This window comes from Oryza sativa, chromosome 4, assembly GCF_034140825.1.
Source record: "Oryza sativa Japonica Group chromosome 4, ASM3414082v1".
Classification (NCBI taxonomy): Eukaryota; Viridiplantae; Streptophyta; class Magnoliopsida; order Poales; family Poaceae; genus Oryza; species Oryza sativa.
Genome location: NC_089038.1, coordinates 24189991 through 24463176, shown reverse-complemented (window position 1 = coordinate 24463176; position 273186 = coordinate 24189991). Strand labels below are relative to the sequence as shown.

Below are 273186 nucleotides of genomic sequence, written 5' to 3'. Positions count from 1 at the left end.
TTTCTAGTGAAGTTGCATATATCTAATCTGCAGAATTGTTGTCTTATTAAGGATGGGATGGTGTGAATGTTTTAATATATATTGTTGTCTTGTTGACCTGATGTTTGGCATCTGCTTTGGTTGTCCAATCTTGAGATGTGGATTAGCAGGCGTTTTATCAGTACAGACCAGCTTAATCGAACTCACGGTTTGTTGTTTGCTGTTTGCCTGGTAAAGCGTTTGGTACAATCTATGAATTTACATTATTTGCGTGTTGATTAAATTGTAAAACGTGCTAGTTTAGTTCCTGATTTGTTTATTCTGCATCAAACACTGGCCTCTTTAAGAATTTAATGACGTGATTATTTGGCCAGACTGTTATATGACGTGTAATCAGGTCAGCTTCATGGATTTGGGATGTAGGGAATGGAATAGAGGGAATAGGTAGACTGATGGTTAAATTTATTGATTTGGGGCACATGGACTCATCAGATATGTGCTTATTTCTTTTCTTTCAATTGAACCATTGATTAGTTTTGTGTTACATGATTGCCAATGGAATGAAATGCACCCTTTTTTTTTTCCAGTTCTCTGAGCTTCTTTTCCATCTTAGTCTCACTGACTAACTTTTGTCAGGTGATAACAAAGTTTTGCTCTGAGAGGATTGCCAAATATGCTTTTGAGTATGCTTACCTTAACAACCGAAAGAAAGTCACAGCAGTGCATAAAGCAAACATCATGAAGCTTGCTGATGGTTTGTTCTTGGAATCTTGCCGTGAGGTTGCCTCAAAGTATCCTGGTATTCAGTATAATGAGATCATTGTCGACAACTGCTGTATGCAACTTGTTGCAAAGCCTGAGCAATTTGATGTCATGGTATGCTCTTTACTTCATACATTCTATCTGGAGCATCACTGTCTGTTCAGTACTTTGGAGCTGCCTTGTTTGAACTGCACTGAGTTTCTTTGCGTGTGCTTTGCATTTTATGATGCAATTCAAACATCTGTTTTTATTAATCTGTTTGTTTTATGTCCGAAGAATGAATGTAATACTTTCTCAGAAAGTACAGTTCTGAATGAGGAAGCTTATCAGAAGTTATTGTAGATGCTGTGGTTTTAGCATTGTAGAACATATTTTGTTGTACTTGGGAAGCATACATTCCTGTAAATGCTTTAGCAACTAGGATATTGAAATTTTGCTTGTGATGCAAGATAAATAATGAATCTAATGATACACATTTGCTATATATAGTCTCCAGGTTAAAATTCCTTCTGTCATTTGCATTAGGAAATAAAAGTAGTGTCATCGTACGATTTATTTTGCTCCGCTTCCTTATCTATAAATTTGACCTATTTATCATGTAGAATTTCAAAAGCATTATGAGAAATTTAATGTCCTGAACAACATCAGAGAAATTGGGAATGCTTAGATTTGCATCATCTTTATGGGAGGAGAGAAAAGTGCAAACACTCAATAATGTGAAAATGAAGAGAAACCAAATGAAATTTTGTTGTTATAAGGATTGAGAAAACAATCTTTTGACAATCTATAGCACTTCTAACCAGCTGACAGTATGTAAGCGTTGCAATCATGCAGCTACAGGCAGTTTTAGTTAGCTTGATATGATGTACTATAAAGTATGTTAGCTAACGACAACTGTCGAATTCCCCCTTTTTTTGTTTACTTTTTCTTTCTGTTCCGCAGGACACTTTCCTGAATACTGGTTTTCCCAAATGATTCCTGTTAAGTATCCCCGTGTAATTCCTGCAGAATTTCTAACTTTCTACTCTTTGGTACGTTTTGTAGGTTACACCAAACCTTTATGGCAATTTGGTTGCTAACACGGCTGCAGGTATTGCTGGAGGGACAGGTGTTATGCCTGGAGGTAGGATCTTAACTTTTACCTTGTTCCTTTAATTCGTATAAGCAACAGCACACTAAACAATCGGCTGGGAGACAATATTTTTCTGTCACCGACAATATTTTTCTTACTGGGAGACAGTTTGTTGTCTGTGCATCACGCATGGTTGTACCTTTCATCAGTTCTTTTGGAACAATTACGTTATTACTTCTTGTCATCAGTCATCACTTGCCACCCATTTTATATGTTTGGACCACCCAGTTGGTTCATTTTTGTATACCATAATTAATTCAACGTGGTTTACTAATCCTTATATTCGCCATCCTGTTGCAGGTAATGTGGGTCAGGACCATGCTGTCTTTGAGCAAGGTGCTTCTGCAGGAAACGTCGGAAACGAGAACATCTTAGAGCAGAAGAAAGCAAACCCTATTGCGCTGCTTCTATCATCCGCCATGATGTTGAGGCATTTGCAGTTCCCGTCATTCGCCGACCGGCTGGAGACGGCGGTGAAGCGTGTCATTGCGGAAGGCAAGTACAGAACAAAGGATCTAGGCGGCACCAGCACCACCCAGGAAGTCACTGATGCAGTAATCGCCAATCTGGATTAGATACCAGCCGGTGCACGCCTGAGAGATTAATTCTTTTGGGGGACTAGCTCATTTGTCCCGACTCCCGATTATTTTTGTTTCGTATAGAGTTTAGATCGTCAATTTGTACGACGCTTCCCAGGAAGGAATCGTGAGGCAATATCTGTTTCTTAGTTCTGTTCCACAAATAATTCAGGAACCCACGAGGAGTATTCTTCACACGATGCTGTGTAACAAGGTAAAGAGAACACCTTTTGTTGCAAAGGGAAATGCTGGCAGCCTTAATTCCTTTAACTGAAATGATTATGAGAGTTGATTATCGGTCCTCAGCCGCGGCTGTGTCTCCATGGACCTCAAGACCGTTGTTTCCAATTATCATCTGATTCTTTGCAATGCTATCTGCAGTCGTACATTTAGTTTGCATCTTTACATTTAGTCTTTGAGCAAGTCCTGGCTTGTACTGGGCACGCTCTGAGCGATCGGACTAACACACGGTATGATTATGAAAAACTTAGATGGCCTTTCCTGGTTGGGTTGTGGCTCTCGGCTGATCTTTTATGAACACAAATAGGGTCATCGGATCAAGAAGTAACTCTGTTACGCTAGCCAACCCTCCAGCAAATAAGTACTCACTCGTTCCAAAATAAGATAACTTAATGAGACGTAACATATTTTAATATTCAATACAAAAGAATAATTAAACTACCTCAAACTAATATTTTTATTATAAAATAAATACAATTGTATACCCCTAACATTTAGTATAGTTATTTAAAATAAATAAAAGACTAAAAATAAATAGCCAAAATTCCAGCCTACTAAAGAAACGCTCAGGTATTCCGGCTAGCTCTATAAAACGGTGGTTAGACTTAGACGATATGGATTCAAAATCGTGGTTATTCCTTAATATTCGCGTCAAAATTCCGGCCTTCGCCCTAGGGCTAGGGCCATGGTCTAGTAGGCCAACGCAGCAAGGTCGTGACTCGAGTCGTGACTCCGAGGGGCGAGGGGTGAGACATCTGGCCTCCTCTGCCTTTACCGGGTCCCACATTCTTCCTCCCTCTGCCCTCCCTCCATCTCTTTCCCTTCCTCCGTCGCCGCCGCTACCCTTCTCTCTCTCTTCTGTGTTCCGGCGGCGGCAAGGCCGACCTGCTCCCCCGCCGCCTCTCCTCCTCCTCCTCCTCGCGCGCGCGCCGCCGGCGAACGGCCGCCGTATACTTACCCGCGGTGCGGACGGGCTCCTCTTATCTCCTCCCCCGACCGCATCCTACCCCCTCTCTCTCCCTTGTGAGCCCTCCTCGGCGCGCACGGCCCCCGCCGCCGGCGAGCAGGCTCGGAACCAGGGGGGGTGGGGGACTCGACGCGACGAGCCCTCGTTCCATCGGCCTCTGTCTCGGTTGAGTCGAATTGAAGGTATCCATCACCTCTCCTCTCGTAGCCCCCTCTCCCAGTCTCCCCTCCTCTTCCGCGTCACTCCGTGACCTGGGGAAATCTATCCGGACCTGGATTGTTTTTTTTTCTTTTCACTACGATTAAGCCATCTAGTTTCTTCGCGATTAATCTGTCCATTGATACGTGCGTGGTGCAGTATTGTTTAAGGAAAAAAAATTGGGGTTGAGCTGAATTCACCCCATGCCCTAAGTTAGGACGTTCTCAGCTTAGTGGTGTGGTAGCTTTTTCTATTTTCCTAAGCACCCATTGAAGTATTTTGCATTGGAGGTGGCCTTAGGTTTGCCTCTGTTAATCTGTCAGTGTAGGGCCATGGATTGTTGATGTAGGTTTTAGCTTAGAGATTTGATGTCAGCTTCGCGGGAGTTCAGCCTTGTGTGGATTTGGGGATTATTTTTGTGCTTGCATTTCGAACCTGCATTACGTGTGAGCCGTTTGCGTTTCTGTATTTTAACTCCAATGTAATCTCCTCTATTTGTTTTGTTGATTAATAGGGAGTCTTTGTATCTTTTATTGTAAGTTAACCTCTTGGCACCACATGTTTTTTGAACAACTTCATGGATGTAACTATAGTATCTAGTACAATATTTCAAATTACCATCACCTATGATGAGACCGCAACGTGCCTGGTATTTAATGTTGAGTGCCATGTTAATTGTCGTTATGCATGCATGGCTTAGCATGACTACTTAATAACATTTTTCACTTTTGGTTGAAGCTCCCGATTTCCCGATTTAAACTCCTTTTGGTGTTACTTGCTATTTCAGTATAATGGCATACCATGGACAGCTGGATGGACGCCAAGCTTCAGGTTTGATGCGTGATGGCGCCTTCCCTGCAGCCAGCCTTTCTGGCCGCCAACCTTTGGATCGCGCTGCCACCGCTCTGGAGATCTTGGAAAAGAAACTTGCTGAGCAGACCGCCGAGGCAGAAAAGCTTATCAGAGAGAATCAGCGATTGGCATCTAGCCATGTCGTCTTGAGGCAGGATATTGTTGATACTGAGAAAGAAATGCAAATGATCCGTGCTCACCTAGGTGATGTTCAGACAGAGACTGATATGCATATGAGAGATTTGATGGAGAGAATGAGATTGATGGAAGCAGATATACAAGCTGGTGATGCAGTGAAGAAGGAACTTCATCAAGTGCATATGGAGGCAAAGAGACTTATTGCTGAGAGGCAGATGCTCACTGTTGAGATGGATAAAGTAACTAAAGAGCTACATAAGTTCTCTGGTGACAGTAAGAAACTTCCTGAATTACTGACTGAGCTAGATGGGCTCCGAAAAGAGCATCAGAGTCTAAGGTTTGTGATATTATTCCTTTTTTACATTTTCCATACACTCCTGAGCTTTGGTGGCGAACAGGCCTCTGATAATATGATGTTTTCCCGTAACCATGCATAGATCTGCTTTTGAATATGAGAAAAACACAAACATCAAGCAAGTTGAGCAGATGCGGACGATGGAGATGAATTTAATGACTATGACCAAAGAGGCTGACAAGTTGCGTGCTGATGTGGCAAATGCTGAAAAACGAGCTCAAGGTATCCTCATTCCCTTATTGTTTGACCATAACTTCTCAGTGTTTGGTTCATGGTAAGAACCGGACTGTCCTGTACTCATAGATCGGCAGTTATGTTCCCTTGCGAACCTCTGATGTATTTAATTACATATGCATTTTGTTTTATATGTGATTTGCATATGCATTTTGAATTGTGATAGATATATGTCGGTGCTTTTGTAATATGCAACACACGCGTTAGTCTGGTACTCCGGTTTTGTCATGTCCATATTCATGCCACTCAACATATATATAGCTTATGTATGTCCCATTTTGTACTCGCTGTAGTGTCTGCTTATTTATTGCTTATGATTGGCTTATTTCCATGCATACACATAATCTATCTATCAATGTGTACATATTTTATGCCTTTTGTGCTTTGTAAAGCACTCTAATGTTTCAATTCCATCTGATTCTTGCAACAATCAGTGGCAGCGGCTCAAGCAGTAGCAGCACAGGCGGGGGTGGCACATGTGACTGCTTCACAACCAGGGGCAGCACAAGCTGTGGCAGTGCCAGCTGCCTCAAACCCATATTCAAGTGCATTTACCGGTCATCCCTCTGCATATCACCAAGGAGCCACCCAAGCTGGGGTTTATCAGCAAGGGACCACCCAAGCTGGGGCATATCAGCAAGGATCTACCCAAGCTGGGGCATATGCTTACCCAACTTATGATGCCGCTACTGCTTACCAGATGCATGCTGCGCAAGCAAATGCATACGCGGGCTATCCTGGTTATCCAGTTGCAGGGTACACACAGGCCGCTTTGCCCGGTTATCCTAGTGCGTATGCTGCACCGCAGCAACCAATAAGCAGTGGTGTAGCTACAGATGTTGCAAGCATGTATGGCGCGATCAGTAGTGCTGGATATCCTGCTGGAGTTGTTCAGTCAAGCAGTGGAGCTGCCAATGCAGGACAAGCACCAGCTACTTATCCTGTCGCATACGACCCAACCAGAGCAGGCCAGAGGTGAAATCGTAGTTTCAGTCTCAGACCCAAATCACTATTTGCTAAACCCATTTTGTGGTGTAGCTGTAGTAAGATCCTTGGAGAGGCCAACAACAGCATGGCTCTAGTTCGTTTTTCTTGTAGATTCCTTCCCTATACATTTTAGCGGTCAATGAAAATTAGTTGTATATCGAATTGCTGCTCTTGGTTCGATACTTGAATTTAATTAGTTGTATACCGAATAGATCACGGTCAACTTGAATCTCTGTAATTCCCGGTTAAGAACGACACCCGGCAATTTTCTGAATGCTTTAGCTCCAGTGCTCTTGAGACATGACCATGTTGAGTCACTTGAGTGTGCTTCCTGTATATGCAGCACGTGAAGCAGGTCCTGGTTACTACACTACCTCCACAAGCATAGAGCGCAAGATGTGATAACATATGCTTTTAAACATTCAGCAACTCGAATCAAGTCTTGTTTCTGGTTTAACTCAGTGACATCCTTCGAGGCACAATATACTATATATATAATAATCTACAAAACACAAAAGTATCAAAGCAACAATCAGATCTATTCTGGACTTCTGCTGTTCTAAACCTAAAGATTGCAGGGGTCTGCCGGTATTTAGCACCAGGCTCTGAATTAGCTTCCAGCTATCTTTGAGGTCCCTTAAAAACTATCTCTGGAATTGAAACTGTTAGCAATTTGCTCTTCGAAGTGACCGGCATGGAATCAATCAACCACGCGACTCGGAGAGCTCTCTTTGAGCAGTCTGTATCAAAGCGTGCAGGAAAGCAGAGGCATCGCAGCATGAAGGGTTAGCAACAGAAGCATGTGCCAGGAAAGGAAGTTTCCTCAATGTTCGACCGCTTAATCCCTGTAGCAGAAAAGAAATGCTGCTGTCAGCCTGATGGGAATGTCTTGATTACTGTTGATGATGCATGTATCAGTTATGTTATTTACCTCACATATTTCTGCAGCTTTATGGAGTAGGCCAGAGAGATGAACCGAACCATGAGGATCTGCGACCTCAGGACAGTGCTGGTTCTCCATCAGGCTAAAATAACTCAAAAGGCAAAGAGAATTGCCACCCTACAATTTGCGACAATAGTTTATTTAGCATTCAGGGGTTACAAGAAAGTTGAAAGTCTTGTGGAGAAGTTTTGATCGATTCATCAACTAAGATCCAAAAGAATTGTTTGCTCTAATCAAGTGCCCCATGGACAGAGTAATCCAGAGCAACTCTGGTGCTTGGATAATAATAATGAAAAGGTGGGCACCATAGGCATCAACCAAGTTGGCAAGCACAGAACAAATACCTGAGTATGTGTAAGAATTCCAACTCGCAAAAGTTCCTGTAAGCATGACCTCAAAATTTCGTATCGTGCTTGAAGGGTTGGGGGTCCAACGTATGCCTTGATGTCTGCTCTATCAACAAATGCAATATCTGCAAACTAGAGAAGAGTTAGGATTTACTCCCTGTAGAGCAAATATCACTATAGACTAGAGAAGTGTCTTTCGCTCACAAAAATGATAAATTAGATCATCAGGAGATGGACGATTTACTAACTTCATAAAGGTATAAAAAGGCAGAACTTAATACCAATAGCTGTGGTGATATTTGATGTTGTCAAAATGATAACATTTGGCCAAGACTTGAGTTTGTCCATTTGTGTAAGTAATGCATTTACAACCTGCAGGTTGCACGATGAAGGAATAGGTATGAGCATTTCACGATAAATTGGTACATGGAAAAATAAAAACTTTACCCTTATGGAATCTGAAGGTTCAGATCCAGATATGGCAGCCTGTCTGGCAGCAGCTAGGCTTTCAACTTCATCTAGAAATTGAAAAATCAATAATAACACACATAAGGTTAAGATTCAATATATACAACATCGAGCAAATCAAACTCCATGTGAAAGAGTATAATATAGATTGTAAGGATCCTTCGCTCATATAGTCATATGTCAAACAGGTGGCCAAGGTTGATACATAATCATTAGTATAGGGGTGTATCTTTAAGGAGAAACGTGATTGACAATTCAACATTTTTAGATAATGGAAGCTTAAATTGAACTCAGCCAAATTGACAATTTGACATGAAAATTAACCTTCCTAAACTATTCATATACAAAATGAACCTGGTGGACTCATCTAATCACTTCACAGACCATACAGTGAAGACTCGTATAGTCATTTCATCACTTTGGGCTAGTTGCCTAGTTGTCAATATATAGTGTTAACTTGTCACTGCTCAAGGACGTACTGACGTACCTATCAATACAAATACCAGGTTGCTTTCTTCTTCCACCATCTCCTGGATCTTCTGGAAAAGTTTGGCCACCTAAAATGAAGGATTGCACAGAGTACACGGAATTTAAGATGCGAATAAAGATGCATATCCATTGGCTAATTATACCAGGTAAAGTCCAGTATAAAAAGGTCGAAATGAATCATAAGAATAAAAGCCACCACATGCAAAATCATGAGCAAGCCAAGTGTCATTAGATAATAGCATTCAGCATATGAATCATCACATGCATATAACAGTCTTTCGGTTAGCACAAAAAAGGCATACCAGTTTTCCGCTTTCAGAAAACCACTTGCTGAACAGTGAATGGGCATTGACTTCAATCAATTGACACATGGAATACCTAAAAGAATTATAGAAATGAATAACGCACATTCATTAACCAAAATTATACAGTATTGTATCTCATTCAGCACAAACCTTGACTTGAAGCGAATGGAAAGTTTTTGAGCAAGTGCTTTACACAAGGAAGTCTTTCCTGTTCCAGGTGGACCATGCAAAAGTACAATCCTGCAATGTGTTGACAAAGAAAATCAAAACAACCAAAAGAATGAAAAATCAGTGTACAATTTAACATATGCAACTACAGGTAACTTAAGATGACCTATTTTCTCGTAAAGAGCTCAGGCATTTCCACCCTAGGTGTTTCTTAAGACGCTTACCTGTTCCAGGAAACAAGACATGGGTCTACACCCTTTTCAGTAAACAGCAAAGCACTAGCAGCATATCTCAGCAACCTCTGCTTGAGACCAACTTCATAGAGTAAGCTGCAAAGACTTATGATGTTACCAACACAACAGAAAAGGATAGTGTACTTCTTCAAGGAATTGTACTAGTTAAGGTTAAATTGAATGTAAACCAAACCTTTCCCACAACCCATCAAATTCTTTGGCAGGCAGAGCCCACTCATTGAAGCTAGAGAGTGTATCGTCCTCACCCGGCTCCTCACCTGGACCATCTTCGCTCAACTGCAGCATAAGCAAACCAGATTGAGGTAAATACATTTGAATTAGATCAATGTCTCTTCAATCCAATAAACAACATAAAGCAATCCATCTATTGGAAAGAACATATTCCTATGGATCAGTATTAAGACATTAGGATGTAGAATGTGAGATATTTAACTATTTGCCACTTTTAAATGTGGCAATTAACTGGACCCACATGTCATAGACACATGTGGACCCACATGTCATTGAGATATGGGTGGCAAATAGTTAAATGCACCTGTAGAATGTACCTTTGGAAGTCTCTACTCTAGAGAAAACAAATGAGAAAATTAAGTACAGTATTAAGAAATTCCACATGCAATTTATCAATAAAGCGCGATAGCCAACATGTCAACACAAAATTCATAACCACAGTTCTTGAAAGAGGTGGAAGAGGTTTAGGCAGTTGGCAGCTAACATTATTTATAGTGCATACCTGGAACACATGAACAACAGGCCTGACTTGCCAAAATAACAGAACTTTGTGATTCTCAGTCCACTCATCTACATAAAAGGCAAGTACCAAGAGATGCATAAGCAATGAGGTCAAGAAAGAAAGCACAATTGCCAGGCTAAGTAGATCCATACCAGTGTCGCAGATTTGGATCCTTTTAACATTTGCAAGAAGAAAAGGATCATCATTAGGAATCGGGACAGGACCATCAACATAGCTTAAGCTTCGAGCTTCTAACATCCTGATTGATAAAGCAAGTAGTAGATATTAAGTTCGAGAAATAACAGCTGCTAATGGCTCATGAATAAGATGCTAGTATTCACGCAAATTATGTGAGCGAATAAATAAAATCCAGAAACTCTCTTCCGGAAACTATGTTAAGTCCCTTGCAGCAACCATTGATGCCTCTGCCCAAGGCTGCCATGGCACCACCAAGGCTTCCACAAAGCTGCGGTTGATGCATTTTACAACTCACTCTTAATACTTGCATTGGTTCACTAGTTACAGTACCACAAGTTTCTGTAACTTCAGAACATACAGAAGACCCAGGTTTTTTATGCATTAGATACCCAGAAAATATACTATATCCCAAATCCATGTTGCTTCAGTGTTCAGCTTCACCGTTTTCCATCAATGCTCAAACTCAATCGCTCCCCATTTCTAGAAAACCACCATTTTCTAAACCAACCCGCCTGACGTTGCTCACAACATCAACAACCCGAAAAATTAACAGAAAATGAGATAAACACCAACCTCTCCACCGCAGCGCAGACGTCCTCGGCTCGAGCTGTGCTAGTGGCGTGCAGAAGCACTTCAACTGCAATCACAGGGTTTAAAAAAACACAGCCACCATGATTCAGCATTCGCTAGCCACAACAACCGTGCATAGCTAGAGAACGGGAGGTAACCGAGGCAACCTACCTGAAACGAGGATCCTGTCGTCGGCCGAGGGCGACCCCGTCGGTGGCTGCGGCGAGCAGGAAACGGTGGTCGCCGCCACCGCCGCCGCCGACACGGCGGGCACCAGCGATGGGGCCGCGGCGGCAGCAGATGCCGCATCCGGAGGAGGCGGCGCGGAGAAGGAGACCTCCATGGGGGCGCTCATGGCGGCCGAGCAGCGCGCGGGACGGTGAGGGGAGAGATTTCTCCGCTAGGGTTTTTGGATTGGGGAAGGAGGCGGCCGATGAGATTTTGGATTTCCCGCGCTTCAATGCTAGCCGCCGCTTCCCCGCCGCTTCCTGGGCCTTGCCTGATCGGCCCATGAATGGAATAAGGCCCCGTTCAAAAGTGCGGAATAAGTTCATCTAAGGTTCCTAACTTGTCAACGAATCCGATTTTCATCCTTCAATCACAAAACCAGATACAACAGGTCCCTCAACTATCAAAACCGGTGTGAATTATCCCTCGGCGGTTTCAATAGCAGTTTTGGCTGACGTGGCGCCTACGTGGCTAATTTGACTCGGTCTTAATTTGACGTGGCACTGACATGGCGCTTACGTGGCAATTCAATTCGGAAAAATAATAAACCCCGTGGGACCCACATGTCAGTTTCACACACAAATTAATAAAAAATGGCGGGGCCCACGTGAGCCCCACATGTCATTTCACCCCTCTTCTTCCTCCTCTCTCTCCCCATCTCCCATCTCTTCATCTCTCTCCCCTTTCCTCTCTCGCTTCGGCGCTCGCCCTGCTCTCCTCGTCTCCAGGCCCTTCCGACCGCCTCCTCGCCGCCCGCCACGAGCTCCACGAGCGGCAGTGTCACACCCTAAAGATTCAAAATATATAAATTGTTGTTTAAATGGAATTTTTAGAATTTATTTTAAAAGTCTTGAAAAGAAAATCTAATTTTAATTAATAAATTCCAATATAAAATTGGGCCAGATAAAATTTCATTAAATACTTTGCTTAATTCTATAATTCCTAGATTTTTCTGGGATTTATTTGAGCTAAGAAAGTATTTTTAATAAATGGAATTGCATTTAAGAAATAATTTAAATTGAAAAAGGTTTTAAAAAGTCTCTTTTGGCTTTGGGCCGAAAGTCGGCCCAAAACCGCTCTCTTCTCTCTCCTCGGCCCAGCCGGCCCAGTCCGCAGCCGCGCGCGCGCCCTCGCTGTCGCTGACAGGTGGGTCCCGCTTGTCGGATCCATCGTCCTCCTTCGGCCGCCGCCGCCCGCAAACCCTAGCGTCGCCGCCGCCGTTTCCTTTCCAAATCCGGCCGTTCCTTTCCTTCTCCGGCCGAATTGATAGAGGGGAAATGATCCTCGGGATCTCCTCTACCTTTTCTCCTTTGGAATCTTTGGCTAAATCGCTTTGGAAAGCGTCGGAGTCGAGTTCGTTTCGGATCGGTTTCCCTCTCTCCAAGCCGAGCTTTCCTTCGCCGTTGCCGTCGCCGTGGGCTTTCGCCGCCGCCTCCGAGCCCCTTTAAAAGGACCCCCGGTGTCTCTTCTACCCGCCGCCACCCTCGCCTTCGCCTCTCGTCGCCGGAATCGTTCTAGCGCCGTGTGCCCTAGCTTCGCCGTCGCCGCCGCAATCTCAGCCGTGCTCCGCCGTCGTTTCAGCCGTCGCCGTCGCTCGGGAAGACCGCCGTTGTGCTCGTCAAGTCGTCGCCGTCCTCGTCCGCCCCTTCGCAGCCGTCGGAACCCGCCGGAGCATCGTCGCCGTCGACAACCCGAAGGTAGCCGCCGCTTCCTCCTCGTCGCCGTCGTCGTCCGTTCCTCCTCCGCCGCCGTTTTGGTCACCGGTGTGTTCGCCGCGTTGTCCTCTACGTGCTGGTGCCCTCCGTTTGTGCCGAGGTGCCGCCGTTCGCCGGCGAACGTGCGCCGCCCGAGCCGTCTCCTCCGCCGAGCCGCCGCCGCTGTCGGTGACGTCACCGCTGACGTCATCGGAATCGTCTCCCGTGAGCCGCTGTGGACCCGATCGATCTCAGCCGTCCGTTTTGGGTGGGATCAATCTTGGCCGTCCGTTTGCGTGAACCGTCGCCCGTGCGCCCGGTCCACCAAACCCTAGCCCGCTGACGCAATAAACCCTCTTTTCCTTTTCAAAAATAATTCATTATTGCATCATAATTCAATTTTAACCGATTTAAGTGTTTTAATCCGATTTAATCTTTAAAAATTCATAACTAATTCATCTTAGCTCCGATTTAGTTGGTTCAAGTCTCTAAATTTTTCTAAAATTGAGATCTACACATTAAAAATATCCACATGTACTGTTCAAGCTTGTTTTTGTGCTGTTTTGGTGATTTTGCTCTTTTCTGCTTAGATTCCGTCGTTTCCGGAGAGTCCGTTTTCGCCGGAGAAGAGTTTGAAGAGTTCCAAGGCCAGCAAGGCAAGTCACACAGATCCCAAACAACCCTTTGAGCATGTTGATCCTATTTAAAGCTATTGTTTCTTTTCAACTATTGCATTTATTTTCGAATGTCATTGGGTGGATTTAACCTATTGTTTGATATAGCCCTTTTGTTCTTGATTACCTTATTCCTTGATACCTTGGGTTATAATTTGACTAGTTGAGCTTTATTTATTTATACTGGTTCAACTAGATATTAGATATAATTGCTTAGCCCTGCTTAGAAACATTAGCACATTCATGGGATAACTAATGCCACACTATTATTTCATGATAGTTTATTGATAGTTCACGATGGTTAATCGTGATTAGATAATTAATTAATGTGCCAACTAAAACCTGGTAATGGTGGGTTGTGAGCACATGGTTTTGATGGTCGTGCTCATGACAATTAAGGACCGGTTCACGAGTTTCGGTTGTGAAACATTTATCGTGCCAACCACAAGCCAGCATGGGCAACGGCTTTATCTTTTGTATAGCATGGTTCATTGCGGAGCACCAGACTGAGAAGTGGCGGAGATAAGCCCACGGGGGTTCGCTGGGGAGTCCATACCTTGTTTATAAGGGGGTGACTATGATCCGGGAGGGTGCATTGCAGTGGATTGTGTTATGCGAGGGGTATTGTCACGACTCCTTTCCGAGATACCGTGGTGGTATTGAGGCACATGGTGACATGATGTGGGGTTGTGTCTTGTGGGTACAGTGGTACACCTCTGATCAAAGTAAAACTATTCGAATAGCCGTGCCCGCGGTTATGGGCGGGTCTAACAATGTCTTTCGTGATTAGTCTCACCCTTCTCACCTTAGTAAATGATGCTATAATTGGTAATAATTTGATTAGCTCCTGGTTTGGAATGGTATATTCCTGGTTTGGAGATAGAACTGTGCAGCCGGGATGGTTGTTCAGAATGGTTGGGCCTATACAACAGGGTATGTTGTATAGCGTTGGATTAATATTGATTAATACTTAACTGTTTTATTAAATTCTGAAATATTTGCTAAATGCTGCTTTTGCAAATGAAACCCTATTATGCCATCCTTTGTTATCCTGTGCACTTGCATATTTGCTGCGTGGCTTGCTGAGTATGTCATATACTCACCTTGCAATCATTCATCAGAGGAAGAGTTCTACAGTGAAGCTGATGGAGTGGAGGATTAGGTGTAGCCTTGGTCAAGTTGCCTGTGGAGTGGAGCCGGAGCTTCGCTAGTTTTTTATTTTCCGCTGCTTAGATCTTTATTGATTGAGAGGAACTATCTACCTCTGTAATGACATTTTATTCGCTTATTAATTAGAGTAATAATTGTACTCTATTATCAATTTGTTATTGTGTGCCTCGACTGATTCCTGGACGAGGGTTCACACACATGTAAGCGTTTGGAATTTTGGATAGAAATTCCGGGCGTGACAGGCAGGAGCACCTCGCCGCTGCCTCCTCGTAGCCGACCTCGCCGCTCGACTTCGTGCTGCCCGCGCCTCACCCGACCCCCTCGCCGCCGCTGCCGAGCTCAAGCCTCTCTTGGTGGATCCCGAGGGATCTGGATCTAGTCAGGACGAACCCGTCGCCGTCATCGGCGTCTGGGCACGGTTCATGAGCAAAGGCGGCTGCGCCATCGCTGGTCCATCACCAGCTTCTCGCTGTCCACGCTGACCAACTCGCTCGTCGTCGGTGTGCCCATGGCGCGCGCCATGTACGGCGAGTGGGCGTAGCAGCTCGTCATTGTCAGCTCTGGCCAAGGATTTGTCAGTGTCTCAGGTGGGCTGCACATGGGCCGCTGACTGCACCACAGGCTGGTCAGCCCATGGCCATGTAGCCCAAACAAGTCCAATTGAAACAATACATGAGCAGCAGCAGCCTACAGGAGATCGATCGACCGATCAATTGGCCAAGGCGGCGAACGGCGGCGACAACAACCTGGAGGCGGGCTTGCCTCCTTGTCGATCTCTACCTTCCCTCTTCCTCTACTTGTCTAGAAGTTACTAGAACCTTCTAACCCTTGTATCCCTCCATCTTCCACCCCAAAACCTTCCACTATTGTAACAGATTCACTAGCTCCTTGTGTTGGATTTGATACTACTACTTCTAAAATTGCATTGTTGAAGTGGGTCGTTAACAGGATTACAGCAACACGCACACTTCAACTAGCTGGAGCAAAAATCTTTGTGGACAAACACAGAAGAATTTCTCGACAACAAACGCCTTATCTAGTTTTTCTCATTCACTTGACACTTAACTCAGGAGATTACATGACTTTTATAGCCCAGCAGACACACCACTAAGCAAACAAACTTCGGCCGCATTGTACGCGCACGCAGCACGCGATCCAATTAATTCGGCAGCCACTAGCTAGCCGCATGCACGAAGCTAACTGCCACACAAAAATAATGCTAACAGTTGTCCAGCTCTCCGTCTTCCAGGCCATCGTCTGGTTCACGCTGCTGCTATTCGTGCTCAAGGTTAGGAAGGCCGCCATCGGAATGTACGTTGACGGCACCTCGTCCTCCAACGAGTCGTTGTTGACGACGCCGGCGGCCAGCGCTGGCGCCGCCACATCCACGGTCATCGTCGTCACCGCGGCGAGCGGCGCCGGCAAGCCGTCGTTGTGGGGCGCTGGTGAAAGTGGTGGCCCCGCTCCCTCCTCTCCGGCTGACGCCGCCGCGCGCCGTTCCCTCCTCTCTCGCCGACGGTCATTGGGGAGAAGGGCGGCGGACGGCGGCCATCGGGGACAAGGGCGACGACCGGTGGGAAGGAGCTAGGCGAGCTCCCTGGTCTACCGCCGAGCGCGTGCAAGAGCGAGTTGGCCGGCGGCCACTCTTCTCCATTTCTGCTGCCGCCGTCGTTGCAAGAGAGATAAAAAGAGGGGAGATGGGGAGAGAGGAAGCAGAAGAGGAGGGGTGAGTTAGACTGACGTGTGGGGCCCACGTGGGCCCCGCCATTCTTTTATTAATTTGTGTGTGAAACTGACATATGGGTCCCACAGGGTTTATTATTTTTTCGGATCAAATTGCCACGTAAGCGCCCACATCAGTGCCATGTCAGATTGAGACCGAGTCAAATTAGCCACGTAGGCGCCACGTCAGCCAAAACCGCCATCGAAACCGCCGAGGGACCTAATCTGCACCGGTTTTGATAGTTGCGGGACCTGTTGTATCTGGTTTTGCGGTTGAAGGACGTAAATCGGATTCGTTGACAAAAATAAGGGACCTTAGATGAACTTATTACTTAATGTGCTGCTACCATCCACAGCACTGTTGCACCGAGGGAGTCAATGCACTGCCATTCAGCCCAACCTATTCAGCCTGCTACCATTTCAGCTCAGCCCAGCCAACTCTGTACTTTAGATCTGAGCCTAAATTCACTTGGACTCCCTTAACTAATGACCGAATGTAATTCATATTTTGAACCACAATACCGGATATCTCAAACGCCAAAGTATTAAAACTGGTGCAATTTGATTCTCTCTATAGGGCAGTTTCGCTGACTGGCATATACGTGACGGTGTTGTCATGTTTTTCATCCAACGTGACGCTTATGTAGTATTAGAATTAATCTTCTCTTAACTGCATCAGAAAATGGGAGGGCGTGTGTGGGTCCCACCTCCCCTATTCTTCTTCCTCCTCCTCTTCCCTCCCGTAAGCCACATCACCCCCGTACAAAGCCTCACCATTCCCCCCTCTCCCCCCATCTTCCTTCCAAGAAACAGTCATGCACCAATTCAATGGCTGTGGCCGTAGCCGGCGCCTAGAGGCGACTGAGCAGCGCCTCCTCCTCATCCTCCCCGAAGTTTCACTTCTGGCCCCTCGACACCGATCCCGCTGCTTCCCCCTCCTGCGCCGACGAGCTCTTCTCTGGCGGCGTCCTCCCTCCCTCTCCCCCTCCTCCATCCCCACCATGGCGCCCACCTCTCCAGCTGCCTTGGCGTCACATACGATGATGAGCCTGTGCGGCCATCACGTCAAGGGCACCGCCGGTCGCCGCGGCGTCGGGTGGAGGAGGCAGGTCAAAGAGGTGGACAGATATATTCACCAAGAAGCAACAACTAGCGACGGTGGCGGAGGAGAAGGATCAGCCGAGGCAGAAGGACGTGGGTCAGAGGAGAGCAGCAGTTGGCGACGGCGATGGTGGTGGATCGGAACTGAACATAAACATACGCCATCATTGTCCTAAGAGAGGAGAGAGAGAGGAGGAAGAAGGGAAGGAGATGATGATATGTGGGCCCCACAATATTTTTTGACAAATGGGTCCCACATATTTTTTTAATTCTAATGCCAAATAAGCGTCACGTTGAACGAAAACCATGTCAACACCGCCATGTATGTGCCATGTCAGTGAAATCACTGAGAAAGTCAAAATGCACTGGCTTTAATAGTTGGGGGTTTGAGATATCCGATATTGCGGTCGAAGGATACGAATTATATCTGGCCACTAGTTAAGGGAATCAAAGTGAACATTGAAAGTGCATCTATCCCCTAGTGGATTTTGGTTATTAATGACTAAATGGTTAAAGGGGCTAATGCGTTTATTGAGCTTGAGTACAGGAGATTAGTCCCAAGTTGCTTATGAGGTGGCTATGATGTACCTTGAGTTCCACTCGAAACTCAAGGCTGTTGTTGGCCCGATCTTTCGGTGAGTTGAGATAACTATGATTTGGAAGAAACGTTGACGACCCGACTACAACCGTACAAGACGTTGCGTTGCGCCTTAGCGATCGATTCACCTCTCCGTGGGTTGTTAATCTTGCCGGTGCAAATCAACCCTATTCCTGCAAGCAAATCGAAGAAACAAGTAAGAACAAGATAAAAGCAATCTAATATTGCAAATAGAAATTGAATACGAATGATAAGTTGGGGTTCCAAATACAAGAAGACGGATGGTCTAGCCGACACGCGCACCGCAAGGAAGTAGCAATGGCTAAACTTTCATCTAAAAATAACCCAAGAAACCCTGAAGGGGTACCTAGCTATTTAAAGCCTTAAAAGGGAGAGCCACCCTTCCCCTATTGGACTAGTCTTTTAGGGTGATTGGACATTTTCCTAAGTGGGTGTGCCTAAGAACTGTTGGGGTTCGGGTAACCTTAATTTATTGGGCCTTGGCCAACCCCACCTGGGCCGGATCTATCGTTTGGTATTAGAGCTGGGCCCTTGTTTAAGGGGGTGGAAATGATGAGGATATCCTCCACTATTAACCGCTGGCAAAGACACAACAAGGGGCCAAGTGGTCCAGTTGTAGTCGGGCGGCGACCGTGTGAGCATCTGAATAATCCCACCTTGCTTAGCTTGGGAGCAGGAAACGACCTTAAAAGGGAGTGCCACCCTTCCCCTATTGGACTAGTCTTTTAGGGAGATTGGGCATTTTCCCGAGTGGGTGTGCCTAAGAACTGTTGGGGTTCGGGCAACCTTAATTTATTGGGCCTAGGTCAACCCCACCTGGGTCGGATCTATCAAATAGCTCTCGGAGTCCTCTTTCCAACAGATCCAGCCTCATCGCCAAATTCCATCCAAGTCATCCGCATATGAAGAAACAAGGTGTTGCGTCACCTGTCATGGACCTTTGGGCTTGTAACTTCGTTTGGGACCAAGGCCCATGTGGGGTGCGCCCCAACCAGGTGAAGGATGACTTGGATGGAATTTGGCGATGAGGCTAGATCCGTTGGAAAGAGGACTCCGAGAGCTTTCCATCAAGTACTCACGGGATGAAAATGGTGGTCTGGGGTCGGATCTATCAAATAGCTCTCGGAGTCCTCTTTCCAACAGATCCAGCCTCATCGCCAAATTCCATCCAAGTCATCAGCATATGAAGAAACAAGGTGTTGCGTCACCTGTCATGGGCCTTTGGGCTTGTAACTTCGTTTGGGACCAAGGCCTATGTGGGGTGCGCCCCAACCAGGTGGAGGATGACTTGGATGGAATTTGGCGATGAGGCTGGATCCGTTGGAAAGAGGACTCCGAGAGCTTTCCATCAAGTACTCACGGGATGAAAATGGAGGTCGTATGTAGATTTGGCGGCTGTTTGAAGTCAACAGTGTAGCAGGTGGCCGAATCGGATTCCAGCACATGGAGGACTTGATCTTGATATTTTCTTGTTCATCCATGATGTGAGCAACGGTTGTATCCGTAGTAGCCATGGTCACATCATCCTCCCCTTCTTCATGGAAAATCGTCCTCAGTTTTTTCATATGGTGCTCTTCACATAGTTCATTCAAAATAACCTGTTTCATCCAATCAAAACTAGAGAAACTCGAAGTAGTGTGATTAACAATAACATGTTTCTCTAAATCCGAAAAAATGAAAACTCTATGCACCAAATATATTCCTCTATCATTATATTCGCCAAAGATATTAAAAATAGCATTAGTTGGACATGGCAAATCATACTTAGCAAATAATTTCTCCTCCAAATTATCGAGCTCACAAAAATCATCAAACTGAACATAGCCCAAAGTATTTAAAGAAGTTATCAATTTACGTTCCTCAACATCATTAGCAATGTGAACAACATGCTTAAAATTAGCACACAATGGAACACTAGAAATAGCATGTTCATTCACTAATTGTGGCATGGATATAAGTGAAGCATTATCACACAACTCTTCTTTATCACAGGGAACAACAAGTAAATCAACTTGTGACAAAGGCAAATCAGAAGTAGTTTCCACCAAAATTTGCTCTAGATTAGCATGGATAGTGGACAAATGTGACTCATCAGAAGCACGCTCACCTTGAGTAATATCAGCACAATTTAATTTATCTTTTATACCCTCTTTAGATAATGTAGGTGCATCAGTCTTCTCTTCTTCCTTCATAAGCGATAGAGATGGCATCTCGATCATATTGCTCTTCTCCTCATGGTGAATTTTCTGAGCTTCCTGCAAAATGTCAGTAATAGGAGGCACAAGCATAGTTTGTTTCTCCTTTGGGTTCTTTAAAATATTGCTCTTAACACTGCAAGCAAGCATGAACAAGTGGCCTATATGATTATATGTCATGTTAATAAGCCAAGCCTGAATATCGGAATTAAGCCCTTTGAAAAATCTAGTCATTGTGTTCTCATTGCTTTCTTTTAAACCACTATAAGTGATACAAAATTTGAAGTTATGAAAATACTCCCACACAGTTTTGTCACCTTGTTTTAGATGTTATAATTTCTCAAGGAGAGTTCGTTTATAATATGAAAACACAAAATTTTTCCTCATCATTGTTTAGCATTCATCCCAAGTTTCAAGCTTATTGCCAACAGTATACCACCAAAAAGATGCAGAACCGGTACACTTATTACTAGCAGCCTTAATCATTTAAGCATTAGAGAAATCATACTCATCAAACTGTTTGTCTACTGCTAGTTCCCAATTAATATAAGCGGCGAAATCATACTTACCATCAAAAACTGGCAAATTAGATTCTACCCTTGCAAGATCATTATCATGTACCTTATATGCGCCATGTGGATCACCTACCATTTGTTGTCGAAGATGAAAATATCCACGTTTTGCATGAGCTGCTCCAATCTCCTTGCGTAACCTTGCCATGGTTAGTAGCAAACAAGAAACACACACAAAATATGCACGCTCCTATTAACTACTAGGTAGTGGAGGCGAAAAAGTCACACACACTCCAGCTTTTCACCAAGCTCTTACAGATTATTACCAATGCAAGCGGAATGGTGATATACACCGACTCAACCAAGCACCCCAATGGAGGTTGGATGTATCAATGTCTTGGCAAACACTTGCTGTACGGATGCAATCAAATATGTGGAGCTCTGGGTAGGCTTAAATATGTAGCAAATGCTCAAATCAGATAATGCGAAGTTGAATAATCGTTTAAAGTCAGTACCGTGCTGGTCCTAGGCTAGAACGTACTAGAGACGCGAGCCTAGACACAAACGGTACCACCAGATAGCACTAGAAACAACTCAAGCACACTCTGATATATGAAAGCAAACTCAAATATACAATTGATTTTTTTCCTTTTCCTTCTCTCTTTCTTTCTTTTTTTACTTTTCTTTCTTTCTTCTCTTTTTTTCTTTTTTTGGTGCGGCTTTTTTTTTCTTTTGTACGCACCTTTCTGCCTTTTCTCACTTTTTTTTGATTTTTTTAACAAAAACCGACTCAAGGACCTTAATGTAAGATTACAGGGACTCAAATGTAAATACAGAAATTATAGGGACTCAAATGTAAAAGTCCAAACCTCAAATTATGCCAGTTCCATTTTTTCAAATAGATCTCAAAACCGACATAAAACAGAATTTCACCAAATTGTTTGACAGGACTCATAACTGAGAGAGACAAGGTGATTTGGAGAGGGAGGAGGGAGTCGGACTCACTCGCCTGTTAATGTGAAGGCCACCACGGCCGAATAAAACAAGGAAAACTCGCATGCAAGGAAAACCGAATCCGGTTCAAATAGAAACCGATCAATCTAATCTAATCTAATCTAATCTAATCTTCTATTTCTTCTGAACAAAGAGAAACCAATCTAATCTAGTCCCTTGCTTCCATCCTACTCGTGCGCAGCAGCACAGGCGCACCATCACGTATGACGGGATGCACATGACAAAAACCTATATAACCTATATGCAACTCCAAAACTGACCAGAAAAACTTCTGAAAACTAAGAAAAATGAAACCCTGGCGGAAAGACGATTCCGTTTTTGTACGTCCCGACGACAACAAGCACACGACGACAGTGGTACTAAATGTGACCAGAATTTGAAACTCTAGACGCTAAGACCAGAAACACGACTAACCATGCAACGCAAAACTCAACAAAGCAAAAACTGAATAGAACGAAGCAATGGCACAAAGATGTCTAGGTGATGGATGCAATTTTTTTGTATGGCTATTTTCTGGTTATAGGTAGATAAAAACTCACCGAGCAACAAAAGCTCTGATACCACCTGATGTACCCTGAGTTCCACTCAGAAACTCAAGGCTGTTGTTGGCCCGATCTTTCGGTGAGTTGAGATAACTACGATTTGAAAGAAACGTTGATGACCCGACTACAACCGTACAAGACGTTGTGTTGTGCCTTAGCGATCGATACACCTCTCCGTGGGTTGTTGATCTTGCTGGTGCAAATCAACCCTATTCCTGCAAACAAATCGAAGAAACAAACAAGAACAAGATAAAAGCAATCTGATATTGCAAATAGGAACTGAATACAAATGATAAGTTGGGGTTCCGAATACAATCAGACGGACGGTCTAGCCGACACACGCACTGCAAGGAAGTAGCAATGGCTAAACTTTCATCTAAACAAAACCCAAGAAACCCTGAAGGGGTACCAAACTATTTAAAGAGGTGGGAGGACGACCAAAGGGACTCTAGGGTCGTGCTCCACCTGGTTGGGGCGCACCCCACTTGGGTCCCACTTGGACCGGGGTCCCAAACGAAGTTATAAGCCCAAAGGCCCATAACAGGTGACGCATCACCTTGTTTCTTCATCTGCGGATGACTTAGATGGAATTTGGTGGTGAGACTGGATCCATTGGAAAGAGGACTCCGAGAGCTTTCCATCAAGTACTCATGGGCTGAAAATGGAGGTCGTATGCAGATTTGGCAGCCGTTTGAAGTCAGCAGTGTAGCATGTGGCTAAATCGGATTCCAGCACATGGAGAACTTGATCTTGATATCTCCTTGTTCATCCATGATATGAGCAACGATTGTATCTATAGTAGCCATGATCACATAAGGCTAGGACGCGTGGAGACCCCTATCATGGTTATGGATACCACATACCTAATAGTAGTTGACTAAGCTCGGTAGGGCCTACCACATAACATGTCTTATACGGAATCATACATTGTATATAAAAGGAGTTCCAGATAAGGAAGGACGAACAGAGTTCTATATGAAAACGACAAGGACTACCTGGATTGTATCCATGTTGGTCTCCCTAGTTCTACTTGGACAAAGGGACATCTATGGGTATAAATACAAGCCCCCCTATGAGGAGAGGGGACAAGCCACAAGACCAACACAACATACACACAAGCCAACACACGCCGCCAGCTATCGATGTCAGAGATAAGCCTAGACATACCCCATCCGGTACCTACAGAGGCTGGTAAGAGGGATCTAGCGTCATCTCTGATCTCGACAAGTTCGTGCTTGAGGAGGAAAACTACGCTGTCGTCGACTACGGGTTGGTTATCCATGCCGCTAAGTCGATGACAGCTAGATGTGTTATCCCAAATATTGTACTGGTGTGATTATAATGAATAAGAGCAACACCGGCTTTGGCCAACAGGAGTAGGGCTATTACCTGTCAGATAAGGGGCCCGAACCTGTATAAAAATCCTTGTCTGCATCTCTTTTACTTCAATCTTGCATATACCATGGTACCAACGATCCCCATACTATGCAAATACCGTAGTCGCGATCTCAAACGTCGACAACCCCCCAATTCATCAAATTCAAAGTGGTCAGAAGAACCGGAGCCGAGTTAGGCTAGCTCTATTTTACACTTTGAGTTTGGGAAAAACCATACTATTAAGAGGGGTTTCATATGTGTGGTTCTGAGGATCCTTAAGTGCTCTTAGCCATATTTTCTTAGTGAAATATTTTTGGGAGCTATTTTTTGAAAATAGCCCCTCCCAAGACAGAGAATCCTACCTGGAAGTTTTGGAAGCTTTGGCCGGAACTTCTGGGCCTAGGAGTGGAAGAGAATTTTCCTAAGTGTTGGCCGAAAGTTCCTAGCGCCCAGGACTGGAACTTCCAGGCAGTATTTCATATCAAATATGTGAGTAATGGCTAGATGACGTCACCTAGCCGTTGTAGATATCAAACTCGACCCCAGCTCATTCTTTGGTCATTTCACTTTTGCTTTCCTATTCCCTAGTTGTTTCTAGCCTCTCCCAATGTGAATTTGTTTCCTTCCACCAAATCTTAAGCCATTCTTGTATAATTAGCATTTGTTTCTTGGATCATTAACTTATTGTGTTGATGTCTTTCAGGCAGCGCGCAAAGGCGCGCCCCAACATCTAGTACTAAGAAAGCTGGATTGGGGTGCCTAGGTCGGTATCATTGGAGTTTTAACTTTTTGCTAATGAAACCTGATCGCACGACTGTCCGGGGGGGGGGGGGAGGGGGAGTTGGAACCACATGTGCCACGTGGCAGGGCTTTTTGCACGAGAAATCCTCTCAGAATTCGGTATCTTATTATCTAAAGCTGGCGGTGGGCTTTTTGCACGAGAAATCCTCTTAGAATTCGGTATCTTATATCTATACTAATATAAAAAGGAGGAGTTGTCCCCTTGCAATCCAACTGGTGAAATCAACCAGCCAAATCCTTACCATCCATCCATCCATTCAACGAATCCAACGGTTCAGATTATTCCACGTTCTCCCCTCAGCCTCTCCTCCCCGTTCCCATCCCTCCTCCCGCAGACCACGGCTCACCCAAAAATTATGCCACCTCTCCCCTGCCAACGCACCGCGCCGCCGTCGCCCGTCATCCCTCCCACTCCACCTCAACCGCCCCCTCCGCCGCGCCGGCCATCCCCTCTTTGCGCATCCTCTCTACTCCGACGGCTCAGTGGAGCTCGAGCGCCGTTCGTCGCCCACTGCCTACCCCCACCCCATGGTGCCACCCAGGAAGATCGCCGTCACTCATGGCGCCCCAAGAAGCTCGCCGGGCTCCCTGCTCCTTCCCCATCGCATGGGCCTCCTCGCCGGTGATCTCCTCCCTTCTCACCCTCAAGTAACGTCGTCGATCCCCCGCTGCTGCCACACCTTGTCACATTCCAGTGCATGCCCTCGCCCATATGGCCAGATCGACTTGTTTGGATCACTCAAGCTGGGGTTAGTTCTATGGATATTTGCTACTCCTGTTGATACTTGATAGGTATATTCATCTGAATCATCTGGTACTAACAATTGCAGGTTCTGGACCAGGTTGGAATATATTACACCTTCTTCATTTTGTTCATATATGTGCTCTGGTCTATATCTGTTATATTATGAGTCTGGTCACGACTTATGATGTTTCTTATCCTGTCCTTCTTCTTGTATACAAACATCAGTAGAGCAATCAAAAGGACTGAGGTTGAAGCAATTCCTGTGCTAGGAAAAGTCCGAAAAGCTGTTGAAATTTAGACTGCTCGAGCCAATGACAGGCATGTTGTTCCCTAATCCATTTCTTTTCTATATGAGTTATATAGTAATCTACAGATGCATGTGCAAACCAGCTGGATTTGTACACGTACTGACCACAGGTGCAGATGAATTGTAAAATTAAGATATTAAGCAATATATAAACAACTAAATATGTATCAGTATATATAAGGTTTGAGTATCTAAAATGTTTACTGCACTGAACTTAATGGAAAATTTCAGAAATCTGACTACAAACATATGGAATTTGCTTCTTCCATCCTTCATGTGATTGGTGGTCTGCCGACTGCTTCTGATGACTGAGTTGCTCTATTGGCTTTCGTGATTACCGTCGTGGCCGCGCCCTTCGATTTGTTGGTCTCACTCACCATGGTGGTAAGCACAGGCACATTGATTGTTCTTTTATCTTTCTTCATGCACTAATTATTAACTGAAACTTTGTTGTGCTATGAGCCAAGTAGTCAACGATATTTCCTTTCTTGCTTGATTTGATTCTTACTTTCTTTGCCGAGTTCTTAAATTATTGGCAAATAAATGCTTGGACTGTGATATGCCATTGTTGGCAATGGATGCAAATGAATCAGCAAGGGGAGTTTTTCCTATCCTAGGTCCTAAAACTTATTGAGCATAGTGCTCATAAAAAATAAAGGAATGATGAGGCTGCAGTCTGCACCTTCTTAAGGTGATTGTATTAGATTATGACCTGTTTTTTTCAGTTCTACCAAATTCATTATGTAACCATCAGTTGCAAATGCAATGTTACGTGGATTGGAAATATTTACCCTGAAACGCTGCACACATATCTTGATTCTTAATCATGCTCTAATGATCAACTGGTTGCTAATTGAAGGTTTGTTGTGTTCAACAAGTCTATGAAACTCAATTTTTTACGTGAAGAATTTATATGGAGTGCTGCATTAAAAAAGGGCCACATGGTAATTTTTGCAGTTCTGAATTAATACTTGTGTGTTTTAATTAGGATATGTTCGCATACCGGCCACGCAGTGCGGTGTGGTAAGCTTAAAGCTGACAGCCGAGAGGTTGTCCAAGAATGATCCACATATATGTATGTTTTTGTTCTCCAACAATAATCGCTAGCCATACTTGATACAAATATGCATTGCTCAGATGAAATGACAAACCTAGCTACATCTGGTTTCAGGCTTCTTCCTCTGAACTGGACCATTGGAATGCCAGGAATCTTAGTGGCGACAGTGATCAAAGCCAACTTGACCCTATCTGGAATGAGGATCTCAAGCTCTCTATTCCTTAGCAGTACGGTCCTCGCATGTTGGTAATCAACTCACAGGATCCAAAATCATTGAAAATTTGTAATGTGTTTCTGATGAGTTCGTCCAAAACTCACTTTGTTTTCATCCAGCAAGTGTTCAATGGGTGGCAATTTTCTCAGCTAGCAACAACAACAGTTGATGACTGCCAATGCCAATGTTGGTGACTCAATTCTTAAGTTATTTCAAAATAATTTTAACAGTGCAGCATGTTCTTTATTGATCCTGTACCAACCTCATGAAATCGACCGGTCTGAACATATGGATGATTTAGCCCACACAACAAATCAATGCGATTTGGAATTTAATTATTTGGTTAGTATTCACTATTCAGGTGTATGCATTAAGTCTCATGTTATATGTAGGTTTAATGATATCCATTGCTTCTTGATACAGTACTTGTCATATTCCAAAAACGTAAAAAGATTGGTGTTAAAGTTAGAATGTTGCTGCAGCTAGATGATATTGCCTTCAGTTTTCTGAAATTACTGCTATACCCATGAACTGGTTTATTTAGATCACTACACAAATCGATGCAATTTGGTTAATATTTAGTAAATACATTAAGTGTCATGTTATATATAGGTCTAATGATATCCATTGTTTTGTGATACTGTATAGGCGTACTCCAAAATGGTTTTTGTGTACTATTGTCTTTATTATACTGAAGTTAAAATGTTCTTGAATAGGGCATACGCGGATTGGGGATTTCTTTTCGTGCAGTAACAATATTTCTGTTGTACTTTTGTGCGCACATAGGGGAGTGTGGAGTTGCTATCGTGACATTCTTCAAATCCAAGTTAGTATTATATAAGGATTTTACCTATTCTTCATATGTCATGCCTATAAATTTGTCAGGAAATTGTATTGAAGAGCTTCCCTATGCAGAGCTCATTGGTGCTGGAGTTTGAGCGATGGTTCTTTTGTTCTTTGAGATGTATGTTGCCTTTGCTGTTGCAAGCTAAATTTTCTCTTCCAACCACAGTGATAAAGAAATAGCAATTTAATTATTATGTTGGTTTTGATGCCATCTATGAACATATGTCTCTCTTCCTCCAACTCTCCATGGAATCAAACTCCTCACCTGCTAGCCAAGCTCAAAGCTGGTGCATTGGTTTTCTCCCTGGTAGAAAATACATAATTTTCTTATTGCATTTCATTGTTTGTTGACCATCGACTGACATCTCCATTGTTGCCGAGAACATCTGTGGTTTGCATGTGTACTCGCAATTCCTCCTTGAAAATGTCTTGATCAGAAGTCTAGTGTGCATACTTTTTTGTGGTATACTGGTCTTAGGAATTTGATTAGCGTTTTGATGCATGAAAGTAAAAGTGAGATGAAGGTTTATACATGAATATATAATTTAGTCATCTTAATTTGTTTTCAGGATTGTTAATATGTATGTATTCTTTCATTTTCTCTTGAGAAAAACTCACAATAGTCTCGGTCACATGTATCAAGTATATATATGGTTTTTTTCTAACAGAAGTTTTGCGTACCTTTTGTTCTGTGTAGTTTTCTTATATTCTAGCTACTTCTTGCATTTACAACATATCATCCTGGTTTCCCTTTAGCACTTGAACTATAATTCTGTAAGAAAATAATGCCTTGATAGTTATTCTCTTTTACTTGCAGTTTCACTTCTAGCTGAAAATTGTTAAGAGTTTGATCATTAATTGTTTGCTTTCAAAAGGTAGCAGCATCACAGTATAAATTGTGTTTGTCCCGCTAAATACTTTTACATTCATTGGTAAGCAAGTAGTGATTCAAAATAGTGGTTTTTATAGAGAACCATCCAAATTATCATGTTAGTATAGTCTATGTAAAATTGTCTTAATTACTAGAAGAATTTATACGGAGTGCATTGCATAGAAATGATTGCATAGATTCTTCTTCGTTTACTAATATATAGTGTCAAAACGTGCCTTGCACGTACAAGATTACTAGTATTATCTAAAGCTGGCGGTTTCCGCTGCAAGCTGATTGGTTCGTTTTACCCCATTCAGTTTTACGCCACGTGTCCATGAAGCATTCGGCAAAAGATCGAGTGTCTCGCGCATGTATTGCTGTCTTCCTGCGGTAGAAAACAAAAATAACAGCAGCTTCTGGATGTCGTCTCACCTCGTGTCCCTGCCATCTGGGCCAACCACATTCATTAATCTCTCATCCCAGTTCTATAAAAAAAATCAATCATCCCAGCTGGACTAGCCACATTGGCCCGTGCGCCTGTGCTGGCCGAGTCAGTTATGGCTAACCTGTGAGCTGAACCCATGCATGTGAGTATTGTAGCATATGACAAGCTTGGAATAAAAAAAATATATAAATCAAACCATATTGGTCTAATATACAATTATTTGTGGCATCAAATTAGTATTAGTTTTATAGTTAATAATAATATAATTTGTATGAATATTGATGATCAAATTTTAGTGTCAATGCCATTTTAAAAACAAACACATCATATATTTCTCAAAAAAGAGAAAGTATGGTATAGTCTGCAACAGAATAAAGAAAAAAATGCACACACTTTGATTGGGTTATAATATTCATATATTACTTAAAAATAAAACAACAAATAATAAAATTTGTGTATAAAAAAGATAAGTATAAACAAATATTAAAAACTGACAAATATAGTAGTTCTACTAATATCAATATTTACATACTATTATAGGAATGTTGGTGTGAAATGTCCCAATAAAAACATGAAAAATAGTTCAGAGAGTGGTTGCCCTATAATAGTCACATATCATATTTACACGATATACAAAAGAATTCATATAGCATATTACCTACATTATAATTAGTAATTTGGTTCTATATTTTGTATATGGAGTGCATATATAGTATAAGCTATCTATCTAAAATACTGTGTCTAGCATATATGTCTACCAATTAATAGACATACGTATTCTCTCTCCTCTCACTCACTTCCACAACAAAAAAATATATTGTGTGGCATTCTCTCCTACATGGTGATCGTACCATTATTCACGCCCTTAGTGCTAAGTGTGATTGGTTAAAACTGGAAACATGTAACTTAACCATGTTAATATCCTATATTATAGAAAATGTTAAACAATCTTTTAACAAAAGGTAAAGCAATCGGTAGCAAGAAATAAAAAATATTTTGTTTTAATTTTACTAATTCTAACAGCTTATATACAAAATTTTAAAATTACAAACGTGAGACTAAATTCACCCACTGGTGGAGAAAGCATTTGTAGTCCCGGTTCGTAACCCCCCTTTAGTCCCGGTTTCCAAACCGGGACTACCAATTCGGGACTAAAGATCGCTATCTTTAATCCCGGGTGAAATAACCGAGGCTAAAGATCGATCTTTAGTCCCGGTTGGTAACATCAACTGAGTCATCTTTACTCCCGGTTGGTGTTACCAACCGGGACTAAAGATCGAGCTGACCTTTTTTTTCATGGCCCTGTTGCTGCATGGTTTATATATATATATATATATATATATATATATATATATATATATATATATATATATATATATATATATATATATATATATATATATATATATATATATATATATATATATAAACCATGCATATATATGTTTCAATACATATGTACATGCATAATATATATATATATATAATATATATAATATGTGTGTGTGTGTGTATATATATATATATTTACATTATAGAAAATGTGTACACATGCATATAGAAACATATGTAGTCATGTATTAATTACAATCCATTATATGTCCTAGCTAGCTACGATTTCGACGTAGTAGTAGTCGCTAGCTCAGAAGCTAAGGACCTATGAATTGTGTTTCCGTCGTAGTAGAATTCACCCTTGGGATCAAGGATTTGTTCGTTGATGAATCCCATGAGTTGTTCTTGAACCGCCGCGATGAATTCCTTGTGTGTGATCAGGTTATCCCTCATGCGAATAAACTATATGAATGTATGAAATTGATTAGTAATTAAACAACAAATCGATACGTAATGAAAATTTGAATTTATTTGTACGTACGTCGAGCTCTCTTGTGGTGATGATTTGGTTTGCAAGGCAGTGGCAATACTCGCACACGTAGTAGCCGCACAAGTTAGTTCCCTTCTTTTGCTTTGCGCACTATAAATAAATGACAAACGACGAGAGATCTAATTAATATACACTTGTATGTATTTGAATCGGAGAAATATAAATGTAGAGCATGTGTACTCACAGGAAAATTGAACTTCCGCCTAAGTCTTTCTATCCATTTGCCGCGGACCAAATGACGGAACCGATACCAAGCCCTACATGGAGTTTAAAGCTATGATTCGTAGTAGCAATTAACTATAACAAGATTCTTAATTAACACATAGGAACTTATGACAGTACCTGTCTATAAGTTCGAAAACCTTGTCGAACGTAGACTCTTTTTTATCCATTGAGTCATATATGTTGACGGTGTAGGCCTCCAGGTCGAAGAGTAAAAGCACCCAGTGGAATCTGCAATATGCGTGGGATGCATTACATATGAAACACTTAGAATGTTCGTACGAGAATGAAATTTGGTATAGGAAGACAGTAAAATTAAACTAACTCTGTGTTGTACAACAACAGTATGAACGTCTTGTAATGCTGCGCCTTCAAGAGATGGACGAGATTGTCCTCTGTGGCTTGCGGGTATTGGTCGAGCATTGCGACGTTTACTTTCCGAGGGTCGATGAATCCAGTATCGAAAACCCCCCGCCGTCGGGCCCCTTTGAATCTCCATTCTACAACGATAAAAGGGATTATATATTATATATAGTCTACTTATATACAAGGACCTAATTAATTAAAGGAGACGTAGTAAGAAATCTAACTGAACGATATACTTACAAAATCCAGCAACTCATAATAGAGACATCAAGGGCGTCCAGCTGGTATAGTTCGTAGATTCCCCTGAAATTGATCCAGAGAATGTCATCTCCTTGCAAGAAGTCCGTGTCCCTAATCCTCACTCCGATCATCTCTCTACCGGTTGCGCTCATCTCCATGTACAGCTGATGGAACTTGTACATTTGTGTGGGTAGGGACTGCAGCAGCTCAGGCTTGACAAGCGATTTACCGAGTTCGTACATGTATTTCACTTCCGCCTTTTTGATTGGTGCGTCTCCTAGCAATTGATCCGTAGTTAGCCCGGTGTCATTAATAAATTCTTGTATTCCAAAATATTCGCCGGTCACCAACGGCTCGATCTCCTGGTTTGGTTGCTCTCCAAGCTGAGGGACTGGTTTGGACTTTCCAGAAGATGCTTTCTTAAGTGTTCGCTCATAATCCGTTAGCTTTATGGCCTCCTTGGCTGGTGCCGACATACTCCTGAAGAACTTCTTGGCACTCGGGTCTATAGGAATCTTCTTTTCTGGACCCCGAGGCTTCAATTGTCTCTTCACTTCTGCTTCCACGTAAGCGTCAAGCTCCTGTTGCGTGCAATCGTACGGTGGCTCCTTGTTCTCGGCGGCGTCAACTTTCGCCTTCTTCGTTGCCCTTGTGCGGGCAGGCGGTGGTGCTTGGTGAGTTCTTGACTTGGAAGGTGCTGGAGGACACGACGCAGGAGCCTGAGGAGGAGTCTGTGCAGGAGGAGGAGTCTGTGCAGGATCCTGAGGAGGAGTCGGTACAGGAGACTGATAAGGAGGAGACGGTGTAGGAGCCTGAGGAGGAGACGGTACAGGAGACTGATGAGGAGGAGACGGTGCAGGAGCCTGAGGAGGAGACGGTGCAGGAGCCGGAGGGGATGGTGCATGAGACGCCGCTTGTTGCCCAGGGAGGATGATGTAGCGCTTGCGCCATAGTATAATGGCGTGGCTTGTGTCGCGTAGATGCGTCTCACCATCTCCTCCAGGGTAATCCACCTCGAGGTCCTCGTACGCGCCTTCGACCAACTCAACTTCGACCTTGGAGTATCCTGCTGGAATCGGCCTGCAGTGGTAAGTACCTGAAGGGTCCGTTGGGATGGCCATGCCCGACGCCACCTTCATGTGGTGAGAGGTTATTTATTAGTAAACAACATATATAAGCAGCAACTAGCGGAATGGCCAAATCTAAAATCTATAAACTACGAGCTTACCTTTATTGATAAGTTCTTGAAGGGAATATGCAGCTCACATGGTGTCCGCTGAGTGATGTCATCAACGGGGCAGGTGGTTTCGTGCTGGGTTTGCATGGCGTCCATGCTCTGTGATCCTACCTGCCTCGTTGAGGCGCAGCTGCTACGGTTTCCTGACGGGCTCACCATTGCAGGAGGAATGGTCGGCTAGGGATCATGGGACCGATGTGCGGCCATGCGTTCATCAACCTTCCTTGCCACCTCCTGTTGCATGCTGAGCTCGTAGCTCGATACCCTGAACTCTAGATCTGCAATCTTCGCCTCGGTATCTCTCTTGCTCCTCATCCGACTCCTGTACGTGTGGATGTCCTCCTTGAACCCAATCTTCCAAGGAATCACCCATTTCCCTCGTGTTCGTCCTGGATGCTCTAGAGTTTGCAGGGCGAGTGACAGCTCGTCCTTCTCTCTGTCCGGTCGGAACGTGCCCTGAGAAGAGGCTTCCACTGCTTCTGTTAGTCGATGCGCAGCCTCGCGTATCTGATCGCCGAAGACCAGGGAGCCATCAGCTAGGTTGAGCGTTCCACCATGAGCATAGTACCAGAACTTCGATCGGTCCGGCCAATTAGCGGTGGCCGGTTCGATACCCCACTCAAGCAAGCTAGCCTCCATCTCCTCCCACTTCGGCATCGCGACGCTATAGCCGCCTGACCCCAAGTGGTGATGGTACTTCTTCTTGGTGGCATTTTCTTTGTTTCTTTCCATCATCGCCTGCCCTTGTTCACATGTCTTATATGCAACGAACTCGTCCCAGTGATCCCTTAGCTTTGGGAATGTGTCGAAGTTCGGTGTCTGCCCCTTCAGGATATATTTCTGGTACAGATCTCCCTTGAAGCTCTGAAACTGTTCTGCCATTTTCTTCAGAATCCACCTTTTCACTTTGTCCTCTGTACCCGCGGGAAGGGTGAATGTCTCGAGCATTGTGGTCCACAGCATCTCTTTCTTCGAATCTGGGACAAAGCTCTCATGATCTCCGCGTGCCCTTGTTCTGCGCCAGTATACCGTACTGACAGGCACGTTATCCCGCACAACCCAACCGCTATGACGTACATAGTTCTTGGCGGCTTCTGCCGGGGCACTAGGTCGGCCGTCTTCGTCCACTTCCGTTATGTTGTGCCGACCCTCAAGCTTCTTCGCGGCACCTCGTTGCCCGCGTGCCCTCTTCTGTCCAGCGGAGGGTTGACTTGCACTATCCTCCTCCTCCTGGTTCCCCTCCACATCCCTTTCAACGTGCCCCTCTTGGTTCCCCTCTGCATCCCTCTGCACTTCCTCGTTCAAATACTGGTTTGGATCCTCGTTCCCCTCTTCTTCGTTCCAGTACTGGCTGCTTCCCTCCGCGATTGTATCATACAATATCTGTTCCTCATCGCGATCAGCCATCTGTTCATACATGAAACAGCTGCTAAGTCATGAGACATTTATGTTTTAACAATCTTATATGCTAACAATCATATGCTAAGTCTAGGTGACGTATATTACAGGACCCTAGCTAGTCAATAAATTATATAGTAAGTCTAATTACAAATCTAATAATCTTATATTAAAACTTAAATAATCTTATACTAAAACTCAAATAGTGATAAATGCTAAGTCTAGGTGACGTATATTATAGGACCCTAGCTAGTCAATAGTTATATACTAAGTCTAATTACAAATATAATAATCTTATATTAAAACGTAAATAATCTTATACTAAAACTCAAATAGTCATGTATGCTAAGTGTAACTATCGTATATTAGAACCCTACACAATCTTATATGCTAAGTCTAATTACAAATCTAATAATCTTATATTAAAACTCAAATAATCTTATACTAAAACTCAAATAGTCATATATGCTAAGTGTAACTGTCGTATATTAGAACCCTACACAACCTTATATGCTAAGTCTAATTACAAATCTAATAATCTTATACTAAAACTCACATAGTGATATATGCTAAGTCTAGGAGACGTATATTATAGGACCCTAGCTAGTCAATAAATTATATACTAAAGTATAATTACAAACTATAATAATCTTATATTAAAACGTAAATAATCTTATACTAAAACTCAAATAGTCATGTATGCTAAGTGTAACTGTCGTATATTAGAACCCTACACAATCTTATATGCTAAGTCTAATTACAAATCTAATAATCTTATATTAAAACTCAAATAGTGATATATGCTAAGTCTAGGTGACGTATATTATAGGACCCTAGCTAGTCAATAAATTATATACTAAAGTCTAATTACAAACTATAATAATCTTATATTAAAACTAAGTCTAAGTGTCGTATATTAAATCTAATAGTCTTAATTGCATTACAAATATAACAATCATATATATAATTACGTCACTTGTCTGCGCGAATTCCTTCGAGGGCTAGCTACCACTCCGGCTTGAGGGACGACTCCAACAACGTCTTTTCTGCAAGATACAAAAAGATGTATTAGGATAAACGCGAAGTAACATATATTGCATTTTACGTTCACGTTTCGTTCACGATCGTTCACGTTCGCGTTCTCGTTAAGGTCACGTTTCATTCACGTACGTTCGTTCGTTCACATTCATTCACCTGCCTATATTGCATTTCACGTTCACGTTCATTCACGTTCACATTCGTTAACGTTCGTTCATGTTCGTTAGTTCACGTTCACGTTCGTTGACGTTCGTTCATGCTCGTTCATTCACGTTCGTTCATTCTTTCACGTTCAATTCTCGTTCACATTCGTTCGCTCGTTCATGTTCTCGTTCACGTTCGTTCGCTCGTTCTTGTTCACGTTCGTTCGCTCGTTCACGTTAGTTCACGTTATTTTGTTCGATGCCGTGGCGGCAGCGGAGCGGCGGTGTGGCGGCAGCGGGACGGCGGTGTGGCAGCAGCGGACGGCGGCGGGACGGTGCAGCGGCCGCGTGGCGGCACGCGCGGCATCGGCGTGGCGCGGCGGCGGCGCCGTGCGGCGCGCGGCACGGTGGCGACGTGGCGCGCGGCCCGGTGGCGACGTTGTGCGGCGGTGGCGAAGCGCACGGCACGGCGCCGGCGTTGCGCGGCGGCGGCGTGGCGGCTTGGCGGCGCGGCGCCGATGCCGTGCCACGGCGGCGTCGTGGCGTCTCGTCGTATCGGGCCGCCGCGGCGTCGTGCCGCGGCGTCATGTCGTGATGACGTCGGCGTCGAGGCGGCCGGCGGCAATCGAGAGGGAGAGAGAGAGAGATCAAGATCGGAGAGAGAGAGAGCTGATGAGAGGGAGGCGGCGTCGGCTCTCACCCCAGAGATGCGGCGGCGACGACGACGAGTGCGAGACGACGGCGAGATACGGCGGCGGCGTCGGCGCGGGGATGCCCTTGGCAGTGGCGGCGAAGGAGAAGCCGAGAGAGATCGATCGGGCAAAAACTTCTAAGTGTTGGTGGAGAAGACGAGGGCGCGCGTCGGGAATATATATACCCCTAGATCTTTATTCCTGGTTGATGAGAACAACCGGGAGTAAAGATATCTTTCCTCCCGGTTGGTAAGAACAACAGGGACTAAAGAAAAGATCTTTACTCCCGGTTGTTCTCACCAACCGGGAGGAAAGTTATCTTTACTCCCGGCTGTTCTCATCAACCAGGAATAAAGATCTTTTCCCGCTATTTCCAAAAATTTTTTAAACCCGGTTAGGGTTAAGAACCGGGACTACTGATAAGCGCACTGAGTATTATTTTCCATTACATATGTGTTTCTAAAATAGAAAATAATGCATTAAATTTATTTAAAGTACAAAAATTAATGACAATCACTACGGAAAATTAGTACTGTCTGTAATAAATTAAGTGGATAAAACGTAATAAGCAAATATTACGTTTTAAAATTAATAAAAATTCTAATAATCATATATACTTAGCATATGAATGATATTAAATTGTTAAAAACTCTAATTAACATATGTATATACATACGGCATGATTTAAAATTAATAAAAATTGTAATAATCATATATAATTAGGATATTAAATTAATTGTTAAGAACTCTAATTAACATATGTGAATGCCACATGCATGATTTGAAAATTTTAAAAATTCGAATAGTCATATATAATTAGCATATGAATGATATTGAATTAATTGTTAAAAACTCTAATTAACATATATAAATGCCACATGCATGATTTAAAAAATTTAAAAATTGTAATTATCGCATATAACTAGCATATACATGATTTAAACTTGTTAAAACCTCAAATAATCGTGCGTAATTAACATATGCCATACATCAATTGATTTAATCAATACATCCAAAATAGTTTACATTGTGTACACAATAATTACGGCAATACATCGGCGCTGACGGTTGACCGCACGTACTTTCTCCTCACTATTGTTCCCTCCTTGTGATCGCTACGTGAGTAAGGGGTGTCTTCAGTTGATAGAAGGATGCTAGGGTCAATCGTCACCGTGAAAGGGGGTTGCCCATCCAACTGATCGTAATCCTCGTTAGTCTTGTCCTCAACTCCGACGATTTTTCTTTTGCCTGGGAGAACCACGTGACGCTTAGGCTCGTCAGGCCCTCTGCCCTTCTTTCCTTTGCTAGACGTGTCCTTCACGTAAAAGATTTGCGTTACATCATTGGCAAGGACAAAAGGTTCGTCCGAGTATCCAACCTTCTTAAGGTCAACCGTTGTCATCCCACTGTCATCAATCATTACGCCTCCACCAGTCAACCTAATCCATTGGCACCGGAACAGAGGGACCTTCGGAGGACCATAGTCAAGTTCCCATATGGCCTCGATGGCACCGTAATACGTGCTAGTTGTTCCATCGTGTCCCATGGCATCGACACGAACAGCGCTGTTTTGGTTCGTGCTCTTCATGTCTTGGGCTCTCGTGTAGAATGTGTACCCATTGATCTCATATCCCTGGAATGTTGCGATCGACCCAGACGGTCCCCTCGCCAGGAAGGCAAGTTGTTGGTTGATCGACTCGTTACCCATGAGATGTTGTCGTAGCCACGCGGGGAAAGTATCAATGTGATGCCGTGTAATCCATGCATCGGACTTATCGATGTTCCTGGCGCGAACTAGAGCCAAGTGCTCCTCGATGTAAGGAGCTACCAATGAAGATTGTTGCAGAACCGTGAAATGGGCTTTACGGAATAAATTGTTGTCTATCGTCATTATTGCTTTCCTTCCGAGAGTTCCCTTTCCCCGTAGTCTCCCTTCATGGCGTGATTCAGGTACCCCGATTGGGTGAAGGTCTTCAATAAATTCTACGCAAAATTCGATGACCTCCTCTGTTCCATAACCCTTGGCGATGCTTGCCTCTGGACGAGCACGGTTACGAACATACTTCTTCAAAACGCCCATGTACCTCTCGAAAGGAAACATGTTGTGTAGGTACACAGGCCTGATAATACTGATCTCTTTGACAAGGTGACAAAGCAGATGCGTCATTATATTGAAAAATGAAGGTGGAAATATCAACTCAAAACTGACAAGACATTGCACCACATCATTCTGAAGGGCTTCTAATCTATCCGGATCGATGACCTTCTGCGAAATTGCGTTCATGAATGCACATAGCTTCGTTATTGTTGCCCGGACATTGTCTGGAAGGATACCCCTTATTACAACTAGTAGCAGTTGTGTCATCAACACGTGACAGTCATGAGACTTTAGGTTTGTGAACTTCTTCTCCTTCATGCTTATTATTCGCTTGATATTCGTGGAGTATCCAGACGGTACCTTTATGCTCTCCAAGCAATCAAACATACTTTCCTTCTCTGCCTTGCTAAGAGTGTAGCTGGCTGGACTCAAGTAATGGCTTCCTTTCTCCTTTAGGTTCCGGGTGAAGGTCGCTGCGTTGTTCCATATGCTTCAGATCATTACGTGCTTCCAGTGTATCTTTCGACTTTCCGTATACACCTAGGAAGCCAAGAAGGTTTACGCAAAGGTTCTTAGTGAGGTGCATCACGTCGATTGCGTGGCGGACGTCCAAGAATTTCCAATAGGGTAACTCCCAAAATATAGAGTTCTTTTTCCACATCGCCGCGTGACCATCTCCGCTCTCTATCGGCTGGCTTCCAGGACCCTTTCCAAACACTACTTTAAGATCTTTAACCATAGCAAACACTGTTTTCCCGTTGCGATGTTTAGGCTTCGTACGGTGTTCAGCCTTATGTTCGAAGTGCTTGCCTTTCTTCCGTACCGGGTGGTTTGCTGCAAGGAATCGACGATGACCCATGTATACAACCTTCCTACAGTGCTTAAGATACGTACTTTCTGTTTCATCCATACAGTGAGTGCAAGCCTTGTACCCCTTGTTGGACTGCCCGGATAGGTTGCTAAGTGCAGGCCAATCGTTGATGGTTACGAACAACAGCGCTCGTAGGTTAAACTCCTCCTGTTTGTCCTCATCCCACACGGGGACACCTTCCTTCTTCCACAACAGTTTAAGATCTTTGACCAGTGGTCTTAGGTACATATCGATGTCGTTACCAGGTTGCTTGGGGCCTTGAATTATAATCGGCATTATTATGTACTTCCTCTTCATGCATAGCCACGGGGTGAGGTTGTAGATACACATCGTAACGGGCCAAGTGCTATGGCCGCTGCTCATCTCTCCAAAAGGATTCATGCCATCCGTACTAAAACCAAACTGTATGTTTCGTGCGTCCTTTCCAAAGTCTTTAAATTTTCTGTCGATGTTTCGCCACCGCGAACCATCGGCGGGGTGTCTCAGCATCCCATCCTGTTGACGCTCTTCAGCGTGCCATCGCATCATTCTAGCATTCTGTCGACCCCCGTTTTTATAACAGGAATCAATCGTGTAAACAGTACCATTTCCCTGGATCAAGTAGTTTGGTACACACGAATTCATAGCTGGAATACCAAGTGCACATACACGAGTATCTAATACGAATTATTACATCATAGGCCCGCAGACATAGTCTTAAATCATCGGACCGAGCGGTCCGGAATACATCCAAAAGCAGAAATAGATAAGGCAGCGGAATTCAGGCAGCGGCATGCCATTGCCACAGGCAACGACCGTACTAAGACCTACTAGACGCCATCGTCTTCATCTCCCTCCTGATAGTAGGCATAGGGATCCTCTGAGGCTTCATCTCCCGCTTCTGATAAATTTTATATTTGCAAGGATGAGTACCAACCGTACTCAGCAAGCCACCACAGCAATGATGCACATGACATAGGAATTCAGAGGATGGCTATGGTTCTTTTGCGCAAAGCAAATTTTGTAATTTTTTTTACAAGCCTAAGACCTAGCATAAACTGATCCAGTTTTAATACCAGTGTTCATATTAAACAATGACGGTTCTGTCCACCATCCATTGTGATCCCAAGGATAGCTTCCCGCCATTGAGTCGTTATGGTTTTCTGAGGACGTCCACATTCCCGCCTCTCAGGAAGTGGCTCCACCAGCATAAAAATCATCATGCAATATCCCATCCCACACAAGTTAAAGAATTTAGAGTCTAGCCAAGTGTAATACATGTCCCGGTGCTCAATAACCGCGAGCACGGCTATTCGAATAGATTTGGTTTACTCACACTGCAGTGGATGTACACTTTACCCGCACTCCGCGACTGCCCAACACATGAGCCTCGTCCCAACACATGAGACGCGTCACGGCAAAGCTTTTCGATAACCTCGCATTGGCAGTACCCGCTCCATGAACTTAAATCCTCATGCACTCTAGGCGTCCATGTTTCTAGCAGTGAGAGGAGTTCTGGCGCTCCCGGGAAAGAGAAGTCTCACACACATATTAAATTATGGTTCAAGTTAAGTTCTCTCTCTCTCACACACTCATGGCAGTCCTACCAATGGCGACACCGATGTAGGGCACGCCTCTCGGCCCTACCTCAACGGCTGTCCCACCGTAGCGCACCTGCCTCACTCAGGGGTGAACCATCTATGCAGGGATACTGCCTCCGCTCGGCTATCTAATCCGCTAGGTCTATACCCATTCGAGAAGTACGGTTGTACGGGGGTCGTTTCATGCTTAACTTCATGGCTCGGTCCTTAATTGACCGGGGACGGTACTAGCCTTTCCCAGATACCACCCAAATCCTCCGTCCGCCCCAGTCGAAAACAATTGTTTAATTTTATTTCTTCTTTCACAAATCATGTCATCAACATCATGGCAATGTGGCGCACATGTCTCCACATGCCGCATCTCAATTACCTTCCCAAAGGTAATTGCCCAAGCATATAGCATTTGATAAATATGAGTATGCATGATTCTAGTATAGCGTTTCTAAGCAATTGTCATAGTTGACTAGGGACTCATACGTAAACATGGTTACAAAGATTTAAGGGTAAACAATAATCAAGGCATGGCATAATCACAAGTAGGATGTTCATCATTGCATGCAATTTTATTTGTAAACCAAACAATTTCGCAATTGGGATCAACATGTTCAAGGAATAGTGATGACTTGCCTTGCTCAAGGTCTTGCGGGTCTTGGCCTTCGCTTGGATCCGCAACTCCCTCGGGCTCTATAGTTACGTGCAAGAATTGATTTGAATTCGGTTAGAATTCAAATGAGAATCCGAATAAATCCAAATGACAGTCGAATGCGAAAGTCGTTTCCTTTTTATTAACTTTACTATCCGCTACGGCAAACCCAATTTTGATTTAAACTATTTTGCGGGTATAAATATTTTGTTGTCATAAGTTTTTAATTTAATCTACCCGAGCATTATATCCATATAATAGGTTAGAAATTTCTATCGCGAGCTAAATGTCGGACGGAATCCTAAAATTATCTTATAATATTATACGTTTTAATTTAGTCTATGACTAAATGATTAAATATAATATACGTCTAAAATTCCTAGCGATTAAGTCCGAATTTCTACCGTGAATCGATTACTTAAAAGATTATCCAAAAATGATCTATAGTAGTCTATAAAGATTCATCTAATTGTTAATTATATCTAAACTACTACTGCGAATTGATTTCTTTTGGAAATTACCAAGAATAATTAAATTTTGCAATTCTAGGACCATGATTATTCTATAATTAAATTCTAATTATTTTAAATTTTCTAAACTATTAACCTCCCTAATTTTCTTCCAAATCTTTCTATTTATTTTTCCTTTTCCTTTTTCTCCCTTTCCTTTTTCTTTTCTTTTCTCTTTTTCTCTCTTTTCCTTCTCTTTTCTTTCCTCTCTTTCTTTTTCTCTCTTCCTCTCCCTCTCGGCTCTCTCTCTCGGCTCTATCTCTCTCTCTCGGCTCTCCCTCCTACCCGAGCGGCGGCGGCGGTGGACGCGGGGGGGGGGGGGGGGGGGAGGAGGAGAAGGAGGGCGGCTCACCGACGGCGGCAGCGGCAACGACGGCGGTGGCGACGGTGGCGTACGGCGGCACCGAAGCGGCGGTACAGCGGCGCGGGAACGGCGGCACAGCGGCACGGGAACGGCGGCGCGGCGGCACGGGAACGACGGCGCAGTGGAGAGGGGAGAGGGAAGGAAGGGTGAGATGGGGTGGGGAGAATGGAGAGAGAGGGGGGGATTTGTAGAGAGGGGAGGAGCGGCGGGGCTCGGGGCGGCGCGCGGGGCTCGGCGCAGCTCGGTGTGACGGCGATGGCGACGCGATGATGACGCGATGCGGCAGCGGCGCGGGGCGCGAGGCGGCGACGCGATGGCGAGTAGCGCGCGGGGCGCGGGGCGCGAGACGGCGCGCGGGGCGCAAGGAGACGGCGCGCGGGGCGGCAGCGGCAACACGATAGGCGCGCGGCGCGGCGACGGGACGGTCACGCGGCGATGGGATGGGCGGGCGACGCGGCGCGGGACGGCGACGCGCGGTGACGGCGATGCGTCGGATGGCGCGGCAACGAGACGGGCGCGCGGCGGCCGGTGATGGCGACGAGCGGGCGGCGCGGCGCGGGGCTCGGCGCGGCTCGGCACGGGGCTCGGCGCGGCGACGACGGCGACGCGACGGGCGAGCGGCGCGGCAGCGGGATGGCGATGGGGACGGCTCGGCAGCGGCGGCGCGCGGCTCGGAGCGACGATGGGACGCGCGCGGCGACGGGACGGGAGGTGACGGGGCGGCAGCGGTGGCGCGCGGCACGAGGAGGGATGCGACGGTGACGGCCGAGCGGCGCGCGGCGCGGCAGGCGACAGCGGCACGGCGGCAGGCGGCGACGGCGACGGCTCGGGGCGCGAGGCGCGCATGGCAGGGGAGGGGAAGGGGCTAGGGAGCCTCGTCGAACACCTAGAAGCTAATGAATAGTGTCTTTTTCCTATTTTTCCCAATTTTATATTATTTTCTATATGAATTTGATTCTATAATTTCTAAATCTTGCATAAATGAAGTTTACTCAATATGTGTATTATCTCAACTAATGAATTCACCCTAGATTAATATTACTCATATTTTATTTTCATGTAATTTATTTGAGTTTTAATTAGGGTTAATTCTTATTCCATCGTATTCAAATTTAATTGATCCAAATATAGTCGCGATAATATTTTATTTATTTCTATCCCACCTAATATTTATTTTGTATTTATTTTACCAATTTGTTTTTAAGGTTTATTCCTAATTAACTATTCTTTACTCATGATTAATAATCTTCGAGATCAAATCCAGATGAAATAGACGAATAAGATCGACATGATGCAATTAATTTAAAAAGTTTTTGAAAATCTGTATTTTTAGAGTTTTGATTTTGTCATTCGAATTTTCAGAGTGTTACACATTCCCCTTGTTCCTAAACAAACGCCTTAGCCGTGGTATTATAGGGAAATACCACATCACCTTAGCAGGAATTCTCTTCTTTGTTAATTGCCCGTCAACTTCTCCTGGATCATCTCGTCTAATCTTGTACCATAGTGCTTTGCAAACAGGGCATGCTTCTAGGTTCTTGTACTCCTCACCACGATATAGGATACAATCATTCGGACATGCGTGAATCTTCTGAACTTCCAGTCCTAAAGGGCAGACTATCTTCTTAGCCTCGTACGTTGTCTCGGGCAATTTGTTTCCCTCCGGAAGAATGTTCTTGACGAGTCAATAAATCGCCAAATGCCTTGTCACTAACACTATTTTTTGCCTTCCATTGCAAGAACTCCAGAGTGGTATCCAACTTTTTGTGCCCCTGCTCGCAACCTGGGTACAACGACGTTCTGTGGTCCTCTAACATCTTGTCCAATTTATGGGCCCCCTTTTCACTTTCGCAGTCCTCCTTGGCGTCCTGCAACATCTGACCAAGATCATCTGCAACGTCGTTACCATCAGCATCCATTTTCTTCTCGCCCGTTTGATTTCCTTCAAATCCACTGTACTGATCAAAGTCTGGAATATTGTCGTCTTCCACTTCATCTTCTTCCATTTCAACCCCTTGCTCTCCGTGGGATGTCCAACAGTTATAGCTTGGCATGAACCCCAACTCAAACAAGTGGAAATTAATAGTCCTGGATGCAGAATACTCCTTCTGATTTTTACACTTATTGCATGGACAACAAATAAAACCCTTTTGCCTGTTAGCTTCGGCCACTCTCAAAAAAATAATGCACGCCGTCAATAAACTCTTTGGACCGCCGGCCATCGTACATCCATTGACGATCCATCTACATGAGTCGAAAAAAAATCGTACATAAATAATTATTCTTACAATAATGACAGTCATACAATAATTATAAGATAATTACAAACTCTTTCAACAGTCATACAATAATGACATATCTTTATTCATACAAAAATCATAAAATATTACACTAAATAATTCTTATTTACTATTTCTAAAGTTTTAAACAAATTTTAATGTGTTTTGCTTCTTTTAATTTTCATTTTAGTTTGTTTTCTATTATTTAAGACTAACTTTCACTATATTTTCCTTCTCAACTATTTTATAAAACCTTCTTTACCAAATCAACTAAATTTCTATATGTTCTTTCTTCCCCCACACAAATTTTCTCTCTCATCAACTTACAACTAAATTTTGGAGACAAAAAAGTGTGCAAAACATAGCTCCAAATGTAATATGACAAAGAAAAACATTGGAGGATGAAGTTGCAAACCTTTTAGGCACCTCCTATTTGTATGTAATCACCAAAATAAATTCACTAGAAATTTTGGCATGACCTCCCTTCTTTTTTGAAGAAATTTTGAAGCTTGCTCGGGCAGCTGGAGGAGGAAAAAGACATATATATAGGGGTGGGACTTTAGTCCCAGTTGGTATTTCCAACCGGGGCTAAAGATCCCCGAGATCTTTAGTCCCGGTTGGTAAGTTACGATCTTTAGTCCCGGTTGGTACCAACCGGGACTAAAGATCCGGGGGGGCCTGACAGGCCCTAACAGCATTTGAACCGGGACTAAATATCATCTTTAGTCCCGATTGGTGTTACCAACCAGGATTAAAAATCAAATATGCCAGTTACCCTTTTTAACCGGGACTAAAGATCATCTTTAGCTCCGGTTTTTATTGCATCCGGGACTATTATGGAATTCGGCCGACCGACGAAAGATGGTTTCTCCACCAGTGACCGTTTGTTTGCGTATACTGTCATGCTATAATTCTCCGAAGGTATTATACAAACATAAAACCAAGTACACATTGAATGATATTTTTCAATATATGATATTTACATAGATTTTATTAGTATTAAAGTAATTACTCTAAAAAGAATACATGTGCCCTATGGGAAAAAATCACAGGATAGATTATCCAGCGCGCAAGCCGGACTGGGTGTCTGGGTCGGTATCATTGGTGGAGTTTAACATTTTGCTAATAAAACCTGATCGTACGACTGTCGGAGGGGGGGGGGGGGGAAGTTGGAACCACGCGGTGCCATGTGGCGGGGCTTTTTACACGCGAATCCTCCCAGAATTCGGTATTTTTTACACGCGAATCCTCCCAGAATTCGGTATTAGAGATTTGAGGGACTCAAAGTGAACTTACTCCACTCGAAAAAATGAACCTGGGTTCGGTGGGCCGGGCTGCTTTCAGCTTCACGCGCCTCTCCTCGTAGTATGCCTGTATGTGGCCCCCACCCCCACCACTTTGAATTTCAAAATTTAGGCGACCCCATTTGCTCTCGACTCTCGAGCTAGGGCGGGGAAAAGAAATTGGGGAGACGATCTCACCGCCGTCCGCCGCGCAGGAGGGGCGAACTTTTCTCCCCATCAGGCAAGTCCCCTCCCCTTCTCTCCTCCCCCTCCTCATTGCTACCTGCTAATTGATCCGTGGTGTTCTCTGATCAGCTTGGCTCCGACGGCGCACGGCGGCGTCGGAGAAGGAGAGAGTATTCGTCCCCGCGCGCGGGTTCCTCTCCGCGGTTCGCCGGAGGCCTGCTGCTGCGAGCGAACGCGAACGGAGCTCCAGGAAGTCCAAGGCTTTGTCACCGATTTGGGTTCGACTTTGGTAAGTTGCTGGGCTACCGGCCTCCCGATTCCCGTGTGCTGCAACGTTTCCGCGCGTTTTGTCTCCCTTGATCGTGCGAGATTTTATAGGGTTTGGGAGTTGGATTTACAGGGTTTGTGCATTTCCCTAGTGATCGCTTCTGACTTTACCAATGTTGCAACCTAGTACCGGGAAATTATCATTATTGGGGTTCTCGCATCAGTTGTTACGGAAATTGCATATTGTCCCATTCGGATTGGATCCTGAACTCTGTCCGATTTTTTTTCCTTTCTAAATTACGGTTGTCTGCCGTAAGTGTTACAGTATGTTATGTTAGTGTAGCATTCTGCTGTATTTCACGGAGTTGGGTTCCTCCAGATAGTGAGTGTAGTGCAGCACTGCAACCTGGATTGTGTTTTTTGTTTGTGGAAGATGATATGTTAATGCTGAGGGCACGTTTAACTTGCTGGTGCGCGATACTGGCATACCAATATGTCCTGTTGTTTGATATGTTTGTAATGGACAGTTCACATAATTTAACTGCTAAATTGGCTTGTTAGACCTGCACTTATTTTTCTGCAGATGTAGCTAATTTGACATTACATCTTCTACTTAGCGACTCATATCTCTAATGGGTCAGTGGTGATGCACGTTTGTGTATTGATGTGTATTTTAGATGTTGTGATATGAATTCTATGGCTATTCAATACAGATACCGATAGATGTGTTATCAAATATTATGAGTCAGTTTTACAAACCTGTCTAAATTGATAAATCTATGGAGTGATCCACAAGGGATTATTTATGCTATTGCTATGTTAACTGCAGGACATGGGTCTGTTTTCCCGTCTTGTGTCCAAGTTTTCCCGTGCTCTACGTGCATCAGCACCTGCAAAACCTCGTTCATTCAGCGCAGATGTAAGAGAAGCTTGCTGGAATAATGCTCCCAAGGTGATTGGACGATCTGGTGATCGTTGGCGGCTGGATGCCAACGGAAATCCTGTCCTGAAGGCGCTAAATGGCAAACATGGTTGTTGTGGCTACGAATTTGATCATATACAGCCACACTCCAAGAGTAATTTTCTTCTTATACGTTAAACCTTACGTTTTTTAGTATAACATATATATTGCCATAATTCTGAAGATCTACCTAATTTATTTAGGAGGCCCAAATGATCAGAGTAACTGTCAAATCATACAGACTGGCGCGAACAGATCAAAATCAAACCGTATTCTTAGGAAAGACCAGATGAAAGGTCTATCCAGGACAATGAACTGGACTCGTAAGTAATTATATGATATACTTCAATGAGCAAATGTTTTAGCTGCTTTTCTTCCCTTTCTTTTCTGTAAGAACCTTGTAGCTTGTATCCATTTCTGGTAATAGAAATGGGGGCCTTGGTCCTTGCTCAAAAAAAAAAAAAAACTTCAATGAGCAATGCATTAGCCTTAAATGTGACTAATCTGTGTTTTTTTCATCTAGATCCCCACTTAGACACCATCGAGATAGCTGTATACGCCTCAGTGGAGAGGGATGATCTGAGCTGCACTTGCCCAACCATCGACAACCTGTCTGATGCAAACTTCAGTAATGCCCTTGTTCATATATTTTGTCAAATGGATGCCAGTTTTTTTTTTTAACTCTAATGATATCAAAATTGACTTGAATATAGAAAAAAACATATGTGAACTTCCAGAGTTTATGACCGAGGAAGGAATTCACTGTCTTCAGGTAGCTGATGCCATGTCAAGATTTATGAGGTCAGTGCCTTAGTGGCAAATTTTGCATGTTACTGTTGAGACTAATCAGCCAATCATAAGTCATTAAGGATAAGACTTTATTTTTTCAGTATATCTTGCCTTTACCGAATGAGTATAGAGAGATAGATAGCTTGTTCTTAATATGTCATCTGCTTAGCTATTGGTACTTGTGCTTTTGAGTTACCAGAATTTGGGTTAGGTAGATTATATGGTATAGCTTGTTCTTAATATGTCATCTGCTTAGCTATTGGTACTTGTGCTTTTGAGTTACCAGAATTTGGGTTAGGTAGATTGTATGGTTTTGTGCTTCATTTTTGTTGTTATTTACCACAGCAGAATCTGGGCCTTGTTTTTCATATGTAGCGATCGGCATTTTGCATAAAGCAGGTCCAATTCTATCCCTCCTTAAGGACAATGCTTTATTATTTGGGTAATTTTACCATCCTTGAGTTACCAGAATTCTTGTTGTCACTTATGCTGCCTGCAATATAGTAACATCTTGTAGTGCTTTCTATATGCACTTTCTGCATTTGTCAGCGATTAGTTTATCAGAATTTGTCAACCAGAACTGATATTTGTTGATGTGTTGATCCACTAACAATTAATTGCTTGATCTGCCCATTTCTATGTTTTCAGCAATCCTCTCAATGAGATCACTTGTGCTGCTGATGCGAGCACGCCCAACAACCTCACAGCGTCAGGTGCGCAAGTCCCCTGAAGCTTCAACTAATCTGTAAGTTGTATCTCGTCAATTCCAATTCAGACAAATAACATATTAACCTGATAATCTTCTGTGAGAGACTTGCTGCATTGTGATTTATGTGAGATGAGACTTGTTGCATTGTGATTTATGTATGGTCGTGTTGTATGGATGGCAGGTACCAGCAGGGTAGCAGAGAAGATTTGCCCAGGATAAAAAGGAAAGCGAAACGGCATCCTTGATTGAATGGCAAAACCGGAGTACATATCCATAAAAGCATTCTTTTTGCATATAATCCATACAGAATACGAACAATATCTTGTTAGGTCTGCCATGTAAAAGTTAGCAGTGGGAGACTCATCTTGTGTCCGTCCGTCGAACTGTCGGTCTTCTTTGAGTTGCAGTCAGTTAGGTCCAACCAAACTGGTTGAGTGGAGAACAGAAAAAAAAAAACTACTGTACCACCATTTTTGGTGTTTCTGATATATAATTTTGGCTCGGATATGCATTCTCTGTTGTGCCTTGGTCGTCCTCCAGCTCCAACCGAACTGCACAACGCAACACAAAGAACCGTAATGCAGCAAAACCGTATGGTGAATAGCTGTAAGACTTTAGATGGACAGCGAACAATGCTGCAGTTGGACAGGAGGTATAGGGGCGTGGGCGATGAGAGAAGATGGGTTTGACTGGCACCTGGCAGCGACGGACTCACATGCTGGTGACTGGTGAGCAGCAGCCCGCGTTGGTGTTATCCATTGCAAGCCTGCACCTGTTGCCCTTCCGACAGGGGATCTTGGACGCAGCTTGCGAGCGCCAGGAATTTCTCCTGATATGCCGCCACGGTCCCCGTCTGGGAAAGACGTTTGAGTTCTCCGAGCGGATTGTGGCGGAAGAACTGCTCGCAATGTTGCAGCCAGTTGAGAGGATCTTCTTTGCCGTCGAATGGGAAACTCGAGCTTGTAGAAACGGGGAACGCTGCCGCCTCCGGTGCCCGTTCCCGCGCCTGTCCCCGTGCCCGCCGCCAGCTCTGCCGCGCCAACGTTCAGATTGGGTTGGGACGGGTTGGGCAACATGCCCGCGCCGCCGAGCCGCCGAGGCGAGGTTGAAGCGGAGTTGTTGAAGACGAGGCCACCCCTGGTTGCTGTTCCAGGGACGTGAGACGCGATGTCACGACGGCCACCGAACGACGAAGGTCAGCAAGATCGCTTTTGGACGCCAACAACCCCAAGCCGGTGAGCACGTCGGACATGGTGTCCTGCAGCTTGGCAACGGCATCCGTCGGCTCGAGCAGCGGCTGCTTATCGCTGGATGTGTCGTCCTGAACCACAGTCTCTGATAACAAGTTGTTATGCGCCAATAGTGAACGGATGGGATATGTGTGAGTTGTGGGTGGACGAGGTTTGGGTAGTTTGCGCGAACGGCGATCCGTCGTGGATCGCCGGAGAGAACACGGGATGAGAAGAGAGAAACAGGAGATGAGATGAAGATTAATCTATTGCATATCCAAAAAGGGAGTACCTATACGTCTTTCGAAAGATTTTTATGATCGTATCACACAGATTTTTAATCTTTAGATTAAAATCCGATAGATATAATAAAAAGCAAAAAGCAATTAAGAAACACCATAATGGACACTAAATTACCATATCCTCAATAAAAAGACCAAATCCAATACAAAATTTAAAATTTACATGCGAAGATTCAAAAATTACAGTGTAACTTACAAAAGTTACAAGTTACAGTGTAAGTTTCATAAATTACAATGTAACTTACAAGAAAATGGACTGTAAATTTAAGTGAGAAAATCGAGTGAGAGATAAGAAAAAATCTTTCGAGTGAGATATAGTAAAAATGGATCCAAAATATCCGAATGGATGCCCTCTTATAGGCTTACTCTTGTAACTAACAATTTACTGATTTAAAGGAAACTAACTCCCCTGTCACGCTAACGGAAACGCTGATCTGCGCGGTACTGTTCACGGTTCGGCACAATCACAGCTGTGCGCCATCTCCTTCCCCTTCTTTTTCCTGCGTTGATACACAATTCCGACCATGGCATAGAGATTGAGATAGGTTCTCCTAGTTCAGCAAGCCATGGTATTTGTACAATTGGCCCTACAGCACTTATTGAAATTCTTTACATTGCAAAAGAATTATAGGCAAGAATCTGAAATTTGAAGTTATTCGAGTTGTCTGAAATCTGAAAAGAATCAGATGGTGCCTTGAGGCTGCGCGTGTAACTAGAAATCAAGGCTGCGGAAACCTCTCACGACTCACGAGCGCTCTCTCTCGAAACCTCACTTGCTACAGTAAATCCCCTCTCTCGACCCCTCTTCCTCCTCGATTCCGGCGGCCTCGTCGCCGGCGGCGGGAGGGAGAGGGGTCGTCCCCCCTCCCCTAGTATAGCTAAGTAGCCGGGCTAGTCTCGTTAGGTCGGGTTCTTCCCGTTTCCTCCTCGTTGGTGTGGTATGGAAGTTGGAGATGGAGGCGGATTCGACGCGGATGCAGCTCGTGACGGCGATGGCGACGCAGAATCGATCCGAGACGACGGCAGCGACGCGGATCTGGCCTGCGGTGGTGGCGGCGGCTCGGATGCGACCTGCGGCGGCGACAGGGGCTCGGATGCAGTCTGTGGCGGCGGCGGCGACTCGGTTTCGGTCAGCTGCGGCGGCGGCCTCACGGATGCGGCTCGCGGCGGCGGCGGCCACGCGGATGCGGCCCGCGGCGGCGGCGGCCATGCCGTTGCTGCCCTCGGCGGCGACGGCAGCGCGGATGTGGCCCCCGGCGGCGAAAGCTGCGCCGATGCACCCCGCGGCGGCGACGGCTGCGCCGTTGCAGTCCGCGACGGCGTCGGTGGTGCGGATGTGTCCTGCAATGGCGGCGTGGATGCGACTCGGATGATCTCCTTTTCTTCAACCTTCTCCATCGAGTTACCAAGACAGCATGTTCTTCGCCACCATCTTTGGATTAAGTCTTTGGTTGGCTGGATTTGGGGAAATTCTTCCTCTTTATCTCTTGGCAGCAATAACCATGCAGGATTTATCGTTCGGGTTGAGCCCAGATTGGATTTGCAACTTTGGTTTGCAGGTTTGCAGTCCAAGCTTGTCAGATTCAATGATGAACCCCGTGGAAATCTTTTGTGGAGTCCGGTGATGTTCACACCAAAATCTACGGCTTCGCACCAAACCTCTCATATGTGTCGTTTCCGTGGAGGCAGCCGAAGGGGTTTACCAGTTCGTCAAGCGGAGTACATATCAATAGAGGCCCTTGGATGCAATTGTCGCGGCCCTGCCACAGTACCCTATCGATTTGCTCCTTCATTGCTGCTTAGTTTCATTATAAAGTTTGCTTCTTTTTTTCAGTTGACCTCTCTCTTGTTAAATATGGTCCAACTCTTATGTTTATCCTGGGCGATGTATTGGGGAATTCAATTCCCCTAAACGCTGTGGTTTAACAAAGTGTGTTGTGTTTTAAAAAAAAATCAAGACTGCGCATGTCGAACTCAACGAATTGCCAAACAACCTAACAAGTAAGTTGCAAAAATATTTTTCTAGATAAACTAAATTAAAAGCCATATGATCAATATCTAAGTAATTGACCCGGCGAAAATATCTAAGTAATTGTTTACACAGGTAATAAACAGCTGTTTGTTCAATAAGCCAACTAATCTAAATAACAACTTTAGTTCCATCCTCTTTATATGTATTCAAGTAAGATTGATGTATTAGTTTATAAAGGTCCTAGCGCACCTCTTCCTGTATAAACTAATAAAGAGGAAATTGGAAGCAGTACTCTTTATATATATACCAATTTCCTAGCGCACCTCTTCCTGTTCCCCCTTCCTTCTTTTCTATATACATATAAACAAACAATGCATGAATGATAATGGTGAAAATGTTGAATTTTTTAGACAGACAAATTGAGAATATGGAATAAATTTCCTCTTTATTAGTTTATTGCCAATTTCCTAGCGCACCTCTTCCTGTTCCCCTTCCTTCTTTTCCGTTTTTATATATATATAAACAAACAATGCATGAATGATAATGGTGAAAATGTTGAATTTTTTAGACAAGACAATACTCACCTTTACTTTCGTCCTATTGCTCAACGAATTAATGTACAAACAACTGACATATATACCATCTTCACACTTGATCTTGATCTGTTTGAACACTTGTGCCCGTAAACCCAAAAGGCTAAAATACACAAACTTCCCACAGGCGGAAGCATATGGAATTCATGACCACTTAGATAAGATGGTACGACATAAGCATAGACTACACATGGAACGGCAAATCATAACTTATTATTACAGTTGATTTATATGGGGAGCTAAGTTCAACTCCTTGAGGGTAAGGGATTTCCATAAGCAAATTAAATCGCTCTTATGTAACATGTTCAATCTTCAGTGCTCATTTTTTTTCCTCCTTGGATGTCAGGCAGATCCATCCCTTGGTCATTTTCCTTCAACATGCCCCGCCAGTATTGGTTAACAGTGTCTCCCCCATCGGCGGATGGGCCTAATTCCTCTTGTAGGTACCAAGGATCGACAGGTTTGCCTAAATCCCTTCTCTTTTTTGCACGAGCTAATTCCTCTTTGTCTTCATGAACATAATTGTTCCAGCTGTGCACAAGCGATGCTTTCAGCTTGAATATGTCGAACCGGCGAATCATCTCAGCATGGTCACGCTTCTTGTTGTATGACTTGCACCAGCGCTCATATAAGGCCCATACGGCTTGATCTGACTCGAGGTCCTTGGCTGTAACGCACTTACCATCATCTATCACAATTCAATTCGCAAAAGTTAGTAGTGTGAACAAATTTGATTTTTCGCAAGCACAAAGAAGAATTTATATGATGTTTCAGATAATGGAATTAGATCCCAGCCTTTGGCTCAAGAGGTTCCAGCCAAAATTTTTATTGGTAGAAAAGTTGAGCTTTCAAGCTGAGAGATATCACACGTGATAATGGTGTAAAAACTAAACACAATAAATGCCAACATTGTTTTGATGACACGAATATTAGTCTGTTACTAAATCCATGGTTGGCTGTTTATTTTCAGAATATGCCACTCAATTCGCACCACCTTCAGAATTTGCCACTCAATTTCCAACATTTTCAGAACATGCCACTAAGGACGCGAATTGTTTCATCCCGTGCCACTCCGCCCTCCGAAGCCGAGCGCCGTCGCCCGCCCGTGTCACGACGTCCGTTTGAGTCATCTGGGCGCCGCCAATGAGCTCCTCCTCCACGCCGGCAAGTTCTCCCTCCCCACGCCGGCGGGTCCTCCTCCCCAACGCCGGTGAGCTCTTCCTCCCCATGCCGGCAGAGCTCCTCCTCTCCACGCCGACAAGTTTCTTCCCCGTACATGCCGGTGAACTCTTCCTTCCCGCGCGAGTTATTCCTTCCCAACACCGGTGGCTCTTCCTTTCCAACGCCGGCAGCTCCTCCTTCCCATGCCCACGAGCTCTTCCTCCCGCACCGGCAGAGCTCTCCTCCCCATGTCGGCAAGCTTCTACACCGTTCATGCTAGCGAGCTCTTCCTCCCTGCACCGGAATGGCGAGCTCTTCCTCCCCAACACCGGCCAAGCTCCTCACCCACGCCGGCGGCCTTCCTCCCCACGCTGGCGGCGGCAAGATGACGCAACGGACGGCACGATACGGACGGGCGACGACGCGTAACTTCAGAGAGACGGAGTGACACGGAATGAAACAATTCCCGTGCTTGGTGGGGATGAAACAATTAGAGTCCTTAGTGGCATGTTTTGAAAAAGTTGCAAATTGAGTGGCAAATTCTGAAGGTGGTGTGAATTGAGTGGCATATTCTGAAATTCTCAGGCACGGGGATTAGGAATTCATCTGCATTATCTTTTAAATACAAATTCTCTCGAGATTACGGTGTTATGCAATTTTGTTCGCCAAACATGGATTAATGGCAAATCCTGAAGGTGGTGCAAATTGAGTGGCATATTCTGAAAATTCTCATTTGCTGGGAGACCATGAAGAGAGCGGGATTGGGTGTTAAGGTTTACCTGGGGGCTCGGTGCTGTAGCGGAAGGAGAGGCGGGCAGCGATGTCGTCGTCAAGGAGCTTCGAGGAGATTGAGCGGGCGGCGCGAGATACGGCAGCCGCAATCGCGCGCGCTGTGGGGCCTCCGGCATGAGATGCGGCCGCCGCAGCTAAGCGAGCGGCGCGAGATGCGGCAGTGGCGGTGGCCCGCGCTGAGGGGTCCCCGGCCCCGGTACGAGATGCGGACGCCGCAGCTAAGCGGGCGGCGCGAGATGCCGCCACCGCAGCTAAGCGGGCGGCGCGAGATGCGAGCCTCGACGACATTGTTGTCATGGCGAGAGAGGATAGGAATCTGTATGTTCGTCCTTCCTTCGGTCTTGTTATAAACCCTAGATTCTATACTTGGGTCGGGTCTTTGCTAACAAGAATGCGGCCCAAATTGAGGATTACAGGCCTGCGGGAGTAGGGATAGTGGGCTGGCTTTCGGCCCAATCCGGAGAGAACAGGGGCTAGGCGCCTAGGCAATAAAAAATCAAAAAGTTTAGCCTACGTTCAAGGAAAAAGAAGGAATAAGTTCACCTTCTATCCCTTCATCTTTACGTCGGGTTTAATTTATATCTCTAAACCGCAATATCAGAAATATTCACCCATCATATTGCCAAAACCGTCCACGACAGGTCCGAAAAACCTAATTCACGGATATCCGCGCGTCGGCGCCCCCGGAGCGCGAATGTCCGTAGCTAGATCACCCGCCGGCGCCACCTGTGGGATAGGTTCTACGGCCGCATCGCAGAGGGTCTCGGGCTCAAGTTTGGTGCCACTCCCGGTGGCGCTACCGTCGGCGTCAGCCGGAGGGGCGATCACTAGTTCACCCAGCCAAACCAGGGGGCGCGTTGCCCTACACAGTCGCGTGGCTGCCGTGGTGTCCTTCTGCTTCGTTGCATGCTTTGAAGGCATCCTTCACTTGCACTGCTTTGTTCTCTCTTTGCTCGATCCCCATGGACGGCGCCAATGTTGGAATAAAATCCAAAGGGGTTCAAGCACAAGGGAAGAAGGGATGTGGTTTTTATCTATTATTTCATTTGCCCCCCTCTCCCCCTCCCCCCCGGGGGGGGCGTATTACATCTTTATGTAGTCTTACATTGGTAAGGGAAATTACAGAGATAGACCTTCTGGGCTTAACTCAAGGATGGAGGTTGACAAGTGGCCCCCGCTCAAGGGCGGTCTGGTAACTCTCCAAGGGACATCGTATGGGACTGCGCCCATTAAGCCAGCATTCCCGGGGGACCCCATGTTTCCCGGGGTGCACTGCTCGAGGCTGAGGCGTGATAACGATGTACCTTGGCCTTCACCTAGGGTGTTGAGCCAACAGTATCAAAGGTAGTTGGCCGCCTAAAATGCGAGATTAAGGCTCTCTGCGATGTTATCCTGGCTGTTGCCTCCGGGGTCCCCCTTCGGGGTCACGTTCCCCGAAGCCTGACGAAGCCTCTGAAGCGCCCCCTTCCCCTTGGGGCGGCTTCCGAGGGCCCTGCGGTGGCTCCTCGGAGCCTCCGCTTGTGAGCTCATCGAGAGCAAGATTGGTGGGAGAAAATGGGAGCCTTTGTCCTCTCCGGGCAAGGTCAAAGCTACTCCCCCCAACATAGATAGTCTTATGACTTTGATCGCGAAGAAGAAGCGGCATATGGAAGCAAGAGTCGGAAACAAATATGCAAATATTGCTAGTCTTTTTGCACGGCCTCAGAAAAGCCAAAGTTGCATACAAATAATAGTAAATGTATGCCATAATGAGAATCAAACAATCATATTTAAGGACCTCCAAGAACTAAGGGAGGAGGAAATCTGGAAATCTAGGTAACAGATCAAAGGGGAGAAAGAAGAACAAATAAAGAAACCAGTGGAAGAAAGAACACTCGAAGCGGTCACCACGTCCGTGTCCTCCTACTTCTCCTTGCCGCAGCGGCGGAGCTTCAACGGAGCCATGGCGAGGGGGTGTGATGCAGCAGCGTCCTCGCCACACCTGCCACCACCGTGCGTTGTCGCTGCCGCAGCAGCAGCGCGCACGTGAGAAGCCCTAACCCTAGAAGAGGAGGGGAGAGGGGAAGGGGACTTGGGAGAAGGTGGTGTTGATGCAAAAAACAAACACTGGCCTGGGAGATCTGCTTAGCTCCAGTGCAGGTCCAAAGATTGATGAGATGCGGACGTGCCAGTCAGTTTGATCCTGCAACTGACAAGATATGTAAACAGTAGATCAATGAGTCGATCGGCTGACAAGCTGATGGAGTAATCCAGCCGATGCCGATACCAGCCGATATTGATAGGGTTTTGAGCTATCGGCTATATATCCAATGTAGATTCCGACATTATATAAATAACAATATGGAGGCAATCGGCTGATGAAGATGTAATAAAATATATAATGATATTATCCAGTAGAAACCAATCGGCTAACAATATGATATGATAGAACACGTACTGATCCGAAGGTTAAATAATACATCGGCTGGAGGTCCGATGTCATAGAATCCACAAGATTAGATAAATCAGTAAACTCTTTGTTGTGATCGGCTAAATCCAGCTCATATGTATATGTGATCCTTATAAGCCGATGCAACGTCCAGATAACTTATCGGCTAGCACCCCGATAAAACACTAGCATGAACCTATTGGCTTAACAAGACTTATATTATCAACAACAATCTAGTAGGTCGGACACAACCGATGCAGCACGAGATTGTATGATAATCTAATACTCGATAAGCCGATAGATCTGTCTAATGTGATGGATATAATAAATCTATTTAGAACGACATTGTGATTGTAGAGATATATCGGCTAAGACAGAAGATCGGACCTAACCGAGACAGTTCCAACTAAACCGATGCGTCTCTAAACACAATGCAATCAGAGATAGAATTGAGATATCAGGTAGGCAAATATATCAACCAAACCAGAGCAATCCAAGAGGTCAAATGTACTGATGCAGCCTTGGACGACGCTGACGTAACCGATATATTTACCTGGGCCGGCGGAACGTAGGACTTACCGCTTCACCGGAGATCGAACTGAACCGATGCAGCCCCGCATCATGTGCCAACTTCCGCCGGTTGATAAGTAAAAACCTCGGTAAAGAGGGTGGTGATGCGTCGAGAGTTGCATTGATCGAAAGATTGATATTATAATGACCCTGGGTGTACATATTTATACCCATGGGTAGATACTAGTCCTTATAGGAGAAGAAAGAAACTATCCTAAAGATAAATGGAAAACTTAAAGTCATTATCGGACACTAAACACACTTTCCTAAAGATAAAAGAAACTAACAAACTATTTTTTAATTAATAGACATAATTGCCTTTTTCAGACTTAATCCATAGGTGGCAATCCTCATGAAGCACACCAACAAAATCCGACAATGATTCCAACATCACTTTGTTGGAATCGGCTACATCGGCTTCCCTTATCCGATTCGGAATTAGCCGATGCACACCATAGCCGACGCAATTCGATGCTGATTCTTGCTCTGTTTCTGTGATTGTCAATTTCCTTCCAAATCCGCTTCAGCTGATGCATAATTTACCAAATTTGGTCATTAACATGTGGCCACCGGAGGAGACAGCTGCCCGAGGAGAGAGCGTGTCGTCGTCGTCGCGTCCGAGTCATGCCGCAGCGCCTCCTCTCGTTGTGCCGCCTCTCTAAGTGTTTTTTCCAAGCCTCCGCACTAGGTGATTTTTTCTTGGGCCTGGACAATAGGGGAACCCTGTGGTGGGCCGGGTTAAAATCATCGTCTGGGCTTAACCGAACGCAACTTTTCCCATGGGCTGGGATTGCTTCCTCGCCAGGTTGATCCACGGGGGTTGGGCCGTGACCCCGGCCGTTCTCGGCCCAATCGAACATGGCCTTAGGGGGTGTTCAAGCCCCCTGCTACTTCCGTCCCTGTGATGTGCGCACGTACATCCTATATCTATCCTATATAGAAACTCTTACTTAGTGAAAATTTATCCTGCACACTAGGGGCTAGAGCAGGGAGAAAAAGAAGAACCCCTCTAACCGCGAGCGCTGGTTCGAGGAACAATCTGTAGGATCGAACACAAGTAACCAAGCCTACCAGAGGGGGGGTGAATGGTAGATTTCGTCAGCGGAAGTCAAATAATCGAATCTTAATAGATCAAAACACACCCCAACCTCAAAAGCCAATGGAACACATGTTTGGCGGTCTATCCGACCTACTAGGATCGATCTGACCGAACTCTAATCGGTTTGACCGCTGTTCCTCTCGCGGTTTGACCATCAGACTAAAAACAGCACGACAGAGCTTCGGTAAAAACACGATTTCTCTTAAACCAACCGTTGGATCGAGTTGCAAACTTTACATAATAAACTATACAAACCAAGAAACAACTCCACTGGAGGGATTTGCAAACTAATAAACGGTTTAAGAGAAAACACCCTCGAAATTCAGCTGTCTCAGAATTTCAGCAAATCTGAACTAAACCTAAAACTTAAGCAAATTCAAATCTAACAAGAACCAATCAACGAAACTTTTCAAATCTGATCTATGAAGTATTAGAAAGATTTTGGATGGATTAACTTGGACAAAATCGCAGCAAAACGAATAATCACAAGTTAATGCTAAAACCAAACATAAACATAAAACTTACGACACCGGAATAGATCGTCGATGCCTTGATGATTGAATATGATCTTTATTGCTCAAGTATATTGTTTACAAGGTGCAGCCACAGCACCCCTCAAAAGTTTCTCACGAAACCTTATCTAATCTCTCAAACTCGGATTACTAAAACCGATACCGGGAGGCCACCCCCTCCCTCTCTATTTATACATAAAAATCTCCTACTCAAAATAGGTGTTGAACTCCAATTCACAACAGGACTCAATCTCTCAATTTCCATACGTTTTACAATTTCCAAACGTGCAGCAAACAACCGGCCACACCAGAAATCCAAAACTGATTTGCTCCCAAGCTGACGTCCACGCGTGACCGTCTCCGACTCGCTGCCAGCTGGGCCCTTGCTTCTCCTGGGCCGACTTGGCATGCCGCCAACAGCCACCGAAGCCCACCGAGCCGCTCTGCTGTTGCTCGGCCAACCGGTCATGCACACGTACATATACAGCACCGTACATGCATGCATACCTGCACACTACAGTACCTCGTGTACTGTAGCACCATATACTCCAACTTTTCAATTCCCTTCGCGAACACCGACGCTTGCACGCACACCTCGTGAAGCCCGTTGCGAAGATCTCTCCCATATAATGTCCATCCACCGTATGCCATCTCATATCAAACTTCGTCACCCGGTATCCTTGACCGTCTGGATCTCAACTCCTCCCCGAGTTTAGTGCCGATCCCCACCGTTGACCGAAGTTGACCTCCAAGATTTCTGACTCTAGTCACCTTCTCACATAGTATCCCGACCGCACTAGACCTCTGTTCCTCCCTAAACATAGTCCCGGTCCTCATCATTGACCAAGGTTGACCTCAAGTCACCTTCACACAATCAGACAAAACAACCGATTTTTGGCACAGATATCACAACCTAACCCACATTAGTCACACGCACTCACACTAACATCCACACATCTTTCCAAACCAATTCACCGAATAAATCATTTTGCAAAGCCAATTGTTCGTCACAAATATTAATCATGACAATGATTTCACACAATCCAAACCAGAACTTTAAACTTTTTTGAACTCTGCTTGTTAAAAGTGCCCTTACAAAGTCCAAATCGCGTTAAGACACAATTTCTCTGAAGGGAAAATCCGCCCTTTGGATTCTACCACGAGCCAAACAAAAAATTAACGAAACGAAAATTTCAATCTAGCCATCGCTGTCCGAAGAGAAGACAACAATTCAGACATTGAGGCAGCAGCACAAGTCCAACGAAGCGATGAATCACCCAGTAAATTTATGCCAAGTTTCATCGTTTGGCCGGTTTAGTTAAAAATTTAATTAACCGGCCAGTTCGTTTCTTCAAAGAGTTGATTAAATTTTTAACTATGTGTAGCCTCGCCAATGGATATAAAATAGACATCGGAAAGAACTATGAGATGGATTTGTTTATAATGTTCGATGCAAATTGACCAATAATTATATACTATATCTGATGACATGATAGAGAGAATAATGCGGAGTAAACAACAATTTAGATGCGAACAATCTTCAACTCTTTGATGATGAATTGGTGGTTGATAAATGATACGGATTGCGGTTGTTAAAAGCAGTTATCTGCCTACGTGACACTTATCTCTAAACGGCTAAAAGAAATCGCAAGAGAACAAATTTAAATCGCAAATGAAATTCCTGTATTCTAAATTGAGATTTAATAATATTTTTTTACCTACACATAAAGGAGTAGCCTATTTGTTTTTATTATTTTTTACTCATAAAGTATGTCCTATATGTTCAAAATGACTTAGGCATTAATTAATTGCCTTAATTAAAGTAATGCTTTTCTTGAGGTGGATTGAAAGAGCTACTAGCTCAGAGCCAGGACAGCAATGTTCCCAGCATATTACAGCCAAAATGCTTGTACGCTTCGGCATAACCAGAGCACGGAATCGCAACCTACAAGTAATTGCACACATTAATTGCAACTCCTTTAACCAACTAAGAGCTGCCATCGTTTCGCTTATTGGTGGAATAAGCGAAACGGCATATTTATAAACGAAAAACAATTTGTGGATAAAACTTTTATATACACGTTCTTAGCGATCTAAAAGCAAAGGCTGAAAAATAAACTTCGATGAAAAAACCTCAAAATCAACTCCAAATTTAAGGATGAAAATTTAAATTTTGGCTGATAAGCATAAGCATAAGCGAACCGATAGTAGCCTCCTAAGATGTCATTGGGAGAGACCTGATTAAAGATTAGCAGGCAAGGCAATAGACAAATGACACAAGAGTTGGTAGGAGAGAAAAAAGATGACAAAAATATTAATTTCAAGGGCTTGTAATGGACAGCCTCCATGTGGACTTCATGGTGTACATGTCCATGTGGGTGTGTAGATAGAACCTGCTTAGAATTGGCTTAACTTGTTTCTCATCATCTTATCTCAGGCAGGTATCAGCTCACAAACAAAAAATATTGCGTGTTCTGGATAACTAGCATAAACCTAACCATGGCATGATTGATCTGGCAATGGTGTTTGATACTTTGATGTGTCATGTTTTGGCCAACTGTCCAGCAGATATCTACCTGACCTGAATGATGTGTCTTGAGTCTTGACATGTACAGATGTACTAGTATAAATTAGACTCCAATTAGTTACTTGGTTTAGTTTGTCTCACCTTAACTAGGTTCCATTTGCTTTGAGTTCATCCTTAGCTTTCTCCTCCTTAATGCAATGATTGCGTAAGTCTTATGCTCTTTCAAGACGAACTAGGAGAGTTCATACTTCATAGGTGGCTGACGAAAATGCCGTCATGCTCATATTCGCATCACAGGATCACATTGACATCACCACAACCACAAGGCACCATATATGCTGTATTCCGTCTTACGTACTTATGCAGTTCTGCCCATACTCTTCCATCGTTCTCGTTTAGCTAGCTTATGTAGGAATACTGTTAGCAAATTGATTCTTTATCACGTATTATTGTATCATTTGAAAACTCCTTCCCGATAATTCAAAAATGTCTTGGGCCTCTTTTAGAATGGAGAAATTTCATAGCAATTGTTGAAGTTGAATATATGTCTATTATCCTTATCTCTAACATTATCCCGTGCAACAATTCCTGCACCCACACATCTTACAAGCTCAGTCCCCATCAGTGTTAGTTGACATCCATCCCAAAATAGATATCTAGCAAAATCAGTACAGAGTGAGACTTAGAGTCGTAATAGGTCTTTAGCGTAAAAGTAGAGCTAGACTCTTATTCTAGATCCTCTCTTAAATTAATTAAAGAGACACCCCGGTATAGGGGTGAAAATGGAGCGGATATTATCCGATCCGATCCGCTTCGAGTCCGTCCGAAGTGAGGATATGGTAAGGGTTTTTAGATATCCGGCGGATGCGGATGCGGAGCCGGATGTGGTATCAACGATATCCGACGGATGCGGATTATTCGATATTTTAATCGGATTATCCGATCCGATGTACTATTTGGCGGATAATCCACAATTTTCATGCCACACAACTACTCAATTTAGCCCATTTTCCATCGAGTGGCCCATCTATCATAACCTAATCCAACCATCCCCCAAATCTTTCTGACTCTCATCTTCTCACGCGTCTCTCGATTTCTCCAACTCCACACATGCGCCGTTGCAGGCTGCTAGCGCCGCCACCGCTCCTCCTTCTAGCGCGCCGCCTCTGGCATTGCTGGCACCGTCGCCTGCCGTCCCCACTCCCCTGCGTCAGCGCGTCCTCCATCGGCCCGTCGCCTCCTCCTGTCGTCCCCATCGCCACCATCCACCGTCGGCGGTCGGCCCGTCGCCAGCGCCAGCGCCTAGGCGCCACCGTCACCAGCACCATCCCCGTCGCCAGGCGCCAACGTCGGCCCGTCGCCAACGCCATCCCCATCGTCTGTCGTTCCGTGTCCCCATTGCTGCTTCTTGCCGTCGTCTGTCGTGCTATGTATCTTGGATTATTTGAGCCCTTAAGCAATTGACAATTTGCTGGATGTGTTATATTATACAAGCTGTACTTTACCAATTAAGCAAAATTATATTATTGTTGTGTTTTGATTGGTTTTCCTAGAGAGCTGAGATCATGTTCAGATGTTGTTTTGCCATCGTATTGCGGCTAATTGTATTGATGCCCTCTTGTTGTATGGATTGAATACAAATTTAACATCCGACAACTTTTTGTCCGTTTCCGAACCGAGTCCGCACAGACTCAGTACCAAATCCAACGTCCGAAATAATCCGCTTCGTATCCGCATCCGCACATCATCCACACCCGCTCTACATTCGCTTTAAAAAATGGTTTAAGATATGGTATAACTACTATCCGTCCGAATCCGCTCTGTTTTCACCCCTACCCCGGTATAACCGCATGACAATAGTAGCATAGGGAAGGGAATGATTGACCGATGGTCTAGCTGGTTAAGGGACTTTCAGACCCAATATATCTATTATATTATTAAAGGAATAGAAAAAGGAGCCTTCACGTTCGCTCTTATGGTCTAGAAATTCTCACATTAATCGGAGAAAAATAAAAAACAGAGTTCATATAGAAATACAATTTAGAAAAAGCTGAATTTCGGAATTAAAAAAATGAATATTAGAAGAGGAGACTAGAGTCCATATAGAAATACAATTTAGAAATAGTTGAAATTCGGAATTAAAAAATAAGGAATATTAGAAGAGGAGACTAGAGTCCATATAAAAATACAATTAGGAAATAACTGAAATTCAGAATTTAAAATAAAGAATATTAGAAGTAGAGTATAGAGTCCATATAGAAATACAATTAGGAAATAATAGAAATTCGGAATTAAAAATAAGGAATATTAGAAATAGAGTATAGAGTCTATATAGAAATACAATTAAGAAAAAAAAGAAATTCGGAATTAAAAAATAAGGAATATTAGAAATAGAATATAGAGTCTATATAGAAATACAATTAAGAAAAAAAATAGAAATTCGGAATTAAAAAAAATAGAATATTAGAATTAGAGTATAGAGTCCATATAGGAATTTAAAACTAACTAAAATTTGGAATAAACATAATAAAATTAAAGTAGAGTTTAGAGTCCGTATAAAAATACAATTTACAAATAACTAAAATTCGATATTAAGAAAAACATGGGAAGAAGAGTTTAAAGTCAATATAGGAATGCAATTTAGAAGTAACTGAAATTCGAAATTAAAAATTAAAGAATATTGAAAGATAAGTTTAGAGTCCACATAGAAATACAATTAAAAATAATAAAAATTCAGAAATAAAAATAAATAATATTGGAAGAAGAGCATAGAGTCTATATAGAAATACAGTTTACAGAAAATTCGGAATTAAAAAATATATATTAAAAGACGAGTCTAGAGTGCATATAGGAATATATATAATTTACAAATAATTAAAAATTGATATTAAAATAATTAATAACTAACACGTATATAAAATACAATATGAATATTACCCATTAGTAGTTTCGTAAAGTTATTGCAAAATTTAAAATTATATTGTCAATTTAATATATTTGAACAATATATTGAGAAAACATATATGCTATTATATGTGAGAAAATATAATGATGATAGCCGCGCAAGCTGCGCGGGCCACCATGCTAGTTGTAATTATGTTAGATCAAAGAGGAATGCATGTAACTGATGCCTCGAGGACGTAGAATCCGGCTAAACCTCGTCAATAACTATCATGTCTTGGTGTGGTCATCATGATTGGGTCTGTTATGGTGTTATTTCGTGTTTGGAAACGAGGCCAATGTCATGCTAATTTTTATAACAAGTGATATCAGAGCCTAGCTATGATGAAAGATCCATGGGAGAGATGTGCGATGAAGGTGCTCCACACCGTGCAATCTGCACATAATGACTAGGGAGGGACATTGGTGCAAGGTGGAGCATGGTGTCGGTCAATGTTTTAACCAGTGGTGTTGAACACTTCAAACAGGTAGCTCGGACCATTCGATGACCTGCAATCAACAAGAAGACGATATGATTCTCATGTTGATTGGTGACTAGAGCAATCGGTGATTCAAGGTGCTGGACACTTCAAGCGGGTTGATTGAAGGCTGAAAGCAATCGACAAATCGATCGGTATAGTTGAACACTCCGGATGGGTTGCCTAGACGTCTTTTCAATGAGTTGTATTTAATAGGGAGATAGACAGACATGACGCTTGGGTCATTTGGCGGCAATGAAAATGACATGGCAATTTGTCGGCTTCGTCTTGCGGATAGATTAATTGGGTTGCGAGCTTGAGATGAAGCAACAATAGTAGCGAAAGCCACAACTAGATCCTAGAAGTTGATGGAATTCAACCAGAGTAACCACGGGATTGCAAATCACCGAAGAAAAAGGAGATACCAAACCTTAGATTTCTTGTGCGGTGATGATCTAAAGCAACAAGAATTAGTGTAAAAGGTGCATGACCCTAGTGTGGGTGATGTGCAAGTGGCAGAGGGCTCAACACGATCTTGCTCTAGGCTAGAGGAGGCGGCAGAGTAGAATACATCGGAGATGGTTGGGAAGGCATGTGCACGGAGGTTCGTTGGCGTGAGGCGGCGAAAGAGGAGATCCAGGTCGATTTCTTCAAGATGACGGGCTTGGTATAGGCTCATGGAAGAGCTCAACGTGGGTAGCAAAAATGAATAAACTCAAGTAAGGTATATGGAAGTTCACGCACGAACAAGTTTAGATTGATGTGGCATATTCGTCAAGTGAAATTTGTTAGTTTTTGTATTGAATACGTGTATAAAGTTGGTTACAAAGTATAGCTTGGAGTTGTAATAGGTTTTAGAATAGAAATATAGTTGCTCTCTTATCCTATACTCTCAGTCTTAAATAAAGTGACATAAGCTATATAACCGCATAGTAACAATAACATAGGAGAGAAACGACTAGGTCAGTGGCCTAGCCGGTCGAGGATTATAATGGATTAAGAGGGTGCGTTTATAATCGGTGTCCGGATATTACATATGTTTCAACTGAAAACTCATCAATAAATATCATGTTTATATATGTCTTGTCATATTTGGATATTCTTTCGCATTTAGCTACTAAGGTCTATATCGATGATGACGGTTCCTGTAATATATTTTGTAGAATTTAAAGTAATTACTGAAATTCTATGGAAATTCTTGTGTGTCGAATTCGCCCCCAACATATTAGTTTCAGCTCAGCATGCGGCAGAGGAAGCTGTGGTGGATCGGTACAGATCGCCGTCTAATCAAAGTAAGTCTAGGGCGATTCTTGTTCACACGGTCTTTGCCCCTGAGCCACTAAACGCACTAAAACACCGAGAGGTGCCTGTCCATTTGTATTTTTTCGATGGGCCACTAGCGATGCCGCCCTTTCTTTCTCGTTTCATGTCGCGAAAATGACCAGCAGCTAGCAACTTGACACGGACTGATCTCTCATCAGTGGACGACGCATTTTCCATGGCCTTTTTTCCACTGTTACTTTGCATGCTTCATGGACCAACCGAACTGTACAAGAAGTAGTATATACTTATATAATGTGCTTCTTTGCAAGTCAACCGGTCAAGTCGATCGATCGACTGCGCCCTCCGCTCAGCTGATACAGTGATACGCACACATTAAATAATTAACACAAATATGCAATGATAAGTCTTGGATAATCCTCCGTCTCAAAATACATCAATTTTTCCATTCCATTTGTTTTAAAATTTATTTATTTTAAGTAATTATTACATCGGAGTTTATGAAATTAGAAAATAAATATATTAGAAGTAGATAAAAAACTAATTACATTGTGATTTAATAACATAGTGGTATTTTAATTTTTTTTATATTGATATATGTGGAATAGAACTTATTTTGAGACGGAGAAACTCGTCGGCTCCATCATTGGAACGGAAAAAAAACAAAGTATAAAGTGCATGGGCGGTCCTTAAACTTGTAGCGGTGTGTCATCTAGGTTCTTAAACTCTCAAAATGCATATCCAAGTCTCAGAACTTGTCATAATGTGTCATCTAAATCCCAAATAGCCACAGCCCCTTCAGGATCCTACGTGACGCTGATGTGGCATGTCACACAGACATAATGTTTAAGGACCGTCCGTGCACTCTACTCAAAAACAAATAAAAGAAGGGGGCGACGCCCGCCTAAACGCCAAACGGGTCGAACAAAACCATCGGTTTCCGCCGGAATTTCCAAGCCGCGGCGTGCATACGGCAACGACGTGTTGGCTCGATTGGCCGGTGCCCCGCCCCGCCGTGCCCCTCGCGAAGTCCAGCGGCTTTTTGGCTTGCCACGCCGCACGCGACGCACGAAACAAATCGCCGCGGCGGAGAACTCGTAGTACTGGAGTACTACGAGTAGTTTTTTAGCCGAGAGAACCGCGGCCTGCATGCGTCTGCACTGCGTGGACGCCCCTCGCATCTCGCTCCGACCCGCGCACGCTGTTTCAGGGAAGAAAACGGCCGCGCGCGCGCGCTCCTCGTGCTCCTCGCTTTCGCGGGTGCGATCACTGATAGGGTGTGGCCATCCTTTTCAGGGTTAAAAAAACAGACCCATGCTTGATAATAAAACAGGAAGACACTAGACATCGTCTTGCAACCAGTATCCTATCACGACGACATCTTGCTATGTTTAAAATAAATTTTTTGTGTGCTTGCAACAAAGTATTATTTTTTTTTGACTAAATCACCGGGGGGAGAGAGTCCCCACCTGAATATATTGAGCCAAATGATCTTATACAGGGCAGGCTTCACCTACGCAAACGCAAGGGCCCTGGAGGATAGGAGAATAGAATACACGGGGAATACAAAGAGGAGAAAACAGATAAAGAAAAAAAACCTCACAGAAGATAACAATTGACGAGCAACACCTGCAAAATTACCCAAACCAAACACCAAAACCTAAAGCTAACACCCTAGCTTGTCAACATCCATTTCCTCACACAGCCACATGCATGCCGGAATAGAAGAAAAGCCAACGAAAAGCTGTGGAAGTCCAAGGCCACCCGCATGAAGCCATCAAGAAGCTAACTTGGTCTTTTTGCTTTTTGGATCCAAGCCCGCCGACGCCCTTTGGGGGAAGGAAGCCCCATAGGAGGGAGGGACACTGAAAGATGCAGCCAAAGGCCACCCGCAATGAGTCTTCTTCAATCAAACTTGATCAAATTGCTTGTTAGATCAACGCACTCCAACGCCCTTCAAGGGAAGGAAGCCTTAAAGGAGGGAGTGCCGCTGAACCTTGCGGTCGAGGACATCTCAAGGAAAGGGGTGGAAACGAGCAGGAGGTAGACAAAAGGGTAATGGCCAAGGGGGAACTTGCAGATGAAAGAGAATCAACCGCGACCTCGCCGGAGGGCATGGGACATAGACCAGCCAAGCTGCTGGAGGAGCACAGTTCCTGGAACAAACACCTGGACCAATTGTTGAGCATGCCGGAAATGAGAAGGTTTTGATATGAGAATAGCACCAGCAAACCCAAGAACAATGGGAGAGCACCAGGTTTGGATCGTGGAGGGAAGAGGGCACTAGGGGGAGGGGTAGGGGAGGATGTTTGCTGCAACGTGGGGGGGGAGGGGGGGCGGCTATGACGAGGCCGACGCAACAGCAGATTATGGCTAAGGTTTATTAGAAGTGAAAAAAACGATTAAGCAAAGCAGATTATGGCTTCTACAAAAGCACCTAAATTAGTTTAAGATCACTTCTAAAACTTACTCCTTCCGTTCAGAATGTAGCATACTAAAATTAGATGGAATACGAATCTGGATATACCTCATATTTAAATTCGTAGTATTAGAATACGTCTCATTCGATTTTAGATTGCTATATTCTGGGATAGAGAGAGTAATCAGTTGTAGTGGCTAGGACAGCAGTAGTAGGAGCATGGTGCTACTGTGCATAGTGGATGAGAACGTAGCGATTGCAATAGCGGCCTAGTAAGCAAAAGCAAGCGTTGAACGAGACAGATTTGCCGATACTGTGGTAGAGGAATTTTGTGCCAAAAGGGAATCAGGTGATCAATTCATCTTTGGAGAGTTGTGTTGGGAACACGCATGTTTTCGCGGGCGCTTTGGGGGAAAGATGCCCTCCGAATGTGATGCTGCCGAGATAGGTGGAGTCGTCGTGTATACGATGGTTTGTTCTAGCTGATGAAAGTGATAAAAGAGCCTTTTTTTTTTTTTGTAGCGTAGATGATGCATTGGTTAGGAGAAGAAACAAAATATAGATGGAAAGATCAATCCGTTTTGTACGTTGGCATCTCACCTGGGTGGCCTCTCATAATTGCATATATATATCATATCCTTTTCTCGTGATGTTTGCGGTTCTTTATCTTATCCTTTGCAGGAAAGATGATGAGTTGTACTGCAAATACTTTGAGGTGAGTTGGATTCCGAAGCTTGAGGTAGCTCGTTTGGCAACCATTCATGTCATAACAGTAAAAGTAGAAGGCCTTTTTCTTTGTGAGGAAAGATTTTTCTTTGCTAAGAATGTTATTTATAGACGTCGTCTCAAAATACACTCAAAACTATATAAACCTTACATGATTAGCTAATACGGAGTACAAATGTAACCTGGCATATTATAGTTACAAAGACACACCTCATATTTAAGATTAGCTGTCCAAAATACAGGTCATTTGCATGGCCAAGTAATATCTAATATTAACCTAAGAAAGTACTATGGTATGCTGATCAGGAGAAACCATAGGTATACAACTTTATCCACTAAAATTTAATCTTATTACCTACACCTCTGTCTAAAAAAACTCAAATGCTCGCTATAAACCTGAATAAGCACTTGTCCATATTCATAACTATGATTTGATTATTTTTAGGACAAATGGAGTACGAACTTATTTGCGGTACTGTTTTATTAAAGTTTTTTTTAATAAGGGTGAGGGTTCAGCATGTGTATAAGTATGATGTGTGTATTTATTATGATCAAAAAAGATCATGATATAACATTGATTATATTTTGCAAGGTATCTTTCCGTTTCATATTATAAGTCGCTTTAATTTTCTTTGCCAAATTTTTCTAGGTTTGATTAAGTTGATAGAAAAAACTAACATCTACAATATCAAATTAATTTTCTTAAATATAATATTAAATATTTATTTTGTGTTGAAAATGTAGTGTATAATTACACATATCTTATAAGTATTCTCTGACTATATTTCTCCTTGGTATATGGGTTAGATATATACTACCTCCGTTTTTTAATAGATGACGCCGTTGAATTTTTCTCACATGTTTGACCATTCGTCTTATTCAAAAAATTTACGTAATTATAATTTATTTTGTTATGAGTTGTTTTATCACTCATATTATTTTAAGTGTGATTTATATCTTATACATTTGTATAAATTTTTTTGAATAAGACGAATGGTCAAATATGTGAGAAAAAGTCAACGGTGTCACATATTAAAAGACGGAGGGAGTACTACATATGTCTCAAACTGAGTTCATTTTTCACCCCCACACATACCAATACAAAATAAAAAAAATACAATACCTCTACATTATCAAATCCTAATACAACTATTCATCATTTTGTCTACTATATATTTATTTTTCACTCTCACAAACTTTATAATGCAATAATTACTCAAAAATTAACTTATTTTAAAATAAATAAAATGAGCATAAATGAACTTATTATGCAATAAAGAACGTACTCCCTCCGTCCTATAAAAAACAAATCTAGTAACAAATGTGACATATTATAATATTATGAATCCTGACATATATATATATATCTAAATTCGTAGTATTAGGATGTGTCACATCTAGTATTAGGTTTGTTTTTTATGGGACGGAGAAAATAGTTAAGTATTATGGCACGGATATACTTTTTTTTTATCAAGAGGGGCAAAGCCTCCCATTTTCATTAGAGTCTACACAGAGTTCAGGACTATGGCACGGATATACAATACGCTTAATTGGCCTCCCCTTAATTTATGTCCCTAGAAAAATACCCAAGCGTGCGTGAGGACAAAACTGCCCAGCTCGCACCGCACCGCGCCACGCACGCACCGCCCACCACCGGGGCGATGGATATGAGGGAGGCGCAGGCAGGCAGAGGCCACGGCCACCACGCGAACGGCTATAATTAGGCGGTTCCAAAACGCGCCCCCACGCTTTTGCGCCCACGACCCCCCGCGACTCCCCCGCTAATTACACAACTCGCCACCACCGTAACGGGCAACGCCCAGAAGCGTCCGCCTCCCCCTCCCTCCGAGGGCGAGATCGGAACAAGGCCCCCACCCAACCACCGCCGCCGCCGCCACCGGCGATCGCCGGCGACCCCCGGGCCACGGGAGGCGCCCCGCCCTCCTCGCCATTGGAGAGGACCTTCTCTCCTGCTCGGATTCGTTTGCTCTGGTGGTGGTGGTGGGGCTTTGCTGGCGCGAGGCCGCGCCTGCCATGCCGGAGACCGGGCCCTACGGCCACAAGAAGACCGACGGCATCTGCGACGGCGTGTGCGGCGAGGTGAGCCATTACTACCCCCCCTTCTCCCTTCCCCCTTCCCTCCCCATGGCCCCGTCGGTCCAGACATGCTCCGCTTGTCGCGGGCGTCGGTTCCTTCGATTCCCCTAGACGCGCGCCGCGCGTTCGGTCTGCGGCGGCGAGCGCGCGCGCTCTCGCTGTCGCCGTCTCCGCACGCGGGCCGATTTTGTGGAAGCTGATTGCCATATGCTCCGAGTTTTGGATGCGATGTTGCTCGGATTTGGGGGCGGTTTGCTTTCCCATGCTTATCTGCAGCGCTCGATCTGCCCCGTTGCGGGCGATGGGGGGGATTAGGTAGGTGTGGGTGGCGATATGGAGTCCGGATTCTTAACGAGTAACGACTTTTTGGTGGTAGAATCTCGCGACGTGGCCGAACCGCGTGTTTCGTGCTGGCATTTTCGAACTGTGGAGAATCTTTCTTTCGATGAGGTTGGGACTTCCCCTCTTTCTTGCTTGGATCGTGGCTTTGTGCGGCGAAAGCTTCGGGCTCTTGCAAGCTTGTGGAATTTGGGATGCCTACCCCTTTTGGTTTACCCATTAAAGCTGCATAATTTGGGTTAGGTATCTTACCGGCTTCTGTGATGGCTGGTGCGTGTTATTGGTTAATGAAGCTAGTTTAATTTGGTTATAGCTGGGCATTGCGATTACCTATTGTTCCAGGTTCCTGTTGCCTATTTTTTACATGGCTTTGCTGATCTTCACGAGCGAAATTGTCTTTGGCTTTTTGCATCTGTGCTTTTAGCTGTGGCATTAGGTCTCTCATTTGTCCTTTGCTACTTTGTTGCGGTTGTAGTGGAATTCTGAGTTACCGGTGAATTTCAGATGCTGCCTTTGCTGACTGTAACAAGACCTGTATTTTGAAAAGCTAATGTTTAGCGAATGCTTCATGAGGTTATATCTTTTTGGCAAGCAGGCTTTGATTATGGCCTTATTGCCCACTTTGCTCCCGCGTTAGGAATAAATATTGCTAATATATGCACATACTGAAATTTTAAATAGTTTTTGTGGAGGAGCAGTTGGCATGCAGATGGTTGCTGTTCTTATTTCTTTCATAACTCTTTTATGTCCACTACTGCTCGTTTGATTTCTTATTTTCTTTGTGAATTCATTTCCAGCCTGCGTCAAAGGCAGTTCTGACCATGTCGAGGCTGAGATGTGCACTTCGGGGATTTGATTTCAGAGCACTATTGGCCCTATTGATAGGAGTGCCAATTCTAATTTTAATGATATATGCTCATGGTCAGAAGGTCACATACTTCCTCAGGCCAATATGGGAGTCTCCTCCCAAGCCCTTCAAAACTATCCCTCATTACTACCATGAGAATGTCACCATGGCGAAACTCTGCAAGTTGCATGGGTGGAAAGTCCGGGAGACCCCACGACGTGTCTTCGATGCTGTACTATTCAGCAATGAGCTCGATATTCTTGAAATACGTTGGAATGAACTAAGCCCCTATGTCTCAGAGTTTGTGCTGCTTGAGTCGAACTCAACCTTCACTGGATTGAAAAAGCCCCTGCACTTCAAGGAAAATCGTCATCGATTTGGATTTGCTGAATCACGGCTGACATATGGTATGATTGGGGGAAGGTTCGTGAAGGGAGAAAACCCATTTGTTGAGGAGTCATATCAGAGGGTTGCCCTGGACCAGCTTATTAAGATTGCAAAAATAGAAGATGATGACCTGTTGATCATGTCAGATGTTGATGAAATCCCAAGTGGCCACACAATTGATCTCCTGAGATGGTGCGACGACATTCCTGAGATCCTTCATCTTCAGCTTAGGAATTACCTCTACTCATTTGAATTTTTCCTGGATGACAAAAGTTGGAGGGCATCGATACACAGGTACAGGTCTGGGAAGACAAGATATGCACACTTCCGGCAGACAGATGAGCTTCTTGCTGATTCAGGGTGGCACTGCAGTTTTTGCTTTCGCTACATTAGTGATTTTGCCTTCAAAATGCAAGCTTACAGCCATGTCGATCGGATTAGATTTAAGTACTTCCTGAACCCTGAAAGGATTCAAGATGTTATATGCAGAGGGGCGGATCTTTTTGACATGCTTCCTGAAGAGTACACGTTCCAAGAGATCATTGCCAAGTTGGGGCCGATTCCAAGCACATTTTCTGCTGTTCATCTTCCTAGCTATCTGCTACAGAATGTTGATCGGTACAGATACCTTCTCCCAGGGTACTGCAGGAGAGAAAGTGGGTAGATTTTGATGATCTACACTCTTCAATCTGATGTGCAGGCCTGTCACTGCCATGTTCTCCACCTCCGAGATTGGCTGGCCGTGACGGTTGCATCTGATATGATTGGCTAACTTAGCTGGATGATTGCTTGGGATGAGTGGCTATGGATGATTTCATCATCCTTCACTGTGCAATCTAACACCGGACGACCCTACAGGCTACAGCATAGTGTATGCTCGGTCGTGGCATGGTTACCTTCCCAGAGGAGCTCATTACCCTGTGGTAGCCACCACAAGTTCACCTGTCATTCATATTACTTCCCTGATTGATACATAAACTGAGAACTGCTGTAGATTGCAAAATCAAGTGAGATTTCAGATTTATATGCTGTAGAACTAGCATTACCCTGCAGATAATCCACACATGCTTTTATTCTCTCTTTCTTTTTCGCGTTGGTGTTCTGTTCCTTTCTTTGATGGCTGCATCCAATTTCTGGTTGACCAAAAACTCTGGCTTCCGTTGCTCCGTCGTTGGAAATTGCCGCATGATTGCGTGAGCACTTCTTCTGTTTCTTCATCCATCATTGACTTGAGCGCTTGTCTGGTATGTGTCCTGTGGTCAATCCGAGGCAATATCACACACAAGTACACAACCCAATGCCCAAGTTGAGCTAAGTTATTCCTTCTTGTGCGTCTAATCTACCGTCTCTTGACCTGTTCTCCAAGTGGTTTAGCAGCTGGTTGGTAGTGAATTGCTAGGTTCAAACAGCTCGCTGTCTGCAGGCCCGGCCTGGCTGGATCGACAGGTGGATGCTTCTATTATCGGTGGGCAAGGTATATTGCGTATAGAACTATAGATAGGCTTGGAGGACTTGGGCAGTTGGGCGAAGCGGTCAGTGAAACATTCTCTGATCACTACCCTATTATTGGTACTCCGTACTTGGTATAGCAAATCGGTGTTCTATTGTGCTCTGGTTGCCTCAAATCAACAAGAGGTTTGAGATGGATACTACTACTACTCGTGTAGCCAGTTGTTTTTTCCGTTGGCCAGCCACAAAATGGTTATTTGTCGCTGTTCTTCCTTTCCCTTTTTGGTAGACCCGCCGAGAGTCCACTGACCAGGAAACACAGTTGAGGGCTTGAGGCCACATATCAGGTTTCCTTCGAGCACGGGAACTTTACAGAGATTTTTCACATAAATTAATTTATTTTTTCATAGAATTCCTTCGAAAAATCCTCCGATGAATTGCGAATGTTGGGAGCTTGCGACGAATCGATGTGCCGAGCAGCAAATTTGAGTAATCTCGCATATCAGAATCAGTCCAATCAAAACCGATCGATTGATCAGCATGCGAGGCCCTTGACCTGACCCTTGACCTGACTCGCGACTGGCCGTGGTGTCGTGAGTCGTTTGCGCCTGTCGGAAACCCGGACACCGCTCGAGGGATCGGCGGTGGGCGATAGCGTTGCGTGCCATCTTCTCGTCGTCTCGTCAACCCGTCAAGTCGACGAGATCTCATCGCAGGCTACGCCATCATTTGGTCTCGCGATTTCCGGCCATGGGCGGTGGAGACGACACTGTATCAGTACGCGGCGGAATGTACGGGCTCGTCGTTGGAGAGCCCGGACGTCCAATCATCAGAACAGTGCATCAGGGCATGTCCCCGTACTACTACTCCGTTGGATCACCTGTGGGACTTCTCGCCGTTGGATTTTGCTCTGGCCGTAGGAGCCTTCCTCTGTTCATTTACTGCAGCGAGATATTACCTTCATTATAAACTATATAGAAAATACTACTGCCCCTTTGAATTGAGGAAAAATGAAGAAAAAACAAAGAAATTGAAATCATACACTATTTATGCCTCTGATTCGTAGGAACGAGAAAAGAAAAAACGGTGGAAACTTTCGTATTTCTACGATTTTAGGGCCCCTTTGAATCACAGGAATAAAAAAACGGAGGAATAGGAAAAACATAGGATTCTGACAGGAATATAAGTGTAAAATAGAGGATTGCAAAACACAGGAAAAACATAGGAATGACCGTTTGATTGGACCACAGGAAAAACACAGAAATTTGAGTAGAGATAAAGACTCAAAGGATTTCTTCCATGAGGTTCTACCTCTTGTTAACATTCCTCCAAAACTTGTATGAGAAGAGGCATTCCATAGGAATTTCATAGGATTCCATAGGGTTTATTCCTTTGATTTAAAGGGCTTTATAGGAAAAATTCCTATAGGAATGAAATCCTCTAAAATTTCTATGAATTTCCTTTGAATCAAAGGGGGCCTTAGAGGAAAAACATAGGAAATTTAACATGCTCTCTAATCTCTTGGAAAATTTCCTCTAAGTTTATCTCTCTCATCTGATTCCTAAGTTTTTCGTGCAGCCCAATCAAACGGTAATTTCTGTGTTTTGCAATTAATTGTTTTACACTTGCATTTCTATCAGAATAATGTGTTTTTTCTATTCCTCTTTTTTTTAATCATGTGATTCAAAGGAGCCCTACATGTTTCATTAGGACGATGAGCTGGCATATCGATCTAGATAAGTAAACGTACTACTACGACGACAAAGTGCAATAGGAGCACTAGAAAGTAGAGTAGATTTTGCAGCTTGGCAGTGGTATGAACTTGCGCAGAAGTCGCAACAGTAGAAGTCGTACGCGTACTTCTGTAGAGGATTTACCAGCTCGTCGCGCGGTCGCGGCAATAAAACATACACATGTACTATGACCTATGTCGCGGCAATAAAGATGCATTTTTTTCAGAGCTTTTGTATGGGCAGAAAACATAGGCTTATCTCATCGTGAAAGAGAGTCGACTTGGGCCCTCCATTTGGCCCAAGCAGGCCCACACAAGCGACAGGCCTGCACTTAAGACGTATACGCTGCTCCGTATATGCACTGAATAATCTGGGCTTCTGGCACATGCAACAATACGTATCGCTAGTTGCCGGTGGGTCACAAAGTCACTGCGCCGCCTCCTTGTGACATACAGTACGGTACACAGCTGATTCCAATCATCCTCTGAACATGGCGTACGTGGTCGTGCATGGGCCCAAAACGAGCGAGCGGTGCGTGGTCCGATCTCTCCGATCCGCACCACCCATCCACCGCGAGATCCAACGGACGCCTGGATCGACCACGTCCACGCGCGCAGGGGCCTTCGACACAAAGCCCGCAGTAGACTGTAGACCGTAGTAGCACTGCGCGAGTCAAGTCAAGTAGCCAACGCCCGAGCCGAGCCAAGACAGCCAAGCTACAGCGCAGCGCATACTCCCCTTCCCTGCAGCTCGCGGCTACTCCCCTTCCCGACCAGCTGCAGCACGCGGCTACAGCGCAGCGCGTACTACTCCCCTCCCTTTCCCTTCCCTTCGCTCGGGGCCTCGGGGCTGGGGCTGCTGAGACGTGAGAGAGCTCTCGCCGTGCCACCAAGCGCGAGTGCGAGTTTCCGTTTCTGCTGGGTCCCTCCCTCGCGGGAGTGTGGGGCTGCGTGCTTTGGCTTGGAGAGGAAGAAAAACAGGGCGATGAGAGTGAGCGCGCGGCGCGCCACCAGTGGGTCGTGGACGTGGCGGCATCCCAGGAACCAAAAAGGACAAGGCGCGCGTGGGCCCCACTCACTCCTGCATCCGGCCATTGCCATTGGGCCACGACCGCGGGTGTGCCTGATCCTAGCCAATGGCCAAGGCGGGCGGGGGCTTTTGTCCGGTGCAAGGAAGCGTGGAACACTCGCCGCATAGACGCATAGTAGTACTATACTAGTATACCGCATACGTGCGCCTGTAGGAGAGTGCTGATGAGCGTTATTCGTGTCTGTCTGATGGGAACGACTAGTAGTGGCACAGTAATATTCATGTCCCTGTGTGGAAAGATTACATGGATTCTGTACAAAGTGTGGGCAGAGATTTTTAACACGAAAATTCAATGGGAGTGATTGGTAGTAGGAGTAGTAGCAATGGTTGTGGCTGCAAAACATCGAACCGCGCTACAGTACCAAAAGAGTGCTAGTAGCAGCTGCAGCTGCTTCGGCCGTAACACATCCTGAAGAAACATTCACTGGTAGGTAGTGGTAGGCAGCTTGAGAGAGTACAGTAGAATTAGAGATGAGAATGGCTGAATGAGAGGCGACAGTAAGGCAGTAGCGGGCTAGCCGCACCGCACGTCCGCACCGCGCCGCACCCGAGCCCGGTTTCCCGCCAAGCGAACAGGATGGATGGTTTTGGTTTGGATTTCGTCGGACGATGGGTAAAGCCAAAGAAACCCCAACCCTTTCCAGACGCGAACCCACCAACGAGGCTGGCTCGCGCAAGCTCCCCTATTTATACCCCCGGCTTCCTTGGCCACTCCCCCCTCTGGCCTCTGCCTCACTTGCCAAGAAGTTCCTCCTCTCCTCTCGCTTCTCCTCCTCTCTCCCCCCTCGGATGCTCTCTACCTCCCAGCCCAAGCTCCCGTCGCAGCGCCGCACCCATGGCAAGGTGAGCATCGGGGGTGGGGGTTTCTCCGATCGATCGGGGTGTGGCCTGGTTTGGTTTAATCGGTTCCTTTTTCTTGGGGGTGGTTTTCTTCCTTCGCTTTTCTTCTGTTCGTTCGCAAGGGCTAGTTTTTTTTTTTAATCCTCTCTCTCTTCTCTTTTCCGTGTCTGATGAGCGGATCGATTTGGGGATTTCGCCTCCGCCAGCTGGCTCGTGGTTCCGGGTTGACCTGAGGAGGTGTAATGCAGTGGTGGTTGGTCTGATCGGTGAGAGGTGGATTCTGGTGTTGGGGTTTTTGGAAGGGGTGGGGGGATCGATCGCTTTGGATTCTTGTGTGTGGCTCGAGTGGAGATCGAGCTGGTTACTGGTGGCGTGATGGAATCGTGGCCGGAATGCATGAGATCGGTGGATATAGCGGTCTCGGATGGTGCATGCGGGGGTGGGGGTTTTTGCAGGTTACTGAGGTTTGAGGGGGAATCTTACGCTGGAAGCAACCAAGAAACAAGCAGAGGAGGAAGACTCTGCTTCTGTTCTATGGAGACTGGGTCATGTGTCGTCTTCCGATCGTTCACAGCTGCTCGTTGCTAACAGAGGGGAAGATTTCGGATTCGTGTCATCTGATTGCCGATTGGATTGCCACCGGTCTGGGTGATGGTGCAGGAATGGCGTTCAGAATCGATGGACAGAAGATTTTACGCTGTCAGAATGTGATTTTGGATGAAACCTTACGCTGTCTGAAACTCTGAATGTCCGGTTTGGGTGGATTTTTCAGCATTCTAGCTGCTAAGTGAAGGCTTATTGTTGCTGATGGTCAGGCTTGTTACAGTTGCAGCTGCTAAGGTGAAGGGCTCAGCTTCCAGATTTCGATACGTTTGTAGTACTCCTAGAACACTGGATCAGTGAGTAAATGAGCTGTGGAGCCTATGGTGAATTACCCTGTTCTTTTGGACCCTTGCCTAGCCAATCATAATGGAGAGTAATGTGGCAACAGTTTAGGGAAGTAAGCAGATCCAAAGTGGATTGCAGTTAAACCATTAAAATTTTGAGGCATATAGCCATTCGCTGCTATAGATTGCTCTGTCCATTTACATTTGGTTTCTTGAAACAGAGCAATCTATAGCAGAAAGCAGGGAATGAGGGAATGGAACTCATGGAAAGTCAAACAGAGTGGAGATATGTCAATCTTTGAATTTCCAACAACAGCATTGCATGACGAATGATGTGGAGACCAAAAGTAGTACTAGACTAAGTACTAGTTAGTGTGCTACCATCCATGTGCTCAACATTTGGAATCATGCAGGCCTAGGACACATCTGAATTAGATAGCTGTTAATTTTAATCTTACTCCTACCATTTTTGTTGTAGTAAATGCACAAGGCACAAGGTAGTAACTGTACGAAGTACGGTTTGTTAATTAATTATGTTAACCCCTGTTATATTCATGATTAGTTGCTATTAATTCTGTTGAACCAATTAGTGCGTGTCACTATATCTAGAAGTTCAGACTAAGTTCCGTATATGTAGAAGAAGTCTTTCCATATCTGTAACTTAGCACAATTATACTATGTTAAGCTGATTAACCTTAAAATCTGAACTTTTTGGTGAATGACAAGGCGATAGATTGTCCTTGAGATAAGTTGGGACTTTTTGTTATGATGAACATGTCTCACTTCTGCCTTTTACTGCAGGCCATGGATTATAGCTGGTGGAAAGGTAATTGCTACAAAAATAAGAAATGCAACTCAGCTTCTGAGTTGTAAACTTGGAGAATTGGTTCCAGAAGCATGGAGGGAATGCCCAAACTGCAAATGTCACATTGATAATAGCGATGTAAGTTCAGCTACCTATTGTACTTATGAATGCTTGATTTAACTTTTTAGTTCAGTTGTCTGATACTCTGATGATGTTTTGCCATTAAAGTTTCGTGTGTAGAAAATCAACACTAGACAACATTACTTCCAAAGAGCGATGCTCTGGTGCTCTCTACTGGTAGTATTATACTATCAGTCTACTGGTAGTATTATACTACCGGTATATTGGGGGTAAATTAGTAATTTACTAATACTATGATTAGGAGTAACTATTATTTATGTTTTTTTTCCGGCTAAATCGATTTATGATCATTCATTATTCACTAAAAAAGGTGTTTTGCTCATTACTGTGCTGTGTGCTACACTTTATTCCTATTGTCCTGGCTCCCACGTGTCACAATTTCAATATAAAATCCACAAAGCTTGTGGCTCCCTTGCCTTGGGTATGACGAGGTTGGCTTTAAGCAGAAATATCAGTAGGGTAAGTTTCACATTTTCTATGCATTTCTTGTTGGTGCTAAATAAAAAATCTCATTGCAGGTTACTTTACAGTGGCCAGAATTCCCTGACGGTGTTAAATTTGATCCATCTGATCTTGAAGTACTTGAACATTTAGAAAGAAAAATTAACCTGGGAAATCCAGGGCCTCAGGGTCTTATTGATCACTTCATCCCAACTCTAGAAAAGGTGGAAGGAATCTGCTATACACATCCTGAAAATCTCCCCGGTACTGGATTATATATTTTAAGTTGTTATCAGGCCTTTTGAACTAGTAGTAATTAGTTAGCTCATGTGTCATACATTCCTCTGTAATTCTGTCAGGTATCAAGCTGGACGGCACCAGCAGCCATTTCTTCCACAGAATATCAAACGCATATGGTTCTGGTCAGCGCAAGCGTAGAAAGATCAGCCACACCGGCCATGCTGCTTCTGACGAGAACATAAGATGGCACAAAACTGGAAAATCCAACAGATTTACCATAACGGTGTCTTAAAAGGATGGAAGAAAATACTGGTTCTTTACAAAGGCTCCAAAAAGAACAAGATAGTACAAGCTAATTGGGTTATGCATCAATATAATCTTGGTGTGGAAGAAGGCGGGGAGGACGGAGAGCTTGTTGTTTCCAAGGTATTCTACCAATTATCCTCCAAGCAAACTGGCACGCCTGAAATGGACTCTGTTACTGAAGAAGCATCTGATGCACTGACCATAAGAAGTGATCCCATTACACCCATAACGAACCCTCCGCTGCCTCGCTGCCTGATGAACAGCCCGTGTGACACGGAGCAGAATGGCACCATTTCACATGATCAGGTAAGCCATGCTACTGATAATGAGGATAGGGCAAACAAATTAATTGCTCTTTCTTTTTTTCTTTTTTTTTGACAATACTTCATGCTGTTGCATTGCTGAATTTTACACAGGAGGGGGAATGCAGCACATCCACTCTCCGGCCCATGGTAGAAGCTGGAAACCGTGCAGGGTGTTCTGCTGGAGCGTCAACAGCCGGGGACTTCAACGAAGATCTGCTGCAGCGCTGCGAGTTTCCGGAGGACCCCGTCCCAACTCTTGATGACACGCTGCCTTTTCTTTACACGGACGAAACGGACCTTTTCAGCTGGGAAGTAAGTGTGCTTTGCTCGTAATACTCCTTTCTTTTTCTGACTTATATTTTGTTACGGTTAAGAACAAAATCTGATTTGCCTTTCCTGAATTGAATTTCTTGCAATAGGATTTTCAATTCGGGTCGCAGGAAAGCTTCGGCTGGGTGGATGGGGATCACACGTAAGTGATGCTCTGAGGAGTTGTGGGAAGCAGCGGTGCTGCAGGAAGACGCCTTCAGGGTTTAGGGTCTAGGGTTCGCCACTCTAGTGAGCTGCAACACTCTTTTAGAGCTGCAGCGCTTTTTATAAGAGTGACGAAATTTGGAGTGGTCAACCCTTCATATAACTGATCTCCGAAAATTTTGTATATGGATTTGCGTATTAACACCAGCTCTATGTAGCCGAGCAGTAAGTATAGTAGTCTCTCTTCCCCGTAAAAAAAAAAAAAAGAAAAAAAATGTAGCATCTCAACCTGAAAATGTTCTGTGAGAACATGTTTATGTGTTGTAACCTTTGAACCTTGTTTATGTGTTGTAACGTTTGAACCATGTTTATGCGTTGTTGTAACATGTAAGCCGCTGCATGACATTTTCCAGTTTATTTTCTTCTTTCTTTCTCTCTGTCTTGTTCAATTTTTTCTTTCTTTTTGAAGTCTTGTTCAGTTTCTGTACCTCTGCATGTGGGACCGCCTTTTGGTAGACGATCTGCTGAGAGAAAAATCAATACCATTGCCCAACTCTGTAGAAAACTCACGAAAAACCCTCCTCCGAAGTCCCCAATTCCACATGGCGCCGCCCACCTCCGCCGCCGCCGCCGTCGCGGCGGCCGCCCGCGCCTCGCCGACGTCGGCGGCGGCGCTCGCGCTCTTCAAGTCGGTGCTGTCCGCGGACAAGGCGCTCTCGCCGCTCGCCGTGCTCCCGCACCTCGACGGCGCGCCGTCCTCGCTGCCCAACCTCCTGCTCACCGCCTCCGCCGCCGTGCGCCCCCACGCCACCTCCCTCCGCCTCTACTCGCGGATGAAGTCCCTATCCCTCCCCATCTCGACCGCCTCGCTCCACCCGCTCCTCTCCGCCCTCCCCTCCGCCCCGGCCTTCGCCCTCTTCGCCGACATGTTCCGCCTCCGCCTCCCGCTCTGCACCACCACCTTCAACATCATGCTCCGCCACCTCTGCTCCGCCGGGAAGCCCGCCCGCGCGCTCGAGCTCCTCCGCCAGATGCCCCGCCCGAACGCCGTCACCTACAACACCGTCATCGCCGGGTTCTGCTCCCGGGGCCGCGTCCAGGCGGCGCTGGATATTATGCGGGAGATGCGAGAACGCGGAGGAATCGCGCCCAACCAGTACACCTACGGCACGGTGATCTCTGGCTGGTGTAAGGTTGGCCGGGTCGATGAGGCAGTGAAGGTGTTCGACGAAATGCTGACCAAGGGAGAGGTTAAACCGGAAGCTGTGATGTACAACGCCTTGATTGGTGGATACTGTGACCAGGGTAAGCTGGATACTGCGCTCCTTTACCGTGATAGAATGGTGGAGAGAGGGGTCGCAATGACAGTCGCGACCTACAATTTACTCGTGCACGCCTTGTTCATGGATGGGCGTGGAACAGAGGCATATGAGTTGGTCGAGGAGATGGGTGGAAAGGGTCTTGCGCCGGATGTGTTCACGTACAATATATTGATAAACGGGCATTGCAAAGAGGGCAACGTGAAGAAAGCACTAGAGATTTTTGAGAATATGTCCAGGAGAGGGGTCCGTGCGACAGTAGTGACCTATACGGCATTGATATATGCCTTGTCTAAGAAGGGGCAAGTTCAGGAGACAGATAAGCTGTTTGATGAGGCTGTAAGGAGAGGCATTAGGCCTGACCTTGTCTTGTACAATGCTCTGATCAATAGTCACTCCACTTCTGGCAACATCGATCGAGCTTTCGAGATAATGGGTGAGATGGAGAAGAAAAGGATCGCACCAGATGATGTGACCTACAATACGCTAATGAGGGGGCTGTGTCTACTGGGACGTGTTGATGAAGCGCGCAAGCTCATTGATGAGATGACAGAGAGGGGAATCCAGCCAGACCTTGTCACTTATAACACGCTGATCAGTGGCTACAGCATGAAGGGTGATGTCAAGGATGCTCTGAGGATTCGGAATGAGATGATGAATAAGGGGTTCAATCCAACGCTTTTGACATATAATGCGCTGATACAGGGGCTCTGTAAGAATGGCCAGGGAGATGACGCTGAGAACATGGTGAAGGAGATGGTGGAGAATGGCATCACCCCTGATGACAGCACATACATCTCACTGATTGAGGGTCTTACCACTGAAGACGAGCGTGCCATTGATGATGAGCGACTGGCTGCAGCAGATGCTGCGAAAGTATGAGCCATCTATTAAGCAGAGAGGCATTTTGGGCAGATAGAGCAGATCAGTTCAAATACTTCATGCCTTCAAAAAAGGAGGAAAATCAAATGCTTGAACGACTTGCTCAACCTCTGCCATGTGTGCAATATCATGTTAAATTGCCTGGCCATTTTCTGACTGGAGTGCAACATAATCATTTTGAAGCCTGGCGTATCTGGCGATGAGGATCAGGTGGCACTCACATTTTGTCTCCCCGTTGTTCTTGCCCAAGTTGTAGACGTCCATCTTTTCTCAGTTCATCTGTGGACGTATGCCTGTAATTTTGACAAGAAGGAAACACATGCTGTTTTGAAGATTCCCGACAACAAACATTCCAATCTAGAACTCTCAAGATTCGGCTTGGCTATATCAGAACTCACTCTGTTTATTTGGTTTTCTCATTGTCATACTATCTTTATTAATCTGATAACAATAAGATTAGACAGCTTGTGACTTGTCACTAACGGCTAAGGCTAAGCATAACGCATCTTAATGATCTGTCCTGCCCAGCAAAGTGGAGACTGGATAAAGTTAATCACCCTGGCCAGCTTACTTGTCATTGACAGCATCACAGTGTCTGCACTTTGTGTGGTCCTGGTTTCCATTACTACTGCAAGTATCATCTGAAGAGGTAGCACTGAAGATCATTTTTATTGCATAGAGTAAAGAGGGCCTTTGTTGGCATGTGCTTAGTTACTTCCTGAGGTGCTTTTCATCATTGTCGATTTTGATGTTTCATTGTCATACTCTATGTTGGTAATTATTTATGTATCATGATGCATATCATCACTGATTCACTGTCACAGTGAACCACAGAGCGATAGGTTTATCTAGCTTGTCCTTTTCTTTGTAAGAGTGCAGAGTGTTTGGTCATTGAAACTGTACAGCAGAGACCGTTCTGTTCCAAAACCATAACAATGTTCCTCTTGTTAATTTATACTATTGGTTAGTCGTTTGGAGCCACAATTTATAGTGCTTACTAATTATGACGTCATTATTTCCTTAATTAATTTCCAGCGGCCGCCTAAGATACTCAGAAGTATGTACGCTCTTGCAGTTGCAGCATTGTAAAGCCCGCTGGTTGATCAAAGCTCCGGCTTAATATTTATGTGATTTTCTTGGTTCTTACGCTGCTGAGCTTATCTGCTTTTTAAAATGAATTTGTTTCATTTTACTATTGAGACTATATAGCCAGCTATGTAATTGCATTATTTCACGGATTTGTCAGTGCAGCTAAGCTAGCATAGCATCCAATCATCCATTGTGCGTAAAATGGAAGCAAAATCAGAGATGGGGTCGGTCGCCGACGTGGAGAAGCAGCAGCCGCTGCTGTCCGCGGCGGCGGCAGACGAGAAGCCGTCGTCGGGCTGCGACTGCGGCACCACCGCGTCGCCGCCCTTGGCGACGGGGGCGCTGGCGCTGGTCGTCCTCGCGGCGGGCGCCGCCTTCGCCGCGCAGCTCGCGGCGCGGGACGAGTACGTCCTCCTCGCCGTCCTCGCGTCGCAGGTGGTCAGCTTCGGCGTCTTCACGTCGCTGCTCGCGCTGTGCGCGCTCCCGGAGGAGGAGGGCAAGCCCCGGCGCATCGCCGGCGCGCCGGGGGCGCGGGCGCGGGTGCTGCTGCTGTGGCCGTTCGCGATGGCGCTGCCGGTGAGCATGGCGTGCTGGGCGGCCGAGAGCGCCCCGGCCGCCGTCGGCTTGGCGCTGCTCGTGCTGGCACTGGCCGCCGTCGTCGCGTGCTACGCCGAGGTCGTTCGCTCCCTGTGGCCCCGCCAGTGATCGTGACCCCGTCAACCGACGACGAGCACAGGAATAAATTTTCGCCAACGTCGTCTTGCGCGTACATGGTTGTCTTCCTCGTCTCCTCGATTACCGGCCAAAACCACTGAAATTCTCAGACATTTTGTCAAAATAATAAAAAAATTTGTTTGATTTTCTTAAATTTAGCCGGTTTATGGAGTGGTTCTAGATAGGAACCAATTTGATAAAGCCGCAATAGCAGAGCTGTTACCATCGTATTTTATCCCGCTGCTCCGGAAGCAAATCCTCAATGTGTTACTGACATGTGGGTAGTGACAGAGCTAGCAACTAAAACCTATGAGGTTAAAGCTATATATATATATATATATATATTTAAGTTTTATATTATTTCAACATAAATATCAATAGCTTTTTAGCTGTTTTGCAAAAACCTATGGAGTCAGCTGACTCTACATATTACATTTACATGTACTTGTAGCTTCGCCTCTGCATGTGGGCCTGAGAGCGGTGGGCTCACGTAACCGCGTCTCTTGAGGAGGATCTCTGTAAGGCCACGGCCAATGCTCCACACTGGAGTGTGGTCTCACCCCTCCCAAAGCCAAATATGTCTGCTAGCTCGGCCCGGACCGCACCCTCGCAGAGCGTCACGATGCCCAATAGAGGGCCGTGTAGTTTCATCAGCTTTGGGCAAGGAACGGGCAAGGAGCCGCGTTGGGGAGAGGCGTCACCCCGCGCAGGGGAAGAAGATGGCGAGGGGGTGGACTGGAGAGAAGGGCATACTCGGGAAACTGCGCCGTTGTTGCTTCGATTTGCCGGCACCGCCTTGATCCCTACCTCTTGCGCCTCCATCCGCCGCCATTGTGCTTGATCTACCGCCACTGCTTGAGGCGCTGAGGAGAGAGGCGGCGGCTCCGACGAGAGAGAGGGGAGAGGCCACGGGAGAGGGGAGGTCGCGCCGCCGGGGAAGGAGAAAGGTGGTAGAAGAGGGAGGGGTGGGCCCTTATATATGATTGTGATTTTTAGAGGTATACTGCAAATATTGGACGTATATGCAAATAAAAATAATCCAAGGTTTAAATGTAAAATGCGACTGTCTAACAGGTACTGTATCGCGAAAATAAGATAGGGCATGGCTCGCACTGTGTGAGGGATATCATAAGTGTAGTTTCAACCCGCTTAACATCACATTTTTACGGGGTTATACCATGCGTTGGTCATTGCCTAAGTCTACAGCCGCTGCTCCCGGTTTGCCATACTACTCCCTTCGTCCGATAAAAAACTAACCTAGTATTATATGTGACACATTCTAGTACTATGAATCTGGACGTACCTCTGTCTAGATTTATTGTACTACAATATATCACATCCAGTTCTAGATTTATTTTTTCCAGGACGGAGGGAGTATTTTCTTTGCTCAGGCTACAGCTACAACAATTTGTAACAGCAGTTTCGATTTCATCAGGTTCATTTGATTTGACACCGCGAGATTTTTTTGATTCCCTGGTGAGTGGATACCACACAGCTCTGTAGTCTTATCGTAGCCTCACCCTCACATCGAAATTGTTTCGGCGTTTGGAACAACGATTTTTTCTGAGAATGCGGGATAAACCTATTAAGGCTGAGTTTAGTACCAAACATTTTCTTTAAACTTTTAACTTTTCCATCACATCAAAACTTTTCTATACAAATAAATTTTTAACTTTTTCATCACATCATTTTAATTTCAACCAAACTTTTAATTTTAGCGTGAACTAAACTTACCCTAAAAAGTGACAAGAGGAGGACCACGGCTGTGTGCAGTGTGCTTGTCCATCTCCCTCTCGCACTGGAGTGAGGCAGCGACTGGCCGACCGTGCACTCCTGTCCTATGCTCCTGTGCTAAAACATGGCCAATCCTTGGAGCGACGGATTACGACTGGCCTTTGGCCTATGATCATTGATAACGTTGCGCATGTTGAAAATATGGTCATATGTCAGCCTGAGATTGTGACACACGTGTCGGTCGCGCGTACCACCTTGTGCAAGCGGCCAAGAAGATGTTGTTGGTGGTGGATATCAGTCGCTAGCGCTACGTGTTTTCCGTATCAAACCATGGTTTTAGCACTACGTTTTGCTTTAAGATACGAAAATTTTCTTTTTCTCCCTAGATGGCAAGGATGTTTTGCCATTAAAAAAATAGCGGAAATTTTGCCATCAAACACAGGCGTTGTCTAATGCCCTGCACGCTTGTGCTTCCTGCGCAGCGCCTACAGCACCCGCCAACCAGAACCAGGTGACCTGGACCTGAGACAAAATTTTGTGGCGGCTGTGCTGCAGCTGCAATCATCCGAGTCGATCAAGACCAAAGACAGAAAAAATGTTGCGACTGTTCAGCCGCGGCCAGCCACTGACGGAGTCATAAAAACTCAATACATATATATGTTTGAGGGGGTCAATAGAATTAGTTTTTTCTTATTTCAAAATTTGCTTAAGATACACTAACTTTAGTGTATTGACGTACACAAGACAGGCCAAGTCACTCGTCGAGATTGGGATGCTCTAACGTAAAGTTAGAGGAATGTGGTGACTAGCATGTGAGCGCCAGCGCTCGCAGGCCCATATGTCAGTGACCATGTCAAGGAAAGTTACGGGAGAGAATCCGCTTCCCACTGGTGGCCTCTCCTGTCTCTGCAACTCTGCCTCTGTAGCCAGTCAATCAGGACCTAAGTTAGCCGCGTTCTGTATCTTGCATTAGGAGAGTATAAACTTTAAGAGTTTCGTTTAAGATGAAAGTATAACTTTCCGTCTCTGCAGTAGCTAATAAGGATGTGAGTTGGGTGTGTAGTGTGTTGCAACAAAAGAGCAATAAGTCTTTTTTAACAGTTGAAGGATAGCTTCATGTGTCTCTGTACCAACTATGTACACGCTCTGTCCAAAACAAATTAATTTTTAGGGATTAATTTGGATAAACCCTTGTTCATATTCGTCCTTACAAAATGTTTTTTTTAAAAAAATGGAGGGAGTGTACACGCAGTCATATCTGTGCACACAACTTCCCCAAACTTCAAGAACTAGTTGGAACAAAATCAAATCTCGAGGGAACAAATTTTACTTACAAATTCAAGCATATTTGTACACGGTATGTACGGATCAGCTTTGCTCAAGTGTCTTGATGCCCCTTAGGTGAAGGTTCTGCTCGTCGGCCATAGCCTGCTCAGCATCCGCTTGGACCTCCCCGCCGCCGCCGTGACACGCGACGACGCGCTCCGTGCCAACCCCGCGCGCGTCCTATGCACGAACGCCTCGTCGCCGGCGTCCTCGCCGTCCTCCTCCTCCAGCCTCATCTTCAGCGTCGCCACCCTCGACGCCGCGCGCCTCAGCCCCTCCACGCTCCAGTCGCCGTCCGCCGCCACGCTCCCGGCGGCGGCGGGGCTCTGCCCGTCCTTGCCGTTCTCCTCCGTCGTTCTTGGCCTGCCAGTGCCAAGCAGCGCACTGACGTCGCCGCCGTCGCCGGGAAAGCGCGCGGCGACGCGGTTGCCGTGCCCGGACGAGAGTCCGGCGGCGCGCGCGTTCTCGAAGAAGAGCACCTGCACGACGACGCGGAGGGGGAGCAGCTCGTTCTGCGCCGCGTGCATGGAAGCCTTCTCCGAGAGCTTCCTGCAGTTGAGCACCCTGCACAGCTTCTTCCTCGAGCTCTTGTCCATCTCCGGGTGCGCCTACACGTGGCACAGAAGCAAAGGCACACGGTGAGAGAGAGATCAAGAATTCTAAGATTAGTCATGGCGAGGCAATGTCGGCGTGATCAAGTGTCGCGCGCATGCACACCCTGAGATATGTGTCGATGGCTCGGTATAGATCGTCGTGCTCCGGCCGCGCGAAGTCCGGCACGGCCTCGGCGACGGCGATCATCTTGTCGAGCGGCGTGCGGGCGTCCTTTGTGGCCACCATCGCCAAGAACCCGTCCACCAGCCTCCCCACCCGGACCATCGCGCCGTGCGACACCGCCGCCATGGACGTCGAACGGCGCGCCCCCTCGAGCTCACCGCTCTCGGCCGACATCGATCGCCGGTGCCTGCCCGCGCGCGCCGGGCTGCCCTTCGGGCTCCCCGACGCCGCCGCTTGCCGCAGCGCGAATTCCTCGAGTATGGTCACCACGGCGTCCACGTCGTACAGCACCCCGCCCGCGCACGGCGGCGGCGCCGGTATCAGGAGGTCGCTCACGTTGGCGTCTTCCAGCTGCGACGCCACCCTCCTCGTGAGCTCTGCCTTTGACGCCGGAGAAGCGCCTAGGATGTTCGCCGCCTTGAGAAGCTTCAGCAAGAAGCCGCAGGAGACGGCGTTCCTCTCCGCCGGGAGCAAGCTCACTATCTTCTCGACGAGGAGGCGGTGGTTCTTGGTGGCCCGCTCGGCATTGGCCGCGCCGCCGCCGCCGCCGCCGGCGGTTCGCTCTGCCGCGTGGTGGTTCTTGGCGGCGATCGGCAGCCACCGACGCGCGTAGGCTTTGAGCGTGTCGCCAATGGCCTTCGCGTGCACGGTGCCGGTCGCCTTGACGGCCACCATGACGCGCCAGTAGAGGTCAACCCCGAGCTCGGAGATGTCACGCGCCCACCACGGCGGCGACGACGAAGACGAACCGGCCGGAACGGCGCCGGAGGCATCGCCGACGGCGAGGGCCGCGACGGCGTCGACGCAGCGTGACGTGACGCCGAGCTCCTCGCAGAGCGCGGCGTAGCGGCGCGTGGAGTGGAGCACGGCGAGCGCGTCCTTCCAGCGGCGGAGGAGGCAGGAGGAGAGGAAGGCGTCGAGCTTCGCGGCGAGGTTGCCGCGGTCGGCGGCCTCGGACATGCCGAGCCGCGCGGCGGCGCAGCGGACGGCGACGACGTTGTGCGGCCCGATCGTGACGGCCACGCCGTAGCAGAACTTGGCGCACGCCTCGAACGCCTCCGCGCCGCCCGGGAAAGCCGGCAGCTCGACGGCGCCGCCGCCGTCGCCGGACTCCACGCACAGCGCTTGCAGCCACATGCACTTGGAAAGCAAAGGAAACTGTTCCATCCAACAGACCAAAAAAAAAACAGAGAAAAAAAATTCAGTTCTTGATCGACGCAAACCACAAGAAAATCTTTGCAGCTTACCTTGTGGAGACGAAACAGGCAACCATCCACAAGAATCTGCATGTCAGTGGCCAAATCCGTGGAGACCGACCTGCAACCAACACCAACACCGATCAAACAAAAAACGATTCACACGACAACCAAACGATCGAAGTAACAGTCGATGAACAAGAACAAAACTACAAAACTACCTGACGGGGCCTGACGAGAAGAAGGTGTCCGGCCTATTTCCGAGCTTCATGACCCTCATCTCTGACACCGATGCTCCGGCGAGCTCCGGCCGTCGTCGTCGTCGTCGTCGTCTTGCGTGGACGATAACCAGTCCACTCCACTCCCGCCTAACAACGGTGCGGAGCTGGACACGATTCTTGCCGCCTCCTCGGTGGTTAAATCACAGTGGTTAGGGAGATAGTGGGATGGGATGGGGCAGCGGGAAGGATGGGACTTGGGAGTGCTGGGAATCGCGGGGGAAGAGTCTAAATTTGCAACTGGAAATGTCCAAGGATTTGATGGCAGCAGCAGCAAGGGGATCAGGGAAGAATCTTGATCGGAGACGGCGTGGTGCGGGAGGCGGGGACCAGGAGAGTTTTAGGGATGACAAGTGAGAGGTGAGAAGAGGAGAGCAAAATTCAGTAAAAATTTGCTGAATTTCGCAGTTAGATTTTTTTTTAACTTGTATTTCATCCGTTCTAAAAAAACTTAATCTAAGGGAGCATAAGTTAAATTTGAGCTTTCATGTTTATGGAGTGATTTAACACATATAAATTTATCTTGTAGATTTTTTTTAAAACAATATTGTTTCATCTCCTTCGAGTTTAGAATCCACTCCGTTTACTTGGCTCTTTTGTGCAGCATTCGGTAGAAGATATTACCTGTCACTGAGTGGGGTTTCAGTCCTAGTCGATTCAACTTGTGAACGAGAGATTTTCCGGATTATGTTATCTCTTTCCTTGAGTTGAAATGTTTGGTTATCTTGTTATTTTGTGGATTTTGTCGACATACGATGTAATGTGATAAATAATAATAGGTTCTAGCTCCTGTTGAGTGAAAGGCTGAAATGGCGGGATTCTCATTATCTTTTAGAAAACACAGATTTTTCCGGAATATTTATGTGAAATGGACTTGTGATGGACTACATAAACCAAGCTGGAACTATGTAAAGATGTTTTTATCAGGTGCAGGTTCAGAAATGGCGATATTCTTTTCATATTTTTGTGTGTGTGGGTGCATAACAAATTCATTATAGCCCATTGATTTGACAGTTGTGCAATCCAGTCCAACTAATTGCGGAGCTGGGCCAAGGTTGAGTGGACTGAGTGCGGTTTAATAAATTTGGGGAGCCTTTGCTGCAGTGCTTCTTTGTAAACAAAACAATAAGGAAATCAACTGTGGTCCAAAAATGTGGAGGAAAAGTTTGAATACTCCAGTTCAGGTACATTCATCATCAGTTCTCTTATAAAAAAAGGGGAGTATATTCATCATCAAAATCTAAAAGTTCTTCTACTTAATTAGTCCCGAGAACTCTGTTTTTGTTTCCTTTCTTTTTCTTTTTTCTTTTTGCATGGTATCAGTACTTCGATTTTGCACTGACCTACAGAATACTCCTTTTCTCTTCTGATGTTGTCACAAAATAATGGGCCGTGGTAATGAAAATTTGCCTGAAACTTTCCCCTATGTATTGACCTGAAGTTCTAGCCAATACAATATTCAGAAGACCATTGCCCTGCATAGCTACATTCAGGGCCCCTTTAAATCAAATGATTTATGTAGGAATTTCATATGATTCAAATCCTATAGGAAATTTTTCTATTTGGCCCTTTGATTCAAAGGATTGAAGCTTTCCAAATCCTATGAAATTCCTATGGAATGGCACATTGCATGTGGATTTTGGAGGAAATTTAGCAAGAGCTCCAACCTCTTGGAAAATTTCCTTTGAGTCTATCTCTCTCATCCGATTCCTGCGCTCCAATCAAACGACCATTCCTGTGTTTTTACTGTGTGTTTGCAATCCTCAGTTTTACACTTCAATTCATGTCAGAATCCTGTGTTTTTCCTATTCATCCGTTTTTTCTACCCTGCGATTCAAAGGGGCCCTCGGACCTTCTGTATTTCTCGGATCAAGCGCTGTGCAGTTGCAATTGCAAGTTGCAACAACTTGGGCTGGCATTCCACTTAAGGAAACTCGAGAGCATTAGAGCTCATATTCCCTAGGCAGATGAAATGTTGATGTCAAATACTATGAGGACATAACTTCAGCCGTACTGCACTGAGGACGGATCTAGATACGAGCATCTTAATCTCCTTATCACAGGTCCACCAGCTGACTGCTTAATGAAATCGAGATAGTTTATCTTAATTCATCGCATGTTTTGCTCTAGATTCATTGTGTAGGAAGGTAAAGACTTGATAGCCATGAGTAACCTTCAAGATGCTTTCACTTCTACACCAAAATACTGAAGTGTTTGTGCATTGTAGCATATGTAGGAGACATTGGTGTCCCTACGTACTCCTTCGTGTGGTCACAGGACCTGAATAGATTATTCAATTCTGTCTAATTTATACCATATTAATTAAATATATCAGTGAATAATTTTGTAATTAGTATACATTGGGTTCTAGTTTTTTTTTTTCGTTCGTCACTTACTGAGGATGTAAACCGTTTCCATCGTGTAAAAAAATGCTTGTCCAATTCTAAGACGATTGACTCTGTGCGGTGATGCTGCTTGTCCAGCTGCTTGTCCAGATGCATAGAGCATTAAATGTTTGGACACACACATATGTAGTTTACATGTAAATTGCGAAATAAATATTTTAAGCCTAATTATACCATGATTTGATAATACGGTACTATATTAAACATTTGCCATCATGACGGATTAATTAGACTTAATAGATTCGTCTCGCGGTTTACAGGCGAAGTCTGTAATTTATTTTATTATTGGTCTACGTTTAATATTTTAAATGTGTATCTGTATACATATAAAATTTTTGTCTAAATAACTAAACACGGCCTTAGACGAACTACTTTGGGCGGTGAAGTTCTTTTGGTTCCCCACAGGCCACCGTCCACTCATTTGCTTCCATGCAAGTTGCAACCACCTCCACCTCTTGCATTTTATGCTCAGTTGAGTGTGTATTTGTGTTATTTTGTAGGTCCCGGAGAAGACTATATACCATCATGCCATAGCCCACAAGCCCACAAGCTTTCTTCATCTACGTGTTCAGTTGTACGTGTATACTAATCTAGAAGAACAACCAAAACAATTATTATGTGCACTCAAGATATCGAAAAGAAACGGGCATGTATTCGCTTTAATCACAGGACTTTACGCCCTGTGAACTGTTTCCTTTTTTCCAGTCCCACTGGAAAGAAAAATCCGTGTATATATACATGCAGCAAAGGCTCGCAGCGACGGACATGCTTTGCTACCACGCAGTGTGTTAATCGTCCAAGCTTTTTTTGTTCTCCGTTAATCGCCCAAGCTGATGCCTGTGCAAAGTGTCCAAGTGCTCGCCCTTTTCTGCTCCGACCGAAGCGTGCGGGCGTGTTAACTTGCCCCAACCTTTGCAAAGGATCGGTGTTCAGATTCAGACATCGTCTCGCACGGAGGCACACACGACGACGCACGTCTCCTCTCCTCTGCTCGCCCGTTGGCGCGCGTGGTGGGTGCGTCCGGCCCGTGAGCCGCGCGGCTCGATCTCGCGTGGCGTGCGTGCGGGGGAACGTACGTGGGCTGTGGCACCGTGCGGCCCGCGTCGCGAGTGGTGGTGGCCGCGCGAGAGGCGAGAGCCGGTGGAAGTGCCATCCACGCGACTACGCGAGTGGGCCGCGCCACGCGCGCGGATGGGGTGTCGTGGGCATCCGTGGAACGGAGACGGGGGCGAGCACGACGAGAGCCTGAGAAAAGGCGTGTTGCTGATGCGGGTTTTCCACGCCGTCGCATCGTGGATTTCGGCTTGTGCTGCTGGACCGCGACCGAGCCAAGGAAATTCTCGTATCTCCGGGGCACGGGCGCAGCGAGCGCGACGGCTCGCCTCGGCGAAGTCGGATGGCCGCCGCAGATGCGGCGGGTGCCGAGCTGTCGGCCTCTCGCTGCCTCCCGTGGTCAGTAGTTCATCCGTGTCAAGGCGAGGCATCGACGCGTAGTACTTTTACATCCACAAGTAAAGGTAACCCAGCACCCCAAAGTTCCCAACTGCGAGGGTCTCGTCAGCATTCAATGGTCATTCACTCGTCCTTGCTGACTTGCTGCTGCAAAACGGGGATAAGACAAAGATTCACGCTGTGGCCCACAGGTCATAGAAAGATCGGTGACGGGCTGACGGTGAACGTGAAGCAAGCTGCCACAGCCCACAAGGAGGAGTATTTTGGTCGTGACTCGTGAGGTCGTCCGTTAGGTTATTACAAGGATTATTTACACAAGTATAATATTATAATTCCATCCCCTATCCATACGATCCCACTGACCAATGGACCCCACAATGAGATAAGCACTATAGTACAAAACCACGAGCACACACTTAAACTAATTCCAGAATTACAAAACGCCCCAACCCTTTTCATCCTGTCACGCCACCGAGGCACCCGCCTCTCACTGACAGGTGGGCCCAAAAAGCGTCGAGGACGCAGTACAATTTACGCAGAAAACCCCGCGAAAGCCCGTGAATTTCCTCCTCCCAATCCCTTCCATTCCCATCGAAGGAAACGGAATTTGCTTACGGATTAAAAGGGAGGTCTTGACTCAACCCGTCTCCTTCTCCTCCTCCCCTCCGCCTCGTCGTCTTCGTCTCACGCCACCATCGCCATCGCGGGGCTTCGTTTGGTCGGGATGTCTCGCCGCCGGGACGCTGCGCCGACGGCGCGCGAGGGCGAGAGGGATCTCGTCGTGAAGGTGAGGTTTTCTTTTCTTTCTTTTTTTAATTTATTTTCCCGGCTCCTCGCGGGTGCGGTGTTTCTGTGCTAGGAATGCCGCGTTCTTGGTTTGCTCGCGCATGGGGGTTTTGTCGCAGGGAGGTGGGGAGTGGGTTCTGTTGCCCGTGCTGGGTTGTGGAGCGATGCGACCGGGTGGTAGTGTTGTTCTTGAAAGGATGGATTTTGCATCTTTTTGGGCGCCCAGGATTAGATCGTTTCTGTATTGTTTGCGATTGTGAAACTGTGTAGAAATATCGGGTCCTTAACGCGGCGATTTTTGTGAGGACTCTTTCGAAATCAAGATTATTGCAGGGATTGTAAAATAGTGTAGAAATATCAGTCCTTAACGCCGGCGATTATTGTGAGGACTCCTTCGAAATCAAGATTATTGCAGGGCTTTTTGTTTTTCTGATTAGCTAGACAAGAGTACTTGCTATGGGGATTTGATTGTAGAGTATCTTGATCACTTTGATGTATGTTCCTTTGTAATTTGTTGGTATGTTGAATGTTCCAGTTTTGCATGCTATGGTTGAATAAATCTGTTTAGGTTTGCATGATATGGCTGTATAAATCTCTTCAGTGTAGAAGACAACCCACTTCCCTCAACATGCAACGGCTTAACTTGGCAGTCGTCCTTAACTGATTAATGCCATGTAATTTTGGTACTTATGTAGCATCAGGTGCTGAGATTTGGTTCCGTGAATTGTGTTTTGACGCTACTGTTAACTGAATCAACATTGATCAGCTGCTAAGATAAGAACAGAATTGAGTTATCATTTGCTTAAGCATCTTGCCTGCAAAGCAAACCACTTACTGTTCTATTTAAGTTTACCTCGTGCAATTTTACTAGATTATTATTCTTATCTATTTCTCTTTTAATTTGCTTGATGTTTCAGGTAAAATTCGGTGGCACTCTTAAGCGGTTCACTGCTTTTGTGAATGGTCCGCACTTTGATCTTAATCTGGCTGCTCTTCGGTCAAAGATTGCGAGTGCTTTTAAGTTCAATCCAGATACTGAGTTTGTACTCACCTATACTGATGAGGATGGGGATGTTGTCATACTGGATGATGATAGTGATTTATGTGATGCTGCCATTAGTCAGAGACTGAACCCTCTTAGGATTAATGTTGAGTTGAAGAGCAGCAGTGATGGGGTACATCAGACAAAACAGCAGGTATTGGATTCCATATCTGTAATGTCCACTGCTCTGGAAGATCAATTGGCTCAGGTGAAATTAGCTATCGATGAAGCTTTAAAATTTGTACCAGAACAAGTTCCCACTGTCCTTGCAAAAATATCACATGACTTGCGTTCTAAAGCTGCATCATCAGCGCCATCATTGGCTGATTTGCTGGACCGGCTTGCTAAACTGATGGCACCAAAGAGCAAAATGCAGTCTTCCAGTGGTTCTGCTGATGGTTCATCTGGCTCCTCTAGTGGTAGGGGACAAACTTTGGGAAGTTTGAATATTAAAAATGACACTGAGCTCATGGCTGTTTCAGCTTCGAACCCTCTGGATATGCATAACTCTGGATCAACTAAATCACTTGGTCTTAAGGGTGTGCTTCTTGATGACATCAAAGCTCAAGCTGAACATGTATCGGGATATCCTTATTATGTGGATACCCTTTCAGGCTGGGTAAAAGTTGATAACAAGGGAAGTACCAATGCCCAAAGTAAGGGCAAGTCTGTTACATCCTCTGCTGTGCCACAAGTTACTAGCATTGGTCATGGTGCACCTACTGTTCATTCTGCTCCTGCTTCAGATTGCGGTGAAGGGTTAAGAAGTGATCTTTTCTGGACACAACTAGGCCTTTCTTCTGAGTCCTTTGGGCCTAATGGCCAGATTGGTGGTGATTTGAACTCGACATGCCCTCCTCCACCACTGTTTCCCCGTTACCCACTTCAGTCTCTCCGAGCTGATAAAAGCAGTATCAAGGGTGGTTGCTCTTACCCTCCGTGCATCTGCAAAAGTAGCACATCTAAGCCTGAGAATCTCTCCCATTACCCAGTTCAGTCCCTCCAAGCTGACAGAAGCCTAAAGGGTGGTCACTATTTCCCTCCATGCACCTGCAAAAGTAACACATCCAAGCCAGATAATCTCTCACCAGTCGGTCTTTATGGACCTTATTCTGAAGGCAGCAGCTGTAATAGGTGCCCATACAGGGATCTAAGTGATAAGCACGAGAGCATGGCGCAGCACACACTGCATAGATGGATACAGTGCGATGGCTGTGGGGTCACTCCTATCGCTGGTTCTCGCTACAAGTCAAATATGTGAGTTTTGAGTTCAATGGTTGTTCTAGTTCATCATCGTAAGTTGAATTGGAATGGAAGGAAAAAAAGCCATTATTCTAACATGATTTGTTGTTTTTTGCGTGCAGTAAAGATGATTATGATTTATGCAATACCTGTTTTTCTCGAATGGGCAATGTGAATGAATATACCAGAATAGACAGACCATCTTTTGGGAGTAGACGATGTAGAGACCTCAATCAGGTGAAAGCAGCAACTTGTTCAAATTCATGATCATATAGTTCTCGTAAAACATTTCCAGAACAGTGTCAACTGACTGTCATCTGGCCATTTTTCAGAACCAGATGCTCTTTCCACATCTTCGACAGCTACATGATTGCCGCTTCATTAAGGATGTTACTGTCCCTGATGGAACAGTAATGGCACCATCAACCCCATTTACAAAGATTTGGCGCATACATAACAATGGATCTTCCATGTGGCCATATGGGACATGTCTTACCTGGGTTGGTGGACATCTATTTGCACGCAACAGCTCAGTTAAATTAGGGGTACACCCTACCCTTTTCGTATTTAGTATAACTACCAACGAATGGTCAAGAGTGTTAGGCAGTATTGCACTAAAATGTTAACTCTGATTCGGCATGTGCAGATCTCGGTGGATGGTTTCCCTATTGATCAAGAGATCGATGTTGGTGTTGATTTTGTCACACCTGCAAAGCCTGGTGGGTACGTGTCGTACTGGAGATTGGCATCACCCACTGGCCAGATGTTTGGTCAGCGAGTTTGGGTTTTTATTCAGGTTTGTTCCACCATAGATTGCTTTTTCGTCCTCATTGGCTTTGGCACTTCCTTTGTTATCTGATCATTTGGATTCCAAATTCATGTGCAGGTGGAGCACCCGGTCAAAACCAGTAGCAACAAGCAGAGTGCTGCTATAAACTTGAACATGCCCCCAGAAGGAAGCAACACAGAATGGAAGCATTCTGTTGATGCAAATATTCAGTCTGCAGATATTGTGGGTAAATACTCTGGAAGCACCATAACTGATCCTCTTGCACATGCACTATACCATGAAGCCACCAAACCGATGGAACCTGAGCTTGTTTCAAGTGCCGTACCTTCTGTACCTAGAGCATTTGAATCAGTGCTAGTGCCAGCTACTGATCTCCTCACTTCATCTGCTGGAGCTGAAAAGGCTTCGAAGCCTGCTGCCACGCCTGGACCTGCACCTCAAGCCGTTCCCCTGCCAAAACCTGTTAGCATTCCTGCATCTGGACCTGCGCCTGCTCCTGTTAGTGCGACTACCGCTGCACCTGTCGGAGCTGCTGCTGCTCCTATCAGTGAGCCCACTGCACCTGCTGCTGCCATTGGAATGCCCTCTGCAACTGCTCGCGCTGCTTCTTGCCTGCCTACCGAGCCTTCATCTGATCACATCAGTGCCGTGGAGGACAACATGCTGAGAGAGCTGGGGCAGATGGGCTTCGGGCAAGTCGACCTGAACAAGGAAATAATTAGGCGGAACGAGTACAACCTGGAGCAGTCCATTGATGAACTCTGTGGCATCCTCGAATGGGATGCACTCCATGATGAACTGCACGAACTGGTAAGTTCAGGATGTCTCATTCCTATGCACCATATTTTGTCATTGCGGGTAAGAGTTAATCTGAACCTTTGCTTCTTATTTCCCCATCAGGGCATCTGATCAGAACGGAGATGAACAAGGCGCTCACCAAGGACGGCGAGGAAGCATGTGGCCGTGAATCTTTTTTGCCCCTCCTAGAAGGGCCAGTGATGACCTCGTCGTGTTCAGCTATTGAGCACCTTGCAGTATCCAAGATATAGACCGTAGTATATTTATAAATAGCTTACCTAGTTAAAAGCGGCGTTCGTGCTGCTGTGCTACCCCTACTCGCCAGCAACCTTAGAGGGTCTGGTGTAGTGCCAGTAGTGGTGTTTAAAGACTTCTAATCATCGGTGTGTAATCGAAATAAGTACCGTACCTACTAGTTGTTTATTATGCTATATGATGTATTAAACTTGTGTTGCTCGTCTGGTTCTTTGCGCTATTATCGTGGACGTTGCTGCTGGTTCGGTTTCTCCCCTTTTGTTGGTGGGGAGTATGTTGAAAGTGATTGGGTTTTGGGAGAATTCTCGTACGCGATAGCGACGTGTAACACAGTATTTGCAAAATTTTGAAAACACGTGATACACAGAAAGGAGATCGAGAAACGATGAGCAAAATATGAATCGCAATTGCCAAGAAACGGATGAGCAAAACGTGAATCACAATTGCCGGCGACGGCAACCTGTACTAACACGGCCGCCGCTTCCATTCCAGCACAACGCACAGGTCGAAACATTGAGGCCTAAAGCTCTAAAGCATTGATATTCTTGAGCGCACTCTCCGGTCATATTTGTCTCCACATTATTATTCGACAAAGTAATATAATACTGTAACAAGTGAAGCTATGAAAAGGACGTCCGGAAGTTAAAACGGGCAAAATAAACCCCAAAGCCTGCTTTGGGGGATGCAAGCCTAGCACGAGTGTATGGCTCGACTCACCAGGAACACAAAACGATTTTCCCAGATGAGATGGTAAGCATGGAACGCTTATAGTATGTACACGGTGCACAAACACCACACAGGTGAGCGCTTTCAGTACTGCTGATCCAGGTAGGCATCTTTCTCCGTCTTGTTCTCGCCACTGAGGTACCCCACAAGGCTTCCGGAAACGTCGGAGACCCAGGAGACGCTGCGTGCCAGCCAGGCCGAAGGAGTGGTCGGTGCTTGAGGGCTCTCCGCTGCTGCGATGCTCTTCCGTTCTTCCTCGAGCAAGATGTCAAGCCACCTCTGCAACATGTATTCTTTCACCGCGTCCACGCCTTTGTTCACGATCTCCATTGGCGGCATAGAAAGGGGATTTTGCTCCAGGTTGAGCTTCTCTAGCTTATCCAGCCGACCAAAATTGTCGGGAAGAGCATGGATCTGGTTGTTGCTGAGGTCAAGCTCGCGCAGATTCAGCAGGTCACCGAAAGAAGCAGGGAGATCCTTCAGGTCACTAAAGTTGCTGCTCAGGTTCAGAATTTCAAGACTTGAAAGTTTCCCTATGGCAGATGGCAGACCACATAGTTCATTGAAATGTGCATCCAGGAGGTACAATGATCTCATCTCGCAGATAGATGATGGAAGTGACCGCAACTTGTTCATATGGACCCAGAGTTTCCGCAGATTTACCAGCTCATACCCAATGTTGGTTGGCAGATAAGCGAGCCCGTTGTAGCTCGCATCAAGCTCAATTAATGACCTGGAGTTGCACCAATCAGTCACTTGAACAGTAACATTTGCTGAACCCAAGAGTTAAGCTAAAGAAAGTTATCTACCTGCACTTTGAGATGCTATCTGGCAATGACCTTAGCCTGTTGCTTCCCACATTCAGAATCCTCAAATTCAATAGCAGTCCAATGGAATCAGGAAGAGAAATCAAGGCATTGGAAGCAAGACGAAGCTCTTCAAGATGATCAAGTCCTCCTATAGCATCTGGAATAACCTACAATCACATTGATTCACCAATGAAGCAAGGGACACAACAACAACATACTTAACAAAATGTGTACAGTATGTCGCTATGGAAATATGACCAGGCAAGCCACTGAGGATAAAAGGGTTATGAAAGAAAATAATTATATTTAGTACGCGCTTAACTGTTTATGTCTATCTTTAAATAACTGAGTATAAAGGTTTATCAAAGAAAATAATTATAGTTAGTATGTGCTTAATTGTTTGTCTATTTTTAAACTCAAATGAGCACAACCTAATATCCCAAAAATAAACTAAGAAATTTCTAAACATCAATGTAAACACGGATATAGAGGAAGTGGCCAAAATTCAAAACAAAGCCAGCCTTCCCTACTCTTACCTATGATTTTCCAATGATCCAAGCCAACCATTAAATACAGGATGATATTAGAAAGTGAATCCACAATCTAATCAGGAATTTACATACACGCCAAGCTCCTACCAGTTCTACATTTGTTCTGTCAATACTTACTACATACTAGTATCCAGTTATTCTGAGTTTCAGACTGTAGATGGTCAACAGCTAACTCTCAGTACTCTAAAACAAGACTAGTGGGTCACTATATCCATAACTTTCAGCACTCATCCACCCATAGCCTAATTTAGTAATCAAATAAAAACAGCAAAAAGAAATACTAACATACAGTGTTTCACTATTTACATCCTAAGGCCTAAGATAGTAACTGTTTCATCACCAATAAATAAGTTGTACTAGTAAATCTATAAAGAAAATAGTACATGCGCAGTCTTGAGGACTCTAAAAATAATAGGAACTGACCATACCATAACACACACACACAAAAAACACAATCCTACCGAAAATTCAGTGCCCAAACTATTTTCAGCATACAGTTCAAATGGTAGAATGTGTGCAACACCACAAAACAGGCATTTTATCGCTCACGTACACATTTTGCATATGGCCCTATATTTCTGATCATCTTCAACATAAGATTCAATCCATCAATTCACAATTTCACAGTACAGAAGAGAAAAATCCCATCCGTTCAGATGTCTAAATGCGTACAAAACCCAGTACAAGCATTGTTTGGGTTACAGGGTTCTAAACAAGCAGATCTAAAGCATGCGGAGATAACAGATTTCTCACCTCGAGCTGATTGCGCGAGACATCGAGCACGCGGAGCCCCTGGATCCTCCCGAACGCCTCCGGCAGGTGGCGCAGCTGCCGGTCCACGAGGCGGACGCTCTCCACCGGCTTGCCCTCCTCGGCCTGCCTCAGCACCGCGATCACCTCCTCCTGCACCGCAGCATCATCCCCGGCGGCTGCCGCCGCCGATTCGTCCCTCCCGTCGGGCTCCTCCAGGTCCTTCCCCTCCATCGCCGACCGGTACACCGCCTCGAGCCTCCCCTCGGCCTCCTGCAGCAGCGCCTCGTAGGCGTCGTGCGTCTCCTCGAGCCGCACCACGGCGCGGCAGGCCTCGAGGTCCCCCTCGGGGACCCGCCGCGAGCCCCCGGCCTCGGCGTCGGTCGCGGCGACGATCGCGCGGGAGGAGTCGACGAGCTCGTGGTCGGGCCGCGGGCCGAGGACCTGGAGCGCGGAGCGCGCGGCCGACACGTCGGCGACGGCGCGGGTCATGGCGCGGAGCACGGACGGGTGGCGCAGCCCCGGCATACGCTCCACGAGCTCGAACTCCCCCGCGGTGGAGGGCGTCCGCGGCGACGGCGTGTGCACGGGCGGCTGCTCGATGTCGAAGTCGCCGCCGCCGCCGGCCGGGCGGGCCTTGGCGAGGGTGGGGAGGCGGGAGAGCACGTAGGAGAGGATGGGGTGGGCCTGCGGCGCCGGATCCATGGCGGAATTCGGGAGGGGATCGGCGCCGGAGGAGGAGACGAGAGTGAAGGCTGCTTTTATGGCGTAGTGGCGTCTGGCTCGGTGGTATTTTGGGCGATTTTGGGGGGAGGCGGCGGCGGCGACGACTTGGGTACTGTAGTAGTTGGGTGCCCTCCCCTTTGCCTAGCGCCGGCTCTGAGGCTGAGCTCGAGGGGAAATTGGTCTCTGTTCGTACCAAAAGAAAAAAAAATCAGAGTTCAAATTTATATCATCCGATTTTTTAGCACAATTCAATGTTGTTGTAGACTTGTAGTACAGTTTGAAGCTTTATAATGTCGTAAGCCAATTTTCTCGTTTCGTTAGCAAGTTCACTTCTAGTTGTAATTCATTTGCAATTGCAGACTGATCCATACGGTCTTCACGGTGTTAGAGATCCGATACATTTATTTATTCTTTTAAAGTGATCGAGAAAGTGTTATAAGGCTCGTTTTCTTATCTCAGATAAAACTTCTATTCAAGCGTGCCTTAATCATATAGATTTTGCCGAGAAACTGGTTATGTGATTAACAATGATAAAAACCTATAAATATAACATTTTATATAGAATTAGACATTTTTATGATGAGTAACTCGATTAGCATTCAAGCCTGTACACCTAAGATGAAACCGAGGGATGCACACCTCAGGAATGTACACTTGGAAATCCATACAAACCGAGCGCCACCACCATGACTCTCCCCATGAGCGGTGCGGTACTGCGGTGGCCAGATCAACAGCACCAGGAAGTCGCATGCACCCACGTTCCGCAGATGATGATCTTGTCTATCCAACGAGAAGTCACGCCCATGTTCAATACGGCATCGCCCGATCTACCAACAGTTGGCCACCTCCCACCACATCGTGCCGGCTCGACACGAGGAAAAACCACCGGAATTCGGCCGGCTGGTCACGCGCGCGCACGCACAGCTCGGTTCGGGCTCGACACTTGTACACTTTTTTGGGATCATGTGTACTTCTTGAAGATATCGTATATACTGTAGTTGGTATACATCTCCGTATTCCTATTTGTTTCGTTCTGTTTTGGAGATACTACTACGCTACAGCCAAGGCAAAAGCCGACACAGTTCAGTCGTGCACTCTGCTCCTCTGCAGAGATCTTCTCCGTTGCGGCCTTGCTGGAAGAAAAAGAAAAAACAGCCGTCTCCTCCAGCTTCTCGCTAGCCCGACAAGGCCGGGGCGATCTCCCTGGCGGCCGCCTCGAGCACCTCCTTCGCCCTGTGCGCCAGCTTCTCGCAGATGTTCCTCGCGATCCTCTTCTGGAACTTGCTCCTCTTCACCCACTCGATCCCCACCAGTATCTCGCACCGGCTCCCGCTGCTCGCCGCCGCCTCCGACGACGCGGCCTCCACGCTCCATATGTTGTGCCTCAAATGCAACTGCATTATAATCAAATTAATCGCGCACACAATACATTAATATTAGAGATTTTCTCCGGTCCAATAAAAAGTAAATCTAGATACTAGTACGGTAATAAATCGTTTCCGATTATTAGATCTAACCATAAACGATTTGTATCTCGAGGTACTTTTTACTGGATAGATGCAAATATCTTAATATTAACCACTATCAGCATAACCACCCTTTCACTCACGGCCACTTGCCTAGCTAACCACTCTCCTCAAACCACACCAAAATAAAAAGGAGAGGAAAAAACAGTGGCATGACGACATCTTAGCTACAGCAAGCACTAGCATCCAACGTGAGGACTCGTAGTAAGTACGTGAGAGTTCATAGGTGTGGTTGTGGTTGTGATTTGTTGGGTGCGTACCCGGAAGAAGTCGCCGAAGGGGACGTTGCGCAGCGTGATGACGTCGTAGACGGTCCAGCCGTCGCCGTCGTCGGAGGGGAGCCTGAGCTGGGTGCTGACGACCTCGCCGCCGAAGATGGACATGTAGCGGTTGAACTTGTAGCTGGCGTGCCGCTCCAGGACGCCGGGCCGGGCGTCCTGCCACGGGGTGGCGGCGTAGTCGAGGCAACCCGCCCTGCTCATCGCCTTCGCCTCCAGGGGGCCCCCGTCGAACACCCCCATCAGCAGATCCGCCTGCGATGCACACACAATTGTGAGTACAGTACAGAAAGCGATCGAAGGAACGGTGGCGCACAACAGCGTGCTGACAAGTGACAACCATGTAGTACTACAAAGTACAAAGGGACGATGGAAAACGGGGGTTTCTGCAGACTGCAGATGGTGGTGGCACAACAGCGTGTTGGTTGACAAGCATGGGTTAGGATCTTATCTGTGGAAGTACAAGATTTTGGGAGGTCGGACAAAATCCCACCGACATGTGTTTGAATTTTGAACTGATTTGAATGTAATTCAACCAAAGTTGGAGAAATTCGAGTATAAACGAAAATATTCAAGCAGTGCAGCTGTACAGAAAAACGAATCCCAGGAGTGAAGTACACTGACAAGTGATCGTTAAATGCAAGAACGCCACTAGTTAATCTATCTTGTTTTTTTTTTTTCAATTTTTTATAACTATTTATATGACATGCAAGCAATGAAAGGACATACCCTCGAGGGATGAAAATTCACATCCATGTTTACACAAGTACTGTATAACTTATCTAGCCTCTTCCACTAAAAAGGGGGAGAAACAAACGCAATTCTATCAGCAGAAGAACTAATGAAGCAGAAAACTCACATCGATAGGCAGTTCCAAAGTATACTCCTTTGACAGTGGCACATCTCCAATGCTCAATACAGATTGAACATCATTAAGATCGACATAGTTTTCATCTTCTTGATCTTCTTCTAGTTTAGCCCTCTGTTCAATAGCTGATGATTTGGTTTTCCATAGTCCAATTATTGTCCTAACAATGAAGAACAGATAGTTTTCTCGTCAAATAGATTCTCCTTATCTTATTTTTCTTAGTATGGTTCTATCAACTTGATGTAATCGTCTGAGATTAATAAAAGCTTCCTTTATCAAAAAAAAAATACTGGTAATAAAGCTAGGAAGAGATAAAACAACCTGCTAGCCTTGCTAAATGAAGCAAACGAATGGAACTGAAACTTCAACCTGCCTTCCTTATCTTGGGACTTTGCACCATTCTTGGCATCGAGTCCCCGGCCGCTCTTCAAGACAAACAACAAAGATGGAGTACCTACTGTTGTGAAAGATGGAGTTAACTCTTCGATTTCCTCGACATCTTCCCACAGAAAGAAGAATTTCGTTTTATGTCCAAACAGATTGGCATAGAAACCAACTATTCTGGCTGACAGAAACAGTCTTCCCTGCATCAGAAGCAACTGCAAGTTACTACTAATATTAATATCCACAGATATAATATGTGAATGACCTGATGTTTTCATATTGTAATGGTCCAAAAGAAGACATAAGAGTAGTATAAGGTGATATTGGATTATTAAGTAAAACAATGTTTTCAAAGTAAAATTCTAGGATTGATTTCATATCATGTCAACCGCAATGTGCTCAAACTGAATCCTCAACACAGAGAAGGGAACAATCATACCTGCAACGGCAACTTCCGTTTCAAGGAGCACGCATAAACTGCTATAAGGAATTCTTCGTGTGGTAAACCAAAAAGCTTCTGGAACGTTGCATTTCTGTGAGGTGACTGAACATGTAACTGCAATATAAATACAAATACTGCATCATCAAGAGGTTTAATTATTAGTTAAGAGTCAGTACCCAGGAACAAGTTAGTCGGAAGTTACCTTCTTACCAACTTCCTTCTCCATCTTACTTAAGTACTCTCTCATTGATGTCTCAGGTCCTTTTGTGTTCTCCAGAAATATTCTCAAATGTAACCTACTCTGACAAGTCTGAGCTAATTTACCTTCCAGTGGCACCCATATATCTGCTAGTTCTGCTGACGTGTGTTTAAGGAAGTTAATTTCAGCATGTCCCAGAGAAACTGCCAGATCAAATGGTCCATCAAAATTGAAAACCTCAACATCCAACGTAGCAGGTGGTTCTTCCATGGCATCAAACTCCATTATCTCTGAAATGTTCTGTCAGTTTGTAATAGATGATGAATTAAATTAAGATAGGAGATTAGTGAGTTAACGTGTGAAATCTACTAACCGTTCCATTGAGGGTCATGAGTCTGAAGTTGCACAGAGCTTGTTCGTGTTATGCCGTTACAGCTGAACACAACATAAGGATCTACGGAACCGCTAGAGACAGGCGGCAAGCTTGTGGCCTCTAGCAGAGCTACAGTTAACAACCAACCATCTCCATTTGCTTTAATCCCGTGATCACTTCCTGTGACAAAAGAAGATACATAGTTAGCATAGTTATGACTTTATGTTAATTTGCATGTCTAGTGCACGAGAAATACAGTAAATGCACAACAAAGAAAACAAACATACCTCGCTGTACCCTTACCTCTACAAAACGAGATATCATACTCAGTAAACGTTCTAGCTGAAGAACTAGTATGCCAGATATGATCAGCTCTCCAAACGTGTCAGGTAAATCAAGACCTTTGAACTCAAGACCCATAAGAGGGCCTGGTCTTGACAGAAAGATGTGTACAAGAACATACAGTGCCATTATCACTGTAGAGATGACTGTGAAATTGCAAAAATACTTGTAAGCAAGTCTGATATCTGACTGATGATCAGTCTGGAGCGGTGCCAATAATCGCTCTTTATCCATCCCAGCAGAATCAGCAATTTTTACATGCCGAGACAAAATTTCTGCGTAACTTTCAAAATTTTCTTTCAGTCCATCCCGAACACTTCCCTCAATCATACTTTTCATCATGGTACTCTGAAGGAACTCTACATTGTATGATACAGTCAGATGTGACATTCCTTCACTTGACGACAACTCAGGGTAGTGAATTATTTTGTACAGCATAACAACCTCAAAACAATTTCCAAATGGAACCTCGGGAGTACGAACACGAGTCATAATTACATAACTCTTGCCATCTGCTTTAAGATATGTTTGCTCTTCAATAGTTTTGACGGCTTTCATAAATTTTGTTGCACCTTTGGTGTATTGACATGTCCTGGTTAAGCTAGGAGGATTATTATTGTTCCATGTCCATGGCTGTTCCTCATAGTCCATAGTTCCTTGCAACTCGCGCAACTCTTTGGAGAACTGAGAATCAGGCCCAAAGATAAGAGAGTTCAAATTCTTCGAGTCCACAAGGTAAGTGTGATCGAACATGACACCACCATTAAGATCTTCTGGCATGTCAGGGATGCTTTTAGACTTCATGATTTCCATAGCTTCTTCAAAGCTTGCATCTGGAACCATTGGTTCGATGTCACTTGTGCCCTTTGCTGTTGCTGCACTAGGCTCTGTTAGATCATCATCTTCAGAGTTGGAATTGGAATTTGCTTGGGCTGAACGGTCAGAATTTTCTAAAGAAGATCGTTCTATTGCAAAACTCCTGGGAGAATCAACCGTCCCACTGTTGGAACTTGAATGTTCCCAATAAGTTGATCTCTCAAATTCAATGTCAGTGTCGCTCCTAGAGCTCGAACAAGGTGATGAGTGGATAACAGTATTGTCGCTGTTTTCTCCATGCAGTGAAAAGGTGAGAAGAATTTTCCCTGGTTCACAACCATACAAAAAACAACATATCAGCAGAACATTCACCTGAAGGAGAAGAACACCCTCTCCGTTTTCAATATATGATGTCATTAACTTTTGGACATACGTTTGCCAATTCATCTTATTAAAAAAATACGTAATTAACATTTATTTTATTGCGACTTGTTTTATCATACTTTAAGCACATTTTTTTTGCATAATTTTTTTATTAAGACAAATAGTCATCAGTGTCATATATTAAAAAAGCAGAGGAGTTAATGTGTACACCAAACGGGGATGTGTGTGTATACAACCGAAACTAGGCCGTTCCCAGCTGAAAGGGAATCAGTGGATCACACCTCACACTGCACTACTATAAACTGAGACACAATGGTTAATTGTCTGGCAAACACTGAATTTGATCCTGGTTTCCTGCATCGTATTAAGACTATTTGTTCAAATAACTCTCGAGAATTATGTGCGCAGTAGCCTGCTCAAGTCCCTTGCTGATCATAGATCACTAGTATGTATCCAAATCTAGGCTCTGTTTGGATCCAAGGACTAAATTTTAATCCCTGTCATATTGGATGTTTGGACACTAATTAGAAGTATTAAACGTAGACTAATGACACTAAAATTTAGTCCCTGAATCCAAACACCACCCTAGTTTAGGACAGATGCTGCGAAGACCTTAAGCCCTTGTTCAGTTACACAAGCATTCGTTCCAGGCCGGGAACGGTAGGTATAACAAGAAATTTATAATAGGTACAACAAGAGACCGTGATTTATTCCCGGTCGGAAACCAATTTACTCATATTAGGTACAACAAAATATCCGGATTAGTTCCACACCTCTTGACTAGTGGATTGATTCCCGGTCTCTTATTGTCTCTATCATGATTAAATTGGTTCCCGACTCAGAATAAATCCCGGTCTCTCGTTATATCTATCATAAATTTCTTACTATACTTATTATTCCTGACCCGGATTGAATTCTTGTGTAACCAAACAAGGCCTAAGCTGGCTACATGATTAATTGTGCAAACAGTGCAAATTAAAAGAGCATGTCGTTGCTGGTCAGCACGAGTCTCAGTAAAAGAACAGCCGTGAAAGAGACGTCGTCGAACTACGCTGGAATGAAAAAAAACAATTACGAATGACTTCGAAAGCTACTAGGGTGAGTTTGAGGGATAGGGGATCGAGAAGATTGGGAAGATACGCAAAACGAGATGAGCCATTAGTATGTGATTAATTGAGTATTAACTATTTTAAATTGCAAAAATGGATTAATATGGTTTTTTAAAGCAATTTTCCTATAGAAAATTTTTGCAAAAAACACACCGTTTAGTAGTTTGGGAAGCGTGCGCGCGGAAAACGATGTGCTATCTCCACTCATTGTCCATGAAACGAACGCACCCTAAGTTTTCATTCCGTATAACAGCATGCTAATCCCTCTTACTACGAGCTTGCGTGCTGCATTTGGCAAAGCTAACAAAGATACTGGTAGCTTCACCAAAAAGTCGGCCGCCGCGCCGCGCGCCGACCGATTCGAGAAGGGAGCGGATTAACCCAAAGTACGGACGGAATCACACGTAATTTACTTCGATAATCAAAGCTAGAGAATGCGTGTACGCACCGCAATCCGCCGCCTCCGCCGCGCCCTTCTTCCAGCGGCGGTGGTGCTTGGGCTGCAGCGTGAACCACGTCGGCGGCACGGTCGTCCTTCTCCTCCTCCCCGCGGGGACGGCGGCGGCGGGCACCGGCAGCTTCACCCTGCCCACCACCTCCCTCCCGCCGCGCCCGCCGCCCTCCCGCCGCCGCGCCACCCCGACCTCCACCGCCTCGCCCCCGTCCACCTCGAGCACCAGCTCCTCGTTCCACTCCGCCGCCGCCGCCGACGCCCCGCCGCCGCGCGCCTCCACCTCCCGCGTCCGCGCCCTCTGCTTCCCCACCTTCGCCCTCGCGTAGTACGGCCCTCCGCCCCCATCGCCGCCGTGCTCCGGGAGGCCCCGCGCCTCGATCACGTACAGGTAGAGCCGCATGGTGAGATCGATCGATATCAAGCGAGCGAGCGCGGTGCAGTGGGGCAGTGGGAAAGGTTGGTGGCGAGGGTGGTGGTGGAGTTTTAACTCTGTGTGGGCGTGATGACGTGGGCGGGGGGAGGGGGCACGCGGCGGGAGGGGGGAGGCGCGACACGCGGCACGTGGCGGATAGGGGCGCGGCGGGCGAGGGAAATCGCGTGGGCCAGAGGGTGTCAGTGAGAGCCGACGACGCGGCGGGGGAGTTACGGGTGCGGGTAGGGGTGGGGGTGGGGGGAGGATATAGCAGGCCAAACGGGCGGCCCGGCCCAGCACGACACGGCACGCCGACGGCACGGCCCACTAGGACACGGGCCGTTAGGCACGGCTCCTATAGCGGGCCGTGCCGTGCCGGCCCACGTGCCAAGGCCACGGCCCAAGCACAGCCCAAGAAGGTGCTGGGCCGTACCGGGCCGGCACGGCTACTGTAGTGGCACGTGGGCTGGTAGCCGGCCCACTAGTACATGTGGCCCATAAAAATTGAAATTTGAGGGGAAAAAAAGAAAAAGGCAGAAAAAACATAATATAAAGGAAAAAATGATAAATATAGGATAAATGTGAGGAAAATTTAGGAAATATATCATAAAATATATGGTACAAATAGGATAAAATGTGGAAAAAAATAAAAAATATGAGAAATATATGGGAAAAATTAGAAAATCGTAGGAAAAATAAATGGGCCGGTGGGCCGTGCCATGCCTGGGCCGTGCCGTGCCGGTACGCTACAGTAAACGTGCCGTGCCGTGCCAGCCCACGGGCTGAGGCATCGGCCCAAACACGGCACGGGATAACGGGCCGTGCCGGCACGGCCCACAGGCTGGCGTGCCGTGCCGGGCCTGGGCCGGCTACAGTACTGCCGTGCTCGGGCCGGCCCGGCTTGGCACGGCCCATTTGGCCAGGTTTAGGGGAGGAGTCGCGGCTTTGAATTCCGGCCCTTCTAGAGCTTCCCGCTCGTTCATGGCATGGCATGGCATGGCAGGGCGCGAGGGCGAGGCAGGTTGTGCGGCTTCGTCGTCGAAAGTTTTCGGGCCTGATCACTGCAATGTCAATTTTTAACCTTATCAAATTTTAATAAAATTGCTAAAAAGTGGTTATATTTAGTTTGCTGCCAAGTTTTGGTAGTTATATAAGAAATCCTGCAAAAATTTTGGCAAACACAGTTGCCAAAATTTCGGCAATGCCAAAATTTGGTAATGTTTTTTTAGCATCTAAGTGAATAGGCCCTTCTTCCTCCCCCATGTCATGACTCATAATGGTGACGTTTGGCCCGTTAACAAGCTGGTAGGATGGAAACTATTTTAATCCCTCGAGAGGATGTTCTCTCTTGTTGGTTGTATATTACTCAAATAATTATGAAAAAGATACGAATATGAATGTATATCACTCCATATACATGCAAGTTCAGATTAAACTTTTACATCTCGAAAAAAACAAATTAAACTACAGCTAATTAACATATATTCATAGTCAAATTTGTTTTTTTTTCGTTGCGAAATGTAGAAGTTGAATTTGAAAATGTTTGTGGATATATCACATATTAATACATCTTCTCAAAGTTTTTCATAATTATTTGAGTGACATGCAAAAAAAAATGAGGGTACATCCTGTCCAGGGGTAGCATATGAAGTCATCGAGACATGGATTATACTCCCTCCACCCTAAAAATATAAAAGATTTTGGGTGGATGGGACACACATCCTAATACTACGAATTTGGACATGCTCTCTGTCCAAATTTGTAATATTATGTTGTGTTTCATCCATCCAAAATCTCTTATATTTTAGACGGAGTGAGTATGGTACATTTGCAGTTTTTCTACGTAAATAATGCATCAGAGGTTAGAAATATTATTTCGTGACTGATATGCCATAGAAAATAAAATAATTCAAATAAAGGTAACAATAAATTTAGAATGAAACTTTTATATTTTTACTCTAGCGGTTTCAAGGTGAAGGCTTGAAAAAGAAAATGATTAAAAGAAGCTTTAGATTAATCTAAAATTAAGGTTCAATATTTATATTTTGGCTTAGAATTTTATGAGAACTCTATGAAAGGTAGTTTATTGTTTAAAAAACTACCCTCGTATTTAAAAGGAAATCTACGTCTGCGTAGACAGTCTAACAAGGATTAAAGACAATAAGCACATCATCTTTTCTATAATATAGCAATGTGGTATCTTATTTGATATAATCTACTACGACTCTGATCAAGATTGTAATAGAGATGTCTAGATTAATAGGTTAGGTTATGTCAAATACGGTACTAAATTGCAATATTTTAAAACGGATGGAGTATGTGACTGTTGGTTTCTTCATCTGGAGGATTGATGCAGGAGAATAATATACACAGGAGTTCTTGGAGCCGCGTCAAGTGTCGTATCTGTGGCTGTTACGAGTATAATCGGGCAAGTCAAAACATGGCTTGATAATTGAGTCACCTGGGCCAACTCCTTAGGGTGAAGTGAAGTATCCTACGCACCACGGATGCTGAAATACTATTCCTGCCTTCCTGGGTCAACTCCTTGTATCGGTAATCTACAATTCTACATATGCTTGCTGAAAAACCATTCTCATAACATGTGAACGATCAATTTTCAGAAAACTGAAAAACCATTCTCATACCATATGCACGATCGATTTTCAGTATGACAAGAAATGGTGAGCTTGCATACGATGAAAATAATGCTCAGGGCTCAGTGCAACAGCCAACGGCATAAGATGAAACTAAGCATTAGTGGTTGGCAATAAAGTTCAGTGTGATTACATCATTACATAAAGTGACAAACTCCAGAAAGGAAAGAAAATGGTACTCTACCAACCAGCAAGGGGTACTGCTACGCTACTGGTAGTCTTGGTACTGCGCTGCTCCAGGTCGCAATCCACATGAGCAGAAACAGAGACTAACATTCCTAAGCTGCACTACATACATAATACATTACTTTCCATATCAATTTACAGTAGACAGTCCAAAGCTGCACGGACAGTTCCAAGTCAAGGGGGATAATTCACAGAAAGCATTCAGAGGGGCAGATCATCCTGCAGCAGGAGACGATGATAAACCATTATTACACATGGACAGGAGGGCCTGGTGCAGCTTGTAGGACTAAATTTGAGTTAGGCCTGGAACAAAAAATACGGGGTAAGGGCACGATGAGATTATCTGAATAAATCAACACCACAAAGCAAAGTACAGCACAAAAGGAGAAGCGGCAAAGTGAAGCGCTTACATAATCAGTATTAGGAACATCATTTGTTCCCCTTTCTTTTCTTTCTCTTCCTTGTGGAGTTGGAAGCCACATCACCCACATTGGCTGCTGGTGCTGGAGGTGGCACTGCAGGTGCTACCACTGGTGGTACTGCAGGGGTGAAAGGTGGGAAAACCATCGGATGTGGGTGCATTGGTACCAAAAACATTCCGGCGGGCACAGTTGCCGAAGTAGGCGCTATAGCCACCATTGTAGGCGTTGCCTGCATTGTTGTAGATGTGGCCACCGCGACTGTCGCCACTGTTGTAGTCGCAGGTGTTGAATCTGATATGCCATTGCCCCCATCCTCATTGGATGGTCTTGAAGACTTGCCATTTCTCTTACCAGTAGAAACTGGACTGTCTCCAGGCCTTCTATCTTTTCGAGATTCCTCGAACTTCCGTACCTTCTCTTTGGCTTCTTTCATGACCGACAAAACATACTCCATTGCATCAGGGTCCGTTGCTCCCATTTCCACAATGTCAGCAAAGTACTGGTGACCATGCTTGTACAGATTGTCCACTTTATCTTCACGGGCATTTTCCGGTTTTGTGCCCTTCCCTGTAGCTTTGATCGCTTTTGGTGAGATGGGAGTTTCCTTGGATTCCTCGGGGCATTTGTAGTCCTTCCTCCAGCGATCGAGAATATATTTATAAGGTATCAGCATCACAAGTTCCTGTCTCAAGACAGCAAGAGCATGGCTACACAAAATACCTTTAAACTGGAAGGACCTGCAGATACACCACACCTCTTTCTCAGCACTGTTATACATCACTTTGTAGTCATACTTCCTCTCCTTACCAATGACGGTCACAGTGTAAGTCACTATTGATCCATTCCTACTGACTTCAGTGCAAGTCACGTTCATCAGCTGCTTCAAGTGATCTTGGAACTTCTGAAACATATTTATTGTATAAACATTTGCAAATTGCTCCTCAAAGAGTAGACCAGACAAGACTTGAGGCCTTTGCTGAAATGAGCGAAAATCATCATACGCTTCTCGGTCAGACCTAAGCTTCATAGCAGTATCAAATTGTTCAATAAATGTCTTAATTGTGGTCTCTGGTGTAATGTATCCATCAAAAAAGGCCTCCAACCGCTCACTGCGGCGAACAGTGGATATACCAGCCCAGAAAGTATCCTTGACATATGCTGGTACCCATTTTGCCCTCTCTTCAAATAAGGTTGTAAGCCAATGATTATCATGAAGGTTATACTGATTGACCATCTCAACCCATTCCCTCTCAAAATCAGTTGATGTAATAGTGTCGAAGACTACCTTTTTCATTCTTAGGCTAATTGCCTCCTTATCCTCAACTCTTCCAGACATTTCAGGAAGCTCTTTCATGATATGCCAAAGATTGTATCTGTGACGAGTATTTGGAAATACCTCAGCAACAGCTTTGACCACTGGTCTTGAGTGGGTGGTAATAATTGCTTCAGGTGATTTATCATTCATACATTTTAGCCATTTCTTGAATAACCAAGAAAAAGTCTCTGGAGATTCGTCCCCAAGTAAACCGCATCCCAACAACACAAATTGCCCATGATGGTTGATTCCAAGAAAAGCAACCAATGGAATGACAAATTGGTATGTCAAATAAACAGTATCAAAGCAAACAACATCACAGAAGTGCTGGTATGCAGCTCTCGATCTAGCATCGACCCAGCAAACATTCTTGAGCCGACCTTCATCATCCATGTCCCAGTTGTAGAAAAAGTTTGAATTTTGAGCTTGCATCTTATCAAAGAAGACCAAGAGTGCCTCAACATCACCCTCTGCAAATCTCAGCTTTCCAGCCTTGCCTGCTGCTTCAATGGAATAATTTGATTGTGAGAAGGTTTTTTTCACCATGAAGTCTTTGTTTTGGTTGGGTGGCCTGCCTCTGCCAGAGTGAATCTTTGGATTCAATCTAGTCTTGGCATTGAATGGGCGGTGCTCCCTCTGCCAGTCAGGGAGATCTTTAAAGCACATCATGAATCTAACCATTTCAGGATTACATGGATGGTTATGCTCCAGCTCAACAAAAACTACCTCCCACTGGTTTTCAGTTGTGTTATACTTGACTACCATCATTGCTTTGCAACCAGTCTTTGCAACAAGCCTCCTTCGAGCTTTGAGACCAGGCTTGATCCTAGCAATGCCGCCTTTGTAACAAACAAATGTTGCACGGTATTTCACCCCATCAACACTATGGGAAGTCCTCTTTGAGACCCCGAACCCTGCACGGTAGCCATATTCTAAGTAGAACCGATATGCCAAATCGGCTGTCTCAAAAGTCATGCCAACTTGAGGGCTTGTAATATCATGCTTATCCAAAACAGAATTGTTGTTTTCAAAGGAAACAGAGGTGTCCCTGAATTGCAGCTGCAGGCTGCTCTTTGCATATTGATCGCTGTGATGGGTGTCCATCACATCTACACTTGGGTAATCAGAAACCTATATCGAGACAGAAATTGAACACCCTCGAGAGTGTAAGCATCTTGGAATACAGTACACGAAACAAAATTGACAACAGATCATAAACATGTAATTTTGCTGATACAACTGTTATTGATAGACCATAAACGTAACTTGTAATTACTAAATATGACATGGGGAAATGCAAATAATTGGTATCAGCATCTTGAATATATGACCAATATATGTGCCTAAAATTATGGGGCTGACTATATATAATTGGTAAGTTTTTTTTTTACACTAAATGGTACGCTTTTTGACTGTTTGATTGAGATCCAAAGGCCCATATCTTCTCCTCCAATAATGTAAACACCATCCCCCAGCCATCACTCAACGCCACCCCTGCTAACCAATCTCCACCACTGCATACCCTCTACCTTAGAGGCGTCAGGTCGCCGACAGCAAATCCATCCCCAACTGCTGCCACCTCTACAGACGATGCACCCCACCCCCTCCCCTCCACTTTGCCTTCCTCCATATCCCACTGCACCGATCCATCTTCCTTGCATCCGCTGCCCCTACGCCACCTCCTTCCCCATACCCGGCGGCTAGTGCTGTCATCCACCTCGGAACTTCTCGTTCCCCTTCGTCCCTGCTGCTGAGCCCTCCCACTGCCCTCTCCTGACTCAGTGACTCTGGTTGTGCCAGTACTGCCCAGACCTCCCTCCAAACCCAGGAAACTGCCCCCGCCCCAACCCCAAATCCTAACTTATCATCCTCGCCGCTGCCTGGTCCATGAGCTTGTCCGAGATGGAGGGGAAGGGTCACTGAAGCACGAACCATGGAGCGGATCAGAAAGTAAGGAATTTGCAAGAATTTGCCACCAATTTTCATTCCCATGTTCAGCCAATCCATAAAATTAATTTGTAATCAGCAAATCAACTAGGTATTATGGGAAACTCCTATATATCACTAAGTTATAATCATCAAACAAGCTCGGTCATTATGGTAAACTCCTATTTACCACTAGAGAATCGACGAGACAATGCCAGGTTGGGTTTCATCGGATTCATCCCTCTAAAAAGTGCGGAGCCAGGAAATTTTGGAGCCTGGGCAAGCCCTCAAGCAGCATGAGACTACGCGAGCAAGGTTGAGAACCGCAATCGTTTCAGCAATCTTCTCATTTCTAAAACTACTAGTAAGGGTCAGTACCCCCAACAAATCAAGCAAGGGAAAAAGGGGGAGATGGTTAGGAGTGAGCAGCAGCTTACTGCCTTAGCACTGGGGACTGGGGCTGTAGCCCACGACTTCGCCTTCCTATAGCTCTTGCCCGGGCATCGCCGGACGCCGCGCCCACCGCGCGCAGCCTCAGCGCGCGCGTGTGCCGCCCTGCTCTCTCTCCCGTTCCCGCTTTGCCGCGGGAGCCGAGCCGACTGCCCTCGGCGGCACCGCCGCCTGCCGCTGCCGCTCTGCGGCCTCCGCCGAGTGTACGGTCGCCGGACGCCGCGCCGGTTAACTAGGGTTTGCCACGCAGCGTGGTGACTCACCACCGGTGGGGAGAGCAGTGGATCGGGCCTAGCAGCAGCGGGGGGAGGGGACAGGGGAGTGCGTGTGTGGGGAGACGGGGGGGAGTTGATGACGTCAGCGACGGCCCAGGCTCGAGGTGGAAGCCCATGGGCCGGAGCAGCAGCCCACGTCTCTGCCTCCACTGGAGTCCGCTCGCCTCAGCCCGCGTCGGAAGGGTGCGGCCGCGGCGCGCGGAGCCTTTGGTGGGACATTTAACTTTCTTTTCTTTTTTTTTTCCACTTTTAAGAGGTGGCAATTAAGAATTTATTAGAGACGACTAGGAATCGGACGCCCATGTCAGTATGATGTCATCAAGTATGTATGTATGCAAAACTATTTTAAACTATTTTTTATCTTAAATTATTTGTCCAAATCATAATTCGATTGCACTATTAAATTCGTTACAATTAAATTTTTAAAACAAGACCACACATGGATATATTCCAATGAAAAAAATAGTTTATTATTGAATTATTTTTAAATGTTGCACGCTGTTCCACCAAGTATATCAGAATTGTTTCACTGGGTAGATAAAAATGTTTCATTCATTTAAATAGGGCGTTATTTCACCTTATATAAAAACAATGTTTCAGCAAATAGCGAAAGAATGTTTCAAGTCACTGCAACATTTGATCCATACAAAGTGAAACATTATAAGTATACTAGGTGAAACATTTTTTGTAGAAAAAAAATAAAACAAATTCCCTTAATAGAGAGTTTCCATAATATGTGGGTGATTTGTTGCAAAAGAATGTTTCAATTCACTACAACATGAGATCCATACATAGTGAAACATTGTGAGTACACTAGGTGAAACATTTTTAGTGGAACAAAAAATAAAACGGATTCCCTTAACAGAGGGTTTCCAAAATATGTTAGTGATTTGTTGCAACGAAATATGTGGTGGGGACACGTGGCAGCACAAGAGCGCGTGGGAGAGACATAAGGATATAAAGGGCATCCGATTTCTCGCATAGAATCGGCCGTCCGGAGAGAAGTATTTCCGAGATTTATCACTCATTGTCTATGACATGTGAGTTCTCATGTATCTATGACACGTGAGTTCAATGGTAATCTTTTATCACCACTCATAATAGTGGCAAATAAGTTAATTATTCCTCTGGAGGGTGCAACGGGCAAACTAATGTAGAGCAATCTAAGCATCCAAAGTGATTATACTCTATTTAGCACATAATCAGTTGATTGACAAAAAAGCTAGGTCATTTTACCTTTTTGTTTTCAGACGTAGTGACTTGCCTTTCGCCATCTAGCGTGATACGTCATACGAGTACTTTCTAAATACCGGGTACAGAATTACCTGTCTAAAATACCTAGAGTATAGACTATTTGGAGTAGCACCTATCCGCACGTACATACATGTAGACTATCTGTAGTAACACAGACTATTTGGAGATAATAACAGACACCGGGCCTCCGGAACAACTTAGAAATGTTCTCAAATAGGAAGTGTTGAAGCTCACAAATAACATTAACAACCATTTCAGATTACTCTAGTGACCCAAGGCCAAGATGTTCAAGGAAATTGGTTGGTACGATACAAATCAGTAGGATAGTACAAGACTCTTTGCTCAAATACTTAAATACACGCCTGCAATGCTACATTTCAAACCTAACAAAGTTGAGACTTGGAGTAAATTTGTTAAACAGTTAATTCCATTAGCTGCACGAATGCTTCTGAAGCATAAACAATGCTTTAATCTGAAAACCTCAGCTTTCCCTCAATAATATGAAGCGCCTTGCGAGGTCTCGATGGCGAAATCAGAACCAAGTCATACTATAAATAATATGGGATCACGTTCCTTTCCTTGTGACCCTCCGGAACATGTCTTTGATGTTCTTCGATTCTACCTCAGCCTTTTGTTTCTTTGCTGGCCTCCCTTTGCTTGACCTAGTGCTACTACTTCCAAGCTTCTCCTGCGTTAACACGATTAATAAGCTTATAGCACATGAGCTATCCGGTGTAGAACACCCTGATCATCTTCAAGGAGTTTACCTCAGCAGGGTGGAAAGGTACAGGAGAATTCTCTGCACAGAAGGAAGCTTCGCTAGTTTTGTTCGCTTCAATGATCTCCTTGATATCCAACCTGTGGAGAATGCATTGTACCAATGTGAGCATAGTCTATCGGATTTCGCTCAGAAAAAAAATGCATAGTCAATTAAAAGTCTGTACTGAACTAAAATCTTCAACATAATGCAAGGAGAAGTCTTACTGCAACTTCTTGCAGAGTAACGTTAACCATGGTTCGTCGTTCAGGTATTCGCGAATTATTTGGACGGCATCCTTCACTGTAACCAAAACAATGGAAACCGCTCCATTAGAACAATGATTTACATTTTCATAAAATTCTTGAGTTGTGCTTCAAAAGTAACTCAGGAATTTAATCCCTGTGCAATATCTTGAATTGAAGTTACATAACTTTAGTTAAAATGTTTAAAAATAATTTGATATATCCTTTTCTTTAGAGGAGATCCACCTCCACAAGCAAAATCTCCTTTAAGTTTACTCAGACAATTTTGTAATGCAAAGTGGATTCACTAATTAAGGTTGGGACAAAAGTGATCCAATAGGATGTAAATCACACTGACGATCCATTTTCAAACAGTTTTTATTACCATATAATTGTGAAAGTTAGCAATGGTAAAATGTTTATGTACATTTGGATATCGGTTGATAAAACACTCATAAAAATAAACAGAAACATAAGTTTACAAGGAGCTATATCCTTCTTATAATAGACTAATACAGTTGTATTAGACTTAACAAAAAGAGTTGCAGCAACATACATAATTCTTTTTCTCCTTGGGCAGCATAATTTTTGCCTAGCTTGGGGAAAACCTCTTTTAGATTGTGAACCTGTATATGAGATTCATAAGAGTATTTTCGAAACTACAGAGTAACAAGTGAAGTGAGATCAATATGATTCGAAATTCACAGGCATGAATATTAAGTACAGCTAAAGGACGTATCAAAACATAAATTATGAGGGCACATGAACTGGTATGTTCTCATGATGCTACCAAGACAAACTGTTATTTTGAATTTGCAAGGCAGCATAATTTTTTAAAAAATCTAAGTGATATCCCAAAGTGGCATTTGTTTCTTGCAGATAACAATAGCCATTACTAGGTTAATCATGCAAAAATATTGTATGATGTTTTGAGTTGCATGTAGCATGTGGCAAAGTGTTGGTACAGCAGATAGCAGTGGTGTTATAGTGGGCACAACACATGCTAGCTATATTTTTGCAAGAACATAGTTAAATGAAATTTATGAAGTAAAATTGTTCAACTGGAAAATGGCAGGAAATATGCAACAAATAAACAGTACTGGAACACACCGTACATTATAATGGTTGTAGAAGGTTGTAACATAAGGTAGGCAGAATGCTACAAACAGCAGTCAAGGAATAGCAGCCACTACCCTCTGACACCTATTTAGGGACGTTTACAAGAATGACCATGTGCATTCATGTTCTTAAATATATAGGAAATTCACTAGGGTCCCAATTCATGCTTTATTTATCATCTTCAAAACCAAAGTGAACTTAAAGACTAATGTTTGGTGCACATAGTTTATATACAAATATAAATTAAAACATGGTGTGGAAGAATTAAGTTTTAGCCCATCAACATTCTCAATGTTGTGCTCAGTTTGTTGGATTGTTGCATCCTTATTCAAGGCAAACAGTCTAAAAACAATAAGATGCCTCTTTTCCTAACCCACATAAGCAACATTCCACCCTAACTTCATGTTAGATCCTTGCTTTTGTAATATGAAAAGGACAAGTAAAGATAAAAGGTGGGTTAGCTTCTGATAAGAATAAGTATCAGCGGAATAGCATAGTGCAAATCGAGTTAGTAGATGTAATTACTGACACAAGCTAACCTTACAGCACAACCAAGATAAGACCTTGGAATCGTCCAGCCTAAAGAACTTCACATTAGCAACTTCTGCAGGAAAGAAAACATCCATGCGAGATGGTTAAGTAAAACTTCTCTTCCATGAAAACACACAGGAAAGCACGGATGAAACATAAACATCCATATCCAATAAGTGTTTCAGTTCAGCAAGGTAATGAAGCGGTAAAAATGCACCGCACAATCACCGGACTACAAATACAAGTAGGCAGCATTCTGACAGCAGTTTGCTATAATATTTAACTACATATAACATTTAACTTCAGAACAAACATACAAGTCAAACATCTACCTTTAACTTCACAGACCAGATCAATATGGTTTCCTGCTATACCCATGAGGTGTTGATATCCAGGATATCCTTCAACATACAATATTTCATCCAGTTGCCTAAATTTTCCTGGATCTTTACCATTCTGCAGCACAGTAAAGCTGTTGAGGGACTAGCTTTTCAAATTTTCAACAGGCAAATATGTTGAATGTGAACCTCATATTAGAAATATTTCTGATTTGATTTGGCATACCGACATACGTGCAGCTTTCAAAATTGGTAGAAGAATAAAAATGGGATCAACAACTGTGCAGTAGTAGAGGCTGCCATCTACAAGAAGTCAGGAAGGACAGCAGGTCAATAAACTCAGGTATTGAATTTCTCCGCAGTACGATATTTTTCAAAAACTTTATCTGGAATAGATTGTGCCATTTGGAAGTTATTTATGTTGCTGTGTTAGAACAAGAATAGCACCACTCCTTTAACAACATGTCTGTCTGATTCCATATTTTAATTACTTGCTAACAAAATCTAAATGGGTGATTTCAGAGGCAGGGCAATAATTCCTATCAAAATGTCTTCCTATAGCCCACACAAGATAATAATAGACAAACCTTACCATAAAGGCAAAATACAAAGTTTTTCTTAGAAATGACAACTGCATAGCTATGTGTCTGCCATACCTTCACAAACATAATCACCCAAGAACCAAGATCCAAATCGCTCCTTAAACCAATTGAACTCGTGAAGTTGACCGTCGATGAACAGATACCCTGTTTCTTCATCTGTTTGATGATGAGGCAAGAGTTAATGCAAAACTGTTGAATGCTGATAATCTACTTCTGCATGGCTATTCTTCAGATGCTAACAGGCTACCAAATTAGTCTACATTACTAGTGCAGATTTAATAACCGACAAAGAAAACAGAAGCAAGGAGGAATAAGAGCACCTGATCTCGGGTGGCGGAGAGACAAAACATTCCCTTGACAATTGCCATCAGAAGGACCTGCAAGGAAAACACAAAATGGGATGTGATTAACTGATTATACATTTATGCATGTGATGCTCCTCCATGTGATACACTTATTGCTCCGTAATCCAGTGTTTAAAAGACCCCCAAGGCCCAACCAAAAAACTCAGGCGGTAATCTTCAGTTCGCACAATTTTTAAGTCCGCTGGCATTTCGACCAAGCCACATAAATCCACCGAGCTCAAAGGAATCTTGAAAATTGAAGACGAAAACAAACTACTGCTACCAGATGCTTCCAATTGGGGATTTGGAATTAGAATCACTAATCGCACTACCGCCCTGAAACATGCGAGCCTAAACAGACCAGACAGCACAACGATGGCCGGGGGCGGAGGAGGGGCACTCACGAGGGGCGACGAGGAGGCGGGGCGGCGCAGCCAGGTCGCCGCACCACGACGCCATCGACAGCCCCGGCCAGCCTCCTCTCGGATCTCGTCGCCGGCGGTTCGTGGGCGGCTGCGGCCTGCGGCTACTAAAGTTGGCGCCGCCGGCTGGGAAGGGAGCGCAGCGGAGAGGAAGAGGATTATCGCGCGGTAGGGTTTTGGCGCCTCGCCGGCAATGCGCGCAGCGGGAAATGCCGGTTCTCTCCCCGGGGCCCGCGCCGTTTCTCTCCGCTTCCGCCCGCGGAAACGAAACCACATATCCCGAATTGGGCTCTGAGTAAGACGGAAATAAACATATCGGCCCATGGCAGCAAAGCGGGCCGAAAGAAGCTACTCCAGAAAAGGCCACTGAGAATCCCACGCGCGCAGCCCACTTCACATGCGACAGCGCCCCCGGTTGGTCGGGTCGGGATCGGCCAAGCCTGCGCGACCGTCGTTATCGTCTACACAATTTTTTTTTATTTTTAAACTTTTCAAATTTTAAATTTTAAAAATAAACATTTTCAAAAACTCTAAACCTTTTGGAACACTGTCATGTCGGTCTGTTTGGCGTGACAGCATTATCTGGCCACGCCATCCTGCGTGGCATAACAAAATTATCACGCTCGTTGTATCTAGCAGGTTGACGTGATAAAAAAGGTTCAAATTCTAATAATAAGTTTTGGAATGGTTTAATGTTTTTAAAAGTTCAAAACATTAAAAAAAATTCTCGTCTACACGATACGACACGTACGGCGGTACGCGTGACGCGTCAGCTCCTACCCATGCGGGGTGACCAAGACCCCACCCACGACTACCGACGAAGCACGTACGGCAACGCGAGCAATGTTCACCGATCGATCGAGTCGTTTTGTCGTGGGCCCGTTGGTGGATGAGCGTACGTACGTATCAAACGCACTCAGGCATGATGCATCCAGCTATGCAGCACGACGTCGTGCTCCGGCTTGCTCGGTGGATTCGTTTATATGTGCATATTGGCTTGTCGCGACGACGGACGACGGTGCGCCGTGCATCAGAATGGGCTGATGGCAGGATGCACACGTACGCATGGTTTTGGATATCGATGGGACTAAATTAAGGCAATTTGATTCAATGGAAATTTATAGAAATTTTAGAGGATTTTATTTCTATAGGAATTTTTCCTATAAAGCCTTTTGACTCAAAGGAATGAACCCTATGGAATCCCATAAAATTCCTATGGAATGCCTCTTCCCATATAAGTTTTGGAGGAATTTTAACAAGAGCTAGAACCTCATGGAAGAAATCTTTTGAGTCTTTATCTCTCCCTAAATTCCTGTGTTTTTTCTATGGTTCAATCAAACGGTCATTCCTATGTTTTTCCTGTGTTTTGCAATCCTCTATTTTACACTTTTATTCCTGTCAAAATCCTATGTTTTTTCTATTTCTCTGTTTGTTTATTCTGTGATTTAAAGAGGCCCTAAAGCTGGAGCAAGCGAGTATAATGTAGTAGTACGTACGTATGCGTGTTCCATCACGCACACCGTTTTGTTTGAGACCACCAGCCCTCGGCGTTTTCCTTTTCTTAATCGTGCATGATGAGGCGCACTACGTGTCTACGTATATCGCGAATCTGAGCTTTCATTTGGCCAAATTAAAAAGGAATATTCAGGCCGTCACGCTCACGCAGCTTTCTTTGCCACTGTGGAGGGTGGAGTGTGGGCAAACTAAGCATGCAGGATAGAGTGGTTGAAGGGGCATATCATCCTGATCGAAATCAATCAAGCAAGCTAGGCTCGATGGCATCATAAAACAGACGAGTATAGTTAGCATTGGATTCCTACATAATCATGCCATGCTGAGTGCACTAATCCGTGTCGTTCTCATCCTAGCAAGGTTGGATGACTTGGAGTTGGATAGGATACTTGAACTGGTGACATTAGCCGGGCCCTTTCGAAAAAGAAGCATAATATTTTACGATCGTAGTACTGTACGTCGATGCAAGCGTGGACGCATGATGAGACGTTTTTTATGGGGATCTCGCTTTGGTCTCTCCGGAAATGGAATTCCATCAATTTGACGCCTGGACACGTCAGCTTCCACGAGCTGACATTGTTGGAAAGTTTTTTGAGTGATCATATATTGCAGTTGCAGCTGCCCGGGCACGCAGATTTGGCCTGAGCGGATGACTTCACCTCACGATGTACCACGACCGTACGTATGAGCCGTAGATCCTCCCTGAACTCCTCCTCATCACGGCAAGGGTGTTACCGCTGTACCGCACTACACACAAGTGATCAGTAGCATTTGTTAAGCGTTCGTGCATCCTAATCATGGATCAGAATAAGCATATCTTTTTCTTCATCTTTTTTAGCGAATCACAAATTAAAGGAGAGCATCTCGATTAACCAGCCGAAAAGCCAGTGCCGTATCCGTAGCAATCGGCAATCAGCAAATTGGCAAATGGTGGCCGATATAATGGACAGCAACGTCGGTGCACCACCCAACACACTCGAAGGGTGATCGCTGTCGCGGACTCACAGTTGTCAACTCGTCGCCAAAGTGGCACAAGCGCACGCAGGCGTGCGTGCGTGCGGGCGTGAGTACGTACGCGAGTACGTGGCCGGTGGCCACGCTGCGCTTCACCACTCCCGTGAACCGAGGAACCAATAATCGGCCGCCGCCGCCGGTTGCTCCACCGCTGGATACCACCACCACGGCGGCCGCACCTGCCCTGCCTCGCCTGCACTTCTGCTGCGTTAACCTGTAGCGCACTGTACAGTGTACACCGCTGCACCTCTCCTCGCTCGCGCGAAGCCAAAGCCACCGGAGTGCGCTGGCGCGCTGCTGCTGCTAAAAGCGACCGACATGGAGGCTGGAGCCCACGCTTTTCTCAAAAGCCCTGGTGGACCCTGGTGATGTGGCCCGTGAGCGGAAAAGGCAGCAGACATGTGGGCCCATGGTGACGTGGAGCCATCCAGTCACCAAAATATTTACGGCAGCTGTGAAAAATAGTTGTTGTGGGTGAGCACATCATTTTGTCTATAGCTGATTGTAAGTTGAGAAAAATAATAGTTTATAAGTAAAATTTTTATATATGTATTGTTATCTACTATACTACTTAACCAGAATTTAACTTTTGAATTAATTTTATGGTTATGGCTGATAATAAAAAATAAACAAACGATGGAGGTGGCAGTCTCCTCAAGCTGAGTGCTCCAGTAACACTGAGCTGTTGAGAGGTTGTAGCAGGTGATCGAGTAGTGCGTGCTCCTATCATACACACCCACTCCTATCAGACAGCTCTCTTATCGTTATCCAAAATTCCAACCCATGGTGTTCATCTCACCCCTGTTGACAATACACCATATGGTTTCAAAATTCATAGACGCGTAGCCATCAAACCTCGCCATCCCTCCCGCATAATTACTGCAGGAATTTAAGCGGACAAAATATAATTTTATATTTTCAAAAAAATATCTAGTAAACATTTTGAAATAAACTCTTTCAATTGCGCTACGAGTTAAGTTAGCACACTCATTTTAAGTTGGGATAGTGTAATCGGTTGGTGGGCGGTCTCTTTTTTTCTTTTCATATATTCCAATGTGCAAGCATCTATTCACATCACATATGCTACTTCCTCCGTTTCATAATGTAAGCACCTATATGAATATGGGCAATGCTAGAAAATCTTAAATTGTGAAATGGAGGAAGTACAATACAAAATGATATTGCCTTCTTATAAACCATTTTCAACGTTTGGTAACAAAATGTATCTAGTACGTTTGGAATATATTTATGAATAGGAGTACAAACAAACCTCGCTACAACTACTAGCTGTCAGCATCAATCGACTGAAAGGTGCATTAGACATGCTAGTGTCCTCTTACCCGCAACAGTGAGCCATTACATGTGGCTCCATGATGCTCGGGCTTTGGTCCACCTATACAAACAAGATTGTTATAAGAAAAATAAATTGCTAAATTAAATCACAAAATTGCTAATATATCATTCGTCATAAAGTCCATCTTCGTGATTCATGCTCTTGCCCTTCTCCTTCGGGTCCGACAATCTCCTGATCTTTTTCGGCATCGGTGGTACTCCAAACTTCAGTAGGGGACCTACACTTTTAGGTCCCATGTTGGGATCAGGGGTGGAGGAAGGGGAACGAGAAAAGATGAAGGAGTTCGTTAGCTCTAGGGAGATGGCAATGGGAGGTGATAGCCCCACGGTGGGCGGTGGATTGGGCGAGCGATGAGATGGTAATGGTGCTACCGAAGCCGCGAGGTTAGAAGCAGAGTGGGGACCTGGTGTTGACGGTGGGGACAAAGCAGAAAGATTGGTTAAGTGGTGATGACCGGTGGTGGTGGATCCAATGGTATTGGTGGGGAGCTGCCAGAGACATGGAAGACGATGACATGCGAACAGCTCACGCCAGAAAGAAGAGGGAGGGGGAAAGGAGGGGCCTCACCGACACCATTGAAGCCTTCCGCCCAGTCAACTAGGCAAGGCAGTGGCTTGGTGCGGTGGCGAGTGGAGTGTGCACACGAGGAAAAGGAGAAGCGACAATGGTGTGAGTTGGGACTGAGGGAATGAGAATAAAGTATTAGGGTTAGGCATTGCTGCATAAATCTAAAAGCAATTCAACGATCCATAATTTACATTTAATGGATGTGTGTTCTGTCAAATACCATATTGATAGTCCCACTAAATTATCATACTCCGTATCAACTATAGTAGTTGGCATCAGTGGTGGAGCCAGGGCCCGGCCAGCATGGGCGGGTGCCCAGGCTCCTAGACCTGCGACAGCGTATTACTCCATGGCCTACAACATATTGCTCGTTAAGTACATACCTAATTGGCTATTACCTTGCTTCGTTCAATCTAATAGAGCCCAACACGCATGATCAACCAGCACAAAGCAAGATTTTACATGCCAAATCTACTTGTGTTTGTGATTAATGGTCAAGGTTTTATGTGCATGCTTCACCCGTTGATAGGTTTGCCGAGGCTCAAGAAAATTTTTAGATCCGCCGCTGGTTGGCATGTGGATACTTGGTAATTCTCACCCGTACCACAGCATACTTCTCCCCTGGGATTCAGTCTTTGATTGATACGGTGCTGGCACCTGATAAATTAATCACAAAAATTTTCGTCGTGAAGTAATGTCGACGTAGTAATTTTTGCTAGTCGATCCTAATCAGCCCGCATTACAAAATATCCGCTCGGCACCTAGCTGGAGTACTACGCTGAGTAATGCATGCCAACGTGAGAAGGGCTCGAGCATCCTGATTCGTTTTGCTTCCGGCTCAGATGATAAGAACGCCTTCATCTCCCGTCCTTGTCATCGGAGCTCGGTGCGCATGCTTGTGCTCTCGCGCCTCACGGCTCACGTACTCACACGTACCCTGTCAGGTGCACACCCAATTAACCTTTTTAATTTAGTATACAAGGAGTATGTAATTAACGGGATCGATCGATGCAGTAATCTCGTGAAGCAAAAGCACTCAGCACTTTAACGGGTTAGGATTAGGTTGCGGTGTCTGCGTTCGCCATGCTGCAATATTCCTCTTGGGATACATGACAAGCAGCGCAGACAAAAGTGCTTTCTGGCGCATGAATATGACCAGTTCTACCTAGTTGCCGGTTTTTTTAATTAATTTGAGAGACCAATTAAGTATTTTCACTCATTATTTATTGTCACGCTCTCTTGTGATTTTTATGAGCTGTTTCAAAAAGGTAAGGTTCTATTATTTATTCAAGATCTGCAATGTTTTGAGATCACATATTAATATACCACAGATATATAGGCGGCAAATCCCCAAATATCTTCCTAAAGGTGATAAATCCTACTTCCTCCGTTTCATATTATAAGACTTTCTAACATCGTCCACATTCATATATATATGTTAATGAATCTAGACATATATGTGTGACTAAATGCATTAACATCTATATAAATGTGTGCAATGCTAGAAAGTCTTATAACCTAAAATTGAGATAGTCCTTTAATACATTTTGAAATGATACTTTGTAGGAGTACTTTATGCCATGTCGCTAAAATAGTTGTAAGGAGTACTCTGTAGGAGTACTTATTGAGCGGAAGTAGTTCATAGAAATACTTTCGCTTAATAGGAGTACTTTATTCTAAAAAAACAATCGAGTCGTCTTTATGGTATTATCGTCGAAATAGTTTTTTCAATAACTTATGTGATACACAACATTAACATGCTATCACGGCAATGGCAATGAAGATGACAAATGATTAAGGGCTATAGAAAAGTTTGATGATCCTCATATCCTCTAACTTGTGGATGCGCAGCCACAATATACACTTCAACAACCATAGTAAATATTGTCAAAGTACACGGTAATCTTTTTTGAAATGGAGATCCGGTGTAGGGAGTATATAATAGCAATTCCATATAGTTATGACCATTTATTTTCTATCCAATAGTTTCAAATGATTCCACCATTTGTACTACCCGATTTTATTGTACGATGTTGATAGAGCGTTTCATGCGACCTCAGGCTCATCACTTCTCACACTATCTAGCAATTGCATAGGATCCGGAATGATCGAATGATCTCTTCTAGTATCTCATAAAGGAATAATTTCAATCACATCACTAAAGTATCCAAAGCTGACATGTTTATAAAATAACACAAATCCATAAGTAGCACTTGGTGATTATGAAAAAAAGTTATCACAATTCTGCATTATTTCCCTTGATAGCTACCGGCGAGTATAGGGACATATCAAAGCACCCCATAATTCTTTAGAATACAAAAGATACCACAAAAATTACCACTAGGATACCATCACGGCAATTGCAATGACATTGATAAGCCATCAACCTCAATTTCCTTCGAGACATGATAAAAAAAAACCACCCCCAGGAAAAAAAAACAAAAATCAATTTCCAGCTGTCGCTAGACATTTTTAACAAAAATCAACTACCACCACCACAGAAAAGGCATTCTTATTGGCGTTTTGGCGAAAATGCCAACTTTTCATGGAGGGATCGTCTCAAAAGGAAATAAATGAAAAAGAAGAAAAACTTACATACCGGGATCAACACAATGTGGGGTACAGCTTTACCCGTGCATGTAGCATTTGCGGGAAAGGGAGCCCAGAAGAATCCAGCCCACCCACTTCCCCTCCCCTCGCGGCCTCGCCCAGCCACCTTTCCCCCGTTCGCCTTTATAAAAGCACGTGAGCCCCGAGGCGTTCGCCCTCCAAAACAACCCAAAGCCCCCGTCTCCTCCTCCTCCTCCTCCTCCACCGCCACCACCACCATTCCAAACTCGCCACCGGCTTCTCTCTCTCTCTCTCTCTCTCTCTCTTCCCCATTCCTCGTCGGCTTCTCTCGCGGAGGAGGAGGAAACGCACGAGGCCGGCCTGGTCCTTCCCCTTCGTCCTAGGGTTCGCGGTAGCCCTAAGCCCGTAGAAACCCCAGAAGCCGGAGGAGGAGGAAGCGGGAGGTGGGGGGAGGGGAGGGGAGGGGAGGACGAAGGCGCGCGGGAGGGCGGAGGCCTGTGCTGTATGTCAGATCGTGTGAGCCGGCGAGGCGGAGGCGGAGGCGGAGAATACGGACACGGTCAGCTCGCGAATCCGCTCCAATGGCCGCAACTCAGGAAAAGGCGCCGGTCGTCGTCTGCTGCGGCGGTGGCGGCGCTGCGGCTGCTCGGCGCGTCGACGGCGGCCCCGGGTCGTCGTCACGCGGGGCGATCGTCGCGGCGCCCGCGGCTGCTGCTGCTGCTGGGAAGGTCTCCATGGTCTCGGGCGATGATCCCCGCGTCGCCGCGGCGGCCGGGGGTGGCGGCGGCGCCGTGATGGAGGAGATCGCCGCCGCGGTCCAGCCCACCACCGCGAAGGTCTCCTCGAAAGGTATTCGGGGATCTCCACCCTTCTCTCTCTCTCGATTGAGTTGGATTGGGCATTTTGCGCTATTTTGCTGGTGATGCGTGGTGGATTTGTGTGAGTGGTTGGCGATTGGGTCATGGGAAATGTTGCGGAAGTGCCGTGCCGTGCCGTGCATGGGTCGTAAAAGACAGTAGGATAAGGACGTGATTACGTGACAGTGGTATTCGTGGAGAACTCGAGATCATGATTTCCTCGCGAGCTCAGGTGTGAGTTCGGGAAATGTAGTCAGTTAGTTTTGTGCAAAGTGCATAGTTCTGGACTTCTCGTGCTCATGCAAGTAGAGGATGCAGATTTATTTATTTGCGCGTACGATCGGACAGTTCTCGTTACGTACGTTTGCTCAATCGTAGTTCTCGATCGATGCATGCAGGCAGAGTATGCAGATTATAGCTTGCGAACTGTTCATATGTATTTGTTTAGATCTATAGGTGCACTAAATCATTAATCTGCCTTAAACAAATTATCAATTAAAAAGAGGTTGTCCCCCGCAAAGAAAAAATTAAGAAGAGGTTGTCCCCACTCCATGTCAACATCATTGGTGAATGGATCATGGGGGCATGACGTGATGTTGCGACACCTACTTGTGGGACTTGCTGTCACATATCTTCCGGTAGTCCGGGCTTGTTGTTTACTGTTCTGGCTTTCTGCTTTGTCGTCGTGCGTTGCAACCTTCAACTTTTTCTTTGATCACTAGTAGCAGCGATCGCTTCTATCTTTCTTCTTCCATAGTTTTTGGTTGATGGTGAGTTTTGATATGGGAAACAAGGAAAATGTCTGAATATGGATAATGATGTCTGTTTAGTGATGGGCCAATAAATTCTTTGATATAGGGAAACGAGTAAAATGTCTGAAATGGATAACGATGCCCGTACAGCGATGGACCAATAGGCTTGTTGACTATGTGAATCATGGGGCCATCAGCAATATGGAATCTGCACTTTATCTGTATGCGCCACTAGGCACTGGTCGTAAGCTGATCATGCAGGCTGGTCCACGGGGCCATCACAAAGTAGTAATGCTTGCGGGATGCTGAAGAAGTGCAGTGTACGTAAGTTGAACGCTTAATTTTTGTGTAGCAAACCCCAAATAGGCTTTCCTTTGAAACTCACTGGGCACGATCTTCTATTCTTTGCCGGGATGGCCGTAGAAAAGGCCATCCAAATGTTATTAAGATTCTGAGCATAATCTTTGATTCTCATCTCATCCAAAATATCGTTACGCATTAGACAAATTCTGCTTCATAGTTTATAAGCTAAAAAGACAGACAGACAGTCATTTTCAGTTTTTTGAACAGATATACTTTCTGAAAACGGTTGAACACTGGTGTAATACTTCACCTGATGTTGGCAGGGGTTACTGAGAAGAATTATTAGTCTCTTAAGACTCTACCTCGTCAAATTTAACTTCAAAATAGATCGTGCCTTCCTAATTTTAACTGTGTTACATGAAGGGATGATTTACAGTAATGCAGTTGATACCCCTACGTGTTCGTCTAATTAGATCAAACAATTCTCCAATCATGTCTATGTGGTGTATAAATAAGGGACTTTATTTCCTGTTAACAACTAGATCTAAGATGGGGGACATAAGTTGATAGAACAATAATGAATATATCTGCACTGTAATGTACTAAGATTCATGTCACCGCTGCTTTGTTTATCTGTATCTTCAGATAGGTCAACAACTGCTTTTTTATTAACTATTATGTATTGCTTCTATTCGTTCAAAAAAAATTATGTATTGCTTCTTTAGCCTTCCTGATAAGCACATCTAGCATGGTCTACTTGACCTGCCAAATTATCTATTATCGATTGTTGACCTATGTTATTGAAGAGGTCTGTATGTTCATGCAGGAGTTTGGTTATTTGTTGTTGGTCTATGCATGTATATTTTTGTAATTTCTTGGAAGTTGTTTGAGTGACCTGTTCAGCATACATGTCTTAATTGAATTATATTCATTATTATTACCCGTTTCTAATGTTCTGCTGGATGGAACAAAATGGCAGGGATACCTATAATGACCAGAGCCCAGAGAAGCCACCCTTTAGATCCATTATCTGCTGCTGAAATTGCAGTGGCTATAGCAACTGTAAGAGCTGCTGGAAAATCGCCTGAGGTTCGTCAAAATAATATTCCATGTACTTTTGTCTACAACCTTAAAAAAAAGGAGCTGACATAGAGGTTTCTGAATTTGCAGGAACGTGATGGCATGCGTTTTGTTGAAGTGGTGCTATTGGAGCCAGAAAAGAATGTCGTGGCATTAGCTGATGCCTACTTTTTCCCACCATTCCAACCATCACTGCTTCCTAGAACCAAAGGCTCTGCTGTCATTCCAAGCAGGTTGCCCCCTAGGAGGGCCAAGCTCACAGTCTACAATAGACAATCAAATGAGACTAGCATTTGGATAGTAGAACTCTCTGAGGTGCATGCGGCTACTAGGGGTGGACATCACAGAGGGAAAGTGATATCATCTGAAGTTGTTCCAGAAGTTCAGCCTGCAATGGTATTGCCTAAAATAAATTTGTTTAGTTTTTTTTTTCCTTCCTTTGATTGTTTTGTCCCAATTTTCCAATCATTTAGTCTGTGAAATTTCTTCAAGACAACATTTAAATTTACTCTGCAAATATTGCTTGTAGAACATGATTTCTTAGTTTTCCAGTATTTATGCTTGCATTACAGCTTGAATTGTTTGCTGTCATTGCTTTTAGGACACAATTTATTAGTTTTCCGATATTTATGCTTGTATTACAGCTTGAACTGTTTTTTCTTTTGAAGTTTTTTAGAACCTTTTGGAGCGCTCAGTTCAAATTTCTATATTTCACAGGATGCTATGGAGTATGCTGAATGTGAAGCTACTGTCAAAAGCTATCCTCCATTTATTGAAGCTATGAAGAGAAGAGGTGTAGATGACATGGAACTTGTCATGGTAGATGCCTGGTAAGCTAAGCTTTAGGAAACTTCTTTTGTTTTATATCTCATAGCTGGCTTTGTTGTCTTAGAATCATCATATGGAAAATGATAATGTGAACATTGTTCTAAATCATCAGGTGTGCTGGCTACTACAGTGATGCTGATGCTCCCAGCCGCAGACTTGGCAAGCCTCTAATCTTTTGCAGAACTGACAGTGATAGTCCCATGGAGAATGGTTATGCACGTCCTGTGGAAGGGATCCATGTTATTGTTGATATGCAGAATAACGTTGTCATAGAATTTGAAGATAGGAAGTTGGTTCCTCTCCCCCCACCAGATCATCTGAGAAACTACACTCCTGGGGAAACGAGAGGTGGTGTTGATCGAAGTGATTTGAAACCTCTTATTATCAATCAACCTGAGGGCCCGAGCTTCCGCATTAACGGATATTTTGTGGAATGGCAGAAGGTGCATTGTTGTGTAAAGCTTTTCTCTATTATGATGAGATAAACAAAAAAATATTTCCCCCTGGAATTAATAACACTTTTAATGATGTTGAGCAGTGGAACTTCCGTATTGGCTTCACCCCTAAAGAGGGTTTGGTCATCTATTCTGTTGCATATGTTGATGGCAGCCGTGGACGTCGGCCGATAGCTCATAGGCTCAGCTTTGTTGAGATGGTTGTTCCTTATGGAGATCCCAATGAACCACATTATCGCAAGAATGCTTTTGATGCTGGAGAAGATGGACTTGGGAAGAATGCTCATTCTCTTAAGAGGGTGCTTGCTCAGTTCTTAATGATTTTTTACCTCCAGAGAGTTTTAACTTTCATCTGACTATTATATGCCTTTTTTTTTGTAGGGATGTGACTGTTTAGGTTTCATAAAGTATTTTGATGCACACTTCACGAATTTTACGGGTGGTGTGGAAACAATTGAGAATTGTGTATGTTTGCATGAGGAAGACCACGGAATCCTTTGGAAACACCAGGATTGGAGAACTGGTTTAGCAGAAGTTAGGAGGTCAAGGAGGCTTACTGTTTCATTTATCTGCACAGTTGCCAACTATGAATATGGTTTTTACTGGCACTTTTATCAGGTAATTGTTTCAACTGACTATTCCTTATAATGCCCTCAGCGATTAAGCTGTAACCTATAAAGGCTGATATTCCTTCTGTAGCTTTTGGTACGGTTATGCATGAATTATTTCCGATTTGGCTGTTGCAAACATCATGAGATAGTGAATACATATCTGAATTTAGTTCCTTAATGAATTTTTTGATGCTTTAATTTTCTGCTACCACATATTTTTGCAATATAATTTATTTGTTCATTCTGTTGGATATAGGATGGCAAGATAGAAGCAGAAGTAAAACTTACTGGAATTCTTAGTTTGGGAGCTCTGATGCCTGGGGAATCAAGAAAATATGGTACAACCATTGCTCCTGGTCTGTATGCACCTGTTCACCAACACTTTTTTGTTGCCCGTATGGACATGGCTGTTGATTGTAAACCTAACGAGGCTCATAATCAGGTGGGTTGCTTTTTATGCATTTCAATTAAAGTTTTGCTGGATATACTGAATAGAAGTTTTCCACCTAGTTCCACAATAAGGCCTATCATAATGTTACTTTGATTTAGACCTGCTGTTTGTACAAGTAACTTGTCTACAGTGGGTGAAGTTTAGTTCTAGTAGTAGTAGGGCCTTTTGCTTGAACTTGGCATGTATTGATAGTCTGATATGTTGCTTTCTATCACAGGTGGTTGAGGTAAATGTGAAAGTTGAAAATGCAGGCACACATAATGTGCACAACAACGCTTTCTATGCCGAGGAAAAACTACTGAAATCTGAGCTGCAAGCAATGCGAGATTGTGACCCTTCATCTGCACGGCATTGGATCGTAAGAGCATCATCTTTCAGTATCATCCCTTTTATATTGTGCCGGTGTTGATGTACCATGATAACGTTTCCAGTACCTGGTCATTGTTTTCTTTCTTCAGAAATGACGCATTGACTTGCTGCTTTATAGCAGTGCTATTATTTTGCACTTATTAGCTGCATTACTCTTGACCTAATAACAGATAGCTTAGGCCACAACTCTAACTCTCAGAGTAAAGAACATTATTTTGTGTTGTGGCAGCTGATCATACATACCGATCTTTCTTTCCTACCTAACATTGTTGACATCTGATCAGGTAAGGAACACAAGGGCTGTTAATCGTACTGGGCAGCCAACCGGCTACAGGCTCGTGCCTGGTTCAAACTGTTTGCCGCTGGCTCTACCCGAGGCAAAGTTTCTGAGGAGAGCGGGTTTCCTGAAGCACAATCTCTGGGTCACGCAGTACAAGAGCGACGAGGTGTTCCCTGGAGGGGAGTTCCCCAATCAGAATCCACGTATCCACGAGGGCTTAGCTACCTGGGTCAAGAAGGATAGGCCCCTGGAGGAAACTGACATTGTTCTCTGGTATACTTGCTACTACGATGCATCTGTGTAACTTTCTTCGGTTCACGACTGGGAATATTGTTGTTAACTATACACTGCATCTGCAGGTATGTGTTTGGGCTCACCCATATCCCAAGGCTGGAGGACTGGCCTGTCATGCCAGTGGAACGCATCGGCTTCATGCTCATGGTAAAGACCTTTTTTTTTTTTTAGAACAAAGACCTTCTCTTGTAGCCTTTCATATCTCCTCTTTGGCAGACGACTTCTCTAGTTTCCACCGTTCTGGTTTTTACAGTATCAGCTCAAAGCCTGTTTGTGTCTTGTTTAATTCTTTTCAGCCACATGGGTTCTTCAACTGCTCGCCGGCGGTCGACGTGCCTCCCGGCTCCTCCGACGCTGACATCAAGGAAGCCGAGTCGCCCAAAGCCATCCAGAACGGCCTCATCTCGAAGCTCTGAAGAGCTTTCCGCTGCTCTTCGTTTCGAAGAAATGCAACTGTGGCATGTCACTGCTACGTATGCTTCTCGTCACTATATTGCCCCAAATAAAAGCTACTCCCATGGTGTTATTCCTGTGTTCTGTACTGTTATGACTTTCCTGCTGCGCTGTTTGATTTGTGAAATGTGTCCTGTTGCGCCATTTGATTTGTGAACTTGAGCCACGTCTGGTGAAATTTGGGATGGCTGACGTTAATGCCTGTATTAATAAAAGCGCGTGTTAGACAGCCTTGTCATGTGCTTATCATTTTCTCTGTGAAGAAACTAGATGCAGTTTGCAGATTCTGTGGGGTTGCTGATGTATACAGCGATTGCGATGGGAACTGCAGACTCAACTAGACATACGGTACCGTTTAGTAGTACAATTATTGTGACATCAATAACATCTGCAGATCAAAAGCAGCCATGTGCATAAAACGGTTGAGCTAAATTGGAACTGATGCACCGTAGGGAAGACTGATGTTCAAAATAGAAACCAAAGGATGAATTTGATGCGATCATAACCAACATCCATCTGGAGATGACTATATAGCACGATAAAATCACCTAGAATTTGTTCACTAGTACATTGCCGTCAACAATGTATGGGCCACAGTCGCACAGAGATTCCCTTAACCCTTCAAATTTCACAAAGGCAAATTCCACCAACCATCAATTTAGAACAGCTGATCACAGAATTACTTTTCACTGCATTGGACCTACATCCACACTTTTTCAGCGAAAAAAAAACACCAGTTGTTCCTATTTATTACAATCTGAAACAATTCAACTATAAAGTTCTATCCTATGCTGCATCAGGGATATTATTGCCACTTGACCTTCTGTAACAGTATTTCTGCTGTCATAATTTCTGTACAAAAGAAAAGGAGAGAGGGGCTTGAAAGTTAACATATACACAGTTCCACATACACTAGAGTATGCCACAGATGCATATTGCTCACTTGGGCCTTCAGGTGGTGAATTTCCATTTTACTTTTGGCATCAAGGGGTTATTAACTTGGTATACGTGTGATGGGCCCATTTGCTCATCTTCTGGTATACAGTGCTCTTGGTCTCCATTTATCCGCATCTGACAGGGCACGTTGCGCATTCACAAGGGAAAGTGATTCAAGTATTACATCCCTCATATGTGAGGCAGCAGCTTCTCCACGGCGCGTCGCCAACTCTAGATACATAAGAGACCTCACCTTGTCTCCTGCCTAAATAAGAGAAGAATCATCATAAAAAAAAGGCATAAGTAAATGCATAACACGCCAACATTGATGAAGCAGTAGGAATAGTACGAACGACGATGACATAAGTTATACAGCTGATACTACTTCAGTACAAACATACAAGTTTTTGGCAATTTCAAACTAATTCTGTTATTAAAGATATTGGCTTTTTAAAATTTAAAATAGCACACACACCGTATTCTGTTTCTTGAAACGCCCTTAACCAAACCGTTATGACAAGTATTTACATATCTTACCTTATTACATGGCCTAAACTTATGCACTAAAATGTGCAATTGGAAGAACTGCATGGTGGCTAACAGAAAAGGAATATATAATTAATACGTTGTTTCCACACAGTTAGATGATTCATTCATTAGGTGAAATGGAATGACATACCGCACAAAGTTTAATACCACATTCATAAAGAGCTTTCTTGTGACCGCAATCAGCAGCTAATTGCAGCCACCTCTTTGAACGCACTTGATCCTGTGAAAATCCTTCACCATAGTTGTAGCACAAGGAAATGTTGTACATGGCTCGCACATTTCCTCCCTCTGCAGCTCGCAGGTACCATTTTGCCTGCATTTGCAAAGTTCCTTATTTTAAACAAGCAGATTCAAGGCAATAAAGCACACAGTCAACTTTGTGCGCTACAGTGGTGGTAATCTTGAGACCGCCAATTTAGCAAATTCAGACTGATCATGATGGTGCAATTATGAGTACATCGGTAGGGAAACCCAACCAGATCAAAAAGCTCCTTTCTGTCAAAAACTCTGGTTATCTCAGTTTTGATAGATCACATTGTAAACAATGGAATGTGAGATCAAAATAAAACTCGCTAAAAAACCACAACGGAGCTGATAAATTGGTAAATTATCCCTAAATCGTACAGCTCTAAATTGCCTGACTATAATTTAGTTCATACAGTCCATAGCTTGTAGGAGTAGAAACAAGATACCACAACAAAGAATAAATGATGCTGGTTCAACAATTGGATACATCTATAGTAACTGCGTATTTCTGTTTCGGGGAAAATTTGCGATATGCAGATGTAAATGTAACAAGAGGAGGCATCTTACAGCTTCCCGCTGGTTACGCTTGATTCCTTTCCCATTCTGCAAGCAAAGGCCCAGGTTGTATTGAGCACGAGCATTGCCAGCAGCCGCAGCTGGATAAAACCATCTAACAGCTTCCTCAGCCTTGGGTGGATCAGCTAAAAAATGATTTGGCAGCAACAATCAGTTGCAATTCGTTGAGATGAAGAATATGATTGCAGCAACAACAACAACCCAGTAGGTTTCTCCCCTGCTAGTTTAGAATCAGACTTGAGTTAAAGGTTACTAAAAGAATCACAAAAAGACAAACGCCAGCGACAGAGCAAGGTCAAAACTTTGCCCTAAACACGAATGGTTCTAATCATGCTGTGAGCAAACCCAATTCGTCCTAAGATTCGTCAAAGCTTTCGGCTACAGTCTCGATCGAGTATCCAAGAAAGCTATTGATCCCGTAGGCCAAAATCCGGGGGTACCTTCTAGGTAGGAGACGCCGAGATTGCACATCCCGACGGGGTGCCCTAGCTCCGCCGCCTTCTGGTAGCACCCCACCGCCTCGTCACGCCGCCCTTCCTCCCAGCACATCAGCCCGGCGTCCACCATCGCCGCCGCGGACCCCAGCCTCGCCGCGCGCTGGAACAGCCCCAGCGCGCGCTGCCTCTCCGCCTTCCGCCCCTCGGCGCCCGCGGCCGCGGCCGCGCCTGCCGCGTGCTTGACGCGTCGCCCCCGCGCGTGCAGCGCCGCGGCCTCCCGGAGCGGCCGCAGCGCGTCCCGCCACGCGCGGCACGCCCGGCTTGCCGCCGCGACGTCCGACGCCCCCGCGGCCGCCAGCGCCCTGTGCACGAGCTCCGGCGGCAGCGCGGAGAAGTCCGCGCCGGCGCCGGCGCCGGCGGCGGGCTCTTGCTGCTGCTGCTGCGGCGGCAGCGGCGGAGGCGGAGGTTGAGGCTGAGGCTGAGGCTTCGGTTTCTTGGAGTGGCGGTGGCGGCGGCGATGGTGGTGGTGGTGGTGGGGCGGCGGCGGCGGCGGAGGGTCGGACGGCGGCGGCGGCGGGGGGCCCACGACGCGGGGGCGGGAGGAGAAGGGCGGCGGGGAGGGGGTCGGGGGCGGCCAGGTGCGGCTCGCGGCGTCCATGGCGAAGGCGATGCGCGTCGGGCGAGGGAGGAGGAGAGGACGGGATGGATTGTGGGGGCAGAGAGGGTGCGCGTGTGTGAACGCGACGACGGCTTGGGTTGGGTGGGTGGGTGTAGGAGGAAGGAGGTCAATGGGCTGTGGGGGTGAGGGAGTTATTATGTGGATGGCGTGTGGGGCCCACGAATTATTGGGCCCGGTGACAGTTACACGTCGGAGCGGTCGGCTGAAGTATTTTTTTGGCGTCCTTGTCTCGTAGTACGTTGAAGTGTTGAACGCCTGCATACCCGCATACCCTGATGTTTTTCCTATGTGCGTGCTTAAAAAAAAAAGAAGGTGATTAAGCCCTCTTTATGATTACCGTCTACTCTCCCGTTAAAAAAAACTTAACCTCGTATTGGATTAGACGTTTCCTAATACAACAAATCTAGACATACTAATGTCTAGATACATTGTACTAGAAAACGTATATTTAATATTAAATTGGTTTTTTATATGACGGAGGGAGTATATTTTGCCTCGTGCCAAACTGTTTTTCAACTTGTTACTGGTTATAGGCCCGTCTGTCGTAACGTTTCTTTATTCAGTTTAGTGAAAGTATTTGAACAGAATAGGTTGATTGGTTTTATGTATCATGATTGGTTTCTTTAATCGGTTTTTACGGGAAGAGAAGTGTTTCTTATAGCAGGAGCCAGGAAGTGAGGCGAAAGAAAGGAGGACAACTCTCTCATTCATTCATTCAGGGCCTGTTCATTTGATGTCATTTTTAATATTACCAAATTTTGGTAAAGTTGTTAAAAAAAGTGGCTACATTTAGTTTGCTGCTAAATTTTGGTAACTATATAAGAAATCATGATAAAATTTTGGCAAGTTGTCAAAATTTGGTAATGTTTTTTTTTGCATCAAAGGGTCTGTTCATTTTGATGCCAAAAAAAACATTACCAAATTTTGGCATTATCAAAATTTTAGCATAGTTGCCAAAAATTTTTGGTAACTTACCAAAATTTTGGCAGGATTTCTTATATAGTTATCAAAATTTAGCAGCAAACTAAATGTAGCCACTTTTTTAGCAACTTTACCAAAATTTGGTAAGCTTAAAAATGGTATCAAAGTGAACATGCCAAAAGTGAACAGGCCCTTAAGGAGTAATAAGAAATGCTTCAGGAGTATTTAGTCTATAAGTGAGTAGTAACTTTTAATTAAGGTGAAAAAAAATCAAAGTCATATTGACAACGTCGGTTATAAGATAGTTTTTTTTTTCCTGTCATGTAAGAGTGACATTTATTTGCAAAATACTAATAGAAAAGTTGCTTGTTTGATTTGGGTTAAACTTTCTTACAATTTGGCTAATGTAAGTCAAACCGACTTGGTATTTGTTCTTCATAACTTATTTTCTTGGTTAGAAGCAAGATAAGCATATATATAAGAGGTTATTTTAGCAACGCATCTTAAAATATTATTCCAGCTGTTTGTGGCTGCAATTGCAGCTGTCGTAGCAACGATATGCTTATCTAAGCAGACTGAGCTGAAGCTAACTCGTCAGAGCAAGGTTATGTACATAAAAACAAGAAACACGTACGCATATCAAATACTTTTGCAAGTTACAGAAATTGACCTCAAAGAAACTTGTTTTCTATATAAGGGAGTTATAAACTCGTCATCTACTCCGATCCCTCCCATTCAAAATATTTACCATTGATTAAAATCTTTGTGTGATAGTTACTTAAAGGAGTTGTGTTAACTAAAGATAATTTGGTGAGACGGAATCGGAATGGCAGCTTGAGGTGTTGTTTTTTTTATGAAAAATGAGTCTATTCAGCATCTCTTTTTGGATTGTCATTATGCAAAGTTCATATGAAGAGCAGTTCGGTTTTTTTTTTGGTTTTAATCTTCCTACAAGTATATCTCTACTCAACATCTCTTTTTTTATTGTCATTATGCAAAGTTCATATGGAGAGCAGTTCAGTTTTCTTTTGGTTTTAATCTTCCTACAAGTATATCTTATATTTTTTAGGGTGGCTTTTGGGTGTTGACAAGGAAAAGAAAAAACTGATACTTGTTGGAGCTTCTGCAATTTGTTGGGCTCTATGGTTGAGTAGAAATGATATGGTTTTTGACAAATCAACATCTATCACCTATATGCAGGTAATTTTCAGGGCAACACACTGGCTCCGGTTGTGGGCACAGTTACAAAGGTGTGATAATGATTGGGAGTTTCTAAAAGTTGCATGTCGCAAGATGGAGACGACTGTTATGCAACCTTTTACCAACTATAGATGGTGATTCACAAATAGGCTAGAATAAATGTGTTCTTCTTATTTTGGTTTGATTCACTCTTTTGTGTGTTTTGTGCGTTCTATTTTATTTGAACTACACTCTTTTCTAGAGTGCTACTTTATAATAATTGACTGTAACTCTTTTTAAGTAAAGACCGGGATATTATATTCTATTATCTAAAAAAAACTAACCAACATCATAAAAAAAATAAAAAAAGGGTTCATCAAGTACAAATACACATGCATTACAGGTTACACCATTACTAACTATAAACACTAACACCGAAAGTTATGGCCGGTCTTGAAAAGAAAGAAAATATATAGCCTTGTCATCAGCCATCGCAACCAATAGGAAACCAAGTGTTGGAATTAATGAATGGGCCTTAGCCCACTCAAAGATTAATTCTTTGGAAAATCACAAAAGCCCACCTCATGGGATGGCATGCATGTGGAGTTTAGTACCACCTTACTTATTCTAGGAGAGGGGGACCTCCTTAAAAGGGAGGATGCCCTCCTAGCCACTTGAAGCATGTGTGGTGGAGAGAAGAGGGGAAACATACGCGCGCGCTCGCTCGCCTCGCCTGGCAGGGCAGGCGGCGCGCGTGCACGACGTACGCGTCGAATGGTCCGAAAAATTGGCTCCTCACCCTTGCGCAGATGCAGCCTCCTTTTGCAGTTTTGTTTTGCTGCAAATTCGGATTCGTTTTTGTTTTGGAAACGTTCCGAAAAATCCGGTGCGTGCAAACGGCGTGGAGTCCGGATAAGTTACGCGCGACTTATCCGGTTCGGTTACGCGCAGTAGAGATCGTGCGGGCGCCCTGATCAAGCGACCCTTCTCTATATAAACCGACCTGCCGTCTTCACGCAACATAAGCGAAATCAATCTAGGGTTTGCCTCCTACTCTGTACTGCGCCGTCGCTCGTAGACTACTCCATCCCGCTCGCCGGCGTGCACCGGCGATCGGGAGAGCAGGTCTCCGGAACCTCTGCCTTCGACGTCCTGCACCGGGAGAAGGCGGCAATAAGGTATTTGGAAAGCGCTTCGCGCGACTGCTCCCTGTTTGTTCGCGACGGCTCGCCTTCCTCTTCGCTTGCGTGTTTCGTGTCTTCGTAGACACCGGCGAAAAGTTTCGACCAAGCAACCGGTCTTTCCGTCACCTCGGTACGTGTTCAATATGTTGTGCATATTTGATCTGTTCATGTTATACTGTGTAGTTTACATGTATAGATCTAATGATGTGTTCATGCTAGTTTTCATCTGTAATGTCATGATTTATTTATGGAATAGATTAAATCATTATATGTCTATAATCTCAACACCAAGTGTAAGCGGAAAGTAAGATCGCAACAAAGAGGTATTTGAAGTCTCGGTTTCATGAAATGCATTTTAAAAGTATATAATTTGCATCGTCACTGCCCGATCCAATCAATAGAGTTAAAATCAAGTTTTTTACCTACCAATTCTCATGTGTGATGCCTTCAAGAAGAAAATATTGATTAGGTTGATGCCATGACCGACTTCAACTAGTGAAGACCAAAACCAGAGTTTTTTTTTTTTTAAAAAAAAAGAGGTATCACGGGTTCAAAACTAATGGCATGTTTGGTTGCTGACCTAAGAGAAATGCCTAACGAAAACCAACGCCTGAAGCTAGCAGGAGAAATTGAAGATAGATCCCTGACTTGTTGCCTGAGATTGTTTGGTTCAAGACATATGCTCGAGGAGATCAGTAAGAAAGCAATTATAATTGGACCCATAGCTACCAAATCACCTTTATCTCCCTTGCCTCCTTAGTTGCATGAGTGAGGCGTTGCAATTTGGTGGCCTGAGCCAGGCTAATCAACATGGACCGGTTGTCAAGTTAGACAACTGAGCGAGTGCACCAGGAGGTCAACCAAACAAGCTATAGGCGGACCTCAGGCTTGCATATCAGGTCAGACAAAACCACCAGGGCTGCAACCAACATGCCCTAATCCATGCCTCAACTAGAGAAGCCCAACTCACTGGATCTACAAGTAAAGTTCAAATCATAGTCATCAAAATTGTAAAGATATTCCCACCAATAATGGTCAGTGAATTTTTATTAGTTTCAAAGGTGGATAGAGAATAATTGATTCTATATATCGAGAATTGTGTGCCACTAACAACACTCCTAAACACTTTAGCACTCTTAACTGCCTTTGGTGTCTACCTTCGCACACTCCTCATTACCTTAAGCCCGTAAAGAGAGGCATTGCTTTATGTTCCCTTTTAGGAACACAAAGAACAATAGCGAGAAGACGATGTTCCCGTTCCCTTTTTTGGAACACCTAAGTTGCTTTCAGTATTACCATCGAAAGTGATATGCCTTTGGTTGTAGCACTACGCTCAGCATCACGCCATCTATGCGATGCTTGTAAGGGTATCCCATGTGAACTAATAGTATGCCTTTTTATATAAGAAAAGAATATATTAATCGACCTCGAAACTAACAACATGACAATTAATATGCTCGTGTGGAGATTGATTTTTGTCCCTCGAGAGGACGCTCCCTATTTTATGCATGCTATCTAAAAGAATATCAAAAGAATTTGAAAAAAAATGATAAGGTTGATCAAGCAAAATAATAAATTTAACCATGAATTATGTGTTATATTTAGGGTCAAATTTGTCATATTTTTGTCTACTTGTATATGTTAAATATGACTTGAATGTTTATGAAGCCATACACACTATACTAATCTATCTTACTAAATCATTTTAATTTTTTTTGACGATTTTTTGGGCGACATAGAAAAACACGAGAAAGTTCCCTCGAGGACGTACGGGATAAACTCTTCCCGTGCTCACGCATACTTTTGAGCAAGCATACAGTAAATCGAACCCAAAATGACAACATGAAGCTTAATATAAATAGTATATATACTAGCATAGTTCGCACCAAAAAAAACAAAGAACTCTTGGCTAATTAATGATCAAACCACCCATCCTAACAAGCTACTAAGCTAAGATAGTAGCTAGTACTAGCACATACTCCTATATAGAGAGACCGGTGTGATATGAACCATGAAATTATACTGTAATAACTGCGACGCTCACTTCCTCTGATGCAGCTTCCATAGCGGTCGTCGTCGTTGCTTGCACGTTCGCCGCGCCGGCCGGCAAGAAGTACCAAAGCGGGCTCGACACGCCACCGGTCGCCGGCGGCAACCGCGTGGACATCCTGTCCGCCATGCTGTACACGAAGGCCTCGTAGTCCCCCTCTGCGCGGCTGGCCCAGTAGTACAAGCAGTCGCCTCTCATCAGCTCCGCCGCGCCGTCGCCGCAGCGCGCCGCCGCCGCGGCGTCGTTCGCCCCGAGGAACACCGCGTGGCCGCCGAGATCCTTCGACTCCGACCAGCACGGCGGCCGGCGGCTCCCCCCCGCCGCCGCCGACGCCGGCGGCTCGTACCTCAGGACGAAGACGGCGCCCTCCGGGATGAGGAGCAGCTGCTGGTCGCAGATCCCGGCCGGCGCGACGGCGGAGCCCGCGCCGCTCGGCCGCCTCCACACCTGGTACAGCGCGCCGCCGCAGAGCACCAGGTTCTTGGCGTCCGTGAACCGGGCGATGGTGTCGTACGGCGAGGGGAAGACGGCGCCGGCCACGAGTGGCTCGATCTCGATGGGTCGCAGCCTGCCGCGGTGGCGGCGGCGGTTGAGGCGGAGCACGTGCACGGCGCCGTGCCTCGTCAGGCAGTACGCCACCCTGCCGTTGCCGTCGAAGGCGACGTCGGCGAGGTCGTCGCTGTCCATGAGCGCGGCGGTGTCCAGGACGAGGGCGGAGGAGTGCCCGTCGGTTGTCCTCTGGACGGCGAGCCTGTTCGGCCGGCAGATGCTCACCGCGGCGAGGTCACGCGCTGTGGGGCACGGCGAGAACACGACCTTCGGCGCCGGCGACGTCGACGCCGCCGGCGCGCGCTCGCAGTTGGGATCGTACAGCGACGCGTGCAGCGGGATCTCCACTCCGGTGACCGGGTTGAACAGCAGGACGACGCTCGCGGCGGCGGCGGCGGCGCCCTTCGCGTTGGCGGCGGCGAGGACGACCCACCCGTCGCGCGCGCCGACGCAGCGGCTGGCGCCGGTGGCGTTGGCTAGCCCCGACGGCTGGCGGAGGCCGAGGAGGCGGGACCAGCGCTGCGCGTGGACGGAGCAGACGGCCAGCGACAGTGGCCCGTGGCGGCTCGCCGTGTCGGCGACGGGGGCGAGCGGCCGCGAGGTCGGCGGCGGGAGCGCCGCGCGCCACGAGGCGCAGACGGCGCGGCAGGAGGCGTAGCCCCGGAGCGCGCAGAGGTCGGCGACGCGCGAGACGAGGCCGGCGTGGAGGTCGGCCCACCGCCGGTGGGTTGGCATGTCGTCGTCGGCGTGCTGCATGGGATGAGAAGAGGTTAGCGCGCTACTCCTACGTACCACTCCTAATTAAGATCGTTGTAGGGTTTCAACGAACGCGGTCGCAAATAATAACCCATATTTATGCTCAATCTGTTTCGTGGAGATCGTGGATTACTTGGCCTAACTCCGCATCGCTCGCGTTAAAAAATTTGTGCGGATATTTCCTAGTCTTCTCTCTCTTGATTCTTGAACCTGTATTGCCCTGCACGTTAACTGTTTTGGTAGCTGAGAGTACGATTACGATTTACCCGTGAATAATAACGTGCATGGTTAGGGCTTGCTTGGTTCTAAGTTCTAACCTAGAACTAGGATAAAAATATAGAAAAAGTCTAAATTATGCCCCTTAACTATTGCCGTAGAGATTGTAACGGTCTGAATAGAGGTGGATCCAGCGTAGGTGCTAGGAGCTCAAGCCCCCTACCCCGCTGAATGACCATTAAGAGAAAGGGAGATATGGGAGGAGGAAGAAGAGGGAGAAAAAGAGTAGGGGCTTAGAGCATCTCTAACAGCATAGCTATTTCACTCCCCAAACTAAAATTTAGAAATTTTGAAAAAAAAAACGAGCTCCAACATACTGGCTATCCTACTCTCGAAGCTATTTGGTTGGCCAAAGGGGCTCCCTAGGTGGCTAAACTTGGCCAGCCAAAACTGGCTCTCCAACTGTGGGATTGTGGGACCCACAACCATATTTTTCTTCCCACATCTCGCATTCTCTCTGTCCCCAAACTCTTCAACGCTGCCTCGGCTGCTTCCATCGCCGCCCTCCGCCGAAATGGACCGGAGGCGCGAGCGCCTCTTTTGCCCTGCCTCCCCTGCCGTCCCCCTTCCACCATCGCCTGGAACCGAGTCCCCGCGCTCCACCTCACTCCCTCCCTCCTCTCTCTCGCCCCTGCCTCCCGGAACCAGCGGAGCCACGGCGACAAGGCGGCGGAGGACCAGGCAAGGCCGGCGAGGAGCAGAGGGCCACCCCTTGCGGCTTCCCGCGCCTCTCCCTCGACTCCGTCGCCGTGGCCGCCATGTGCCTCCAGTGCCATCCCTGCCCATGTGCTGTCGTGGCTGCATCTTCCTCGCCGTCGTCGTCGCCTCGCCAAGTCGTCGTTGTGGAGAGCCGCCGCCTTTGCCATCCCCACCCCGAGCTCCGCCGCCGCCATCGCCATCCCGCTCCGAGCTCCGCCGCCGTCGCCTCGTCGCCGCAAAGGGAGAGGGAGAGCACCTCAGCGAGCGCCGCCTCCCCGCACCGCCTTCCGCCTCCCCGCGTTGCTGCACCACCGCGCGTCATGTGTCAGCCACCGTCGGCATCAACGTGGTCGACGGGAAGGAAGGAAAAGGGGAAAAAGAAGGAAAGAGAAGGAAGGTGGGGGGAGAGAGAGAAAGAAGATGGTAGAGGCTGAGGGTCTATTTTTATTTTGGAGAGGATTAATAGAGAGTCTGTTGGAGTGAGTATCTAATTTGACTAGCTAAATCAGATGGAGAGTTGGCTATATGAGTGTTTGGAGAGTTCGATTTGGGGAAGCTGTTGGAGATGCCCTTAGAGGAGGAATGAGACAAGCCCTCCTACCATTCATTTTCTGGATTCGCTCCTGATCCGAATTACACGACCAGACATTTGACATTTTTAATTATTTAAACCAAACAAATTTAACAAGCCCTCAATTTAGCTCCAACTCCTAAATTTAGCTCTAGAAGTTGGGTCTGGAGTAAAGTTGTGGAGCTGCCTAAACCCAGCTCAACAACTCTAGTTCATTTTGTGAGAGAGCTCCACCTAGCTCCACTCTCAGTTTTGGTGGAGCTAAAACTGTTTGGCTGAGCTCTAGCTCCAGGAGGGGTGGAGCTGGAGCTGTGCCAAACAGGCCATAGGTAGAAGGTGGTTTTAGAGACTGTTTGGATGGAGGCCTAAGTAAAATCTGGCTGGTCGGACACATCCTTGAGATCCACTGAGTCGATGTTTGGTAGAAGCTAGCTTGGATCGGGGAATGCTTGCCGATGCCGATAGGGTCGGCCTTTCTGCTAATTGTTTGTGTATCTTGCTTGCCGGCCGACGGAAGGAGAGGAGCCGCGGGCGGAGGCCCAGGGGGGACGGCCACCGATGGTGACGGGTTTAAGGAGGAGGAGGACGCGCACCTCTGCTGTGGATATCGGCGTCGGCGGAGGATTGCCACCGCCCCGTCGGCTTCGTGCGCTGCTGCTTCGGCCGCGGTTGCGCTCGTCCGCCCGCCGCCCCAGTCCACATTGTAGGGAAGAAGAGAGAGAGGGGATAGAGGGAAGAAGGGAGTGAGGATGACATGTGGGGCTCACTATTTTTTATTAGTTTATGTGTGAAACTGATCCGTGGGTCCCACGAGTTTTATTACTTTTCCGGTTCGAATTGCCACGTAAGCGTCACGTCAGATGAAGACAGAGACAAACTAGCCACTAAGCGTCACGTCTGCCAAAACCGCCATCTAAAACGCTGAGGGACCTCATCTGCACCGGGTGTGATAGTTGAGGGACCCGATCTGGTTTTCCAGTTGAAGGACGAAAATCGGATTCGGTTAAGGGACCTATGATGAACTTATTCCATTTTATTCGGCCATAAGACACACTATACTGGCCCATTCAGCCCATCAATTAGACAATTAACCGAAAAACCTAACCATCCAGCCCAGCAACCGCCAGTCCGCCTCCTCCACGCCCACACGCCGACGCGCGACGCGGCGCCGCCGCCTCCTCCTCCACACGCCGCTTCCTGCCTCCCTCCGCCACCGTCGGCGCCGCCACCGCTCCTCCACAGCCCGCGCGTCGGCGGCGCCGCCCAACCACCACCACCACCTCCGCCTCCGGCATCACCGTCCTCCTCATGAATCGAACATCACATCGCAGCTGGTAGGAACTGCCCCCCATCCTATGCTCGCCTCATGCCGCCGCGTCCGCCTGCGCTTCCGCTCCGCTCTCGCCACCGCCGCCGCCTCCCCCGTCGAAGCTTCCATTTCCACCTCCGACTCCGACGTGGACCCCGAATCCCACGGCCCCGCGGATGCCACGCTCCTCCGCCGCCGCATGCGGGCGTCGGCCGCCGAGGGGAACCTGGCCGCGGCGCTGGACGCGCTCGCCCTCCTCCGGCCCGCGCCCGCAGGCGCCCACGACTACAACGCCCTCCTCCACGCCTACCTCCGGTCCGGGCAAGCCGCCGCGCAACACGTCGCCGCCGCGGAGCATGTAGCCGCCGTGCTGTGTCACATGCGCTCCGTCGGCCCGGCGCCCAACGCCCTCACCTTCAATACCGCCTTCAACGGGCTGCTCCGGCTAGGCCACCTCGACGCCTCGCACGCGGTACTCGAAGAGATGTGGTCTCGCTGCGGATTCGTGCCTTCGTTCACCACGGTAGATAGACTCATCAAGAAAGCTGTTAGTGGCTCTAACTTTGAACTTGCACTGAAGGTGTTCGACCTAATGCTCAGTCTGTGTTACTTTCCGACTCTCCCTATCGCCAATGCCATTGTCTCGATTCTATTGAAAAGTGGCAGCGCTGAGATTGCATATGAGGTTTTCATGGTGCTTGTAAATAGGAAGTTTGTGCCAGATGTGTATATGTACAACCAAATTCTGTTTGGTCTTTGCAAGTCAGGTTGCAGCAATAAGGCATTGACTCTGTTCTGTAACTTGAAGAAGAGAGGACTCTCTCTAAACGTTTATTCGTATACAGCATTGGTCTTAGGATTATGCAAGGAGAAGATGTGGGCCGACGCATACAGGGCATTGGAGAAGATGTGCGATGAAGAGTGCAAACCCTCTGTTGTAACATATACCGTAATTGTGAATTTCCTCTGTAGAGATGGTAAGATTGATGCTGCGATGCATGTTTTCAGGATGGCATGCAAAAATGGCTGTTGTCTTGATAGCACCATATGCAATGTGCTACTCCATGCACTCTGCTGCGAAGATAGAATACCAGAAGCTCGGGTGATTGTTGATTTGATGGAGGAGGCAGGATTGGTCCCTGACTATTTCACCATTTCTTCTCTGGCTGCTGGCTTTCTGAAAACTGGGGATGTCATGACCTGTCAGAATTTTATACGAATGGTATGTAACAGGAGCAATCATGTGGATATTATCACTTGGAATATATACCTCCATAGCTTATGCTGTGATGGGCAGGTTAAGAAAGCATTAGCTTTGGTTAGTGGAATGATGGAGAGAGGACTTGTACCATCTACTACAACATATAACACTATACTGAAAGGCTTCTGTATGGAGCTGGATCTTCAGGGGGCATTGCAGATGTTGGACCATTTTAGCTCTACTGGTGTTCCCTGTGATTCAGTCTCCTTCAACACTATCCTCTCTGCAGCCTGCAGGCAGCAGAATGCTTCAGTTATCCGTATGGTTCTCTATCGTATGCATGTGGAAGGAATCAACCTTGATGCCATCAGTATGACATGCTTACTCCGGTACTTTCACAAATGTGGGAAGTTTGCTGAAAGTGTTAACCTTGTTGAGAGTCTGCGAATTCAGGGCAGCCTACTGTTTGTGCATGGTACTTGAGGACATCAGCAAATTTTATGGTTGGTCTTCTCTTGTTGCTGGGCTAAGCAAGCTTGTAGGATTGTAGCATCCATTCTTTGGTTTGGCCTTAAAGGAAGTCAGATTATTGGGCTCAGTTGGATGTCAAGGTCTGTTGCGCTTGCAGTAATTCCATGGTCAATAATTTGATGATTAAGGTACTGTTCAGAACTTCAGATTACAGTTACATCTATGGTCATGCAGTTACCTGGTTGACCTTTTCCACACCCAATCCAAATAAAATTTCTAAATTTTATACCTGTTGATTGTACTGATCATATGATTGGGAAGATTAAGATTGCATATACACGGAGATTTATACTTCATTTGTGGTACTATTCTGCAACCAGTGGATATGCTCTTGACTGTTTTGGTACATCGTCCAATAATGACCAATAATTTGTGCAGTAATTATCTCATTGAACCATAGTCATTGAGTGGTGATATTTCAATTCCCAAACACCTAAAATTTTAGGTGCACCACCATTCCCCCCTGATGTGTATTCTTTGTTGTTGAACTGCACCGTCATCTCTTTAGCTCAAGTACTGTGGGCCATGAGGTTGATTTCAAAACTGCATGTTACATTTTTCAAGCTCATGTGGAGTATTTTTTTTTCTTCTTCTAAATTTCCTATTTCTAATCAACAGTCAACAAATTGTGGAGCATTTCATGAAGGCTTGAAGGTTGAAGAGAATGGTGAAGAGCTGCCGGATCCTTGGGTAGGGTGATTCAGATGCTAGCGAAAAACCATTCCTACATCCTACTTTAAATTATTACTGACTTCTTGTTGATATGGGAGAAACAAAAAGAAATCTCTGCAGGTCATACTTATATGAGTTAAATTTACCTCATGTGGGGTTAAATATACTTCAATCAATGATTTTTTCTGAACTCATCTGAAAACTAGTTACTTCTCTTAATAATCTAGATTATGAATGTAGCCCAAACACCTGATGATTTAGCCTGTTTGTTTCAATCTAGGGTCTAGCTTGCCCATCCTAACTATTGTTGAGCGAATCACTTCTTCCAGTTTATTAGCAACTTCGTTTTTGATAGATGAGTTCATTTAATTTGTACTATTTGAACTGTAATCTGATTGGAATATCTCTAGGGTATTATTCTTTTGTCTATGAGCTGATTATGCTGGGGAGAGCACCATCATTTATGCCACCTGGGAGCGCATGTGCTCGAGAATGGAGCCATCCTTCAAGGTAATTCCTCCAGAAATTATTTGGCCTCACCAATTAGTACTACAATACTACACAATCCTGGTGATCTTTTTTTACTACAATCACTATAAAGCTTGGGCATTCTGCAGCTTCTGCTATTCACTGAGCATTGCTGCAAAATTTTGTTTGAGAGAGTAGAGCTGTGAGTGTGTGAAGTTTCAAATATAATTCGTCTAAGCTTTAAATCCTTAATGGCCACTTGTACAGAATACACTACATAATGTTGTTGTCAAATTAAGGCTCATGCATTCACAATGATAAGCCTTTTGATTATTTACGATGTACCACATTTATTTATGTATTTGTCATCAATTATTTGCTTCAATGGACTGTCCAGACAAGATTAGTGCTACTTATGTATCCATATACTACCTCCGTTTCACAATGTAAGTCATTCTAGCATTTCTCACATTCATATTGATGTTAATGAATCTAGATAGATATATATGTCTAGATTCATTAACATCAATATGAATGTGGGAAATGCTAGAATGACTTACATTATGAAACAGAGGGAGTAGAATGTTATATCCAAAGGGATAGCATTAGTGACTCAAATGCAGGGTTACCCATATTTCTGTTTGGTTTTGCCATATTTGCTTTGCTATTGCCGATCATATTTGTACTCCGAACCCTCTAAGAGTATGAAAACAGTTGCTTGTTCGACTCTTCAACCTGCAGAGCTTGGATCAATCGTCTATTTCATTTTTATGAGTGGAAAGATTGATGTGATATAGTAGTGGTATATTGAGTGTACTATTTATTTCAGTCGCACACAGAGGTTCACGGCGACATACATACCTTAGATTCAGAAGCCTATCACATGTCCAATTATATATATTTTGGGTGCCAGGTAGATCAGGATAAACATATGATCTACCTCTCCAGAAGACCAGGATAAAAATCCAGAAAATTTCAAGGCTTCAAATTGACAGGTTACAAGACATTTTGTACTGTGCTGTTCCTCTGTTTATTCTCTGTGAGATTGAAGTTAGTCCTTTCATATATTTGGGTGAATCAGGATCTGTGCAGTTTACGCTTCTTAATCTTGCCAACATTCAACATGCCATTTTCTGGAGTTTAAGATTAAGGACGGCAAAAAGGACGGGGAAGCAGTAAGTGCTTGGAGTTTCTTCTCATCAAAATCCTTTCTGTGGCAGATACAGTGCATGGAAAATTGGGCATTAACCAAACAGATCCATAATAAATTATAGCTATTCATTACAAAAGCTAGCCATAATACATGTGTCGTGCATTTGATTATTTCATTAATTCCTGTGCTGTTCTCAGTACATTTTCTAGTACTAGGATTTTATCTTGGTAAAATGCAATTCTTATGTCCATTCATGTTCATCTATACAGGATCTAATTTATTGGTAGACCTGAAGCTGTGTATTCTATGAAGCTGATGGTAGAGGTCCTGGGCCTTTGATGGCGAGAAAAAGTTTGTTGGTTGGTTTCGGGGCTATTTACTGTGTGTTATTGAAGATCAGAGGAGCCGGAAGAATATCATTAATGTATACTATGATCTTAGAGCAAGTTTAATAGTATATAGCCAACTATTAGCTCTAAATCATCTATAGTCGATTTAATAGCCAATTCATACAATAGTTATCTGTAAACATATACTACACTATTAATATTGACGGAGCTTAGGGCTCCTCACCGGGAGACCGCGCAGGCCCCCCTTTGCCGGTTCGGCCGGGGGCCCTGGGTGAGATTCTAAGCTCCTGGTCTGTGTGTGGAAGGTTCGCGAGAATGGAAAAAGCACAAGACACGGGCGATGTATACAGGTTCGGGCCGCTGAGAAGCGTAATACCCTACTCCTGTGTTTTGGTGGATCTGTGTATGAAGAAGCTACAAAGTGCCAGCCAGCCCCTGATCGTTCTCTTCTTTTTCTTCCTAAAAATCCTCCCCCTTCTAAGTGGGCAAGGTCCTCCTTTTATATCTCAAGGGGATACCACATGCACCATCTCTCTTTTTTGTGGGGACTTATCCTACCTTTTCATAATCAGACGGAGACTTGTATGGTTGCCGTCCGAATGACCTTCTGATGGGACGGCCCACACCTACCTCCACTTCCGCCGGAAGCAGGCGTGACGTGGGAACATGGCTGTCTGCTGACGACATGACCAGTGTCAGACCGGTCACAAATCGGTCATTCTTGTCCACCACGCGTCAGTTTATCAATCTGCATGTTCGCCCTTCTTCATACAATATCTTGCCAGTAATGGTTAGGATGAAGCCTGGCATATATCTGACCGGAACCAACGTGCCATCTCCAGGAGTTAACACGCCGGCTCCGGCTAGGGACGAGTGCTTGGAGGCTCTCGTCCTGACGGGATGGGGCGAGGCGTGCGTCAGACCGCCTGTCGCCACCTAACCCACGATCTGACCGGTCTGTGACTGGTCACAGACCGGATAAACGAGTGCGCTGCACTGCGTTTGATACGGCGTGATGCGCTCGTCCAAACCGCAATAAATGTGGTTAGGTGAGCCCCGCTATGCTCACCTACCCCATATACGCGGCGCAAAACCCACAAGGGGTCGGGGCGCCTCGGCCCTCGGGGCCGAGACGGGAGCGGTCCGACCCCTCGGGGAGACAAAGAGAAGGGCGGCCGTATCACCCTCGGGCCCGACCCCCCCCCGAGGGGGTTAGGCCACGTGGGTGATCGTGTCTGCCTCAAGTCTCTAAGTCATGATACTCCCGGTCCCATGTCACCGACAGTAGCCCCCGGCGTTATGCCAGGGCGATCGCCCTCCTCGAGGGAAGCGGTCGGGCGTGACGCCATTTCCTAAGGCCTGGTGACAGGTGGGACCGGTCTCCACAGTTGGGCAGAAACCCAACGGTCGCAAATCACGCACATCGGCAATGGTTACTCGGCTGTCAATAATGAGCGGTCTCTTCAAGACTGCCACATTACTCGAGTAACACGCGAATCGGGACGAGCCGGTTCGTTTTTCCTGGAGATATGATGATGGCGCTTCGGTCGGCGAGCGTAATTAACGCGCGCACGAGATGTTCCATCTCGACTGCCACAGCCGCATATCCGCCTCATGCACCGCAAACGGGCGAATGGGATTAGTGGAAGCGTGGGCGCGAGAAACGAGGGGGCAGATAGTGGGCGCGAAAAACGAGGAGCCGGGCATAGCGTTGGCAAGGGTATAAAGTCGCCGAGGAAGAGATTTGCTTCCTTCCTTTCGCCATTATTCCCCTTGTCTTCGCCGCTTGCGCCCTGACTCCTTGTTTCCTGTGCCCTACCTTCGCCACACGCGCTCGCTCTCAAACATCTCTTCTTCCGGCGTCATGGCACGGGGCTCCGCTCCGCTTGACGGTAGCGTGCTGCCGCCTTCCCGCATCGTGAGCGAGAGACAGGCCAGGCTGCCGCGCCGCTTCATGCCGGAATCTGCCACCGGCCGGGAGATAGTCTCGCTGGGCGAGGGATGCCCGGCGCCACGCTACCCGGGGCGGTCCGTCTTCTTCCTCCCTTTTGCTATGGCAGGGCTGGTTCCGCCATTTTCTTCTTTCTTCATGGATATTCTGGAGTTTTACGATCTCCAGATGGCGCACCTCACCCCAACGCGGTAATGACATTTGGTCATCTTCGCGCACCTGTGCGAGATGTTCATCGGGGTGCGCCCATCCCTTCGGCTGTTCCGGTGGTTCTTCACCGTACAGCCGGTGTCGCCGCCGTCGGTGGTTGGTGGTTGCTACTTCCAGCCGCGGGGGCCGGTGCTGAACCGCTATATTCCCTGCGTCCTCCGCAAGAAGTGGGATGACTGGAAGAGCGACTGGTTCTACACCCCCCTCGCCGACGAAGCGCGCCTCCGACTTCCGAGCCAGCCTCCAGCGCAGGCCTCCAACTGGCGGGTGCCGGTAGATCTGGGAGATGGCTACGACGCCGTCCTCGACCGCCTGGCGGGCCTGCGATCCCAGGGGCTCACAGGGGCCATGGTGTTCGGCGACTATCTTCGTCGCCGGATCGCGCCACTCCAACGGCGCGCCCGGGGCGCCTGGGAGTACACCGGGTCCGAGGACTGTATGAGGACCCACCAGGGGGTCAGATGGGACTGGGCTCCTGAGGACTTCAAGATAGTGGTCCAACGGGTGCTGAATCTCAGCTCCGTGGAGGCATCCCTCATTCCTCAAGGAGTCCTCCCCCTCTGCAGCGATCCAGACCGCGCCTCCATCCTGACCATCATGCAGACGGTCGGGGCGTCGGAGGAGCGGGCTCCTCGAGGCCACGATGGCGCGGGCGGGAGCCGCGGGGGGGGGGGGGGGAACAATCTACCCCGGGAGGGGGTCGTGCTTCTGGGCCCCGCGTCGGGGGCCCGGGGAGCGGCCGCCCTGCCGACGCCCGGGGGAAGAGGAAGCAGGAAGGAACCCCTCCCCCATCTCCTCCCCGAGGGGGCGGGGCGGCGCGTGCCAGCAGCAGGCGCCCGGAGGGGGCCACGCCGACGTCGCAGCCCGAGGGGGAGCGGAAGAAGAAACGGCCCCGCAAGATGGGGGGGACAGAACCATCCCGGGGAAACCTTATTTCCCCTCCAAGGTGGTCGTTTAACCGACCCCCTCGCAGGTTCGTCCCACGCCCATCGTGGCCGTATTCATTCCTTCAACGCGAGTTTTCACTCATCCATCTTGCTTGTCTTCTGGTCTTTCTTCTGTTTCAGCGAGATCCCGTCGCGTCCCTCCCGCCATTCCAAGTCCGGCCAGTCTGAGGCCGAGGACCCGGCGACCACAGAGGCCCGGAGGCGGGAATCTGACCGGCGAGAAGCCGTGGATCGCCTTCGGGAAGCCGAGGAGGCCGCTCGGGAGGCCGCTCGGGCTCGCCAGACCAAGGAAGCCGTTCGGGAGGAGGCCGGACCCCGCCAGGCCGAGGCAACGACATCCTCCGAGGCGACCCGTGAAACTGACCGGCAAGAGGCCGCGGATCGCCTTCGAGAAGCCGAGGAAGCTGCCCAGGTGGCCGTCCGAGCTCGTCAAGCTGAAGAAGCCGCTCGGGAGGAGGCCAGACTTCGCCAGGCCGAGGCGACGACGACTTCCGAAACAGCTCGCGATGAGGCCGCGAGCGCATCGCTTGGGCCCACTCCCTCGTGCGACGCTCAGGACAAACCAGGTCCGGGGGACATCCCCGAGCCCGGCACGTCCATCGGCGGGCCAAGCCGCGCGGCATCCTCTTCGAGGCGGCTCTTCCCCACGCCTTCCGTTGCTCCACTGAGCGCAGAACCTCTTCTGCAGGCCTTGGCCGTCGCTAACACCACAGTGTTGGACGGGTTAAGTGCCCAGGTGGAGGCCCTGCAAGCAAAGCGGGTGGAGCTCGACGCCGCATGGGCGCGTGTCGAAGAGGGGCGACGCTCGGTGGAGGCCATGGTGGAGGTGGGCCGCAAGGCACACCGCCGGCACGTCTCAGAGCTCGAAGCCCGTCGGAAGGTGCTGGGGGAGATCGCCAAGGAGGTGGAGGAGGAGCGGGGGGCTGCCCTCATCGCCACCACCGTGATGAACGAGGCGCAGGACACCCTCCGCCTTCAATACGGGAGCTGGGAGGCGGAGCTAGGGAAGAAGCTCGACGCCGCCCGGGGGGTCCTTGACGCTGCCGCTGCCCGAGAACGGCGGGCGGCGGAGACCGAGGTGGTATCCCGGCGGCGCGAAGAAGCCCTTGAGGCCCGTGCCATGGCGCTGGAAGAGCGTGCCTGCGCCATGGAGAGGGACCTGGCGGATCGCGAGGCCGCCGTTGCTATTCGGGAGGTCACACTGGCGGTGCACGAAGCCGCCTGTGCCGAAGAAGAGTCCGCGCTCCGCCTCCGCGAGGACGCGCTCACCGAGCGGGAGCGAGCTCTCGAGGAGGCCGAGGCCGCGGCGCAACGGCTGGCGGACAGCCTGTCCCTCCGCGAGGCTGCGCAAGAGGAAGAAGCGCGCCGTAATCTGGAAGGTGCCCGCGCCGAGAGGGCCGCGCTGAACCAGCGGGCCGCTGAGTTCGAGGCGCGGGAGAAGGAGCTGGACGCGAGGGCGCGCAGCGGCGGGGCGGCCGCGGGCGAAAGCGACTTAACCACCCGCCTCGCAGCTGCCGAACACACCATCGCCGATTTGCAGGGCGCGCTAGACTCGTCCGCCGGGGAGGTCGAGGCCCTCCGCTTGGCAGGCGAGGTAGGGCCCGGCATGCTTCGGGACGCCGTCTCCCGTCTAGACCGCGCCGGTCGGCAGGTGGGCCTCTGGGGCGGGCGGACTGCGAAGTACGCCGCCAACCAGGGGGGCCTCGCCCAGCGCCTCTCGGAGATAGCCGGGACTCTCCAACGGCTCCCCGAGGAGCTCGAGAGGACGATTAAGTCATCCTCGAGGGACCTCGCCCGAGGAGCGGTGGAGCTCGTACTGGCGAGTTACCAAGCCAGGGATCCCGACTTCTCCCCATGGACGGCGCTGGACGAGTTCCCTCCCGGGACCGAGGATGGCGCGCGCGCGCAGGTCCGGGACACCGCCGACCATATCGTCCACAGCTTCGAGGGTTCGGCCCCTCGGCTCGCATTCGCCCTCAACTCCGACGAGGAGGACGATGACGGCAGAGTGGGCGACAGTGGCGACGAGGCTGGCGACCCGGGTGCATCGGAGTGAGCCCCCAGGCCCCCGCCAATCTTTAAATAGTTTCTTCTTTTCTTCTTCCGAGGCCTTCGGGCCCCCTTCTTGTATAGACTAATTTAATCTGCAATCAAATAAAGAGGAAATTTTTTTGTGTCAATTCTATTTGTTGTGTGTATAAGACGAGGATGTCTGTGCCGCGGTCCTTTTGTGCCTTGGCTTGAACAAGGGCTCGTGCCCAGGTCCTAGTCCTCAAATGGCTCGGGTCGGGGCTAGTGCCTGGGGAGATCCACATGTCGAGACTGGCCAGGCCGGGAGCGTGGTGACCGAGGGTTATGGGTGACCCGATTGTGGGTTTTTGCCGATTCCCCCCCGGAGTACACCACGCCCCGGGGCACGGCTCGGTTCTGGGCCCCGTTTGGCGATTTTAGCCGACCCGAGCCCCCGAGGGCAGGATTGAACACGAGTGACCTATTTCAAGTCAAGATCCTTCAAAAGGGAAACAACAGCACAGATACAGCCTTTAGGAAATCGAAAATACTTTTATTGAAATACAGATATAAGAATATGCATATGTGGTAGCCCCCGGCCAACCCTACACACCCGAGGGGGGTGCGGGGTTGGCCCGAGCCCGAAACCTGACACCCGATCCCCCTTTAGGGGTAGAAGCGACGAAGGTGTTCGATGTTCCACGGGTTAGGCAGCTCTGTGCCGTCGCCCGTGGCCAGCCGAACGGAGCCCGGCCGGGGGACGCCGATCACTCGATACGGACCCTCCCACATTGGTGAGAGCTTGCTCAATCCAGCACGCGTTTGGACGCGGCGTAGGACGAGGTCGTCGACGCAGAGCGATCGGGCCCGGACGTGGCGCTGATGGTAGCGCCGCAGGCTCTGCTGGTAGCGCGCGGCTCGGAGGGCCGCGCGTCGCCTTCGCTCTTCCAAGTAATCGAGGTCATCTCTGCGAAGCTGATCTTGATCAGCCTCGCAGTACATGGTGGCCCGAGGGGACTTCAGGGTGAGCTCGGATGGGAGAACCGCTTCCGCGCCGTAGACGAGGAAGAAAGGCGTTTCCCCGGTTGCTCGGCTTGGCGTGGTTCGGTTCGCCCAGAGCACCGCTGGCAACTCCTCGATCCACGAATCGCCGTGCTTCTTGAGGATGTTGAAGGTCTTGGTTTTAAGGCCTCTGAGGATTTCCGCATTGGCGCGCTCCACTTGGCCGTTGCTTCTGGGGTAGGCAGGTGAGGCGAAGCAGAGCTTGATGCCCATGTCTTCGCAGTAATCGCCGAAAAGTTCACTAGTGAATTGGGTGTCGTTATCCGTAATAATACGGTTAGGCACTCCAAACCAGGCTGTGATGCCCTTAATGAATTTAAGTGCGGAGTGCTTATCGATCTTGACGACCGGATAAGCCTCGGGCCACTTAGTGAACTTGTCGATCACGACATACAGATACTCAAACCCGCCCGGGGCCCGCCTAAACGGTCCCAGGATATCGAGCCCCCAGACAGCAAATGGCCATGAAAGTGGTATGATCTGCAGGCCCTGGGCCGGCTGATGGATTTGCTTGGCGTGGAATTGACACGCTCTACATCGCCGAACCAGGTCGACCGCATCATTGAGAGCTGTTGGCCAATAGAAACCTTGACGAAAGGCTTTGCCAACCAAGGTGCGCGAGGCGGAGTGGGCTCCGCATTCGCCTTCATGGACATCGGCAAGAAGCTCGACGCCTTGTTCCCGAGGAATGCACTTCAGGAGGATTCCGTTAGCTGCGCGCCGATAGAGGGTCCCTTCTACCAGCACGTAGCGTTTGGAGATGCGCTGGACGCGTTCACTCCCTTCGCGGTCCTCGGGTAGAGTCTTATCTGTGAGGTATGCTTGGATCTCAGCGATCCAAGCAATCAATCTAAGGGAGCTGGGGGCGCTCCCCTCGGGTCCCGAGGCCTGGACTCCGACGGGCCTCGGGGGCCTGTCAGGCGCGTCCGTCTCCCCTAAGGGGTCGGGTCGCGCCGACGGCTGGGCAAGCCTTTCTTCAAAGGCGCCCGGTGGGGTCTGGGCTCGCGAGGAAGCGAGTCGTGAGAGTTCGTCGGCAACCGTGTTATCCCGTCTGGGCACGTGCCGAAGCTCTATCCCGTCAAAATGGCGCTCCATACGCCGTACCTGGCGCACGTAAGCGTCCATCTGCGGGTCAGAGCACCGGTACTCCTTACAGACCTGGTTAACGACTAGCTGGGAGTCGCCTAGCACCAGGAGGCGGCGGATCCCCAGTCCAGCTGCCACCCTGAGTCCCGCAAGGAGTCCCTCATATTCTGCCATATTATTGGTCGCCCGAAAGTCAAGGCGAACCAAATATCTAAGGACGTCTCCGCTCGGCGAGGTCAACGTGACCCCCGCACCGGCGCCCTGAAGAGACAGGGAGCCGTCGAACTGCATCACCCAGTGGGCGGTGTGAGGCAGCTGCGAGGGGCCCGAGCTGGCCTCGGGGACTAAGACGGGCTCGGGAGCTGGGGTCCACTCTGCCACAAAATCGGCGAGGGCCTGGCTCTTGATAGCGTGGCGTGGTTCAAAATGCAAATCAAACTCAGAAAGTTCGATTGCCCATTTCACCACCCGTCCAGTACCCTCTCGATTATGCAAGATTTGGCCGAGGGGGTAAGACGTAACCACCGTGACCCGATGCGCCTGGAAATAATGGCGCAGTTTCCTCGAAGCCATCAGAATAGCGTAAAGCATCTTCTGGGCCTGAGGGTATCGGGTCTTGGCGTCCCGGAGGGCCTCACTAACAAAGTAGACGGGCTGCTGCACCTTTCGGTGGGGCCGATCCTCTTCGCTAGGGGCCACATCCCTGGGGCGCTCTTTGTCCAAGCGGCCTCGCGGGGTGCACTCGTCTTCTGTGCCGACGACCTCGGGGTCGGAGGACGACAGGGGCGGCCTTCCCACAGTGGCCTCGGGGCCGTCCTGGGGGTCGGGGGCTCCTGGCGTCGTCGGACAAGCGGGCAAAGGGCCAACTCCGGCCGTCAGGGGCCTTAGGCCACCGTTCGGCTCGGGGGCCTCTTCTCCCTGCTGTCTCCCGGGTCGAGTCGGCACAGGGTTAGCCTCGGGGTCAGAGGGCGATAGGTGCGGCCTTCCCGCAGTGGCCTCGGGGCCTTCCTGGGGATCGGGGGCACCTGGCACCGTCTGACAAGCGGGCAGAGGGCCTGCTCCGGTCGTCGGGGGCCTTGGGCCACCGTTCGGCTCGGGGGCCTCTCCTCCCTGCTCTCTCCCGGGCCAAGCCAGCACAGGGTGGGGGTGCGCGGAATGAGGATTGTCCTCATCGCGCTCCACAACCAACGCCGCACTAACCACTTGCGGGGTCGCCGCTAAGTAAAGTAGCAAGGGTTCATTTGGCTCCGGGGCGACCAGAACTGGGGGAGAGCTGAGATACGCCTTCAACTGAGTGAGGGCACGTTCAGCTTCCTCCGTCCAAGTAAACGGCCCGGAGCGTTTGAGGAGCTTAAATAAGGGTAGCGCCTTCTCTCCTAGCCTCGATATGAACCGACTTAGGGCGGCCATGCAACCGGTGACGCATTGCACATCCCTAAGCTTGCTGCGGGGCGCATCCGCTCTATAGCTCGTATCTTCTCGGGGTTGGCCTCGATGCCTCGGGCGGAGACCAAAAACCCGAGAAGCTTGCCCGCAGGTACACCGAACACGCACTTATCGGGGTTCAGTTTTATGCGGGCGGAGCGGAGACTCTCAAAAGTTTCCGCTAGATCCGAGAGTAAGGTCTCTTGGTTGCGCGTCTTTACAACCAAGTCATCAACATAAGCCTCAACATTACGTCCTATTTGGCTACCCAAAGAAATTCGAGTAGTACGTTGAAAAGTAGGACCTGCATTCTTTAACCCGAAGGGCATTGTCGTATAACAATAAATTCCTATGGGGGTAATGAATGCAGTTTTTTCCTCATCCTCCCTAGCCATGCGAATCTGATGGTAACCAGAGTATGCATCTAGAAAACACAAAAGGTCGCACCCCGCTGTGGAGTCGACAATCTGATCTATGCGAGGCAGGGGGTAAGGGTCCTTAGGACATGCCTTGTTAAGGTCGGTGTAGTCGATGCACATCCGAAGCTTGCCGTTCGCCTTGGGAACGACCACCGGGTTCGCCAGCCACTCCGGATGGATGACCTCGCGGATGAATCCGGCCTCTAGAAGTCGCGCCACCTCCTCGCGGATGAAGGCTTGACGTTCCGGGGCCTGGCGCCGCACTTTCTGCCGGACCGGCCTTGCGCCCGGCCGCACGGCGAGACGGTGCTCAATCACCTCCCTGGGGACCCCGGGCATATCCGCCGGTCTCCATGCGAAGACGTCAGCGTTTGCCCGCAGGAAAGAGACGAGCGCGTCTTCCTATTTGCCGTCCAGAAGACCACCGATCCGTGTGGTCTTGGACGGGCCGTCGCCCAGGGCAACCTCCTTGACCGGGACCTCGTCGCATGTGACTATCCGCTGCCTCGGGGCGGCGGGGGCGGATGTGCCAAGCCTCTCGTCGCCACCCTCGGGCTTGGACGCGGCGGCGAGGTGGTCGGCGCGCTGCTCCATACAAGCAAGCGCGACTTTGAGGTCGCCATGGACAGAGATGGGGCCACCGGGGCCCGGCATCTTCATCTGGAGGTAGGCGTAGTGGACCGCCGCCATGAACTTCACCAACGCGGGCCTCCCTAAGACCGCGTTGTAGGGCAGACTGAGGTCCGCCACATCAAAGTTCACCCGCTCCGTGCGGAAATTGGCGGATCCACCGAAGGTGACCGGGAGGTCGATATGACCTAGCGGCCAGGTGTGCCCCGGCGTCACACCGATAATCGGCTGGGACGGCCGGAGCACCATCCCCGGGGCCTTGATGGCGTCAAAGGCCGCGGGGGAAAGGATGTTGAGGGCTGCTCCTCCATCAATGAGGACACGCCCCAGCTTCACGTTGCAAACAGTGGGGGAAACCACCATTGCGATCTGTCCTCCCCGGGCAACGCACGGTGGGTGGTCGGTCTGGTCGAAGGTGAGGGTAACCTCCGACCACCGCGCCCGGCGCGTCGCCTCATGAGTAGGGGCCGCGGCCAGAAGCTCTCGCTTCATGGCCTTGAGGCTCCGGCGAGAAACGTGAGCACACGCTCCCCCATCGACAGTGGCAATGGTGGCCCCAGGCTCTTGGAAACCTAGGTCATCATCGCCGTCATCGATGTCCTCGGCGGGGGCCTTCTGCTTGGCCTCACTTCGCCGATTGCCGGAAGGAACCGCCGGGGACTTGCCCTCTCGGCGCTCCTGCCTCCTCTCCTCCTCCCACTTCCTCGTCCGCTCAGCCAAACTTTTGACTGCGCGGCAGTCCGCGAGGTCGTGAAGGGAAGTGTTGTGGACGATGCACCACTTGCCGGTTGGGCGCTCCCTGCTGGGAGCGCCGGCCTCCTTCTTTTTGTTGCCCGCAGGCCTCCCCTTTCGGGTGGCCCGCGAAGCGCCCTCGACGGCGAGGACATGACCCTCGTCGTCGGTATGGGCTGACCTCTTCTTCCTCCTCCTGTCACGCCGCCCTGTCTGAGCAGCGGATCCGGGGGCGGCCGAAGCTGCCACACCGGAACCGGAGGGGTTCCAGGTCCATGCCTTCTCCTTACGAGCTACTCGGTCCGCGAGCTGAAAAAGCTCCGCGGTAGTCTGGGGCTCTTTGGAGGCGATCTTTTCGAGCATGCTGTTGTGCCGCACACCCCCCCTGAACGCGTAGATCACTGCGTGTGCAGGGATGCATGGCATGGTGTTGCGGACTTGACAGAACCGCTGAATGTATGAGCGAAGTGACTCATCATCCCTTCGCTGGACTGCATGCAGGTCCGCTTCTTCACCTGGGCGCGGATATGTGCCTTGAAAGTTCATGGTGAACTGTTGGCACAAATCCTCCCAGGAGTGGACCGACGCGGGTGGCAAGTTCATTAGCCAACCCCGCGCCTGTCCCTTCAGGGCCATGGGAAAGAAATTCGCCATGACCCTGTCATCACCCCCGGCGGCTTCGATCCCGGTCGTGTAGACCTGGAGAAACTCGGTGGGGTTGATGCTCCCATCATATTTTTCGGCGATGGTGGGCCGGAACCTTGGGGGCCAACGGACGTTCCGAAGGCTCGCCACAAAGGCTCTACAGCCGACACCACCAACCGGGGGCACGGAGGGCTGATCCCCGTGTCCGCGTTGAGGTGACACTCCGGACGAGGAGGCGCCCTCCGTTGCGTGGGGAGCACGTCGACCATTACGCCGGCGCTCGATATCGATGCGGGCATCTGGCCCCCCACGCTGATCTTCCTGGGTCGGAGGCGCTGACGAAGGAGTGGCGGCCGAATGGCGAGCAACAGCCGCCGCTCGCCGCGCCCTCCGCCTTGACGACACGGAGCCGGTGGTAGCAGCGCCAGAGGTCTTGGTGGCGGAGGACCGCCCACCAGCACCTAGGCGCTGCCGTGCTGTCATGACCAAGTTGGCCACGTCGTCCAGCCAACGTTGGGCTGGAGACTCCGGGTCAGGGACAACGGGCGGGTGACGTAGGAGCGCGCCCGCAGCTTGGAGCGTGCCCTGGGGCGTGCTGCCGTCGCCGTAGACGAGGAGGCGACGCTCCCCATCTCGCCGCCCTTCCCCATCACCCGTGGACGTCGAAGTCGCGGATCCTTCGACCCTCTCGAGCGCCTCCTCCCGCCTAGGACTTTGGCGTGGAGGGGGCGGTGGAGTACGAGCTCGACGGCGTGGGTTTGGCTCCCCGTCGTCACCGCTAACACTCGGAGAGAGGTTGTGCGCCTTTGCTCGTTCGGCCATTGGGCTGAACAGGAAAAGCTTGGCACACACGAAAGAGTGCGAGAGCTCAGAAGATCACTCGCAGAGCCCCCTACCTGGCGCGCCAGATGACGGAGCTTGGGGCTCCTCACCGGGAGACCGCGCAGGCCCCCCTTTGCCGGTTCGGCCAGGGGCCCTGGGTGAGATTCTAAGCTCCTGGTCTGTGTGTGGAAGGTTCGCGAGAATGGAAAAAGCACAAGACACGGGCGATGTATACAGGTTCGGGCCGCTGAGAAGCGTAATACCCTACTCCTGTGTTTTGGTGGATCTGTGTATGAAGAAGCTACAAAGTGCCAGCCAGCCCCTGATCGTTCTCTTCTTTTTCTTCCTAAAAATCCTCCCCCTTCTAAGTGGGCAAGGTCCTCCTTTTATATCTCAAGGGGATACCACATGCACCATCTCTCTTTTTTATGGGGACTTATCCTACCTTTTCATAATCAGACAGAGACTTGTATGGTTGCCGTCCGAATGACCTTCTGATGGGACGGCCCACACCTACCTCCACTTCCGCCGGAAGCAGGTGCGACGTGGGAACATGGCTGTCTGCTGACGACATGACCAGTGTCAGACCGGTCACAAATCGGTCATTCTTGTCCACCACGCGTCAGTTTATCAATCTGCATGTTCGCCCTTCTTCATACAATATCTTGCCAGTAATGGTTAGGATGAAGCCTGGCATATATCTGACCGGAACCAACGTGCCATCTCCAGGAGTTAACACGCCGGCTTCGGCTAGGGACGAGTGCTTGGAGGCTCTCGTCCTGACGGGATGGGGCGAGGCGTGCGTCAGACCGCCTGTCGCCACCTAACCCACGATCTGACCGGTCTGTGACTAGTCACAGACCGGATAAACGAGTGCGCTGCACTGCGTTTGATACGGCGTGATGCGCTCGTCCAAACCGCAATAAATGTGGTTAGGTGAGCCCCGCTATGCTCACCTACCCCATATACGCGGCGCAAAACCCACAAGGGGTCGGGGCGCCTCGGCCCTCGGGGCCGAGACGGGAGCGGTCCGACCCCTCGGGGAGACAAAGAGAAGGGCGGCCGTATCACCCTCGGGCCCGACCCCCCCCCCCCCCCCCCCGAGGGGGTTAGGCCACGTGGGTGATCGTGTCTGCCTCAAGTCTCTAAGTCATGATACTCCCGGTCCCATGTCACCGACAAATATAATATGATATCACCTGTCATATATATGTATTGTGTCTGGGAGTCCGTGTTGCAACTGGCTATAAATCTATAGCCCGCTTCTTTTCATTCTTCTCTTTTATCTCCTTGAGAGCAAGTTTAATAGGATAGCCAACTATTAGCTCCAATTCATCTATAGACAATCTAATAGCTTATTCATACAATAGTTATACTACACTATTAATACCTGGTCCTACTTGTCATACACACACTACGTCTTGAAGTCTGTGCTACAGCTAGCTATAAATCTGTAGTCCGCTGCTCTTCTCTTTTCTCATTTATCTTCTTAAAATATGTTTACAGCTGGCTTATAGCTTGCTATTGTTTCTGCTCTGATATGTGTTTATAGCTGGCTTATAGTCTGTACCTGCTCTTAGGAATTAGTTTTTTTCTTCTTTTGGAGAGATCTTAGGAATTAGTTGATTGCACTTTGCACATAGGCACATAATATGCCGGTGGGGCGGTGGGGGATGTTTCAGACTCTCGTGAGGAAATATTATTCTGTCAGTGAGTAATAAAAAAAAATTATTTGCAATGGAGAGACAATGGAAAGTAGGCTTGATATGTTGTTCAAGAAAAATCTGTATACAGTTGCAATTTATCTTGTACGAAGTCCGCAGGCTGTTTCTGTTTCAACCGGTGATATTCTAAGAAAGTATTGTAAACTTAGCCTTCGAAACAGGTTCGAGGTTGTAAGGTCCATTTTTTCTTTGATTAAAGATACAAAATTTATCTCTGTTTCATTAATATACTTTATAAATTGATAAAAGATACTACCTCCGTCCTATTATAAGTGCAGTTGTGGATTTTTTTTAATGGAGGAAGTAAATTTTATAAAAAAAATATATGTAGAAATTACTGTAAAATATCATATAAATCTATTTACCATGTATCTTTTTTTTTATGTCCGTATTTAATCTCCATTACTCGAACTGGGCCTAAGGAAGCAGGTTACCCGGCGTGCAGATTCACACGGTCTCCGGCTTCCTCATCGTTCTCCAGGAGCCCAAGGTGCTGGACCAGCCGCCGGCAAGTTCATTCCCGTCGACCCCCTCCCGGCCTCGTCCGTCGTCAACATTGGTCAGGCGCGTACCAACCACCGTTCTCGCGGAACTCCGACGACGGAGACGACAGGCGTACACCCCGAACCCAAAGCGGCAAACACCCCGACGGCTCGCTCCCCCCCGGTTTCCCACGTACCCCCGCAGGCCGCAGCCCGCCGAGCCGCGAGAGCTATCTCACGCCGAAACGCCCGTGCAACGTCGCGCGCGCGCGTGGTCGCGACGTACGGCCTCGTCTTCCCCCACAACCTACCGGGGGACGCCTCGAGCCACGGCGCGCGCCTGTTCCACATCCACCCGAGGGGCCCGAGTCCATGGCCGTACGAGAATTTCACGGGCGCGTATGAGAATTTCACGGGAACGGGCGTGCGCAGTGCGCTGGCTGCCACTGCCAGTGGGTGGCGCCGGCTAGTGGCTACAACTACTACTTTGGTTGGACCCCGCCCCGCACTTGAGCATACGCTGCGTCCGAGCGACCCGACCCACTCGCCCCAGGCGCCCTGTGTCCTGCAATGCTGGCCACAGAATGGATTCATGCCAATGCGCTGCGCGTATATAGGGGAGAGGAGCCACTACTAACTGAGATGGAACGCAGCATGCTGAAACCGAACGTCACGGATGACGACTTCATCAGTGTGGATTGCGTATCTGGATGTCCCCGGTTCTGCGCAGCGTTATCCTCGTCGTTGCCTCTGTCTATGTCAGAAGACAAACAATGAAACAGCGGCACACCAGGTGTGCAGGATAATTAAGATACTGAACGAGAAAAAGAAAAGTCTATACGTACTAACTTTTTCTTACTAAATTTTTACTAACACTGACATATCATGTTATGAGTGCATTTAGATTTTTTATAACTTACATCTACTTGAATCAAACGGTTGGGATGATTGTTAGTACAAATTTAGTAAGAAAAATTTAATACGTGTAGCAGTGCTCCGAGCAAAAACCTCTTATAAAAATGTTCCCTTCCATTGTCGTGGGATACCAGAAGCAAACACTGCGATCATCCGAAGCAATCTCAATCTCACCTGTCCATATCGCGCACGAATTCGTAAAGTGCAAGCTAGAAACATGTGTCACATGTCGTGCTGATCGTTCGATCCACCACGGTGCGAGCGGTGAGTGTCGTGACGAAGCAAAGGCAGAGGCAGCAGCGGGAAACGGCGCCCCCCCGTGTGTCGATCGGCTGTCTCGCCGAACAGGGCAAATACGCCAACAAAAAACGGCCTCGTTTTCCCTTGCTCGCACGCACCGTGTCGCTCCCAGGCGACAAGCCGTGGCGCGACTCGCCGCCCCCCTGCGCCCCCTCGCCCCCGCGCGTCGCTTTCACGTCGCACCTCTAAATACCACCACCCCGGACTCGGCGGCGAGCCCCCGCGCCAAGAACGAAAGGCGAGAGTGAGAGAGATGGTGGAGATCCCGGCGATCGACCTGCGGCTGGCCGGCGGCGGCGGCGGCGCGGAGGAGACGGCGAGGCTGCGCGACGCGTGCGCGCGGCTGGGCTGCTTCCGGGTGTCGGGGCACGGCGTGCCGCCGGGGCTCCAGGCCGAGATGAAGGCCGCGGTGCGCGCGCTCTTCGACCTCCCCGACGACGCCAAGCGCCGCAACGCCGACATCATCCCGGGCAGCGGCTACGTCCCGCCCGGCACAGCCAACCCGCTCTACGAGGCCTTCGGCCTCTGCGACGCCGCCGCCCCCGCCGACGTCGACGCCTTCTGCGCCCGCCTCGACGCGCCGCCCCACGTCAGGTGACCATTTACTGATCTTGCACCGCCCCCCAATCCCAATTGGAATTGCGATTTTGGTCTCAAGAAACGGATGAATTAATCCGGGCCCGGATGAAGCAGGGAGACCGTGAAGGCGTACGCCGAGAGGATGCACTCGCTGATCGTGGACGTCGCCGGCAAGGTCGCCGCGAGCCTGGGGCTGCACGGCGCCTCGTTCCAGGACTGGCCGTGCCAGTTCCGCATGAACAGGTACAACTACACGCAGGACTCCGTGGGCTCCCCCGGCGTGCAGGTCCACACGGACTCCGGCTTCCTCACCGTGCTCCAGGAGGACGAGTGCGTTGGCGGGCTCGAGGTGCTCGACCCCGCCGCCGGCGAGTTCGTCCCCGTCGACCCCCTCCCCGGCTCGTTCGTCGTCAACGTCGGCGACGTCGGCCAGGTTCACAAACATATCATCAAAATATATTCAATTTAATTACTAAAATTAATAAGATATATCCCTCCGTCGGTGCTGTAGGTGTTGTTATTTTTCTATAAATTTGATTCAACCTAAAAATATTAAGAAAATATCAAACGACTTATAATTCGAGACGAAGGGAGTAACTACTATTCCATTTTTCGCGGGAATTTCTCACCGAATCTCGGTGTGTTGTCTCAGGCGTGGAGCAACGGGAGGCTGCACAACGTGAAGCACAGGGTGCAGTGCGTGGCGGCGGTGCCGCGCGTGTCGATCGCCATGTTCCTGCTGGCGCCCAAGGACGACACGGTGAGCGCGCCGGGGGAGCTGGTGGACGGCGAGCACCCGCGCCGGTACAGGGAGTTCAAGTACGACGACTACCGGAGGCTCCGGCTGTCCACCGGCGAGCGCGCCGGCGAGGCGCTCGCGCGTCTGGCGGCCTGACACCTGGCCACGGTCCATTGTCGCGACCGTTTATTACGCGGAGTGCTCACTGCTGACTAGAATGTCCATTAGGCCTCCCTGTATGGCCGTGTCGATTCTGAACAATAAAATCTTCGACGTACGACAGTGAAAAAAATTTGTAAAGGATGCTGAGGGGATGGGAATTTTAGGGGTTAATAAGTCTTTTGTTTGGCTGGAGGAGATGATGAGTTGTAGGAATAACTGGAAGGTGGAGTTTGTGAGTAAATTCCCACCTTTTTAATATAGAGGACTATAATTGGGAGGAAAGTCCCTTTCTGAGCTCTCTAATTTTAGTTAGTTGAATCTTACACGTCCACCATCACGTAAAATCTAATTTCCATCACCATAATTCTTATCTTTGTCAGTATTTTTTTTCTTTTGAAATACAATACGTGTACACTCACCCCTATTAACACGCACACCCTATAGAACAATGATAGTAAATATTTCCAATTATTAATTCCCTCCGGTAATAAAATGTATGGTATTTTAGATAAGTTTTGGGTAAAATTTTAAACTTCGACCGTTAATTTTGTATTATAAAAAATTCATAAAATATAATACATTTATGATAGTACCTTTATGATAGTACCTTTTAAGGTACATCTATGTGAACCATTTCTTTTGTAACAAAAAAAACTAAGTATTTGAGAAGTTAGTGATGGTCGAAATTTCAAAAGTTTAATCAAAATATATTCTAAACATCGACCGGATGGAGTATTTGAAAATGTGAAGTACTCCATCCGTTTCACAATGTAAGTCATTCTAGCATTTCCCACATTTATATTAATGTTAATGAATCTAGATAAATATGGAAAATGCTAGAATGACTTACATTGTGAAACGGAGGAAGTACATAAACAAATAGGGATAACTTAGCACATTTACTTGGACAAATTTACGAACACCTCTTCTTTTGCAAAACTAGCTGGGTGGCCCGCGCAATTGCGCGGCTAGCACCTAAACAAAATCTATTTTTAAAGTATGATTTTACTTAAAATTTATTAAATAACTATCTCATTGTCTTAAGAGTTTGAAAGACCAAACCTTATCATCATCGTGTTTCTAATTATATAATTTTTTTTAAAAGTCACACCAGTTGCTACCCCTTATGTCATCTTCTTCTTTATTTGCTTGCTCGATCTACCACTATTTCTATTCATTCTCCTTGGAATCTTTAAAAATTGTATCTTATAGTTTCTAGAGTTTATTGTCATGTTGGGCTTCGTTTTTATAATTTCTAGACGTCCCATCAAACGTTGCCATTATACTCCTCTATGTCCCGTCCACTGTCTCTTCTCTTTATTGTCATTGAGATTGTAAAAATCGAACATAATTATCGTTTGGGTTCATTTTTACTTTCTAGAAGTCCCGCCAAACCGTCAGCGGCTTTGCCATTGTACTTCTCTACGGCTCGCCCGCTGCCTCCCTTCTTTATTGTCATTGAGATTTTAAAATCGAACATAATTATTATCGTTTTTTCTTTACTTTTTAGAAGTTCCAAACTTTTTAAAATTTAACATTGTAGTTTTTAGAGTTTATTGTCTTGTTGGGTTTCATTTTTTATAATTTTTAGAAGTCTCGTCAAACGATGCCACTATGCTACTCTACGGTCCGTCCGCCGCCTACTCTTTATTGCCATTGTGATTCTAAAAATCGAACATAACTATCGTTGGAATTCATATTTTATTTTCTAAAAGTCCCGTCAACCGTCGGTGGCTCTGCAATTATACTTCTATATACCCCGCTCGCTGCTTCTCCTTTTTATTGTCATTGAGATTTTAAAAATCGAATATGATTATCAATAGGGTTTATTTTTTTTTACTTTCTAGAATTCCCAGCAATCGTCTTGCTCGTTTGCTTCACGGCCTGCCTGTCGTCCCTCCTTTTAATCATCATTAGGATTCTATTTGGTGTTTTATTAGCAGTTTTTATATGCCATATCAACCGCCAACATTCTACTCCTTTATAGACATGTTACTTAATTTATCTTGTCGTGTGTTTTAGATGGTCTTTTCTTTCAATAATCTTTATTTTTATCACAAATTTTAGTTATTTATAAATTGTATTCCTAATTAAAATCATATTTTTATTTTTCTAATTTCAAAATTTATTTTTTTAAAAAAATTAGTTAATACCGTATTGTGTTCTTTAATGTTTTTATTTTTTATTTTCAATTTCAGTTGTTTCAAAATTGTATTCCTTCTTGTGCTCTGTTTTAATTTTTCTAATTTTGGATATTATTTTTTTATTCAAAATTTTAATTAATATCGTATTGGGTTCTTATATGAATTCTTTTTTCAATATTGCTTATTTTTAATTTCGAATTCCTACTTGAATTCTTCTTTATTTTCTTTATCTAATTTCGGATTTATTTTTATTTTTATTCTGAATTTTAATTAATCTCGTATTGGGTTCTTATACGGACTCTTCTTTTAATATTTCTTATTTTTAATTCCGAATTTCAGCTATTTTTAAATTGTATTCCTACTTGTACTCTCATTCCTTTTCTAATTTTGGATTTTATTTTATTTTTATTTCGAATTTTGATTAATCTCATATTGGATTCTTATATGGAAACTTATCTTAATATTCCTTATTTTTAATTGCGAATTTCAGCTATTTTTAAATTGTATTCCTACTTGGACTCTCCTTTTCTTTTCTAATTTTGGATTTTATTTTATTTTTATTTCGAATTTTGATTCATCTTGTATTGGGTTCTTATATGGAAACTTTTCAGCTATTTTTAAATTATACTTCTTCTTGGACTCTCCTTTTTTTTTCCGATTAATGTGGAAATTTTTAGCCCCCGCAGCAACGTGATGCTTCCTTTTAAAACTGTTTTAATAATAGATAGATAGATAGATAGATAGATGTCCTTTACTCCAATTTATATTTCTCATGGGCCATATGGCCATAGAGCAACCAGGCTGGCCCACCCCAAACTAATCCCAATCCTTCGCACGTTTACGGTGGCGACTGGCGATGCTCCCCGCTGCGGTCGTCCGTTCGTCACTCCGCCTTGCCCCTCCCCGCGCCGCCGCTCGTCGGAGAGCCGCCGCCGTCATCACGATGCGGGACAGGAGCAAGAACCGGAAGCCGACGCAGCGGGGTCGCTACCTCAGCACCGAGGCCATCCAGGCCGTCCAGTCCCTCAAGCGCGCCGCCCTCCGGGGCTCCCCCTCCGCCGCCGCCGCCGCCGTCCCCGTGGAGCCCAAGCTCCGGCGGCTGCTCAAGGCCGACATGGTCGCCGTCTTCCGCGAGCTCGCCGCGCAGGGCGAGGCCCTCCTCGCTCTCCAGGTACACCCCTCTTATGCCTGTGACTGTCACCGTGCGCAGTGTATATACTACAATTCTGTGATTCAGTTTGTCAGCGAATCGTACCAGATGTCAATACGTTTTGAACGCAATATCAAATGGCGTCAATTGTTACAAGTTGTGAAGTAGTATGATCTAGGGATTCAACAGTGCTACTCTCTCATGACTTAATTTAGGGATTATTATTACGTGAGGAACCAAGGCGAGATCAGAAATTTTGTGAACAAGGATTCAGCTAAAACCTGACATTACTGGAGTATCTGTGAATCTGTGATCACCGGTATATACTCACTAGTCACTACTCCTGAACAGTTCAAGGCACTCCACTGGATATTTTATCGTTCTAGTTTCTCATCCACTAATTTATCAATTATCAGTTTATCACTGCAGAGCCTTTGTTATTGAGTTAAGTGCTTAGAACCCTGCCATCCTTAGTAAATACTTCCCCCGTTTCATAATGTAAGACTTTCTAGCATTGTCCACATTCATATAGATGTTAATGAATCTAGATATACATCCTACATCATGAAAAGGAGGGAGTAGCATGATGTGCTGCTGTTCTGGCTGCTAGCCTGCTATTGAGTATTGGCCATCTAAAATTCTTGCTCGCCTTAACCCAACATGATTCTTTTTTTTAAAAAAAAAATGGAGATGTGTCGTGGATACTTTTTTCTAGAGCACAACAGGGGATATAAGTCTGTTTACTGTAGGATATGGATTAGGTTCTGTGTGAGACAATACAAGTAAAATATTAAATACCAGTAAAGTCGTGTTAACATATTTGCTGTGGCCTTGCTTACCAAACTCTCCTGATTGATTTGCTTTATCTATTCTTATCTGCATTTAGGATTACTAGATGGTGCTCACAAGCAGAAACTTCTCTAGAACTGAGGAATGGATACTGAGATGCCTCTCAATGTTGATGATTTCTGCTAGGTCTTTGAGGAGATCCGGAAGGAGCATTGGTACAAGCCTAAGTTGCTGTTGTACGTCGATATCGTGACAGTGCTGGCAAGCAAAGGGTTGCGGTCTGAGGTTGACAAGGTTTGTTCATATCTGAAGAGGGAGCAGTTGGAACCTGACACTGAAGGCTTCAATGTGCTTCTGAAGGCACTGCTGGATGCCGAGTTTACACAATTAACCATGGACTGCTTCCGTCTAATGAAACTATGGGACAGTGATCCCGACAGGATAACATACAGAACATTGATTAAAGGCCTTGAGTCCCTAGGAGAGATGGGTCTATCTGCTGATATAAAGTTGGAGGCGCAGAACGATTACGGTGACTTGGACTTTCTTGATGAAGAGGAGATGATCGATACTCTGGAACAAAAGAGCATTTGGCGAGGTTCATCGCTCATCGCGGAGAATAGGAGGGCACGAATTAGCTCTTAACAGGATGTGTCACTGGTAGTGATCTTACCACTCTATCTAATCTGCATTTCAGTATTTGTGAAACTTAGCACGGTTGCGTACATGGTTGTTTGACTGTTTGACAAGGAGATCATTGTGAAATACCAGGAAGCTTTTAGTATAGATGAGAAGAATATGATAGACATTGCACCCAGCAGAATTTGATGACTGGTGACGACTTATACTCACCTGATCATTCTAATGTAGAAGAAAGCATATCTGAGATCTTTTTTATGTTCATGCTTTTTTCCATAGATTTTTTCCCCCTTAAAAAGTTCTGTGTATAATCATGCATTGCTGCCTTGTACTTGAACTTGAGAAATCTAGTAATATGATACAATTCCACTTATGTGTACAATCTCAATCATTTATCATAGAGAAAGGAAGATCAATCATCGAGAGCAAGTTAAAGATCAGCTGGAGTTTCTCTTCATATCTGTTCATGTCTAATCAGCATAAGAATTCTATTCCATTATATTCCTCCAACTGCTAACAAAAATGCTATACGTACTGAAGAAACAAACAGTTCCTGCACGGCTAAAAAGAATGCGTCTGTGACGATCACGATCAGAATACAGGTGCAGCAAAGCACGATCAATTCGACAACATTTCGCATCAAATCAAAAAGTTCTCTCTGGATTTGAGTGAAGGATAGACCAACCTACCGAGGACTTGGATGATCGATGCTGCGTTGTCAACGGTTCATCGCTGCTCCATCTCGAAACTGAATAACGGAGAACGGGACAGAACGAGTCTGACGAAACCCACGATACGGTGGCGCCGCGGGGGGATGCGGGAGGAGCCGCACCGATCGATCGGCTCCCCGACGGAGGTAGACAAGAGCGCACGGCGCACCCTACTCCGCCGCTCAGGGCTCATCCTCGTCGGAGTAGTCGCCGTCCTCTGCCGCCGCGGGCTGGTCCTGGTCCTCGTCGGAGTAGTCGCCGTCCTCTGCTGCCGCGGGCTGGTCCTCGTCCTCGTCGGAGTAGTCGCCGTCCTCTGCCGCTGCGGGCTGGTCCTGGTCCTCGTCGAAGTTGCCGTCCTCGAAGCCCTGAAGCAAGTAGTCCACCAACTCGTCCTCGTCCATGACGGAGTAGTCGGAGCCTTCCTGCATTTCCTCGTCGCCGGAGCGGCCGGACGGTGGCGTTGGAGGTGGCACCGCCTTCGTGTAGATCTCGCGGACCACGCAGTCCATGTTCGCCTTGGGGTTGGGCTGCGCGTACGCGCGGCGGAACTCGGCGGCGCTCTTGTTGAGCCGGTACTCCTTCATCCGCCATCTCGGCCGCGCCGGCGTCGCCGCCTCCTCCCCCGCGCGGTCGGCTTCCTCGTTGGCGGCGCGGAACTCGTACTTGCGCCTGTACGCGACCGCCTCCCCGCCGTCCGCGCCGCCGGAGTACGCCTTGTCGCCGCCGCCGCACGGAAGCCATGCACCTCCGGGCACCTCGCGGCCCCGGCTGTCGGTGGGCTGGTCCCCGAAGAAGTAGGCGCGCACCTCGTCCCGCCCAAACACGTGGCGCCGCGGCTCGAAGGGGATCGCGGCAGGGCGCGTGGCGAAGACGTCCACGCCCTCCACGACGTCTCCCCTCTGAGGGAGGGAGTCGGCGCCGTGGATCGCCATGGGGCCGAGGTAGTTGGCGATGATCTGGCGGTCGCTGGGGCGGAAGCGGTAGCCCCAGGGCAGGTTCAGCACGGCAGCCATATGGGCGGAAGACGCCATTGCCGAGGGCGGCGAGGAGCTTCGAATCGGAGAGAGAAGTTTATTTTTCTTCTTCTGTTTTTTGTCCTTGGAGAGGCTGAATTGGAGCGGTGGAATTGAGGTTTGTGGATTTTGAAATAGAGTGGCTGTAAGCCTGTAATTTATAAGATGGCAGGGAAGTAAAAAAAAAAACAAAACCTGTTTGGAATTTAGATAGAGGTAGAGAGAAATAAACACAAATGTAAGAAGAGATGAAAACTTTAAGCAAAGTTTCAGTTTAATAGGAGGTTTATGGAGTTGAAATCAGTAATTAAGGCTCTCTTTGTTTAGGCTTAGGCTTATTGGCTTAGACTTTTAAGTCAGCTTATTGGCTTATATGATTTATAAGCCGGTGAATTTACTGTCCTAAGTTTAATGGTGGAGTCATACATCTACCTCACATAAGTCAAAAAAGCTTCTCCAACCTAGCTTTTGGCTTGATAGCGTTAGAGTGGCTTATGGCTTAAAAAAACCAAACGAAAAGGCCGCTTGTTTGTTTAGTCTTATACTTTTCAGCTTATAAGTTGGCTTATAAGTCTAAACAAAGAGGGCCTAAGTATCCTATAGGCTGGACGCAGTTTCAGAAATCAGAATTCTAAAACATCTGCTGGAACATTTTTTTTCTTTTCTTTGCTAACTCTAAAACGGATTAAGGTGCAAATCTTCCATTCAAATGACTATATAAGTAAGAATGTTAAGGTAAACATGCTTGTTTACCGAGATTCTTGTAATTAGCTCAATTTTGTGTTCCAAACACCTATAATCTCATGCTTTTTTTTCTACTAAGTTTATTTATGGTTCTTTGTTTTAGAGTATATATGTATTTCTATTTATCCTTACATTTTCACATTTTTGCGTTTCATACTAAAATCCTATGTTTTTTTTTTCGAAAGAAAGCCCGACACTCCATTGGAACTACTCCCTCGATCTACTTTTGATAATCATTTTTTCAAATCTGAAAATTTTATTTTTGATAGGCATATTTCAATCCAACAACTTATCATCTTAATGGTACTCTCCATTCTTTCATACAAGATTGGCTACATGGGCATCGAGGAATGTAAATATTAATGAATCGCTTGTTTACGAGGAATGACTAGTAGCATATTTAAATGGATGATTAGTATAATCACTTATCGTTGATCTGTGTGCCAAGATGAAATATGACTACCAAAAGTAGATGGAGGGAGTATTTGGAAGGTTTGCTTTTGGAAATTTGTTCGAATATTGGGCTTTGAGGCCCATAGCTTGTCTCCGGAGTCCGGACAGCGGGCTACTCAAACGCAGCCCATTATGAGCCCCGAAATAAAAAAAAATGGAAAGGCGTAATCTATAGTATACGTATTAGTATACACGGCGACGCCCAAGGGCTTATCAAACTCTATCCACTCGCCGGGGAAGCAAGCAAACCGCCGCCGCGTGCGCTGGCCACGCCGCCTCCGGCGACCTCTCCTCTCGCATCCGCCATGGCGGAGCCGAGAGCTAGATGCCGAGCTCCCCAGAGCAGCACTAGCCCCACCTGGCCGCGGCGGGTGGAGGCGCTGACCCATATCCTGACCCACCCCTCCCACTCCCCGTCGCTCCACTCGCAGCTCTTCCTCGCGTCCCGCGTGCCGTGCCCGCCACCGGGCTCCACCTACCCGCCGTTCCTCTGCCCCGGCGCCGGCGACGGCGCTGGCCTCCTCCGGTGGGCGCTCGCCTCCGTGTTCCTCCCGCGCGCCGCCAGGCTATGCCTCCCGCCGTCGTCGTGGCGGTCCCGGTGCCCCTTCCAGCTCCCGCCGCCGGTCGTGCCCTCCGCCGCCATCGAGCCGGCGCCGGAGCGGTGGGGCGAGGCGGAGCTCCGGGGTTACGCGCGGCGGCAGCGGGCGCAGAGGGGCCCCATGAGGGCGCGGCCGCCGCACTCCATCGCCGGGGCGGTGCTCACCATCGTGCCCAACGTCGTCATCGTCGCGGCGGTCATCCGCGAGCTGTTCTGGGTCCGGCCTAACCGCATCTGAGCCCATTGAGGTACGCGGATCTTCACCGGCGGTGCTAGGGTTTCGTGAAAGTGTAGTGCAGTGCAAATTCACATGTTGCGAATTTACGATCGTGTCGCGGTAGCAACTTAGGTGTAAAACGTTCTCAGCCTGCAAGGCTGTGATGTTGTTTGCAATTGCTCCTTTTCAAATTTTAAGCTACAAATTGCAAATGCAATTTATGTGCCTCGTACGTTGCGGATGTCGTAGAGTTCGCCTTTGCAAAGCAACTGGAGATTTGGATTCATCTGAATGACTGATTCTGAACATTTAAGTTGTAGGTACTTGGCAACGCAGGCTCCATTATAGCTCAACATAGATTGTATCTGATGCTGGTGATTCGGTAATTAGTGCAACCAGTGGTTTGTTTGCAACCGACTGAATGCCTTCTTTATTGAAGCAGAGCAGTACATGAGAGCTATAGATTCATGCTGTAGTACATGACATAGATACACATTTGGGGCTCTATCTCTTTTGAACCTGTTGATTATTTATGGCGAGATGTCCACTACCGATGTTGCTTGTGGGGTCAGGAGGTGCTATGATCTCAAGTTCTCAACAGCTCCATCAGGCATCTGGATCAAATTATGCGTAGGGCCCATTTAGCGAGTCCGTTGGTTACACTAAAGTACTGCTGCTACAAACCTTTGGCATTGGTCCTTGGAGCTGTTGAGCATACACTGCTTGCCTCTTTGATTGTCTAGTCATGACAAAGTAACGGATGTTCGTTGGGATAACTACATTCAGGTCCGCTACATGTTGTACTGGCTGCCGTCATTGGGCAGAGATATTTTGCTGGGATATGCCATCTGGGTCAAGTGTAGCACAATGGTACCAGTCCATATTGAGTCTGGATCTTATCTCCACACACATTGATTCTGTGGTGTTAGTCAAGGCGAATTGGTGAAGTATGTCTAGCCGTTTGTGTTGAGGACCACTTGTATATTCCTGAATATTCACTGGAAAAACACAAAGTTTGTAGAGTCAGCTCTGCCATGTTGAAATCTATGTAGTGGTTTGTAGATCATGCAGCGACTGGATGAAGCACAAAGTTTCCATCATCTTCCATGTTGAAATCCACCATCAGATTAATCTCTTGCCATGAGCCAGCTGCGGAGTTCTCTCCTTTGGCGGGTTGGCTGGATGAAGGGAGGGGGAGCCTATCAGGGGTGAACCGGTGCAATGCCCTTGTCTACCAAACAGCGGTGTTGTTAAATCAGACATCAAGGGGGCAGGAGAAGGTTTTGTTGTCCATGGTTCTGAATCCAAATGCAATGTCACGGTAGGGTGAAGGCCGTGAGTTGTTCATATGAGCCCTGAGCGGCCAAAAGGATGAGTTTAGACTTCAGAGTGCGTAGTTGACATGGAACAGAGATGACTCTGAATCATGATTTCTGGCTTTAGGCATGGGTATGGAACTGTAATAGTTACCTATAGTTTTTCTGGGTTCCACAAGACCGGGAGGAAATGCTTGACCAGTTAAATTTACATAGGACACCCAAGCAAGTCACTGGAGACACCAGTCTACCTTAAATCTGGGAAGAACTATGAGTAACTGCATGTTCTTTTCAAGGTTCTGGCTACAAGTAACAGTGGCGCCTCATGGGGACAATCGAGGGGCTAAGGCAACCCTGAATTTATTCCTTCTGCAGAGGTTGTCCAATTTCAAGGCATATTGTTCTTGTTCTCTTCTTGAGAGAATGGTAAGGTAGGACCTTTGGTGTCAAAGCTACATTTGTTGTAATCACCCCCTCCTTTTTCTTCTTGATACAAAAATAAACAATATTGCCTGTTCTCTTAAGTTGGCCTGCTATCTTTATTTGGATAGAAGTGTGGGTACATTTGTTTGTGATCAAATCAAACCGTGTTTGTTCTGGACATCATTTTTAGAGTTAAGAGCTTTCATTCAAAATAGAGTTTGAGAGCTCAGGGAAAGTTCAGGTGGAGGTCTGTTGGTGTTACCCTGCACAACAGCTGACCAAGAGTCTCTTTGTCGATCGCTTTGGAGGACAATTTATTGAGAAATTTTTAGCATGCGTGGGAATCGAGCAGGGAGATGACTCGTGATTTTGGGATGCCTTCTACTATCATTGATTAGAATCACGCATCTGTGGTGGAAAGAATGCAACAAGGCGTTTCGTCTGCTTTCAAACACCCGTCACATTTTAAAGATTTCAGTACTTTGTTTTACTCTTGGTGCTTTTCCCCCAAACCACCTGTATTAGCTACTACTGAACTCTCACTGATCACATTATGCTTCTTTTCTTCATTTCTTGTGTTTGAAATTCTTGAATCCCATGTTTGGTCCTGTTTTATCCAGCTGGGTCAGTGCAGTGTAATGGAAGTGCCAATTTACGAACAGACAGGATGTATCACGAAAAAAAATGTTTTGAAATGGTATTGTATGAATCAATACTACTCTAGAGTCTAGAACAATTAGAACAGTATAAAAAATATTAAAAAAATGGCGTACTCATTCTGCTGTGCTGCCTCCAAAATCCCCAAAAAAAAGAAAGAAAAGAAGAAAACTGCTTTGTTAGTGATTGATCGATGAACATGGATTTGTTTACGTCGGGCTGTGCTCGGTCGGCGTCGCGGGCGCGCCGCCGCCGCCGCCGGGCGCGGTGACGAGGCCGAGGATGGGGGAGCCGACGGTGCTGGCCGACCTGCCACCGCTGCCGCTGCCGCTACCGCTGCCACTGGACGGGCCGGAGAAGTTGGAGGCCGAATCGGACCCCTGCTCCCGCCGCCGGCGGTGGTCGTCGTCCTCGGACTGGCACGGGGTGGCGGGCACCGATTCGGAGTCGTCGTCGTCGTCGCCGCCGTCGTGCGAGGGCTCGGGCTGGACCACGCTGTAGAGCTCGACGATGGCGTCGTAGTTGTCCGCCCACCACCGCTGCGCCGCCCGGGCGCCGTCGAACAGCTCCTCGCTGAACCGTATCCTGCGGAGGTGGTTGGTGCCGTCGGGGCGCGCCACCAACGTCATCAGCACCCCGGGCTCCGGCTCCGCCACCCACTCGTGATCGCTCTCCTCCTCCTCCGCCGCCGCCGCCGCCATGGCATGATCCGTGGTGGCCATTGCCTCATCTTCCTCCACCACCCCGGCGCCGTCCTCCGGTGGGCAGCAGCACTTGTCGCTGTGCTCCTGCCCCCTCCCTCCTTGCTCGTCCTTGCCCCGCCGGCGATCGTCATCGCCGCCGCCACCACTAGTCGTGGCCTCGTTGCCATCGGCTTCCTGCGCCTGCGCCGGCGCGATCTTGGCCGACGCGGACGGCGCCGCCGCCGCCGCAATGTCCTTCCCCTCCATCTCCACCACCTCCTCCTCGTCCTCCTCCTCCGGCCGCTTCCCCCGTCTCCGCCGCCGCGTCCGCCCGTGACTCCCTCCGCCACCGCCCATCTTCACCTTGAGCGACATGGCCTTCATCTGCAAACGCACACAAAAAATCACCAAAAATCAAACTCACACCTCCATCCATAACACCATGCATTCACAGTGTGCGCAGCTGCTGGCGTACGTTCTTGGTGAGGTCCCTGATGATCCGGATGGACCTGATCCTGCCACCACCACCACCGCCGCCATGGAAGCACGCGTGCATCCTCCTCCTCCTCCGACCACTCGCTGATTATCCACTCTGTCTCCTCTGCTCATGGGGGCACCTGCGAAAGAAGGAGAAGAAGCAGAGGAAGGCGTGGGGGATGATTTTGATTTGAAATGCGCGTGCGTGCGTGCGTGCGCAGGAGCAGAGTATAGAAGGGGCAAAGCCGCAGCCGCAGCGGCAGCAGAGCAGCACGGAATTAACGGGCGGACAAACGCGCGGTGTCCATCTCACTAAATGCGGGGGAGGGAGAGATATAGTAGGAGTAGTAGTAATTCATGGCGCGCATTTAGGATTTCGAATCCGGTACGTGTATGCTCCAGCTAGGAAGCGAGCAGGAGTAGTACGCGTTTACGCACCCGCACGTACACGTACGGTGGATTTCGAAATTTTTTTACTACCTTTCGGTTCTGCTCGCCGGATACTGCTATACTTCCCGAACATTGATGATGGGTTTCATTTTCCGAAAGGTCCAAGTGTAACGTTGCGACGCCCACAGGACAAACAGAGATAGTAGAGAGGGGAGTGATACTGCTGTGCTGTACATCCGCCGTTCCAGAAGCAGCACGCCGCGCCGCGCGTGCGATACTGCAGGTGCGGGGTGCGCCGCGGCGGAGACGGGAGCTTGGCATGTGCCGCGCGTTTCGGTGAGAGTGGCGGGGATGGCGGGTGGGGTAGGCTGTGGGTTTACTTGTACTCCTAGTGTCAAAATAAATTAATTAATAACCTGAATAATACACCGAATTCGTTACAGTGTATTATTTACTCTTCTTTCGTTCCATAAAAAGCAAACTTATATGAAGAAGAAAGAAGATAACGAAAGGAAAATAAAACTTTGTATTTGGCAACTATCTTATGCTAGATTTGTTCTATGAGACAGGGGAACTATGTTGAGAGTCTTGAGACGGAGTAGGTTGCTCCAAGCGGGGCGGGCCTTTTACGAATCGTGATGGGCCGAAGTGGGAGGCCGGAGGCCTGAGGCCCAAGCACACACCGGAAGTGGGCCGGAGGCCCTATAGGCTGCACAATCTGCGCACTAGTGCGCTAGTGGACCACACGCCGGCTTTGCACCCGCCGTTGCTTTGCTTCCACCGTCTTCTTCTCGCTCGCCTGACACGCTTCCCGTCCCAAAGCCTCCGTAGTCCTCCGCCGACGACCGCCGCCGTTCCACGCATCGGCGGCGGCAAGGCCTCCGCGGAGTTATGGGGGGAACTTAATCCCTTTGTTCCTCGCCGGTGACTCCCTGGGGAACCTTAACCCCTTTGTTCCTCAACCGCCTATCGCCAATACCTCCGGCTTCTCGTCCGGGGAGCACCCTGTGCCCGGCGGCCCGCCGCATCTGAGCTCTCGGGTTAAAGCTCTCGCAAGTTTCGAAATCCGTTGTAAGCTTGCGCTTGTTTCGCAGCAGTGTATGTTGTCGCATGGTTTTGGAACTGCGAAATGTGATGCCATTTGCAAACGTTTTGTGAGAGAAAAAAAATGACGCCAAGCTGTTCCGCAGATTTACAGTGTTTTTTCCCCCAAAAAATTACAGCGTTTTTCATTGCAGTCTTGCAGAGATCTTCTTGCTAGCATTTGTGTAGCACTATGGCAGAAGCCCTGCTAGCCAAAACGGAAGAGTTTCTGAGAAACGAATGTATGCATAAATCATGTCGAGGCTCAAATCAGATGACACCAGTACTGAAAGTCTGAGACTTTCTTATTTTTGTTGAGTATAGAGGTATGTCCACAACAATATCTTAGAAGTTACAACTTAAAAGTTACAACAGTTCCAATACTGAAGCATTACTTAGGCTCTGTTCGTTTCCTGGAGTTCCCAACTCCCCCATCTCATTTTCCGCGCGCACGCTTTTCAAACTGCTAAACAGTGTGTTTTTTGCAAAAAGTTTATATACGAAAGTTGCTTAAAAAAATTATATTGATCCATTTTTGAAAAAAAAATTAGCAAATAATTAATTAATCACGTGCTAATGGACTGCTTCGTTTTCCGTACCGGAGGGATGGGTTCCCAACTCAACCAAAAGAACAGAGCCTTATTGGAGCAGTATATGTGATGTGAAGATGAGAACTTACATTTTTCTTAAGAGAAAACAACTGAGGATTCTTGTTGAAGTACCCACCATAATATTTGACTTTCTGCGGTTGTCTAAAACTGTAGGTTATATAGCACAACATGCTGCATTACTGCTGTCCTGGGCACGAGCATTACTGGAGTGAACTGATATATGATGCAGGGTCAGGAGGCATCGCGATCTCAACAGCGCCATCAAGCATTTGGGTCACCTTATGCATGGTAGGTCGCATGGCCGGGTCCTCTTGGATGCACCAAAGTGCTACTGCAAGAAACCTCTGTACCCTCTTAATGTCAAATGATGCCTCCTCATCACCCTCCACCAGCAAATCGATTCTTCCAGAACGATAACAATCATTTGCCCAGTCAGTAAGTATTTCTCTATCGTCATTGGTCATGTCTTTCTCCACATTACGCCTGCAACATATAATCTCTAGTAGGATCACCCCAAAACTGTAGACATCCACCTTGGCAGTGATAGCAATGTTCTTGAACCATTCAGGTGCAACATATCCTCGGGTTCCCCGGATTCCAGTGTGCGTTTGTGTTTGGTCCATCCGGAGCAGCTTTGCTAAACCGAAGTCAGAAATTTTTGCTGTGAGGTTGTTATCAAGAAGGATATTCTGAGGCTTTATGTCGCAGTGGATGATCTGTGTGCTGCATTCCTCATGCAAATAGAGCAATCCTCTTGCCACCCCTATTGCAAACTGAACTCGTAGATACCAAGATGGCCTGACAGTGTCAAAAAGGAATCCAGTAAGTGAGCCATTTGGCATAAACTCATAAACAAGCAATCTTTCAGCCCCTTCATTGCAGAACCCCAGCAACCTGACCAGGTTTTTGTGAAATGTCCACCCAATGGTCTGGACTTCCACTGCAAACTCCTTTTCAATATCTGGCATGATCCTGTCAATTTTTTTTACTGCAACATATGTACCAAGGGGATCTTGTAATTGCCCCTTGTAGACTACCCCAGAACCACCTCTACCAACTTCTTCACTGAACCCACCTGTTGCCTCATGAAGTTCTTCATAAGTGAAAGATTTCAAAGGAAGTCCCCCAGTACTAGATGATTGCTTTGGTAGATCTGTTTTCTTGCTTTCCATTGCAAAATAATTTTGAAAAATAATGAATGAGGCAAGGAGAATGCACATCAAGAAGAAGCTTCCAAGGAGTAGAGAGCTACCGAGGATCCAATGCTTCTTTTGTTTCTTCCACTTGATGGAGTTGCTATTAAGTTGAGACTGAGTATTGTTGTTCTTGGGCACCTTTAGATAAAGTGTTCTATCAACACTACTGTCCAATATTCCATTGGACATGGGGAGCTTCTTCTTCCAACAGTCTCCATTGTTAAATACCACGACAGCGCAGAAGCAATCTGTCAAGCATAGTTTCTTGCACTCATCCATGCCAACAGAGGTGTAGTGCTCATAGTCTGCAAGAGGCCAATCCACTCCATTCATTGGGATCAAATCAAACTGATCGATCATGGTTTCTTCATCCAAGTCACAGCTCTGTGGTTGGAAGTCTGCTTTGCAGCCTTTGTACTTCAGTGCCTGGTCTATGAACGAGTAATGTGGTGGACATTGGCAATCCACTGTCTCGTTCAGGCTCCAGTTGAAGTTGCAGAAGCTGTTGAACCCGCATGCACCACTTCCATCATCACTTCTGATGGCTTGACATATGTTCCTGGGGATGAAGTCCACAGTAGTCCATCCTATGTTGTTCCACTTCCTCGCTGCCTCCTTTGGGTACACATACTGGCGAAAAACACCATCTGGGTCAAGTGTTGCACGCTGGTAGTAGTCCCCCATTGAACTCATGATGGTAGACGTGATATTAATTTCAGTGCGATCCTTCAAGGTGAAGTATACCCTTCCGGTTGCATTGAAGAAAAGTTGTGATCCATTTCCGCCTGTATTGGTGGTCCAATATGTGGAATACGGGTTTCCTGAGGGAACAGCAACTAGATCAAATTCAAGGTCTCCATCTTTCACTTGAAGTAGAAACCGGCCATTGGAGTAGTCTGTGTGTGTCAGTCGACTGTAGAGTTGAACTTCAGAAAATGGCCCTTGTGTGGGAAGGATGGTGTCCGCTGGGCTCTCAAAGGTTCCCCACTTTATAGAACCATCTGCGCCAGCAAGCACGAAGTTTCCAGTGTCAAGCATGTTGGCATAAGCTGCACTGGTAACTTGGGGATTCCAAAGCTCATGGCCACCAGGGTCAAGGAGTGACAGACCATTAGAGCTAAGCTGAAGTCGAGAACCAGAAGGCACTACTACTAGCTCTGGCACCTGTGTGTTGGTCTTAGCATACCATGCCAAGGTTTTGTCGACGGTCTTGTCAAACCAGACAGCAAGGAGGTAAGAGTTGTTACCATTGATGAGTTGGAAGCCAAATGCAAAATCGCCGGAGGGTGAAACCCACGATGTGTTCACGCCTTCAGTCGTCAAGAACGAGCCCTTGGTGATGTTCCGCTGGGCTTTAGAGGGAGCTACTGTGAACACTAGGAGGAAGATGAGGGTGAAGAGATGTTCCATACTTTTTGCAGTGGTATGAGTTCAGTTGTTCAGGTAGCAACTTTAGTGTGCTGCAGCTCAGCTATATCATGGCAGGAATGAGGGGTCTGCTGCCTTGAGCTTGACTAGGAAAATTGAAGCGACGACTTGGAAAGACCAGCAGAGGGTTACACGACAAGAAGGGTGAAGGGATAGCTAAGCTAGATCTTTTTAACATTTATTTTTGAACCAATAGGACCCCGAGGACCTGCTTAACCAGAAACAACAATGAAATGAAGACTTAAAAAGTTCGCCAAAGAACTAGTGACGTATAGTGAAGGTTTATAATGTATTGGTGTTTTAATATTTTTCACTTGAATTTACAGAATGTGAAAATTTGATGATTTGCCACACCCATCATGTGTTGGCACATTGTCATGTCAATGAAAACCTCCCAAGCACTCAATGTAGGAGGGGAAACAAACATCTCGAAAGATACTTGATCATCCTTTTCAGTTTCAGTTTCATTATGAGTTGCGTATTGGGAATTCAGATAATATTGCATGATTTTTGTTTACAGATTGTAGAAAATTTACAATTTCAAGTTTTCCTTGGGTAGTTGGGTAAGGCAAGAAGGGTGGTCGCCCTTAGGCTCTATACTGGGAGGGGCCTCCCGTATGCACTAATGCTTAACCCAACTAACACAGAGGTCAAATGCGTGGTCTTTTGAGTTTGTTCTGTAATTGTACTATCACTTGAAAGACCAGCATATACAAAGCCTTTTCTAGTTTTCTCACACATTGTGATGGGAACATTGAGACTGTAACATTCTAACTGGTTCATGAAGTACCTAACTAATGCAAGCTGATTCAGATCGATTAGTTTGTGGGATGCAAACACTAAAGCATGATGTTTCTGTACTGTACTTTTGATTTGCTTAATTTACCGGTGATATGATAATCTATTGAAGTTACAAGGAAGCAAGCCATTGATAGCATATTAATCATGGAAACAATCAATCGATTTATGATCCATCAGTTTTATATCACAGTTGCAGTCCTCTTAAATTAACTGGTTTGAACTCAGTTTATGTGCAAGTAAGTGCAAATGTAAATTATCTTTAGATTTCCGGAACGTATGCAATGTCTTTGTGGGTCTGATTGTCTGAGAAACATTGCATATGTTTGAAAAGGGCCTTTTATTTCTGTTCTTCCGGGGCCTATCAAATGTTAGGACCGGGCAGTCTATAATTAACCGTCGAAAAGAAGCAGAGCATCTGGCTTGTCTCGAATATGAACATGAATATGATTGATGCTTCCTCGTTGGAGAAAATAGGTATAACCCAATCAAGTCTTTGTCTAGATTGCCACTGGAGCCTGGAGACTGGGACATGCTGATATAGAAGCTCCAGTCTGCAGCTACCACGTACAGCATGTAAGCTACTGGAACAACAGGGTGATTGCATCGGTGTTAAAAATATGAACCGCACACGTGGGGAAGTGATTGTAACACCTGCACTGTTGCTGCCGTTTGTTAGATGGCGAGAGCAACCAACGAGACACCTGATTAGATATTAGCGAAAGTTACTTCCCTCTAGTAATATAGGTTTATTACTCCCTCCGTTTCATATTACAAGTCATTTTGACTAGTCAAACTTGTTTAACTTTGATCAAGTATGTAGAAATGTATGGTAACATTTTGAACATAAAACAAAAATGCTATTGAAATATATTCAATGATATATTTGATGAAGCTAATTTTGTATAGTAGATGCTGCTATTTTTTTTAATAAACTTAGTAAAAAAATGACTAGAAGAAAAGTCAAATCGACTTATAATAAGGGTTAATTAATGAAGGGAGTATTAGATTTGTTAAGCTTTTGAAACCTTGATCATTAATTTTTTAGACGAAATGTCAAATACCCTGTTTTTAATAGAAAGCCACAATGGTTAAGCTGGTAACGCCAGCGTACAATGAAGTTCATCAAAACACAGACCGGGCATAAAAATTGAAGATGGTTTCGCGGTTCGTCATCCGTGTTTGAGTTCGTTTGCTTTTGGAAATGCATATCCGTATTTGAGTCGGTTTATAAGATCGCTCACTTTTGTTAATACAAAAGAAATCATATAAGAAATCTGTTTAAAAAAACTCGGATGCTAACTTGTGACGATTGGACTTCTAACTACATCTCAAGATTTTCTAAAATAATATATATCCAAGCGAACTTTTACAGTAAATTTCATATTAACTAAACCATATCTCTATCTCTATCTCTATCTCTATACTTAAAAAATACAAAACGTTTCCTTCATCCGTAATAACAAAAAAAAAATAGCGAAAAAAATAAACTAAAAAAAAAGTCCGACTCACCTAGATCCGATTCCCCCATGAAAACAGAAAAAATAGTCCGACTCCCCTAGGTAAACGTTTCCTTCGTCCTTAAAAAAATAGCGAAAAAAATAAACTAAAAAAAAACCCGACTCCCCTAGATCCGATTCATCCATAAAAATAAAAACGGAAAAAAAAGTCCGACTCCCTGAGTAGATCCAATTCCCCTTAAAAACAATAAAAAAACGATGTGAAAAATAGCAACTTGCAATCCTTGCTGGTGCCAATCTGAGACCGAGATCCCGGCAATCATTCCTGGTGAAAAAAATTCATTTGCTGGATCGATCTGTTTGTAAAAACGGAACCTACAGGACGTGAGCATTCTATTTTTGTATGATTTTAATTTTTGGGATTATAATTTTGTATTTGAGTCCCTACAATTTTTGTATTTATATTTGAGTCCCTGTAATCTTGCAATAAGGTACTTGAGGTTGTTTTTGTTAAAAAAAACAATAAAAAAGGATAGAACCAAGGCAGAAAGGTGCATAAAAAGAAAAGAAAAGAAAAGCCACACCAAGAAAAGAAAATAAAGAAACAAAAAGAAAAACAACAACAAAAAAGTCAGTTTCCCCTAAGTGGTCAAAAAACCGTAGATCTGAACGTTAAAAAAATCCGATTCCTATAAAAGGCAAAAAAAAGGTGAAAAAAAGCTTAAAAAAATGGTGAAAAAAAGCTAGATCCGATTCCTTTAAAAAGGGAAAAAAAGTCCGATTCCTATAAAGTGGAAAGAAAATCCGAAAAAACATCTAAAAAAGTTTGTCTGATTCCCTAAAGAAAGTGGCGAAAAAAAAAACGGTTCGTAAAAAAATAAAAAGCCGGTTTGTATAAAATAAAAAATACACGCGAGAAAAAAAATAGAAAGGGCGAAAAAAGGTCTGATTTCTATTCGTTTGAGTAGTAAGTATATATCTCTTCTCTGTGTCCCTAATGTAATCTAACTATTTAAAAAGAAAAGATTTCATCATACAACTAAAAAAATGCATGAGAAAATAAAAATGGTACAAAAAACGCGTACCACAAAAAGTCAGAAAAAAGTGCAAAAAGGCACGCTAAAAAAAAGTTTTCCATCTTCCATAAAAAATAAAAAAACATGTGAGAAAAAAATTCCATTGTCGGTAAAAATATTTTCAAAAAACATGCGAGGAAAAACTGTCAGAAAAAACGTGCCATTTCTGAAAAATGGTTTGAAAAAAAGCGAAAGAAAAAAACACCGTCTATTGAAAAACAAGCCGCTCTGAAAAAACAAGACGCTTGAGTCATCCATCGATTTTTTGCCATCTACTACATAGCTTTTGTTTCGTCATATATTCTCCTGTATTGGAAAAAAGCAAAAAAAGAACATTAAAAAACAAGCAAAAAAACTCGCGAGAAAACAATTGTCAGAAAAACAAGGCAAAAAAAAAAACAGGCGAGAAAAGAAAAGAAAAAAAACACGGGAGAAAAATATGGTTTCCATCATCAGTAAAAAAAAGTAAAGAAAAAACATGCTATGAAAATACTGTCAAAAAGAAATGCATCATTTCTGAAAAATGGTTTGAGAAAACCGTGCAAGAAAAAAACATCATTTATGAAAAACAAACCGCTCTGAAAAACAATAAAAACGTTTATAATAAAATCGAGTCGAAAAAACTATCGGATTCAACGCGAGAAAAAGCCGTTGTTTCTAAAAACGGTTCGAGAAAACCGTCTAACTTAACGTGAGAAAAAAAACATCATTTCTAAAAAGGTTAGAGAAAACCGTCCAACTCAACACGAAAAACAAACTATCATTATAAACCGCTCCGAAAAACGTCCGACTCAACGAGAGATAAAATTAATGGACGTTTGGATTGGATAGGGTGCATCAATTTTTTTTCCATCTCCTACTTGATGGACGCTTGGGTTCGACTCTATTTTGTGTAGACTTGACCATGCGAGATAGTGTAGGATTTGATTGATCCTATTATTAGTCGCATAAAAGATATTGAAAGAATATTTTAGTTTATATTGAATAATCTAATTGTTTTAGGTAAAACAAGCATTGGTACGGTTGCCATCATTGAGGTTGGACCATTACATTGAAGATGTTTTAATTTTCTGATTGGTTTAGCTGCAAACGATCCATACAAACATTGTCATTGACATGGTTATGCATAAAAAAACGTTTTCACCTGTTGTAACGCACGGGCATATTAGCTAGTAATAATAATAAAGTTAAAATAGACTTCAACCATTGCGATGCACGGATATTTTTTTCTAGTTACTAAAAATAATCGAGCTAATCCGCGCTAAAATACCGTGAAAATTGTGGTTTTTTTTTTCGGTTTTCCGTTTTCACTCGTAATGGCACCGCACCGCCTTGTGCTGCGGTAGCTGACACATGTACATGTGCGTCAGTAACCATTAGTTTTCTCGATCTGAATAAGCCATTGAGTTTTGTCACTACTATTGATAGGGGCCGGGAGTTTTGCTTGTTAGCCCTTGTTTTTCATAAAATATTTCATTGTCTCCAAATACAAGGGATCTTTAAGGTTTTCTTTTTAAAGATTAAGGAGAAAGGGAAAAAATAATCCTTATTAAATGAGGTGTACGTGAGTAGGAAGATGGTTGGCGTATGACTAAGTGGAAATTAAACGAGTAATGTTAAGTGAGAAAGCAATAATTTAGAATCCCTTACATTTAGGTTAAAAGGGAAAATATTTAGTGAAAAACCTGAAAACTAATGTTGGATAGAAAAATATACGTCTGATATTCACGTCACCATAAGTACAATTTTACTTATGAGTTGAGTAAATCTACGAGTAAAAATTTTATTTGTGATGTTGTGAATGAATCTACTACATATGTAGTTTTCATCATATAAATTTGTATATTAAAAATGTACTCCTACATAGCATTCCTAGTATGAGCGGCCTGGAGCTCGATAGGACCCCTAGCATCACCAAAATTCTTCATATTTCCTTTTCAAAACTGATTGACGGTTTTCTTTCTAAAACTGATTTTCAGGTTTTTTTAGTGAAAAAATTATATCGAGATACCAAAAACTCTAAGCTAGTTTTGGAGTTTCCACCCATATATTTCGTGCGCTTCTCGGGGGTAGAGCCAGGAAGGTCGCAGAGGAAGATCGGCGTGCGCAGGAGGATCACGGGATCCTTTTCCGGGCGGTCACGGAGGAAAAAAATATGTTGGTAGTTTAACAAGGAACCATTTAGGCTTTCTCTTGAAAAGTTTAATTTTTTCACTTTATATTTTCATCAGTCTATAAAAACCAAAAACAAAATACTGGTGACAGACTAACGGTCGGATTTTTGCATATAGGACCTTCTTTAGATCTTCACTACGGAATAGTGGTTGGCCAGTTGGGCTCTTTTTTACTTTGCAAAATAGCCCTCCACATGACATCACCCCTCGCGCGGCTGCTGCTCTCCGCGTCGTCTCTCCCTCCGGTTCGCCGGCCGCCGCCATGGCGAACAGCCTTCTCCACCTCCCTCCCGCCCAAAAAAAATGGGGGCAGATCTCGCCTCCAAGTCCACGACCCGTACACTCGTGTCCCTAGGAGTCCACCACGGCGGAGGCGCTGCCCTCCGTGGCGGCGCCGTCGGAGTGGTGGGGGCGAGGCCGAGCCATCAGCGAGCCGAGCACACGGGCGGCGGCGGCGAGCGCGGGCACCGCGGGTGCTGTGGTGGTAGCGCGCCCAACCCCTCGAGCTTCGCCGCGCGGCGTCTTCGTCGAAGGCTCCCGCATCCTCTTCCGCAGCACAGGTAGGTTAGGTAGTCGTCTCCTCTCTCCTCTGGAAGTCTGAAACCCCCGATTGCTATCTGGTGATCTGGTCTCGGAAATTCTCTGTCGCTAGGGGTAGGGGAGCCGTGCGGCTGCGATTCCGTTATTAGTTTATTATTCGTTCTGTTCTGCCGATCGTTGGACTCGGTGCTGCGTGTAGACACGCGTGAATCCTAATTTTGACGAGCTGCCATTGTGATGGTAGCATCAATTCTTGCTAGAATCTTTACTGTAAGTGACTATGCTTTGCGCTCTCAGTTGGTTGTTCTCTATGCTGTTTACTTACATAAACATTTCCGTTAATTATGGATTTATGGTAATAATGGAACAATCAAACAAAAAAACATGGGACATCAACTATCTCTTTAGACATTGTCATTACAAGCCAGCTTTTAGTAAACATAATAGTGAACTCTCTTACAGATATTATTATTTAGGCGCTGAAGCATTAGCAGTAGATGTAGATGTGAAGATGAGAACTAACATTTTATTAAGAAAACCATTGAGGATTCTTGTTGAGTTGCCTAGCATAGCACTTAATACTTAGGTTAAGCAGCTATCTGAGGCTGCAATTTATTTAGCATGACACGCTGCATTACTGGAGTTCTGAGTGTGGCCATTACTGTAGTGAACTGATATATGATGCAGGATCAGGAGGCACCGCGATCTCAACAGCACCGTCAAGCATTTGGGTCACCTTATGCATGGTAGGTCGCATGGCTGGGTCCTCTTGGATGCACCAAAGTGCTACTGCCAAAAACCTCTGTACCCTCTTAATGTCAAATGATGCCTCCTCATCACCCTCCACCAGTAAATCAATTCTTCCAGAGCGATAACAGTCATTTGCCCAGTCAGTAAGTATGGCTCTGTCCTCATCAATTATGTCTTGCTCCACATTACGCCTGCAACATACAATCTCTAGTAGGATCACCCCAAAACTGTAGACATCCACTTTGGCGGTGACAGCAATGTTCTTAAACCACTCAGGTGCAACATACCCTCGAGTTCCCCGGATACCAGTTGTTGTTTGTGTTTGGTCCATCTGCAGCAGCTTTGCTAAACCAAAGTCGGATATTTTTGCCGTGAGGTTGTTGTCAAGAAGGATATTTTGAGGCTTTATGTCACAGTGGATGATCTGTGTGCTGCATTCCTCATGCAAGTAGAGCAGTCCTCGTTGGTACCAAGATGGTCTGATGGTGCAGAAAATGAATTCATTAAGTGGCCCGTTTGGCATGAACTCATAAACAAGTAATCTCTTAGCACCTTCATTGCAGAACCCCAGTAACCTGACCAGGTTTTTGTGAAATGTCCATCCAATGGTCTGAACTTCCACAGCAAACTCCTTTTCAATATCTGGCAAGACCTTATTGATCTTCTTTACTGCAATGTGTGTGCCAAGCTGATCTTGTAGTGTCCCCTTGTAGACTACCCCAGAACCACCGCTACCAATTTCTTCACAGAACCCACCTGTTGCCTCGTGAAGCTCTTCATAAGTGAAAGATTTCAAAGGAAGTCCCCCGGTACTATATGATTGCTTTGGTGGATCTATCTTCTTGCTTTTCTTTGCAAAATAGTGTCCAAAAAGGATAAATGAGATAAGGAGGATCAACACCAACAAGAAGCTTCCAAGGAGGAGACAACTACCGAGGATCCAATACTTCTTGTCTTTCTTCCATTTGATGGAGCCAGTATTAATAATAGACAGGGAATTGTTGTTCTTGGGCACCTTCAGATAAAGTGTTCTATCAACACTACTGTCCATTCTTCCATTGGACATGGGGAGTTTCTTCTTCCAACAATTTCCTTCATTAAACACTGTCACAGCACAGAAGCAATCTGTCAAGCATAGTTTCTGGCAGTCATCCATGCCAACAGAGGTGAATGACTCATAGTCTGCACTTGGCCAATCTATGCCTTTCATTGGGATCAAATCAAATTCATCAATCATGGTTGCCTCATCCAAATCACAGCTTTGTTGTTGGAAGTTTGCTTTGCATCCTTTGTACTTCCGTGCCTCATCTATGAACGAGTAATGTGGTGGACATTGGCATTCCACTGTCTCGTTCTGGTTCCAGTTGAAGCTGCAATAGCTGTTGAACCCGCATGCACCACTTCCATCTGAGGTAGTGAAGACATCACATATGTTCCTGGGGATGAAGTCCACAGCAGTCCAACCTATGTACTTCCACCCTCTGGTTACTGCCTCCTTCTTTGGGTACACATATTGACGGAACACACCATCTGGGTCTAGGGTTGCACGCTGGTAGTAGTTCACCATTGAACCCATGATGGTAGATGTGATAGTAATTTCAGTGCCATCCTTCAAGGTGAAGTAGACCCCTCCAGTTTCATTGAACAGAAGCTGTGAGCCATTTCCACCAGTGTTGGGGGTCAAGTATGAACGATACTTGTTTCCTGAGGGAACAGCAACTAGATCAAATTCAAGGTTTCCATCTTTCACTTGAAGTAGAAATCGGCCATTAGAGTAGTCTGCTTGTGTCAGCCTACTGTAGAGTTGAACTTCAGAAAATGGCCCTTGTGTGGGCAGGATGGTGTCCGCTGGGCTATCAAAGGTTCCCCACTTTGTAGAGCCATCTGCACCAAGAAGCACAAAATTTCCAGTATCAAGCATGTTGGCATAAGCTGCACCAGGGACTTGGGGGTTCCAAAGCTCATGGCCACCAGGGTCAAGGAGTGACAGACCATTAGAGCTAAGCTGAAGTCGAGAACCAGAAGGCACCAATACTACCTCTGGTACTTGTGTGTTGGTCTTAGCGTACCATGCCATGCTTTTGTTGACAGTCTTGTCGAACCAGACGGCAAGGAGGTAAGTGTTGGTGCTGATGAGTTGGAAGCCGAATGCAAAATCACCGGAGGGTGAAATCCACGATGTGTTCACGCCTTCGGTGGTCAGCAACGAGCCCAGGGTGATGTTTCGAGCTTTAGAGGGAGCTATTGTGAACACTAGGAGGAGGACGAGGAGGGTGAGGAGAGGTTCCATCATTTTTGCGATGGTATGTGTTCATGAAACAGCTTTGTGTGCTGCCGCAGCTATATCATGGCAGGGATCAGGGGTCTGCTTGACTTGGAACACTGAAGTGACGACTTGCAAAGACCAGTAGTGGGTTCCTCCACCACCAAAGGAGAAGGCATATCTAATCTAGCTGTTGCAGCATTTATCATTGAACTAATAAGGACAGACAGCAAGGGCCTGCTTTGATTAGGGACGTTGATAAAGGGGGAGACTCTGAAAGTTCAGCAACTGAGCAAAGGGCTTAACTGATGACATAGGGTGAAAGCACATTGTTGTTCCTAAAGAACTTCATATTTTACTTGTACTTACAGAATGTGAAAATTTGAGAACTTGGCACCGCATTATCAAGTTGGTGACATATTGATTGACAGTCCTAAATTTTGTGAGAGAAAGCGTACTGTGTAGTATGAGTACTAGAATGTAGGAAGGAAATTCACGAAAACATATCTTTGCAAAAGGTAGATCTTCTCTTTTCAGTTTCAGATTTCATTATGAATTGCGTATTAGAATTTTTTTTTCAATGTTGTTATAGGCTGTGGAAGATTTACAATTTGAAGTCATCACTACTGTGTCCCTAGTAGCTTACTAGCTTGGATGATTTGGAACACAATAACACGAGGTTTTTGGTTTCTCTCTTGCTGTTCTTGTTGCAGGCCTTTTTTGCCTACTACTCCCAACTATAATGCATTGATGCTATATCCTTTTGTACATATCCTGACAGAAAATCATCTTCTACTTATGGTTTAATCATCTAAAGAAGTAAAGTGTTTCCCCACACCGAAAATGGAAATAAATCCAACTGGACAGAGTGTTCTGGCAATCTGTTTGACGGCTTCTTCTTCTGGTGAACGCAGGTCAAGTCTCCGTCTAGATTGCCACTTGCCACTGGACATGCTGATACAGTCATACAGATTTCAGTCAGTCAGTTACCTACCGAGCTAATGAGGTGAGTGGTTTGAATGCATCTGTTTATAGAGGAGATATTGCAACAGCAACATCACACCAGCTGACCAGCGAGCAATCGACAAGTGTGCAATGGTGCGTGAAGTGGTCAACAAGCGGGGAAAGGAGCAAATCCTTTGTGACTAAATTTAAATGGAATATTGACCGATTTCATATCGAAGGGATATCTGTTCGTTTTTGAAACGGCAAATCAAACAAGAGGCTGTTTTGAATCAAAGCGGAAAAAAATGGTGCATGCAGCATTGCCACACCGAAATGTCTTGTGTCCAGTGTTAGGGATGGTGGTGATGCAGCGGGGGTCGACGAGGGCAGCGACTTGGCGCCGGCAGCGCTGACATGGACTTATCTCCTAAAATGGTACTAGGAAAAGTATTGTTTGTGGTCATCTACATATTCAGTTCTGTTTTACCATGTTCAGGTCAAAGCTAGAGAGCTGCTTGTCATTTTATTTTCAATGAACTTATTCGCAGTTGTTTTTCCTCCATTGTCATTTTCAGAAGAAGGCAGTCGACTTGCGCTGGACTGGTGCTGAGTCATATGGGAGACTCACTGAACGTAGTGTGCAATGCAATTGTCAAGCTGACAAGGAGTAGGTCCCAAATTCATTAGCCTGTTGCCTATGGAAATGGTCAGAATGACGACCTGTATGTAGCAAACTTGAAAGATGAAGTCAAGCCGTAACTTGCCAAAGCACATGGGTCAAATCACCAAAAAAAAAAAGTACTGCCCTGAACTGGAGCAACTGTCCATTGACTGACCCATCGTGTTGCTGTTCTGTCTGATCCATTGAGCAGTGAACACGGCTGTCATCTTTTCTTCTCACGGCCGACAGGGTTTGTTGTAACTTGCATTATGCTGTCATGTTATCTGCTAATAACTCTGTGTGCTTCGGCTTAATCTTTGTGGGCTCACGCCCCGTCTCCCCGGGCCTCGGTTGGGATGATGGCCCTCAATCTGATCTGGGCCACTTCTCTGCCCATCTCAACTCATCCAAACAGGCCGCGGCTTTGGTTCTTCTCCTCGTCGTCGCGTCTCTCCAGTTCATGGCGTCGCTGTCACTGGGCGTGACCAGAGAGCATTCGGGCGCATTGTTCTGGGAGAATATTCAGAGATAATAGTAGATGGCCTGTGCATGATCCTGACGCTGCCGGCCGGTTCGATTTCACAGTCCAAATGGCAGCCGCAGATAAGCTCCCTGGCTACTGAGGGAAATATCCAACGCATTAGGAACAAAGAAACGAGGATCCAGTGAAGTGAGTACTCTGCACTGAAGTCTGAACCTGCTCCAGTTTCAAATAAAGATTCAGTAAGAGTGAGGACTGGTGTTTTCTTCTTTTCTTTTCTTTCCTTTTTTTTTTTTGGATATTAAGCAGTGACTGGTTGCAGGCAATCTCATGTTTTTTTTTTTAGTTTTTCTTTTGATGCAGGCAAGCTCATGTTATTAGCCAATAAGTTCACACGCAACCTGCCAAATGAAGCTACTCTTCTATATTTTCTTTCTGCTGGGTCTCTGTCATGGTGGTCAGTGGTCTCACCACTGTGCATCGCTATTTCACACAAGCACGGTGGCAAAATAATGTCGTTGTTGACATCTTATCAAGCATGGGTCTTTATATGGGGATGCTAATTGCTAAGTTGAGCATCCTTGCACAGCCATATGTCTCTCTTTCAGCCTCTGGGTCACACACACATACTCCCCATGGCAGCTGCAGGGGAAGTGGTGATGCTTGGTGGCATTCTCCTCCCTCTCCTCCTGGTTGTCGCCGTCTCCGGTGAGCCGCCGCCGATCAGCCGGAGGAGCTTCCCCGAGGGGTTCATCTTCGGGACGGCCTCGTCGTCGTATCAGGTTAAGCTTCCACTTCCCTTCCAATCCTACAGTTCGATTGGTACCGAACTCAGTTCTCTACTTCTCTCAAGAACATTTGTTACAAGTTGCAAAAGGCTCTCTCTCTCTCTCAATCTACAGATATGATAGATGTACAACACTAAAATGACAGACACAATATTTTCTATTGAATAATGCCAAAATTGTCAGGAATGTATGGCCTGATCTAATAGGCATTGGGTGCCAATTGTGTCTTTGTTTTGGTCTGAAATCTGAAGAATTGGCCGTTGCTTCACACATGCAGTATGAGGGTGGCGCCAGAGAGGGGGGCAGAGGACCAAGCATCTGGGACACATTCACACACCAGCACCCAGGCATGTTAATTACATCTCCCGTTTGCCTCCGCCTTCCATGCTACACATCAATACAGTTTTGTGTTAGTCAAGCTTAACTAAGTATGATTTATATGTTGACAAAAAAAATTAATCATAATTAGCAACATCTCTACTTCAATCAACGATACCCTGCATATACATATGGTATTGTAGAAGATGTGCGTCTGGCTGTGTGATCATGTTTTTTGCTTTCCAGGTTGGTTGGTTTTATTTATAGTTAGACGATCTGATTATCTAAAATGGAATCATTATCTGTTATTGATCGTGGCGATTCATGGGGAGGTTGTGTGGAAGATTTTGCTCTTCCTAATAGTTCAGTGGGTATCTTGAACTAGTAGTCCAATCATGTCTTTTTTTAAAAAAAACAATCATAACCCAATTAAGATGATTGATCAAGCAGTCACTATCGTCTCCAAGACCTTTCATCCACACATTTGTTATTGCATTCAATTAGCAAAACAAGCTTTGAATTCTTGACCTATTGTACACAATAGTCCAAAAGGGCAAATGAAGAAACTTGAGCGTATGATTGATATAAATGACAAGAAACAACAGACAAGGACACATCCTCTTTTTATTGACAATTCTCTGGTTTGACAGATAAGATTGCTGACAAAAGCAATGGGGACGTGGCTGCAGACTCCTACCATCTATACAAGGTATAGAAATTAGCCTTTTTCAAGTAGCAGCTTATGGTTTTTTTAATTGATTTTTTTTTGTAAGGGTTATGCTCCAATTAAAATATACTCTAAATTGTGTTAGGTTGTTCTACTCCCTCTAGGAGAGTAGGAGATAATCTCTTCACATTTTAATTCCAACCTTCTTTCGGAAAAAATAATTTACTACTTATCCAGAGGAACTTGCAAAACCAATGCAGGAAGATGTGCGCATCATGAAGGATATGGGAGTGGATGCATATAGGTTCTCCATCTCATGGACAAGAATTCTTCCAAGTGTGTGGCTATATCTTCCAGACCTGATGCAATGCACTGTCAAACGCATATAGAAAGATAACTTTAACTCATCTGAAGTTGATCTCATTTTTATTCTGAAGTATAAGAATTTGCATATCTTTCTGACTACAAGTTGATCCCTGGAGAGACATTAAAATCTCACTTGTCATGGCAGATGGAAGTCTGAGCGGTGGAATCAACAGAGAAGGCATCAGCTACTACAACAATTTGATCAATGAACTATTACTGAAAGGTATGCAACTCTTCAGTGGTTTTATCTAAAAAGAAGTGTTCAGTGTTAAGTTTCCAGTTCAGTTCAGTGGCTACATGCAATATGTGTGGACCATTGGATATTTTTTTTCAAGATGCATAATAGTCTTACACTTGCAGGGGTGCAACCATTTGTTACCCTTTTCCACTGGGACTCGCCACAGGCATTAGAAGATAAATATAATGGATTTCTTAGCCCTAATATCATGTGAGTCCACAATTCTTCAGTACCTTTTTCTTGTTAAATAAATCACTAGTTAAACATGGATTAATTGAATTGGAAACTGTTCAAGTTTGTAAGATAGAGATGTTATTGTACCAAAAATCAAATACGCGCTGACTTCACCCAAAATAATACCTTCCTGTATCTTTTCAGCTAAAACATCTAAAGTTACTGCGAAAAAGAAGGTGCTAAAATTACTGACTGAAAAATCGTTGCAGAAATGACTATAAGGAGTACGCTGAAACCTGCTTCAAAGAGTTTGGTGACAGAGTGAAACATTGGATCACCTTCAATGAGCCTTTGAGCTTCTGTGTTGCGGGATATGCATCAGGTGGCATGTTTGCACCAGGCCGCTGTTCGCCTTGGGAGGGAAATTGCAGTGCTGGCGATTCAGGAAGGGAGCCTTACACCGCATGCCATCATCAACTACTTGCTCATGCGGAAACTGTTCGGTTGTACAAAGAGAAATATCAGGTCACCAAAAGAATCCGTTTAGCACTTGCAAATCATCCGTGATAATGATTTTGATAGTCCAAAATGTTTTTCTTGCTTGTCATTTAGTTTCAGTGCTGTCCTGGTAGTAGATTTGTTAGTAGAGCTCTTAGCCAATTACTTTAGGAACCGCAGCTAGCTATTCTAGACATCGAATATAACGACTAGGTTATTACATATACATGTGGATAGACTAATGTATGTCTTTTATTAAAAAAAAAAACTCATGCAATTTACTACTCATAATAATATATTGTAAACCTTATAAATTGATATTTGAATCCGAATGTAATGTTTGTAGATATGTTTTAGTTCTAATTAATATGGAATGAAAAACACCCTGACTGTACATGCACATCGAACTCAAGAAGTACTTCATGCAAGAAAAGAAAACACAGAACACTTAGTAGAATATATGTAATGTTTGCAAAATCAAAGATTTGGGTTCAACATACAGACATCCTTGCGGTTGATCAATAAAATGCTTGTCAAATTCAGGTCTTACAAAAGGGGAAGATTGGAATAACTTTGGTCTCGAACTGGTTTGTTCCCTTCTCCCGCTCCAAATCCAACATCGATGCTGCAAGGCGTGCTTTAGACTTCATGCTTGGATGGTAAATTCTCTGCCACACATAATTTGAACATTCATGTCTAAACCAGGCAGAAGGCACAAACTATGAATTCCCTTTGTAGGTTTATGGATCCCCTAATTAGAGGCGAGTACCCCCTAAGCATGAGAGAATTGGTTCGGAATCGCTTGCCTCAGTTCACTAAAGAACAATCTGAGTTGATCAAGGGTTCATTCGATTTTATTGGACTTAATTACTACACTTCAAATTATGCTGGTAGCCTTCCTCCATCAAATGGCCTCAATAACAGCTATAGTACTGATGCTCGAGCTAATCTTACTGGTGAGTCAAAAAAAGTAATGAATTTGTCGTTCTGTTTTAAATTCGCATTTCACAGTGTTTGCAACCGTGAAATACAATCATATGACAACTTTCTGGCACAAAATATACTTAAAACTGTAGCATAAGCATTTAGCCAGCTCATATCATGGTCTCTGTTGCATTTTTCAATTATCCTTTTTGTTTCAAAAGGGTTCATCAAATTTCCTCCCTATAAATATCCATGCTCTTTCATGCATGAATGAAATGAAAGTAATGCACAAAGATAAGTAAGTATAGGTAATCTAGTAATTTTCAGTACGTTTTTAATTAGTTTGTGCACAAGGAAACAATACACACTAAATGCATTATCAAATACTATGTACTCCCCAACATTATTGCCTCATCAATATATGCTAACCTTGTCTGATTATGCCAGCTGTTCGAAACGGCATTCCCATAGGTCCTCAGGTAACTCCATACTTTGTCCTCCACACAAAATGAATTAACAGCTAAATAATTCACGTGAGATATTGAATTCTGTAAATGACATGTATGTAGGCTGCTTCGCCTTGGCTTTACATCTATCCTCAAGGGTTCCGTGAATTGGTGCTTTATGTTAAGGAAAACTATGGCAATCCTACCATCTACATCACCGAAAATGGTAAGTGCTACTGTGCTAGTCAATATGTTATCCAGTGTTTAGTGTGTAACTGATACTACTATTACACCTTCCGACATTGCAATGAATTAAGTCAACAATACAGTAAAAACACATTTGAATCAATTATATTTTCCTCTCCTGGCTATTTGAAGAGGGGGGAATATCTCCTTTCCTAAGAGTTAATGAATCTTATTGATTTTCTTTCTCTTTTTTTTTTTGGTGTCTTAAGGTGTTGATGAATTCAACAATAAGACCTTACCACTCCAGGAAGCCTTGAAGGATGACACTAGAATAGATTACTACCACAAGCACCTCCTTTCACTGCTAAGTGCAATAAGGTATGAACTTCGAGCATATCATACACTCATCTTTGAGTAAGAGTACTTCAGATGTTAGTTGACAGTGCATTACTCCATATGAATTTCTAGGGACGGAGCAAATGTGAAGGGATACTTTGCATGGTCGCTGCTTGATAACTTCGAGTGGTCGAACGGCTATACTGTTCGCTTTGGGATAAACTTTGTGGATTACAATGACGGAGCGAAGAGATACCCCAAAATGTCTGCCCATTGGTTCAAGGAGTTCCTCCAGAAATGATGAAAATAAAAGCGTGTGAAGAGTTGCACACATTGCTCTTCCCATTTTGAACAGCAAAGAGCATATATGTTACAACAGATGGAGGTATTGCAAGTTTGCAACTAAATAAATCTCTGTCTTCACTCTCTGCGTATAGCTAGCTAAGCGATGGATAGAGAGTTACATCTTCTCTTACGCATATTTCAAAAAATTTAAGAGGTTGTAGTAACTTCTTCATCATATTTTGGAGATGCGATCATAGCACAGTGGCAGAGGTTGCTGGCATGCACCGTCCACGCAGGTTCGATTCTCCTTGAGCACGGCTCACCAAGAATATTTTGTCTTCTCTTCTTAAAATCGTTCCTTGGTATCCACTTCTTCCGACACTATTATAAGTTTGTAGAAAAAAATCGTAACATTTTCAACCTAAGATAAATTTATTATGAAAATATATTCAATTATTGATTTGATGAAACTAATTTAGTATTATAAATATTACTATATTTGTCTATAAACTTAGTTAAACTTGAAACCGTTTGACTTTGACCAAAGTTAAAACGGCTAACAACTTAAAATGTAGGGAGTAATTAAGAGTAGCAAAAACTTATTGTTTGGTTGATAGTCACATGGCTGAAACCTGTAATCTGGACGGATGAATCTCCTCTCCGTGGTACCATCCTAGTATCCTCTTACCAGTCACTCAAAGTTATACACAATACTATAGGAAAAATCTGCTTCCAATTTGGACCGGTTCAACCGCACTACCCCTCCGTTTAAAAAAACGAATCTAGAACTGAATATGACACATTGTAGTATCATAAATTTAGACAGAGGTATATCCAGATTCGTACTAGATTATTTTTTATAGGATGAAGGGAGTACGCGTCATGACCCACTTATATATAATACTTCCTCCGTCTCATAGAGGAAGTACTAGGAACTCGTTGCAGTTGGCTCCACGTCGCTCTCACACCGTCACACGCTACGTACGTACATACGCGACCCCGCCGTCCCCGACGCCGCTCAAAGATCACACGCACCGACACACATACTACCAGTATGCTATGCCACCACCACACAAACCAAGCACAAGCACTGCCGCGCGCGTCCTCTCCTTGACGACCTCCTGCCTCCTGCGATCCTCATCATCATGGCGCGCGCGCGGCATCTCTCCTCCTCCACACGTACGTACGCTGCCCGCCGATTGTACAGCCGACGGCAAGGCAAGCTCACGTGACCGATCGATCGAATACAGCCGACGGCAAGTTAATCAGTTAGAGCAGCGCGTGCTGCATGCGCTATGCTCACGTGGGCTTAGGTGGTGTTTGGATAGTCCCTATCGTTTTGGATGAATTTGGAGTATTAAACATAAATTACTTATAAAACTAATTACATAAATGAGAGCTAATTCGTGTGACAAAATTTTTAAGCCTAATTAATCTATAATTAGCATATGTTTATTGTAGCATCACATAAGCTAATCATGAATTAATTAGGCTCAATAGATACATCTTACGAATTAGTTCAAGATTATGGATATGTTTTATTAATAGTCTACGTTTAATATTTATAATTAGTGTCCAAACATCCGATGTGATAGGGACTGTAAAGTTAAAGTTAGTTTTAGTATGATCTAAATGGGGTCTTACCTTAGGTAGGCCAAAGCATGGCAGCGCGTGCAGTGTTTGAAGATGAGGTAGCAGATCTCAGGCCATATCACACGGCGATCCCACCATGTACGTACGCACGTACCCCCTCTCCGTGGTATGGTATGACAATTATATTGGATCGATAGAATGATCCGGCTTTTTGGAGAAAGCCCATACAGAGTAGTTCGAAAAAGAAAAAAAAAAACAAAAACTCAACACCCACACATCAAGCTTTTTGAAGTCTACAAGACTCCAGAAAAAACACACCATGACAGAGGTCACAACGTGAGCAAAGAAGAAAGCACCAGCAGTTGATGAGCACGCGCGTTGATTAATTTGGGTGCATTCAGTGGTTCAGACATCAGATGGAGGCGCATGGTTAATTGGGGCCGTCCATAGGGATGTTCGAGCTGAACGTTTAATTAGCGGTCCTAATTTTTTTTATGAGATTTGCTTCGATCTAATAAAAAATATTTTAAGGTACTATTTTACTGGAATGGAGTAAATCTTTTTTTATTATTTTTTAAACACATGACTACATATAAGCTTCTTGCTACCAACTTTTATTGTGGTTCTATTTGGGGATGAAAACGGATTGAATATTTTTTTTCTTAACGACAAGTACATATAATAATTTGAGTATTTGAAGAATATTTACTATGCAGATATCCGCTATAACGGTCAAAGGCGTGAAGTATACTTTGCCCTTGTTTAGTTTTCAACTTTTTCTTCAAACCTTTAACTTTTTCATCACATATATACTACTCTTAATTACCTTGTTTTGAGAAATATTTAATTCCATTTGTATCCAATCATATATTCTACTCTTAATTACTTTGTATTCGAGATAATTTGTATCTGTTTCCTATATTTGAGGTTTTCGTTTACGGAAAAATATGAATAAAAACAGATACGACGATAGAAACATTATCAGTCCAGATCCACTCTGTTTTCATTTATTTATTAATCTGATGGCTACTAACTGAATCAAGCAACGCATTTTGAACAACGAGCAAAGAGATCTTATCAATGTGCCATCCGATCCTGTGGGCGATCCAGGCCGATACTCTTGCACGTTTTCTTTTGTTAAATTAGTGAGATCTTTATCAACGTCAATGGTTTCATGAACACACAGAAACGGCAAGTTGCAAGCGTTTAGAGGCTGTTTGGATACTTGTTTCAGTATACCAAACTTCCGTAGCTAAAGTGTGGCATGCCATAATTTATAATTTATGTAGCTAAGAAATTCTTGGCCATAAATTAGGCAAATATTGGCAAAGATACGTGACTATGACAAGTGGGATCACAAAATAAAAAGTGTGGCATGATAAAGATGTGGCAAGCAAGCGAACACTAAGATTAAGTTGGTTAAAGTAGCTTATCAAAGTTATAATAAAATATGGTCACCATCTAAATAACTTCTAAGGCTCCGTCGGTGGATCACCGAAGTGGATATGTACTGTACAAGAAAGCTTCGTAGTTCAAACGGCCACCACACGTTAATTTGCTACATACATCGATGACAAAATGCCGATCGATCGATCGGCTACAGTAAGTTAATGGGTGACGCATACTTTCGGTTGGAAAATTTAAGATTTAATAGGTAATTATATATGGGGTATTCGTAATGGATTTTCTAACTTCTGATTTCTAAATTATTTTTTAAATTGCATAGCTACAAATTGTTAGAATTTAAGTCAGAATTTCGAAAAAATGAAGTTTGTGAGAGAAGCTGTGGTGGCTAGAAGCATCCTCAATAGCCAAATACTTCCTCCTTTTCATAATGTAAGTCATTTTAGCATTTCCCAGATTCATATATTGATGTAATGAATCTAGATAGCACTATCTAGATAGCAAATGTGCTATCTAGATTCATTACATCAATATTGTCAACGTTTGATGTCGCGATTCCGGTATTTGCATGGTACGGGGATCGTTGGTACTAGGATATACGCGAGACTGGGGTAAAAGAGACGGAGGCGAGGATTTTTATACAGGTTCGGGCCCCTGAATTGTCAGGTAATAACCCTACATCCTGTTGGCCGAAGCCGGTCGTTGCTCTTATTCATCATAATCACACCAGTACAATATTTGGGGTAGCCTATCTAACTGTTGTCGACATGGTGGTCTGAAGGTCTGACTCGTAGTCGACAACAGGGTAGTCTTCCTCCTCGAGTTTGTGCTCGGCGAGATCAGAGACAACGCAATGTCTCTCCTATCAGTATCCGGAGACACCGTAGGGGACTAGCCGTGCCTATCTCTGAAGTCGATATCCGGCGTCTTGTCTTGGCGTATGTTGGCTTCTATGTTGATCTTCTGTCTTGATCTATTGTTCCGTGTATGTTGATTGTGGTGGGTGTGTATATGTCTTGTCCCCTCTCCTCCTAGAGGGGCCTTATATTTATACCCATAGGTGTCCCCTTGTCCAAGTAGGATTAGGGAAACCAATATGGATATAATCCGAGTAGTCCTTGTCGTTTCCATGTAGAACTCTGGTTGTCTTTCCTTATCCGGAACTCCTCCTATATCCGCAGGTTGTTTCCGTATATGACATGGTATGTGGTGGGTTCTGCCGAGATTTAGTCAACTACTATTAGTTATGTGGTATCCATAACCCTGACAAATATGAATGTGGGAAATGAATCTAGATAGCAAATGTGCTATCCAGATTCATTACATCATTATAAATGTGGGAAATGTTAAAATGATTTACATTGTGGAATGGAGGGAGTAGGACCCATAGAAACGGTGTGCTCTGGCAGTGGCAGATCAGATCACACGGGCCAAACGCATACACACTGTCAGGCCCAGAAATTCCCGAATAGAATTCCAAGCAGAATGTGCATTAAAATCCCCGTCCAGGACCGGCCGGGGTATACAAACGACAATGTTGACATTCAGATCCACGTCTTACAAACATCATAAAAGTCTTACATAAATGCAGCGGAAAAACGAAAGATAACAGGAGCTAAGCCTTGACTTGAACTGCAGCGGGAACACCACTCCACAGGCATCCTCGATGGCACGGACGAAGCCTACTCCTCGGAGAAACCACCATCGGACACACACTCATATTCTGGGTTGGGGAAAATAGAGCAAGACTGAGTGCTACCCACTGTACTCAGCAAGTCATACCAGGATAGGGGTATGATGCAGGGATTTATCAAAGGAGAGCTAGAGTGGTTCATCTGCATAAAGTGGGCATTTAAAAACAGAGGTTGAAAGAAGTAAACGGTTGTAATAATTAATCAATATTAATTATCCACTGTCCAACGCTATCCCACGTTGCAACAGACCCAACCATCCACCTAAACTATCCAATTTCATTAGACTACACTAGGGTGAAACTAATCACGGTGAATTTGGTTGACCGCCCATAACTGCGGGCACGGCTATTCGAATAGTTTTACTCTGATCAGAGGTGTACAACTGTACCCACAAGACACAGCCCCACGACACGTTTCCGTGCGCCGACATGCCACCACGACATACCGGAAAGAGGCCGTGACAGGATCCTTCGCATAACCCCCTTTAGCCAAGCACACCACACCTCAGGTTTCACCCCCGTCCCCAGCGGGCGACGGGCAGTCCCCTCTCGTGCCTAGGTGAATCCGGAAGCCGCATAGGCCGTCACAGGGCCCATCCAAACTCCATCACGCCCACCCTTGCCTGGATGCGTCAGCTAAAGAAAAGCTACACTACAAGCCCAGCCGTTGCCCACGCTGGCTTGTGGTAAGTACGAGGAATTCTTCCAGGGTTTCCCGCGAACCGGTCCTTAATTGCCATGGGTGCGACTAGCAAAACCATGCACCCACAGCCCACCATGTGATTCATTTTAATTAATCAACACCAAAGCGGTGGTACTAATCCAACATTACCATTAGAACCTACAGTCTATACTTTAATAGGATTTTTTCCCTAATGTGTGCTAGTTGGACTAAGCATGGCTAAGCAATTCCTAGTCCTAAGTCTATTCATGTTATAACCCAAGCTAAAAAAGGAGCATGGTATCAAAATAGCATGGCTGTAACAATAGGTAAACATCCCATAGTATTATTGCAAAACAATGCAGTATTTGAAAGAAAACATTAGAACATTTACAATATAGAATCAACATGATCAAGTGACAGGCATGACTTGCCTTGCTCTGCAGCTGGAGGAACCTCGGCGACTATCTCGAAGTACACCGGAGCGTCGGAAGAATCGGAATCTAAGCGACAACCAAAGCAAACAATACAAACAGGCTATAAGACTACTGAAACAGAGAACAAAACCATTTTTAATGGATTCTACACATTTTTCTTGATTTACTGAGACTTGAATGGGCTTAAACGGAGCACGGATGAATTAGATATGAATTTTAGAAGAATCACTGTGTTTTTACTATAAACGGAAAAATCCTTAATTGATTTATTGCGCAATAAATAAATCCCGGAGAGAGAGGGGCGGCGCCGACAAGCGGGCCCCACATGGCAGCGGCGCACGGGTGGTCGGTCTACCGTGGACCGGGACCACGCGGGTGGTCCACCGCCGGTCCACGGGATCGACGGCCCGGATTGGCCCGGGGCCGATCGGACAGTGCGGCGGCGGCCTGGCTTGGCTCGGCTCGGCACAAAGCCGGCCGGCCGGCCATGGGGGGCGCGGCGGCGGCGCACGCGACCACCGGCGACGGCAAGCGGCGGCGCGAGCGGCGGCAGCGGACGGCGCCCCGGCGGCGGCGACAACCAAAAGCGGCGGCGAGCGCGGGTGGCGGCGGTGCACGGGGAAGGAAAGGAAAGGGGAGGGAGTCCTCACCGGAGGGGGCGGCGACGACCGGCGACGAGGAGCGACAGAGGGAGGTCGACAAGCGGCGGACGGGGTCCGGGACGACCTAAAGAACGAAAAGGAAAAGATTAGAGAGGGAGAGAGGGGCCATAGAAGGCGAGAACGCCGGCCGAAGGCGGCGGACATGGCGGCTCTCACCGGCGCACGGCGGGAATGGCGCTCCGGCGGCGAACCTCGACGGAGGAGGGGCGGACGGGGTGGACCTTGGCCACGCGAACCCGACGGCGGCGACGGCGCGATGCGGCGGCGAGCCTAGCGGCGGCTAGAGGCGGCCGGAGTGGCGGGAAAGGCGGCGGCGGGTGGGTGCACGGCGCGGGAGCGATGGGGAGCACGAGAGAGTTCGGCGAAATGGGAAAAAAGAGAGAGGGGGTGGCGGCGGAGCTTAAATAGGGAGAGAGGGGGCCGGACGTGGCCGGGAGAGGCGGGAATCGCCGGCCGAAGTGGGGGAGTGGGAGAGGAGAGAGAGGCGGGATTCGAAAATCGAATCCCGGCCGTCTCGGGAGCGCGGGCGAGCGGGAGAGAGGGGGAAGTGGGCACGGGAGGCGCGGGCGCGAGGGCGACGTGGACGACATGGCCCGGGAGGCGCGGGCGTGAGGTGCGGCGGCGGTTGCGGGCGCGGCGGCGAGCGGCTGGAGGTTGGGGGAGGACCCGACAGGTGGGCCCCACCTGTCGGTGACCCCGGGAGAGAGGAGGGGGCGCGGGCTGAGCTGGGCCGTGGCCACCGGCCGGCCCAGCAAGGCGCGGGGAGAGAGGAGGGGGAATGGGCCGGCGGCCCACTAGGGGAAAAGGAAAAATAAAAAAAAAGAAAAACGAAGAAAGGAATTTCTAGGGATTTAAATATTGCATGTGCTCAATTTTAATTGGTTAAAATTATTTCTAGAGCTCTGAAAATTCCACTAAAAATCTTGTTAGCGTATTTTGACATGTAGAACTCAAGAAAAATTCCACATGCCAATTCCGATTATTATTTACATTAATTTATTAAGGTTTACTCTTGCTTTACACTGGTATTTTCTTGAGTGGATTATAAATTCCATTTCAGGCTTGGGGAAAGAACTTTGGAGTGTGACACACACCCCTCGGCCCCTCCGTCTTGATATGAAACAACTAAGAAAGAAATTACGAGCATGTCCTGAACATTACCATGGAACCCCTGTAAGCACATATCGTCTCTTTGAACATTAGCACGTTGATTCAGGTGAAGTATGGTGGCGTTTGAATCTTTTGAAGATGAAGATTAAGTGTTTCGTGTAAAACGAGATGGTAATAACGTGTGATTAATTAAGTTTTAATTATTACAACTTTCATATAGACGAGGTAGTAATAACGTGTGAAAAATGAATTAATATGATATTTTAGAACAACTTTCATATAGAAAGTTTTCGCACGAAAAGTAGTATTGTTTAGCAGTTTGAAAAGCGTGCCACAAGTATCCAAAAGTTTATCCAACAAAACCAACTTTTGTTGGAGGAAAGAACAGGGCTATATATGTTCATATTTCAGAGATGGCAGCGCATGGGTGATCCCCAGCGGCACGGTCGGTCCGCTATATAGGGATGAAAACGATCGGAAATAGTCGGAAACGATACATTATTTTATTATTTTATTAAAAAAAGAACGGAAATGGTCGGAAAATTTCCATATTTATGAATTCATCTATTTAGTATTAACTTCAATGCCACACTGACAGAAATTAAAAAAAACTAAATTTTGAAAACGGTAACCATCGGTACAAATATTATTATTATTATATTAGTTTTGCGGAAACGGTATCGGTACGGTCGGGAAATTTCCATACCGTTTTCACCTGGGCGCTATATTTTGCCTTCCAAAATGGCTATACATGCTTCTGAGTGCTTATTGATAATTAATTATTCTTTCGATAGTAGGCGATGTACTCGTCAATAGCGATGCGTTCATGGTGATTTCGTCAATGTCAAGATGTTGATCTAATATTTTAGAGATACTAATAAAGGTAGATAATACGTGTGTGTTTATAAGGTGAGTATGTATTGTGAGCGTGTGACTTTGTACTATGTTTTTTTTTTAAAAAAAGATAAGCTTCCTGCTACCAACTTGCAGCATGGTTCCACCACTGTATGTCTGTATTAATCTGATGGCTCTGCATGCAACGCATCAGGAACAACAGACAAATAGAGCAAGTACTTGCTCTGAATGCATCGTGTCATCTTGTGGACGATTTAAAACTTAATTTGCATCCATATATGCATGTCTTCCGTGTAAATATCTGAATGTCATCATTTCATACAGTGAACACAAAACTGCAATCATATGTAGCTGAACCAGAACAAGTTACCAGCCGCAGCGACAGAGGCGAGAATCAACACCGACAGTCCGACACAAAACTGCAATCATATGCATTCCGCCCCCCCCTCCTCTCCTTGATCTATTTCTTCTCCCCTTTTTTGGGAGACAAAACAAACGACTAAATCAATGGGTATGTGTGCATGTAATCCATGGAGTATGCTAGTACTTAATTAACCAATAAGTTCACAAGTAGCCTACCAAATCAATTAAGGTTGATATATACCCCTTGTAAATGCTAGCTTCGTCCGCGTGCAACACGAGCATCTATAACAAAATACCAAGTCTTCTGCGTGTTTCTCTACTCTACTGGGTCTCTGTCAGACTGTCATGGTGGTTTCTCTACTCTACTGGGTCTCTGTCAAACTGTCATGGTGGTCATCGATCACTGTGTGTCTGCAGTGCCATCCAAATATCCACGCACAATCCTTGGCGTTTTTTTCCCCGTGATGGCCAAGTACACCAGCCGGAATGCCGAATTCATTAAGATAAGAGAAGATCAGACGGTACAAAACACAGTATCAACGTTCTGAGAACAACAGCTGTTTTGTTTGCCTGGTACCAGAACCCTGCGTTACATAATGTGAAAAAAAAACAAAAAAAACCCAGCTCCAAAGAATCCAGAAACAACCGTTAATGAGCAGTATTGCACATACAATACTATAGAGGATCTCGTCGCAAAACAAGCCCTTTGCTTCCTTCCATTACCGGTCACTTCTTCATTGTTATTGTTTGCCAAGTGCAATTTTCAGTAGTAGTATTCTTTACGCTACTGAAAATTCGTAGCCGTTGAAAATTTATTTTTTAAAACGGAATATTTCATTAAATAGGGAAAAAAGTACATCCCTAGAGGTAGTTGAAAATTCATTTTCATCCTTGAAATCGAGATGGCCGCTGTGTCCAGTTGTTGCCGTTGTCAACGTAACCATCGCTGTAATCCCGTAAACAATATATGGAAAATAGTACTCCCAGCAGTCATGAACCACCAATTTTATATTATGATAAGTTTATAAGATCTGGTAGGATTAGGATATTATGGTCCTACCGATAATTGACAAATTATTAATGATTCAAGTTTTAAAAATTCCATACAATCTTATCAGTTTTAAAACTTTGATAAAAATCTGATAAAAATCTTATCCTTAAATATTAAATATTTATTACCGAAAGGGAGTCCTCGTTTTACCACGAGAGAGCCTATATATGGGAGCAAGTTGAGCTACTTTGCACAGCCATCTCTCTATTTTTCCTTTTTCTGTCCATGGCGGCAGCAGGGGCAATGCCCGGTGGCCTTCTCCTCACGTTCCTCCTCCTTGCTGTCGTCGCTTCCGGCGCCTACAATGGCGCCGGCGAGCCGCCGGTCAGCCGGAGAAGCTTCCCCAAGGGGTTCATCTTCGGGACAGCCTCGTCGTCGTATCAGGTTAAGCTTCCACTTCCCTTCCACTCCTACAGCAAAGAAAGCTTCCAGTTCCATGCATATGTAACTGTGCAGAAGAAATTCAGTTCTCTCATGAACAAAAAGGAAAAGGAGCAAAACTACAAACAGATTTGTGCAACTTTTCTCCACCGAGAATACGTTGGTACAGATTCACACAGAAAGGCAATGCTACTGGGTAATGCTCAAATTGGCACCAAGGAATGAATCGGTTGCTAAAATTTTAACTGTCACACTGAGACATGTTTTTGTCTTGGTCTGAAATCTGAGGAATTGGCTGTTCTTGAGATGCAGTACGAGGGTGGCGCAGCGGAGGGCGGCAGAGGACCAAGCATCTGGGACACCTTCACACATCAGCACCCAGGCATGTTAATTGCATCTCTGCCTGCAAGCTGTGCTACGTACAGATTTGTTTTCTTTTCTTTTTTAGGATAACAAGTGCACATTCCCTAATTAAAAAAAATTGCATTCCCTAAAAGATAACAAGTGCAGACTTGTGTTAATCAACTTTAATTATGTGCATTCTATATACTCCATCCGTTTTTTAATAGATGACGCCGTTGACTTTTTCTCACATGGACCATTCGTCTTATTCAAAAATTTTATACAAATGTATAAGATATAAATCACATTTAAAGTACTATAAGTGATAAAATAACTCATAATAAAATAAATTATAATTACGTAAATTTTTTTAATAAGACAAATGGTCAAATATGTGAGAAAAAATCAACGGTGTCATCTATTAAAAAACGGAGGGAGTATATCTCAACAATAATGAAATCTGACCATATTTAGCAATCCCAGCCAGTAGAAGTTGCATGCATACACTACACATATGGTACCATAGCAATATCTGAAAAACAAATTACGCGCGATTATGTTCTGAGTATATTTTTTCCTGTTTGGTGGATTATCTATGCAACTAGACCATCCTATCTTTGCGAATGGTCCAATATTTTGCTGTGAGCAAGATTTTTGCTCTTCCTACGATAGCTCAGCGGGTATCTTCAATCTTGACCTAGTAATCCAATCACGTCGCTTTTCAAAAAATCATCATCACAATTCAGACGATTGGTCTAAACAGTCACCATCTTCTCGAATTGCTTTTCGTCCAAATATTATTTCCTGCGCGTGGTTTACAAAAGAGGCCGTTGATATTCTTGTCCTACCTGGGATGTAATGTACTGAATAGTCTAAAGGGAAATGTAGAAATCAGGGGTAACTTAAGCACATGATTGATGTGAAATGATAAGAAATCAATGGACAAGGACAACATTTTTGGATTGACGATTATCTGATTTGGCAGAGAAAATCGCCGACAGAAGCAACGGGGATGTGGCTTCGGATTCCTACCATCTCTACAAGGTATATTAGCAGTTAGTACATTTTTCAAGTAGCAAACATGCATTTCTAATTGATTTTTCGTAATGATTGTAACTAAAAGTATACTCTGAGTCTTTAGTCAAAAAAAAAAAAGTATACTCTGAGTCGTGTTAGATTGTTCTACTACAGCTAGGAGATATTGCCTATCACAATCTCTTCAAATTCTATTCTAAACTTCTTTTAAAAAAACAATTTAGTACTTATCCAGAGGTACTTGTGAAAAATAATGCAGGAAGATGTGCGCCTCATGAAGGATATGGGAATGGATGCATACAGGTTCTCCATCTCATGGACAAGAATCCTTCCAAGTGAGTGGCCATATCTTCCGACCTTCTACTTATTTCAAACCTGATACAATGCACTATCACAGAACTATCAGCAGACAGCTCTGGCTTATCTGAAGCTGATCAGCCTTTTTGTTCTGAAGTAGTACAATAATTTGCACATTGGTCATACTCCAAGTTGATGGCACCAAACATTGAAAATTCACTGTCATGGCAGATGGAAGTCTGAGGGGTGGAGTCAACAAAGAAGGCATAAAGTACTACAATAATTTGATCAATGAGCTATTATCGAAAGGTACGCATTTTCCAGTCTACAGTGTTTAGTTCCAAGTTCAGTGGCTAGATGCAAATTAGTTCCACTCCAGAAGTCCAGATATTCTTTTATTCAAGATGCAAATAACCTTATACATTTGCAGGGGTGCAACCGTTTATTACCCTTTTCCACTGGGACTCACCTCAGGCGTTGGAAGATAAATATAATGGATTTCTTAGCCCTAATATCATGTATGTCAACAATTCTTCTGCTTCAATACATCACTAGTTATACCTTGATAGGTTGAAATGGAAACTGGTCAGGTTAATAAACAGACTCAGTAAGATAGGAGAGTGAAATTTAAACTAAATGTGACAACATCAATTAACCTGACCATCACTGTGCATACCCATTAAACTGCCGAAGACTCCTATTTCAATTTCATTGGCTTTTGGAGCTTTCTCCTCAATTTCCTTGTGAATAACACTAATTGAAGGTAAGTTGGGATGTGTTTTTCTTTCGACAGCATTAAACCCCTTTATTGGCACTTACGCCACCCACAGTAGTACTCTCTTCCTATACTATTTTCAGCTAAAATGTCAAGAGTTGCCTACAGTGAAAATTTTCTTATGTTTACTGTTTGTGAAAAACTGTTGCAGAAATGACTTTAAGGACTATGCTGAAATCTGCTTCAAGGAGTTTGGTGACAGAGTGAAAAATTGGATCACCTTCAATGAGCCTTGGACTTTCTGCTCTAATGGCTATGCAACTGGCCTGTTTGCACCAGGCCGTTGTTCGCCCTGGGAGAAGGGAAATTGCAGTGTTGGAGATTCAGGAAGGGAGCCTTACACTGCATGCCATCATCAACTACTTGCCCACGCGGAAACTGTTCGGTTGTACAAAGCGAAATATCAGGTCACTGAAGAATCCCTTTGAGCACTTGCAATTCATCCATGACAATGAGTTAAATCAAAGATCTGCAAATTTGGTTTTGATAATCCATGCTTAGCATTTAGTTCCAGTTCGGTCCTGGTGGTAGAATTTGTTAGTACATCCATTAGCAAATTACTTTAGTAACTTCAGCTATCTGTTTAAAATATCACATATCATGGATTGGATTCCTATCATATCAACAGACATGTGCATATACTAGTTACTTTCAAAAAGAATGATTTTACTGTCCTTACGGATCGAATACTAATACATTTAAACCTTATCAATTAAATACCTGAATCTGAAGATGATCTTTGTAGAAAGAGTGATTTTACAGTCCTTGAGTGATGCCAGGTGGTACCACATTTTATAATGTAAGAGGTACCAAAATTTATACCAGAAAATGTAGTACCTCAGGACCGTAAAAATTTCTCTTGTAGATATGTATTACTTGTTAATTATAGTCCTATGGAACGAGAAAAGCTCTGGCTGCAAGAGAAAGAAAGCAGAACAACTAGAATACATTGCCAAATCAAAGGATTGGAGTTCAGCATTTACACAACCACTCACTTGAACAATGAAATCCTTCATAAATGCAGGCCTTACAAAAAGGGAAGATTGGAATAACTCTGGTCTCGCACTGGTTTGTTCCCTTCTCCCGCTCCAAATCCAACGATGATGCTGCAAAGCGTGCTATAGACTTCATGTTTGGATGGTAAATTCTGTCACACATTATTTCATCATTGAAGTTGTTAAAACATGAAAGAAGTCTTCAACAATGAATTTCCCTTCTAGGTTTATGGATCCCCTCATTAGAGGCGACTACCCCCTAAGCATGAGAGGATTGGTTGGGAATCGCTTGCCACAGTTCACTAAAGAACAGTCTAAGTTGGTCAAGGGTGCATTTGACTTTATTGGACTTAACTACTACACTGCGAACTATGCTGATAACCTTCCTCCATCAAATGGCCTTAACAACAGCTATACCACCGATTCTCGAGCTAATCTTACCGGTGAGTCAATATGAGTTTATATTTCTATTTTAAATTCATAGTGTTTGCAACATTGAAATACAAAGATATGGCAAGCTTCTAGCATATAATATCCATTAGACTGTAGCATTTCTGATAAGCATTTTGGTCAGCTTATGTCATAGCCTCTGTTGCACAATACCTATCTGTTTCAGACGGGTCAATATATGCTAACCTATGCTGATTGTGCCAGGTGTACGAAATGGCATCCCCATAGGACCGCAGGTAACTCCATACTTTGTCCTCCACACAAAATAAATTAATAGTAAATAGTTAAGGTGAGATATTGAATTTTGTAAAATGGCATGTATGTAGGCTGCTTCACCTTGGCTTTACGTCTACCCTCAAGGCTTCCGTGACTTGCTACTTTATGTTAAGGAGAACTATGGCAATCCTACCGTCTACATCACTGAAAATGGTAAGTCTCCGATACTACGGTAACACATTCTAATTTTTAAATTAAGTCAGCAATGAACTCCTATGGCATAAATATTTTTCTTCTCCTAGCTTCTTGAAGAAATAAAATATATATTCTCTAAAAGTTAATGAATCTAACTGATTTTTTATTGCTGCATCTTAAGGCGTTGATGAATTCAACAATAAGACCTTACCACTCCAAGAAGCCTTGAAGGATGACGCTAGGATAGAATACTACCACAAGCACCTCCTTTCCCTGCTAAGTGCTATAAGGTCTGAACTCTGAACTATTGATCATAGACCCATTTCTGAGTAGGGTTCTTCAGATGCTAGTTGACAATGCATTACTCCATATGCCTTCACAGGGATGGAGCAAACGTGAAGGGATACTTTGCATGGTCGCTGCTTGATAACTTCGAGTGGTCGAACGGCTACACAGTTCGATTTGGGATAAACTTCGTAGATTACAATGACGGAAGGAAGAGATACCCCAAGAACTCTGCCCATTGGTTCAAGAAGTTCCTCCTGAAATGATAAAAAAGCACCATTGCACTCATTGCTTTTCTCATTGAATAATAAAAGAGTATATGTTTTGCGTGAATTTGGTACAAGAGATGGAAGTAATCCAGTTAAATAATAAATCCCTCTCTTACTGCATGTCTGCATCTATATCTTAACTTCCTGCACATAGTTTAGCAAAAGGTATATAGTTACACACCTTCTATCAACACATTTCTCAAAAGTCAACACTACAACTCTATACTTTTATTAATTGATTGATCATTTTTTAGAATGGTGTGTCCAGAACCTTGGAATGCCATTACTTTTCCCCAACACGGCGATGTTTTTTTTTTCTTTGAGAGAATGTGCGATTACGGTATGTCGAACTCCTCATCTCATGATCTGATCCGTCATCCATGCATGGATTTGGCCAACAAAGCACAAAAGTTGAAAAAGCAACTCAATGAGACAAAATCTAACTACTTACCCTGCAAGAGCTTCCGCGACGGGGCGGCGGTTGTCGGTTGGCCGCTGGGACTGGGGCGGCCAGAGGGCTGAACGGGGAAAGGTCCGTCCCCGCCGCCGCGAGGCTCTAGCCGCGGTTGGTAGGCAGCGCCGCGGGCCCCCTCGTCACCGGCGACGGGCGGTGGACTGCAGGGAGCCGTGGCAGCGACGGCGCGGACGAGGGAATTGGAGCGTGTGGAGATTGGTATTGGGCCTTTATGGACTTGTGGGCTGCGAAATTTGAGAGATGGGGGTCTTATGGGCCAAAATCCAGGGAAATGCGGCTTTGCCCCTTCGAGATTTAAAAGTTGACTTTGATTACGTACAACGTATCACGACAACATTGGAACATAATAATCTAGAAGGCTGCTATATAGCAGAATTCCGCTTTTGAACAGGATGATACCTGTTAGGTATCAGGTCTGATATCGGGTGATACCTGTCAAGTATCAGACGATCTATCATGTTTTAGGTGATACTTGCGAGGTATCAGGTGATACCTATCAGGTATCATACGATTCTTACCATATAGAAGGTGATACTTGCGAGGTATCAGATGATACCTATCAGGTATCATACGATTTTTACCACATAGAAGGTAATACTTATGAGGTATCAGGTGATACCTATCAATATCATGCGATACATACCCAACGCCGACGACGACCACTGCCGCCCCAGCGCCCCTCCCTCCCTAGCTCCGGCCACCGCCGCTGCTCCCGCCGCCGCTCTCTCCCCCAAATCCGGCTCCCACCACTGGCGTCCCTTCCACCCCCCAAAACCGGCTGCCACCGCCGCCGCCCCTCCTCTCTCCAGCCACCTCTGACTGGTGGTAGGAAAGGGCTCGGAGGGCGAGGAGAGCGTGGAGACGAGAGAGGCGGAGAAACCGACGAGGAGTGGAGGGGAGAGGGCGGCGATGAGTTGGTCGTGGAGGCCGTAGAAGTGGACCTCGACGAGGAGGAGTCGACGATGAAGATGGGCCCGACGGAGGTGGCGTGGTCCGCGTGGATGGCGGAGAGAAGAACGGGGTCACGCCTGCCGCCGGCTTCCATCGATGCTTCCTCTCATAGGCTCTTGCCAGTCGCTGATGACGCTAGCTGGTTATCCTATTGGGGTACAGTATCCCGTCCCCTAGCATTCATGAATAATCTAATATATTATTTTATATATTACATGGTCTGTTTGTTTAAATTTGCAACATTAGAGCACATACAATGATAATTAATAGCAGGCTTTTAGAGTTATTAATAAGGTAACTTAACATAGAAGAAAGAGAAGGATAGTAGTTAGGAGTAATTGTTATGCATAATAACAATGGCTTAATGTTGACTCTCAACATTTGTAGAAGGAAACTTTGCATTAGGACAGAGAAAAGGAAAGAAAGATAATAAAAATTATTTCGATGCAGTAAATGTTATATATTTTTCTATTGTCTTTGGATTAAGAGTCTATGATAAGCTTTACCTTTAAACATGTCTTTAACTTGTGTTTAATCTGTGCTTAACCGAATAAACATGTTTTCATAAATTGCGAACTGTCAATATGATCTTTACTAAAATTAAATAATTCTAGAGTACTTTTGACCTTTTTTGAAAGATTCCACAAATAGAATTGCTGATGAGAGTTGAAACGTTGTTGCACTGAGTTTCTCTATATGCACCAAAATGTTGAATGGAATATGAAAAGTCTAATGCAAGCACTTGCACAAGACTAACTCAGCTAGCTTAGCATGTGGTAGTTCTACATCAGCGATAATGGGTTAATTTGATTAAGCACTTGCGCATTAAGGTGTTTTTTACTATAAAATTGAGTAGATGGGTGAGCATTTACAACAAAATAACTTATGTGATGGAACGTCAAACTTTAAGTGACTTATAGGGTTGCTTTTGTAATTTTTTTCTATATTTTAAGATGAAGAGAATAATCTAAAATTTTCAAAATATTAATTAACACGTTTCTTTCTGATTTTCTAGCATTCCAGAGCGCTTGCCACGAACGAACTATATCTCACTTGATTCTACCCAACTTTTGAGATGAAAATTTTCTTTTGTAGAAGCTTCCATGTAGAAACGTAGAAACTTTACAAAGGCAGTGTTTAGTTCCATGCCGAATTTTTTTTTTACATATATGGACACACATTTGAAGTATTAAACGTAGACTAATTAACAAAACAAATTATAGATTCCGACTGTAAACTGCGAGCCGAATCTTTTGAGCCTAATTAATCCGTCATTAGCACATATGGGTTACTGTAGCACTTATGACTAATCATGACATAATTTGGCTCAAAAGATTAGTCTCGCAATTTTACAGTCGGACTGTGCAATTAGTTTTTCTTTTTGTCCACATTTGATGCTTCATACATGTGTCCAAATATTTAATATGACGGAAAAGTTATGGCTAATCACTGTAGTACTGTAGCACTATGCAATTAGTGTAGTACTTATAGTTAATCATGAAGTAATTAGGCTCAAAAGATTTACAGTCGGACTGTGCAATTAGTTTTTCTTTTTGTCCACATTTGATGCTTCATACATGTGTCCAAACATTTAATATGACGGAAAAGTTAAAAGTTTAAAGAAAAAAGTTGGAATCTATACACAACCAAAGATAGAATTCAAAAAATAAGTTAAAAGAAATACCGTATGAACTTCTTATTGGCCCTAAACTGTCCCAAACATGCAGGCACGTGCGAGGGAGAACTAGCTTGTTCGAGGTGCCCTCGCGTACATCTCTCATAATGCACAAATCGGTGGTGAAATATATAGGAAAAGAAGATTCTCCAAAAAAAAAAAGATCACGTATGTGATTCTCTCAAAAAAAAAATAGGAGTGCGATTCTCTCTTTAAAAAAAATAGGAATGCGATTCTCTAAAAAGAAAAAAAAAGAATAGGAATGCGATATGTTTGTGCTCGCGCGTTCCGGCGGTGTTAGCTTCGATATTTTTCTTAAGGTACGGGTGTGATTTGTGCCAAATAAGGTTGCAATATACTGTAACTCCATATAGGACTAGCTAGTTTGGTAGCAAGTCATATTGGATTGTTGTCACATCCGCAGAATTGTGCAAGAAATTCAGATTTTTCACGAGAAATCCAGTTAGTTGCTCTGGTTACATCTAAACACAGAAACTGGGAAACATCCACTGTACTCGCTTTGAGATGCCGCGAATTATTAAAGGCATTGAAAAAGATACGAGTGATCTCTTCATTTAATATAATACGTAATATATCTCACGGATTTTAATTTAGACTACACTGTTTAAATTTATAGAACTAGAATATATTATTTCACGTAGTAGATTAACTTATTTTAGGAGAGAGAGTACATAACTTGACGGTGTTCCATGCATCATATGCATCTTGTGGGGATTCAGAACTGCAAGATAGCTATACAGCCTGAACCCGAACAAGTTGTCAGCGGCAAGAGTACAACCTGTTGGAATTAATGAATAGGCCTTAGCCCACTCGAAGATTAATTCTTTGGAAAATCACAAAAGCCCACCTCATGGGATGGCATGCATGTGGAGTTTAGTACCACCTTGCTTATTCTAGGAGAGGGGGACCTCCTTAAAAGGGAGGATGCCCTCCTAGCCACTTGAAGCATGTGTGGTGGAGAGAAGAGGGGAAACACACGCGCGCGCTCGCTCGCCTCGCCTGGCAGGGCAGGCGGCGCGTGTGCACGACGTACGCGTCGAATGGTCCGAAAAATTGGCTCCTCACCCTTGCGCAGATGCAGCCTCCTTTTGCAGTTTTGTTTTGCTGCAAATTCGGATTCGTTTTTGTTTTGGAAACGTTCCGAAAAATCCGGTGCGTGCAAACGGCGTGGAGTCCGGATAAGTTACGCGCGACTTATCCGGTTCGGTTACGCGCAGTAGAGATCGTGCGGGCGCCCTGATCAAGCGACCCTTCTCTATATAAACCGACCCGCCGTCTTCACGCAATATATGCGAAAATCAATCTAGGGTTTGCCTCCTACTCTGTACTGCGCCGTCGCTCGTAGACTACTCCATCCCGCTCGTCGGCGTGCACCAGCGATCGGGAGAGCAGGTCTCCGGAACCTCTGCCTTTGACGTCCTGCACCGGGAGAAGGCGGCAATAAGGTTTTTGGGAAGCGCTTCGCGCGACTGCTCCCTGTTCGTTCGCGACGGCTCGCCTTCCTCTTCGCTCGCGTGTTTCGTGCCTTCGTAGACACCTGCGAAAAGTTTTGACCAAGCAGCCGGTCTTTTCGTCACCTCGGTACGTGTTCAATATGTTGCGCATATTTGATCTGTTCATGTTATTCTGCGTAGTTTACATGTGTAGATCTAATGATGCGTTCATGCTAGTTTTCATCTGTAATGTCATGATTTATTTATGTAATAAATTAAATCATTATATGCCCATAATATCAACACAACCAAGAACCACCAAAAATCATTTTCCTATCTCTCTTCGTGCACGCTTAGGTCATTTTCAACCCAATGAGTAGGATAGTGTCCATAGTATTAAATAAGCTGTCATTTAGAATGAAAGATGATGTGGCAAAGTGAATAAATGATGAAAGAGAATGAAACCATGTCTTGCATGAGATATGGTTTCTACACAACATCCAAAATATCATGTGAGATAAGTAGCATTAAATTTAAATATGGAATAGTGGTGTTTGTATTAGAAGAGTAGTGCCTAGAACTAGTTTCTTGATGATATGAAGTTTATTAAAACTATGTTTAGTGTCTTGGGTTAAAAATGGCCTTAGCACGAGCATCTACAACAGTTTTTTTTCCTGATTACTAGTACTCCCACGTGGCCACGTCCTACCCCATCACCGCCGACAAGTCCAAACTGATATGCAAGTCCCTATTTAAGTTGAGCTGTCTGTGTTCATCAGCCCATCACTCTCTTCTGTCTATGTAGGTCATGGCGGTTGCAGGGGCAATGGTGATGTCAGGTGCTCTTCTCCTTCTCCACCTCTTAGCTTTTACCTGCGTCGCCTGCAATGGCGGCAGCGAGCTGCCGCCGATCAGCCGGAGGAGCTTCCCCAAGGGGTTCATTTTTGGGACGTCCTCGTCGTCATATCAGGTTAGGCTTTCGCTTCATTCTTCCTACAAGAATTTGGGAATAATTTCATAAAAACTGCCGCTGAAACTAAATTATCGCAAGAACATCAGTTGGAACAGAATGTGTTCTTTTCAAATTGGAAAAAAAAAAGGGGTTAATTTCAAGACAGTATAAATGAATAGCCCCACCATGATGCTTTCTATTAGTAGTAGAAAGTAATATGAACCGGTAATTTCAATTGATCGAAGAGTTCGGATTTATTTGTACTACTATCCCAGTTAACAGTAGTAGAAATATGGAGGGATATTATTGTCAAAAAGAAATAAGTGTGGAGGGGTATAATCATCATTTAGCAGTGACTAAAACTTTTTTTTTCTTTTTTTAGCTTTTTCGATGGAATATGAGCAATGTCAACACAATGGATGACGTCGTATTAATCTAAAAAGGAAAACAAACATAAATAATAAAGTTACCCCTAATAATGGTATTAATAAACTACTAATTTATGCTTGATAACAAATACTAGTTTAGATTATTTTTACTGGTAGTATAATTCACTAGCAAATAGCACCGGAGCATCGATCATGAATGAAACACATGAAAAAGGAGCAGATGAAGATAAATTGTGCAACTAGGGTACCTCATAGATATCGGTGACCAGCAAATGATGGCACTGAAAAATGCTCAAGCTGCCCTATAAGAGTAAGAATAATGCTCATATTTGCTGGTAGAGAGGAATTCAAGCCCTGATCCAATACGTATTCAGTAGTCAATTCAACTGTTTCGTGATTCCTTCTCAACTCATCACGATGTGCTCTGTTTCAGGTCTGAAATAAACCTGACGAATTGACTGTTGTTTTACACATGATGCAGTTCGAGGGTGGCGCAGTGTTGGGTGGCAGAGGACCAAGCATCTGGGACACCTTCACACATCAGTCTCCAGGCATGTTAACTGTAAATGGCAAGAAAGGAAAGGCAATGAGACATTATTTTGAATTGAAAATCCGCCAATTTGGCAGACAAAATCACTGACAGAAGCAATGGCGATGTGGCTTGCGACAGCTACCATCTCTACAAGGTATTAGCAATTACTCATAGCATTTTTCAAGTTGCTGTCATGGCCATTTCTAATTGATCTTTTGTAAAGGTTTTAGTCAAATATACACAACATGTTTGCCAGTCTGCCTCTGCCACGATCTCTTCAAACTTTAATTCTAAGATTCTTTAAAAGGACTAATTTAGTACTCATCCTGAGGGCCTGGCCACCAAAAAATGCAGGAAGATGTGCGCAGTATGAAGGAGATGGGGATGGATGCATACAGATTCTCCATCTCATGGTCAAGAATTCTTCCAAGTGCGTGACCATATCTTTTAGGAAAAAAATAATGATAGATACAATGAACTGTCATAGACTTACCAACAGATAGAGGTTATCTAAATATGTTTTCTCTTTTGTTCTCAAGCACAATATTTTGCATTTCTTTTTCAATCTCCAAGGTGATCCAACCAGGGTTAAAATCTCACTGACATGGCAGATGGAAGTCTGAGCGGTGGAGTCAACAGAGAAGGCATCAGCTACTACAACAATTTGATCAATGAGCTATTATCGAAAGGTATGCAAGTCTCGTCTTCACCATTTACTTTCAAGTTCAGAATCTAGATGCAGCTTGTGACAACCATTAGCTCCATTCTTTGGTATGCCAGATTTCTTTATTCAAGATGCAAAAATAATCTTATACATTTGCAGGGGTGCAACCATTTGTTACCCTTTTCCACTGGGACTCACCTCAGGCGTTGGAAGATAAATATAAAGGGTTTCTTAGCCCTAATATCATGTAAGTCAACAATTCTTCAGTACCTTTTTTTATCTTTTGAAACCGAATTCTTCGGTACCTTTTGCTGACCAGGTTAAATAAACACTAACTTAAAAAAATATTTGGGGCAGTGTTACCTACTTCAGTTATAAATATTGTCAACCTCATCATGCACATCAATTGGATTTTTTTTAGAGTACCACTGAGTGAATGCGAGCCGTTTATTGTAGTAGATCCAACAGATCATATTTGTTTCTACTGCACCTATTAGATTGAGTAGTAGTGTAGTAGAAGGGTATTTTAGAAAAAAAAATACATGGCATTGATGTAAATACGTAGTTGTTGAAGGGTTCCGTAGTTCATCGCTATTACCCGAAATTTCAATGTCAACAGCTTGTGGAGTTCTCTTCCCATTTTTGTCGCAAATACTCACTCCTTCCTAAATTGATCATCATACAATGGAATCTAAAATTTCTCAAATTGATCAACATATAACCGTATGGACACGGATTTTATCATAATACAATTAATTCAGTATGGGAGAATGTGTGCATGCTAGGGTGTAATTGACATGATGTTTTAATCAACACATGCATTATGGAAGAACGTGTGCATAGTGTCTTGATTGATGCAATTTAAATTATCATTAGTCTTGGTACATAAACATATATGATGATCAATTTGGGATGGAGGGAGTATTGTTTACTGCGATTTGTGGAAAGGGAAGTCGGGAGGTGTTTTGCTTTGAACAGGATTTATCATTTAACCGCTGTTTGCACTGACACCAGCCCTAATAGTGCTCCATTGTGATAGTCTTTTCAGCTAAAACATCTACTGTTACTTGCAATCAAAGAAGTGCTAAAGTTACTGACTGTGAAGAACTGTTGCAGAAATGACTATAAGGAATACGCTGAAACATGCTTCAAAGAGTTTGGTGACCGGGTGAAACATTGGATCACCTTCAATGAGCCTTGGACCTTCTGCTCTATGGGCTATGCATCTGGCATCATGGCACCAGGCCGGTGTTCATCCTGGGAGGTGGGAAAATGCAGAGTTGGAGATTCAGGAAGGGAGCCTTACACTGCATGCCATCACCAACTACTTGCTCACGCAGAAACCGTTCGGTTGTACAAAGAGAAATATCAGTTCACTGAAGGAAATGTCAGGCAGTTGCAGTTCATCCGTGATAATAATTTAAATCGAAGATCCGCAAAGTTAAGTTTCATAATCCAAAATTATTTATTGCTTGGTATTCAATTTCAGCTGGGGCCTGGTGGTGGTAGTAGAGTTTATCAGTAGAGACATTAGCGGATCTTACATTGTTATTTTTCATTGTAGTAAATTTCACAAAAATACAAGTACTTCATACAAACTATCATAAAACTATATATTTAACATGTTGTATCACAAAGCTATAAATTTAGCAAAGTTATCACAAAACTACATATTTAAAGCCAAGCATTACAAAACTACAGCTTTAATATTATCACAAAATTACATATTTTAGAGTTTAAATCCCAAGCACTACTATTATGTTTGAGCTATAAAAGTTGTAGTTTTACGATTAAATTGGTGCTAAACTTGTAATTTTGTCATAATTTTGTTACCAAATCTGTAAATATGTGATACTTCATCTTAATAAATTTAGCTCTAAATATATAATTTTGTTTTTTTGAAATAGTTAAATATATAATTTTGTGATACACCGTCTTAAATATATAATTTTGTGATAGTTTGATCAAAATATATGTAGTGTGAAATTTACTCTTCTTATTATGAACTGTAATATGGTAAAACTCGATGAAACACACACCACAATACCAAATAGTCAATATGGATAAGAGAAATCCTAGAATCCTAAGAAGAAAAATAAAACATTTGGCCCTTAATCACAAGGTCAGGTATAGAGGTCAAAATAGGTAAGAGAGATATTTATTTGTTTATTATGCAAGGCCCTCCAGACTCAAGGGGAAAACATAATCCTATAAATTCTCACACAAAAACAAAACATCATGTCTTAATCTCGATGCCCTAATACAGAGGTCTGGATCTATTAGTTAGGTTGGAGATATATTTATATACTAAAAGGGGAACGCTCCGGTGCTTTCTACTTGTAATATTATACTATGAGTAGAATTAATCCTGACCGTTTATTTTAAAGGGTAGATTAGTAATCTCCTAGTACATATTAGGGGTAATTTTGGCTGGAGGATGATTTCTCTGTCTCATTCGCTTAATTGCATCAGGCCCGACGCAGGAACTGCATCTTGCATGTTACTTATCGCGACTCCTCCCGGCAGGTGGCGGCGCGGCAAAAATTGCCGGCAGCGCTTTGTAATCTCTGTTTGGACCAGACAGCAATACTATGCAATGTGCGACTGGTTGCTTTCCAGCAGGTACTGAAACCCATTTCACGCAGGCATTCATTAGACAACTGCTAGTCTGCTACCTTGAAAACTGAAAAATTATGAACTCGCGTAATAGCAGATAAATCTGTCGAAAAGCTGTTTGCAAGTAACGTGATGGTGCATGCACATAAATAAGTGTTAAATCGATCCATTCAGGAAGATCTAAACAGCCAAATTTAACGTATAAGCAGTAGCACTCACGATTTCTCTTCCATATCCATACTGTAATTGCTCTGAAGCCATAGACCTGCTAGTAGTCATTCCATAAGCTGCTGGTCGGGCGCGACGACCCCAGCCCGTCCCCTGTCCATGACCACAGCGCGACAGCGCTGTCACCCCGCTTCCGAATTCCGATAGCTACTGAGCGCGCCGTCGGGGAGGAGGGAGCCAGCTGCAGCAGTCCGTGGGCAGATGGATTGATAGGGGAACGGATGCGTGGTGACCGCCGTTATGTGCGAAGTTACAATATTATCCCTCCACTCCATTTTGCGATGGACTATTATGTCCTTCCACTTTTCTACTACCCTTAATTGACGTGGAAGTATAATTAGATCAGGTACATTAGATTAAAAATTATCAACGGCTTAGATTAATTCTACTACCAGTAGAAAGCGCCGGAGTCTCGCTCATACTAAAAACAATGAAAGGCCTTTAGAGTCGATATGAAAAAAGAAAAAAAATAAAAGCAAAACATTCACCATTAATCTTGGCAAAAGATCGCCAGTTGAGTTATTTTCAAAATTCAAACATATATCAGTAGCCAACAACACAGTTATACGAGGAAGTTGAAACCAACAAACATGTAAAATACAATTTGCAAATAAGCATTAATGTATATGATAGCTAGCTGCACAATTTGTGCAGGTAACTTGGCTAAATGGCTAGCAAGTTACTTTTTTAACTGCAGCGCTATTTTATATCATGCATTATCATGAAACAGATTCCTATCAGATACATAGACATGCGCATACTCTAGCCTACCGTTATATTCAAAACTTCTGCACTTTACTACGCAATAATATGTTCTAGGCCTTATAATTTGAACATGAATGTAGATATGCATTAGTAGTTAGTATTGTATAAGCGATTGTTGTGGTGTATGATAGTTTGAGTGCTGAAGCTGAGTCTGTTTGCTAGTAGATCAAGGCTTTAGCTTCAGCACTCGCAACATCACACTCCACACACCTCACAATGACCAAATGCTTATCAAATGCAGGCTTTACAAAAGGGGAAGATTGGAATAATTTTAAATGCAGACTGGTTTGTTCCATTGTCCCAATCCAAATCCAGCAGTGATGCTGCAAGACGTGCTCTAGACTTCATGCTTGGATGGTATTCTTTGTCTCACACATAATTTCATTATTATGAGAGTGAAGATTCTAACTATGAAATCCCTTCTAGGTTTATGGATCCTCTCATTAGAGGAGACTACCCACTAAGCATGAGAGAATTGGTTGGAAATCGCTTGCCAGAGTTCAGCAAAGAGCAATCTGGAATGGTCAAGGGTGCATTCGATTTCATTGGACTCAACTACTACACTTCAAGCTATGCTGATAATGATCCTCCATCGCATGGCCATAACAACAGCTATAATACTGATGCACATGCTAAGATTACTGGTGAGCAACATTATCTCATCATGAATATGTGATAAATATTGGTTTGGATACATGTATTGTGTAGCTTGTTTTTGCTACTATGTGCTAACCTTGTCCAATTATGCTAGGTAGTCGAAACGGGATTCCCATAGGGCCTCAGGTGACCTACTACTTTGTTATCCACAGAACAAATTCCTAGTAAATCAATTGATCAAAGGACATGATTGAAAACTCAACAAACAACATGTGTGTAGGCTGCTTCGTTTTGGTTTCACATCTACCCTGAAGGGATCTGTGAAATGTTGCTTTATGTTAAGGAGAACTATGGCAATCCTACCATCTACATCACTGAAAATGGTAAGTTCCAACAAACATATAGGTCATACAGTTTCTCAGCATGTGTGCAAACCAATACTACTGTATAACACCTTCTGATTGTTGGTTTTTTTTCAATCTAGACAATAGTGCACATAGGACTTAATAGTCTTCTCCTAGCTATGTAAAAAAAGGGCATTATCCTCTTCTAGAAGTGAATTAACATTATTGATTCTTTCTAAATACATCCCAAGGTGTTGATGAAGTCAATAATAAGACCATGCCGCTCGAGGAAGCCCTGAAGGATGATACCAGGATCGAATACTATCACAAGCACCTTCTCGCCCTGCTAAGTGCTATGAGGTCAGAACATCAATTCAGACACTCAGCTATCAGTAGACAACTTAAAGATGGTACTAACACTGCATTATTCCATATGCCTCCACAGGGATGGAGCAAACGTGAAGGGGTACTTTGCATGGTCTCTGCTTGACAACTTTGAGTGGGCAGAGGGCTACACAGTTCGGTTTGGGATAAACTTTGTGGATTACGATGACGGAATGAAGAGATACCCCAAGAACTCGGCCCGTTGGTTCAAGAAGTTCCTCCAGAAATCAAACAGAGATGGAAACAAAAGGTTGAAAAGAGTTGCATACAATGCCTTTTCTAATTGAACATCGAAATAGTATATAAGTTTTATGAGTTAAGTACAATAGATGAAATTGGTTCGACTAAATTAATAAATCTCACTCTCCTCTTCTTGCATGTTTGCATCTCTCTCTTGCATGTTACACACCTTCTATCAACATATTTCTCAAAAGTCGAAACTATAACTTTATACTTTTATTGATTGATTTTTCTTTTTAGAATGGTGTGTCCATAACCTTAGAATGCCATTACTTTGCCCCAAAGCGATGTTGTTTTTTTTTTGTCTTGCTGAGAGGATGTGGGATTACTGTATGTTGAACTCCTCATCTTATGATCTCATCCATGCGTGGATTTAGCCCAACAAAGCCCAAAAGTTCTATCTGCCCACACGCCAGGTTAAGCTAGTTTTTGACGTGCGATTGCTGCTGTAGGGGTGGAAAAAAAAAAGATTAGGAGCTTGGTTGGCTTGGCTCGGCTCGTAAGCCAAACAAGTCAAGCCCAAGCCTCCTATTTAGCTCGTTGTTGAAATGAGCCAAGCCCGAGCTGGCTCACGAGCCGTTTGTTTTGGCTCGCAAGCCTAGGCCATCATGTATTTATATCGATTATTTTATTTTTCATAGAGTTATTATTTGTTAATTAAAAATTTATCATTAAGATTTTTAAAGAATTGAATATATAAACTTATTTAAATTTTATATGTTGATGATTTGATTTTTTTAATAATTATAAAATATAAATGAATAGGTGTTTTAACAGGAAGGCTTGCAAGCTAGCTCGAGCCAAAAAACGAGCCGAGCCGAGCTTAAGTTTTAGCTTGTTTCTATAACTAAGCCGAGCTCAAGTTTTTGAATAAGATGAACGGCCAAATATGTTTAAAAAAATCAACGGCGTTAAATATTTAGTGACGATGGAGTATTAGGAATGTGATTCTCTCTTAAAAAAAATTAGGAATGCGACAGGTTTATGCTCGCGCGTTTCGGGCGGTAGGAGCTTTGATATCTCTTTTGAGATAGGTATGGCCGTGTGATTTGTGCCAAGCAAGATTGCAATAACTCCATAATTAATAGTGCTATCAGGTTGGTAGCAAGTCACAGATGCCACGAATTAGAAGCAGTGAAAAAGATACAGGTACCTAACTTGATGGTGTTCCATGCATCTTGACTTCTTGAGAAGCTAGCCATACGGCCTGAACCTGAAGAAGTTGCTAGCGGCAAGAGCAGAACCACGAATGTGCTTCGTGCACGTTATCAGTTATCACGAGCATCTAAAGTTGAATCGACCGCTGTATCGAGCCAAAGCAAAAGTTAAAATTTAAATTTTTGAACTTGATTTTAAGATATTTTAACATAATTTCTTTTTAGCGTTGGTTTTTAAGTCGTTACGAACAAATATATAAAAGTTTTACCTATAAATTATTTTTTATTTCCTAACAAGTCATATTAGTGAATATGGGCAACCGATGAGGCTCTAGGACTCTCTCCGTTTCAAAATAGGTCCATTTTTCACCCAAACTACTCATACCAATACAAACAAAAGAAACTAGAATACCCCTATTTTATCTAATCTTAATACAATTATTTCCTACTTTATTACTCCTAATGCAATTATTTCCTCCTTTCACAAACTCTGTTACAATAATTACTCAAAATGAATTTATTTTGAGATAAATGAGAGAAATCAAAAATAAACTTATTATGGGATGGAAACAGTGTACTCCCACTGACTACTGATGGGTGTGTTGATAGTGTTTTGTCAGGGTGGTCACCACTCTGAAAAACCATTATCCCCACCTTGTCCACAAGTCCAAACACATATCCTGATATGGTATTAAGCAAGTCCCTATGTACGAGAGGCTATATGTTGGGCACCGTTTGTGTTCATCAGCCCATCACTCTTTTCTGTCTATGTAGGTCATGGCGGTTGCAGGTGCAATGGTGATGTCAGGTGGCGTGCTCCTTCTCCTCTTGGCTTTCACCTGCGCCGCCTACAATGACGCCGGCGAGCTGCCGCCGATCAGCCGGAGAAGCTTCCCCAAGGGGTTCATCTTTGGGACGTCCTCGTCGTCATATCAGGTCAGGCATCCAACCTCATCCTTCCTACAAGAAATCGAGAAGAATTTCATAAAACTGCCACCGAAAGTAAATTCTGCAAGGACAACAGTCGGAACAGACTGTTCTTTTCGAAGGGGAAACAAAAGTACGAACAGAATGTACAAATGAAACACATGAAAAAGGAACAGGTTAAGATAAATTGTGCAACTAGAGTACCTCATTGATGTAGGTAACCAGAAAATGATGGCACTGAAAAATGCTGAAATTTCTCTAAAGAATAAGAATAATGCTCATATTTGCATGTAGAGAGAAATTCCATGATCCAATACTGTATTCAGTAGTCAATTTAACTGTTTCCTGATTCCTTCTCATCTCATCACGATGTGCTCTGTTTCAGATCTGAAACCTGACAAATTGACTGCTGTTTCACACATGATGCAGTTTGAGGGTGCCGCGGCGAAGGGTGGCAGAGGACCAAGCATCTGGGACACCTTCACACATCAGTATCCAGGCATGCTGACTATAAATGGCCAGAAATAAAAGGTCATTACATTATTTTGGATTGACAATTCTCTAATTTGGCAGACAAAATCACCGACAAGAGCAACGGGGATGGTGCTTGCAATAGCTACCATCTCTACAAGGTATTGGCAACTAGCATTGACTTTAGTACTCCCTCCATTCCTAAATGATCTTCATATTTCACCTAAGCAGCAAGACCAAGGAGCAGTTACTATCCCATCTATCCGTGCATGTCGCTTCATCAATTTTGCATGCCGCATGCACCAGCCAATCAGCTATAATGCATTAATTCCACGCATGCAGCAGCTCCCAACTTAACTCTCACAGAGCCAATGCATGCATGTAGTGCTGCTTAATACGAAGCACCATTATCGTCTACCCATGATTTCTGCTGCTTCCTAATGAAATACGAAGGTCAAATTGAAACTTTTTACTTTTGGTAATGCGAAGATCATTTAGGAATGGAGGGAGTAAGGGTTTTAATTAAATATACACTCCATGTTTGCCAGTCTTCCTCTGCCACAATCTCTTAAAACTTTAATTCTCTTCTTTAAAATGACTAATTTAGTACTCATCCTGAGGCCTGAGGGCCTGATCACCAAAAAAAATTGCAGGAAGATGTGCGCATTATGAAGGAGATGGGAATGGATGCATACAGGTTTTCCATCTCGTGGTCAAGAATTCTTCCAAGTACATGACTATATCTTTTAGAAATAAAATGATAATACATCCGTCCCAAAATATAAGGGATTTTGCCCATATAAATCCCAAATATTTTGGGATGGAGGTAGTAGATACAATGCACTGTCATAGATTTACTAACAGACAGCTTATTTAAAGACATTTTCTCTTTTGTTCTCAAGCACAATATTCTGCATTTCTTTTTCAATCTCCAAGGTGATCCCACCAGGGTTAAAATCTCCCTGTCATGGCAGATGGAAGTCTCAGCGGTGGAGTCAACAGAGAAGGCATCAACTACTACAACAATTTGATCAATGAACTATTATCAAAAGGTATGCATGTCTAGTCTTCACTATTTAGTTTCAAGTTCAGTCACTAGATGCAACTTGTGACAACCAGATTTCTTTATTCAAGATGCAAAATAATCTTATACATTTGCAGAGGTCCAACCATTTGCTACCCTATTCCATTTTGATACACCTCAGGCACTGGAAGATAAATATAAAGGATTTCTTAGCCCTAATATCATGTAAGTCAACAATTCTTCAGTACCTTTTGCTGACCATGTTAAATAAACACTAACTTCAAAATACTAGGGACCGTGCTACCTACTTCAGTTAAAAATATTGTCAACGTCATCATGCATATCAATTAGAATACCCGAAATTTCAATGCCAACAGCTTTTGGAGTTCTCTTTCCGATTTTTGTCGCGAATATTGTTTACTGCTATTTTTGGAAAGGGAGTCAGGACGGGTTTTGCTTTGGACAGGATTTAACCCCTGTTTCCACTGACACCAGCCTCAATAGTGCTCCCTTGTGATAGTCTTTTCAGCTACTGTTACTTGCAATGAAAAAAGTGCTAACGTTATTGACTGTAAAGAACTGTTGCAGAAATGACTATAAGGACTATGCTGAAATATGCTTCAAAGAGTTTGGTGACCGGGTGAAACATTGGATCACCTTCAATGAGCCTTGGAACTTCTGCTCTATGGGCTATGCATCTGGCACCATGGCACCAGGCCGGTGTTCATCCTGGGAGAAGGGAAAATGCAGAGTTGGAGATTCAGGAAGGGAGCCTTACACTGCATGCCATCACCAACTACTTGCTCATGCAGAAACTGTTCGGCTTTATAAAGAGAAATATCAGTTCACTGAAGAAGCTATCAGGCAGTCGCCGTTCATCCGTGATAATAATTTAAATCGAAGATCTGCAAAGTTAAGTTCCATAATCCAAAATTATTTATTGCTTGGCATTCAATTTCAGCTGGGGCCTGGTGGTGGTGGTAGAGTTTTTTCAGTACAGACATTAGCGGATCTTCCATTGTTATTTCTTATAATTATCTATAATATAGTAAAACTCGGAAAACGAACCCCATAGTCAATACGGATAAAAGAGGAATCCTAGAATTCTAACAAGAAAAGAAAAACATTTGGCCATTAATCACTATGTTAAGTACAGAGGTCAAAATAGGTAAGAGAGATATTTATCTGTTTATTATGCAAGACCCTCTAGCCTCAAGAAAAAAACAGAAATCCTATAGACTCTCACATGAAAACAGAAAATCATGTCTTAATCTCGATGCACCCTGATACAAAGGTCTGGATCTGTTGATTAGGTCAAAGATATCAGATATGTTATTTTATTATGTATATACTAAAATACAATCAAAGGCCTTTAGAGTTGATATGGAAAAAAAAAAAGAAAACAATATTAAAAAGCAAAAGCATTCACCGCTTATCTCGGCAAAACATCATCAATTAAGTTAATTTCACATCACCAGTTAAGTTATTTTCAAATACAAACACATATCAATATCCAACAAAACAGTTGTACGAGGAAGTTGGATCCAACAAACATGTAAAATTTGCAGGTAAGCATTAAAGTTTATGATAGCTAGCTGCAAAATTTGTGCTGGTAACTTGGATGAAAGGCTAGCTAGTTACTTTGTTAACTGCAGGACTATTTTATATCCTACATATCATGAAACAGATTCCTATCATATACACAGAAATGTGCATAGAGTTATATTCAAAACTTCTGCAATTTTCTACACAACAATATGTTCTAGGCCTTATAATTTAAACATGGATGTAACAGATATGCATTAGTAGTCGGTATCGTTTTAAGGAACAACGAAAACCCTAACCATGCATGCATATTGAGTGCTTATTTTGTTTACAAATCAATGGACTTGGTTTCAGCTTCAGCACTCACACCACACAATGAATAACAAGATGCATATCAAATGCAGGCTTTACAAAAGGGGAGGATTGGAATAATTTTGAACTCAGAGTGGTTTGTTCCTTTCTCCCAATCCAAATCCAGCAATGATGCTGCAAGACGTGTTCTAGACTTCATGCTTGGATGGTATTCTTTGTCTCACACATAATTTCATCATTATGAGAGTGAATATTCTAACTATGAAATCCCTTCTAGGTTTATGGATCCTCTCATTAGAGGAGACTACCCACTAAGCATGAGAGAATTGGTTGGAAATCGCTTGCCAGAGTTCAGCAAAGAGCAATCTGAAATGGTCAAGGGTGCATTCGATTTTATTGGACTCAACTACTACGCTTCAAGCTATGCTGATAATGATCCTCCATCATATGGCCATAACAACAGCTATAATACTGATTCCCATGCTAAGATTACTGGTGAGCAACATTATCATGGACTGGTCTACTTGTTTTGTGCATATGAACCATGAAATACAAACATATGGCAACTGCTCGACACAACATATTAAAAAAACAAATAGAATTTGGTCAGCTCACATCATAGCCTTTGAGGCATTGTCAATTGCACACTTTATTTTCCCTCGAAAAACATGCCGACTTTATTTGAAAATGGCATGTTACATGAGCATCCCAGCTTTCCTTTCATGCATGAAATGAATGTGGAGTGCTTCAATACAGTATAATGGCTATGATTAGTCTGGTAATGATATCTGTTTAATGTGTGTGAAGACAAAATAAAAAAAAACACTATACATTTTCAAACATGGGGGTGGCACCCCGGGGTGCTCAACATTATCTCATCATGAATATTTGATAATTGGTTTGGATGTGTAGCTTGTTTTTGCCACTGTGCTAACATTTCGCAACTATGCTAGGTAGTCGAAACGGGATTCCCATAGGGCCTCAGGTGACCTACTACTTTGTTATCCACAGAACAAATTACTAGTAAATCAATTGATCAGGTGACATGATTGAACTCTATAAACAACATGTGTTTAGGCTGCTTCGTTTTGGTTTTACATCTACCCTGAAGGGTTGCGTGAATTGTTGCTTCATATTAAGGAAAACTATGGCAATCCTACCATCTACATCACTGAAAATGGTAAGTTCCAACTAACATATGGATCATACAATTTCTCACTTTCTCAGCATGTGTGCAAACCAATACTACTATAACACCTTCTGATTTGATTTTTTTTTCAATCTAGACAATAGTGCACATAGGAGTTAGGACTTAATATTCTTCTCCTAGCTATGTAAAAAAAAGGGTATTATCCTCTTTTAGAAGTGATTTAACATTACTGATTCTTTCTGCATACATCTCAAGGTGTTGATGAAATCAATAATAAGACCATGCGACTCAAGGAGGCCCTGAAGGATGATATCAGGATTGAATACTATCACAAGCACCTTCTCGCCCTGCTAAGTGCTATGAGGTCAGAACATCAATTCAGACACTCAGCTATCAGTAAACAACTTAAGATGCTACTCGGTAACAGTGCGTTATTCCATATGCCTTCACAGGGATGGAGCAAATGTGAAGGGGTACTTCGCATGGTCTCTGCTTGACAACTTTGAGTGGTCAGAGGGCTACACAGTTCGGTTTGGGATAAACTTTGTGGATTACGATAACGGAATGAAGAGATACCCCAAGAACTCAGCCCGTTGGTTCAAGAAGTTCCTCCGGAAATGAAACAGAGATGGAAACAAAAGGTTGAAAATAGTTGCGCACACTCCCTTTTTCTCATTGAACATCAAAATAGTATATAAGCTTTATGAGTTAAGTGCCATAAATGAAATTAGTTCGTAAATAAATCTCACTCTCCTCTTCTTGCATGTTTGCATCTACTATCTCTTAACTATATGTACATAGCTAAGCAAAGGATAAATACCGTATGGGCATGTATGTTTGTATCCAAGAGGGATGCTCTAATGAAAGATGGACATGAGAAGTAGTTCTTCGCACTTAAGGATTATTACACAACGTATATGAAAAAAAAAATGTACTCCTTGTGGTAAAAGGAGAAATGTGCGTTCCATAATGCCTACAACGCACTCGGAATTGGCTTTTTATACGGCATTAATCAAGCAGTGGTATACTGGTAGTTCAGATCTATCTGCAAGTTTGAGCGATCAGAAAGAAATCGGCACATGCAGACGGGGTACTTACCGGATGCTCACCCTGGGGGGATCGGGAGGCTGCCGCTATGGCTGATGAGGCGAGCCGGTAGCAAGGTCGTCGCTGCTACCTAGCTTGCAGTGTTGCCGCCTTCTCCGGTGGGGGGAAGGGCAAGAGCGCGGAGGGCGGCTGGAGTGCGGGGGGCGGAGTGTGCGGTGGTAGCCATCCATGGATTCGGAGCGTGGGGGCGGAGGCGGAGAGGAGGGTGCCGGCCGACGGGGCGCTAGCAATGGCGCCGCCGCGGGAGCAGAGATCGGCGAGCCGGCGACCACCAGATCACGGCTATGAAGCCATCCAGAATCGAACACGTATCGCCGTATAGGTGGTTTTTGATGTTTTTTTTTTGTTGGGGGGGGGGGGTGTTAAAAGAAAATAATGCTACAAATAAGGTGATTAAAAATAATATGAATCAGTTTACTCAAGTTTGAAAATTTTCAATAAAATTTGTTAAAATATGTACTCTGTATAAAAATTTATATAATCTCAATCCTTATTTAGGACAAAAGTTCTAACTCAACAAAGTATGAAGTTTCTGTGATCACACGATGAATGTGTTGTCTTTTATGTGTGCTCACTTGGCTGTTGTTTTTTTTTTTTTTTGCTTGAATGGAATGAAGACGACCATGATAATTTTTTTTCTTGATGATGATAGGCCTGATGTTATTTGTGCACATCAAAACGGATGTGTTCATGTGAAAATGGGTTCTAGTCTGCCTAGGCACACTTAGCACCCTGTGAGTACCCCATAGCAACAACCAGAGACATGCCGTTGCAGGGGAACATACGTTTCCAAATAATCATTAGGGTAAGACCCTATTAAAGTGAAGGCATGCTGATTTATCTTAGACTTGGTAGGTCAGTTAGAATGTTCTCTGATGTCATAGAGATTAGAATTTAGAGATGATAAGCAATTAGGAGATTCGAGAGTGAATAGATGTGGAATACATGAAGAAAGGAGTAAGATGTAGAAGAAATAGGTAAGGGAAGTAAATTAAATTTGAGAAGTTGTTTCAATTAGCCTTTGACCCCCAACATCTATAAAAGAGGTGGTTTTGCATCTGTTTGCCATTTTCTATGTCCTATTAGACTCACAGATCAACTAGAGCATAAGAAATCCCAGCCTCAAGCAAGAAAACACGAGAAATATCTAAAATTGGACTTGGGTTCGCGACCGAAGGTCTGACAGGCCAAACACTAGCGGTCCAACCGCTCAAAAATTAGTGGTCATATCAGCCTCAATGTGAAGGCTCTAATCTTTTCTAAACTTCACCTAAATTTGATATAGTGTTAAATTTGGCTATCAATGGTTGCAATAAACTCTATATCATGGCTAATTAGCTGGCAAGTCTGTATTGAACAATACCACAATAAACTACTATTTTCTACTTAAATATATGGTGTTGTTGACTTTTGGTCATGGTGTTCGATCATTCATCTCATTCAAATTAAATTTTAATATAAATATTTAATAATATAGTTCATGCTTAAATTACTTACTATGATAAACAAGTTAAAAACAAATGATATTTACATGTATTTTTTACATTAGCTACCTCTACACGCAGAAACAAAAGGGTTACACTAGCATGTACACTTGGACAATCCCGGCTTTGAGAAAGCTACCATTAGAAACAAAGAGAGATCAGATAAGGCCTTTGTTTAGTTGGCAAAAAATTTTGGATTTGGTTATCACATCGGATATATGGGCACACATTTGAAGTATTAAACGTAGTCTAATAACAACAAATTATAGATTCCGCTTGAAAACTGCGAGACGAATTTATTAAGCCTAATTAATCTGTCACTAGCAAATGTTTACTGTAGCACCACATTATCAAATCATGGCACAATTAGGCTTAAAAGATCTGTCTCGCAATTCACACGTAAACCGTGTAATTGATTATTTTTTTTCTATATTTAATACTCCATACATCTCTACTACTTAAAAAATCCGTAGTGGTGGTCTTGATTCCTGACACAGCAGACGCATCTGACAGACACGCGCAATCTCAACCATCCGATTGCCATATCGAACGGCGTCGATCTCCTCCCCATCACGCGATCGCTCCTCTCCTCCTTCCCCCAAGCCGCGTCGTTCGCCCTCCTCTCTGCGCCGCCTCCTCGCCCCGCCCCCGCGTCGCCTCCTCCACGCCCGCCGGCCTCCTCACCAGACGCGCGATCGCCGCCGCCCTCTCCAATCTCCTCCGCGCCTCCACCTCGCATCGGATTGATCCTCCACCTTCGCCCTCCTCCCGGCGTCGCCTCCTCACCTCACCACCGCATCGCCTCCTCGGCAGCCACGGCCGCCGGCCGCCTCTCCAGACGCTCCCTCGCCGCCGCCCTCGCAAATCTCCTCCGCGCGCTCTCATCCCTCCCTTAACCATCACCGGCCGCTCTCATCTCTCACCAGGTCGTCCACCAGTCCGCGACGATCTCTCCCGCCGGCGTCACTAGCGACGCCTTCCTCGCCGATCTCCTCCGCGCCCTCGCCGCCCCCGATCTCCGCCTGATCGCCCGCCTCCACGCCTCCCCCAATCCGCGCCGTCATATCACCGTTGCCCGGAGTCTCATCTAGCCGTCCTCAATGGGCAAGCACGATGGATCAGCGTTTGGTTCTTTTTATGGGGTGTCATCCTGCATGTGCAGAAAAGTAAAGGTGAAACACATCAATCCTAACTGCATTTTCAGTGTTTAGCTCTCCTTCGTGGATTTAGTGTTCTGATAGATGGAAGTGTTGTTTCAGTTTTTAGCTCTGTATTTCGTGGGTTTAGGGTTCTAATGAGTGGAATTCCTCCCGTTGCCACAGAGCAAGCGGGCCTAGATGATGGAGAAGGAGAACCGGTTTGGACAGGATCAATCCAATTACAAATGGGCATGCAACTACTACTGTGACATCACAGGGAAGTGTATGCATCTGTTTAGGTTTTCTGATTACAATTTTGATTTTACAAATGTTTCAGTACTTTGACTCAATGTCCTGCAACCAATCTTGTATTCAATCCAATTTAATAATTTACCCAATTGAGTCTAGGATAGTTTAACAAATCAATCGGGAGTTCAACTATGAATTGTTTCGCTGTTTCAGGTCTTCAGACTTAACTGAAGTTTCAATGTCGCCGCCAGATCACCATTGTTTTCGGTGTTTCGGATCTGACTAATAATTTCTTTTGCTGATCAGACATGGATTGATGGCCTCCACATAAAAATGCATACAAGTCTAGGCTTTATGTGGAGGGCTCCATGGATACTAATAACTCCAATGCTAACATATCTTCTGAAGAATGAGGATGATGATTTTTTGAAAGGTAAGGTATATTTCTGTCTCCTTGGCTTTCCGAGATATGCTGTATGGCACAATGAAAAACATCTGATTCTTTCCGTCAATATTTAATTGACAAATATATGAATTTCCCCTATTTGTTGGACTAATATGTGTGGTACAATATTTACAACTGTTAGATAAATTCCCAGGTAACATATGAGTGTAGCTTTCATAAAGCTCACTTCAGATTGTTTATTTTCAAGATAGCTGAACGTCTGAACCTTCAACTAGACTCAAGTATGAGTCTGTAGTAGGTTTCAAATGTGAAGGTTTTACTAGACTAGGAAGATCTAATTCCTATTTTCCAGTATTCTGCTTTGATTGCTATCTGTCTTCCAATGCAACAGAAAAGTGCCTCAAGCCACAATGTGTTTTGTATATATATAGCTACAACTTTGATTTGAGACATCGGAGAGTCATCATAGTTTGCTCATTTACCACACTTTATAAATGTAAAATGTAAAAGAGTAAAGTGCACATGCGGTTCTTAAACTTGTAGGGGTGTTTTATCTAAGTCCCTAAACTCTAAAAATGCAGATCCAAATCCCAGAATTTGTCAAAGTGTCGCCTAGGTCTCATTTTGTCATAGCCCCTCTAAGATCCTATGTGGTGTTGACGTGGTATGCCACAAGCACAGACGTGACATGGCATCATCTTAACTGACAAATGGGACCGACTTAAAATTCATTTTCCTTTTTTCTTCTTTTCTTCTCATTTTTCTCTCTCTTTTTTCTTTTTTTCTCCTTTCTCTGTGACCCGAGCACCCTGTGCAGCGGTGGCCTACAATTGTAGATAGAGAAAGGAGTATAAAGGGAAAAAAAGAGAAGAATGAGAATGAGAAGAAGGAAAAGAAAAAGAAAAAGGAAAAGGAAAATTTTTAAGTGAGTCCCATTTATCATTTAATATTATGTCACGTCACGTCCGCGTGGCATATGCCACATCAGCACTATCTTCAAGTAAGAAATGGACAATATTCTTTTTTTTTGTCTAAATACAAATAATAACTAGAGTGACAATATACATTTTGGTTGTTTTGCAGCCTTGTCCAGATAATCAGGACCACATGAAGCGAAATGGATGGTTTAAGTCGAGCTAACTTTAGATATTTATTATTTTGTGTATTTGATAGGAGTAACACATGTACTTTATAGCAAAGCTTGTTCCTATATGATGTTGTGGATACATGTTGATTGATATTTTTCTAATAGCTCTTTATCGTTTTTTTTAGCTTAGCTATATGTTTTATGTACCATTGTCAAAGCATCTTTGTATCACTGTTATTTGGTTGTTTCATTTACAATATTAATTGTCACCGTAGCGTTAGCACGGACACACTACTAGTATATCCAAACATTCGATTTAATGGGTGAAAATTGTATAACATGCCGGAGTTCCGTGCATCTTGTGAGGATTCAGAACTTCAAGCTAGCTCAAGTTCAAAATACAAACAGAGAGAGAATTTCACGCTAGCTTTGCGGCTGTACCAGAACCTGAACAAGTTGCCTGTGGATAAACTCGGCCTTTTTTTTTCTCTCTGCATGCAAGAGCAATATTGCAGTGGGCATGTACAGGTAGTGCCGTTACTCTCTCCGTCCTAAAAAGACAATCTAAAAATTGGATGAGACGTTTTCTAGTACAATAATATACAGATTCGTTGCACTAGAAAATATCCCATCCAATACTAGATTGATTTTTTATGGGAGGGAGGGACTTAGGAATATGTAGGAGTATGTGAAAGGGATTGCTAACTACTCCCTCCGTCAAAAAAAAAAAGGCAAACCCTAGTTTCCGTATCCAACGTTTGACCGTTCGTCTTATTTAAAAAAATTATAAAAAAAATTAAAAAGATAAGTCACGCATAAAGCATAAAATATTAATCATGTTTTATTATCTAATAACAATGAAAATACTAATTATAAAAAAATTTCATATAATACGGACAGTCAAACGTTGGCACGTTGGCACAGTAATCTAGGGTTTGCCTTTATTTAGAACTGAGGGAGTACACGCAACCTGCCAGATAACGCAGCAAAAATGATATTTTTCGTGCCCGTTTAACACGAGCATCTACTAACAGAAGTACAAGATCATCCATCGCTATCATCAATTCTGCATACTACCTACTCCCTCGGTTCAAAAAAAACCAAAGCGTTTGCCATGAATCTAGAAAAAACTATATCCAGAATTATAGCCTATATGGAAGGTGTATACCCTTAAGCAAAAATTAAATTAACCAATTTTCTAAAAAAAATCAGAGGGAATTGTGACATTCAATATACCATTGAATATAATAGCAGTCACATTATGATAGAATCCTCACACATCTAGTCTCACCACTCTGCAGTGACATAATTGCTCCCGTCCACGCAAGTCCAAAAATGATGGGTTTCTACTTTCTACTCCTTCCGTCCCATAATATAAGGGATTTTGAGTTTTTCTTGCACTGTTTGACCACTCGTCTTATTTAAAAAATTTATGCAAATATAAAAAAACGAAAATTTATGCTTAAAGTACTTTGGATAATAAAGCAAGTCAAAAAAAATAAATAATAATTCCAAAGTTTGTTGAATAAGACGAGTGATAAAGAGTGCAAATAAAAACTCAAAATCATTTATTTTATGGGACGGAGGGAGCAGTAGATAACGCAAGTTCCTAACTTCTTATACATGGTGACGCTATATGCTGTCGCTTGTGCTCAGCAATCCATCACTCTTTCTTTTGCAGAATTGCAGGTCAAGCTTCGTTCAGATGGCGGTTGCCGGGGCAGTGGCGATGTCCGGCGGTATTCTCCTCCTCCTCCTCCTCCTCCTCCTCCTCCTAGCTGCCGCCTGCGTCGAAGCCGGCGAGCTGCCGCCGATTAGCCGGAGAAGCTTCCCCAAGGGGTTCATCTTCGGGACGTCCTCCGCGTCCTATCAGGTTAGGCTTCCCTTCCGCATCATTCTTCCTACAAGAGATCAAGAACAATTTGATAAGACTGCCGCCTTAACTGAATTCTTGCAAGAACATCGGTTGGAACAGACTGTTCTTTTCAAAAGGAAGAAAGAAAAAAAGCTGGAACAGACTATACACAAGTAACACATGAAAAAAAAGGAGCAGCTTAAGATGAACTGTGCAAATAATGCTCAAATTACTCCGAAAATGGTTCTCGAATTTGCATGTGGCTAGAAATTCAAGGCGAAATCTAAACATCTAGAAAAACCTCCGCGTCGCTCTCGCACGGGCGGCTCGGGGGCGAAAACCCTAGCTGCCCGCGCCGCCACTCCGCCTCCTCCACCTCGCCGCCCCCGGAGCTCGCCGGCGGGAAAGCTGCCAGCGAGCAGGGAAGGCGGCGGCGAGGCACATCAACTCGACGGCCTCCACCTCGGCGCGACGAGGACAGGGGAACGACGAAGCTCTCCGCCGCGGTCAGAGGCGGAGACGGTGGGGCTGCTTGGAGAGGCGGTGGATCCGGCTTCTTTGAGGCCGGATTTGGCCCTCCGACGCCTGGATCTGGCCGGAGCAGCTGCTCCGGCGTGGCGGCGCGAGGCAGCTGGCCGGCCTGGGCATGTTGGCGGCGTGAGGTGGCTCGGCGGCGTGCGGCCTGCCTGGGCGTGAATACGGCGCGAGCTGCGGCGGCGGCTCGGCAGCGGCTCGGCAGTTGGGAACGGCGGCGGCGTAGCCTGCCCGGGCGCGGAGACGGTGCGAGCGGCGGCGGCTCGGCGGCTAGGAACGGCGGCGGCGTGGCCGGCCCGGAGCTACGGGCTGGGAGCGGGCGGCAGCATGGCGCTGGTGCGGCTGCCCGGGCGCAGCGGCGGCGTGCCGCGGCTCGGCTGTGCGGCCGCGAGCAGCCCCATGGCGCGGCCAGTCCTCGGCTGCCGGGGTGCCGCCGCGATGCCCTGCGGCCGGGTGGGTGGCGTGGCGTGGCCAGGTGGGGCGCGGCGGCCGGGCAACAGGGGCGCCGGAGCCGGAGGGGTAGTAGCTTCACCGGCGTCGGCGTAGGCCTAGAAGGCAGTGCAAAGGGAGCTGGCAGTGGTGGATCGTCTTCCTCGTTACCGGTCGGCACCCTCGCCCTTTCTGGAGCTCCTCCCCTTCTTTGCGGGGAGTTTCTGGGTTGGATTGAGGCGGCAGCTTGTCAGCGGGGGAAGCTTAGGTTGCCGAAACTATGGCACCCAGTCCCGGGTTCTCCTTCTGCCAGATCTAGCAAGGAGGCTGGCGGGTGGTGGAACAGAGGGGTCCTGGGCCAGCTCTCAGGGATGGTGGTTCGTTGGCGGAAGCCATGTGCCACCGATGTTTAGATGGTGGATTCGGATTGGGCAACGGACCACAGCGGTAGGGGGTTTCCGAGCGAAAGCTTAGCCCAATTCTTTGGGCCAACAGTGACTACGTCTTCGGGCGTGGTAACCCTCCTGAGGGCATTGTTGAGGTATCCCTCCTAAGGAGCTCTGGGTGAAAACATTGTCCAGTTCTTTGGACGGATGATGACGGCGTCTTTCGGCGTCGTGACCCTCGTGAGGGCTTCGTTTTAGAGTCTTCGTGTCGTCGTGGTGTTGTTGGTCCAGTGGCGATCGGTCTCACATAGCGATGGCCGGTTCGGTGCTTGGCTTCCCTCACTGTAGCGTGTGTTTGGGCGGTTGGCACATGGTTCAGGGCGTGTACTCTGGTGCACATCCTTCCTCAACAGCCAGCCGTCGATGTAAAACTTTTCTTGTAACCTTTTCTTCTTATCTTAATTATATTGAATGACCTCCTTCGGTCATTCCAGCAAAAAAAAATCTAAACATCCAATAAGCATTCAGTGGTCAATTAACTGTTTCGGGTCTGAAACCTGAAGAATCGGCCGTTGCTTCACACATGCAGTGCGAGGGTGGAGCAGCAGAGGGGGGCAGAGGACCAAGCATCTGGGACACCTTCACATATCAGCATCCAGGCATGTTTAACTGTAAATGACAAGAATGAAAAAGCAATAAGGCATTATTTTGAATTGACCATTATCTAATATGGCAGATAAAATCGCTGACAAAAGCAACGGGGATGTGGCTGACAACACCTACCATCTCTACAAGGTATTAGCAATTACCATTTTTAAGTAGCCGTCCTGGGCATTTTTTAACAGGCATTTTGTAAGGACTTTCAATAAATATGCACTCCATGTTTCTGTTAGTTTCTTTGTTTCTATCAGATAAAAGATATACCACATGTCAGTCTGCCTATGGCGCGATCGCTTCAGAGATCAATTCTAAGTTTCATTGGAAGGACTAGTTCAGTACTCACATCCTGAAAAATTGCAGGAAGATGTGCACATGATGAAGGAGATGGGAATGGATGCATACAGGTTTTCCATCTCATGGTCAAGAATTCTTCCAAGTGCGTGATACACCTAATATATACTATAATGCACTGTCACGCATAACAAATATATAGCTTATCTGAAGATGTTCTCATTTTTCTTCGAAGTACAATATTTTGCATATCTTTTTCAATCTCCAAGGTGATCCCACAAGGAATTAAAATCTCACTGTCATGGCAGATGGAAGTCTGAATGGTGGAGTCAACATAGAAGGCATCAACTACTACAACAATTTGATCAATGAGCTATTATTGAAAGGCATTCATGTCTAATCTTCACTGTTTAGTTTCAAGTTCAGTGGCTAGATGCAACTTGTGGAAACCATTAGCTCCATCCCTTGGTATGCCAGATTTCCTTTTCCAAAATGCAAAATAATCTTAATACATTTGCAGGGGTCCAATCATTTGTTACCCTTTTCCATTATGACACACCTCAGGCACTGGAAGATAAATACAACGGATTTCTTAGCCCTAATATCATGTAAGTCAACAATTCTTCAGTACCATTTGCTACTTAATTATATTACAAGTTAAATCTGGAAAAGTTAAATTGGGGTCTGACCTGGTTAGTAAACACAACCCAGTAAGATAGGAGAGTGTCTACAGCTGAATAATGTTTTCCATAAATACTAGGGACCATGTTATATACTTCAGAAAAATATTGTCCACGTCATCATGCATATCAATTAAAATACCCAATATTTCAATGCCAAAAGCCTTTGGAGTTCCCTTCCCCATTTTCTTGTGAATATTGTTTACTGTGATTTGTTGAAGGACAAGATTTAACCCTTGTTGCATCGACACCATCCACATTAGTGTTCCCTTCATATAGTATTTTCAGCTAAAACATCCTAGTGTTATTTGCCATGAAAAAAGTGCTAAAGTTACTGACTGTGAAGAACTATTGCAGAAATGACTATAAGGACTATGCTGAAATCTGCTTCAAAGAGTTTGGTGACCGAGTGAAACATTGGATCACCTTCAATGAGCCTTGGATCTTCTGCTCTAAGGCCTATGCATCTGGCACCTATGCCCCGGGCCGGTGTTCACCCTGGGAGATGGGAAAATGCAGCGTTGGAGATTCAGGAAGGGAGCCTTACACTGCATGCCATCACCAACTACTTGCCCACGCAGAAACTGTTCGGTTGTACAGAGAGAAATATCAGTTCACTGAAGAAGTTGTCAGGCAGTCGCAGTTCATCCATGATAATGATTTACATCGAAGATCCGCAAAGTTAAGTTTCATAATCCAAAATTACTTATTGCTTGGCATTCACTTTCAGCCAGGTCCTGGTGGTAGAGTTTGCCAGTACAGACATTAACCTTTACTAGTAGTAGTTGATAAGGAAAAAAAGGAAAGAAATTCTAGAATTCACAAAAAAAACAATAAAAATTGGCACTTAATCCCAATGTGTTATGTGCCCTAGTTAGAGAGGTCAAAATAGGTCAGAGAAAATATTTATGTATTATACAAGACCTTCTCACATAAAAACAAAACATCATGCCTTAATCTCGGTCCTCCTAATACAAAGGTCTGGATCTGTTGGTTAGGTTAAAGATATACTCCTATTATTTTATTATTTTCATGCTAAATTCAATGAAAGACTTTAGAGTTGATAAGAAAAGCAATAAATTCATAAAAAGCAAAACATCTCCCATTAAGTTATCTTCAAATTCAAACACATATCAGTATCCAACATCACAAATGTTTCTGATAGCTAGCTCACAATTTCTGCGGGTAACTTGACTAGCTAATTACTTTATTAACTGCAGCGCTAATTTATATCCTGCATATTATGAAATGGAGACATGCATATTCTAGTCCAGTGATATATTCAAAGCTTCTGCAATTTACTGCTACATGATAATACGTTCAAGGCCTTATAATTTGAACATGATTGTTATACATTTGTTGTTAATATTATTTTTAGGGAACACAAAACCTTTGACCATGCATGCAGATTGAATGCTTAGTAGAATCAATTCTGTTTTTCAAATCAAAAGGAACAACAAAATGCTTGACAAATGCAGGCCTTACAAAAGGGGAAGATTGGAATAATTGTGAACTCACAGTGGTATGTTCCCTTCTCCCCATCCAAAACCAACAAGGATGCAGCAAGACGTGTTCTAGATTTCGTGCTTGGATGGTAAATTCTTTGTCACACATAATTTCTTCATTAGGAGACTGAAAATTCTAACTATGAAATCCTTTCTAGGCTTATGGATCCTCTCATTAGAGGGGACTACCCCCTAAACATGAGAGAATTGGTTGGAAATCGCTTGCCAAAGTTCACCAAAGAGCAATCTGAAATGGTCAAGGGTGCATTTGATTTCATTGGACTTAATTACTACTCTTCAAGCTATGCTGAGAATGTTCTTCCATCGTATGGTCTTAAGAACAGCTACAATACTGATTTCCACGCTAGGATTACCGGTGAGTCAACATATTCTGGGATCAGTCAACTTCTTTTGTGCGTTTGAACCATGAAATATAAACATATGGCAATTTTTTTGGAATTTTGGATACATGCATTTTGTAGCTTTTTTTTTTGCTACTAGGTGCTAACCTTGCCCAATTATGCTAGGTAGTCGAAACGGTACTCTCATTGGTCCTCAGGTGACCTACAGCTTTGTTACCCACAAAACAAATTATTAGTAAAAGTGCAAAACAATGATCAGGTGACATGATTGAACTCTATAAACAATATGTGTGTAGGCTGCTTCATCTTGGCTTCATATATACCCTCAAGGGCTCCGTGAATTGTTGCTTTATATCAAGGAAAACTACGGCAATCCTACCATCTTTATTACTGAAAATGGTAAGTTCCCACAAACATATAGGTCATACAATTTCTCCGCATTTGTTCAAACCAACACTACTATAACACCTTCTGATTCTTCTTTCTATTTTCCTATTTTCTCCCCAATCTAGCCAGTAAGTGCACATAGGACTTGAATATTTTTTCTTCTCCTATCTATGTGAGAGAGAGAGAGAGAGTTCTCCTCTAGCTTCTAACTAAAAGTGTATGAATCTTACTGATCCTTTGTACTCGTACATCTCAAGGTGTTGATGAAGTCAATAACAAGACCATGCCACTCAAGGAGGCCCTGAATGATAATACGAGGATAGAATATTATCACAAGCACCTTCTCGCCCTGCGAAATGCTATGAGGTCAGAACATCAATTCAGACACTCAGCTATCAGTAGACAACTTAAAGATGGTACTAACACTGCATTATTCCATATGCCTCCACAGGGATGGAGCAAACGTGAAGGGGTACTTTGCATGGTCTCTGCTTGACAACTTTGAGTGGGCGGATGGCTACACACTCCGGTTTGGGCTAAACTTTGTGGATTACGATGATGGGATGAAGAGACACCCCAAGAATTCAGCCCATTGGTTCAAGAAGTTCCTCCGAGAAATGAAACAGGGATGAAAAGAGTCGCACGCATTGCCTTCTTTTTTTTCATTGAACATCGAAATTGAGTGTCACAGATGAAATGAGTTTGAGATGTGCTTCTTTGTTTAGGCTATACAAGAGTAAACTTCACAAAACTACACGTTTTGTTGTCCAAGTTACAATAAAACCACACAAATTATTAGAAGCAACAGATGACAAGTGATTCACATTTTCTCTAAGAAAAAGAAAAAGGGAATTACGCCAGAAATGCACACGGGGTACTGGATGGAGGCTCACCTCACCTGGAACGAGGAGAGGGGGGATTGAGTTGACTGTGTTGTGGCTGATGAAGGGGACGACGAGAGTAGGGACTAGCAAAGGCTTGGAATCTCGCGCTGCCTCGTCATTTCAATCGTCTCCCATTGGGCCATCGCTGCTGGAGCTGGTGCTGCCGCCTTCCTCCGATTGGGGGTTGTAACTTGTAAGGATGCAGAGCTGACCGATCAAGCGGATCCACGCTGCCCGCCCGAGCAGACCGAAGTTTGGTCGGGTGGAATGTAGTAGCCATCTGTGGCCGGAGCGTGGGGACGGAGAGGATGGCGAGAGGGCGGCGCTAGCCATGGCGCGCGGCGGCGACGGCGGCTGGATCGTGGAGGACTGGAGGGCGGAGGCTCGAGAGAGCTGGCCTTTTCCTCGTCTGGTGTAATGGGCTCAATCGGACGAATCTTCGATCCTGAAAACCGGCCCACCTCAAAAGCTTTTGTAAGCCCAACAAGGGGTGTGGAATAAGTTCACTTTGAGTCCCTTAACTATAGCTCAAATTTGATTCATACCCTTATCCGCAATACCGGATATGTTGACCACCCCTCAAAAAAAAACTTTTAAAAGTGGTGTAATTTGACTCCCTGAAACGGTTTTAGAGGACGATTTCGCTAACGTGGTGCGTTGACTTGGTCCAACCTACTAAGTCATCATGTGAAACCCACCCATAAAGTGACTTCTCTTCTTTTCCTCCCCCCTCTCCACCCACCCATCAAATCAGTGCCACCCCCTCATCCCCCTTCTGCTCCATGTCGGGCCACCGTCGGGGACGAGGAAGCGTGGACGAGGCCATCGTCGCGCCACCGGTGAGCCTATTGCCCTCCTCTCGGATCCACCGGTGCCCCAGGAAGTGGAGGCAACTGCGAGACGTTGGCCCGTTATATTATTATTATTATTATTACTTGATCAGATGATTGCATTTGGAATAGTAAAGAACATCTCATTATATTATTATTTTTTTACTTGATCAGATGATTGCATTTGGAATAGTAAAGAACATCTCGTTATATTATTATTTTTTTAGAGAAAAATATCTTTTACCCGGTCTCTACATCTAACTAGATATATATGTAGCCTTCATCCAACCAGATATATGAGCCTTTTAAAATTAGGAACTTAGCCTATCAAACATGAAACTTAGCCCTCAAATAGCTCAATCTGAAATTGACTTCTATGGAGATTTTAACTCGGGACCTTGGGATGCTACTCAAATCACTGCAACCGTTAGGCTACGTGCCTTTTCACAATAGTATATCGGATGACTAAACTGAATTGGCTGATGCGATGCGCCGAACTTTCTAACTAACCTGGCCTCTATATAGATATTTTACCTGGATCGAAGTGATTAATGAAATCTTCCAGATTCAAAAAACAACAGGAGTTTGATTTCTTGATGATATAATGGGAGTCAATCACAAGGCTCCGCATTCGTTGAAAAGAAAAATCAGAGAGAGAGAGAGAGAGATTTTCGTCGATAAATCAAGTGACTTGAACTAAGCTAGCCCAGGAGTAAGAAGACATCGGATAAACCATAACACGGCAGCATAATTCTGATATATTCCGAACCAAACATTGCCTAGGATAAACCGACCGAATATGTGTCACGATCCTGCCCGACACTACCAACAACACCGTGCAACATTAGAGCAATAATCCGGCTAATCCCTAGTAGGATACGCGGGTGGGTTACATGCCAAAATCCCGAGCATCCGATCCGCATCCCGGCGGCATATCTCTCCTCGCCGTCCGACGGCTACGTCCCCTGCCTCGCTTCCAGGCAGATCGAGCACACGCACGTACGTACGCAGCTAGTACGTACGTACGTCCATCGATATCATCCTGATCGTGTCTCACTCACACGCGCGCAGATTGAAGCGGTTCGTGATACCCTAAGGCGCCGGTTTTAATTTGCCCGGTCTAAGATGCGAGCCCGATGCTCGTAATATGCCGTGATTAGTGATAGTTTTGGGGGTAGAAATGGATTCTTCGGTTTGGACACTGCCAATCGATCGAGCACGGTGACGGTTCTATCTTTTTTTTTTTGGCTCGTCTGTTTGCTTTGCAAAGGTTATCTTATCTCTCGATCGGTGTCAGCTAATGGTACGTAGGACAATTGTTCATGGGGAGGAAGCAAGATAGTGTTTTTTTTTTTTGTGTGTGTGTGTACACATGTCTGTCAAAGCAAGAATGGGAAATATATTAATGGAGAATGATTACATGGTGCGTTACGGGCATGTTCATATAACATGGTAGGAGTATAGAAGTAAGAAGATGCATGATGCTCCGTTCAAAAAAAAGAAGATGCACATGTACATCGAGACTATCAACTAAATTAATTTATTTTATTTTTTATGTTTGTGTCTTTGTAGCTAGAGAGGTCTAGTACGCGAGCAAAGATCCTGTCTTTTGTTCTTTGTTCAGGCCATGCATCATCATTTTGTCGCTACGTCCACATTCAGTAGTGTGTGGTAGGACGTACGTACATATACGAGACTACGACTACGTCGTCGATCTAACACTAGAATAATATAATCGTCACGATGGTTACTAATTGGTTAATTAACTGCTTCGGCTGTACTTCTGATGCTACGATGTCACTTTAATTTACTACCTTACTTTACCGACTCATTATGCATTCTTCGTAGGTGACGTTTCATATTATTTTTACTTATTTTCTATTTTTATCTGTCTTTGGCCAATAATAAGATGCCTAAAGCAAAGTACCCATCTTGTTTAATTTCCTTTGTTTAATACTGGAAATTAATAAGCAACTGTAGCTCTCTTTTTTAATCTTAAGCAACATAGAGTTTTTTTTAAGACTCAAGTTATTAATATTTATTAAGGATAGAGTTCATGGGAAATAATTTCAGTGCAGTGCATCGTCCGGGTAGAAAATCTTATAGCAAAGGACCATCCTTACATAAGGTAAGGGAAAATGAACTGCGAGAACAACCTTGCAAATGAAACCATACATCAGTTACTGCTGCGACAATAAGTTCTCAGTTTTCTAGCTGAGAACTAACATAACTAGTTTGCAAGCGGTGCCATAATATAATAACATAAGACATGCTTTGAATTATTGATCGTTGCTCATATTTGAAAAACCTGGGCTTTGTTTGATTAGAATTCCATCAAACTTGCCAAATTATACCTTTGTTTAGACTGTTGGATATCCACTCCCATCTTCTTCATTTTTTTTTCATTTTTTATCACCATCCTACAATTAATTAGGTGGTGAGGTTGATGGAGATGAAGATAAAGTTATGTCACATAATATAAAAAAAAGTTTGATTAATTGATTTTTAATTATTATAGACTTGAAAGTGAGTTTATCTGATGTTCTAAAGCAACTTCTATATAAAAAGTTTTTACATGAAATATACCGTTTAATTGTTTGAAAAACGTGCTAACGGAAATCGAGAAAAATATATATCTTTAATTAGAAAATAACACCACCTAAGAAAGAACAGGATGTAGAAGAAGATGAAAAACTACGGAGGAAACTTCAAATCGGACGCTCGATTTTGTAAAAAAAATCGGATGGAAAATGTTTCAGTTGATCACCGGTGAAACATTAAGTTATACATGGTGAAAAAAATCAGCTAATGAAACATTTAAAAATTATGTGAAACACAACAAAGATACACGTTGAAACATAATGCTATCGCATATAAAACATTGAGTGTTATCGGACGGAAACATATGTTTTGTCTTATCAGAATATAATCATGTGATATCCTATTATAAAGATTTAGTTATAATTAACACAACGGTATGATCAGATAAATAATTTATGAGAAATATCATTTCGAAGATGTCTAAATGCATGCATGGATGAAGCGAAGAGATGATAGAAGCAGGTAATTGTATGAATTTTGTGAAACACAGTAAAGACACGCATTGAAACATTGAGTTTTAATGATTTCAAACACATGTTTTTTTCTTTCAGCATGATATAAATATGTGTTAACTTGTTGTAAATGTTTAATTACAGGAGAAAAAAATTTAAAGTAAGGAGAAAGGAAGAAGAAAAAAAACTAATCAGATGCAATCTTGCTTGCATGCGAGTGTCAGCAAATGGTTTTTCTTCTCTCATTGGGCGACCAAGCCTAAGATCTTCCAAAAGTATAAAAAATAAGTACTCCCTCCATCATAAATTATAGGGCGTCATATTTTTAAGTAAAATCAAACTCAGTAACTTTTAACTAATAATTTTACTAATCATATATATGCTAAATATTATACATATTATATCACTAGATTCATATTTTAAAATATTTTATGTGATGCTAATTTTATATTTGTTGGGAATATAGCATATAATAAATTAATGATTAAAGTATATTATTGAAGATCGTTTCTACTCTCACTTTCATCTCCAATATTGATTTCACCCCTACTTTTTAGAGTTTTTGTTTTTGCCCTCACTTTTTTTAACCAAACAAACTTTTTGCCCATGTTTTAGATGGAGAAGTTAACGGTGTTAACTACTACGTAAAAGGACATTTTTACCCTCTACCATCTCTTTCCTTTCTTCTTCTTTCCTGCTACGGAAAAGGGTTTTTCCGTGCGGTCAAAAAAAATTTCGCGTGCAGATGAATGATTTTTGCATGCAGGTGACGCCCCCGCACGTGAAAATTGGATTTTTTTTCCATGCTTATATCGCCCACACGGAAAAATAAAAAACCGAAAAAAATAAAATTCACAAATTACCCAAACCCTAACCCTAGATCTGCTGCTCCCCGCCGCCGGATCCAGGCGGGGGACTGTCGCCGCCGCCAGATCCGGGCGAAGGGCAGCCGCCACCGCCGGATCCTTGCGTGGGGAGGGCGGCGCCGCTCCTGGCCGCCGCCGCCGACGTCGGCGGCGGCCGCATGATGTGGGGAGGGTGGCGCTGTTCCCGGCCGCCTCCTCGTCGTCGTCGTCGGCGGCGGCGCCGCTCACGGCTGCTGCCTCCTCCTCCTCGATGTCGGTGGTGGCCACCGCGCTACCTCCGCCAGCAGCCGCGACGGGCGCCTCCTCGTCGGCGCACGGTGACGGCGCCGCTCCCGGCAGCCGTCTCCTCATTGGCATCGTCATCGACGGCGGCCACCGCGATGCCTCCGGCAGCAGCCGCACCAGCCTCTTGCGCCTCGGTCGCCAGCAGCCCGGCCGCCGCCTCATCGGCAGCGGCGGCGGCGAGCGGGCGCCTCCCGCCTACGCGCTTAGAGAAAGCAAAGGAGAGGAGAGTTGAAAGGCAAAGAGAGAGAGAAGTGTTTCGCTCAGAGAGAGAGAGGAGTGAATATTAAAAGGAGAAAGGTAGAGAGAGTAGGTGAAAATTTTGAAGTGTATGGGAGGGAATAGCATTTTGAAAGGTGTGTTTCAGTTAAGACGTTCGCCTGCGGAAATAAACTCATTTTTACGTGCGGTTCACTAAAGAGGACCGCGATTTTTCCGTACGGTCCTCTTAAATGGACCGCATGGGAAAATGAGCCGATTTTTCCGTGCGGACCGAGTTACCGTCCGCACGCAATTCAAAAGGGTCCCTGTTCAGGAAAATCATTTGCATAGTAGTGTCACCAAACAGTGCTACCTGCCATCGGCAGGCCGTAAGGCGGTGCAACGGTGGCTACAGCGTCCAGGTTGTCGTGATGCAGGCGCCGAGGCGCGGGGCCACTGTGGACAGACGGCGGCGTACGACAAGCGGCCCGGCCATCGGTGCTGCTCGCCGCCCCTCCCCTTGTTCTCTTTTCTTCTTTTCCTCCTCCTTTCCCGATGTCTTCGTCTGCCATTTGTGGGCGACGGGGCTCATCGGGACGGTGTCGGCGCGGCCGTGGGGAAGCATAGTGTTGCCATGGAACGGCGACACGGCCTTGTGTGGGCATGGCAGGCGGGCAGCGGGCCGGCGAACTTGATGCGACTTCTTCGGCGCGACAGACGCTGCTCCCCTTTTTTTTGGTTTTCTTATTGTTTGCTATTGATGTATCACAGCTTGGCCGCCGCTCGCCGCCGCCTACGCCTGTTCTGCTCGCCGGCGGGAAGAGCTGCGCCCTAGCCCGCTCGCTGCCGCCGTCGCCGCCGCCTGGAAAAGTTGATTTGTGGGCGAGAAAAGAAAAAGGAAAGTGTTAGATATTTCCTAGTGGTAAAGAGGTAAAACACAAATTCGAATTTTTTTCCTTTATTTCTCTATTTTTTTTACTGCCATAAACCCGTCCCACTAACTTTCATCCAAATCAGAGGTAAACTCCTCTTTTGGTTAAAAAAAAGAGGAAAAAACGAAAAACCTAAAAAGTAGGGATAAAATCAATATTAAAAATAAAAGTGAGGGCTAAAAAAATATATATGTTATACTCACGGAGGAAACAGAATAAGATCGACCCAAAAATATACTCCTTTTTGGAGTAATTTGTAACGGAGGGAGCAGTATATTTTCCAAAAACTACCGTGACCTTTCCCCAAGTCGACCCAAAAGGCCAAAACCCACGGGCGCGGAGGCCGGCCGGCGGAGACCACAACGGCACAACCCCTCGACCGCCCGGTAAATCCCGTGGCTTACGAAGAATATGCGCGCCCATCGCCTAGGCGGTAACAATGGAGGAGCGGCGCGCGACGTCGCCGTCGCGGCACAGCTTTTGTCGCGACGCCCTTGGCCGCCGCGGGGGGGAATCTGGGGGCGGCCTCGTATATATATACCGTAGCCCGCTGAGGTCACCGCTCCAACGCCACGGCCTCAACCGGGAGTGGAGACTGGAGAGGTGGAGGTGGAGGTGGAGGTGGGAAGCTGCCACTTGGCGCCAGCGCGCCGCTGCCCACGCTCGGATCGGAGGTATGGATTCCCCTTCCCCACTCGCTGCGTGATGAACCGATGAACCGTAGTACTTGATGATATGCCTGATTTGCTTCGGCATTGTGCCGCTTCTCTGTTAGCTGGGAGTTTGTGGCGTGTCGTTTAACTGAAGTAGAGATGTGATGATGATCTGAGGTGAGCGCCATTTTTTTTTTTTGGCTAACTCTGTTTGTTCTATTCAGTGAATATGAGCTCTCTTTTTTGTCCCCTTTTTATCATTCTGCTTCTATGGGTCGCGGAGCGTTCTTGGTTGGTGCAGTGCAACTGCAATGTCAGTATGCATGCCATAGTAATGTGATGGTGGGATGTAATGCTCCTCTGCTTGCTCGAGCTCTTTCTTGGTTGTCTATCTATCTTGGATGATTTGATCAATGTACTACTTATTATCTGCTGATAGTACCCGGGGTCCATTTGCGCTAGTATTGAACTTCTTCTTCTCTTATAATTTGCTGAAATCGCGAGATTATCGCTTAGGTTTATCAATCAGAACATTATCATGTTTATGCTTCGGTTCGTTCGGTACTGGCACATGTCAAATAAGCGGAAATTCTGCTACTTTTTCGGCTTACCATGAATGGCACCCAACATAGCGTGGTTGTTTTGTCATGTTGAACTAGTACAAATTTTTGCACCTTAATATTTGCTTTCCGTGCATATCCAATTAACCTGCCCATCAAACTTCTTTTCAGATAGCTATTATTGGGGAAAAATATTTTCCCAGCTTCTTTTATAGTGACTAGACTGTTTATACATGCCTGCGTAATTGCTTCCTTTTGATGAGCTAGTACATTATAGACCTTGATTTTGTTTTGATGGTACGGGTTGGTTATTGGTGTCCATATAATGAAATTGCAACTTGCGACCACTCCATGATAGTTACCTGGTCATTCCTTGTTGGTTAATAAGCTATTATTTCAAATATGAATGTTCATCCTACTTGTCATATTATAGACATTTGTCACAATTCAAGTGAGGAAGAAATTCTGTAATTTTCTATGGGCTAGTTGCTGCGTTAACTACAATAATGGGGCTGACATCCTGAGGTTATAGTGTTCGATTACCAAGTTCTAATTTATTAAGAGGAATGCAAGTCAACATGCATGCCTAGCCCATTTACTTTTAATGAGTAGTGTAACTTCTGTTGCAGAAGTACTAATGACAGCTTTCTATATAAATTTCACAGGTTGATTTATCAAGGACAACAATTCGTCAGAAATGGACCCAAAGAGATCAATAGATGATCAATTTTCTAAGTTGCATCCAAGTTTACCAGTTGATACTAGAATTGGCATAGTGGGAGCAGGACCAAGTGGCTTATCAGCAGCCTATGCACTAGCTAAGCTAGGTTACCGCAATGTAACTTTGTTTGAGAAATGCCATACTGTTTCAGGGATGTGTGAGTCCATTGACATTGAAGGTGAGGAAACTACTCAGCAAAATTATACAGTCATCATTTTGTGCACACTTTTAGTTATCAGCAACATTCGTATGTAGGACGAATATATGATTTGGGAGGACAAGTTATAGCAGCAAACAGTGCCCCTGTTATAACTCACCTTGCAGAGGAACTAGGGTCTGATTTCGAAGAGATGGATACACACAAACTCTCCCTGATTGACAGCCAAACAGGAAATATTCGAGATCTTGAAGTAGCTGAGGACTATGTATCCATGGTATCTCTGACGCTAAAATTACAGGTGAGTTGTTCTAGAATAAAATTTAAATTTGAGGTAACTGGATAATAAGCATCTAATTATTTATAATATTCTCTCTATTTCTTGCATGCGTGTTATTCAATAATTCTTACAGGATGAAGCAAATAAGTCAGGCCGAGCTGGACTTCATGCTCTCAGTGGATTGGCATCCGACCCGACCCATGAATTTTTGAAGCAAAATGGAATAAATTCAATGCCAAAATCTGTAGCATATGGTTACACCGCTTCGGGCTATGGTTTTGTTCAAGACATGCCCTATGCTTTCATTCAGGAGTTTACTAGAACCTCTATGGCTGGTAAAATCCGGCGTTTCAAGCATGGTTACATGAGCATGTGGGAGAGATTAAGTAAATCATTACCATTTGAAGTTTTTTGTGACACGCAAGTTCTGAATGTCAAGCGCAACAGTTGTGGTGCAAATGTAACCATCAAGAACAACAATGGTGAAAAACAAGTTTTGGAGTTCGACAAAATTATACTATCAGGTGCTGTTGCTTTCAAGAACAGCAAAACATATCGATCCTCTAGTCTTACTGGTGAGCATATTTTAAATTCAGTTTGGCTGGCATTGAAGCTATAGTATTTCAGTTGCCTTATTAGTATGTATGATCTTTTGTTCAGATGGAGAAAGTGAAGTGGTGGAACTAAACAATCTTGAAAGAGAACTATTCAGTAAAGTACAGACTATCGACTACTATACTACTGTTGTTAAGATCAATGGATTCGAGCACATACCAAAGGGATTTTACTACTTTGGAGAATTCATGGAGGATCCAACAACAATAGGACACCCTGTGGCAATGCAAAGATTCTTTGCTGACACAAACATTTTCTTGTTTTGGTCTTATGGAAATTCAGCAGACATCAAGGGTTCATTTGTGGCTAAATGTGTGACTGATGTCGTGAGTTCTATGGGAGGCAATGTTCAGAAAGTAATTTTGCAACGGCGGTTCAAGTATTTCCCTCATGTCAGCAGTAAAGGTATATATGTTAATAATATTTCTCCTGTTGCAAGGTCTTCTTTTTTCTCGTGATAACATTGGTAATTTCCTGCATTGCAGACATGAAAGATGGATTCTATGAGAGGTTGGAGTCCCAGTTACAAGGTTTTCAGAACACTTACTATGTTGGAGGTTTGCTAGCATTTGAGCTTACCGAAAGAAACGCTTCGTACTCCATCATGGCTGTTTGTAAGCACTTTGCCATTGATGGTGAGGGAGAACTGACTCCTTATGTCAAGGTGAGCAAGAAATAATGGCGTAATATATCTCAATTATTAATTCCACCTTCATCAAATTTCTTAGAGAAATTGTGCATATATTTTTCCATACTTGCAGAGATTATTCCCTTTGTCCCATAATAGAAATCCATCACCTCCTAGAGATCTTGGTGAGCTTGAAGGTGTTGAATTTCCTGACCTTCCCTCCCTTGATGGATATTTGCAATACTGGGGAACTCATAAAGTCACTGAGAAGAATGTTATCTATACTTGGATCAATGAAGAAGGAAAGCTCATGAATCGAAGAACCTACCAGGAGCTTCATGGGAATGCATCTTACATTGCACAAAAACTTTTAACAAGCACAAAACCTGTTATCAAGCCTGGTGATAGAGTTCTGCTTATTCACCTCCCTGGTTTGGAGTTTATTGATGCATTCTTTGGGTGTATTAGAGCAGGAGTTATACCAGTCCCTGTATTGCCCCCTGATCCAATGCAAAGTGGTGGACAAGCTCTTCTTAAAGTCGAGAACATCTCTAAGATGTGCAATGCTGTGGCTATTCTATCCACCTCTTCGTACCATGCTGCTGTACGAGCAGGTTATATCAAGAACATTGTCACTTTAGCAAAGAGAGTTCAGAAATGCTCAGCACAGTGGCCTGACATCCCATGGATTCATACCGACTCATGGATAAAGAACTACCGGCGAAGCTCAGACAGCTTCAACTCAGACACTGTTTTATTTACCAAACCCCAGCCAAGTGACTTGTGCTTTCTACAGTTCACTTCAGGTTCCACTGGTGATGCCAAGGGGGTGATGATAACTCATGAAGGACTTATCCACAACGTGAAGACTATGAAAAAGCGTTATAGAAGTACTTCAAAAACTGTCCTTGTCAGTTGGCTTCCACAGTATCATGACATGGGTCTTATAGGAGGTCTTTTCACTGCTCTTGTAAGTGGAGGAACTTCTGTTCTATTTTCACCAATGATATTTATCAGAAACCCCCTTCTGTGGTTGCAAACGATCAATGACTACCATGGAACCCATAGTGCAGGTCCAAATTTTGCATTTGAACTCGTGATAAGAAGGCTTGAGGCTGAGAAGAACAAAGTATATGACCTCTCATCAATGGTCTTCCTCATGATTGCGGCAGAGCCAGTAAGGCAAAAAACTGTCAGAAGGTTCATAGAGTTAACTCAACCTTTTGGCCTTTCTGAAGGTGTCCTCGCACCTGGATATGGTCTGGCTGAGAACTGTGTCTATGTTACCTGTGCCTTCGGTGAATGCAAGCCAGTTTTCATAGACTGGCAAGGAAGAGTATGTTGTGGGTATGTTGAGCAAGATGATACAGACACTCTCATCAGAATTGTTGATCCTGACTCTCTAACTGAGCACCAAGAAGATGGTGTTGAAGGTGAGATATGGATTAGCAGTCCTAGTTCTGGAGTAGGTTATTGGGGCAATTCGGAAATGAGCCAGAGAACTTTTTTCAATCAGCTTAAGAACCACCCCAACAAGAAGTTCACAAGAACCGGTGATTTGGGACGGACCATCGATGGTAACCTTTTTATTACAGGAAGGATCAAAGATCTCATCATTGTCGCTGGTAGAAATATTTATTCTGCGGATGTAGAGAAGACTGTGGAAAGTTCTTCTGAGGTCCTCCGACCAGGCTGTTGTGCTGTGGTCGGTATCCCAGAGGAAGTTCTGGCTCAGAAAGGCATCTCAATTCCAGATTCTTCTGATCAGGTTGGACTTGTTGTGATTGCAGAGGTTAGAGAGGGTAAGGCAGTCTCTAAAGAGGTTGTTAACAACATCAAAGCACGTGTGGTGGAGGAGCATGGTGTAGCTGTTGCATCTGTGAAGCTTATCAAGCCTAGAACCATATGCAAGACAACATCTGGGAAGATACGAAGATTTGAATGCATGAGGCAGTTTGTTGACAATACTCTTAGTTTGGCTAAGGGCAACCATGTATCTAAGAAAAAGGGTCTTTTTCGGTCTCTGACAACAGGAACTGGCATGGAGTCAAAGAGGTCCCTCTTGAGGCAAACTGTTGACCTCACCATTAGCCATTGGCCCAAAAGCCAAGTTAAAAACTCCAATGAAATAACTGAGTTTCTGACACAAATAGTGTCAGAGCACACTGGCATTTCAAAGGATAAAATTTCTCTAACTGACAGTCTACCTTCGTATGGTTTTGATTCTATTGCAGTGGTACGAGCAGCCCAGAAGCTCTCAGATTTTCTTGGTGTTCCTGTTGGGGCCATTGACATCTTTACAGCAAGCTGCATTTCGGAGCTTGCAAGCTTCTTGGAGAATTTGGTGCATAAGTCACAAACACAGTTGGCACCTTGGCCCAAAAGCAAAGTGAAAAACTCCAAGGTGATTATCGAGTTTCTGACAAAGATTGTATCAGATCAAACAGGGATTCCAAAGGATAAAATTTCTCCGATGGATAGCCTACCTTCATATGGTTTTGATTCAATTGCGGTGGTCCAAGCAGCACAGAAACTCTCCGATTTTCTCGGTGTACCTGTTGGAGCCATTGACATATTTACAGCTGGTTGCATTTCTGAGCTAGCTACCTTCTTGGAGAATTTGGCGCATAAGTCACAGTCACAGTTGGCACCTGGTGCATCTTGCTATATTGAGGATGAGACTCAAGTGGATCCCATGGATGCCATTAGTCCAGAATTCAGTGTTTTGGGTACGGGCATCCTGCAACTGCTGGCTCTTACTTATGTCTGTTTTGTGCTGCTACTCCCAGCATATCTTGCTAGTTCGACATACATGAGCATTTTCTCTACAGTCAGTCTGGTCAGATCACCATTGCTGAGCTATCTTAGTTCTTTGGTTATGGCACCTATTGTGTGGATCTTTTATATCTCGCTCACTTCTTTATCACTGTCTATCTTGGGGAAGTCCTTCCTACAGCCAAATTATGTTCTGATCCCTGATGTTTCAATATGGTCAGTTGACTTTGTGAAATGGTGGGCACTAAACAAAGCACAAGCATTAGCTGCAAAGATGCTAGCTGTGCATCTAAAGGGCACAATTTTCTTAAATTATTGGTTCAAGATGCAAGGAGCTCGGATTGGTTCATCTGTTGTCATCGACACAGTAGACATAACCGATCCATCCCTGTTGACGGTTGCAGATGGTGCAGTTCTTGCAGAAGGCGCTCTTGTTCAGGGCCATGAAGTCTGTAATGAAGTGCTGAGTTTTAGGCCTATCTGGATTGGCTGTGAGGCTTCGATTGGTCCTTATGCGGTGCTTCAGAAGGGAACTGTTGTGGAAGATGGAGCTGTTGTTCCACCATTGCAGAAGACTGGGGCTGGGAAATCAACACGTCGGACTAGCAGAACTTCTGTAAGCATAAAGGTAACTAAAGTATGTAGACTTCATAATCTACTTCGGTGTAATAAAACTATGATTTGTTATGGTATACAACGATAGTTTGTTCCTTCCTGACCAGAAACGTATAGTTGATTATTTCTAGACATTGAATATAGTAAGCTACAGACTTATAATTACACCATAGGCCATTTGAATTTCCTTGTGGTCTTTAACATGGATGAAGCTGCCACCAAAGAACTTCCCTACCTTTTTACATTTAGTGAAAATATTTTTTGAGATTCAGGAAGGGACATATATTTTATCAGGGAACCATAAGCAAATCATTTATGTACAAGTGGTCAAGCAGAAAAATCATATAAATTAAACAAGATGAAGGGTTTGTTTGGATTGAAGTCAATCTTTTGGCAACTTCAATAGTATTGTATAGATATTTGGTCCGATACCAAATTTTTCCCACACTAGTGCAAATTCTACTCTTAACAAATTTGGTAGTGCCGAAATTTACCAATGTTTTGGCACTTCCAGTATTTTGGTAAGACAAAAAAATGGCTTCAAACCAAACTAGCCCAAACTCTTTTCTGCATGGTGCATAGTGTCTGCGTGTGTGCATTTTCATTCGACAGTGGGGTATATATCTAACTGCCTTCAAAGTTCTCGATTGCTTCTGCAGAACATGTTTGTTCATGGCCATATTTATATAATGTTATTCGAATACAAACCGAGTATTTTTTCTTTGCAGAAAGAAGCAGCCAAAGCAAACATGATACTTGAACACCTCGTTAGCATCTACGCAGTTGGCATCCTGGGTGCTCTGTCCGGTGCAATCGTCTACACACTATACACTCACTTGTCCGGCAAAGCGGCTTCGCCTCTGCATTTCTCCTTTGCATGCATTGCTGGTGCGTTCCACTGGTTACCAGCTGCCATCACTGCCTATGCTGTTATTGTCCAGGAGACACCCACAAGTGCACTGTCATTTGCTCTCTTCACTGCCTTCGCCGACCTGAGCTATGGTGTCATCCTCAGTATTCTCACCAGTATAACCAGCAGAGCCCTTGCTGCAAAGCCTGGAACCAAGCAGAATGGCATTGCGAGTTTGATCCACCGGCGCATAACCATCTCTGCTCATGTCAGGTTTGCCAAGATGCTATCTGGAACAGAAGCCTTCTGCGTGTACCTGAGGCTTCTCGGAGCAAAGATTGGCAGGCATTGCTCTATCCGAGCCATCAATCCGGTGGCGAATCCTGAGCTGATCAGCGTCGGTGATGGCGTCCATCTAGGTGACTTCTGCAATATTGTTCCAGGGTTCTACTCCAAGGGGGGATTCACCAGTGCAGAGATTAAGGTCCAGGAGAACACCGTGGTTGGCAGTGGCAGCTTGCTCCTCCCTGGCTGTGTCCTCCAGGAGAATGTCATCCTCGGCGCGCTCTCCGTCGCGCCGGAGAACGCTGTTCTCCGGCGTGGCGGCGTCTACGTCGGGTCACAGTCTCCGGCCATGGTGAAGAACACCTTGCTTGACGAGGATGAACGGATCGAAGAGATGGATCAGGCATACAAGAAGATTGTTGGCAACCTCGCGGCGAACTTGGCCATCACCACCATGAACGTCAAGTCGAGGTACTTCCACCGCATCGGCGTGAGCGGCCGCGGCGTCCTGAGGATGTACGAGGAGATACCGTCGTTTCCCCGGCACAAGATCTTCGCCTCCGGCAAGTCCTTCCCGGTGATCGTCCGCCACAGCAACAGCCTGAGCGCCGACGACGACGCGAGGCTCGACGCCCGCGGCGCCGCGGTGCGGATCCTCTCGGACAACGACGGCGAGGCGCCTCTCCTCGACCTCACACTCAAGAGCGGCAAGGCGTTCTACGCGCGCACCATCGCCGACTTCGCCACCTGGCTGGTCTGCGGCCTGCCGGCGAGGGAGGAGCAGGTCAAGCGCTCGCCGCACATCCGCGACGCCGTCTGGGGCTCTCTCCGGAGCACCGACTCGTACACCGTGCTCCACTACTACTCCAACATATGCCGGCTGCTGCGGTTCGACGACGGCAGGGAGATGTACGCCAAGTTCAAGCTCCGTCCTGCTGATCCAGACGTCCCCGAGGACTCCGGCAAGGTGGTGCCGAGGGGCATCCTGCCGCCGGAGACCGGCGCGATCCCCAGGGACGAGGATGACACGCGCCCTCTGCTCTTCCTCGCCGACGACTTCCGCCGGAGAGTGGGCTCACCGGACGGGGTGCGCTACGTGTTCCAGCTGCAGCTCAGGGAGGTGCCCACCGACGCCGCCGCCCGCGACGTCGCCCTCGACTGCACCCGGCCGTGGGACGAGGCCGAGTTCCCTTACATCGACGTCGGCGAGGTCAGCATCGGCCGCAACCTCCCGACGGAGGAGACGGAGAAGCTCGAGTTCAACCCGTTCCTCCGGTGCCCCGAGGTGGACGTCATCCCGGCGACGTCGTGCGCGCAGAGCGCGTCCATCGACCACGGCCGCTCGCTGGTCTACGAGATATGCCAGCGCCTGCGGAACGGCGAGCCGCTGCCCGCGTCGTGGCGAGCTTTCCTGGAGCAGTCGGACACCAAGATCGACCTGTCAGGATGCCCGGTCGCTGCCGCCGCGACACCCACAAGGTCTAACGCCGGCGACGCCACGAAGGTGACGCTGGCCAGGACGTGGTACCAGGCGCTCTGGGCCACGCTGTGCCAGCCGCTGCTGCAAACGCTGGTGCCGTACTCTGTCCTGGGCCTCGTCATCTTCCTCCCGCTCAGGGGCCTCCTCGCCGTCGCCGCGGCCACCCGCTTCCCGCTCTACTGGCTCCTCCCGGCGTTCTGGGCCGCGTCGGGCGTCGCCGCCATGGCCACGTGCGCGGCGGCGAAGTGGGCGCTGGTCGGCAGCAGGGTCGACGGCGACACGGTGCACATCTGGTCGCCGGCCGTGTTCCTGGACACGGTCTGGCAGGCCGTGCGCGCCGCCACGGCGGAGTACTTCGCCGAGCTGACGCCCGGGTCGGCGCCGTTCGCGGCGTGGATGCGGGTGATGGGCGCCTCCGTGTCCCCCGGCGACGGCGTGTACGTGGACTCCATGGGCGCGCTGCTGAACCCGGAGATGGTGCGCCTGGAGCGCGGCGCCGCCGTCGGGCGGGACGCGCTGCTGTTCGGCCACGTGTACGAGGGCGAGGCCGGGAAGGTGAAGTTCGGCGCCGTGTCCGTCGGGGAGGACGGGTTCGTCGGCAGCCGCGCCGTGGCCATGCCCAGCGTCACGGTGGACGACGGCGGCTGCCTCGCCGCGCTCGGGCTGGCCATGAAGGGGGAGACGGTGAAGCACAGCATGTAAGCAGGACGATGACGAGGAGGCATGCATGCATGCATGATCAGTTGCTGTGCTGCTTTTACTCTTCTTTTTCACTTCTTTGAACTTGTTTTATATACGTACGCGAATTAGGATCTTGGTGATCATAATATGGTAGTACTCCTATGATCAATAAGTGACCGTTGGAAGAAGAAATAAATGATCGGTATAATTTGCCTGCATATTTGTAACGGGTTAGATGGAATTATACGGAATATAATGAAACAAATAAATCGACCACCATCGTGGTCAGCATATATATCTGAACAGCATTAGCATTAGCATTAGCAGCAGCAGCAGCATATAAGCAAGATCGGCACCTGCGTCGCTGTCTCGGTGATGGTCTTTTTCCCTGTTTAAACTTCAAAATTTTGTGATGTCTTTGTCTGCCATACGGAAAAAGGGATATATGGGGATCGTTTCGAGTCCATGACCATGTTGGTGATCGTTTCCAAACCAAACAAAGCTTTCCACACTGTTGGCGAAAAGGTTGAGGATACTATTATGAATTTTAAACCGATCTCCTGCTACCGTCCAAAGCAAAGAGAGAAAAAAAAGGAGGCAGGCAATGGCAAACCTGTAAATACGGAGCGGTATCGTGCAACGACTCTGACAGCCTCAACAACACCCAGCCTTCCCCTGCACCAGCTGGCCCTGACGTCAGCAACCGGCAGCGCCGCCGCCAAAGGATGGAATCCCAGGCCCAGCAAGCCACAACCACTGCACGTGGGCCCCACCCCCTCATCTCTCTCCCTCTGCACCGGGGCCCCACCGCATCAGCGCTCGCCACCACCGAGGCAACGTGTCCCTTTCGCGACACTCGAGTACGCGAGACCGTACGGCGTGAGGCACCTGCGCTGCACTGCAGTACTGCACCTCCCCCCCCCCCCCCCCTGCGAAGGTTGGAAGGAGCAGAAAAGGAAAGAAAAGCCTCTTCTACTACTAGTCTTCTTCACCTTTTTTTCCTGTGCGTCTTCCCGTTGCTGCGCGTACACGATTGAGGCGCGGGCGCGCGGCTAGACTCTGGATGGCTCATCCTCATTGTGCCGTCAAGCCGTGCTGCTGCTTCTGCTGCTGCTGCCTCCTCGTCGCCGCCGTGCTCGCCGTCGCCGTCTTTCTGGCCATGTCGCCGCCCGCCGCCGCCGCCGCCGCCGCATCGTCGTCACAACCAGGTAGGTTCAAAAAGTGCGGGGTCTTTTCTTGTAACGTGAGTTCTTGACGACGCGGCTTTTTGTAGCGGCGGCGGCGGCATTGCAACGGGCCGAGACGACGGCGACCATGTACACCGCGAAGGAGTTGCGGGAGAAGCAGGACGTGACCAAGGTCGGTCTGAGCTCAAAAAAAGGTGGCTCTTTTCATGGCTTTCTTGCCCTGTTCGATCGATCTCATGGTGGTGTAGGGTTTCTTGATTTGGGGGGTTGCAGGGCGCGGAGGAGGACGTGACCACGACGACGACGACGACGGGGTTCGGCGCGGAGTCGGAGAGGGAGGTGCCCACCGGGCCGGACCCGATCCACCACCACGGCCGGGGGCCCAGGCGGCAGTCACCGTGAGTGCGAATCCCCCGTCGCCGTCGCCGGGTTAACGAATCGGGCGTGAACCCAGAATCCCATGAGACGCGATGGTCTATGAAAGAAAGATTGTGCTCTTCAATTCGTTTTGCTGAATCTGTGATGCACTTGGGGATTTTATTCAGATTCATTTCTTGCTGTAGGGAACACAGTAGTATGTCTGAAGAACTAGGCAGCTAGCTTACCACCATTATCTTTGTTTTTTGCATACCAAACTAAGGAAAAAAAATACGATTCATAAGTTCTCCCTAAGTTCTTCTTCCTAAGGAATCTTTGCATGCTTCCGGATAGTTCCTCTTTACTCTCTCTTCTTGTATTGTGATGGATTTGAGTTTTGAACAGGGAGCTTGTTCCTGTTCAAGTATTCTGTATGTTGATGCATGATTGATTGTTCAAGTTGAGGAAAGAAGCAGCAAAACTTTTTGTTCCTTTTTCTGTTCATGGAAGGATGAAAACTGCAGCTTTGTTCTGTTGTGTGCAATGAAAAGAGTTCATGTCTAGTCTTCTGATATGTGCTGGCCCTTTTTGAGGCCTGGAGCAGCAGCTTGGTCCAATGTGCATATATCTCGGCTCAGAAGTGCACAAGACTTGATTCGAAATTCTACCTGGTTGCTGCTACTTGCTGGAGTAGCAAGCATGCTTGCCTGTTGTAATGCCTTTCTTGTTGTACTCCACTTTTTAATTTGGTGCAACAAGTCATACAATACTATCATGTTCAACCTTTCATAATCGTATAATGCAACTCCACTGCACAAGAGAATATGGTTGTGTGTTTATATAATTCAGAAAATGGGCATTTTGTGTTAGCTATGAGTGAACTGAGTATCAGTGAGGTGTGAGGGTACGTTTCTTATGTTGTTTGATCTATGTATGTGGTTAGAACCATTTTCAGGTTCCCTTCAAAATTAAGATTTTCAGAACAACTTATCTATAAACTATGTAATCCGTAGCTTTTGATGTACTGCGATTTGCAATATTGCAATGATCAAGGTAGAGAGCATCTGAAGTTGATGTAGAACGTTATATTTAGTTGACACAATGACAGTATGAATTACCTTCTGTTCCATGACATTGCAATTCATGTCGACTACCTGGTTTGATTTCCAGCAATGGATCCAAAAGCTCGCATTCTTGTGATTTACTTGAAATGATTGTAGTTGACGTATTGCAGTTCACCGTTTGCTGACGGTGTACAGCTTACACAAATCACTGAGAGAGCATGTTGGAAACAAACACGCAGTAGAAATGTTTAATGATCAGAGCAGAATTCAAGTATTTTTAGCCAAAAATGGGGGAAATAAATGAAGCATACAACGACCAAGTACTCCTACTAGTACAGAAATAGGTACAGTTTGACTCCTTTAAATGTAGGTCCTATCTGATTCGTATCTCTTAACCACAATACCAGATATCTTAACCCCCTAACCATTAAAACGATGCAATTTAATTTCTATCGACGGGTGATACCCGTAGACCGGATATAGAGAGTATTAGGGTACGCTGGTACAAGGGTCTACGTAATACGACATCAAGCAGACAAAAGACGAAGATTATACTGGTTCAGGCCCCTTGATAGGTAATAGCCCTAATCCAGTTGATGTGAGATTATATGATGGAAAACACAGGTTACAAAGGGAACAATGGAACTCGATGGATCCGACGAGATCGTAGTCGAGTTGGTTCGACTAGATCCTCGGCGATTTGGCTCCTGCAGGCTCCGACTTCGTAGGCTGTGGGGGTTGTATTGGCTCTGAGATTCGATGCCTTAGGTCCTCTCCGGGGGGTCCCTTTTATATCGCAGATCAGGCGGTTTCCCAGTAGAACTCGGAGACATCAGACCTTACACGATACATTGACGACCCAGTCTTGTCCGAGTAGAACTCTTTCTATCCGTAAACTCCGTGAAGGATTTCCTTAATGTATGCAGAGAGTATCCATATGCGCGTGGGTATGCCATACCGATATGCGACGTATATCGAAGGGTAGAGGGTGTACCTAACCCGTAACCCTGACAGTAGCCCCCGACTTCTGCTTAAATGAACTCGTGTAACCATTCGCGACTTCTCGTGTCTAAGGCTGTTGTCGTTCCCGGTGTGAGGACCGTAGAGACAGGACGTAGTCGAGAACACCATGTGAAGCCCAACGGTCACGAGTGAATTTAAACTGAAGTCCAAAAAACTGCCGCGCGTAACGGACCCAGAAATTTCCGGCGGCCATCTCTCTCCTTTCCTTGGAATTCGCACCGTCGGTAGTGCGTCTATTTAAAGGAATTTTGGGGATCCATTTTGAAGTCCGCCTATTGTGAAGAGAACATCCCGCCTGCAAGCGTTCTTTGTCTTCTCCGCTCCCACAAGAAACCCTAGCTCGTCAACCTCCACCCTTTCTCCGGCGATCTCCGATCGGCGATGGATCTCGGCAAATCATCCTCCACCAGCGCGTCGCTGAAGAAGCTTCAGGAGGACGGCGCCCTTCCTGGTCGTGGAACCATGGAAAGGGAAG

At 45.2% G+C, this 273186-nt stretch overlaps 35 protein-coding genes, 5 long non-coding RNA genes and 2 pseudogenes across 67 annotated transcripts in view; 24 read left to right on the top strand and 18 right to left on the bottom strand.

Moving 5' to 3' along the window:
* Positions 1-2756, top strand: part of LOC4336169 (isocitrate dehydrogenase [NAD] regulatory subunit 1, mitochondrial) — a 3771-nt gene extending 1015 nt beyond the window's left edge. The window contains exons 2-4 of one of the 2 annotated variants that reach the window (XM_066309522.1): positions 628-855; positions 1786-1864; positions 2174-2756. In XM_066309522.1, coding sequence (XP_066165619.1) covers positions 628-855; positions 1786-1864; positions 2174-2448 — 582 coding nt within the window. In that variant the 3' untranslated portion in view covers positions 2449-2756. Of the gene's footprint in view, positions 1-615; positions 856-1785; positions 1865-2173 lie in introns of both variants that reach the window. The other variant, XM_015780684.3, reaches the window with a different exon arrangement.
* A 735-nt stretch (positions 2757-3491) lies between these two features.
* On the top strand, positions 3492-6739 carry LOC4336168 (protein FLX-like 2). The gene is made up of 4 exons (XM_015781801.2): positions 3492-3840; positions 4644-5183; positions 5284-5423; positions 5870-6739. The coding sequence occupies exons 2-4, from the start codon at positions 4648-4650 to the stop codon at positions 6412-6414; spliced, it is 1221 nt and encodes a 406-aa protein (XP_015637287.1). The 5' UTR covers positions 3492-3840; positions 4644-4647; the 3' UTR covers positions 6415-6739.
* An 80-nt stretch (positions 6740-6819) lies between these two features.
* On the bottom strand, positions 6820-11329 carry LOC4336167 (pachytene checkpoint protein 2 homolog). Of its 2 annotated transcripts, none has more exons than XR_010740486.1 (14): positions 11069-11329; positions 10901-10964; positions 10282-10388; positions 10130-10197; positions 9569-9672; positions 9367-9471; positions 9125-9214; positions 8972-9047; positions 8668-8737; positions 8160-8230; positions 7994-8084; positions 7710-7844; positions 7354-7482; positions 6820-7267 (listed from the first exon to the last, which is right to left on the bottom strand). XR_010740486.1 is itself a non-coding variant. In NM_001419572.1 (14 exons), exons 1-14 carry the CDS (start codon positions 11250-11252, stop codon positions 7127-7129), a joined length of 1428 nt encoding a protein of 475 aa, NP_001406501.1. In that variant the 5' UTR covers positions 11253-11325; the 3' UTR covers positions 6820-7126. The 2 variants fall into 2 exon arrangements, 1 of the variants encoding a protein (NP_001406501.1); NM_001419572.1 differs by having other exon boundaries at positions 7710-7837; positions 11069-11325.
* Positions 11330-24859: 13530 nt separating this feature from the next.
* Positions 24860-28015, top strand: LOC4336166 (uncharacterized). Of its 8 annotated transcripts, none has more exons than XR_010740509.1 (8): positions 24860-25295; positions 25517-25609; positions 25830-25982; positions 26587-26673; positions 26770-26901; positions 26989-27055; positions 27586-27695; positions 27785-28015. It is a non-coding gene; the product is annotated as an uncharacterized lncRNA (long non-coding RNA). The 8 variants fall into 8 exon arrangements; XR_010740512.1 differs by having other exon boundaries at positions 26989-27211; XR_010740508.1 differs by having other exon boundaries at positions 27586-28015.
* A 2546-nt stretch (positions 28016-30561) lies between these two features.
* Positions 30562-34385, bottom strand: LOC136356001 (uncharacterized; annotated as a pseudogene).
* An 11649-nt stretch (positions 34386-46034) lies between these two features.
* LOC107276579 (uncharacterized) lies at positions 46035-49299 on the top strand. Its single transcript, XM_066309999.1, has 8 exons — positions 46035-46117; positions 46192-46351; positions 47159-47405; positions 47494-47613; positions 47814-47918; positions 48004-48091; positions 48728-48824; positions 48970-49299. The coding sequence occupies exons 3-7, from the start codon at positions 47162-47164 to the stop codon at positions 48807-48809; spliced, it is 639 nt and encodes a 212-aa protein (XP_066166096.1). The 5' UTR covers positions 46035-46117; positions 46192-46351; positions 47159-47161; the 3' UTR covers positions 48810-48824; positions 48970-49299.
* A 1973-nt stretch (positions 49300-51272) lies between these two features.
* Positions 51273-51692, top strand: LOC4336164 (uncharacterized). The gene has a single exon (XM_066309823.1). The coding sequence runs from the start codon at positions 51273-51275 to the stop codon at positions 51690-51692; it is 420 nt and encodes a 139-aa protein (XP_066165920.1).
* A 1159-nt stretch (positions 51693-52851) lies between these two features.
* On the bottom strand, positions 52852-55155 carry LOC4336163 (uncharacterized). The gene is made up of 2 exons (XM_015781125.3): positions 54825-55155; positions 52852-53572 (listed from the first exon to the last, which is right to left on the bottom strand). Exons 1-2 carry the CDS (start codon positions 55132-55134, stop codon positions 53190-53192), a joined length of 693 nt encoding a protein of 230 aa, XP_015636611.1. The 5' UTR covers positions 55135-55155; the 3' UTR covers positions 52852-53189.
* Positions 55156-71565: 16410 nt separating this feature from the next.
* Positions 71566-74564, top strand: LOC4336162 (uncharacterized). Its single transcript, XM_015781636.3, has 2 exons — positions 71566-71918; positions 73052-74564. Exons 1-2 carry the CDS (start codon positions 71853-71855, stop codon positions 74150-74152), a joined length of 1167 nt encoding a protein of 388 aa, XP_015637122.1. The 5' UTR covers positions 71566-71852; the 3' UTR covers positions 74153-74564.
* Positions 74565-78474: 3910 nt separating this feature from the next.
* LOC9269895 (SUPPRESSOR OF GAMMA RESPONSE 1-like) lies at positions 78475-82635 on the top strand (annotated as a pseudogene).
* A 122-nt stretch (positions 82636-82757) lies between these two features.
* LOC4336160 (pentatricopeptide repeat-containing protein At2g15630, mitochondrial) lies at positions 82758-85383 on the top strand. The gene has a single exon (XM_015779506.3). The coding sequence runs from the start codon at positions 82801-82803 to the stop codon at positions 84397-84399; it is 1599 nt and encodes a 532-aa protein (XP_015634992.3). The 5' UTR covers positions 82758-82800; the 3' UTR covers positions 84400-85383.
* On the top strand, positions 84910-86605 carry LOC136356079 (uncharacterized). Its single transcript, XM_066309521.1, has 2 exons — positions 84910-85048; positions 85651-86605. Exon 2 carries the CDS (start codon positions 85690-85692, stop codon positions 86191-86193), a length of 504 nt encoding a protein of 167 aa, XP_066165618.1. The 5' UTR covers positions 84910-85048; positions 85651-85689; the 3' UTR covers positions 86194-86605.
* Positions 86606-88711: 2106 nt separating this feature from the next.
* Positions 88712-91773, bottom strand: LOC4336159 (BTB/POZ domain-containing protein At1g67900). Of its 2 annotated transcripts, XR_001545181.3 has the most exons (5): positions 91457-91773; positions 91287-91356; positions 89980-91197; positions 89271-89870; positions 88712-88856 (listed from the first exon to the last, which is right to left on the bottom strand). XR_001545181.3 is itself a non-coding variant. In XM_015779505.3 (4 exons), the coding sequence occupies exons 1-4, from the start codon at positions 91513-91515 to the stop codon at positions 89334-89336; spliced, it is 1884 nt and encodes a 627-aa protein (XP_015634991.1). In that variant the 5' UTR covers positions 91516-91773; the 3' UTR covers positions 89086-89333. The 2 variants fall into 2 exon arrangements, 1 of the variants encoding a protein (XP_015634991.1); XM_015779505.3 differs by lacking the exon at positions 88712-88856 and having other exon boundaries at positions 89086-89870.
* Positions 91774-95735: 3962 nt separating this feature from the next.
* LOC4336158 (protein NBR1 homolog) lies at positions 95736-100501 on the top strand. Its single transcript, NM_001419438.1, has 7 exons — positions 95736-96157; positions 97074-98455; positions 98563-98677; positions 98773-98985; positions 99087-99236; positions 99327-100040; positions 100131-100501. The coding sequence occupies exons 1-7, from the start codon at positions 96095-96097 to the stop codon at positions 100137-100139; spliced, it is 2646 nt and encodes an 881-aa protein (NP_001406367.1). The 5' UTR covers positions 95736-96094; the 3' UTR covers positions 100140-100501.
* A 295-nt stretch (positions 100502-100796) lies between these two features.
* LOC4336157 (plant intracellular Ras-group-related LRR protein 3-like) lies at positions 100797-103945 on the bottom strand. The gene is given in 3 exon segments (NM_001419578.1): positions 100797-101742; positions 101819-101985; positions 103123-103945. Coding segments are annotated over 3 exon segments (1518 nt in total). The 5' UTR covers positions 103825-103945; the 3' UTR covers positions 100797-101093.
* Positions 103946-104378: 433 nt separating this feature from the next.
* On the bottom strand, positions 104379-111483 carry LOC4336156 (C2 and GRAM domain-containing protein At5g50170). The gene is made up of 9 exons (NM_001419439.1): positions 111015-111483; positions 108203-109399; positions 107916-108095; positions 107546-107832; positions 107341-107457; positions 106839-107101; positions 106509-106677; positions 105632-105904; positions 104379-105239 (listed from the first exon to the last, which is right to left on the bottom strand). Exons 1-9 carry the CDS (start codon positions 111418-111420, stop codon positions 105021-105023), a joined length of 3111 nt encoding a protein of 1036 aa, NP_001406368.1. The 5' UTR covers positions 111421-111483; the 3' UTR covers positions 104379-105020.
* Positions 111484-114169: 2686 nt separating this feature from the next.
* LOC4336155 (protein FAR1-RELATED SEQUENCE 6) lies at positions 114170-118700 on the bottom strand. 2 transcript variants are annotated; one of them, XM_015779501.3, is made up of 3 exons: positions 118373-118700; positions 114683-117140; positions 114170-114575 (listed from the first exon to the last, which is right to left on the bottom strand). In XM_015779501.3, the coding sequence occupies exon 2, from the start codon at positions 117111-117113 to the stop codon at positions 114702-114704; it is 2412 nt and encodes an 803-aa protein (XP_015634987.1). In that variant the 5' UTR covers positions 117114-117140; positions 118373-118700; the 3' UTR covers positions 114170-114575; positions 114683-114701. The 2 variants fall into 2 exon arrangements, with proteins under 2 accessions (XP_015634987.1, XP_015634989.1); XM_015779503.3 differs by having other exon boundaries at positions 118376-118700.
* Positions 118701-120151: 1451 nt separating this feature from the next.
* Positions 120152-124486, bottom strand: LOC9266900 (uncharacterized). Its single transcript, XM_015779513.3, has 10 exons — positions 124255-124486; positions 123827-123883; positions 123561-123662; positions 123131-123207; positions 122899-123022; positions 122575-122639; positions 121473-121542; positions 120899-120974; positions 120682-120772; positions 120152-120602 (listed from the first exon to the last, which is right to left on the bottom strand). The coding sequence occupies exons 1-10, from the start codon at positions 124307-124309 to the stop codon at positions 120480-120482; spliced, it is 840 nt and encodes a 279-aa protein (XP_015634999.1). The 5' UTR covers positions 124310-124486; the 3' UTR covers positions 120152-120479.
* Positions 124487-131482: 6996 nt separating this feature from the next.
* Positions 131483-138252, top strand: LOC4336153 (amine oxidase [copper-containing] zeta, peroxisomal). The gene is made up of 12 exons (XM_015779504.3): positions 131483-132139; positions 134182-134291; positions 134373-134678; positions 135000-135112; positions 135223-135553; positions 135649-135864; positions 135947-136183; positions 136433-136618; positions 136845-136985; positions 137281-137549; positions 137636-137717; positions 137867-138252. The coding sequence occupies exons 1-12, from the start codon at positions 131872-131874 to the stop codon at positions 137984-137986; spliced, it is 2379 nt and encodes a 792-aa protein (XP_015634990.1). The 5' UTR covers positions 131483-131871; the 3' UTR covers positions 137987-138252.
* Positions 138253-138680: 428 nt separating this feature from the next.
* LOC4336152 (F-box protein At1g70590) lies at positions 138681-141509 on the bottom strand. Of its 3 annotated transcripts, none has more exons than XM_015779511.3 (5): positions 140771-141509; positions 140322-140455; positions 139639-139821; positions 139497-139555; positions 138681-139224 (listed from the first exon to the last, which is right to left on the bottom strand). In XM_015779511.3, exons 1-4 carry the CDS (start codon positions 141423-141425, stop codon positions 139523-139525), a joined length of 1005 nt encoding a protein of 334 aa, XP_015634997.1. In that variant the 5' UTR covers positions 141426-141509; the 3' UTR covers positions 138681-139224; positions 139497-139522. The 3 variants fall into 3 exon arrangements, with proteins under 3 accessions (XP_015634997.1, XP_015634994.1, XP_015634995.1); XM_015779508.3 differs by having other exon boundaries at positions 139497-139544; XM_015779509.3 differs by lacking the exon at positions 139497-139555.
* Positions 141510-146597: 5088 nt separating this feature from the next.
* Positions 146598-148221, bottom strand: LOC112938618 (uncharacterized). The gene has a single exon (XM_026024623.2). The coding sequence runs from the start codon at positions 148083-148085 to the stop codon at positions 146748-146750; it is 1338 nt and encodes a 445-aa protein (XP_025880408.1). The 5' UTR covers positions 148086-148221; the 3' UTR covers positions 146598-146747.
* A 399-nt stretch (positions 148222-148620) lies between these two features.
* Positions 148621-149709, bottom strand: LOC4336151 (uncharacterized). The gene has a single exon (XM_015779514.3). The coding sequence runs from the start codon at positions 149258-149260 to the stop codon at positions 148724-148726; it is 537 nt and encodes a 178-aa protein (XP_015635000.1). The 5' UTR covers positions 149261-149709; the 3' UTR covers positions 148621-148723.
* A 1071-nt stretch (positions 149710-150780) lies between these two features.
* On the top strand, positions 150781-155598 carry LOC9271712 (pentatricopeptide repeat-containing protein At3g04760, chloroplastic). The gene is made up of 6 exons (XM_015779375.3): positions 150781-152800; positions 153291-153362; positions 153755-153854; positions 154642-154807; positions 154894-154987; positions 155235-155598. Exon 1 carries the CDS (start codon positions 150987-150989, stop codon positions 152622-152624), a length of 1638 nt encoding a protein of 545 aa, XP_015634861.1. The 5' UTR covers positions 150781-150986; the 3' UTR covers positions 152625-152800; positions 153291-153362; positions 153755-153854; positions 154642-154807; positions 154894-154987; positions 155235-155598.
* A 14909-nt stretch (positions 155599-170507) lies between these two features.
* LOC4336150 (2-oxoglutarate-dependent dioxygenase DAO-like) lies at positions 170508-172449 on the top strand. The gene is made up of 3 exons (NM_001402379.1): positions 170508-171269; positions 171369-171687; positions 171907-172449. Exons 1-3 carry the CDS (start codon positions 170929-170931, stop codon positions 172147-172149), a joined length of 903 nt encoding a protein of 300 aa, NP_001389308.1. The 5' UTR covers positions 170508-170928; the 3' UTR covers positions 172150-172449.
* Positions 172450-175093: 2644 nt separating this feature from the next.
* On the top strand, positions 175094-177250 carry LOC4336149 (protein THYLAKOID ASSEMBLY 8, chloroplastic). The gene is made up of 2 exons (XM_015778599.3): positions 175094-175470; positions 176425-177250. Exons 1-2 carry the CDS (start codon positions 175156-175158, stop codon positions 176881-176883), a joined length of 774 nt encoding a protein of 257 aa, XP_015634085.1. The 5' UTR covers positions 175094-175155; the 3' UTR covers positions 176884-177250.
* Positions 177251-177314: 64 nt separating this feature from the next.
* LOC107277892 (NAC domain-containing protein 23) lies at positions 177315-178901 on the bottom strand. The gene has a single exon (XM_015779374.3). The coding sequence runs from the start codon at positions 178616-178618 to the stop codon at positions 177770-177772; it is 849 nt and encodes a 282-aa protein (XP_015634860.1). The 5' UTR covers positions 178619-178901; the 3' UTR covers positions 177315-177769.
* A 1100-nt stretch (positions 178902-180001) lies between these two features.
* Positions 180002-182920, top strand: LOC4336148 (uncharacterized). 2 transcript variants are annotated; one of them, XM_015778353.3, is made up of 2 exons: positions 180002-180643; positions 180933-182920. In XM_015778353.3, exon 1 carries the CDS (start codon positions 180103-180105, stop codon positions 180631-180633), a length of 531 nt encoding a protein of 176 aa, XP_015633839.1. In that variant the 5' UTR covers positions 180002-180102; the 3' UTR covers positions 180634-180643; positions 180933-182920. The 2 variants fall into 2 exon arrangements, with proteins under 2 accessions (XP_015633839.1, XP_015633840.1); XM_015778354.3 differs by having other exon boundaries at positions 180927-182920.
* Positions 182921-183021: 101 nt separating this feature from the next.
* LOC107276440 (putative protein Brevis radix-like 5) lies at positions 183022-184474 on the bottom strand. Its single transcript, XM_026025121.2, has 2 exons — positions 184167-184474; positions 183022-184075 (listed from the first exon to the last, which is right to left on the bottom strand). Exons 1-2 carry the CDS (start codon positions 184245-184247, stop codon positions 183218-183220), a joined length of 939 nt encoding a protein of 312 aa, XP_025880906.1. The 5' UTR covers positions 184248-184474; the 3' UTR covers positions 183022-183217.
* A 1442-nt stretch (positions 184475-185916) lies between these two features.
* Positions 185917-189198, bottom strand: LOC107276827 (G-type lectin S-receptor-like serine/threonine-protein kinase LECRK1). The gene has a single exon (XM_015778761.3). The coding sequence runs from the start codon at positions 188856-188858 to the stop codon at positions 186453-186455; it is 2406 nt and encodes an 801-aa protein (XP_015634247.1). The 5' UTR covers positions 188859-189198; the 3' UTR covers positions 185917-186452.
* A 5385-nt stretch (positions 189199-194583) lies between these two features.
* LOC4336146 (beta-glucosidase 13-like) lies at positions 194584-205690 on the top strand. Of its 5 annotated transcripts, XM_066309161.1 has the most exons (18): positions 194584-194944; positions 195612-195817; positions 195951-198455; positions 198852-199317; positions 199458-200266; positions 200371-200806; positions 201090-201159; positions 201781-201839; positions 202058-202133; positions 202309-202386; positions 202524-202611; positions 202845-203100; positions 203617-203732; positions 203812-204029; positions 204445-204476; positions 204567-204669; positions 204899-205007; positions 205098-205602. In XM_066309161.1, exons 6-18 carry the CDS (start codon positions 200618-200620, stop codon positions 205264-205266), a joined length of 1563 nt encoding a protein of 520 aa, XP_066165258.1. In that variant the 5' UTR covers positions 194584-194944; positions 195612-195817; positions 195951-198455; positions 198852-199317; positions 199458-200266; positions 200371-200617; the 3' UTR covers positions 205267-205602. The 5 variants fall into 5 exon arrangements, with proteins under 5 accessions (XP_066165258.1, XP_025880322.1, XP_025880320.1 ...); XM_026024535.2 differs by lacking the exons at positions 194584-194944; positions 195612-195817 and adding an exon at positions 198530-198616 and having other exon boundaries at positions 198315-198455; XM_026024537.2 differs by lacking the exons at positions 195612-195817; positions 195951-198455.
* Positions 195036-197967, bottom strand: LOC107275368 (G-type lectin S-receptor-like serine/threonine-protein kinase LECRK1). The gene has a single exon (XM_015779372.2). The coding sequence runs from the start codon at positions 197965-197967 to the stop codon at positions 195583-195585; it is 2385 nt and encodes a 794-aa protein (XP_015634858.1). The 3' UTR covers positions 195036-195582.
* A 4008-nt stretch (positions 205691-209698) lies between the features above and the next one.
* Positions 209699-212360, bottom strand: LOC136355974 (uncharacterized). 2 transcript variants are annotated; one of them, XR_010740587.1, is made up of 4 exons: positions 211857-212360; positions 211689-211764; positions 211036-211104; positions 209699-209970 (listed from the first exon to the last, which is right to left on the bottom strand). It is a non-coding gene; the product is annotated as an uncharacterized lncRNA (long non-coding RNA). The 2 variants fall into 2 exon arrangements; XR_010740586.1 differs by having other exon boundaries at positions 209699-210082; positions 211857-212202.
* A 2911-nt stretch (positions 212361-215271) lies between these two features.
* On the top strand, positions 215272-220510 carry LOC4336145 (beta-glucosidase 12-like). 2 transcript variants are annotated; one of them, NM_001402378.1, is made up of 13 exons: positions 215272-215463; positions 215773-215842; positions 216788-216846; positions 217097-217172; positions 217366-217443; positions 217565-217652; positions 218061-218316; positions 218934-219049; positions 219130-219347; positions 219559-219590; positions 219681-219783; positions 219947-220055; positions 220148-220510. In NM_001402378.1, the coding sequence occupies exons 1-13, from the start codon at positions 215305-215307 to the stop codon at positions 220314-220316; spliced, it is 1533 nt and encodes a 510-aa protein (NP_001389307.1). In that variant the 5' UTR covers positions 215272-215304; the 3' UTR covers positions 220317-220510. The 2 variants fall into 2 exon arrangements, with proteins under 2 accessions (NP_001389307.1, XP_066165257.1); XM_066309160.1 differs by having other exon boundaries at positions 215290-215656; positions 220148-220439.
* Positions 220511-225631: 5121 nt separating this feature from the next.
* On the top strand, positions 225632-232723 carry LOC9268348 (beta-glucosidase 11-like). The gene is made up of 14 exons (XM_066309520.1): positions 225632-225844; positions 226697-226766; positions 226843-226901; positions 227102-227177; positions 227359-227436; positions 227571-227658; positions 228528-228851; position 228924; positions 231262-231377; positions 231447-231664; positions 231772-231803; positions 231898-232000; positions 232213-232321; positions 232407-232723. The coding sequence occupies exons 1-14, from the start codon at positions 225683-225685 to the stop codon at positions 232630-232632; spliced, it is 1662 nt and encodes a 553-aa protein (XP_066165617.1). The 5' UTR covers positions 225632-225682; the 3' UTR covers positions 232633-232723.
* Positions 232724-234159: 1436 nt separating this feature from the next.
* LOC9271752 (uncharacterized) lies at positions 234160-240580 on the bottom strand. Of its 3 annotated transcripts, XR_010740726.1 has the most exons (5): positions 240270-240580; positions 236822-237069; positions 236521-236696; positions 234874-236102; positions 234160-234702 (listed from the first exon to the last, which is right to left on the bottom strand). It is a non-coding gene; the product is annotated as an uncharacterized lncRNA (long non-coding RNA). The 3 variants fall into 3 exon arrangements; XR_001545556.3 differs by lacking the exons at positions 234160-234702; positions 234874-236102 and having other exon boundaries at positions 236247-236696; XR_003241905.2 differs by lacking the exons at positions 234874-236102; positions 236521-236696; positions 236822-237069.
* Positions 234418-240064, top strand: LOC4336142 (beta-glucosidase 10-like). 2 transcript variants are annotated; one of them, NM_001419426.1, is made up of 13 exons: positions 234418-234678; positions 235099-235168; positions 235243-235301; positions 235794-235869; positions 236115-236192; positions 236302-236389; positions 236753-237077; positions 238114-238229; positions 238299-238516; positions 238975-239006; positions 239099-239201; positions 239427-239535; positions 239624-240063. In NM_001419426.1, exons 1-13 carry the CDS (start codon positions 234520-234522, stop codon positions 239790-239792), a joined length of 1602 nt encoding a protein of 533 aa, NP_001406355.1. In that variant the 5' UTR covers positions 234418-234519; the 3' UTR covers positions 239793-240063. The 2 variants fall into 2 exon arrangements, with proteins under 2 accessions (NP_001406355.1, XP_066165256.1); XM_066309159.1 differs by lacking the exon at positions 234418-234678 and having other exon boundaries at positions 235093-235168; positions 235761-235869; positions 239624-240064.
* A 2783-nt stretch (positions 240581-243363) lies between the features above and the next one.
* Positions 243364-244832, top strand: LOC136356310 (uncharacterized). Its single transcript, XR_010741024.1, has 2 exons — positions 243364-243583; positions 244640-244832. It is a non-coding gene; the product is annotated as an uncharacterized lncRNA (long non-coding RNA).
* Positions 244833-245851: 1019 nt separating this feature from the next.
* Positions 245852-253002, bottom strand: LOC112938692 (uncharacterized). 2 transcript variants are annotated; one of them, XR_003241906.2, is made up of 3 exons: positions 252626-253002; positions 248405-248516; positions 245852-246544 (listed from the first exon to the last, which is right to left on the bottom strand). It is a non-coding gene; the product is annotated as an uncharacterized lncRNA (long non-coding RNA). The 2 variants fall into 2 exon arrangements; XR_003241907.2 differs by having other exon boundaries at positions 252631-253002.
* Positions 246292-252596, top strand: LOC9269478 (putative beta-glucosidase 9). Of its 2 annotated transcripts, none has more exons than XR_001545458.3 (13): positions 246292-246516; positions 248437-248506; positions 248584-248642; positions 248868-248943; positions 249107-249184; positions 249319-249406; positions 249836-250160; positions 250957-251072; positions 251142-251359; positions 251515-251542; positions 251642-251744; positions 251990-252098; positions 252184-252539. XR_001545458.3 is itself a non-coding variant. In NM_001424861.1 (13 exons), exons 1-13 carry the CDS (start codon positions 246349-246351, stop codon positions 252362-252364), a joined length of 1623 nt encoding a protein of 540 aa, NP_001411790.1. In that variant the 5' UTR covers positions 246309-246348; the 3' UTR covers positions 252365-252596. The 2 variants fall into 2 exon arrangements, 1 of the variants encoding a protein (NP_001411790.1); NM_001424861.1 differs by having other exon boundaries at positions 246309-246516; positions 251511-251542; positions 252184-252596.
* Positions 253003-256496: 3494 nt separating the features above from the next.
* Positions 256497-257882, top strand: LOC136356226 (uncharacterized). Its single transcript, XM_066309822.1, has 2 exons — positions 256497-256509; positions 257380-257882. The coding sequence occupies exons 1-2, from the start codon at positions 256497-256499 to the stop codon at positions 257880-257882; spliced, it is 516 nt and encodes a 171-aa protein (XP_066165919.1).
* Positions 257883-258199: 317 nt separating this feature from the next.
* LOC9266980 (uncharacterized) lies at positions 258200-269298 on the top strand. Of its 3 annotated transcripts, XM_015780611.3 has the most exons (9): positions 258990-259454; positions 259556-259610; positions 260659-260892; positions 260970-261172; positions 261285-261726; positions 261812-262171; positions 262252-262430; positions 262528-265797; positions 266513-269298. In XM_015780611.3, the coding sequence occupies exons 3-9, from the start codon at positions 260691-260693 to the stop codon at positions 269099-269101; spliced, it is 7245 nt and encodes a 2414-aa protein (XP_015636097.1). In that variant the 5' UTR covers positions 258990-259454; positions 259556-259610; positions 260659-260690; the 3' UTR covers positions 269102-269298. The 3 variants fall into 3 exon arrangements, with proteins under 3 accessions (XP_015636100.1, XP_015636097.1, XP_015636099.1); XM_015780614.3 differs by lacking the exons at positions 258990-259454; positions 259556-259610 and adding an exon at positions 258200-258778; XM_015780613.3 differs by lacking the exon at positions 259556-259610.
* A 728-nt stretch (positions 269299-270026) lies between these two features.
* On the top strand, positions 270027-271115 carry LOC107276630 (uncharacterized). The gene is made up of 3 exons (XM_015779872.3): positions 270027-270288; positions 270354-270439; positions 270541-271115. The coding sequence occupies exons 1-3, from the start codon at positions 270144-270146 to the stop codon at positions 270667-270669; spliced, it is 360 nt and encodes a 119-aa protein (XP_015635358.1). The 5' UTR covers positions 270027-270143; the 3' UTR covers positions 270670-271115.
* The last annotated feature ends 2071 nt before the right edge of the window (positions 271116-273186 follow it).

What these genes read in the sequence shown, in the direction of transcription:
- LOC136356079 (XM_066309521.1), top strand. Translation starts at nt 85,690, where the DNA reads ATGGAAGCAAAATCAGAGATGGGGTCGGTCGCCGACGTGGAGAAGCAG.
- LOC4336162 (XM_015781636.3), top strand. Translation starts at nt 71,853, where the DNA reads ATGCCGGAGACCGGGCCCTACGGCCACAAGAAGACCGACGGCATCTGC. An exon ending in GCGACGGCGTGTGCGGCGAG is followed by an intron (nt 71,919 to 73,051) that starts GTGAGCCATTAC and finishes ATTCATTTCCAG; the next exon opens with CCTGCGTCAAAGGCAGTTCT.
- LOC4336152 (XM_015779508.3), bottom strand. Translation starts at nt 141,425, where the DNA reads ATGGACGCCGCGAGCCGCACCTGGCCGCCCCCGACCCCCTCCCCGCCG. An exon ending in CGGCGTCTCCTACCTAGAAG is followed by an intron (nt 140,456 to 140,770) that starts GTACCCCCGGAT and finishes ATCATTTTTTAG; the next exon opens with CTGATCCACCCAAGGCTGAG. An exon ending in GTGGTATTAAACTTTGTGCG is followed by an intron (nt 139,545 to 139,638) that starts GTATGTCATTCC and finishes GCCACCATGCAG; the next exon opens with TTCTTCCAATTGCACATTTT.
- LOC112938618 (XM_026024623.2), bottom strand. Translation starts at nt 148,085, where the DNA reads ATGCAGCACGCCGACGACGACATGCCAACCCACCGGCGGTGGGCCGAC.
- LOC4336163 (XM_015781125.3), bottom strand. Translation starts at nt 55,134, where the DNA reads ATGACAACAATGTCGTCGAGGCTCGCATCTCGCGCCGCCCGCTTAGCT. An exon ending in CTACAGCACCGAGCCCCCAG is followed by an intron (nt 53,573 to 54,824) that starts GTAAACCTTAAC and finishes GAATTGTGATAG; the next exon opens with ATGATGGTAAGTGCGTTACA.
- LOC4336149 (XM_015778599.3), top strand. Translation starts at nt 175,156, where the DNA reads ATGCTCCCCGCTGCGGTCGTCCGTTCGTCACTCCGCCTTGCCCCTCCC. An exon ending in AGGCCCTCCTCGCTCTCCAG is followed by an intron (nt 175,471 to 176,424) that starts GTACACCCCTCT and finishes GATTTCTGCTAG; the next exon opens with GTCTTTGAGGAGATCCGGAA.
- LOC4336167 (NM_001419572.1), bottom strand. Translation starts at nt 11,252, where the DNA reads ATGAGCGCCCCCATGGAGGTCTCCTTCTCCGCGCCGCCTCCTCCGGAT. An exon ending in TTTCTGAAAGCGGAAAACTG is followed by an intron (nt 8,738 to 8,971) that starts GTATGCCTTTTT and finishes CCTTCATTTTAG; the next exon opens with GTGGCCAAACTTTTCCAGAA. An exon ending in CCTGGTATTTGTATTGATAG is followed by an intron (nt 8,231 to 8,667) that starts GTACGTCAGTAC and finishes TTCAATTTCTAG; the next exon opens with ATGAAGTTGAAAGCCTAGCT.
- LOC4336158 (NM_001419438.1), top strand. Translation starts at nt 96,095, where the DNA reads ATGTCTCGCCGCCGGGACGCTGCGCCGACGGCGCGCGAGGGCGAGAGG. An exon ending in GATGTAGAGACCTCAATCAG is followed by an intron (nt 98,678 to 98,772) that starts GTGAAAGCAGCA and finishes GCCATTTTTCAG; the next exon opens with AACCAGATGCTCTTTCCACA. An exon ending in ACAGCTCAGTTAAATTAGGG is followed by an intron (nt 98,986 to 99,086) that starts GTACACCCTACC and finishes CGGCATGTGCAG; the next exon opens with ATCTCGGTGGATGGTTTCCC.
- LOC4336145 (NM_001402378.1), top strand. Translation starts at nt 215,305, where the DNA reads ATGGCGGCAGCAGGGGCAATGCCCGGTGGCCTTCTCCTCACGTTCCTC. An exon ending in TTCTCGAGCTAATCTTACCG is followed by an intron (nt 219,348 to 219,558) that starts GTGAGTCAATAT and finishes TGATTGTGCCAG; the next exon opens with GTGTACGAAATGGCATCCCC. An exon ending in CGTCTACATCACTGAAAATG is followed by an intron (nt 219,784 to 219,946) that starts GTAAGTCTCCGA and finishes CTGCATCTTAAG; the next exon opens with GCGTTGATGAATTCAACAAT.
- LOC4336150 (NM_001402379.1), top strand. Translation starts at nt 170,929, where the DNA reads ATGGTGGAGATCCCGGCGATCGACCTGCGGCTGGCCGGCGGCGGCGGC. An exon ending in GACGCGCCGCCCCACGTCAG is followed by an intron (nt 171,270 to 171,368) that starts GTGACCATTTAC and finishes CGGATGAAGCAG; the next exon opens with GGAGACCGTGAAGGCGTACG. An exon ending in ACGTCGGCGACGTCGGCCAG is followed by an intron (nt 171,688 to 171,906) that starts GTTCACAAACAT and finishes GTGTTGTCTCAG; the next exon opens with GCGTGGAGCAACGGGAGGCT.
- LOC4336142 (NM_001419426.1), top strand. Translation starts at nt 234,520, where the DNA reads ATGGCGGTTGCAGGTGCAATGGTGATGTCAGGTGGCGTGCTCCTTCTC. An exon ending in CTTCACACATCAGTATCCAG is followed by an intron (nt 235,169 to 235,242) that starts GCATGCTGACTA and finishes CTAATTTGGCAG; the next exon opens with ACAAAATCACCGACAAGAGC. An exon ending in GTGGTCAAGAATTCTTCCAA is followed by an intron (nt 235,870 to 236,114) that starts GTACATGACTAT and finishes CTGTCATGGCAG; the next exon opens with ATGGAAGTCTCAGCGGTGGA.
- LOC9268348 (XM_066309520.1), top strand. Translation starts at nt 225,683, where the DNA reads ATGGCGGTTGCAGGGGCAATGGTGATGTCAGGTGCTCTTCTCCTTCTC. An exon ending in GGATTCCCATAGGGCCTCAG is followed by an intron (nt 231,804 to 231,897) that starts GTGACCTACTAC and finishes ACATGTGTGTAG; the next exon opens with GCTGCTTCGTTTTGGTTTCA. An exon ending in GCCCTGCTAAGTGCTATGAG is followed by an intron (nt 232,322 to 232,406) that starts GTCAGAACATCA and finishes ATGCCTCCACAG; the next exon opens with GGATGGAGCAAACGTGAAGG.
- LOC107275368 (XM_015779372.2), bottom strand. Translation starts at nt 197,967, where the DNA reads ATGATGGAACCTCTCCTCACCCTCCTCGTCCTCCTCCTAGTGTTCACA.
- LOC9271712 (XM_015779375.3), top strand. Translation starts at nt 150,987, where the DNA reads ATGCTCGCCTCATGCCGCCGCGTCCGCCTGCGCTTCCGCTCCGCTCTC.
- LOC4336159 (XM_015779505.3), bottom strand. Translation starts at nt 91,515, where the DNA reads ATGAGGGTCATGAAGCTCGGAAATAGGCCGGACACCTTCTTCTCGTCA. An exon ending in TTCTCGTCAGGCCCCGTCAG is followed by an intron (nt 91,357 to 91,456) that starts GTAGTTTTGTAG and finishes TGTTGGTTGCAG; the next exon opens with GTCGGTCTCCACGGATTTGG. An exon ending in CCATCGACACATATCTCAGG is followed by an intron (nt 89,871 to 89,979) that starts GTGTGCATGCGC and finishes TGCCACGTGTAG; the next exon opens with GCGCACCCGGAGATGGACAA.
- LOC4336151 (XM_015779514.3), bottom strand. Translation starts at nt 149,260, where the DNA reads ATGGCGATGGCGGCGGCGGAGCTCGGGGTGGGGATGGCAAAGGCGGCG.
- LOC4336146 (NM_001419576.1), top strand. Translation starts at nt 200,618, where the DNA reads ATGTCTCTCTTTCAGCCTCTGGGTCACACACACATACTCCCCATGGCA. An exon ending in TGTACAAAGAGAAATATCAG is followed by an intron (nt 203,101 to 203,616) that starts GTCACCAAAAGA and finishes TGTCAAATTCAG; the next exon opens with GTCTTACAAAAGGGGAAGAT. An exon ending in GCATTCCCATAGGTCCTCAG is followed by an intron (nt 204,477 to 204,566) that starts GTAACTCCATAC and finishes ACATGTATGTAG; the next exon opens with GCTGCTTCGCCTTGGCTTTA.
- LOC4336168 (XM_015781801.2), top strand. Translation starts at nt 4,648, where the DNA reads ATGGCATACCATGGACAGCTGGATGGACGCCAAGCTTCAGGTTTGATG. An exon ending in AAAGAGCATCAGAGTCTAAG is followed by an intron (nt 5,184 to 5,283) that starts GTTTGTGATATT and finishes AACCATGCATAG; the next exon opens with ATCTGCTTTTGAATATGAGA. An exon ending in TGCTGAAAAACGAGCTCAAG is followed by an intron (nt 5,424 to 5,869) that starts GTATCCTCATTC and finishes TGCAACAATCAG; the next exon opens with TGGCAGCGGCTCAAGCAGTA.
- LOC4336160 (XM_015779506.3), top strand. Translation starts at nt 82,801, where the DNA reads ATGGCGCCGCCCACCTCCGCCGCCGCCGCCGTCGCGGCGGCCGCCCGC.
- LOC9269478 (NM_001424861.1), top strand. Translation starts at nt 246,349, where the DNA reads ATGGCGGTTGCCGGGGCAGTGGCGATGTCCGGCGGTATTCTCCTCCTC. An exon ending in CGTCCTCCGCGTCCTATCAG is followed by an intron (nt 246,517 to 248,436) that starts GTTAGGCTTCCC and finishes TCACACATGCAG; the next exon opens with TGCGAGGGTGGAGCAGCAGA. An exon ending in CTTCACATATCAGCATCCAG is followed by an intron (nt 248,507 to 248,583) that starts GCATGTTTAACT and finishes CTAATATGGCAG; the next exon opens with ATAAAATCGCTGACAAAAGC.
- LOC107276440 (XM_026025121.2), bottom strand. Translation starts at nt 184,247, where the DNA reads ATGCACGCGTGCTTCCATGGCGGCGGTGGTGGTGGTGGCAGGATCAGG. An exon ending in TCAGGGACCTCACCAAGAAC is followed by an intron (nt 184,076 to 184,166) that starts GTACGCCAGCAG and finishes GTGCGTTTGCAG; the next exon opens with ATGAAGGCCATGTCGCTCAA.
- LOC107276827 (XM_015778761.3), bottom strand. Translation starts at nt 188,858, where the DNA reads ATGGAACATCTCTTCACCCTCATCTTCCTCCTAGTGTTCACAGTAGCT.
- LOC4336155 (XM_015779501.3), bottom strand. Translation starts at nt 117,113, where the DNA reads ATGGACACCCATCACAGCGATCAATATGCAAAGAGCAGCCTGCAGCTG.
- LOC107276579 (XM_066309999.1), top strand. Translation starts at nt 47,162, where the DNA reads ATGGGTCTGTTTTCCCGTCTTGTGTCCAAGTTTTCCCGTGCTCTACGT. An exon ending in TATACAGCCACACTCCAAGA is followed by an intron (nt 47,406 to 47,493) that starts GTAATTTTCTTC and finishes TAATTTATTTAG; the next exon opens with GAGGCCCAAATGATCAGAGT. An exon ending in CCTGTCTGATGCAAACTTCA is followed by an intron (nt 47,919 to 48,003) that starts GTAATGCCCTTG and finishes ACTTGAATATAG; the next exon opens with AAAAAAACATATGTGAACTT.
- LOC4336153 (XM_015779504.3), top strand. Translation starts at nt 131,872, where the DNA reads ATGGCCGCAACTCAGGAAAAGGCGCCGGTCGTCGTCTGCTGCGGCGGT. An exon ending in CGCGAAGGTCTCCTCGAAAG is followed by an intron (nt 132,140 to 134,181) that starts GTATTCGGGGAT and finishes ACAAAATGGCAG; the next exon opens with GGATACCTATAATGACCAGA. An exon ending in CTGCTGGAAAATCGCCTGAG is followed by an intron (nt 134,292 to 134,372) that starts GTTCGTCAAAAT and finishes CTGAATTTGCAG; the next exon opens with GAACGTGATGGCATGCGTTT.
- LOC4336156 (NM_001419439.1), bottom strand. Translation starts at nt 111,420, where the DNA reads ATGCGGCTCTACCTGTACGTGATCGAGGCGCGGGGCCTCCCGGAGCAC. An exon ending in AGAGGTAAGGGTACAGCGAG is followed by an intron (nt 108,096 to 108,202) that starts GTATGTTTGTTT and finishes CTTTTGTCACAG; the next exon opens with GAAGTGATCACGGGATTAAA. An exon ending in CCTTCGGCGACTTCTTCCGG is followed by an intron (nt 105,240 to 105,631) that starts GTACGCACCCAA and finishes ATTATAATGCAG; the next exon opens with TTGCATTTGAGGCACAACAT.
- LOC4336148 (XM_015778353.3), top strand. Translation starts at nt 180,103, where the DNA reads ATGGCGGAGCCGAGAGCTAGATGCCGAGCTCCCCAGAGCAGCACTAGC.
- LOC107276630 (XM_015779872.3), top strand. Translation starts at nt 270,144, where the DNA reads ATGGCTCATCCTCATTGTGCCGTCAAGCCGTGCTGCTGCTTCTGCTGC. An exon ending in CGCATCGTCGTCACAACCAG is followed by an intron (nt 270,289 to 270,353) that starts GTAGGTTCAAAA and finishes GGCTTTTTGTAG; the next exon opens with CGGCGGCGGCGGCATTGCAA. An exon ending in AGAAGCAGGACGTGACCAAG is followed by an intron (nt 270,440 to 270,540) that starts GTCGGTCTGAGC and finishes GGGGGGTTGCAG; the next exon opens with GGCGCGGAGGAGGACGTGAC.
- LOC107277892 (XM_015779374.3), bottom strand. Translation starts at nt 178,618, where the DNA reads ATGGCGTCTTCCGCCCATATGGCTGCCGTGCTGAACCTGCCCTGGGGC.
- LOC4336164 (XM_066309823.1), top strand. Translation starts at nt 51,273, where the DNA reads ATGGAGGCGGATTCGACGCGGATGCAGCTCGTGACGGCGATGGCGACG.
- LOC9266900 (XM_015779513.3), bottom strand. Translation starts at nt 124,309, where the DNA reads ATGGCGTCGTGGTGCGGCGACCTGGCTGCGCCGCCCCGCCTCCTCGTC. An exon ending in CCGCCTCCTCGTCGCCCCTC is followed by an intron (nt 123,884 to 124,254) that starts GTGAGTGCCCCT and finishes TTTTCCTTGCAG; the next exon opens with GTCCTTCTGATGGCAATTGT. An exon ending in CCAAGGAGAAAAAGAATTAT is followed by an intron (nt 120,975 to 121,472) that starts GTATGTTGCTGC and finishes TTTTGGTTACAG; the next exon opens with TGAAGGATGCCGTCCAAATA.
- LOC9266980 (XM_015780614.3), top strand. Translation starts at nt 260,691, where the DNA reads ATGGACCCAAAGAGATCAATAGATGATCAATTTTCTAAGTTGCATCCA. An exon ending in TGAGTCCATTGACATTGAAG is followed by an intron (nt 260,893 to 260,969) that starts GTGAGGAAACTA and finishes ATTCGTATGTAG; the next exon opens with GACGAATATATGATTTGGGA. An exon ending in CTCTGACGCTAAAATTACAG is followed by an intron (nt 261,173 to 261,284) that starts GTGAGTTGTTCT and finishes TAATTCTTACAG; the next exon opens with GATGAAGCAAATAAGTCAGG.